The sequence below is a fragment of the Bufo bufo genome, chromosome 9, assembly GCF_905171765.1.
Source record: "Bufo bufo chromosome 9, aBufBuf1.1, whole genome shotgun sequence".
Lineage (NCBI taxonomy): Eukaryota > Metazoa > Chordata > Amphibia > Anura > Bufonidae > Bufo > Bufo bufo.
The window spans coordinates 52,628,145-52,916,502 of NC_053397.1; the positions used below are offsets into that span (position 1 = coordinate 52,628,145).

General features: G+C 44.6%; 6 protein-coding genes across 9 annotated transcripts in view; 2 read left to right on the forward strand and 4 right to left on the reverse strand.

Annotated features, from left to right (window-relative positions):
• Positions 1–1,228: 1,228 nt before the first annotated feature.
• Positions 1,229–23,844, reverse strand: DR1 (down-regulator of transcription 1). Its single transcript, XM_040407805.1, has 3 exons — positions 23,317–23,844; positions 4,398–4,561; positions 1,229–1,553 (listed from the first exon to the last, which is right to left on the reverse strand). The coding sequence occupies exons 1-3, from the start codon at positions 23,534–23,536 to the stop codon at positions 1,410–1,412; spliced, it is 528 nt and encodes a 175-aa protein (XP_040263739.1). The 5' UTR covers positions 23,537–23,844; the 3' UTR covers positions 1,229–1,409.
• Positions 23,845–53,298: 29,454 nt separating this feature from the next.
• LOC120979308 (retinol dehydrogenase 8-like) lies at positions 53,299–75,747 on the reverse strand. Its single transcript, XM_040408011.1, has 6 exons — positions 75,651–75,747; positions 68,243–68,404; positions 62,307–62,486; positions 61,933–62,026; positions 54,935–55,118; positions 53,299–53,579 (listed from the first exon to the last, which is right to left on the reverse strand). Exons 1-6 carry the CDS (start codon positions 75,745–75,747, stop codon positions 53,346–53,348), a joined length of 951 nt encoding a protein of 316 aa, XP_040263945.1. The 3' UTR covers positions 53,299–53,345.
• A 12,274-nt stretch (positions 75,748–88,021) lies between these two features.
• CCDC18 (coiled-coil domain containing 18) lies at positions 88,022–144,433 on the reverse strand. Of its 4 annotated transcripts, none has more exons than XM_040407889.1 (27): positions 144,399–144,433; positions 140,190–140,324; positions 138,912–139,071; positions 133,340–133,519; positions 130,797–130,891; positions 128,991–129,119; positions 127,714–127,810; positions 125,928–126,049; positions 125,562–125,835; positions 122,444–122,541; positions 121,314–121,429; positions 119,827–120,047; positions 116,089–116,199; positions 111,623–111,754; positions 108,136–108,270; positions 106,980–107,057; positions 106,656–106,772; positions 105,606–105,773; positions 104,911–105,053; positions 98,903–99,066; positions 97,902–98,082; positions 96,853–96,952; positions 96,400–96,516; positions 95,404–95,547; positions 93,298–93,501; positions 90,351–90,467; positions 88,022–89,475 (listed from the first exon to the last, which is right to left on the reverse strand). In XM_040407889.1, exons 2-27 carry the CDS (start codon positions 140,306–140,308, stop codon positions 89,026–89,028), a joined length of 3,972 nt encoding a protein of 1,323 aa, XP_040263823.1. In that variant the 5' UTR covers positions 140,309–140,324; positions 144,399–144,433; the 3' UTR covers positions 88,022–89,025. The 4 variants fall into 4 exon arrangements, with proteins under 4 accessions (XP_040263823.1, XP_040263824.1, XP_040263822.1 ...); XM_040407890.1 differs by having other exon boundaries at positions 140,190–140,345; positions 144,399–144,424; XM_040407888.1 differs by lacking the exon at positions 144,399–144,433 and adding an exon at positions 143,024–143,139.
• A 599-nt stretch (positions 144,434–145,032) lies between these two features.
• TMED5 (transmembrane p24 trafficking protein 5) lies at positions 145,033–162,016 on the forward strand. Its single transcript, XM_040408356.1, has 4 exons — positions 145,033–145,424; positions 150,134–150,231; positions 150,319–150,499; positions 161,399–162,016. The coding sequence occupies exons 1-4, from the start codon at positions 145,251–145,253 to the stop codon at positions 161,615–161,617; spliced, it is 672 nt and encodes a 223-aa protein (XP_040264290.1). The 5' UTR covers positions 145,033–145,250; the 3' UTR covers positions 161,618–162,016.
• Positions 162,017–173,599: 11,583 nt separating this feature from the next.
• Positions 173,600–214,773, reverse strand: MTF2 (metal response element binding transcription factor 2). Its single transcript, XM_040408355.1, has 15 exons — positions 214,517–214,773; positions 201,801–201,999; positions 199,918–199,999; positions 197,756–197,851; positions 195,707–195,807; positions 193,142–193,290; positions 190,749–190,844; positions 188,239–188,307; positions 185,998–186,121; positions 182,833–182,900; positions 178,422–178,589; positions 176,898–177,030; positions 176,088–176,146; positions 175,253–175,351; positions 173,600–174,750 (listed from the first exon to the last, which is right to left on the reverse strand). Exons 1-15 carry the CDS (start codon positions 214,519–214,521, stop codon positions 174,393–174,395), a joined length of 1,806 nt encoding a protein of 601 aa, XP_040264289.1. The 5' UTR covers positions 214,522–214,773; the 3' UTR covers positions 173,600–174,392.
• Positions 214,774–273,533: 58,760 nt separating this feature from the next.
• DIPK1A (divergent protein kinase domain 1A) overlaps positions 273,534–288,358 on the forward strand; it is a 146,990-nt gene continuing 132,165 nt past the window's right edge. Inside the window, exon 1 of the mRNA XM_040406689.1 lies at positions 273,534–273,656. The gene's annotated coding sequence lies outside the window, so the exon portion shown is untranslated. The remainder of the gene's footprint in view (positions 273,657–288,358) is intronic.

The window sequence follows — 288,358 nt, forward strand, 5'->3', positions numbered from 1 at the left end:
CCACGTGGGTAGAACAAAAATGGACTGGAGTGGTTTCTAATAGTTTTTCTAACTTATTATTTGAGCAACAGATTGTAAATCGGTACGGCAGTTACCAGGTAAAGAGCCGACCAGTACACCTAAATAGTGCAGGGGTGTCTTAGATGAAGATTTACATTGAGAGAGAACCTTGTCTGCTCCTTTCTGGTCACCACCCATACTATACTTCATAAAGCAAAGCCCACAACCACTACAATTACAAGAGTGTCAGTTTAAAAAAAAAAAATTCCAACATATTTACAAGGCTCTGTTCATACTTGCATTGTGGCTTCGCCACATGCAGAAACCATGATGGGAGTGCCGGACCCTTTGCACAATGGACACCGGCTTTGGGGGGAAAAAACGGACCCGGGTCTGTTGTGTATCTCAGATAAGTCCATCGTTTCAATGGGAGAAACGGAGCTGCATTCATCAGTATTCTTCCTGTTAAACGCAAAGGGATTCGCCACAGAGGCTCCAACCCGGATGTGTTTTATACACTTACATGAATTTGCTGATGGCCCAAAGTCCGACAATTCACTGTCAATCACCGACACTATGGATTTCACTGTCCACTGAAACGAATTGGCATTAGCGTTTAAAAACAGGAAAAAAATAAAATAAAAAATGAATGAAAACCCAAATCCTAAAAGATCTGTGCCAACCTAAATATGAATCCCGAAACGTGCACCTGTTGAAGCACTAAGCAGACGAGTACACATTTCTGCTCGAAATCCTCTTGTAAAACAAAAGACTGTCAATCGCAGTCTAATAAAACTAGACACGTACAAACGATGCCGGCCGCCCTGGAATCGGCCCAGATGTAGGGTTCAGGCGGGCAGTACACCGGTCGGCCATGCATCCAGTATGTTTTACAGTACACCGTCTCTCATGTGTGCCCCCCAGTTTCAAAATAGCAAAAAGACACGACATCTCATCTTCACCATATTCCTTTATATGTTGCTACCCCACCCCAAAAAATTAAAAAATACCTAAGAGTTGCACTTTAAGCTTAGTTAAAAGGGAAATGCAAATAGGTTTCTGTATAAATCTCACTATACTATAGAGTTGTAGTTTGGTTTAACACTGCTTACTGATCAAGTAAATGACTCATTGCTAATATAAAATTTCTTAAAGACCATTAAAAATTCTCTAGCGATATGATACTGAACCTTAAGGTTGTCGACTGTTCAAGAAGGATGTTTGTTTCTTTTTTTAAATGTACATAGCATACAATTGTGGAGACTTAACAGACATCCCTACAATACCAAATTGACCAGTCCACCAAAGACGCATAAAAAAAAAAGAAAAATAATGTACAGGTGAGCGTATTTTCCATTGTGCAGATGAAAACTATTTAGATGGTGGATACAAAAACCAGCAGGAGAGATTCAGATGTCGTCGTCTTCCTCGTCCTGGGAGGAGCCCGCTTGGTTGGTCGCACTTGCCGAGGCCGCTGCCAGTTGTGCCTGCTGAGCAGCTTGCTGCATTTGTAGCCATTCCTGCTGGGCCAATTCTGCTTGTTGCTGCCTGGCCTAAAAACAAAACATACAACATGGATTAAGAAAAAGATGAGGGACTAATGCAACACAAAAGCTTACACACTGACCAGATAGAATATAAAAGCCAAAAATTCTGTAAAACCCCATTGGTCTAATGACTGGGGTCCTCACAATGCTGTATGGCAGCATTCTCCTATACCACCTACATTACATGGGTTTTCCAGGAGTTCAATATTGAGGACTTAGCCTCAGTAAAGGTAATCAATATCTTATCCATGGAGGTCTGACTCCTGACACCCCACCGATTAGCAGTTTGAAAAGGCTGCGGCCTCCTCACAGCGACCTACATTGTATAGCATTGCAGCCCAGGCCCATTCATTTGAATGGAATTGAGCTGCAAATAGGCCATGTGACCAACGAATGTGACGTCATTGGTTCAGAAAGAGTCCGCAGCCTCTTCTAACAGCTGATCAGTGCCAGGAATCGAATGCCCACCTATCAGATATTGATGACCAATCCTGAGGATAGGTCATCAATATCGAACTCACGGAAATCCGCTTTAAGACTATAAGTGTAAAAAGGAAGCAGAACACTCTCAGCAAACCCTGTGGGGGTGGGGAAGGACTTTCCAGCACAAGTGATCGCCAGTACAAGAGAGGAAGGACAACTCAGCCCAGGAATGAAGCTGTACTGATACATGAGAGCTGACAAAGACAGCAGCATCCTGGACACACAAACACATGGGAGACACACACATGAGAAAAATCTAGGAGCATCTTGTAAACTGCATACAAGGGAGTGACCACTAACCATCACTATCATAGGTAAAAATTATTTTTCAATGTCAAAAAGGGGTCCACAGCCTTTAAAGGGGTTTACCGAGACTTAAATACTGATGACCTATCCTCTGATTAGGCCATCAGTATCTGATCGGTGAGGCTCCTACACCCGGGACCTCCCTCAATCAGCTGTTTGAGAAGGCAGAGGCGCTTGCAGTGGCGCCGTGGCCTTCTCTCAGCTTTCCCTAGGCCAAGTGAAAACATGTTTATCAGTTATGAGGCCTAACAGTTGATCAGCGGGGGTCCAACACCCGATCAGATACTGATGACCTATCCAGAGGATAGCATATAGACAGACTTGACGGCAGCATCTCCGGACATGTATCTTTTTTTTCTTTATTCATAGTGGGACAATGTGCAACATAGTCAAATAGAACAGCGACGTTTCGACTACAGGGTAGTCTTTAGCAAGCATAAAGACTGTTCTATTAGACAATGTTGCATATTGTCCCACTATGAATAAAGATACATGTCAGGAGATGCTGCCGTCAAGTCTGTCTATATGCTGATCGATTGGCTGCTGTAGATCGGGGGCCGCTGATGGGCTGTTGCATTCCGGTGAGAAAGAGGCCTCTGCGGTATTTGTGTGCCGCTCTGAATATTGTCTATTCTATCCAGAGGATAGGTCCTCAGTATTTAAGTGTCAGAAAACCCTTTTAAAGGGCTTCTGTCACCCCACTAAACTGTTTATTTTTTATTTATTTTTGGTTACTTATAATCCCTATACTGCGATTTATGCATACATACTGTAATTAATCATTTTGGTTTCATCAGATTCTGTTAAAAACGTACTTTTAAAATATGCAAATTACCTTGCTACCAGCAATTAGGGCGGCTACTTGCTGGTAGCAGCCACATCCTCCTATCCTAAAGACGCCCCCTCCGCATGTTGATTGACAGGGCCAGCGAACGGGATCTTTCTCTGCTGGCCCTGTTTGCATTCAAAATCTGGCGCATGCGCCGTAACGGTATTCAGTCGGCGCAGGCGCACTGAGAGGAGGACGCTCGCTCGGCCGCTCCTTCCTCAATGCGCCTGCGTCGGGTGTAGATGTGACGTTATCGGCACAGGCGCATTGAGGATGGAGCAGCCGAGCGAGTGGCCGCCTCTCAGTGCGCCTGATCTTGATAGCAGACAGGACCAGCCAGAGGACGATCCCTTCCGCTGGCCCTGTCAATCAACATGCGGAGGGGGTGTCTTTAAGATAGGAGGATGCGGCTGCTACCAGCAAGTAGCCGCCCTACTTGCTGGTAGCAAGGTAATTTGCATATTTTAAAAGTACGTTTTTAACAGAATCTGCTGAACCAAAATGATTAATCAGTATGTATGCATAAATCGCAGTATAGCGATTATAAGTAACAAAAAAAAAAACAGTTTAAGCCTAACTGCAGGTATAACAGAATCACACAAAAGCCATGTACATGAAATGATGGAGGAGTCAGGACCATGGGACAGATATGATGTCGTATAGGACACGTCAACTGAAACTTACTTTGACACTCCTGTAAATGATATTCAGATTAACTCGGGATCAGATCAGAGTGACTACAGAGAAAAGTGGCACTGGTAAAGCAGAAGTGGTTGAAGAAAGTCTCTATTCCTCCATCAACCGCTGAATGAACTGAATACAGCGCTCTCTAGCCTTAAGCACCTGCAGTGTTCAGTATGCAGCAAAGTGGTCACAGCTGATGCCATGACATACATCTCAGAAGCTGCAGACCTATTGATTTCATACCGATGAAATGAACGGTGGACAGCAAACTATTCTTCTGAAGCAACTGAAGTGTGCATTACCCCATATCAGAAGATCAGGGGCCACCTCAGTGTTCATAACCTAAACAAATGTACCCAGCGTGTGCTTTTATATGGTCCTGGTATCACTAGGCGATTCCTCCAGTCACTGTGGCCAGTAGCCAGAGGGAAAGGAGGATTGACCATTTTTCTTTAGGTGCTAAGTATAGTTACAGATGGTATAATGACAAATAGTAACAGAATTTCACTGGTATTTTCCTGCTTGTTGTGTCTTCCCCGGTTTCTTACTTTTGCAAACAACTCTTGCTGCTGCCTTAGAAGCTCTTCTTCTGGAATGCCGAGGTTTTCTAGGCGAGAATTTGCCTGCCTTCTTTTTAATGCTACCGTCTTGCACTCTTGCAGTACTTCTTTTACCTCGCTGATGTAGGATCCAAAGCCCAAACTTTCGAGTGCTATTGAAGAAATAAAGAATGTTACAAGTCTCAAAATTACCGATCATCTCCATAGCATTTTACATGAGAAGGAAAGGCAATCACCGCATCATTCAGCCTTGTAAAGACTGCAAGCCCCTTCTGCTTTTCAACTGCAGATCTAGGGTTTTAGGCTAGGGCTACACGACGAGCGACACATAGGGCCCAACTACACTGCAACATGTGTAAATTTTTATAATGGTAGTCTATGGTGTCGCACTGCGACATGTGACAGTCACAGAAAAATCCATCTTGAATGGGTTTTTTGCGACTGTCGTGTCGCAGTGCAACACCATAGAATACCATTATAAAAATTGTTGCGCGACATTGGTGCGACAAATTTTGTCGTGTATACCTAGCCTTACTATATAAGGCTACTTTCAGACTTGCGTTTTTGCCTGATCTGGCAGGGGTCAGCAAAACGCTTCAGTTACTGATAATACAACTGTCTGCATCCGTTATGAATGGATCCGGTTGTATTATCTTTAACATCGCCAAGACGGATCCGTCATGAACTCGATTGTAAGTCAATGGGGGACGGATCAGTTTTCTATTGTGTCAAAGATGCTCCGCATCCCAGAAACGGGCAGCATGCTGCTCTCCGGTATGGGAACAGAATGGAATGCATTTTGGAGCATTCCATTCTGTTCAGTTTTGTCCCGATTGACAATGGATGGGGACAAAACGAAAGCGTTTTTTTCCGGTATTGAGACCCTATGATGGACCTCACTACCGTAAAATAGAAACGCTAGTGTGAAAGTAGCCTAATAAAGCACAAAAAAATAGAAAAATATTATTATTATTATTATTATTATTATTATTATTAATAAGTTGTTTTTTTTTATTCACATCCTACAGCCACAGTTGGCACAATCATCATTCGCCTTACGACAAATAGAGGGTATGGAAAAAAAAAATTGGAATGGAAAAAAGTAAGGGAAAAATCATAGTACTGCAGTCATTGAACTGAAAGGGTGTCGCAAGTTGCTCTGACTAACCTCAGAATCGCTAAAAATTCAGCAGCGTTTGATTTATTAAAATTCAAGGGTGCTGCAACCGGCTGCAGTGTTACATGGTGATCCTTGGTTACACAATGGATTTCGTAGCCAAGATCGCTGTGTAGCCCCTGCATTAAACCTTTGTCAAGCATCCAACGAGCCACCCTCTCGGGGAAATACACTCGTCACCAAAGGAGAGAGTCTACAATACCAAGTGTGAGCAGAAGATGGCGCCACACAGCAAAGAAAAGGTAATATTAGTTGTAAATTAGAGTCTAAATAGTTTAGTAAAGAAAGCAAAATGCCATTGTGTAGATTAACCAATACTCAGACTGACCGTGCAAAGTCAGCCTACAACAGAGGTCGCAATAACGCCTGTACAAGCGTCAGACGCCTGTTCAGGCCATTTTACTCCCTGGAAAAAGTTTTCCCTGCCATTCATCAGTGCAGTGAGCGCTGTTAACGGCACAGGCAGCGCAGCGATGCTGCTGCTGCTTGAAACAACCAATAACAAAGATCCTTATAGTAAGGAGCTTATGGCACCGGCTCTGAAGTGAGGAAGGAGCCGCATGATCCTCACTGGCGGGGTAATTGGCCTTGCTGTGAAATTCAGTGGGCGTCCCAGATGTGAGCGCCTTGTTTTTCTCTATAATGATGTGTGAAGTGCTCAGCCGAGCGCCGTCTCTCCTCCCTGAGTGCGGTACTGAAGACGGCCTCAATAGAAGGTCTAAGCCCAGGGGACAGTCTTCACTACCGCGCTCAGCAGTGAGGAAAAGTGGCTGAGCGCTCCAGACTCCTGCTTATAGAAGTCAGCGGGGGTCCCAGCGCTGGACATGCCAACAAGAGACCAGCAGCAAGCAACACCAACTGCAAGACAGCGAGGACACGAGAGCGAGACCCCCAGGGCAGGTCATTCTATTGTCCCGTAGCCAAGGAGGAGCAGCTTAGAGGTGTAGCCAGAGTGGATAAAAATCCATGATTACATTTTTTTATTTTTTTTTATAAAATGCTTTTTGAGGAAAATATATTACCATCCAAAGGTTATTCCATAATGAAATAAAGATTAGTTTTTTAATTATGTAGAATAAAGCTGTATATGTTTAATTTTTTTTGGTAAATAAACTCCATTAATCCATTCACAATGTCATGCTCTTCCAGAGGTTTTTGTAAGGGTACTTTCACACTTGCGTTTTTCTTTTCCGGCACTGAGTTCCGTCACAGGGGCTCTATACCGGAAAAGAACTGATCAGGTATGTCCCCATGCATTCTGAATGGAGAGTAAGGCCTCTTTCACACTTGCGTTGTTGGGATCCGGCGTGCACTTCCGTTGCCGGAGGTGCCCGCCGGATCCGGAAAAACGCAAGTGTACTGAAAGCACAGTGTTACTATGGCACCCAGGACGCTATTAAAGTCCTGGTTGCCATAGTAGGAGCGGGGATCGGGAGAGCGGTATACTTACAGTCCGTGCGGCTCCCGGGGCGCTCCAGAATGACGTCAGAGCGCCCCATGCGATCACATGATCCATGCGCTTGGGGCGCCCTGACGTCACTCTGGAGCGCCCGGGGAGCCGCACGGACGGTAAGTATGCTGCTCCCCCGCTCCCCTTTACCATGGCTGCCAGGACTTTAGCGTCCCGGCAGCCATGGTAACCATTCAGAAAAAGCTAAATGTCGGCTCCGGCAATGCGCCGAAACGACGTTTAGCTTAAGGCCGGATCCGGATCAATGCCTTCCAATGGGCATTAATTCTGGATCCGGCCTTGCGGCAAGTGTTCCGGATTTTTGGCCGGAGCAAAAAGCGCAGCATGCTGCGGTATTTTCTCCGGCCAACAAGCGTTCCGTTCCGGAACTGAAGACATCCTGAACGGATTTCTCTCCATTCAGAATGCATTAGGATAAAACTGATCAGGATTCTTCCGGCATAGAGCCCCGACGACGGAACTCTATGCCGGAAGACAATAACGCAAGTGTGAAAGAGCCCTAAGGCTACTTTCACACTTGCGGCAGAGAGATCCGGCAAGCAGTTCCGTCACCGGAACTGCCTGCCGGATCAGGCAAAATGTATGCTAACTGATGGCATTAGTAAGACTGATCAGGATCCTGATCAGTCTTAAAAATGCCTGATCAGTCGAAAAAATGCATTGAAATGCCGGATCCGTCTTTCCGGTGTCATCCGGCAAAAACTGATCCGGCATTTATTTTTTCACCTTTTTTTCAGTCTGCGCATGCGCATACCGGAAGGACGGATCCGGCATTCCGGTAGTCTGAATGCCGGATCCGGCACTAATACATTCCTATGGGAAAAAATGCCTGATCCGGCATTCAGGCAAGTCTTCAGTTTTTTTTAGCCGGAGATAAAACCGTAGCATGCTATGGATTTCTCTTTTGCCTGATCAGTCAAAACGACTGAACTGAAGACATCCTGATGCAAACTGAACAGATAAGGGCTCTTTCACACTTGCGTTCTTTTCTTCCGGCATAGAGTTCCGTCGTCGGGGCTCTATGCCGGAAGAATCCTGATCAGTTTTATCCTAATGCATTCTGAATGGAGAGAAATCCGTTCAGGATGCACCAGGATGTCTTCAGTTCCGGAACGGAACGTTTTTTGGCCGAAGAAAATACCGCAGCATGCTGCGCTTTTTGCTCCGGCCAAAAATCCGGAACACTTGCCGCAAGGCCGGATCCGGAATTAATGCCCATTAAAAGGCATTGATCCGGATCCGGCCTTAAGCTAAACGTCGTTTCGGCGCATTGCCGGACCCGACATTTAGCTTTTTCAGAGTGGTTACCATGGCTGCCGGGACGCTAAAGTCCTGGCAGCCATGGCAAAGTGTAGCGGGGAGCGGGGGAGCAATATACTTACCGTCCGTGCGGCTCCCCGGGCGCTCCAGAGTGACGTCAGGGCGCCCCAAGCACATGGATCACGTCATCCATGCGCATGGGGCGCTCTGACGTCATTCTGGAGCGCCCCGGGAGCCGCACGGACTGTAAGTATACTGCCCCCCCCCCCCCTCCCCACTACTACTATGGCAACCAGGACTTTAATAGCGTCCTGAGTGCCATAGTAACACTGAAAGCATTTTGAAGACGGCTCCGTCTTCAAATGCTTTCAGTACACTTGCGTTTTTCCGGATCCAGCGGGCACCTCCGGCAACGGAAGTGCACGCCGGATCCCAACAACGCAAGTGTGAAAGAGGCCTTACTCTCCATTCAGAATGCATGGGGACATACCTGATCAGTTCTTTTCCGGTATAGAGCCCCTGTGACGGAACTCAGTGCCGGAAAAGAAAAACGCAAGTGTGAAAGTAGCCTAATCCGTTCAGGTTGCATCAGGATGTCTTCAGTTCAGTCGTTTTGACTGATCAGGTAAAAGAGAAAACCGTAGCATGCTACGGTTTTATCTCCGGCCAAAAAAACCGAAGACTTGCCTGAATGCCGGATACAGCATTTTTCCCCATAGGAATGTATTAGTGCCGGATCCGTCCTTCCGGCCTGCGCAGACCAGTAAAAATGTGAAAGAAAAAAAACATACAAGACGGATCCGTCTGTCCGCATGACAAGCTGAGACAGATCCGCTCTTGCAATGCATTTGTAAGACGGAACCGCATCCGGATCCGTCTCACAAATGCTTTCAGTCACATGCAGATCGGCGGATCCGGCAGGCGGTTCCGACGACGGAACTGCCTGCCGGATCACACTGCCGCAATTGTGAAAGAAGCCTAAGATTATTGGGCAGTTTCTCTGCCTACAAGATATTATCACAGATGCTTGGTTTACTTTTGCAGTTCTCAAAACTGAATTTGACTCAGCAGAGATCACATGCCTCTTCTTCACAGCAAAAATCTTATAACATGAACAGAGTTGAGAAAAAGACCTTAATCCTAACTTCTACAAACCTATGAATGCAGAATCAACCTAATCAAACTAATATGAAAAGTTGTTATTCTAAAAATCTTCATCTACTTGCATATTATAAGTTATACCAGCAAGAATTAGTCTTTATGTAGAAAACTATGATTTAAATCAAATCCACCCTGGATGCAGCAGACTGATGTGCCCGTGTACCCGGTGCGGGGCCAGCACAAACCTCCTGGCTGATACACAGATGTCACAGCATGACCGACTTACTGATACCCCTCCTCTCATTGCCAATGCTAATCCTGGAGATAGCAGGGGGAGAAGAGGAGGCTGCATGAGGGGTAGGGTCGGGTTCACACACACAGACTGTAGTAGCCAAGGAAAAGCATCACTGTCCCACTATATTACAATGTGCACTACAGTCCAGGACACCGTCACACTATATACCGTATACTGTATCACTATGTACAGTACATTATCACACTATGTACACTGTAATAGTATAACAGTACACAATCACACTACATCCCACTATGTGCACTACATACAGTACATTATCACACTGAGCTACCCTAAGCCAGGGCTCGACAAATCCCAGGCGCCAGGTCGCCATGGCGACCAGGAATTTAGTCCTGGCGCTTGGGTATTTGTCAGCCCGTTTTCAAAGGTGCCCGGGCGATGGGTGCGGAGCTGCCGTTCTGTCCGGAGGCAGCACCATGTGAAGCAGCTCCGTCACAGCACACAATAGCAGAGACGCTGGCAGCAGGGAGGGGAGGGGCTCGGGAGGAGTGTAATCTGATCCTAGAGTGGAAGCTGCTTCTGCCAGCCCCTCCCCTCCCCGCCCACCAACCAATCAGAGCTGAGGCAAGGCAAGCACTAGCAGCTCTGAGTCACTGACACAAGTACAGGGAGTCTAAGTAAGAAAGAATCGAATGAGTCACAGGTTAAAAGAATCTAAAGATCCGATTAGTTAGTGACTCGTTCGATTCTTTGAGTTAAAAGAACAGTCAGTCAGACTGTAGAACAGGTTACACTGAGGCTGTCGGCTGATGCTTTGCAGCAGTGATAAGGTTAAGGGACCGGAGCAGAGATAAGAGAAGTGACAGATGACACAGTTTAGATTACAGTTTGAATTAACCCTTTAGGATCAAATTGGCTTCTCAAGGAGATCTATATGTTAAAGACATCCCTTCTTCTGTCTCATTCAGTAGCTATAGAACTAAGGGTACTTTCACACTTGCGGCAGGATGGATCTGGCAGGCTGTTCACCCTGTCGGATCCGTCCTTCCGCTGTTTCGCCGGACCACCGCTCCGTCCCCATTGACTATAATGGGGGCAGAGCTCTGGCGCAGCACGGCAGTGCATGGTAAAAGTACTGCATGTCCAACTTTTTAGTCCGGCGGCCTCTCACCGCGAACTGCCATGCTGCGCCGGAGCTCCACCCCCGTCCCCATTATAGTCAATAGGGTCCGGGGACGGAGCGGCGGTATATGTAACATGGTATACAGCATTATTGGGGGGGCTCTATGGAGATGTGGGGGGGGGGGGGCACTATGGGGGCACCTACTAGGGGCTTTATGACGCGGCTCCGCCTGGCTCCTAACTTTTTTAGCTGGCTCCTAGATTCCAAGGAAATTTGTCAAGCCCTGCCCTAAGCCTACCACCCTGACCCTGCAGAGCTCTCCACGCCACCCTAAGCCTACATAGCTTCATACTGTGCCAACCTGACCCTGCAAAGCTCTGTGCCACCCTAAGCCTACATAGCCTCATACTGTGCCAACCTGCCCCTGCAGAGCTCTGTGCCACCTTAAGCCTACATAGCTTCATACTGTGCCAACCTGACCCTGCAGAGCCCTCTGTGCCACCCTAAGCCTACATAACATCAAACTGTGCCAAGCCAACCTGACCCTGCAGAGCTCTGTGCCACCCTAAGCCTACAGCCTCATACTGTGCCAACCTGACCCTGCAGAGCTCTGTGCCACCCTAAGCCTACAGCCTCATACTGTGCCAACCTGACCCTGCAGAGCTCTGTGCCACCCTAAGCCTACAGCCTCATACTGTGCCAACCTGACCCTGCAGAGCTCTGTGCAACCCTAAGACTACATAGCCTCATACTGTGCCAACCTGACCCTGCAGAGCTCTGTGCAACCCTAAGCCTACATAGCCTCATACTGTGCCAACCTGACCCTGCAGAGCTCTGTGCAACCCTAAGCCTACATAGCCTCATACTGTGCCAACCTGACCCTGCAGAGCTCTGTGCAACCCTAAGCCTACATAGCCTCATACTGTGCCAACCTGACCCTGCAGAGCTCTGTGCAACCCTAAGCCTACATAGCCTCATACTGTGCCAACCTGACCCTGCAGAGCTCTGTGCAACCCTAAGCCTACATAGCTTCATACTGTGCCAACCTGACCCTGCAGAGCCCTCTGTGCCACCCTAAGCCTACATAACATCAAACTGTGCCAAGCCAACCTGACCCTGCAGAGCTCTGTGCCACCCTAAGCCTACAGCCTCATACTGTGCCAACCTGACCCTGCAGAGCTCTGTGCCACCCTAAGCCTACAGCCTCATACTGTGCCAACCTGACCCTGCAGAGCTCTGTGCCACCCTAAGCCTACAGCCTCATACTGTGCCAACCTGACCCTGCAGAGCTCTGTGCAACCCCAAGCCTACATAGCCTCATACTGTGCCAACCTGACCCTGCAGAGCTCTGTGCAACCCTAAGCCTACATAGCCTCATACTGTGCCAACCTGACCCTGCAGAGCTCTGTGCAACCCTAAGCCTACATAGCCTCATACTGTGCCAACCTGACCCTGCAGAGCTCTGTGCAACCCTAAGCCTACATAGCCTCATACTGTGCCAACCTGACCCTGCAGAGCTCTGTGCAACCCTAAGCCTACATAGCTCATACTGTGCCAACCTGACCCTGCAGAGCTCTGTGCTACCCTAAGCCTACACAGCCTCATACTGTGCCAACCTGACCCTGCAGAGCCCTGTGCCACCCTAAGCCTACACTGCCTCATACTGTGCCAACCTGACCCTGCAGAGCTCTGTGCAACCCTAAGCCTACATAGCTTCATACTGTGCCAACCTGACCCTGCAGAGCCCTGTGCCACCCTAAGCCTACACTGCCTCATACTGTGCCAACCTGACCCTGCAGAGCTCTGTGCAACCCTAAGCCTACATAGCCTCATACTGTGCCAACCTGACCCTGCAGAGCTCTGTGCAACCCTAAGCCTACATAGCCTCATACTGTGCCAACCTGACCCTGCAGAGCTCTGTGCCACCCTAAGCCTACATAGCCTCATACTGTGCCAACCTGACCCTGCAGAGCTCTGTGCTACCCTAAGCCTACACAGCCTCATACTGTGCCAACCTGACCCTGCAGAGCTCTGTGCCACCCTAAGCCTACACAGCCTCATACTGTGCCAACCTGACCCTGCAGAGCCCTGTGCCACCCTAAGCCTACACTGCCTCATACTGTGCCAACCTGACCCTGCAGAGCCCTGTGCCACCCTAAGCCTACACTGCCTCATACTGTGCCACCCTAAGACTACATAGTATTAGCATACAATCTGAGAAGAGGGGGAGGCTCTCATGTGCACGGCGCTTTGTACCAAGTTGCCCCTAAACTTCATTTCCGCTGAGTGTATGTGTCCCCAGCTTTAGGTGTTGGAGGAATGACTGTAATAAGGAGTCTACTGTTCGCATCTATACCGGCAAAAACTGGTGGCACTGTTTAGGTGGCAGTGGTCTTATGTTTAGTATATGATGTCAGCTAAATAAAAAATTGTCTAAATTAGCTATTTATGCACGGAAGACAGTTCTAGATACTAGTAATGGTTTCCCTGCATAAATAGCAACTCCTTAATGTTATACAGGCCTTCGTATTAACTATTTGAATTACTGTAACTTTCGTACTTCTCATCGGCTGAAAATACTCCTCAAAAATGGTAAGAGCAGCATTTTTACTCTTCCAGAAAAAAAAAGACCAACAATGTCTGAAAACGCCCCAGATTTATCAGTGGCAGAAGCTGGGTGAGAAACCTGGTGCATCTTTAGATGTTCTATTCAAGATTTATTCCACCTATTAATAGGATTACATTGCAACAAAACATCTGGTGCAATTTTGGCATCCTGCACGGCCTGAATTTTATGGCGGCCATTATGGCACATAACAGGGGTAGGATTTAGTGTTAGATTCCCGTCTTACAGAGATCACCTCGACGTTTGTCAGACGGACCCAAATAATTTTGTACAAAATGTATGTCAAGAATTTCAAATTTACAAAATAAGTGTAGCATTAGCACCAGAATATTTTCTATTTCTATGGCATTGTTGTACTTTTTTGGTTTACAGAGTGCTGTTGCATTGTATTTTTTTTCTTCGTGCTTCTAACCATGCAGCGTGCACCTGCACATTGGGATGTGCTGACCGACCCCCTTTTTCTTGCAGGCAAACACGGTCGCATCCCTTTAGCGACCTAGGGTAAAAGGGTTTAGGGAAAATAAAATCAATATTATGACAAAGGCAAATAAGGCACTGGGACAATAAACAATTTGACATATTCGCTTACTAAGTCTAAAACATAAGTTGCATAACTGCCCCCGGTGACATCTGCTTATGAACAAACAACCGAGAACATCATCAACTAAAACAAACGTACAAATCCTTGGATGAGCTTAAATTAAAGTGTAGGTAAGTATATGTGAGTTGTGGAGGAGTATGTAAGGTCAGTGTGAGAAGGTCCCTAAGGATTGAGGACTCACTGCCCCATCGAGGAGTGTCTATATTCCCACCAGGGTCTCCATACTTGGCGTGTCATCTGGTAGCCCAGCTCGCCAACTCCTCCATTAAATAGATCTGGTCCACTTCCATGTACCAGTGTTCTAGAGGGAGGAGAGTTATTCAACCAGCGAAGTGGAATCAGCAATCTGGCAGCTTGAATTAGTAAAGTGTCCAGGTCAGAGTAGGCAGGAGACGGATGCCATTGTTTGTAGGGAAGCCACACCAGGACAGACTGGGGGGAGAACTCCCACTTGGATTTACAAATCTCGTTTATAGTTTTCCCTGTATGATCCCAAAATGGACGTATTACCTGGCAAAACCATAGAATGTGATCTAATATGCCTCGTTTCCACTGAGAGGATCGGTTCGGGTCGGCACAGTTTGGAAGATTTTTAATGGTCCGGTCTATTTAGGTGAGCGTTTCCACTGCAACTCGGGCCGCCGGGTCCATACGTGGTTTAGAAAAAAAAAAGGCATAGCGTGACGTCACACTAGTGCGACGACAAACGCGATGCTACAAACAAAGATGCGCTTACGTTTGACGTTATTCAGGCCGCCAATCAGGAGAATGTATTGTGTGACGCAAGTTGCTCCGCCCTAACCGAACCGTTACATTTTTCTATGGCCCTACATCTGAAGCAGGACCCTGAATGGTGCGGTACGGTTCGCTTGAATGGATCGCTTTCATAGTGGAAACACCCAAAATAGCGAACCGTACAGTACCGAACCGATCCGCTCAGTGGAAACGAGGCATAAGTTTCCCTTCTGGGATGAACATCTCCAACAGGTTTCAGATTCCGAGAGTCCCATTCTGAAAAGTTTATAAGGGTCGTTGTACCAGCGGGTCATCGTTTTGTAGGAATGTTCCTGGATCTTTATACACTTCGAGAACCCGTGTGACTTCTGTGGGGAGAATGTTATTCCTAGGTCTTGTTCCCAGGCACGAATATATGAAGGGATTTGTGATAGTACTCCATATCAGGCAGTCCAAATCCACCCTGTAGGCCATCTTTTATAAGCCTACTATAAGCTACTCTAGGTTTTTTGCCTTTCCAAAGAAAGGATGTAAATGTCTTCCTAATCGATTTGAAGAATGATCCCGGGAGGTATATAGGGACCATTTGCATAAGGTATTATAACTTGGGGACAATATAAGTTTGCAGTAGGTTTTTGCAGCCTATCCAGGATATCCAATGTAATGCTAAAGAGTCAAGTTGCCTTTGTATATTTTGTAGGATTGTGGTATAATTGGATTTATACAACATGGCTGGGTCATTGGTGAGAGCTATACCTAAATACGGCAGAGAACTGGTGTTCCACTTAAAAGGATTTATTCTTTCAGAGAGCAGGTCGTCCGGGCCAGGAGGTTGAACCCCATAGCCTCCGATTTGGAATAGTTGATCTTAAAATTCGATAGGCTGCCGAATGTGGCAAAGACGTCTAAAATCTGGGGGGAAGGCTTGCGTGGGATTGGTAACAAGCAGGATGAGGTTATCCGCAAATGCGGCGCATTTGTGTTCTATTTTGTCCACCTTCGGACCCCTTATGTGCCAATTGTCTCGGAAAGCTTGTAATAAAGTCTCCATAACTAATATAAAAAGGGAATGAGAGAGGGGGCAACCCTGGCGAGTCCCGTTAGTAATACGGAAGGACTTCGACAAGGTTCCGTTAACTCTTACTCTAGCACTTGGTGATTGATATAGAGACATAACCGCTTAAACAAAGAGGTCAGGTATGCCAAACCTGTGACGCGTGCGCTGCATGTATAGCCAATCAACTGTCAAAAGCCTTTTCTACGTCAGTGCTTAAAAGAACTAAGGGACAGGCTTTTCTCTATACCCATGAGGCTACATTTATTAATGGACATGACTGGGTGTTTCTCTCCCAGCCCAGAACAAAACCAGCCTGCTCTGCATTTATGATTTTCGGAACAAGAGAAGCAAGTCGGGAAGCTACAAGTTTGGCCCAGATTTTTATTTTTATGTTGAGCAGAGAGATAGGTCTATAGTTGCCGCATTCCCTACTATCTTTGCCTTCTTTGGGGATAATGGTAATTGTGGCTTTTAGCGTCGGTTTCAGTAAGGGTGTACCTTTAGCTAGTGCCTGACACCACTTGGATATCTGGGGAGCCAGAACATTCAAAGGTTTTTTGTAATACCCTACCAGGAGACCATCTGGCCCCAGGGCTTTGCCCATAGGCATAGTGCTGATGATCTTTTTGATCTCCTCCTCCGAAATTGGTTATAAGAGAGATGAGCAGTCATCTGCTTTTAGTTTGGGGAGCTGGAGGTTATTTAGGAAACTATGATTTCTCCGCTCGTCCTCCAGATGTCCAGTAAGCGAGGCGCCTGAGACGGTGTCTAGGTTATATAGTTTCATGTAGAACGAGCAAAATTCATCTGCAATCTGTTTAGTTGAGTCAATGATTGACGCTCCGCTTGTCCTGATAGTAGCAATGTGTTGTGCATCGCTGCGTTTTTTAATCAGATGTGTCATCAGCTTGCTACCCTTGTCTCCGTGCATATGGTGCTTGAAATTAATATATTGGTAAGCTTTAGCGCATTTTATATTAAGTTCTTTTAATCTGGATAGGACACGAGTACCTGATCAGTGGGGGTCTACCATCTGGGACCTCCATCGAGCGGCTGTCTGAGAAGGAACCAGGGCTCACACTGCGGCCTTCTTGCAGCTGGAACTACAGCAGTGCTCGCCCTCCGATGAGCTCAGTGGTGAGAGTAGGGGGGCACCAGGTATCATCCCTATAGTATGTGTATTCATCCAGGGTGTATGGGCACAGAGCTGTGGCACTGCAGCCTCCAGCGGGTATGCTCTGAGAAGAGGAGGGGGCATGCCCCTGGCACTGGTGCTCTGAAGTTGCCCTGTACATGTGGATGGCAGTGGGGTGAGAGGCAGGAAGGCATTTCTGCAGTAATTAGGCTGGAAGTGAAAGCACAGTTTGGAGATTACATTATTCATAGTTGGGGTGGTGTCCCATGTAGCACATGCCCATTAACAATCTACAAACATACAAAGTGCACTGGGGGCATCTGATCACACAGCAGCGGTGGCCACTATATGGGACGCTTAGCATATGTTGGCCACGCTTAGCATATGTTGGCCACGCTTAGCATATGTTGGCAATTACCATCGTCCATATGTATTTAGCACAGTGTTCAAACAGGTCTTATAAATATTCAGTTAGGCACAAGGGGTATGTCAATAATGTATGCAAGCAGAGGGAGCGCACGGGGCTGCAGCATCTGTCTGATGAGGAGGGAAGAGCAGAGCTGCCTTAGGACATTTTCCCAAGTGTGTTTGGTCTGGGAAACGTGCTCCATGTGACGGCCACGTGTCCGGACTGAACACGGCTCCTCTGACCCGAACTCACATCATCACCACTTAGGCCCCTTTCACACGAGAAAGTTTTCCGCATGGGTACAATGCGTAACGTGAACGCATAGCACCCGCACTGGCTCCTGACCAGTTCATTTCAATGGGTCTGTGTACATGAGCGTTTTTTTTCACACATCAGTTCTGCGTTGCGTGAAAAACGCAGCATGTCCTATATTCAGCGTTTTTTTCACGCAGCCCTGGCCCCATAGAAGTGAATGGGGCTTCAGTGAAAAATGCATTGTATTCGGAATCACGGAAGCGATGCGTTTTTCACTGATGGTTGCTAAGAGATGTTGTTTGTAAACCTTCAGTTTATCACACGCGTGAAAAACGCAGCAAAACACATTGCACCCGTGCGGAAAAAACTGAACGCAGTTGCAGACAAAACTGACTGAACTTACTTTCAAAATGGTGCGAAATGTTTCACTGAACGCACCCGGACCTAATCCGTATCGTTTGTGTGAGAGAGGCCTTAGGCTACATTCACACTAGAGTTTTTGCTGGATCCGCTTCCGTCATAATAATACAACCATCTGCATCCGTTCTGAATGGATCCGGTTGTATTGAAAGTCAATGGGGGACGGTTCCGTTTTCTATTGTGTCAGAGGAAACAGATCCGTCTTGCTCCGCACTCCAGGTATTAAGGCCATGGTCAGGCAGGAGCTCACAGCATCATAAGTCATTACCATACTGCGAGTTTGTGTCACAGGAGCAGCCTTAGATAAACGTGGCCTACACACCGAAATGTCACCCAGACCAAACACGCTGGTGTAAAATGAACCTTAGGCCACATTCAGACATCCGTATTAAAAATAGTCAGCGTTGCGCCCACAAAACAGATTATTTTTAATAAGCAGTGAGGTCCATATGGAACATGGACCTGATGACCAGTTAAGGGCTCTTTCACACTTGCGTTATAGTCTTCCGGCATAGAGTTCCGTCGTCGGGGCTCTATGCCGGAAGAATCCTGATCAGGATTATCCTAATGCATTCTGAATGGAGAGTAATCCGTTCAGGATGCATCAGGATGTCTTCAGTTCCGGTACGGAACGTTTGTTGGCCGGAGAAAATACCGCAGCATGCTGCGCTTTTTGCTCCGGCCAAAAATCCGGAACACTTGCCGCAAGGCCGGATCCGGAATTAATGCCCATTGGAAGGCATTGATCCGGATCCGGCCTTAAGCTAAACGTCGTTTCGGGCGCATTGCCGGAGCCGACATTTAGCTTTTTCTGAGTGGTTACCATGGCTGCCGGGACGCTAAAGTCCTGACAGCCATGGTAAGTGTAGCGGGGAGCGGGGGAGCAGCATACTTGCCGTCCGTGCGGCTCCCCGGGCGCTCCAGAGTGACGTCAGGGCGCCCCAAGCGCATGGATCACGTGATCCATGTGATCACGTCATCCATGCGCATGGGGCGCTCTGACGTCATTCTGGAGCGCCCCGGGAGCCGCACGGACTGTAAGTATACTGCTCCCCCGCTCCCCGCTCCTACTATGGCAACCAGGACTTTAATAGCGTCCTGGGTGCCATAGTAACACTGAAAGCATTTGGAAGACGGTTCCGTCTTCAAATGCTTTCAGTACACTTGCGTTTTTCCGGATCCGGCAGGCACCTCCGGCAACGGAAGTGCATGCCGGATCCCAACAACGCAAGTGTGAAAGAGGCCTAAGACAATTGAGAGAGCAGAGGCTCTCGGAGTAACAGCGACGCCCCCATTGCTCCTAGAGGCTCATTTGCATATATTAAAACATAATTTTTCTCAGTAATGCGGACACATATGAACATGGGACCAACACAGATGTCTTCAGCAGCCAAGTGCACATGTAACAGGTCAGCCAGTGTCATAGGGACAAATCTGCGGACAGATGCCCTTTAACTAAAAAAATTAAAAACACTATGCAAAAAGAACTGGGGATCTGAACAGCTCCAAGACATTCAGGTGATAGACTGAGGCGTCCACAACGTATCACTGCCTCAGAAGACAGCTACAGCAAATAGTGAAAGGAATGCAAATCTCCTGGTACACCACAAAGAGCGAAAGCGGACTTCTTGTCACCTGCAGGGAAATCTGTCACTTATACAGACAATACAGAGGTGACAGGAAACATGGCTGCACAATGCGTGGTGTGTACACGGGGGCGGCAAATCACTAACTTTTTAGTAAGGGGAATGGAAATTGTTGATATTACATTTGCTTCTAGGACGGTGTAAATGGCTCAGTGTCTTGTCAACCCCTGCAAAGGATGACAAAAAGTGTACCGAGGGAAACGTAAGGCTTTCAGGTGTCACCGCTACAATGTGCTCACCCTATAAAGAATACAGCATAACCAGGGGACACGGAAGGCTGTAAGCCAGGGAACTCCAGCTGTTCTGACTACAACTCCCAGAATCCTCCTTATACCTATTTAGGAGTTACAAGAACAGCACATTAAGTGTGCATGCTGGGAGTTGTAGTTCCACAGCAGCTGGAGAGCCTAAGGTTGCTGATCCCCGCTGTAAGCTAACTGCAGAGGGTAACTGAGGTCCTATCAAACAGACGTCCCATGGAGGAGCAAACGACTCAACACAAACTGGTCCACATCAATAAGCTTAGACAGGTACTGACGCTCCTTCAGAAAGGGAACCTGTCACCGGGATTTTGGGTATATCGCTGAGGACATGGGCTGCTAAATGGCCGCTAGCACATCCGCAATACCCAGTCCCCATAGCTCTGTGTGCTTTTATTGTGTCAAAAAAACGATTTGATACATATGCAAATTACCCTGAGACGAGTCCTGTCCCTGAGATGAGTCCACTGTGAAGGAGCCCAGCACCGCCCCGCATCCTCAGAATCTCCTCCTTGCTCCCTGGCATCAGAAAGCTAGAGCGCCATAATCTAGCAAAGCGCGAGCTAGCGCATGCGCAGTGTCAGCATAGTCTTCCTTCTCTGTGCTGGCATCAGCCTCAGGGAGCGAACTGCGCATGCACTAGCTCGCTCATCGTGAGATTACGGCGCTCTAGCTTTCTGACGTCGGGGAGCAAGGAGGAGATTCTGAGGATGCTGGGCGACTCTCAGGAACAGGACTCATCTCAGGTTAATTTGCATATGTATCAAATCATATTTTTGACACAATAAAAGCACACAGAGCTATGGGGACTGGGTATTGCGGATGTGCTAGCGGCCATGTCCTCATCTCTATACACAAAATTCCGGTGACAGGTTCCCTTTAAAGAGACCAGCTCTGTATGGAGACTTACTGGAAGATCTCCATGGTACGGAGACTTATTGGCGCAGGGAGGCCCAACCTGCGGCCCTCCAGCGGTTGTACAATTCCCAGCAAGCCTGGACAGTCTACAGCTATTAGGGCATGCTGGGCGTTGTAGTTTTGCAACAGCTGGAGGGCCACAGGTTGAGCATTCCTGCTCTATGAGAAAGCAATATGCAAAAAAAACATCTCCCAGGGAGCGAGAACCATCTTGCTTAGTGCCACCTTTTGGCAGTGGCTCCCTAAGAGTCAAAATCTGACATGGATTCTGGCTGAGTGCGATGCCTTGGATGCAGATTAGGCGGGGGAGCGGATCTCCTAGCGAGATGGTTCTCTTTCTTGGGCGCTACCTCTTTGCATATTATTTTCTCCATACACAGCCGGTCTCTTTAAGGAGAGCCAGCACCCATCCAAGGCATCACCCTCAGCCAGAATCCTTCTCCGTAGTTAGACGCAAGCCCTCCCGCTGTCTAGGGATGGATATTTGGCTTGGTTATATTCCCGTCACGTCCCAAGGCTTGATAAGAAGTCATACTTTGACTCATAGGGAGCCACTTCCAAAAGCTGGCGCTAGCACACACACACTAAAAGGGTTTTCTGACTGTATCTAATCTGTGGGGGTCCGACACCCAGGACCTCAGCCAATCAGCTGTTTGAGAAGACACCAGTGCTCGCGGTAGCGCCGCGACCTTCTCCAACTTTGCCTGGGAGCGCTGATGCCTTCTCAAATAGCTGATCAACAGGGGTTCGGGTGTCAGACCCCCGCCAATCAGATACTGATGACCTATGCAGAGGGTCAGCAGTAGAACAAACTGTCGGAAAACCCCAGTATTTACAGCACATACCCAGCATATAAACAATGGCTGTAGGTGGTGACCCAAGAAGTGAGACACCCATGGGTTCACGGACCACCATTTGCCAATCTACCATTTCAGAATAAGACCACCAAAAATTGCATCGTAGCGCTGACCGCTTCACAACTAATGAAAGTGAAATGTCGTCTGGTTGGTACATAAGTGGAAGTTGCAGCAACTACGACATGACAGTCACAAGAAATCCAAACCCGCCTGTGACTGTTGTGCCGCCATCTCCACTACTGTAAGATGCAGAAGCCTCCCCATTAACTGGAATGAGCTACGGTCCAGGCAGCAATAACCTGCTACCTTCAGCGGCGTGACACGAGTCGCAGTCAATCGCCCAGCGCCCCCTCACTGCTCACGTACGGATGCCGACATCAGATTGACCCTTCTTTTCTGCAGTTTTTATGGCCTGTAGCCCCCATAGGTTACTATGGTCCAGGTGTATACTGTGTGTCTCACGCACATGACCGCAGAACCACCGGAAGGCCGCGTCTCTCATATGGACCCAAATCTCGGAAAGAACATTTGACAGCAGGGCCTGGACGTTCTGAAAGAAGGTGTTTATTCTGGCACTGGAACAAGGCCTCTCAGCCAAAGGGAAAGCTAACAAGACAAGGGTTTTTCGAGATTTAATACTGATTTCCTACCCTCTGGATAGGTCATCAGTATCTGATCGGTGGGGGTCTGACACCCGGGACCCTCACCCAGCAGCACAGTGTGGTACATTGTATGGCGGCTGCGCTCGGTATCACAGCTCAGCCCCATTCACCTTTATGAGACTGAGCTGCGCCAAGACTACGTGACCAATGTACGTGTCATCACTCGGCCTAGGGAAAGCAGCGAATAGACTGCGGCGCTACTGTGAGCACAGCTGCTTAAAGGGAACTTGTCACCGGGATTTTGGGTATATCGCTGAGGACATGGGTTGCTAGATGGCCGCTAGCACATCCGCAATACCCAGACCCCATAGCTCTGTGTGCTTTTATTGTGTAAAAAAACCTGATTTGACACATATGGAAAATAACCTGAGATGAGTCCCGTACGTGAGATGAGTCAGGGACAGGACTCATCTCAGGTTAATTTGCATATGTATCAAATCGTTTTTTTTTTACACAATAAAAGCACACAGAGCTATGGGGACTGGGTATTGGGGATGTGCTAGCGGCCATCTAGCAACCCATGTCCTCAGCTCTATGCACAAAATCATGGTGACAGGTTCCCTTTAAAGCAAACAGCCGATCGGCGGGGGTCCTGGGTGTCGGACCCCCACTGATTAGATACTGATGACCTATCAAGGAGGATAGGACATCAGTATTAAAATAGTGCAAACCTGATAGAAAACGACCCTGCCGGGTAAAAGCGTGCTTAAAGGGGAACCTCATGAGAGCATATTCTGTCCCATTCCTCTAAATGGGGTCTGCATAAATCCACACACAGGAGGAAAAAAATGCACCAAAACTGAAGCATGTGAACAGAGTCCGACAGCTGCTGGGCTCCTCGTGTTGTCGGCAGGTTTCACGCCTCTAACCATAGAAGCCAATGCCGAGTGCACAGGCTGCTGTCAGGGCATGCTGGGAGTTGTAGTTGCCCCACTTACCCTGGATGACGTGCTCGGGGGAGATGGTCTTCTTCTCAGACTTGTTGCAGATCTCATTGGCCTCCGAGGAGATGAGATGGATGAACTCCGTGCAGCAATTCACCACCAGCTCCCGGGCGTCGTTGGCCACTCGGACACTGGGCAGAGTCTCTTTTATCATCTTGTTGATGGCGGCCCGGGGAATGGTGAGATCGTCATCGTTACCGGAGGAGGAGGCCATGTCTCTGGGGGGGAGGGGGCGAGTAACGGAGACGGGGCGAGGTTTCCCTCGTTAGGGGGCGAGTGATGTGGGAACGAGCCCTGCACACACGGCTCTAAAACCAAAGGGAGACGAATCCACAGTCCGCGATAAAAGCCCAGAGAGAGGAGGACGCCGTAGGCTGCCCGCCCCGCCTCACAGCATTCTCCCGAGGACAAGTATTGGGGGATGAGTAGAATCCGGTCACAGGAACATCCCGGCGGAGAGACCACGCACAGCCCGAGAGCCTCCTTCTCCCGCCGGAAGCGGCGTCTGAGGGGGAGCGCGGCGCACAGCTATCCACTTCCGGGCGCACGACGAAATCCAGGTTACCATGGCTGTGCCGCGCTGGCGCGTCATGACGTCATACGCTGACAGACAGAGCGCTGTAGGGTCATGTTAAAGGGACATTCACTTTGAGGGGGGGGGGGGGCATTTATCAAACTAGGCTTAGTGCCCATCGCAACCAATCAGATTCCTCCTTTCGTTTTCCAACGGAGCTGTGCAAAAATGAAAGGTGGAATCTGATTGGTTGCTATACTTTACACCAGTTTGATAAGTGACCCCCATTAATACTTTATGTGCAAGAAGGGCTAGAGGTGCTACCAATGTTATTGTAGGGCAGGGGTGCACTGTTGGATTGTACCACTCCTAAGGGCAGCAAGAAGAAATGAAAGGGGAGTTTCCATCTGAGACATATGAACAGTATGGGGGAGGTTTATGAAAACTGGTGTAAAGTAGAACTGGCGAAGTTGCCCATAGCAGCCAATCAGATTCCGCCTTTCATTTTCCAAAATAATCGGGTTAGAAGGTGGAATCTGATTGGTTGCTGTGGGCAACTAAGGCTACTTTCACACTTGCGTTGTGCTGTCCGGTATTGAGATCCAGCACTATACGCTTCATTGTCAATGGGGACAAAACGGAACAAACCGAAACGGAGTGCACCAGAATGCATTCTGTTCCGGTTTGTTGTGTTCTCACGCCGGACACAAAACCGCTGCAAGCAACATTTTTGTGTGCCGCATGGGAAACTGATGAAGCCCGATCCGGCGCCAAAAAGCCACGTAAGTCAATGGTGCCGGATCCGTTTTTTGCGATCACAAAAAAAACGGATACGTTTTTTTCATTTTCAATATAATATAACTGGATCTGTTCTGAATGGGTGCAGCCGGTTGTATTATTATAACGGAAGCGTTTTGCTCTGGTTTTGAGATCATGCTGGATCTCAAAACCGGACAGCAAAAACGCACATGTAAAAGTAGCCTAAGCCAGTTTTCCGGATTTGGATGACTGTACCGCAGTCCTGGGATGGGTGAGGCTGTATAAGATATAGCTGAATGCAATGGTGAAGCAGAGTGCCATCCTCTACCTGCCCCACCAGGCACCAGCCTGTGGCTTTTCTTGTGAGCGCTGCGGTCCTGGGGCCTGGACGACTTCCACGCGCTGCAATCGAGGGAGCTATTTGTTATATGTAAAAATCCTGGTCTCAGAAGAAACCAAGGCTTTTATAGCTGTGGCTCCTATTGAGCCCTGCAGGTGACAGAGCTCCATAGGAACATAGCGAATCTGCAATGAATTGCAATGTCAGAGAGAAGCAGTCTAAGGCTACACGGCGTCACTGGTCGCAGCCAGGATCGCTGAGCCGCAGTGATCCACCAGAAATTAATGGGATGTGTTGGATTTCTTGCGACTGCTCATTGATCCTGGCCGCGACCAGTGTCGCTGTGTCGCCCTTGCCTAATAATGGCTTCTTATAGACGCCTAGAGTGACATAAAAAAGTTAAAAGGGGGGGGGGGGGCGTGGCCAGCATGGACGCATGTGAGTGGAGCTCCGCGGCTGGCACTGCAGATCGGGATAAATCCCGAATAACAACATCCATTATGAGGTCAAATAGACCCCTGGCTGAGCCCTGTAACAGATATGGAAACAGCGCATAGCGGAGTGCATGGAGGGAGCCGAGCCGGGACGCGTGGACCACGAGGGAGGCATAAGCGGAGGACTTGCGGTGCGTTTGGGCGCACTAGACCCGGTGAGAAGAAAGGGGAAGTGATCGGAGGCGGCGGGCAAGACACTTGCAGTGGAGAGAGAGTCTGGCCACACATGCAGGCACTTTTATTTTCCCGCCAGTCAGCCATCTTGCTGGCAGATCTGCAGTGCTGGAGTGGGAAGTGTAATTCAGGTGGAAGCAGGATCCGGCTTCAGCAGCACATACAGCATCCCCCCCCCCCCCCCCCCCCCTACCTCACACAGCACTGCTACAATCTTCTATAAAAAGCCAATAAAGAAGCAATCGCAGACGGCCTGACCTTATATACAGTTCACTGCTAGACCTATAGAAGCACAAGACAACTCCAGGAAATGTCCCCTGTCTTTACCAGCAGATTTATTATATAAGAAAACACTGTGCACTTCCAGAGCCCTGGAATCAGCGTCGCCTATTACATACGGGCTACTATCCTGATATAACAATGAGGCCGCAAAAAACGCAGAGCGCCGCCGAAAAATAGTGAGAATTCGCTAGACAACCAGAGAAGGGCGTGCGGTCACCACTACCGCAGCGGAATGTGCACCTCATCGGATTCATCGGCCCAGATAACTGCCACTGAGGAGGATCATGAAGAGCTTACTCTTAGGCTACATGCACACAACTGCGGATCCGCAAAAAAAAAAACGGATGACATCCGTATGCCATCCGTTTTTTTTGCGGATCTATTGTAACAATGCTTAAAACGGACAAGAATAGGACATGTTCAATTTTTTTTGCGGGGCTACGGGACGGACATACTGATGCGGACAGCACACAATGTGCTGTCCGCATTTTTTGCGGACCCATTGAAATGAATGGGTCCGCATCCTATCCGCAAAAAAAAAACGGAACGGACACGGAAACAAAATACGTTTGTGTGCATGTAGCCTTAAACAAGTATCAGCCCAGGTCCTGGAAGCCATTACTGCATGTAAGACATCTCTTAAGGCTACTTTCACACTGGCGTTTCTGGGTCCGCCTGCGAGATCCGTTTCAGGGCTCTCACAAGCGGCCCAAAACGGATCAGTTTAGCCCCAATGCATTCTAAATGGATAAGGATCCGCTCAGAATGCATCAGTTTGCTTCCGTGAATGGTGCTTTAGTAATAATAATAATAATAATTGGGTGAATCAGTGAGACATAGAGCACCTACTATAAGTTGGTAGACAAGTCTGCCACTATATTTTCCTATATCTAGTTATTAATGTTGCCCTGTTACACCTTAATACGCCCACTGCAATATGTTCCGCTCCTGATAACACGTTTGCCCTGGAATCCATGGCTGACCTCAAAATCTTATCGTGGAATGTCAGGGGACTGGGTACGCCACAAAAGAGATCTATGGTGCTCGCCCACAAATTCCGTGTCTCCAAGAGACACATCTTATTACCAACACCTCTCGGGTCCTAAAGAAGCCCTGGGTACAGCGGGCCGCACATGCCTATCACACCTCTTCATCAAGAGGGGTATCTCTGTTAATACACAAACAATTGCGCTGGGAGGTAAAAGATCTAGCCATCGATTCAGAAGGCAGATATGTCTTTGTTCACTCTCTAATTGACAATGTACAATACACTTTATTAGGCATTTATAACCCTCCCCCCGGCTCTATGCAGGTTTTACATTTAGCGGCTACTTATCCACATGCTAAGGTAATCTGCATGGGAGACCTAAACATGATGTTAGACCCTTCTTCAGACCCCTTTCAAGATGCAGCGGACCCAACAGGTGCAGGGAGTCCCTCGCGACTTAACTGAATTTAGATGGTTCGTCATCTGGAGAGCCAAATTTCCCAGAGATAAGGTGTACCCCTGCCATAGCGGTGGTCACAACTCCCTAACCCGGATAGACTATATGTTGGGTAATTGGACAGCGATGTTGAATCTTCGATCTATATCATACTTACCTAGGGGGATATCAGATCACTCGCCGATACTAGGCATTCTGATACGTGGTGCTCCCTCAGTGATGTATAGAATGAATATACACCTGTTCTGGCTGAATCTATTGGGCGCAGCAGATGGGACTTCATATCACCTAAAGGAGTTTTTGAACATACATGTAGATGAGCCCAATCTGGCTCTTGTGTGGGACACCTTAACCCCTTAAGGACACAGCCTTATTTCACCTTAAAGGGAACCTGTCACCGGGATTTTGGGTATAGAGCTGAGGACATGGGTTGCTAGATGGCCGCTAGCACATCCGCACTATCCAGCCCCCATAGCTCTGTGTGCTTTTATTGTGTCAAAAAAACGATTTGATACATATGCAAATTACCCTGAGATGAGTCCTGTCCCTGATTCATCTCACATACAGGACTCATCTCAGGGTAATTTGCATATGTATCAAATCAGTTTTTTGACACAATAAAAGCACACAGAGCTATGGGGACTGGGTATTGCGGATGTGCTAGCGGCCATCTAGCAACCCATGTCCTCAGCTCTATACATAAAATCCCGGTGACAGGTTCCCTTTAAGGACCAGGCCATTTTTTGAAAATCTGACCAGTGTCACTTTAAGTGGTGATAACTTTAAAACGCTTTGACTTATCCAGGCCATTCTGAGATAGTTTTTTTTGTCACATATTGTACTTCATGACACTGGTAAAATGAAGTAAAAATTTTTTTTTTTTTGCATAAAAAAATACCAAATTTACCAAAAATTTGGAAAAATTTGCAAATTTCAAAGTTTCAGTTTCTCTACTTCTGTAATACATAGTAATACGCCACAAAATTGTGATGACTTTACATTCCCCATATGTCTACTTCATGTTTGAATTATTTTGGGAATGATATTTTATTTTTTGGGGAAGTTACAAGGCTTAGAAGTTTAGAAGCAAATCTTGAAATTTTTCAGAAATTTACAAAAACCAAATTTTTAAGGACCACTACAGCTCTGAAGTCACTTTGCGAGGCTTACATAATAGAAACCACCCAAAAATGACCCCATTCTATAAACTACACCCCTCAAGGTATTCAAAACTGATTTTACAAACTTCGTTAACCCTTTAGGTGTTGCACAAGAGTTATTGGCAAATGGGGATGAAATTTGAGAATTTCATTTTTTTGCCTAATTTTCCATTTTAACCCATTTTTCCACTAACAAAGCAAGGGTTAACAGCCAAACAAGACTGTATCTTTATTGCCCCGACTCTGCCGTTTACAGAAACACCCCATATGTGGCCGTAAACTGCTGTACGGCCACACAGCGGGACGTAGAGTGAAAGGTACGCCGTTTGGTTTTTGGAAGCCAGATTTTGCTGGACTGGTTTATTTACACCATGTCCCATTTGAAGCCCCCCTGATGCACCCCTAGAGTAGAAACTCCATAAAAGTGACCCCATCTAAGAAACTACACTCCTCAAGGTATTCAAAACTGATTTTACAAACTTTGTTAACCCTTTAGGCGTTGCACAAGATTTAATGGAAAATAGAGATACAATTTCAAAATTTCACTTTTTTGGCAGATTTTCCATTTTAATATATTTTTTCCACTAACAAATCAAGGGTTAACAGCCAAACAAGACTGTATCTTTATTGCCCCGACTCTGCCGTTTACAGAAACACCCCATATGTGGCCGTAAACTACTGTACGGCCACACAGCGGGGCGTAGAGTGAAAGGTACGCCGTTTGGTTTTTGGAAGCCAGATTTTGCTGGACTGGTTTATTTACACCATGTCCCATTTGAAGCCCCCCTGATGCACCCCTAGAGTAGAAACTCCATAAAAGTGACCCCATCTAAGAAACTACACCCCTCAAGGTATTCAAAACTGATTTTACAAACTTTGTTAACCCTTTAGGTGTTGCACAAGATTTAATGGAAAATAGAGATACAATTTCAAAATTTCACTTTTTTGGCAATTTTTCCATTTTAATATTTTTTTTCCAGTTACAAAGCAAGGGTTAACAGCCAAACAAAACTCATTATTTATGGCCCTGATTCTGTAGTTTACAGAAACACCCCATATGTGGTCATAAACTACTGTACGGGAACACGGCAGGGCGCAGAAGGAAAGGAATGCCATATGGTTTTTGTGGGCCAGATGTTGCTGGACTGTTTTTTTGACCCCATGTCCCATTTGAAGCCCCCCTGATGCACCCCTAGAGTAGAAACTCCAAAAAAGTGACCCCATTTTGGAAACTACAGGATAAGGTGGCAGTTCTGTTGGTACTAGTTTAGGGTACATATGATTTTTGGTTGCTCTATATTATACTTTGTGTGCGGCAAGGTAACAAGAAATAGCTTTTTTGGCACAGTTTTTTTTTTTTTGTTATTTACAACATTCATCTGACAGGTTAGATCATGTGGTAATTTTATAGAGCAGGTTGTCACGGACACGGCGATACCTAATATGTATACAATTTTTTTTTATTTATGTAAGTTTTACACAATGATTTCATTTTTAAAACAAAAAAAAAGTTTTAGTGTCTCCATAGTCCTAAGAGCTATAGTTTTTTTTCAGTTTTTGGGCGATTATCTTAAGTAGGGTCTCATTTTTTGCGGAATGAGATGACGGTTTGATTGGCACTATTTTGGGGTGCATATGACTTTTTTATCGCTTGCTATTACACTTTTTGTGACGTAAGATGACAAAAAATGGCTTTTTTTACACCGTTTTTTTTGAAATTTTTTACAGTGGTCATCTGAGGGGTTAGGTCATGTGATATTTTTATAGAGCCGGTCGATACGGACGCGGCGATACCTAATATGTATACCTTTTTTTTTATTTATGTAAGTTTTACACAATGATTTCTTTTTTGAAACAAAAAAAAATCATGTTTTAGTGTTTCCATAGTCTAAGAGCCATAGTTTTTTCATCTTTTGGGCTATTATCTTGGGTAGGGTATGATTTTTGCGGGATGAGATGACGGTTTGATTGTTACAATTTGGGCGTACATGCGACTTTTTTGATCACTTTTATTACCTTTTTTGGGAAGTAAGGTGGGCAAAATTTCAATTTCATCATAGTTTTTTATTTTTTATTTTTATGGCGTTCACCATTCAGGTAAAGTAACATGACCGTTTTATAGATCAGGTTGTTACGGACGCGGCGATACCAAACATGTGTAGGGAATTTAATTCTTTTCATTTTTTATCAGTGATAAATGTGTTTTTTGATTTTGACTTTTTTTTCACTTTTTTTTTTACCCAGACCCACTTGGTTCTTGAAGATCCAGTGGGTCTGATGTCTGTATAATACAGTACAGTACACCATATAGTGTTTTGTACTGTATTTTACTTACACTGAACAGATCTATGCCTTTAGCACAGATCTGTTCAGCACCATGGACAGCAGGATGCCTGAGAAGGCGTCCTGTTGCCATGGGAACCTTCCCCGTCTGCTCAGTAGTGGTCAGAACTGCGCAGACGGGGAAGGGTAAGGAGGGGGGCTGTCTGGGGGCTCTCTCCCTCTCCATCGGGGGGCTGCAAAGGCACAGCAGCCCCCCGATGGGAGAGGGAGGGAGCTCCCTGAGCTGTTAACCTTTTCCATACAGCGGTCCGTACGGACTGCGGTATGGAAAGGGTTAAACGGCTGACATCGCATCACAGATGTCAGCCGTTTATACCAGGGTGTAAGCAATGTGCTGACACCCTGGTATACCCACTAGCCACCAACGATTATTCAAGGGGAGGCGGGCGGGGGATCGCGATCCCGCCTCCCGCACCGCCCACAACGCCCTCCCTGCACCTCCCACCGGGATAAAATCATTCAGGGGTGCAGGGGGGGTGAAACATATATATTTTAGGAATACTAAAGTTTCTGATCAGAAACTGCAGAAAGCGCAGCAAACCGCAGGTCTGAATTGACCTGCGGTTTGTTGCGATCGCCGACATGGGGGGGTCACGGGACCCCCCCGCGCATTTAGCCGAGGTGCCTGCTCAATGATTTGAGAAGGCACCTTGTTCCGATCACAGCCGGCCGGGCGGCAGTGATCGGAACAACACATGACGTACCGGTACGTCATGTGTCCTTAAGGGGTTGAAGGCGTTTCTCCATGGGTCCCTACACTTCAGCATTTCCTACATAAAAAAAAGATACTAAACGCTCAGAGATAGAGCTGGAATCTCAGTGTGCCACACTGGAGCAGCAATATATACATCACCCCACAGACACTAACAGAAATGCTTGGCTCCAAGTGAGCAGACAATACCTAATGATACTTAAGGACAAAGTAGATAGGAAACAGTTTTTTATGAAACAGACAGCGTTTGAGCTGGGTAATCAGTCAGCTAAACTACTCACTCAGCTAATCCGCTATAACTCACCCTCTTCAACAATTTAGCAGTTAGGAATTCTACAGGACAAGAACTCTGCGCGCAAGAAGCAATCATACACACTTTTACACACTTTTAGGGTCCATTCAGACGTCCGTAGTGTTTTGCGGACCGCAAAACACTGACGCCGCACATCGCCAGCACTTAATAAATCATTCCTATTGTCCGCAGCTGCGGATAAGAATGGGACATGTTCTATTTTTTTCCGGAGCCGCGGACCGGAAGTTCAGGGCCGCGGACCAGAAGTTCAGGGCCGCGGACCGGAAATGCGGATGCGGACAGCACACTGTGTGCTGTCCGCATCTTTTCCGGCCCCATTGAAAATTAATGGGTCCGCACCCGTTCCGCATAATTGCGGCAATCCAGGATAAGAACATCTGAAACAGAGATAGCCACGTACAGTGGATATAAAAAATCTACACACCCCTGTTAAAATGTCAAGTTTCTGTGCTGTAAAAAAATGAGAAAAAGATAAATCATTTCAGAACTTTTTCCACCTTTAATGTGACCTTTAAACTGTACCACTCAATTGAAAAACAAACTGCAAACAAAAAAATAATAATGTGGTTGCATAAGTGTGCACACCCTCTTATAACTGGGGATGTAACTGTGTTCAGAATTAAGCAATCACATTCAAAATCATGTAAAATAGGAGTCAGCATACACCTGCCATCATTTAAAGTGCCTCTGATTAACCCCAAATAAAGTTCAGCTGCTCTAGTTGGTCTTTCCTGAAATTTTCTTAGTCGCATCCCACAGCAAAAGCCACGGTCCACAGAGAGCTTCCAAAGCATCAGAGGGATCTCATTGTTAAAAGGTATCAGTCAGGAGAAGGGTACAAAAGAATTTCCAAGGCATTAGATATACCATGGAACACAGTGAAGACCGTCATCATCAAGTGGAGAAAATATGGCACAACAGTGACATTACCAAGAACTGGACGTCCCTGTACTGGCTGGCTGTGTGGTACATGTGACAACAATCTCCCGTATTTTTCCTATGTCTGGGCTATGGGGTAGAGGGGCAAGACGAAAGCCTTTTCTTATGAAGACAAACATCCAAGCCAGGCTACATTTTGCAAAAACACATCTGAAGTCTCCCAAAAGCATGTGGGAAAAGGTGTTCTGGTCTGATGAAACCAAGGTTGAACTTTTTGGCCATAATTCCAAAAGATATGTTTGGCGCAAAAGCAACACTGCACATCACCAAAAGAACACCATCCCCACAGTGAAGCATGGTGGTGGCAGCATCATGCCAAGGGGCGGTTTTTCTTCAGCTGGAACTGGGGCCTTAGTTAAGCTAGAGGGAATTATGAACAGTTCCAAATACCAGTCAATATTGGCACAAAACCTTCAGGCTTCTGCTAGAAAGCTGAACATGAAGAGGAACTTCATCTTTCAGCATGACAACGACCCAAAGCATACATCCAAATCAACAAAGGAATGGCTTCACCAGAAGAAGATTAAAGTTTTGGAATGGCCCAGCCAGAGCCCAGACCTGAATCCGATTGAAAATCTGTGGGGTGATCTGAAGAGGGCTGTGCCCAGGAGATGCCCTGGCAATCTGACAGGGTGTTTTTGCAAAGAAAAGTAGGCAAATCTTGCAAAGTCAAAATGTGCCATGCTGATTGCATCACGGGACGCCGATGAGGCGCTCGCTCTCCTCAGCGCAGTCGGCATTCCGCCTCTGTGCAGGAGGGAGGACGCCTGCAGCGTCCTCGTCTCCTAGGTAATAGGGGGCGGGACGGACCGGCCACGCACGTCTCCTCAGCGCGGCCGGCGGCCTCAGTTCCCCCGGCAACCAGGGGAGGTCTGAGCACCGAGCTGGGCACTCGGTGCTCAGCTGTATTTACCAGCGTGGGTCATGTGGCGCTGGCCATGTCCCATGACCCTAACTAGTCAGTATTTAACAGGCAGCCTGTTGGCCACAGGTTGCCTGTTAATTAGGTTAATTTGCGATTCTGTTACCTGGCATACTTACCTGTTCCTGTGTTCCCTGACCATCCTCAGCCTGTTCCTCCTGTACTGCGCTGCTCTCCTGGTAGTCCGACCCCGGCTTCCACCTGACGATTCTCTGCGAACTTCTGTGGTACTTTATTACTCTCCTGGTATTTGACCCCGGCTTCTCCTGACTATTCTCTGCTTACTCCATTTGTACTTCGTTGCTTTCTTGGTATTGACTCGGTCCGTTCACTAGCCGTTATTTGTCTCGTCTGTGCTCCCAGCACGTATTCTAAGCTAGGGACTGCCGTCCAGTTGTCCCCTGTCATCAGGACTTGTGAGGCAAGTAGACAGGGGTGAGGGTGGAGCGCAGTGGTCACTATCCTCCCCCCTGTGTGTGTGTGTGTGTGTGTGTACGTGACTATTACAGATAGACTCATACCCAAAAAGACTGAGTCCTATAATAAAATCAAAAGGTGCTTCAACAAAGTATTAGTTTAAGGGTGTGCACACTTATGCAACCATATTATTTTATTTTTATATTTTCTCTTCCCTCTACCTAAAAGTGTCACCGCCAGCTCTCTGAGAAGGTCTGGCAGACGTTCTTCTATACCTCTTGCATGATGTTCTTTGTTTTGGTTTCACTTTGTCATCTCCTTTCCTTCTCCCAGCTGTTACCTATTTACACTAATTGCCTCCCTTTATATTCCCTCCCATACTGCCTCACTTTGCGGTTTATACTACTTCCTGGATTGAAGTGAGCACTGCTGGAGACTTCTGTTACTGCTTGTTCAGATAAGTCCTTTCATGTATTGTGTTTCCTTGCTGGCTTGATTCTAGGTGACCCTGACTCCCTCCATATTAAGTGCAGTCGGTGGTCGTGTCCCCTCACTATTATAGGGTTTTCAGGTGTCACACAGTCTAGGTACGAGGGCATGCAATCGTCTACCTCTGAGACCCTTGTATGTGCTTAGCAGTCAGGGTGAGCTCTTAGGGTTTTATAGGGGTTACCTTTATGCTCCTTAGTTTGGGATCAAGCCAGTCGGATGTTTATCCATAACTTCCAGCTATCTGCAACATCATCCGTGACAAAAAGATTTCAGTTTGTTTTTCAATTGAGTTGTACAGTTTATAGGTCACATTAAAAGTGGAAAAAGTTCTGAAATGATTTATCTTTGTCTAATTTTTTTATATCACAGAAACCTGACTTTTTAACAGGAGTGTGTAGACTTTTTATATCCACTGTATTTAGAAGGCATATCCCTCCCCAAACTCACGATAGCACAAAGTGCCCAATTAGAGCAACCAATCTCCCTGGAGGAAATAATATAAGCCATATCAGACCTTAAAGGGGTTGTCCGGGATTGAGGACTTTGTTCCATTAGTACAAGACAAACATAACATACATCCATGTCCTACCTTTTCCACATGTTTCTGAAGCCCTGTTTTCTTATAGGGAATTCTTCGCCGGAAGTGAAGTTTTCTTAGACTCGGTGACGTACCGGGTCCCTTGCAGGAGCACTGAAGCCTCTTCTTCCGGCTGCTCAGGGAGCCCGGTGATGTCACCGGCACTGATGGGCAGGCTTTAGCGCTGCTCTAGCCAGTAAAACGGCTAGGGCAGCGCTAAAGCCCGCCCATCAGAGCTGGTGACGTCACCGAACACACTCCTGGGCGGAAGCCTTCGCCCGGCAGTGTGTTATTGTAAACAAAAGAGCCTTTGCCCTGCGCGATTTAGCGCAGCGCAAAGGAGAGCATCAGAGCATGAACTGCTCCGATGCTCAAGTCAGGGGGACTGCCTGGGTGAAAATAGAGGTTTGTCTGGGTTCAGCTCTGAACCCGGACAACCCCTTCAATAATGCAAAATCTCCTGGCCTAGACGGGCTCCCCAAAGAAGTATATGCCAAATATGCGGAGGTGTTAACCCCTCAATTGTTTTCCACCCTCCACTCGGCTCTGGAAGTGGGGCACTTACCCGACTCATTTATGGAAGCCACTATTATACTTTTACTTAAACTTGATAAAGATCCCCTAGAATGCAGCTCTTAGGCCCCTTGCATATGAGCGTATCCGGATTAGGTCCGGATGCGTTGCGTTCAGTGAAAACTGAGCGAATTTGCAGGTAAAGTCATTCAGTTTTGCCTGCGTTCGCGTTCAGTTTTTATCGCGCTGGTGCAATGCGTTTTTGCATGCGCGTGATAAAAAAACTGAATGTGGTACCCAGACCTGAACCCGGACTTCTTCACTGAAGTTTGGGTTTGGGTTTGGTGTTCTGTAGATTTTATTATTTTCCATTATAACATGGTTATAAGGGAAAATAATAGCATTCTTTAATACAGAATGCAAAGTCAAATGAGGGTAAAAAATAAATAAAAACATTACTCACCCCTTCCACTTGATCGCGCAGCCGGGATCCTCTTCTTTGTTCTTCTTGAAGGACCTGCAAAAGGACCTTCGCTGACATCATCGCGCTCACCATGTGGTGAGTGCGGTGATGTCAGCTGAGGTCCTGCTGAATGAAGATAGAAGGACCTTCTATCTTCATTCAGCAAGACCTGCGCTGATGTCACCGCGCTCACCACATGGTGGGCGCGGTGACATCAGCGCAGGTCTTGCTGAATGAAGATAGAAGGTCCTTCTATCTTCATTCAGCAGGACCTCAGCTGACATCACCGCACTCACCACATGGTGAGCGCGATGATGTCAGCGATGGTCCTTTTGCAGGCCCTTAAAGAAGAACAAAGAAGAGAATCCCGGCTGCGCGATCAAGTGGATGGGGTGAGTAATGTTTTTATTTATTTTTTTACCCTCAATTGACATTTGACTTTGCATTCTGTATTAAAGAATTCTATTATTTTCCATTATAACCATGTTATAATGGAAAATAATAAAGTAAATGGAGTCCCAGGGCGCTCATCCCTCGTATCCTTAGCAACCATCCGTGAAAAATTTCACGCAGCCCCATTAATTTCCATGGGGCCGGCGTTGCGTGACAAATGCAGAATATAGAACATGCTGCGATTTTCACGCAACCCACAAGTGAAGCCACTCGCCTAAATCAGGTAATTCTGTCACTGATCCACCAGGACTAAACGGGATCAATGCCAGGGAAGTCCACTACTGAGAATATCAGACGGGTTCAGGTGGTTACACAGGTGGGTTATTCCCTGAATGCGGACTGGGCCCTGGCCTCATTAGATGCCGCCAAGGTATTTAATTCTATAGAATGGGCCTATTTACTTGGCTGCCTGCGGGGTTTTGGGTTTGGTCCACAGTTCCTCAGATGGATCACTATCCTATACAGCAACCCGGTAAGCAGACTAGTGATAAATAGGGAATTATCAGATAGCTTCCCACTATACACAGGAACGAGACAGGGCTATCCCTTGTCACCACTCCTGTTTGCCTTGGCGGTCGAGACATTGGAAATTAAGGTGAGAAGTAGCAACAACATAACTGGAGTGAATATGGGAGAGAGAGAGGTCCGTATAGGACTATATGCGGATGAAATTATTTAGTATTTATCCTCACCTGATACAGCCCTTAGCAATGCAGTGGCTTCGATAAACGAATATGGAGAGTTATTGGGCCTAACAATTAACTGGGAGAAGTCAGTTTACATGCCTATGGGCAGGGCAGCCTGGACAGGCCCTTCCCATGTGGAACGGCTAAAGGTGGTGGACACATTCAAATATCTGGGAGTAAATATTACTAAAAGACATTCTCAGGCCTTATCACTTAATGTTTACCCCTAATTGACCACATACGGAACAAGCTTCAAAGCTGGAAGACATTGCCTTTCTCAGTGGCAGGACGTATCAACCTAATTAAAATGATAAGACTCCCCAAGGCAGTCTATATTATTCAACACACAGAGGTACATATACACAAATCGGTGTTTAAAGAAATTGATTCACTGACTAAAGTATTTATTTGGGGCAGATCCCGCGCTAAACTAAGCCTAGATACACTAAAACGCCCAAAAACAGAGGGAGGCATGGCGCTACCGGACTATTATATATATTACCTGGTGGGCAAGCTACGGCTCATTAATACTTGGTATACAACTGCCCACCTCAGAGTACTTTTTAAAACACTACCTAAACTGCTACACAAATGGTCAGTTTTGGAAATGCCCCCTAAATTCCAGAAATCACTGCACAAACTGGCTCAAAAGATCTGGAAAGAGGCTAAATCACTGACCCAATTTACGGAGGTCATCTCCGATATACCTCTGTGGGCCAACCAATCTTTGCCACATTTGCAGGTGGTTATGGGGGCGGACAGATGGCAATCGGCAGGGGTCATAACCCTTGGAGATATCTATGATCAAGGAGTGTTAATGACATTCGAGGCACTATCACAAAAATACAACATCCCCCGTACCCACTTCTTTTCGTACCGACAGCTTAGATCTGCCATACAGAGTAAATTCCCGAATACCAGTACCACAGTCTCTAAGTACCCACTCATAGGAGTCGTCAAAACCCAAGGCCCCAGAGGACTAGTATCGGTAATCTATTCGCACCTGGTACATGCAAAGGTCAGTGCCAATCCCCTCATCGTAATTGACAAATGGAAAAGACTGATACCCACACTTACAGAAGAATCCATACCGGTTTTATTGGAATCACATTTACAAGTGTCACCAGCAGTTAATAACAAAATAATCCAACTGTACATCATCAGACATATCACGCACCAACTAGGCTTTATAGAATGGGTAGAGCACCATCCACGGCATGTCGACGATGTGGGGAACTGGAGGCGGACTTCTGACACATGATGTGGAGATGCAGTCCAATTGCCACATTCTGGAAGGAGGTAACTGCCTTTCTTACCAACCTAATGCCGGTCCAGGTGACTTGCACACCTGAGGTTTGTCTGCTGGGAATACTGAATGAAGGTAGCTGGGATCATTACATGACAACATTTTTGAGGGAATCACTATTTATGGCACGTAAATGTATCGCTTTGAGATGATACAACCCCATTACACCAAACTTGTCCATGTGGAAATTACAGATAAACCAGATCCTACCATATATAGTGTTGGTGTATAAACATTGCAATAAACCTCAAAAATTTGACAAGGTTTGGGGTCTATTGTGTGGGTCATCCCACACTATGTACTTATCCTCGAGACTTTGTCAACAGCTTGAGGATCCATGGTTCAGACGGTTTAGTGGGGCCACCTGATTGTATTGTATAATGTAAAGCCAGCCAAAGAAATAAGGGATTCGCAACTGGGCAGTGGGAGTTTGAAGCAATTGATAAAAAGGAATCTTTATATCTATCTGTATTATGACAAGTAACAGGAATGTATGATGTCGATGTTATTTCTATTCTGTTAAAAAGTTTAAAAAAGTTAAAAGTAAAAAAAAAATATAAACTAAAATACAAATATATTAAAATTCAACCCCATTTTCCTATAATAAACAATAAAAAAAAGCCCAAATTATTAAAATATAAACATATTTATCCCGTACGGTAAACGTCATAGCAGAAAAAAAATCTAATTAGGCCGTTTGCCATTTTTTCGTCACATCACCTCCCCCCAAAAAACGGAATAAAAAGTGATCAAAAAGTCATTCATACTTCAAAATGGTATCGATAAAAATGACAGATTGCTCAGCAAAAACTGAGCCCTCATACAGCTACGTAGCGGTAACTATAAAGAAGGTATAAGGGTCAGAATATGGTGATGAAAAGAAAAAATAATAACTTTTTTTTTCAATATTAAAACACAAGAAAATCTATAGAAATGTTGTATTGCTAAAATCGTACTGACCCAGAGAATGAAGGGCACTGGTCAGTTTTACCACACAGTGAACTACATAAAAAGAAAAAACTTTTTTTTCCAATTTCAGCCCATTTTAAATATTTTCCAGCTTCCCACTACATTGTATGTAATATAACACCTACAATGGAACACAACGTAGTGCTACCCAAGTAAAAAAATATATACATTTTATTAGATCAAGTAAATATAAAATAATAGAACACGGTGGCAAATACAGACAGATAAAAAACACACTGTCAGCAAGTACATATCATAAACTACTGGGATGAGAATAGTAATAGTGTTAATAATGGCTATACCCCAGACCATATAGTCATTATTAACACTATTACTATTCTCATCCCAGTAGTTTATGATATGTACTTGCTGACAGTGTGTTTTTTATCTATCTGTATTTGCCACCGTGTTCTATTATTTTATATTTACTTGAACTAATAAAATGTATATATTTTTATACTTGGGTAGCACTACGTTGTGTTCCATTGTAGGTGTTATGGTTAGTCTTTTAAGACACAGAGTGCAAGAAAAAAGTTTTGGGAGCCCTATATGTTATCGGGATTACATTGTATGTAATGTTAAATGGTGCCATTAGAAAGTACAAATCAACATAATTAGCCTCTTCTTCAGGATACATCGGGAACTGGTGCCGCTAGGCAATGCGAAATCTTGCTTCACTTTAGCAATCTGGGAAGAGTTAACTTTTTTCGACATTGGCATCACAAGAAAAGGAGAACTATACAGTGGTATGATTGTTCACTAGATGTTCATAAATTGTACTCTGGTTTGTCTGATTTGTGTTGGAGATTTGAAGGGGAGCAGATTAGGCTCTGTGCAGACAGTGTATGAAGGGGTTGCCCAAGACCCCTGCCTGCACATGTCATTGACCAGGCATGCACATCATGGGCGAGTCCCACTTCTTGCCAGGTGGGGACCAGAAGTAGCTGGGACAGAGTCACACCACAGCAACAGGGATGATTAGAGCAGGGATGACCATGCCAGGCCATTTACCTTTTTTCAAGTATTTCAGACAACCACTTTAAGCCTTCCATCTGGGGGGTATGCACTCCTGATGTTTTCCTCCAATTGAAGCTGCAGCATATACTACTGTATACAGTCCATAGGGTCCCATTAAAAAATACTGCAAAGTATACATTTTTTGCAATGACCTTTTGCTGCATTTTCCTGTACAGTTGCATACTGGCCAAACAGAGGCCAGAAGAACAATCTTTTAGCCTGGGGTCAGTTAATGGGGGCTCATTAATACATTTAATGTATATGATCGGAGCTTTTACGTATACATTTGTGTTACAAATGATTATTGGCATTTGACATACATAATTAATTACTTATTGGTTCTTCCCCTTTAATTATTATATTACCTTCTATAGTCGTTATAATGTAGTGAGTTAGGGATAGTTAGTTAACATATACAAAGCCATATGTAAGTTCAGATGACCACCAGACCACATTGCAGAGTGGTTAACTCATGAGAAATGCGTACTCCACACAGGAGGGGCTGAGAGGTATAAACTTTTATGCACAAAGACCTTATGGAGCTCCCCCATTGTTTTGCAGGCCGTGATTATTATTTACATTTGCTATTGTGTATGTGATTTGTCTGTTTTACCTTATTAATCACACTTAGTAAATATTTTTTGTACTTAGCACTGTGTAAGCCTATTTAATCTCAAGTCTATAGAGCTCAGTACATAGGTCTACATGTAGACAATGTAATTCCGAATAGCATCATGCATATTGTGGGGATTTGCTCTGGTAGACAGGTTAGCAGACGCAGTATAGAGGCAAGGAACCAGGTTGGAAATCAAACTTCAGTGTTTTATTCACACTCAGCAAAACATAACAGTCTTGGTGCTTGTTCATACACAGCAAAACAAACAATGTTCACCTGGAATCCTAGGTGTCGGTTCACACCCGGCTGAATGCTCAGCCACAGAAAAGTTCACTGGCAGGCTTCCAGGCGGCCTGCACGCCTGTTTGCAGTCTTCAGCCTTCAGCACAGAGGCTCCACAGCTTCACTGTCAGATGGAGGTAGATCCACACCACCTGATAGTGCTGATTGCTTTATAAGCCTGCCAAATCCCGGCCCGGAACGTGGGGAGTAGCCACTCACACAGCACTTTTGACCACTCCCAGTAAAAGCCATCCCGGATCAGCTTTACATAGGAGAGAAAAAGAGACAGGAAGCAGCGCCTCGTGTGTGTTGCCGTTTGCCACAAAGTCGCAATAAATAATAAGTTGCGCTTACCATATGATGTTGTGATGAGTCACAACAACTTTATTTTGCCTTGCTGGTATTTTCCCGTCCAGCTTGCGGGAATCTGCTCTGCTTCCAAGGTCTTTACCCTTACCGCTGCAGCTGTTTCAGGGATGAAACAGTAGTAAAAAAGAAAGAAAAACAGGACCTTTTCCCGGCACTTTCAGAAGACATGGGACCAGATTAGTATCGGTAAAACCTGGAATAAAGAATTGTTACTGTTTTACCGATACTAATATAGTCCCACGTCTTCTACATCAGCGCCAGGAAAAGGTCCTGTTTTTCTTCCTTTCTACTACTGGATCAGCTTTACAGCCATACTAAACAGCTGAAGTTTCAGACTGCAATCTGCAATAATGACACTTGAGAAAATCCGGCTCTTACCTCACCAGGAACCTTGGTGGCGCATACCGACTATAAATGACGACCCCTTGTTCCTTCCTACATACCTCCCCCTTTTTGTTCAACCCTGAGGGGGTGGACACACATTAAACAGTGTACCCGGGACAGGCTGAAAACGTGAAATTCTGCAAAGACAGAAACCACCGGGTGACCCGGGCATTTCTGTGCTTGGCCTGGCTCATCCATTTGAGAGGTGAGTGGTCGGTCACCAGACAAAACTTTGATAGCTAGGCTCTCTCTCTCCACTATATCATACCTGGTCTCGGCTGGGGTAAGCTTCCGGCTGAGGAAGACAACGGGATGCTCCTCCACGTTGACTTCCTGAGACAGTACATCACGAAGGCCTACTTCGGAGGCATCGGTCTATACTATAAACTCCCTTTTGAACTCGGGCGTCACCAAAATCAGGGACCCACACAGGGCCGACTTCAAAGCGGAGAAAGCCTTTTCCTCCTGCTCATTCCAGTGGACCGTCACTGACTTGCGTCCCTTCAAAAGGCCTATCAATGGTGTGGCCACTGTAACAAAGTGGGGGACAAACCTCATATAGTATCCCACCATTCCCAGGAACGACTTTACTTGCCGAGTAGTGACAGGTCAGGGCTGATTCAGAATTGCCTCATTTTTGTTCACCTGAGGTTTAATAGCTCCACGCCCAATTACATACCCCAGGTACTTGGTCTCTTCTAACCCCATCGCGCACTTTTTTGGGTTAGCTGTTAAGCCAGCCTTCCTAAGGGAGTCCACTACAGCCTGTACTTTAGGTAGGTGACTTTCCCAGTCGGTGCTGTGGATAACAATATCGTCCAGGTACGCCGAAGTGTACCGATGATGTGTATGGAGTAAAATGTCCATTAGCCTTTGAAACGTGGCGGGAGCGCCATGTAGACCAAAGGGTAATACCTTGTACTGATACAGCCCCTCTGGTGTGATGAAAGCCGTTTTCTCCTTGGCAGCTTCCGTCAAGGGTACCTACCAGTACCCTTTGGTGAGGTCCAAAACCAGGCATGGCCTAACTTCTCAATAAGTTCATCTACTCGGGGCATGGGATATTCGTCAAACTTGGAAACCTCATTAAGTTTGCGGAAGTCGTTACAGAATCGTAATGTCCCGTCAGGCTTGGGTATTAAGACTATCGGACTGGCCCACTCACTTTTTGACTCCTAGATGACACCTAGCTGTAACATCAGCTGCCCTTCTTCCGAGATGGCTTGTCGCCACGACTCAGGTACCCGGTATGGTTTCAACCGGATTCTGGCCTGAGGCTCAGTGACAATGTCATGTCGGATGATAGAAGTGCGTCCAGGGAGGTCCGAAAACACATCCGTGTTCCTGCTGATGAACTCCCTGGCCTCCTGAGTCTGTTTAGAGGAATGGTTGTCAGCAATCATTACTGTGGCAACTGCTTCCCTCGTATCAGACCATGGGACTGGAAATTCTACCCCCAGAAAATCCATCCGGGGGCTGTTGTCCGTATTGGTCCTCCTATCTTTCCATGGTTTTAGTAAGTTTACATGGTATACCTGCTCCGGCTTTCTCCGCCCGGGCTGGAGTACCTTGTAGGTTACCTCCCCAACTTTTTCGAGCACTTCGTGGGGACCCTGCCACCTAGCCAGGAACTTACTGTCCACCGTCAGCACCAGAACCAAAACCCGATCTCCCGGGTTAAAATTCCGAACCTGAGCCTGGCGATTATACACCCTACTCTAGGCTTGCTGGGCTGCCTCCATATGTTCCTTAACCAGCTGCAACACTGTCTCCATTCGCTCTTGAATCCGAGTGATATACTCAATCACACTTTTATGCGGTGTGGGTTGTTGTTCCCACGCCTCTTTGGCTATGTCCAACAGACCACGCGGATGTCGGCCATACAGCAGTTCGAAGGGTGAGAACCCAGTAGGGCACCTCTCGCACTGCGAACATGAGATAGGGGAGTAGAAGATCCCAATCCCTCCCATCTTTAGACACCACCCGCTTTAACATGTTTTTCAAGGTTTGATTAAACCTCTCTACCAGGCCATCCGTTTGTGGGTGATAGACGGATGTCCGTAACTGTTTCATCTGTAGTAGTTTACTGAGTTCCCTCATGACTTTTGACATAAATGGGGTCCCCTGGTCGGTCAGAATCTCTTTAGGTTGGCCCATTCAGGAAAACATCTCCACTAACTCTTTGGCTATGAGTTTGGTGGAGGTATGTCACAGCTGCACCGCCTCTGGGTACCGAGTGGCATAGTCCAGGGCTACCAAGATGTGCCCTCTAGCGGACTTCGGTACTGGGCCTATGAGATCCATGGCGATCCGCTCTAATGGAACCTCAATAATCACGAGAGGGACCAGGGACTAAGGAAATGTGGCTGGGGGCTTGTTATCTGGCAGGTTGGGCAAGACTTGCAATACTCTTCCACCTCTCTGAAAACAAACCGAGTGGCATAGTCCAGGACTACCAAGATGTGTTAGTGCCCTTTAGCGGACTTCGGTACTGGGCCTATTAGATCCATAGCGATCCGCTCGAATGGAACCTTAATAATCGCGAGAGGGACCAGGGGACTACGGAAATATGGCTGGGGGCTGGTTATCTGGCAGGTTGGGCAAGACTTGCAATACTCTTCGACCTCTCTGAACACACTGGGCCAGTAAAACCGCTGTAGAATCCGGTCCTGCGTTTTCTGCTGGCCCAGGTGTCCCTCAAGAACATGTTGGTGGGCTAACTCCAGCACGAGCTTGCGATACGCTTTGTTCACCACCAACTGTTCAATATGCTCACCTCTTAGTTGATTTACCCGGTACAGCATCTCCTGTTGAACCACAAAATGGGGGAACATAGACTCGGCCCCCGGTTGTTGCGGCTCACCCTCAACTACTACCACATTTTCCAAGGCTCGAGATAGAGTCGGGTCCTGATGCTGTGCTGTACCAAAATTGTCTCCAGAGACATTGAGGTCTGCCAACTCCGGACCCGGCGGCAAATCCTCCACGTCTCCCACCATTTCATTCAGTGGGGTTGGCTCCCCCCCTTCTTCCGCAGTGGTGGCCACACCTACTGCTGGCCCTTTGGTCTCAGGTTCCCAGGGTTCCGGTTTCCCCCCTGAGCAAGGCCATTCTATTGGGGTTACTCCTGCCCCATGGGTATCAGTGACTCTCGTCTCAGGCCACAGTGACGGGAAACAAGGGAAGTCTCTCGCAATTATTAGTTTATAATGTAACTTTGTGGCGACGGCCACCTCATGAGTCCACCTGCCGGCCACCGTGGATAGAGACACCAGGGTGGTGGTATAGTCCTTTAAAGGGAACCTGTCACCAGGATTTTGTGTATAGAGCTGAGGACATGGGTTGCTAGATGGCCACTAGCACATCCACAATACTCAGTCCCCATAGCTCTGTGTGCTTTTATTGTGTAAAACGATTTGATACATATGCAAATTAACCTGAGATGAGTCCTGTCCTTGACTCATCTCAGGGACAGGACTCATCTCAGGTTAATTTGCATATGTATCAAATCAGTTTTTTTACACAATAAAAGCACACAGAGCTATAGGGACTGGATATTGCGGATGTGCTAGCGGCCATCTAGCAACCCATGTCCTCAGCTCTATACACAAAATCCCGGTGACAGGTTCCCTTTAGGTCTCCATGGATGCACACGACCCCGACTTTTCGGCCAGTATACTCGGCGGGCCGCACCAGGGCAGCTCTTACCAGGGACACCAGGCTCCCTGAGTCCAGCAGCGCCACCGCCAGGGTATCTCCCACTTGCACCTGGCACAGGTGACTATTGTCTATTGTCTCGGGGGTACCGGTTGCACACAGACTCCTGGCATACATTGAGGGGCGGTAGCCATAGTTAGTGTCCATGGGTTCCCCCCGATGGGGACAGTCAGCCTTTATGTGACTATGCTCTTGACACCGCCAACAGACCATCGGAGCTGGGTCTGTAGGGAGTATATTCCGAGAGGTTTCGCTGGCACTAGCCGCCTGGTCAAGGGTGGAGATTTCCGGGGTTTAACTGGCCTCCTCCGAAAAGAACCCCCCTTGTAGATTTCTGGAGGCCTCATAGCGCTCCCCCAGGTTGACCATCTCTAGGGCATTACCAGGGAACACCTGGCCGATCCAGTGCTGGAGAGGGTAGGGCAAAGCCCTCCAGAACACATCAGCAAACAGACGGTCCAGCATAGCAGTGGGACTCAGTACGTCAGGCTGCAGCCATTTTTGCAACCGGTGTAGCAGATTGTAATACTGCGGTCTGGCGAGTTCAGCCGAATTAAATTCCGACTGACGCAACCCCTGGGCCCGGACCAATACATTCACCCCCAGTCTTGCCAGAATCTCACCCTTTATGGTCGGGTAGTCAGTCACTTGATCACCTGGTAGGTCGAAAAACACCTGCTGGGGTCCAGACACCAGAAATGGAGCGATGACCTCAGCCCATTGGTCTCGGGGTAACTTCTCCCTCATGGCCACATTTTAGAATACCGACATCGTGGATGTTCTGGGACACTCCTGCCGCTTGTAACGCCATCACGTGTTGTAATAGCAGCTGGTTGGTTTCCTGCTGCTGCTTGTTAGCCTCCCGCTGCTGCAAGTTAGCCTCCATCAGGGCTTTCACGACCGCCTCCATTTTGTTAGGGGACACGGGTCGTAACCTTGCCAGCTTGATATAGGACATACACCCGAGCCAGGAAAAAACTAAAACTTTTCAGCCTTCAGGCAAGCCTCACTGCAGAATCGCCCGCATCCTCCACCAAATGTGGGGATTTGCTCTGGTAGACAGGTTAGCGGACGCAGTATAGAGGCAAAGAACCAGGTGTTTTATTCACACTCAACAAAACCTAACAGTCTTGGTGCTTGTTCATACACAGCAAAACAAAACAATGTTCACCTGGAATCCTAGGTGTCAGTTCACACCTCCTGATAGTGCTGACTGCTTTATAAGCCTGCCAAGACCCGGCCTGGAACGTGGGGAGTAGCCACCCACCCAGCACTTTTGACTACTCCCAGTAAATGCCATCCCGGATCAGCTTTACAGCCATACTAAACAGCTGAAGTGTCAGACTGCAATCTGCAATAATGACACATGAGAAAAACCGGCTCTTACCTCATCGAGGCCAGGAACCTCGGTGACACAAACCGACCATCAATGAAAGCCCCTTGTTCCTTCCTACAATATGGACTAGGTTATGGCAGAACATGAACATTTTGACACATGCAACAAACTCTGATTTATGGAAGTTGGGATGTGTGTATGTTCCTCTATCTTCACATTCTCCTTCTACTATTTCAGTTCCTTCCTGCTTGAGGATCCTGCAGTATTATTTAGAGTTATTACAGTATGTCACATCCGGCATGAAATTGAGTCATCATTTTTTTAATTGTGCAATTGATTTATTGCCAAATTTGAGACATGTGAACATACCCTAATGATCTTGACAATGTTGTTTTGGATCCATTTAAGTAGTATTATATTAGTAATGATATTACACTATATTATAGACCAGTGGTATAGTAATAGATTGTGTGAAGACTTTTAAGACTTACTGCCATATAATTGGTCAGAAATAAAGGCATTGTTTCCATCTGACATCTAGTTTAAAAGAACTCATCACCACGAAATGCAATGCAATCTGCAGGCAGCATGTTATAGAGCAGAAGAAGCTAAGCAGATCAATATATGGTTTTGTGTGGATAATTAATTAAATTGTTAGTAATGCTTTACACAACTTTGCATAAATCAATAGTACAAGCGACCAAAAGAAACTTTGCAATGTCTTATTAGTGAACAATTTAGGCTACTTCCATCATGGATCTGCAAAAACTCTTCCATTATATATACAATAATACAACAGCATGCATCCGTCATGATAGCCATTATATCTTCTATAGCCATGACGGATTTGTCTTGAACACCATTGAAAGTCAATGGGGGACGGATCCGTTTTCTATTGTGCCAGATTGTGTCAGAGAAAATTGATCCGTCCCTATTGACTTACATTGTGTGACAGGACGTATCCGTTTGGCTCCGCTTCGTCAGGCGGACAACAAAACGCTGCAGGCAGCGTTTTGGTGTCAGCCTCAAGAGCGGAATGGAGACGGAACGGAGGCAAACTGATGCATTCTGAGCAGATCCTTTTCCATTCAGAATGCATTAGGGCAAAACTGATCCACTCTAGACTGCTTTTGAGAGCCCTGAACGGATCTCACAAATGGAAAGCCAAAACGCTAGTGTGAAAGTAGCCTTATAGTTATCTCAGTGGTTTACTTTTCCCCGTCTGTTTAAATTGCTCTTTACTTTGATCTTAAACCCATCCGGGATGGGAGCAGCTCACAGGGGGATCATATTACACATGTCAGTGCAAGTCTATGGTGGGGGAAGAAGGGGGGGATGAGGGTGAGCTAAATAAGACACACACAGATAAGCAGACTGCTGCAGCTATATAGACTGATATATACACTTCCTAAATTTGAATAGGTCAATACTTCTCTGTAATATCCTCCTGGGACAGCTTTTGAGTGCATAAGAGAAGGTTAAGAAGCAGATTCTCACCTACTTTGTGTGTGTCACGAATGGCAGTTAGTCTCAAACCCATCTTGACATTCAGTATGCAAACTTGACATTCAGTATGTACAGGGGAAATCTGCCAGATACAAGTAATTTAACCTAATAAGAACCCAGCCATTTTTAGTTTTTCCATTTAGTTTTTTTACTCCCTGCCTTTTTGAAGCCAAACCTTTTTTATTTTTCTGTTTAAATATTATCTGATTGCTTCTCCCATAAACTGAATTAACATTGTACACAATTAATAGTTATCCTGTGGACAGATTCTCGCACCTGAGCTGTGGATCTCTGTAGCTCCTCCAGAGTGACCATGACTGCTTCTCTAATTAGTGCTCTCCTTGCCTGGGCTGTCAATTTAGGTGGACAGCCATGTCAGTAGGTTTCCAGTTGTGCCATACTCCTTCAATTTTCAGATGATGGATTGAACATTGTTCCAATATATAGGTTATTTTTTTTTTTTATACCCTATCCCTTCTTTATATGTCTCCACAACTTTATCCCTGACCTGTCTGGTGTGTTCCTTGGTTTTCATGATGCTGTTTGATCACTAATGTTCACTAACAAATCTCTGAGGCCTTCACAGAACAGCTATAGGTATACTAAGAATACATTATACACATGTGGACTCTATTTACTATTTAGGTGACTTTTGAAGGCAATTGTTCACACTGGATTTTATTTTGGGGTATCAGAGTACAGTGGGCTGAATACAAATACACATCATGCTTTTCAGATTTTTATTTATTAAAAGTTTGAAAACCATGTATAATTTTCTTTTCACTTCACATATACTTGCTATTTTGTGTTGGTCTATCACATAAAATCCCAATAAAATACATTTAAATTTGTGGGTGTAACCTGAAAAAATGTGGAAAAGTTCAAGGGTACTGTATGTACCCATAACAAGGCACTGTATGTACCCACAACAGCTGCTAACCATTGTCCATATATTTTATTGGTGACCATATGCAACGGTGACATTACCTATTATTTCAGGATAACTGTTAAAAACCAGTGATTTTTTTTTCATAAATTTCCTTGGCAAATTCAAGAGACATCATAATTCAAGTGAATGTCTTTTATTACACCTAGTAAAGCATTCTCCGTACAGCTTCAGGATTAAAAGGAGTCAGTCACCCTGATCAGTTTCAATGCAAGCCTACCATGTAGGGTAATTACTCCTAAACACAACCATACCTTTCTTGTGAGAAATTCTGTTTGTATACAAATAACATTTTCGGTGCCACCCGGGCAGGGCCGCATCGCTTGGTGCACCTGGCTTGCCTTGGGTCATCACTAGGGATGAGCGAATCGACTTCGGATAAAAAATCTGAAGTCGATTTGCATAAAACTTCGTTCCAATACTGTACGGAGCAGGAGCTCCGTACAGTATTAGAATGTATTGGCTGCAATGAGCCTAAGTTATTGCTTCGCGAAGTCTCGTGAGACTTTGCATAATAACTTCATAAATTAATTTGTATTGTAAAAAACATTTCCCGAACTCTGGTTCGGTTCCAAGTGGTACCTTGGAACCAAACCCGAGTTCAGGAAATGATTTTTAAAGTACAAATTAATTTATGAAGCGAAGCAATAACTTCTGCTCATCGCAGCCAATACATTCTGACGAAGTCTTATGCGAATCGACTTTGGATGTTTCATCCGAAGTCGCTTCGCTAATCCCTAGTCATCACTGTCGGGCTTGAAATCTTGAGTACTGTCAATCAAAGAAGAGGGGAGGCACTGGACAGCGTTACTTGTAAAGCGATAGTGCACCAAAGGGAGAGGTCATGCGCATGATGCACTAAACACAAAAAGCTTTATTTGCATACAATTAAAAAAAAAACATTGGAAATGGAAGTGGTGGTTTTGTGTTATAATGCATGCTGTAGGTTAGAATATGTTATTTATGGGTCAGTGGTGTACATAGAGAAGTAAGGGCCCCACAGCAAGGATCCAACCAGGCCCCCCCCACACAGGACAGAAGGGTTTTGGCAGAAAATGCCCAATGCTTTCAGTGACCCTTTAGATGGTAGAGTCCTGACCAAGTTTTAACCCCCAGTAGAAGAGGGGATGATCCAAACTGAGCCCCTTTTTGCCCTGATACAGGTATGTTGTAGTAGTGCATATGGGACTAGTACATGTTTTCCCTTATGAGAATGCCCACCGGCCCCATTGACTATAATGGGGTCTCGTGGAAATTCGACCGCTACCCGGTGGTGTGAAAGAAACCTTACTCTTTGTTTTTTTTCTATAAGGAAGCAGCTGGAAACTCTGGTTCTTGCATGAGATTCCCTTGGTCATCACAGGTCCATGCAGGAGAAACTGAAATAATATGGCTGTGGTGTATGTGTTACAAGATAATAATAGGTGGGATTGCAATAGTAGAAACAGCAAAACTGTCGAACCATATACACAGAGAAACATATACTGAACTATCAGCAAAACACATCACATAGTACTATAGGAGAAATATAATACAGATACGGTATACCATTGTATTAGATATGAGACTACATATAGAAGACTGATATTGCTAGAGGCAGTCCTATAGTATAAAATATACAATATCTTGTACTTTTAAAAAAATGAAATTTTGCAATGATTGAACATTACGAACATTAGGAAACAAAAATTTTGTAATAATGGATCAGAAGCAATGTCTCTAAGGCTACTTTCACACTCGCGTTTGGTGCGGATCCGTCACATTATGCAACCGCATGTATCCATTCAGAACGGATCTGTTTGTATTATCTTTAACATCGCCAAGACGGATCCGTCTTGAACACCATTGAAAGTCAATGCAGGACGGATCCGTTTTCTATTGTGCCAGATTGTGTCATAGAAAACGGATTCGTCCCCATTGACTTACATTGTGTGCCAGGACGGATCGTATTGATGACCTATCCCCAATTTGGTATTGATGACCTATCCCCAAAGCGGAATGGAGATGGAACGGAGGCAAACTGATGAATTCTGAGCGGATCCTTTTCCATTCAGAATGCAATAGGGCAAAACTTATCCGTTTTGGACCGCTGGTGAGAGCCCTGAACGGATCTCACAAATGGAAAGCCAAAACGCCAGTGTGAAAGTAGCCTAACCCAGTGCTTCTCAATTATTTTCTGTCATGCCCCCCCTAGGAAGAAGAAAACATTTTGCGCCCCCCGCGCGACTGTAAATAGTATAATTTGTCTATAAAATTGTTATAGTACACCTTATTATTGGTATCCTCCTGCGGTGTGCTTTGTACCCCTTCCACTCCTGCTATTATGCCCTTTTTTATCTAGGTTACCTTCAGGGCTTAGTTTACCTGCAGAGCGTCTTTTTGCACCTTCCCCCTCCTCCTTTTGATCCAGGGTACTGCCTTCTAGTTCGTATACTTTTTCCTCCTCCATCCCCTGGTTACTATTTCTTTTCCCCTTTTCAGTTTTATTATCAGATTTTGTGTTTGTCCTACCTCCTCTCCTTGACCCCTGCTCTTTATGTTCTTTCTGTGCTTCAGCTCTTGTTTTCCCACCTGGTGATGCTGCGGATGTATCTTTGCGACTCTGCCTTGATGACATGCCGGCGTCCTGCTCTTTCTCCTCTGTGAGTGGCACTAGGAACCGGTGTATTGATTCCTGTATATCTCCACGGGTCCGCTGCATGTGCCACGTGCGTTGGCGGTCACGTGGTCCTCCGCGTCGGGCTGCTACTGGGGCTGCGCTGGGACAATCTCCAGTGATCGCGCCGCGCTGCTCCCTCTCTCCAGCCGTAGAGTTGCTAGGCAACCGACGCCGTGTGGGACGCCGCTTGCGAGTGAGTCGGATAATCCGATCTGGACATCCAATATGACAGTGTTTGCCGAGGTCAAACGAGCCCCCCTTTACGGAGCCTCGCGCCCCCCCTGGGGGGGGGGGGCGCCCCACTATTTGAGAAGCACTGGCCTAACCAAAGTTCAAATGACTAAATTACAATATGCAGTAAATTGTTAGTTCCTGGTGTTGATGTACCCGTTGTCTGTGCTGAGGCTTGTTTTTCTGTGACCTCATACATGCTTATTATCTGTCCAGAGATGTCATGCTGGTGCAATACATAAGCACAAGGTGCATGCCCAGGCACATGCTAATGCCATGCACAAGATGTGCCTTGCAAGTACAGAAAAAGCCAATTCGTAGCTCCAGTTTTTTCACTTGGAGAATACACTCATCATCTAAGGACTTCTGCCTCTGCAACCACCATACTCTATCATAACTGTTCACCATACATAACAAAATCCAGTGGATGAACAGTATAACGTGCTGCCGGTGAACATGAGACGTGACTTAATTCTACTACAATAAACCTTGTTAGACATTATAGGAATAATATGTAATCTGAATATAGGAATAATATGTAATCTAATATGTAATATGAAATCTACTGCAGTTCCTAAAACCATTCACAGCCGCAGTCGCCAGCAGGACTGGTTCAACTAAATACAAAATGCATAGAAAGTGATCCATAAGTATTGTTAAAATGCAATGAGTGGCTTGTACGACGTCCTATGATTGTGGTTTCCCCAAGTCAAAGCTCCTTTTACTCCTCCATCTCAGGAGTTTGATGAAATTAAGGCTGGCATTAAAGACTTTGTCATGCTGAAAGACCATTTTGTAGAAGGTATCGATGGGTAAGTCACCATTGGGATCGGCATATTTTAATGTTGTCATTGGAGTGTAGAGAGTGTTTGTCTGGTGACGGAACGGTGGATTTTCTGACAGAATAATCTTCATTGTATGCTGTTGATGTAAGAATATTATGTTATATTGATGTTTTTCACAGCTTATTATCATGAGGTCTCACAGACTTTCTCTCTTTTTAAAAAAAAAATAATATATTTTTCTCTCTTACCCCCCTCCCCATTAAAACTCTGAAATACAATGACAGCAATAGTAAATAATGTTAGAGTGACACTGACACATAAAGCTGTAGGTAAATGCATGGTTGTCGGTGTTTACAAATAACCTGTTTAAAAACACACTTGCCGGTTCACAGTGGCTGCGCCCACTACTTTGTTGCTCTCTTGTGTTATTACTACAAAACTAATAAAGAATATGTGAAAAAAAATAATACACACTTGCCTTTGTTATGCTGTTTTAAATTTAAAAACATTCCACTTATTGTCACTTATTGGGGGCAGATTATTTCAGGGGTTTATAAACACACACAGTAGTATTGGAAAAAACTGTGGCTTGTTCTGAACAAGTGTTCAGAATTTATGCCTTAAAGAGGTTATCCAGAAATTTGGTATTGATGACCTATCCTCAGGATAGATCAGCTGTTGGAAGAGGCTACAGTGCTCCCTAAGCACTTAAGCCTTTTCTTAGGCCAGTACCGTCACTTTACATCGGTCACGTGGCACAGATCAGTCCTACTCAGTGACTTGCAATGCTCACTTATAAATAGTAGAAAAATTCTGACCGGTTTTTAACAGACCTAATTTAACGTCTCTTGGCTATAACCAAACTATACACTGCTAATGACTCACTAAAATTAGATTAGGTCCGCACTTATAAATGCTATAAAAATTGCAACAGGTTTTTGGAAAGAAAAATGCATAATAACGCAGCACATGTGGTAAAATATTTGCTGCTGGTGATGGTGGGAAATATACCTATGCAACACTTATGAACTGTAGAAGATTTGCAACATGTTTTTGGACAAAAAAGGCTGTCTCATGCACAGAAAAGAGTACTGTCTCTTTAAGGATATCTGTGCAGCACCCTGTATAAATGCCTGTAAGGCACACAGTACACTAACTCACCCTATGCTGTCCCTAATGATAAAACCTGACGTTCTACCTAGTAATTCTTTCTACACCCTGTCTAACCTTAGAATTTAGGAGACAACTATAACCAAGACAGCTGCTCCTAAGTGTGTAAATGTCCAGATTGGCCTTAAGTTGGCCAAACCCTGCTAGATATTCCATCCTGAGTCAGTGATTGTGCTCATAATTGGACCATGTATGATCAGCTATTGGGCTATTCAGTTTTTCAGAAAAGGTGCAAGAACTAGGAGGTATTCCACTGACCCCACCCAGGTGTTGGTGAGACATCTCAGTGGGTTTGGCTGACAGATAACGTATAACTCTTACCTCTGCCACGTCTTCAGCTGTCTGTCCCAAGCTTTGGAAGATTGACTTGTAGTTTTTAAGATAGATATTGGTAAACATCTCTGCAGTTTCCTTATCTACTGCAGAAAGGTCCATCTTCATTCCATCTTCAAAAACTTTCCGTTCAAACTCTGTGATCACCGGACCAGGTTCAATGAGGCTCAACCTGTAATATATGAAAAGATTGTTATATATAGACACAAAACTTCAACATCTTGATCTTCTGCTGGACAGTATTCAGATGTGTCAATGAAAAACAAAGGGAAAAAAAAAATACAGTAAGGCTTGTTATAAAGATTAGGTCAATGTTGCCCAACCACCCTGATTTGGGTGGGTTTGGCCAACAATCAAATGTATATGGGGGCCTCCCTACAGTCCCTGATGACATATTGGGAGACATAAAAATAAATAAAAAACATCAAACATAATCAACTGGCCCACCAGTAACTAAAGTTCGTCACACACCTTCAATAACACCTTCAATAACACTTGTTTGGCCAACAGCTATTACTTCAGACTCTCTCACACCTCACATTGAGTTTAATGGGAAATGTACAAATCTGTCTTCAATAAACTCTATTTAGTGGCACCTGCAAGAAACCAGTACCTCAAGGGGTATTCCCATCTCAAGATTCCCCCAAGCTCCTTCCACCTGGAGGCGGTTAGAACTATGGAAACAGCCAAGCGGGCTGTGCTACATTGCTTACACGTTCAAGTGACTGAAAGTTAAAGGGGTTATCCCATCATAATGATCACTGTTAAATCAGTTAATGATTTGACAGTGATAATTTTTGTAAATATACTTGATTAACAAATTCCCACCGTTTAGGATAAAATTCATCCCCACTTACCTTATTGTTGTGACTCGGTCTCCCCTGGTTACGGCCACCGCTCTTCTCCAGAATCCCGATGGTCACGCTTGCTCAGAAGACTCCTTCTTTTCTCCCGGCCGGGCCGCTCGCTGTCCTGAACGCGCACGCTGCCGCGCATGTGCGACAGTGACTTCTTCCCGGCCAGAATAGTACAGAGCTGCGAACGCGCACGCCGGCTCTGTACTATACTGGCCAGAATTAAGTCACATGGCGCATGCGCGGCAGCGTGCACGTTCAGTCCAGCGCGCGGCCCGGCCAGGAGAAGACTTCAATCAAGATGAAGCCCGCCAGAATCCAGGAAGTGAATGGCGCGGTGGCAGCAGGTAAGTATAAAAAGGCGAAGTGGGATAACCCCTTTAATGAGTTTTTCATATATCAGCTTTTCATGGTTGAGATGGGAATAGCATCAGTAAACACTGGGATAAGCAGAGTTAAAGAAGTTGTCCCACAAAAAATATACTACATTTTTCAAAGCAGCACCTGGATCTGAATACTTTTGTAATTGAGTGTAATAATTTTTTTTTTTATAGCCATTGAATTATTCACTGAAACATATCTGTATAGCGCCACCTGCTGTTTGGACTGTTTCTAATTTCTCTGTCCTGCTCACTGAGATGGACGCACATGCTTAGTTCAGTCTACCAGCTGCAGTAGAAAGGGCACATCCCCTGAGAAAGTACATGACCCCTGAGCTGCCAGCTTGAAATAAATGTAGCAGAGCAATTGGAGCAACTGATGGGGAGATCTCTGGATCTATGTGAGCTACAGGGCCGGTTCTAAGTTTGTTAGAAAGAGATTGCCATGTACAGTCGTGGCCAAAAAGTTTGAGAATTACATAAATATTGGAAATTGGAAAAGTTGCTGCTTAAGTTTTTATAATAGCAATTTGCATATACTCCAGAATGTTATGAAGAGTGATCAGATGAATTGCATAGTCCTTCTTTGCCATGAAAATTTACTTAATCCCAAAAAAACCTTTCCACTGCATTTCATTGCTGTCATTAAAGGACCTGCTGAGATCATTTCAGTAATCGTCTTGTTAACTCATGTGAGAATGTTGACGAGCACAAGGCTGGAGATCATTATGTCAGGCTGAGGTTAAAATGGCAGACTTGACATGTTAAAAGGAGGGTGATGCTTGAAATCATTGTTCTTCCATTGTTAACCATGGTGACCTGCAAAGAAACGCGTGCAGCCATCATTGCGTTGCATAAAAATGGCTTCACAAGCAAGGATATTGTGGCTACTAAGATTGCACCTCAATCAACAATTTATAGGATCATCAAGAACTTCAAGGAAAGAGGTTCAATTCTTGTTAAGAAGGCTTCAGGGCGTCCAAGAAAGTCCAGCAAGCGCCAGGATCGTCTCCTAAAGAGGATTCAGCTGTGGGATCGGAGTAGCACCAGTGCAGAGCTTGCTCAGGAATGGCAGCAGGCAGGTGTGAGCGCATCTGCACGCACAGTGAGGCGAAGACTTTTGGAAGATGGCCTGGTGTCAAGAAGGGCAGCAAAGAAGCCACTTCTCTCCAAAAAAAACATCAGGGACAGATTGATCTTCTGCAGAAAGTATGGTGAATGGACTGCTGAGGACTGGGGCAAAGTCATATTCTCCGATGAAGCCTCTTTCCGATTGTTTGGGGCATCTGGAAAAAGGCTTGTTCGGAGAAGAAAAGGTGAGCGCTACCATCAGTCCTGTGTCATGCCAACAGTAAAGCATCCTGAGACCATTCATGTGTGGGGTTGCTTCTCATCCAAGGGAGTGGGCTCACTCACAATTTTGCCCAAAAACACAGCCATGAATAAAGAATGGTACCAAAACACCCTCCAACAGCAACTTCTTCCAACAATCCAACAACAGTTTGGTGAAGAACAATGCATTTTCCAGCACGATGGAGCACCGTGCCATAAGGCAAAAGTCATAACTAAGTGGCTCGGGGACCAAAATGTTGACATTTTGGGTCCATGGCCTGGAAACCCCCCACATCTTAATCCCATTGAGAACTTGTGGTCAATCCTCAAGAGGCGGGTGGACAAACAAAAACCCACAAATTCTGACAAACTCCAAGAAGTGATTATGAAAGAATGGGTTGCTATCAGTCAGGAATTGGCCCAGAAGTTGATTGAGAGCATGCCCAGTCGAATTGCAGAGGTCCTGAAAAAGAAGGGCCAACACGTAGAGATACATGGAGCTAAAAACAACAATAAATTACTAATAGGAGTCTACTATAAACCACCTAATATACCAGAGTCCACAGAAAATCTACTACTAAACGAGATAGACAAGGCGGCAAATCATAATGAGGTGGTTATTATGGGGGACTTCAACTACCCAGATATAGACTGGGAAACTGAAACTTGTATATCTCATAAAGGAAACAGATTCTTGGCAATAACCAAAGACAATTATCTCTCCCAACTGGTTCAGGACCCGACTAGAGGGACGGCCATACTGGACTTAATATTAACCAATAGACCTGACAGAACAACAGACGTGCAGGTTGGGGGACACCTGGGAAATAGTGACCATAAAGTAATAACCTTCCAATTATCATTCAAAAGAGCGTTTCTACAGGGAGGAACAAAAATACCAAACTTCAAAAAAGCTAAATTTAGCCAACTAAGAGAGGCCATAGGCCTAACTAACTGGGACAAAGTCCTCAAAAATAAAAATACAGCCAAAAAATGGGATATCTTTAAAAACATCCTAAAATCTCATTGTGAGAGGTACATACCGTATGGGAATAAAAGGTTAAGGAACAAAAAGAAACCAATGTGGATAAACAGAACTGTAAAGAAAGCAATAAATGACAAAAAGAAAGCATATAAAACACTAAAACAGGAGGGTAGCACGGAAGCACTGAAAAACTATAAGGAAAAAAACAGAACATGTAAAAAACAAATAAAAGCGGCCAAACTAGAGACCGAGAGATTAATTGCCAAAGAGAGTAAAACTAACCCTAAAATGTTCTTCAATTATATAAATGGTAAAAAGTATAAATCTGAAGGTGTCGGCCCTTTAAAGAGTAATGAGGGGGGAGTCGCAGAGAGCGACGAGGAGAAAGCAAAGCTGTTAAATATTTTTTTCTCCAATGTATTCACTGAGGAAAATAAACTGTCAGATGAAATGCTGAATGTTGAAATAAGTCCGCCATTAAAAGTGTCCTGTCTGACCCAGGAAGAAGTACAACAGCGACTTAAAAATATCAAAATAGACAAATCACCAGGACCGGATGGCATACACCCCCGTATCCTAAGGGAATTAAGTAATGTTATAGCCAGACACTTATTTCTGATATTTGCGGACTCTGTACTGACAGGGAATGTCCCACAGGATTGGCGCATGGCAAATGTGGTGCCAATATTCAAAAAGGGTCCAAAAACAGAGCCTGGAAACTATAGGCCGGTAAGTTTAACATCTGTTGTGGGTAAACTGTTTGAAGGTTTTCTAAGAGTTGCTATCTTAAAGCATCTTAACGGAAATAAGCAAATAACGCCATATCAGCATGGCTTCGTGAGGGATCGGTCATGTCAAACTAATTTATCAGTTTCTATGAGGAGGTAAGTTCTAGACTTGACAGCGGCGAATCAATTGATGTCGTGTATCTGGACTTCTCCAAAGCATTTGACACTGTACCGCATAAAAGGTTAGTATATAAAATGAGAATGCTCGGACTGGGAGAAAACATCTGTATGTGGGTAAGTAACTGGCTGAGTGATAGAAAACAGAGGGTGGTTATTAACGGTACACATTCAGATTGGGTCACTGTCACTAGTGGAGTACCGCAGGGGTCAGTATTGGGCCCTATTCTCTTCAATATATTTATTAATGATCTTGTAGAAGGCTTGCATAGTAAAATATCAATTTTCGCAGATGACACTAAACTGTGTAAAGTAATTAACACTGAAGAGGACAGTATACTACTACAGAGGACAGTATACTGTATATATATACTACAGAGGGATCTGGATAGATTGGAGGCTTGGGCAGATGAGTGGCAGATGAGGTTTAACACTGACAAATGTAAGGTTATGCACATGGGAAGGAATAATGCAAGTCACCCGTACATACTAAATGGTGAAACACTCGGTAACACTGACATGGAAAAGGATCTAGGAATTTTAATAAACAGCAAACTAAGCTGCAAAAAACAGTGTCAGGCAGCTGCTGTCATGGCCAATAAGATAATGGGTTGCATCAAAAGTGGCATAGATGCCCGTGATGAGAACATATTCCTACTACTTTACAAATCACTGGTCAGACCACACATGGAGTACTGTGTACAGTTCTGGGCTCCTGTGAACAAGGCAGACATAGCAGAGCTGGAGAGGGTCCAGAGGAGGGCAACTAAAGTAATAACTGGAATGGGGCAACTACAGTACCCTGAAAGATTATCAAAATTAGGGTTATTCACGTTAGAAAAAAGACGACTGAGGGGAGATCTAATTACTATGTATAAATATATCAGGGGTCAGTACAGAGATCTATCCCATCATCTATTTATCCCCAGGACTGTGACTGTGACGAGGGGACATCCTCTGCGTTTGGAGGAAAGAAGGTTTGTACCCAGACATAGAAGAGGATTCTTTACGGTAAGAGCAGTGAGACTATGAAACTCTCTGCCTGAGGAGGTGGTGATGGGGAATTCACTAAAAGAGTTCAAGAGGGGCCTGGATGTATTTCTGGAGCGTTACAATATTACAGGCTATAGCTACTAGAGAGGGGTCGTAGATCCAGGGAGTTATTCTGATTGCCTGATTGGAGTCGGGAAGGAATTTTTTATTCCCCTAAAGTGAGGAAAATTGGCTTCTACCTCACAGGTTTTTTTTGCCTTCCTCTGGATCAACTTGTAGGATAACAGGCCGAACTGGATGGACAAATGTCTTTTTTCGGCCTTATGTACTATGTTACTATGTTACTATTTAACACTTCAAATACTGACTCTTTGCATAAATGTCATGTAATTGTCGATAAGCCTTTGAAACGTATGAAGTGCGTGTAATTATATTTCACTACATCACAGAAACAACTGAAACAAAGATCTAAAAGCAGTTTAGCAGCAAACTTTGTGAAAACTAATATTTGTGTCATTCTCAAAACTTTTGGCCACGACTGTACTATATGATATTAGATTTTCATTTTTTATATTAATCATTTCATAATCCCTTTAAGGAAAAAGCAAAGCAGGCTGTGCTCCACTGTTTCTATAGCTCACATAGCAGTGAGTGGCAAACAGCGTAACACAGTGAGCTCTGCTGTATCTGGTAGCTTTGGAAACCCTTATGGATACGTGTTTCAAAACAGAAATTCTCAACAGATTTTTATGCGTTTCCACACCAGATACCAGATCCGCATGTGCCAAATGCTGTGACCCGCATCTCACCTCCTAAGCCCCCTGCACCGTATTTTAATCAGAGACAACTGGAGAAGGACAGAAAATAGCATCTATTTATGGCCACCACAGATTTGACACGCAGTATTCATACTATTGATAGTATTCAGTATATGGGGCATATACTGAATACTATGAATAGTATGAATACTATTAATAATATGGAATGCACACAGACGTTCTGCGGTATATGGTTTTGCTGGGATGGTATATTGCGCTATGGTATTGCTGTCTACTTTTGTTGCCCCACTACAACATGGGGCCACTTTAAGTTCCCAGTCCACCCCTGCGTGTCAGTTCTTTTTTTTTTTTGCAGAACCATTAATTTCAATGGGTATGCAAAAAAAAAAAAAAGTTACTCCATGTGCATCCCGTTTCCGTATGTCCACATGTCCGTTCCTCAAAAAAATGCCTTATTATTGTCCGCATAATGGACAAAGATAGGACTGTTCTATTAGGCGCCAGCTGTTCCGTTACGCAAAATACGGAATGCACACGGACGTCATCCGTATTTTTTGCGGATTCATGTTTTGCCGACACATACGGTCGTGTGCATGAGCCCTTACCCTGTGGTTTTTCAGCGCAGGAAAAAAACGTGCATAATCCGCAATGTGTGCAGGTAGCCTAAATATCTATATAGGTTGTGTATCAGAAAACCAGAGAAATATTGCTTCAATGTAATTTCATCACAGAAGAAGGAGGCAAGAAACAAGACTTACTGGAGCTTGAATTTCAGGGCCTGTATTGCTAGACTTTCACAGAAGCCTTCAACAGCAAACTTGGAGGCAGCATAGACATCATTAAACAAAATGCCTGCAAGAAAACAAGTGAATGTTAAAAAATGACAAGTATCTAGGAAATATATAATTGAATAAAGTCTGCCAAGTGCTATATACTGATGCAGCCAATCATTGGCCTCAGCAGTATATGGCACAAGACCGTTTAGGCCAGTGATTGGTGGTAAGGGTCATGTCATGTGAGGTATACGGCTGCTTTTAATAAGTGTAAACACAAAAATGTTCATAAATATGGGCCAGATTAATATGTTTTGCTTCTTTTCCTGATAGTGACAACCATAGACATGCAGAGGTACCTTGGATTCCCATGACACTGCTGATAATTACTATGTGACCATTCTTCTTCTGTTTCATATCTGGTAAGATTTCCTTTAGTAGTCTGACCAGTCCAAAGAAATTTGTATCCATCACAGTTTTCATTTCTTCAATGCTTTGACATTCAATAGGTCCTATGAGCCCAACTCCTGCATTGCTAACTGTGGACAGAAAACGTCTCATGTTAGATGCCCCAAAATCAGTACTTTAAGGCTATGGACACATTTGGGGGCACTTATTTTTATCATTGGGTTCTACTCATTTTGGCCTAAAAATCATTTTTTGAATTGATCTTTTTTAAAATATTTTAAAAAAGATCTGTTTACAGTGAATCCCACCAGACAGCAGCTCTCTGGGCTCCAGTCTGCAGCCCTTATCTCTGGACTTAGGACTGCTCATAAACACTCATCATATCTCAATTCTTATTACTTTGATAAGAAGTTAGATTAAAGTGTTTATGAGCTGTCAGAAGTTCAGAGATAAGGCATGCAGAAACTGAAAGTGATACAGGGAAAACTGTTGAAAAATGTTTTAATAAAGATCAATTGAAAAAAATATATTTTTAGCCCAAAATGAGTAGAATGTAAGGATAAAAAATGTCCCCAAAGGTGTTCATAGCCTTTAAATTCAAATAGTTTATTTTGTAATAAAGGTACCATATTTACATAGATACCGTGTTTCCCCAAAAATAAGACATCCCCCGAAAATAAAACCTACTTCCAGTTTTGCCTCTTGCTGTAATATAAGGCATCCCCCCGAAAATAAGACCTCCCCGAAAATAAGGCCCCCCGGAATATAAGGTCCCAGAAGTTACTGTAAGGCGTCTGACTCCTCTGGATCGTATCGGCGGGTGCCGCCGCGCAGCTCACTGATTGGCCGCAGCGTAGCCAGAGCTGTTCAGGCGGTGCGAGGTCTCTTTAAATCAGAGAGCCCGCGCCGCCGCCAGGACAAGCTGCCGTCTGCTGCTCGCTCTGCCCTGACGGAGTCTGTCTGACTCACATTTAGACAGTGAGTGAGTCTGGCCGGCACGGACACACAGGGGTGAGTGAGGTAAGGGGGGAAATGTCTGATAAAGTGGTTGGGGGATGTCTGGTGAAGGTGGGAGGGGGAGAGACTAAATAATCCACTGTCCGCTGGCACAGGGGAGGGGGGTCACTTAAAATGACACAGGGAATTCAGAGGGGGGAATCAAAATGACACAGGAGGATAAGAAAGGGGTACTAAAATGGTAATCCCCCCTCAGATTCTCCTGTGTCATTTTGATTCCCCCCTCTGATCCCCCTGTGTCATGGAAAATAAGACCTAGCGCATCTTTAGGAGCAAAAATTTATATAAGACACTGTCTTATTTTCGGGGAAACAGGGTAGTTGGCTAAAAAATACATATGTCCATCAAGTTCAATACTAGATAATTACAAGACCAGTAGATCGAGTAGGAAGGCAAAAATTCTGTAAAACAATTTGACATGAGATGGTAACATTCCTTCCTCACCCCTACAGTCAATCGGACAGATCCACATTCTACATTAGAGGGGTTGTCTCATTTTGACAACCCCTTTCCATGTGCGTTATTAGAGGACATAGATGTAGGGTTTCCAGAGCAGAGAGCAGCAACTCTTGCCTTGGCCAACCAAGTCTGTTCACATATTACATTTTAATGGCCGCACATAATACCATATTTCTGGTCGCATCTTTACCCAGCAAAGTAAGCTGCTTTTATATTAAAGGGGTTCCCCCATCATATACATTTGACACTTATCCACAGCATTATTAATAAATCTATGATAACTGGGTGCTCCACCACTAGTGGTCCTGAGTCTCTCGTTTCTCCTCACTGCTCAATTGTGAGGGAGGGACTCATTACCCCCATTCTGCTTTTTAATAGGGGTCACAATGGTGGATGCCAGGATGATCATACATCTACCAACTATCCTTGTTTGAACTGTTTCCAGCTGTTTGAGAAGGTTCCGGCGTTCACAGTAGCCCCCCGGCCTTCTCCAGCTTTGCCTAGGCCACGTGATGTTACGTTTGTCAGTCACATGGCCCAGGCGCGGCTCAGCCCATTGAAGTGAAAGGGACTGAGCTGCAATACCAAGCACGGCCGCTGTACAGTATACTGTGCTTGGTGAGCAGGAAGAAGGCCGCGGTGCTACTGCGAGTGCCGGTGCCTTTTCAAACAGCTGATTGGCGGGCGTCCTGGGTGTCAGACCCCCACAATCAGATATTGATGAACTATCAATATAGAACTCCAGGGAAAACATTTTTTTTTTATTAGACATGTAGGCTGTTAATATGTGATACATTTTTGCTATGGAGGTGGCCCTTCAATTAAAGAATATAAATTTTGAGTAACAAATACCGTGTGCTTGATGGACGCATTTTACCTACTGATCGTTTTCTGCCATTAATTGAAAATACTTTATTTGCCTTAGGCACAGTGTAAACCTAAAGAAGCAGGTGCTGACTGTGTGGCAAATATTTGCTGTGTATTCCTGTCACTATAGTCATACAGTAAGAAAGTGGAGACCAATAAATGAGAAATAGTTAGAGAACATACATATCCTAGCATTATACACATATTCTTACTATTACGTACTGTAGATTGCATTATATTGTTAGTAAAACTGGGTTCACTAGAAATGGTTGTATTGGGTTCTTGAGCATTATCTTATCAGTGTCAGACTGAAGTTCCCTGGGCCCACCATAGTAAATTATTCTGAGGGCCCACCCTCACCCTACAAATACTAATCATGATAGAAGACAAAAGGATATATAAAAAACTTAAAATAGATATAATTCATATAAGATCATAATAGAATTCACAAAAAGTCGACACCACTTAATGGAATAAATGGATAAAAATATGTGGAAAGTATTAAAATCAGCTGACAAAGTGAGAATGGATGTACTATTGATAATACTATTTATAACCCCTTGTACTGCAACATTGTAGACATTATTATATAATTGATGGAAGATAATAAAACTAAGTATCAAAGTATGTATGGTTAGAGCAAGCTATGAGCGAGAAAGCTAAGGGTACTTTCACATTGGCGGCAGGGGAGTCCAGCACTGTGGGAATAACAGGGCTTATACACTAAAGAAATAAACGGAAAAAGAATGAGACACACTGAGAGTTTTAACAAGATTCAATTGGTCTCTTGGTTATTTTATATAGTGATAATTAAGTGATGTTTTAACAATAAGTAACAAGGACATACAGTACAGACCAAAAGTTTGGACACACCTTCTCATTCAAAGAGTTTTCTTTATTTTCATGACTATGAAGGCATCAAAACTATGAATTAACACATGTGGAATTATATACATAACAAACAAGTGTGAAACAACTGAAAATATGTCATATTCTAGGTTCTTCAAAGTAGCCACCTTTTGCTTTGATTACTGCTTTGCACACTCTTGGCATTCTCTTGATGAGCTTCAAGAGGTAGTCCCCTGAAATGGTCTTCCAACAGTCTTGAAGGAGTTCTCAGAGATGCTTAGCACTTGTTGGCCCTTTTGCCTTCACTCTGTGGTCCAGCTCACCCCAAACCATCTCGATTGGGTTCAGGTCCGGTGACTGTGGAGGCCAGGTCATCTGGCGCAGCACCCCATCACTCTCCTTCATGGTCAAATAGCCCTTACTTTCAAAGTTTTCCCAATTTTTCGGCTGACTGACTGACCTTCATTTCTTAAAGTAATGATGGCCACTCGTTTTTCTTTACTTAGCTGCTTTTTTCTTGCCATAATACAAATTCTAACTGTCTATTCAGTAGGACTATCAGCTGTGTATCCATCTGACTTCTCCTCAACGCAACTGATGGTCCCAACCCCATTTATAAGGCAAGAAATCCCACTTATTAAACCTGACAGGGCACACCTGTGAAGTGAAAACCATTTCAGGGGACTACCTCTTGAAGCTCATCAAGAGAATGCCAAGAGTGTGCAAAGCAGTAATCAAAGCAAAAGGTGGCTACTTTGAAGAACCTAGAATATGACATATTTTCAGTTGTTTCACACTTGTTTGTTATGTATATAATTCCACGTGTTAATTCATAGTTTTGATGCCTTCAGTGTGAATCTACAATTTTCATAGTCATGAAAATAAAGAAAACTCTTTGAATGAGAAGGTGTGTCCAAACTTTTGGTCTGTACTGTATGTGAAAATAAGGCAGTTGTTAGTCTGAATGACTATTTGTAAATAATTTGATAAAGTGCCTCTATGTATCAAGGGAAAAATAAAAATGGGTCTTAGAATGCGGCGACATTAAAAAAAGATACAATTGTTGTTGTAAACATTATTTCTGCCACATGGGGAGCACTGATAATAATATTTAATACATTTGAGCTGACTATATATAACATAGTTTATAACATAGTATTTAAAGGGGTTATCCGAGTTAACTTAATTTCTCTCTATGGCTTTATTTCCCCTATACATTAGTTTTCCTAAATAACTTGCAGTACCTATCTTGTGCCGTTTCTCTGCTACACTAAACAGTCATGTGACTGCCCACGTCATCAGCTGTGACGTTCCGTTTACATGGAGCTCTCTGCTTGTCGGAGTGACTAAGCCATGTAAACGGAACGTCATCAGCCTTGGCCACACCCCCACCTCTCTGGATTACAGTCCGTGCGGCTGTGAGTTGATCGCGCATGCGCGATCCTCACTTGTGCCGCGGCTACCTCAAAGTTCCTCCCTGCGGCTAATAGGTGATCGCATATGCGCGATCATCAGGCCAGGCAAAACCAGCAATAGCTTGGGGCCCCGAACTGGTTGGGGCCCCGAGCTGGCCAAGCAGAGTAAAAGTCAGAAGATCCAATGGTATAAAATATTCTATCCCCCAGGCGTTCCCATGGTGACGGGGACGCTTGCCTGGTTAGAATATACCATCGGATCTGAGTTTTTCGAGCTCAGTGAGATCGTAAAAAAAACTCAAATCCGATGGTATATTCTAACCCCCAAGCGTTCCCATGGTGACAGGGACGCTTGCCTGGGGGTTAGAATATACAGGGCGCTGTAGTGAGCTCTTTACTTGCATTCTTAGCTCTGTACTCCGGTAATAGCAGAGCAGGCAGTTCGGGGGGCGGCGCTCACTCACTGTCACTGACGTCACGCGCCTGCTCCTCCCACTAGGCGGAGCAGGCGCGTGACGTCAGTGAATGAACGCTGCCTGCACTGCCTGCTGTTGTTACCGGAGCTCAGCCAAAGTAAGAGTCAGAGACTCAGAGATTTCAAAATAATAAGAAAATACCTCTGCATTGAGAAATGAAGTGACTGATTAGTACTGCTGCTGTGAGCGTCGGGGAGGGGGATCTGTGGATGGCACTGTAGGGGGATCTGTGGTCTGTGGATGGCAGGCAGTGCCATCCACAGATCCCCCTACAGTGCCATCCACAGATCCCCCCTCCCCTAAACAGTGCCATCCACACAGATCTCCCCCCTAAACAGTGCCATTATGTGCAGAGCAGGGTGAGGAGAAGGTCAGATCAACCCCTCCCACAAATATTCATGAGGGAGAGATGAGTCATTGTTGTTACTGCTGCATGTAAACACAGCAATAACAGAACCTAGAAAAGGTGTAAAGATAGTTTTTTTTTTCAAAAAATCAAGCTTGACTAATGAATATGTATATCCTGATTAATTTTGTTAGGTTTTATTTTTTTCCCCATAACTCGGATAACCCCTTTAAGGCTGAAAAAAGACATCCTGTTTAGGTTATTATCCTGCAGTTGATTCAGAAGGCCTTTGCAAGTAAAAACCAGGAGTAGAACCTATAAAGGAATATGTAAGGAAAGGATTTGTGACTATAAAAAATACCATGTCAATTTGGCCCGTGGCAGTGATAATGCATGCTCGGCTAGGTCTGTTTTTTTATTGACCAATTATATTATGTCGTCAGCCAAATTCCTGTTACCTAAAATGTCCACTCTTCGATCCGGTATGCTGTTGACGCAGTCTCTGATGGACTCTTCACTGCACACATCCAGCTGTTTGACCTCCAGTGTTGTCCCCGCACATCCTTCTGCGGCTTTTACCAGGTCATCTTGCTTCGACAAGTTTCTCATTGTTGCATAAACTATGCATAAAGAAATAGTAAATGTCATGATTATTGGACAATCGGCAATGTAAGAGAAGTTCAAAGTAAAATTCAGAACTAAGGCCATTTTCACATGAGCATGTTTGGTCCGGGAAACATGCTCCATGCAAGGACGGATTTGCCGTAGACCTTACAGGGAAATGTCCCGGTGGGTTGATGCCCAGAGGGCCGCCTAAGCCCTCCGCTGGCTGGGTACATAAAGACCTATCAGCAGAAATTAAAGCTGTGAGAATCAGGTATTTATGTACCTGGCCTCACATGCCCTCCTGAATTCAACTGCTGTTGCCCACATCTCACCTCCTAAGCCCCCTGCTTCTTATCTTAATCAGAGACAACTGGAGGAGGAGAACAGTAAATGGCAGCTATCAATGGCCACCACAGTGGGACAGCTTTTGGGGCAATATATTGTTCTGCACTGTGGTATATGGTTATGATGGGATGGTATTTTGTGCTATGATATTGCTGATACAGCTACCTGCATTGCCCCACCTGCTGTAAATTTGGACCTGCCTACAACATCGGGCCATGTAGTGCCCTGGAGCAGGGAGTACTTTGACATTTGGACATTTGGCTATTTCCCCTATGCAAAGTTAAAACTTCTTACTTTATTTGACCTCATCTGAGGCACCAGAACCTCCAAATAGCTTTTCGGAGTGTACTTTTATATCCACTTAAACACTTATTCCCTCTGTTGGGAGAGAAAAGCTAACATATCACCCTATAATTTAGAACTTCACCTTTAATCATTTGTAAGTTAAAAGTACATAAAGAGCTCTGAAGATTAAAAACACAAGCGCTTTAGCTCAACCATTAAAGGAAAAAATCTTTCAGCCAGAGCCAAGGGGAGATAATATTACTGTACAATAGGTAGTGGTACTTCACATTAGCCTCCATTATTCCCTGGTGGGGTGTTGTATCTCCAAGGAAGCAAGAAGCTCCTGTGCTTGTAGGTGACAGTTAAGCTGCTTCCCCATAAGAATGGAGTGGTGTGTGCTTTCCGCATCCATATGTCCATTCCACAAAGAGACAGAACATGTCCTATACTTGGTCGTAAAATGCAGACCATGGACCCCTTGAAGTCAATGGGTCTCAAAAATACAGATAAAACACGGACAGTATCCTTATTTTGCAGATCTGCAATTTGTAGACTGCAAAATACATACAGTACATACAGTCTTGTGCATGCAGCCTTAGAGAGAAAAAACGCCCAATGGGGTATTTATATTGAGAAGGTGCTGACTTAGAGGTCTGGATAGACACTTGGAAAAGAAGAGTGAGGAGTAAGGAAAGGTAGTTATAGTAATGTTGATTAAATTTAACAACTTTTTGGAAAAATTTTAATAAAAAATAATTGGATTGGCTGGAGACCTACTCCCAGCACCTCCACTGATCAGCTGTTCGAAGAAGCCACTGTGCTTGTGCGAGCACTGTGCCCTGAGATACATCATCAATATCTGTAGCCCGGACACCCCTGTAAGTCAGCTAATCCAACTGTGTGGCTTCCAAAAAAAAGCCATTGTAGCCAAACAATTCAAATGCAACTTTTGGAGACTGCAGGTCCAAAAAATTCTCAGCTGTCTTCTTACAGGACACTACTGAAGCCTGTGCTGGCCATAGTGATAGGACAACCCAGTGGCACTGTTCCGAGCCACCCAGGAGTTTGTGTAGGGAATATTCTGGCAATAGGTTCACATTTACAGTATTTCCTATGGAATAAAATCATGAAAAAGATATAAGAGAGGGAAAACGGAACAGGGAACCCCTCTCAATTATATCATGTCCCTCAACAGGGCATATGGATCTCACTGGTTGCAGCTGCAGAGATTAAATTTTACATCAATTTCTGGAGATGGGTTACCACTATTACAGTGACCCTCCGGTTCAAGAAAAAATTCACATTAACTGGGGTAGGAACAGAATACCTGGTGTCTTCCTTTGCATTTTTTTTCAGGTGCAGATCTGCCAGTTCTCAGGCCCCTCTTCTGTTATCCAAGATGACCGCATTGCTTCTCAGACCACCTGATCACATTGTGCATTTGGTCCAAGACACTTCCTGATACCCTCGTATTGGCCAGCACTCCTCACGTGAGCAGTGCTGGCCAATCCAAGATCAGGGCTGGACAAACAGGAAGTGTCTTGGACAACCATTGTACAGTGTGATCAGGTGGTCTGAGAAGCAGTGTGGCCATCTTGGATGACGGAAGAGTAGTCCGGGAATTGGCAGATCTGCAGATGAACAGGAGATCATCATGTAAGTGTATGATCTGAAGGGTCGCTTTAAGTATCAAATCCACATAAACTTTACTAAGAAATTTGAGAATCTGAGGAACATCCTATAGAAAAGAGTATGCCCTGGCTGAAAAAATTATGCTGGATGACAAGGATGTGTAATGTCTACTGAGAATCATCTATGGAAAGGAGGAGTGTTCCCGTAAATCCATGAGCATGGCTTCATCAGGGCTGACGACTGATTGTTATCTGCAGGTGCTCAGTCAGGATCACTAAAGTAGCATCAGTGCAATTTTGGGTGGCTAGGGATCTCTGATAGCAGGTTTTAACTTGAGGATAATCTGATGCAACCAGACATGACACATTTCATCCCTAAGGATAAGGTGAGAATAGGCTACAGCAGATAATGGAAGTGAAAAGGAGACTAAGGACCCAACTTCATTAGTCACTAGGTATAAATGGTTTTATAAGTCCATCTAAAAGAAAAATTAAGCTAAACAATATACTGCGGAATTCTATGTCCACCAGGGGGCACTAGAACTCATGGATGCTGAAAGTGGTTGTGACTTCACAACTGTAGTGCAATGGTTGATTTTGGTGCTTCCTAAACCTCAGGAACCTATAAACCACGTATATCGGATTATGGGACAATGACAGAATGACAGAATATTTATCTACTCTAAGCTAGGGGGTTATGGCTTTGTTCCCAATGACAGATTGCTTTAAGATTTCAAGGGATTATCCCATGTTAAGAATGAAAATCTGACATTATATAATTCCTGGTGGTCTTTTTCTAACAAAGTTAGAACCAGCCCTGTACTTCGCATGGATCCACTGCTCACCCAATTCATTGCTTATATTGCTCTGCTAGATCTTCTTCAGGCTGGCAACCCCTGAAGCCGCCTCTCCTTATCTCATCTCAGGGGGAATGACCTTTCTGCTGCAGCTCTCTCCCTATCACAGCTCAGGGGGCGTGTCCTTCAGCTTCTTTCTTCTGCAACTGTGTCAGCTTGCAGAAGCAGATCTACTATATCTGTGATGGCTAATCTCCGGAACTCCAGCTGTGGAAAAAAACTATGACTCCCGAGATGTACACTTGCTTGGCTGTTCTCAGAACTCCATAGAAATGAATGGAGCATGCTGGGAGTCGTAGTTTCACCACAGCTGGAGTGCCGGAGGTTAGCCATCACTGTACTATATCATCGGCTCTGCCCAACTGGGAGCCGAAATTAGCATTTGTTTCCCACTCATTCAGTTCTGTAGCAGCATGTGCACATTACTATGCAGAATCAACACCAGGGACCCTTATTATAATAGCATAAAGAGAATATCTCACTACTGGAGTATTTTTGTCACAAAAAGTAAATTACAGAAGTACCGTAATTATTTTTTTTAAATCTTGAAGGCTATGTACATCATTGGGGGAATTTTATTTTATTACTGCATTGTACTCATTTTGAGCTAAAAATAATTTTTTATTTGGTCTTTATTATAAATATGGAGTCCTTTTTTCTGTACAATGCTGAGATGCTCCAACAAAGGGATCTGAATTTTCTCTCTGCTCAGTCAGATAGCTAGCTGACAGGCTCCTTATCTCTGCTCTTTGACATAAACACTCATTATAGCTCAGTTCTTATCTTACTGATAAGAATGTGGCTTAAATAAGTGTTTGAGACCATTTAGCAATTTAGAGATAAGGTTTTTTAGATGACTGACACAAAGTAAAAGTAACTCACACTAGCGTTCGGGTGTCCGCTTGTGAGCTCCGTTTGAAGGGGCTCACAAGCGGCCCCGAACACATCCGTACTGCCATAATGCATTCTGAGTGGACGCGGATCCGCTCAGAATGCATCAGTCTGGCAGCGTTCAGCCCCCGCCCTGCTAAGCAAGCGGACACCTGAACGCTGCTTGCAGCGTCGGGTGTCCGCCTGGCCGTGCGGAGGCAAGTGGATCCGTCCAGACTTACAATGTAAGTCAATGGGGACGGATCCGTTTGAAGTTGACACAGTATGGCTCAATTTTCAAACGGATCCGTCCCCCATTGACTTTCAATGTAAAGTCTGGACGGATCCGTCTGAAGCTACTTTCACACTTAGAATTTTTTCTACAATATAATGCAGACGGATCCGTTCTGAACGGATCCAAACGTCTGCATTATAGGAGCGGATCCGTCTGTGCAGACACCAGACGGACCCTCTCTGAACGGTAGTGTGAAAGTAGAATAAAAAGTACGATTCACACAGCTTGGTGAACAGTTAACCCTTTGTGACAGAACAGCTGAATATTTTTAATAAAGACCAATTGAAAAAAATTATTATTTTTAGCCCAAAAGTAAAATGCAATCATAAAACAAATTAGGCCTCCTAAGGTGTACGTAGCCTTTAATTATATTAAAAAATTATATTTAGTGTATTTTTAAAACAATAACTAACAGAGCATTTCAGTTCCAAATCCTTCACACTATAGAATTTGTAAGGCAGCACCCGAACAACTATGTGGGTTGTGTAGTAAGTGGGTGACACCACCGGATCTCTGTGGGGACCAGCATGCTCCTACAATATAAATCATGACAATTCCTGATCATAACAGAACTGTAAAGGATTGTGTAAAACATTCACTATAATGTAAGTGTGACTTTTTTTTTCTTTTACGTGTGATAGTTGCTGTATTAGTTATGGAAATAAGCTCAGCCGTCAATAAAGACTGATGCGGTTTCATTAGAGAGAACATTTGCAGTAGAAGCCAATGCAAATATTAGATTTTGATCTTCTTTCCAGGATGTTATTTTTATGGCAGCTGAGAAAACACTTGACAGTTTTCTTCCTTGTGTATGTAGCACAGAGAAGAACAAGATGTGTGGCTGGAAATTAGAGCAATTATACACAGCCCTGGTTATACGTCCTGGTAAAGTGTGACAGAGGGTGGCAGGCAGAGGGTCAGGGTTTCTCCTTTTGTAATACCTCTGTTAAAGGGCTTCTGTCACCCCACTAAACTCTTCTTTTTTTTTTTGGGTACTTATAATCCCTATCCTGCGATATATATATACATTATGTTATTAATCATTTTCGTTCAGTAGATAATGCAAAAAACGTACTTTTATAATATGCAAATTACCTGTCTACCAGCAAGTAGGGCGTCTACTTGCTGGTAGCAGCCGCAAAAAACCGCCCCCTCCTCCTGTTGATTGACAGGGCCAGCCGCGATCTCCTCCTCCGGCCAGCCCTGTCAGCATTTCAAAAATCGCGCGCCTGTCTTCATTCGGCTCAGGCGCTCTGAGAGAAGGAGGCTCGCCTCCTCAGCACTCCCTCAGTGCGCCTGCGCCGATGACGTCTTCTCTTTCGGTGACATCAAGACAGGCGCGCGATTTTTGAAATACAGACAGGGCCACCGGAGGAGGAGATCGCGGCTGGCCCTGTCAATCAACAGGAGGAGGGGGCGTTTTTTTTTGCGGCTGCTACCAGCAAGTAGACGCCCTACTTGCTGGTAGACAGGTAATTTGCATATTATAAAAGTAAGTTTTTTGCATTATCTACTGAACGAAAATGATTAATAACATAATGTATAAATATATCGCAGTATAGGGATTATAAGTACCCCAAAAAAAAAAAGAAGAGTTTAGTGGGGTGACAGAAGCCCTTTAAACCCACAAATGTATGTGGCCATTACCCACCACGGGCGGGGTCTGGGCTGCAACGTGGTAACCCAGGCTCATGGTCCTGGCATTTGGGATATTTAGTGACACATTCATACCTATGCTACCATCTACAAGTCTGTCTTCAATATAGGTATAGAATTAGCAGATTTTACGTTACACACACCAGATCTGTTAGGACCCCCCTTCACGCGGTGGACACCACGTGGTGTTTTCAGTGGAGGCTGTGCTGCAGCTCACTGGCCAGTAGTATAAAGCCGCTACTGCACCAAGAAGGGACTTGGCATGGTGTGTGCGACATTCGAGTTTGGTGTCCACTTCCGCCCCATTCGATGGATCTGCGGCCAAGGCCTTGCCCCTTTTTCACTCCCCCCTACCACCTTTGCAAGTTAGGTGCAGTAGATTTTTCTAAAACTAGACAAGTTTTGGCACAATTGACAACAAGGTCTAGGTGCACTCACATTAGTAAATGTGGACCATTTAGAAAGTACCAAACCTCCCATAACCCCACCTAAATTACTGGAATAGGATCACTAGTATGAAGACAGTTTTGGCTAGACAGACGACCACACTGGAAATACAGTCTAACAAGCCGGCACTCAGGTACAGCATCTAACACATACCAAGGCCTTCTGCATATGACCATATCCGTTTTTGCTGTCCGCAAATTGTGGATCTGCAAAACACGGATACTGGTCGTGTGCGTTCCGCATTTTGCGGATCAGTACCTCCTGCCCTCTGTTAGAAATGCCTATTCTTGTCCACAAAAGGGGCAAGGATATGACTTGTTCTCTTTTTTTTTTGTGGGGCCATGGAACGGAAATACAGATGCCGACAGCACACACCAACCAATCCGCAAAAAATAAAGATTGGATGCGGACCAAAACTATGCTGGTGTGAATGGGGCTTAAAAGTGTAGTCCAACCTAGAGCCTAGGAATTATAGATTGCTAACGGTCCGCCATAGCACAGTTTCTTGAATGCAGCTTCATCTCTCGCTTTCTGTAGGAGCTCTGAAGTATCAGATATGACAGCTCAGCCATGAAGATAAAGTGACCTGGAACGGGAGCTGCTTTGACTGCATCAGCAGCTTGATATAGGAGACGGGGGGAAGCGATATGTTATAATGTGGAAGTGGGTGCAGCACAATCCTTTTTCCATCTCCTCTCCAGCCCAGCGTAATAAACAGCGGAGATTTGCTCCTTATCACCAGTAATCCACCTTGATAGATGCAGCTTAAAAATAAAGCAGACGCACTCTGCAGACAATACAAATTTAGGAACTGTTCACACAGCCCGTTCAAATGCATTCTGCCCATCAAAGCCCTGTGGATAGATCAGTTTACCTTTAAATCGTTTCTGTTCATCCTTGGCCAGCTTGGCAGCAATAGCCAGACCTATCCCAGAGGAGCATCCTGTAACAAGCACGTTCTTCAGAGCCATCCCTGTATCTCAGGCCTTTCTGGATACAAATATTATCAAGACAGACCAACGGCGGCAAGAGAGATGTTACTTCTGGGCTTAAGTCCTGGCTTCTCGCTGCTTTATCTGGACCCAGGCAGCGTCAGCACGGCTAAAAATGCAAACCTGCACATTTTGTGGCTAAAGCTGGATAATCCCTTTTTTGACATTAATGTGGGTGAACAGCATAATGACATAATCTGGATAGACAGTGCATGCGGAGGCTGGAAGGGTAAAGCAGAGGTTGAGTTAGGCAACAGCCTTTCGTGTTCCTGGGTGGTTCATTAATTATAGAATACTACTGTAACTATTGTAATCCTTCAAACTGATATTTCCAAGCACTTACAGATACCATCACATACTCTCCATGTGTATGAATAGCAATCACTGTGCATTTAGGACAACGTTTCTTTTTTATTTTTTACTTAACCACTTCATTACTGAGCAATTTTTAGTTTTTTACTCAATGCTGTCCCAGAGCTATAACTTTTTTTTTTCTTTTCTGATCACATGGTCATATGGGGCTTTTTGTACTTTCTCATGACACCATTTACTATTGCATACGATATAGTGGAAAGCTGGCAAAAAAATTCCAAATTGGTGAAATTGAAAAAAAATAATTTCAATTAAATTCCGCCACACTTTTATTGGTTTCGTTTTTATGGTGTTCCCTATGCAGTAAAAATTATGGGGTTCATTTATCAACCTAAAATACTAAAAAATTGGGCGTATATCAGGTGCAGATTGCATCGCAACGGGTTAGCTGCACCGCAATCTGCAACTTTTCCCCGCTCACTCAGTAGGTCGATCTCATTCATCATTTTCTACGTCTGTTGTAGGCTAGGGCTACACGACAACATGTGTCGCGCGACACATAGGGCATAACTACACTGCAACATATGTCGCACCAATGTCGCGCAAGAATTTTTATAATGATAGTCTATGGCAGGGCTGGCCAACCTGCGGCTCTCCAGCTGTTGTAAAACTACAATTCCCACCATGCCATGCTGTAGACTGATAGCTGTAGGCTGTCTGGGCATGCTGCATACCTTTGTTTAACTAATGTATATGCTATAATAGGAATGCCACCCAATAATGTTGCATCCTCAACTTATGTTCATGTTTACAACATATTCTATTACGTATTGACATGATTTTTCTTGCATAAATCTTTCAATAAATACCCCATTGAAACATAAAAATTGTCGCTCAACACATGTCGTCGTGTAGCCCTAGCCTTAGGCATAGAAAATGGTTTTGGGGGCGTGGCTTCGGCATGGCGGCGTGAGGACGTGCACACCAAGAGCTCCGTAATCCCCTGCAGCAGCCTGGCCAGAAGAAGCACATAAACAGCTCCACCACGGGCCATGACAAGAGGCAGGCGGTCCAGGAGCCAGTCTACAGTCCCCTCAGGCCAGACACTGAGCCGTTTCCTCCGCTCCGGCCCCGCTCACCCACCGGGCGCAGAGATCCCCAAGATGGCGGACGCATCGCCGGAGCTGCGGCCTACCGCGCCGCCCTTCTCCCCGGCGCTGGCGCACAGTCATCACGCCTCTAGTAAGGAGACATCAGGAGGCCTCATCTTCGCTGATCCCGCCACACAGCAACGAGGAACCCAGGCTTCACTGCGGGGATCCGCTTCTGCAGCACAGTCACCCGCACAGAGGGGCCCCTGCTCTTCAACTATGCAGGTACCACCCTCACCTCAGGAAGTGGCTGAGACCCCCTCCCTTAGCCGGGGCATGCCGGCCATATTCTCTCCCACGCCGCAACTATTGGATGATAGACCAAGTGACTCACCTCCACCGCCATCACTAGACCGCACGCTGGCTGAATTATGGGGGATGGTGAAGGCTCTACCCACTAGAGCTGACCTAGAGGCACATGTTGCCAGAATTTAAGCTAATCAAACCCAGGCCTTGCAGGCTGTTCAGGCCACAGTACAAGCCAAAGATGAGCGTGTATCGTCTCTAGAACAACAATTTGGGGCGTCTTCATCTAAACTGGCCTCTCTCTCGGACGTGTTGCCAACACATACTTCTCGAATGAGAGACTTTTCACTCCACCTAGACGACGTCGAAAACAGGGGTCGCGGTAACAATCTTAAGGTTTGTAACCTACCTGAATCAGTTACCGGCGACCGCCTTTACGCCGCAGTGGTGTCTATCTTTAACATCGTCCTGGACCGACCGCTACACAGTGAGATTGAATTGGACAGGGTCCACAGGACCGCAGGTCCCGGACCTCGGGATCCAAATACACCACGGGATGTCATTTGCCGGGTCCATTTTTATAGAGTAAAGGAGGACATCCTACACAAAGCCTGGGAGAAAAAAGAAATACTCTTTGAGGACGCTCTGGTGCTGATCCTGCCAGATGTTTCCCGCCTAACCCTGTACATGAGATGCCTGGTCCGACCACTCCTGGAGGCCGTCAAACAGACAGGTGCTACATATCGCTGGGGCCACCCGTTCCACATTATCATTAGGAAGTTGGGAGGCCAATCCATTCCTGTCCGATCTCCAGAGGATCTTCCAGAAGCCTTCGCATTCCTAGGCATCCCACCGGTTTCTGTCCCAGACTGGACTGCTCCCCCCATGTTCCAATCTCGGTCGCTCCCAGGCGACCCATCTGGAAGACCTCAGCGCCCTCTTCCACATCGTTCGTTGGGTGATCGTCTTCAAAATTCATGGGACTGCCGACGACGTCTATCCCTGCCGAGATCCTCTCGTACTCCACCCCGCTGATGGCCCTGGATTGACGGCTGGCTGATCTTTATTTAGCCGTACACCCACAGGACCTTCGATTGGACTTGGTCCGCAGTTACCGTCAGTCACCTGGGTGACCACTTTTACTCTCAAGCCTTGTTACCTCCATTTAGCCACCTTGGCTTTTCTGCTAGAGACGAGGCTGCCTGCTACGATTTACTCTGCAGAACTGTGTGCTTCCTCCCCACATTGTTTCCTTACTCTGAAGATGGGGGACCTACGGTTGCTCTCACTATGTTTATGTATTGAGTTTATCCAATTGTACTTCCGCTGTCAGTTGTTCCATTTCCCCCACTAGGGCACTGTGTACTCTACCACTTCTGGTTGTTTCCCGGAGTGGGTGAATCACAGTTTATTAGCAATATTGCTACCGATTAGTAGTGTTTTTGCTTTTTGATTATCCCTCACTAATTCCCAGTTGCCTATAACCTTTCCTTCCCCCCTCTCTCCTTCCTTCTCCCTTCCCAACCACCCCAATCTCCCTTTTCTCTTCTTTGCTCTCTTACTCTTGGGTCTTCTAATTACAACTTGCCTACAGTGGCAATGTCTGATATTCTGTTAATTTCTCTTAACGCACAGGGGCTGAACATTCCTGAAAAACGATCCTCCCTCCTCAGACTCCTATGGAAGAAGCGTGCGCATGTTGGGTTCATTCAGGAAATGCACTTTCGCTCGGACGCTATTCAATCTCTCACCGACCGCCGGTTTCCATATGTGTATCACAGTACCTCTCTTGACTCCAAGACGAAGGGAGTCTCCATTTTAGTCTCGGGAGTCTCCATTTTTTTTTAATCAGATCTTTTTTATTGAGCGTTTACAATGTAAATACTTTGTTGTGCAGATCTTACATAAAAATGATATACAGACATAACTTTTATAATGCTGACATCAGTCAGGCTACCAAACAATCAGCAATACTCTAATTTTCACCCTTCCCCTCCCGCCCCAGTGTAGCACAGAAGTACAAAAATACAATATTAGACATTGTTATTCAGACGTCGAAACGACAGCCAGGTTTCCCATAATTTCTCAAATTTTGATGGGCATCCACGCTTCTGGTATACCACCCGTTTATAACTTAACATCGTGTCTACTGTACCTAAGAATTCTCCTAGGGTGGACGGCGCTGTCTGTATCCAATGCAAGGCAATTAATTTCCTAGCTACATATAGCACTCTGCCTATCGCTATTTTATGTACCTGACTAGTGGCCAGTTCAGAAACATAGCCTAGCACACACACTCTAGGATCAAGCGGTATCCGTACCTCGTATACGTCATGTATAGTCTGAGTTATCATTTTACAGTATCTCCCTAGCCTCTCACACTTCCACAGCATATTCATCAAGTCCGCAGACTCTACAGAGCACCTTGGACAGTCAGCCGTAGGTCTAAAACCTATGCGGAACAAAACGGTGTCTTGTAGACCCTGTGGACTATAAACAGCTGCGAGAGTTTACGTCCCTCGCTCAAGGAAGAGAAAGGTATTGCCTCTAGTATGTCAGACCATTGATCATCCGTTAGTTCACCTACATCCTTTTCCCACTTGCCCCTAGCCACCAGCGGGTGTAATAGCAAAAACTTATCTAATAGCAACTTGTATACACTGGAGATCATCCCTCTTTTCGCCCCTTTAGACAGAATCTGATGTAGTGCGATATCCCTCCCAGCCATTACAGTCGGACCCCTAAATGTGGAATTGTATGCGTGTCTCACTTGAAGGTACTTATAGAAGTGAGTCTTAGGTAGCTCATACATTTCTTGCAGCCTGGAGAAGGACATTAACTTTTTATCTTCCAGAAGGTGGCCTAATCTCAGAATTCCCTTCCTTTTCCATGCTCCAAAATCAGACAAAGAAAGGAACTCCGGCAGCACAGGATTGCCCCACAGTGGAGTGTATTCCGTATTGCCAACAATTCTCCTTAGCTGCTTAACCCTATTCCATGTAGACTGCATCAAATACCCCAGATCCCCCATCGGACCACCTTTCCCGGCACCTTTAGTCTCCAGGAGCAACATTAGGTCACTAGATGACAAGCAATGAGTAAACAACTGACATGTCACCTCACTCGGGTCCAGGTCCATCCACCCTTTGAAGTGCTGGCATTGTGCAGCCAGGAAATATACCCAAGGGTTTGGTATTGCAAGACCCCCTTCCGTTTTAGGATATTGCAGTGTTTCAAGTTTAATTCTCGGTTGCCTCTTGCGCCAGATGAGCTCCCTGAAAATAGCATTAATCTGATCAAATTTAGACTTTGACAGCCAGACCGGGGAATTATGCAAAATATTAAGTAACTGGGGCATCAACACCATTTTAATAAGATTTGCTCTTCCCGCCACCGATAGATATAGTTTACACCACGCCCTAACTTTACTCCTAAACTTAATAACCAACGGGTCAAAGTTAAGGCACTCAAAGTCCCGAAGTCTGGGGGATACACATATACCCGAGTACTTAAAGGATACTACGCACGGAATATTCCTCTCTCGCACAATCTGCGACTGCGCTTGCCCGTCAAGCAGCATAATTGCCGACTTACCCCAATTTATAGTCAGACCCGACAGGGCACCGAAGCGGTCAATAATTGTCATAGCCGCTGCCAGGGATGGACCAGTGTCCCCTAAAAAGAGCAAAGTGTCGTCTGCATACATCACCACTTTATTGTTAACTGCCCCATATTGGAACCCCCAAATGTCTAAAGACCTGCGAATCGCTGCAGCTAGAGGCTCAATCGCAACAGCAAATAGCAGAGGCGACTACGGGCACCCCTGTCTAGTGCCCCGGCCCAAACAGAACTTGGGGGACACCCCACCATTCGCCCTAATACATGCTTTTGGACTAGAATATAGCACCCGGACCCAGGATATGTACTCATCTCCAAATCCCATATGCACCAAAACTCTCCACAGGAAGCGCCATTCAATGCTGTCAAAGGCCTTGGCCGCGTCTAAAGAAAGGATTGCTCTATCTCCAACATTTTCAGCTGGGAGTTGAATACTGGTAAACACTCTTCTTATATTGATTGACGTAGATTTCTGAGGCATGAAGCCAGTCTGGTCAGAGTGTATGATAGACAAAATAACTTTAGATAGACGCATCGCCAATACCTTCGCAAGCAACTTAACGTCAGTGGAGAGCAAAGAGATCGGTCTATATGAGTCAGGGAGAGAGTGATCCTTGTCCGGCTTAGGAATGACGACTATGAGCGCCTCCTGCATAGACGGAGGTAACACCCCCCTTTCCTTAGAATAATTAAGTACCTTCAAAAGTTCTGGGAGCAGTACTTCCGCAAAGGTTTTATATACTTCCGCTGGAAGCCCATCTAAACCTGGCGCTTTGTCATTAGTCATAGCACCCAATGCCGCTCTCATTTCCTCCAACTCAATCGGCTCCTCTAACCGCATACTATCCTCCCTTGACAACTTAGGAAGATCCAATGTATTCAAAAAGGCGTCAATCTCCTCATCTGAACATGACACCTTAGAAGTATACAGAGAGGAATAAAAATTATTTTGTATATTTAAGATGTTCTCAGTATCACGCCTCAAGATGCCATTGGAATCTATCAGGCCAGTAATACATTGCAAACCTTGCTGAGCTTTCGCTATAATCGAGAGCATATGACCGACACTTTCCCCTTCTGTAAAAAATTGTTGCTTGTAAAAGAGCCGTTTCCTCTCCGCTACCTCCAAGAGGTGACATCTCAGCTCCTCCTTCCTAGCCTTTAAAGCATGTTGGATAAAAATAGGTAGTCTAGCCTTTGCTATGATTTATGAACGTCTAAGTAGAAGGTGTAATCCTTTTCAGATGGATGTGTCATTCGCCATACGTCCCACAGTTTTAGCGGGGAAAATCTTAGGTAACGGATTTTCCTTTGGGTTAAGTGAAATTTCCCAGAGGTGGAGTCTATTGAGGGTTCCATCACTAAATTCAGGTCCCTGCCTACTATACACATTCCTTCACCAAATGATCATAGCCTATGAAGAGTCTCTGTAAGCCAAGGAATCTGCTCTGTGTTGGGAGCATAAAGGCCTGCTATGGTGACTAATGTGTGTGCAATAGTGCCTTTTAGAAATCTACCTTCGGAGTCATCTAAACGTGCCTGTATTGTAAAGGGTATATCTTTCTTTATAGCAATGGTAACACCTCTAGATTTCGACTGTCCATAACAGGAGTGAACTGTCTTACATTTAGATTCGGTGCTGGATGCACCGAAATTATAGAGAGGCCGCCGCCTCTTCATAACTTTGGCGATCCTTCGTCAGTGCAGGGGCTTTATTAAGACCGGCTTCTAAAACCCTGGTATTAATAAATGATACCCTATATGTTCACTCCTTTCAGTACAATTAAAGCAATACCACACTTATCATTTTGCATGTGTTTTAATTATTGTATTATTTTTTTATTTGCATCACCATACAATGACCTCACTTTTTGAAAGACGATCTGTACTGCTTTATTGACATCATTTTGGATGTGTATGACTTTTTGATCACTTTTGTATTTGATTTTTTTTGGGAGGTGAAGAGACAAACAAATGCTGAATGTTCAATTTTGATTTATTTTTTCAGTTACGGATTTCACTGTATGAGATAAATACTTTTTATATTTAGTGGTTAACACATTATGATCAGGAATGACGATTTACATTTTCTTGGCTCAAATATGCTTTTTCAGCAGTAGAAGTGTCTGTATGCGGTAGTATGTTCAATTACTTAGAGCGTAGCTATCATTTCAGGAGACTTTTCAAAGTCATCGTGTGTACATGAAGAATAACAATGTGGCTATTATATGACTTATTCTCTGTCTCTAATGGTCAATTCTACTTGAGCTAATGGAGACAAACTATCTGCTATGTTTTTTCCATACACTGCATACCTAGAAGAGATCTTTGCTGCTTCTGAGGGGGTGCTACAGAGCGACAGGGGAGCAGGAACCTATAGAACATTATACTGCAGCACTAAGCAGTGTAGCTGTGAACTCAGATCAGACCCCCAACGTTGATCAGACCTCAGGGCAAAAAAAGAAAAACAAAAAAAAAAAGAACTCACCTCTCCTGTTCCGGCCGCCGCACCTGAGATCCAATACCCTTCCTGCCGCGCTGTGACCTGACATCGCACAGTGTCAGGTCATAGAGCACGCCTATGTCCTCACAACGTGCACATTTCACAGTACAGCGTGTGGCGCCAGCAGACGAAGATCAGGGAGTGGTGAGTACACAGCCAGCAAAAGGAATGATGTAGTCACCGCTCCTGCCATAATAATTAGTGCTCACTAGTATTCGTCCTACAAGATGCACTGACATTTCCCCCCCACTTTTGGGGGGAAAATTGCATGTTATAGGGCAAAGAAATATGGTTTTTCATGTAACTTTTCTGTGTAAAGATATATTACAAAGTTTCTTATATTCTCCTTTACTATTGATCTATTCACTTGAATGTGGCTGAGCAACAAAACTACAACACAGCCAATGGTATTGTTGCTCAGCGCCATTAATTTGCAATAACAGATACCATTGATTGATTGATTGGTTGGTTGATAAGAGCGGTGAATTTTTTGGGGGGACTTTTTTTCTATTAACATAGTTTTTCAGGCTGAAAAAAAGACATCCATCCATCGAGTTCAGCCTGTTATCCTGCAAAGTGATCCAGACGAAGGCAAAAAAAAAAACTTTGAGGTAGAAGCCAATTTTAGTAATTTAAGGGGAAAAAAATCTTCCCTGACTCCAATCAGAATAACTCCCTAGATCAGCGACCCTTCTCCAGAAATCTAATAACTATAACCTGTAATATTATTACACTCCAGAAACACATCCAGGCCCCTCTTGGACTCTTTTAGTGAATTTCCCATCACCACCTCCTCAGGCAGAGAGTTCCATAGTCTCACTGCTCTAACCATAAAGAATCCATATATTAAACAACAGAAAACAAAAATATGCTAGTACTGATGCATGGAAAATGTATATGCTTCAGTGTTGCTCAAAAAGGGTCCAAAAACAGAGCCCGGAAACTATAGGCCGGTAAGTTTAACATCTGTGGTTGGTAAAATGTTTAAAGGTTTTCTAAGAGATGCTATCTTGGAGTACCTCAATGAAAATAAGCAAATAACACTATATCAGCATGACTTCATGAGGGATCGGTCATGTCAAACTAATTTAATCAGTTTCTATGAGGAGGTAAGTTCTAGACTTGACAGCGGCGAATCAGAGGATGTCGTATATCTGTATCAGTAATAGAAAACAGAGGGTGGTTTCTAATGGTACACACTTAGATTGGGTCACTGTCACTAGTGGAGTACCTCAGAGGTCAGTATTGGGCCCTATTCTCTTCAATATATTTATTAATGATCTTGTAGAAGGCTTGCACAGTAAAATATACATTTTTGCAGATGACACTAAACTGTGTAAAGTTATTGACATGGAAGAGGACAGTATACTGCTACAGAGGGATCTGGATAGATTGGAGGCTTGGGCAGATAAGTGGCAGATGAGGTTTAACACTGACAAATGTAAGGTTATGCACATGGGAAGGAATAATGCAAGTCACTCGTACATACTAAATGGTAAAACACTGACATGGAAAAGGACCTAGAAATTTTAGTGAACAGCAAACTAAGCTGTAGAAACCAATGTCAGGCAGCTGCTGCCAAGTCCAATAAGATAATGGGTTGCATCAAAAGGGGCATAGATGCCCGTAAAGAGAACATAGTCCTACCACTTTACAAATCATTAGTCAGACAACACATGGAGTACTGTGTACAGTTCTGGGCTCCTGTGAACAAGGCAGACATAGCAGAGCTGGAGAGGGTCCAGAGGAGGGCAACTAAAGTAATAACTGGAATGGGGCAACTACAGTACCCTGAAAGATTATCAAGAACGAGATTTTTGTATAACTTACCAGTAAAATCTCTTTCTCGCTCTTCCTTGGGGGACACAGAAGACCTTGGGTATAGCTCAGCTCCCTAGGAGGCGTGACACTAAGTGAAAACTGTTAAGCACCTCCTCCAGCAGCTATACCCTCAGCCTGGAGAGAGAGACTGCCAGTTGCGTGTCCAAGTAGTGAGAAAAAGGCAATGACCAACAATGTGGAACCAACCAGCCAACTACCCAACGGGGTAAACCAAGTCTGTAACTGTGTAGAAAAAACAAATGAATGGGTGGGTGCTGTGTCCCCCAAGGAAGAGCGAGAAAGAGATTTTACCGGTAAGTTATACAAAAATCTTGTTTTCTCGCCCATTTTCCTTGGGGGACACATTAGACCTTGGGATGTCCGAGAGCAGTCCAAGAGGGGAGGGACCACAGCTCCAAGGTGAAGCACCCGTAGGCATCAAGGAACTGCCGCCTGCAAAAACCAGGCGGCTCAAGGCAGCATCCGCCGATGCATCAGTATGCACCCTGTAGAACTTGGTAAAGGCATGCAAAAAAAAAAAAAACAGTGGCCGCCGTGCACAAATGTTCGGCCGAAACCCGATGTCTATGGCCCCAAGAGGCACCGACCGCTCTGGTGGAATGAGCGGCAACACCGAAAGGCGGAACCTTGCCCTTGGTGCGGTAACCTCAGCAATAGCCAATTGATGAAGCGGGCGAAAGCCACCTTGGAGGCCAGCAACCACAAAAAGAGTCCGAGCACCGAAAGGAGCCGGTGATCTCCAAGTAAACCTTCAAGGCCCGAACAACGTCCAAGCAGCGCAGTGTCCGTTCCCAGGGGTGGGAAGGGGAGGACGATGGCCTCGTCGAGAAGAAAGGCAGATACCACCGTCAGAAGGAACGGGATGGAGAACAGCCTTGTTGTGGGGAAGGACAGAAAGGCTCGGAACAAAAAAAAAAGGCCGCTAATTCAGACACCCGTCTGAGAGACATGATGGCCAGAAGGAACAGGACCTACAGGACAGAAGGCGTAGAGAGATCTTCTGTAACGGCTCGAAGGGGGAAGCTTGAGCGCCGAGAGCACAGTATTTAGTTCCCAGGGCGGTACCGGGGGACGGTACAGAGGAACCAATGAGCCACCCCGTGGATGAAGGTCTTGACAGGCCCGAGAGGGGCCAGGGGACGCCGGAGGAGGATGGATAGCGCCGACATTTGACCCTTCAAGGAACAGAGTCCCAGTCCCAGGTCGGACTGGAGAAAGGACCGAACCGTGGGGGTGTCTTGCCTCCTTGGACACTAAGCAAAAACTAGGAGTCTATCTTTCCAGGCTGAGGGTATAGCTGCTGGAGGAGGGGCTTAACAGTTTTCACTTAGTGTCACGCCTCCTAGGGAGCTGAGCTATACCCAAGGAAAATGGGCGAGAAATTAGGGTTATTCACTTTAGAAAAAAGACGACTGAGGGGAGATCTAATTAATATGTATAAATATATCAGGGGTCAGTACAGAGATCTCTCCCATCATCTATTTATCCCCAGGACTGTGACTGTGACGAGGGGACATCCTCTGCATCTGGAGGAAAGAAGGTTTGTATACAAACATAGAAGAGGATTCTTTACGGTAAGAGCAGTGAGACTATGGAGCTCTCTGCCTGAGGAGGTGGTGATGGTGAGTACAATAAAGGAATTCAAGAGGGGCCTGGATGTATTTCTGGAGCGTAATAATATTACAGGCTATAGCTACTAGAGAGGGGTCGTTGATCCAGGGAGTTATTCTGATTGCCTGATTGTAGTCGGGAAGGAATTTTTTTCCCCTTAAGTGGGGAAAATTGTCTTCTACCTCAGTTTTTTTTTTTACCTTCCTCTGGATGAACTGGATGGACAGATGTCTTTTTTTCGACCTTATGTACTATGTTACTATGTTGTTGGCTTCTTTTCCTATTGAAGTTAATAGAGAGACAACTTTAGGTAAATTTCAAATGGTGTATTGCATCCACATTTAAAGGGGTTTCCCAGGACTTTAATATTGGTGACCTATCCTTAGGTATATTAGATCAGCCCCTGTTGATCAGCTGTGTGCAGGAGCAGCATAGCTTCGTACGCTGTGCCTTTTCACTCCAGTGATGCTCCCATTCACTTCAACAGGGTTCGCTATTGAGTACAGCATCTAAGGGGTTAAATGGCTGGCCCTGGAGTCTCAGCTGTGTTATAAACCTGCAACCTCACTGTGACATACTCTTATGGCAGTTCAAGTCAAGGGCATTACTGCTGTGAATTAATAGTGCATTGCAGGGCCACAAGGGGTTAAATCACAACTTGAAACCATATTTCATTCTAAAAGCATTTCATGCAACAACAAAATGTTTATTTCCCATTCCACTGGATTTATATCCCCCCCCAGGCGGATGGAATTATGCAGAGCAAAGATTGAGACTGTGTGTGGTGCAGTCTGATTAATTATCAGTAGATCACAAGGCTCTTTCTAATTCATTTTGATGTCCAAACCACTTCTGTCCCATGATGAAAAGTATTAAGAAAGACACATATGAACCCGATTCTCACCAAGAAAATATTTAATCATAAAATACACAATCTGTATGAAAAAGACAAATATAAAATATTAGTGCCTGGAAAACATGTATACAAATAAATAGCAGAATGTACACCATATACAAACATAATAGAAGATACGCAATCAACACGGCTCATGTCAGTGCAGAAAGAAACCGGCAATGAGCTACATATAAACATAGGCCTTAACACAGCAAAAGCTGTCAGACTAAGACACTTTCATTTTAGGATCCCTTTTCATTAAGGGCTAATTCACATGACCGTATGGTCGCCGTGCCCGTGCTGTGGACTGCAAATACCGGCCCACTATGCACAGCCAGCGGCCGTGTGAATTCCATATTGCAGTGCGGACACACTAACTTGAATGGGTCCGTGATCCGCAAAATACAGCAAAAGGTAGGGGTCATTAAGGATCAAAACACTGCGGTTGTAAAGGAGGTTAATGTTCTCAGCCAACAAAATCCAGTACTAGACAGTAATTTGCTCGTATTTAAGCTGATTTGTGTGGCCTATTAACTGTAAACAAGATAAAGAGGACCAGGCAAAGTTAGCCCGGCATACAAGACGCTGGACTTTATAAATGTCCCGATATGTCTTGTATAAATTTGATATTGGACAGTTCAAGTACTGCTTCCTCATCTTTTATAGACAAGCCGCATCTGAAATTAGTCCTCTTTTCTTCCTCCTTTCGGCCCTGACCCTTGTAATCCAGGGAGAAGATGATCTCGGATGGAGTTTGGGCTGTAGCATCGGTACCTTGAAAGGTTCTTCCGAACTTTGCTCCTAGCTTAATGCTATTTGGTTGCATATTCATTCCCCTGCTATCACGGTTCCCTTTTACGAAGGTGACACCCTACAGTCGCCCACAAATTTGTCTTACTCATCTCTGCTGCCTTGTAAAAAAAATGTAGTACTTCTAGTCAAATAAAGCATTGATTTGGCTGTCAATTAGCCATCTGAACACGACAGCTGTGACCAGTGGTGAAATTCTAAAGAGGTCATCATCATCATACCTGGAAAATAATATATTGCTAAAAACACAAAACTGCTTTCCTTATAGGTTATAGGCCTTCAGATAAATTCATCTCCTCTTTAATGTACTTAAGCATACCGCTGAGAGTGCCTAGATCGGGAGTGTCACATGTTGTGTTACAATGATCGACAGCATGCTCTAACGGGTTAAATGAGGTTTCGGTGAAATTGTCTGATGGTACAAGGACATTCTTGTCGCTGGCAATCCTCGCTAGTGAAGAATCGGACAGGATGAAGTTCTTCATGCCTTCCATCCTATTTTTGAAATCGACAGAACTAACATCAGAAAGGCTTAGGTCACTTAACGAATGGTCCATGTTCCAGTTCAAATCAGAGGATTCTGGAAGTTTGTATGATTCCAGAGCCTGGCAGCCACCAAATATATCAGGAGAAAGAGAGGAGTGGTTTGGCATTTGCTTGAGGGCAAGTGATCTTTCGTATCCTGAAATACGGGCTTTTAACCTGGTCAACTCAGACTCCTGCAGAAGAACACAAGAAACCATGAGGAGTATTATGGAAACCAGTATCACAAGCAATAATGATGACATTTGCAGATATCCAAATGATATTTTTAAGGTGACCATAACTGAGACTATGAGAACCCAATTACTCCCAATTCCCTGGAAATGTGTCACTAGGAAATTACCTATTGCTTAAATGGGTTTTTCCCGGGAGATAACATTTAGAATGCAAGCGATTGGTGGAGTGGGTCGTTCCTACTGTGCTGAGCGGAGACCATGAAGTGGAGAGCAGCAGGGGCCAGACCAGCTTCAAAACAGCATTAATGTATTAAGAAAAAAACAGCTCAGCTCCTACCCCTCTCTGCACAATGACCTCTGCACAGGTCATAGAACAGTCTCCCATAGAAGTCAATACACGTCTCCTGATGTAAAGCATCTCTCTAAATGTTGTTAGCCACCCAGGAAAGATGGCTACCCCCATATTCATTGTGGTAAATGAGTCCTATGGGATTTTCATATTGATGGCCTATCCTATTACTGCTCCTTGAGTTATAATAAATCTATTATAATGAATAAAGCCAAACAATACAAAAGCACTACCAGTAGGACAGTTGGAGGGGTGTTTTTTTTTTCATAGGAAGTGAAATAGGTACCTATCTGTTAAGACCAAATCAAAATTGATAATGTTATATTAAAAGGGGTTTTTACAAAACGGATCATATTAAAAGGCATGCCCTCTACTCAGATTCCATCCCAATTAGCCAGGTCAGTGATTATCCTAGAGAAACAGACTGGTGCAATAAGAGCTTATTTAGATGACTACAAATGGATATGGTGCTCCAAACTAATATCATAAAGACAAACGGAATTGTATCTCAATAAATGTAATTTACCTTCAGGATTAACACTTCATTAGTTGCTTTGATCACCTCGTTTCTGGCTTCAAGTTCAGTTTTTAAATTAGCAATTGTATCCTGAGCATCATCCAGATTTTGTTTCAAGTGCTGCATCTGGCAAAAAATGGAATGAAAATAAAGTTGTACAAAGTGTTTTTAAGAGAGACAAACTGATGTTAAAACATTTTTTTTTATATACCATATTTTTCAGACTATAATATGCACTTTTCCCTTTAAAAGCTGGGGAAAATAGCAGTGCGTCTTATAGTGCAAATGCAGGAGGCGCAGGAAGTGGTAAGTGAAGCACTGCAGCTGACTGTTCTCACCGGGCCCCGATTTGCACTGTGTCCTCACTGCATACAGTGTCAGGACATAATGCATGTAGGCGCGCATTAAGACCTGAAGCTGTGCAGCGTCAGGTCATAGTGCAGAGCAGGGTCCGGAAGAAGACCAGGGAGTGGCAAGTGAAGGAAGATCGTGCAGCCTGCAGCAGGAGAGGTAGTTAATTTAATTTGCTTGTCTGATCTGAGGAGGAATGGGGGTCTGATCTGAAGAGGAATGGGGGTCTGATCTGAAGAGGAATAGGGGTCTGATCTGAAGAGGAATAGGGGTCTGATCTGAAGAGGAATAGGGGTCTGATCTGAAGAGGAATAGGGGTCTGATCTGAAGAGGAATAGGGGTCTGATCTGAAGAGGAATGGGGGTCTGATCTGAAGAGGAATGGGGGTCTGATCTGAAGAGGAATGGGGGTCTGATCTGAAGAGGAATAGGGGTCTGATCTGAAGAGGAATAGGGGTCTGATCTGAAGAGGAATGGGGGTCTGATCTGAAGAGGAATGGGGGTCTGATCTGAAGAGGAATGGGGGTCTGATCTGAAGAGGAATGGGGGTCTGATCTGAAGAGGAATGGGGGTCTGATCTGAAGAGGAATGGGGGTCTGATCTGAAGAGGAATGGGGGTCTGATCTGAAGAGGAATGGGGGTCTGATCTGAAGAGGAATGGGGGTCTGATCTGAAGAGGAATGGGCGTCCGATACAGAGGTCTTATCTGAGGAGGAATGGAGTCTGATGTGAGGTCTGATATGAGAACTGATGACAAATATTTGTTTTCTTATTTTCTCTCTCTATATCCTAGGTGTGTCTTATAGTCTGAAAAAAACAGTATATATGGAAAACAAATGATCAAGTAAGGGCAAGTTCCCATCTGTGTTGCAGGCTCTGTGCGGGGCCTCAGTCACAAATTATGTCAAAAACAGCAGAGAGAAAAGTCTTGCATGCAAGACTTTTTCCTCAGCTAAAAAAATAAATAAAAAAAGAGCTCTTCCAGACATAACCAAACAGATCCCATTGACTATAATGGGTCTGTTTGGTTTAAGTTATTTTCGTTGCTCTGGTCCTATAACAGCAGAACAAAGGAAATAAAGATCTCTAGTATGAAAGAGCCTAAAACCTCCTTACTCCATTTTTGGCAGGACTGGCTGACCATCTGTATGTGGTTGTCCCGACGATGTCAGGAGAACGAGGGTTGGCTGATGAACTTAAACATGTCTAATCCTTCGTTCTAACAAGCTATAAGCCACCATAAGAGGAGACTGGAAGCATCTTATTCCCCCCCCCCTCCCCAGCTCATATACTGTAGTTCAGAAGACAGCTTTTGAAAGTGTAGGTGCACCAAAACATGTTCTCGGTGACCTCAAAGTCTTGAGTTTAGCACTTCCCTTGTTACCACACCTGTCTATTATCATCTCAACATATCAGGGCGATAATTTCATTTCAGGAAAAGTTTCTCTTCTTTCTCCTCTACACTTTAGGGCTCTTTCACACTTGCGTTGTTCTGTTCCGGCATAGAGTTCCGTCGTCGGGGCTCTATGCCGGAAGAATCCTGATCAGGATTATCCCCATGCATTCTGAATGGAGAGAAATCCGTTCAGGATGCATCAGGATGTCTTCAGTTCCGGAACGGAACATTTTTTGGCCGGAAAAAATACTGCAGCATGCTGCGCTTTTTGCTCTGGTCAAAAATCCTGAACACTTGCCGCAAGGCCGGATCCGGAATTAATGCCCATTGAAAGGCATTAATCCGGATCCGGCCTTAAGCTAAACGTCGTTTCGGCGCATTACCGGATCCGACGTTTAGCTTTTTCTGAATGGTTACCATGGCTGCCAGGACACTAAAGTCCTGTTTGCCATTGTAAAGTGTAGTGGGGAGCGGGGGAGCTGTAAACTTACCGTCCGTGCGGCTCCCGGGGCGCTTCAGAGTGACGTCAGGGCGCCCTCACGTCATCCATGTGCATGGGGCGCCCTGACGTCATTCTGGAGCGCCCCGGGAGCCGCACGGACGGTAAGTATACTGCTCCCCCGCTCCCCACTACTACTATGGCAACCAGGACTTTAATAGCGCCCTGGCTGCCATAGTAACACTGAACGCATTTGGAAGACGGATCCGTCTTCAAATGCTTTCAGTTCACTTGCGGGCACTTCCGGCAAATGGAGTACACGATGGATCCGGACAACGCAAGTGTGAAAGAGGCCTTAGCCCTATATGGCTTGGAACCATAATAGTAACCTGTATGTATACAGTCCTCCTTGCAGCCAGTTTTAGGTACAGATTTACATCTGGGCCTTTTCTTTACTTTTTAACAACTGATTTAGGAATTTTGAACAAATAATCAATTAATTCAAAAAGTGAGAAAACTTTTAGTAAGAGCCATAGCAGAGGGGGTAAATGCATTCAGTTTTGTTGTATTTATTTAGAAAACTTTGTGATCGGGGTCAGAAACCCTAATGTAATGTGCTGCTATTCAATAAAGCAGGACAAAATTAGGAGAATCCAAATGCTTATACATCACTGTGACAAATCCTCTGTGGCCTGCTGCTCATACGTGAGAAAAGTAGTAATCAACAATCAAAAGCAGTTTAGGAATCCCCTCTCCCGGGACGGCTTTTACCTCTTCTCTGGACTGAAGATCCATTGCCTCCAGCTTACGTGTAAGCCTGTCTGATTCTTTCTGAGATTCAGCCAGCTGCTGTCGGGTTTCCATGAGCTCTAACTGAGTGAATTGCATGCGTTCCCGTGCCAGCCTCACTTGCTGGCTGAGATCATTGCCCTCTTGATGCTGCTCAGAGATGCTCTTCTGCTGCTCTCCAATGGTCTAAAACAGTAAAGAAGATTCCACCTGACACCTTTAATACTTGTGAAGATTATATATTAATAGAGGACTAAATCTTAAGTAAAAAGCCTATAGAATGATATTTCCAACATAGCGGTAATCATATACTGTGGTCATACATACAGATATCGCCAAACACTCCATTGTACCCTTCCTATTCGACCCCCACCCAACAATTTGCAGTTAAGGCTGAGTTGACACCTGCACTGGAGGCTTCGTTTCCTGGCCTCCATTGAAATTCCATCAAAAGTATCACATGGGACTATTTATCTGGTGAAATGGCGGACTCTCTAACAGAAACCAGACATACCCCATGATTGTCAATAGGGCACTGTTCGTTTTAGGCTACTTTCACACTGGTGTCTTGTCTATCCGTTTGTGAGATCCGTTCAGGGCTCTCACTAGCGGTCCGAAACGATCAGATTTGCCCTAATGCATTCTGAATGGAAAAGGATCCGCTCAGAATGCATCAGTTTGCCTCCGATCCGTCTCCATTCCGCTTTGGAGGCGGATACCAAAAAGCTGCCTGCAGCGTTTTGTTGTCCGTCTGACGAAACTGAACCAAACGGATCCGTCCTGGCACACAATGTAAGTCAATGGGGACGGATCCGTTTTCACTGACACAATCTGGCACAATAGAAAACGGATCCGTCCCCCATTGATTTTCAATGGTGTTCAAGACGGATCCGTCTTGGCTATGTTAAAGATAATACAAACGGATCCGTTCTGAACGGATGCAGACGGTTGTATTATCTGAACGGATCCGTCTGTGCAGATCCATGACGGATCCGCACCAAACGCCTTACTTATGTGCCAGATCCAGAACTTCCATTGATCTGCTCCTATGACTGTACAGAATAATGGAACTCATTAGTGCCTAAGCAAAGACTTTGTCCCTCACACGGCCATAACTGTCTGTGGAGCTACTCACGTGGCAGTTTTTTTTTTTTTTTTATGACCAGTAAATATCATCACATGCCCTATTGTTGCCATTTTAATGGCCTTAAGGTCCCCACATAAATAAATGGGCCAATTTATAATGCCCATTAAGGTGGGTGGAAGGCAGGGAGTTAAAAACTAAAAATAAGATACTGACCTCGCCACAGACAGTCCCAGAAACGCTCGTTCTGTACCGTAGGCAGCAGGACCTGCACTCCCAGCATCATGACGTCACATTACTAGGCTGAGATCGTTAGGTCCTGTTGCACAGCAAGTGTTCCCGGGACTGTCTGTGGCGAGGGGAGTATTTTACTTTATTTTTTATTTGCTGCCACTATAGTGGGTGGGTGGGGGGATGTTGGGTTTGGGGGAAATATTATAGGGGCCATTGAAATGAATGGGTTCTCATCCAATCCGCAAAGAAAAAAAAAAACGGAACGGACATGGAAACAAAACACGTTCGTGTGAATGTAGCCTTATAGTGGGTGGAGCTGGTGCTAAGTTTTCGTCCCAGAATTACGCATAGATATAACCTCCACATCTTGCAAGATCTACACGGCCGTTATAACACCACTAGAAAACACAAAAAAAATCTGACTGCGGTCCCACGCCACTGCCCAGTTTCAGGCCGCTTCTAGTCATAGCAGGACAATCTGTGGCCTCAGTGGTCATGTGTGTGAACGGAACATGCTGTTTAAGCAGATATGGCCGCTGAGGCCTGTGATTGGTTATGATGATATCAAGCCATTTCCTGGTCCTGCGGAGACTAGAAGTGTCTGGGAGCGGGGAGGATATCAGAGGTGGCAGATCCGCAAAGAGGAGACTGCTTCTTTTTTAATGGGGCACAGGTTAGGGCTACTGAGGTTGTTGGCTGGACACCCCTTTAGTATTGTAATTGTGAGATCGCCGATTCCGTTTTTACTGTAGTGATGTGTTCTCACTAACCTGCTCCATCTCCATTATTGTTTGCTGCTTTTTCTCAGCTTCATTTTGTAGCTGCGTTATATGTTGGTCTTTCTGTAGCAACTCAAAATCTTTTTCACGGAGCTGACCCTTTGCTTTTTGTAGAGTTTCATCAAGATTGGAAATCTGTCAAACATCACAGAAACAGACAGTGTAAGGCTACTTTCAAATTAGCGGGTTTGTTTGCGTATCCGTCATGGATCTGCAAAACGCTTCAGTTACCATAATACAACGGCATGCATCCATCATGAATGGATCCGGTTGTATTATGTCTTCTATAGACATGACGGATCAGTCTTGAACACCATTGAAAGTCAATGGGGGGGCGGATCAGTTTTCTATTGTGTCATAGAAAACTGATCTGTCCCCATTGACGGATCCGTCTTGTCCGCACCACATCGCAGACAGGAAAAACGCTGCTTGCACCGTTATTCTGTCCGCGATGGGAATGCAACCAAACGGAACGCATTTTGGTGCACTCCGTTTTGTTCAGTTCAGTTTTGTCCCCATTGACAATGAATGGGGACAAAACGGAAGTGTTTTCTTCCGCTATTGAGATCCTATGATGGATCTCAATAGCGGAATTGAAAACGCTAATGTGAAAGTAGCCTAATATAAACCTAGCTACAAATGACTGCTTTGAAATTTTATTATTGGGCTCAGTTCACATCTCGTGTTTATACTACGCTCTGTGTGTGTTGTACTGGGCGGGTATTCTTATATAAATAAATGTGGAAAACTCAGCTTGTACATTTGGCACTGTGGTATAGTAATGATTATTCTCCAATTTATCTACTACTAAGCTGGATGTTATACATTATACTCATGCAATTAATAATGTAAATGAGAATACGATGTTCTGGTAATGCCTTTATTGGATGTTACATGGCTATTGTACAAGCACTTCTATATTTTTGCAATTTACAGAAAATTGATAATAAAAATGATCTGATTAAAAAAAAAACAAGGACCACTCACCTGTTTAATATAGTCTTTTGTTTCCAATTCAGATTTCTTCAGGGTGCGCTCAAGATGAGAAATTTTCAGTTGCAGCTCCTCTTTATGTTCCCGAATACTCATGTCTAAATGAGTGAGCTGCAAAAGCAAGCAAGTGACAATTTATATTATTCTGCCTGTAATTAAAAGCGGGACACAACAATAGGATTTTTGGCACTAGAACAAATTTACGGAAAGTAGTGTTGAAAGGAAAAATGTCTTCTGTCCATTATACGTGTCTGGTTCCTTATGTGAGTTAGTAGACATTACCGTCCTTTAGGAATGGATCGTAACACACGTTTAATTAATTGCTGCCACTGATAATACATCCTATATGTTATATTTCAATATTCTCATTCGTCACGGCACCATTACTTTATATATATGTTTACTGGACGTGATAACGACAATGTAGAGGTAATTTTTAATACTAACTTGTGCTGCTCTTTGTTTTAGCTCCCAGTTGCGATCTTTTAGGGCTTGGTCCAAGTCAAGCAGCTCATGATCTCTCTCTTCCAGTTCAGCCTTGCATGTCCTGTAATAAAAAATAAAAAATAATAGTTAAAAAAAGCTGCTTGGCTATTTTCGGCACTCCCATGGAAATGAATGGAGGGCGGCTGGGCATGAGCAGTGGGCACTCCGTCACTTTGCGGGCTCCATTCTAAGGATAGGTGCGGGTCCCAGAGGTATCCTAGCGATATGCCCCCAATGTCCAAGACGAGGCTACCCCTTTAAGGGGTCAAGTTTGCACATTATCCCCTGTCCACAGGATAGGGCTAGGATGGCTAACCTCAGGCATTCCAGCTGTTTTAAAACTACGACTCCCAAGATGTACACTTTCCTGGCTGTTCTCAGAACTCCATAGAAATGAATGGAGCATGCTGGGAGTTGTAGTTTCACCACAGCTGGAGTGCCGGAGCTTAGCCATCCCTGAGATAGGGGATAACTCTAATCTCTAGGGGTCCAACTGCTGGGACCACCACTGATCTGGAGAATGGGAGTCCCATTCCTCAAATCTGATGGAAAGGCAGGTCAAGCGTGTGCCAGTCATTCTCTATGAGACAGCCGGAAATAGATAAGCACTATACTCCTATGTCTCCAGCAGTACCAAGGAAAAGGAATGGAGCAGGAGTGAGCATGCTTGACCTGCCGCCCCATCAGACTTGGGGAAACGGAACCCTCATTCTTGGGATTGTGACGGTCACAGTGGTCGGACCCCCAGAGATCAGTTAGTTATTCCCTATCACAACCAAGAGACAGAGACAGCCCTGTACAGCAAACCAGAGTCTATGTGCTGCGACCACCCATTCCTGAAAACGAGGTGATCCAGGTCCTGTTTCTTGGTGGGGAGCAAACTACAGATGCACTGAGGCAGCTAGGCGAGCAGAGCTGAGAATAAGATAAGGCTAGTCCTTGGAGGGATCACATTTATATATTTACACGTCAAGTCTTTGTACAAGCAGTTAAGATGGTTAGAAATTCACCTTAATTCTTCTCTAAGGGTTTGTATTATCACTTCTTTCTCTTCCACTGACAGGCGAGTCTTTGTGAGCGCTTCTTGTAGCTCCTCAACAAGCTTCGTACTCTTCTGCAAGTCCATTGTCATCTCTCCTTTTTTAATCAGATCATTTTCAGCAATGGCTACTCTCTCTTGTAGTAAAGCCACTGAAGAAAAATACATAATGTACAGTAAGAATTGTACTAGCCCTGATATTAAATGAAGTGCATAAACACATTCTCCTCTACATTGAAAACGATCAGAATATTTTAGAAGCCTTAGTGAGTACCTACAGTAACCAGCAGGAGAAAGGATTTGGAGCGCTTTCAGAATGTGTTTGATAGAGACAGTGCTCAGTTTCTTTCATAAAGATCACCAATCCACTATTTGGGTCAGATGGAGCTGTATACAGCTACAGTATATACAGAATGGCTCCTTAATGGACGCAGCAGACAAAATTTCTAAGAGCTTATGTCAATATATATTTAAGGGTCCATTCACACGTCCGCAAAACACGGACACCGGCAATGTGCGTTCTGCATTTTATGGACTGCACATCACCGGCACTCTCATAGAAAATACCTTTTCTTGTCTGCAATAGGACATGTTCTATTTTTTTTTGCAAAACGGAACTGTTGATCCGCAAGTGCGGATGCGGACAGCACATTCCAGCCCCATTGAAAATGAATGGGTCCGCACCTGTTCCGCAAAATTGCAGAACGGATGCGGACCCATTTTGCGGACGTGTGAATGGACCCTAAGAAAAAAGTGGCAGGTACAAGCCTGGGGACGCAAGCCATTCGTGCACACGTCACTCTGGAGGCCAATGATTGGCTGCAGTAGTCACGTGAACATGGACTGGGCGTCATCACTTCTGGTCCAGTGGGAATGAAAATGGCTGGTAAAAAGAACGGCGGCACTGGAAAAGGCGAGTGACTTTTTTTAATTAGGTCGTTAGTAAAGCCTGATCGTAAGTGCAGGTCTTACCAAGCTGGGTCTTATCGCTCAGATCACTTTGTGTCCTCTGTAACATCAACTCCAGTTGACTCAATTTGTCACTCTTAGATTCCCTCTCAACAGTGGCAGTCATCAGCTTTATTTCTGCTTGGTTCAGCTTTTCTTTGCAAAGGTCCAATTCATCCTTCAGCTGACTAGAAGAAAAGATGTGTTATAGAACTGAAATAACTAAAGCTAAAACATTTTTTACAATACTGTAATCAAAAGGGGGGTTTTCCGAGACTTTTATACCGATGATCTATCCTCTGGGTAGGTAATCAGTATCTGATCAGTGGAATTCCGACCCCAGGGACCCCCGCCGATCAGCTGTTTGAGAAGGCAGCGGCACCCCAGGAGCGCCGCGGCCGTCTCACTGTTTACCGCAGGTCAAGTGACGTCACTACTAGCATCACTGGACTGGACGCGGCTAAGCTCCATTCAAGTGAGCGGGGCTTGACCGCCCCCAGGCCAGTGATACTAGTCGAGACGTCACTGGGCCTGAGGGAAACAGAGAGAAGGCTGCGGTGCTCCTGCCTTCTCAAACAGCTGATCACCCAGGACCCCGGCCGATCAGATGCTGATGATCTATCCAGAGGATAAATCATCAGTAAAAAAGAACTGCACCTTTAAGACTAGGGCTGCAAACAGTGTCTACAGAACCCATCAGAAGGCGATTGCACGACCATGGGCTATGAGCCAGATGTCCAGATACAGGTGCTCCATTGACCTCATGCCACCATGCTCAAAGGCTATCATGGTGCACAGCAAGACTGCAATTAGGGTTGGAATGAAGGTCTGGTCCTCTTCCGAGATGAGGAGGACCGCCTCCAAAATGCGTTCTACATGACGATTATATTTTTAACCCCTTCAGGACTGGGCTCATTTTCACCTTAAGGACCAGGCCATTTTTTGGAAATCTGACCAGTGTCACTTTAAGTGCTAATAACTTTAAAACGCTTTGACTTATCCAGGCCATTCTGAGATTGTTTTTTCGTCACATATTGTACTTCATGACACTGGTAAAATGAAGTCAAAAAAATTATTTTTTTTTGCACAAAAAAATACCTAATTTACCAAAAATTTGGAAAAATTTGCAAATTTCAAAGTTTCAGTTTCTCTACTTCTGTAATACATAGTAATACCCCAAAAAATTGTGATGACTTTACATTCCCCATATGTCTACTTCATGCTTGAATTGTTTTGGGAATGATATTTTATTTTTTGGGAATGTTATAAGGCTTAGAAGTTTAGAAGCAAATCTTGAAATTTTTCCGAAATTTACAAAAACTCAATTTTTAGGGACCAGTTCAGGTCTGAAGTCACTTTGCGAGGCTTACATAATAGAAACCACCCAAAAATGACCCCATCTAAGAAACTACACCCCTCAAGGTATTCAAAACTGATTTTGCATACATTGTTAACCCTTTAGGTGTTGCACAAGAGTTATTGGCAAATGGGGAGGAAATTTGAGAATTTCATTTTTTTGTCTAATTTTTCATTTTAACCCATTTTTTCCACTAACAAAGCAAGGGTTAACAGCCAAACAATACTGTATCTTTATTGCCCTGACTCTGCCGTTTACAGAAACACCCAATATGTGGCCGTAAACTACTGTACGGCCACACAGCGGGGCGTAGAGTGAAAGGTGCGCCGTTTGGTTTTTGGAAGGCTGATTTTTATGGACTGGTTTATTTACACCATGTCCCATTTGAAGCCCCCTGATGCACCCCTAGAGTAGAAACTCCATAAAAGTGACCCCATCTAAGAAACTACACCCCTCAAGGTATTCAAAACTGATTTTACATACGTCATTAACCCTTTAGGTGTTGCACAAGAGTTATTGGCAAATGGAGATGAAATTTGAGAATTTCATTTTTTTGCCTAATTTTCAATTTTAACCCATTTTTTCCACTAACAAAGCAAGGGTTAACAGCCAAACAAGACTGTATCTTTATTGCCCTGACTCTGCCGTTTACAGAAACACCCAATATGTGGCCGTAAACTACTGTACGGCCACACAGCGGGGCGTAGAGTGAAAGGTGCGCCGTTTGGTTTTTGGAAGGCTGATTTTTATGGACTGGTTTATTTACACCATGTCCCATTTGAAGCCCCCCTGATGCACCCCTAGAGTAGAAACTCCATAAAAGTGACCCCATCTAAGAAACTACACCCCTCAAGGTATTCAAAACTGATTTTACATACGTCATTAACCCTTTAGGTGTTGCACAAGAGTTATTGGCAAATGGAGATGAAATTTGAGAATTTCATTTTTTTGCCTAATTTTCAATTCTAACCCATTTTTTCCACTAACAAAGCAAGGGTTAACAGCCAAACAAGACTGTATCTTTATTGCCCTGACTCTGCCGTTTACAGAAACACCCAATATGTGGCCGTAAACTACTGTACGGCCACACAGCGGGGCGTAGAGTGAAAGGTGCGCCGTTTGGTTTCTGGAGGGCTAATTTTGCTGGACTGTTTTTTTGACACCATGTCCCATTTGAAGCCCCCCTGATGCACCCCTAGAGTAGAAACTCCATAAAAGTGACGCCATCTAAGAAACTACACCCCTCAAGGTATTCAAAACTGATTTTACAAACGCTGTTAACCCTTTAGGTGTTCCACAAGAATAAATGGAAAATAGAGATTAAATTTCAAAATTTCACTTTTTCGGCAGATTTTCCATTTTAATATTTTTTTCCAGTAACAAAGCAAGGGTTAACAGCCAAACAAAACTCTTTATTTATGGCCCTGATTCTGTAGTTTACAGAAACACCCCATATGTGGTCGTAAACTGCTGTATGGGCACGCGGCAGGGTGCAGAAGGAAAGGAATGCCATATGGTTTCTGGAAGGCAGATTTTGCTGGATTGTTTTTAGACACCATGTCCCATTTAAAGCCCCCTGATGCACCCCTAGAGTAGAAACTCCAAAAAAGTGGCCCCATTTTGGAAACTACGGGATACGGTGGAAGTTTTGTTGGTACTAGTTTAGGGAACATATGATTTTTGGTTGCTCTATATTACACTTTTTTGTGAGGCAAAGTAACAAAAAATAGAAATTCAGAAATTTCATCTCCATTTGCCATTAACTCTTGTGGAACACTTAAAGGGTTAACAAAGTTTGTAAAATCAGTTTTGAATACCTTGAGGGGTGTAGTTTCCAAAATGGGGTCATTTTTTGGAGTTTATACTCTAGGGGTGCATCGGGGGGGCTTCAAATGGGACATGGTGTCAAAAAACCAGTCCAGCAAAATCTGCCTTCCAAAAACTATATGGCGCTCCTTTCCTTCTGCGCCCTGCCGTGTGGCCATACAGCAGTTTACGACCACATATGGGGCATTTCTATAAACTAAAGAATCAGGGCAATAAATATTGAGTTTTGTTTGGCTGTTAACCCTTGATTTGTTATGGGAAAAAATGAATTAAAATGGAAAATTTGCCAAAAAATAGCTGTTTTGGCACTGTTTTTATTTTTTAATATTTACAACGTTCATCTGACTGGTTAGATCATGTGCTATTTTTATAGAGCAGGTTCTTACGGACGTGACGATACCTAATATGTATACTTTTTTATTTATTTAGGTTTTACACAATAATATCATTTTTGACACAAAAAAAAAACATGTTTTAGTGTCTCCATAGTCTGAGAGCCATAGTTTTTTCAGTTTTTTGGCGATTGTCTCAGGTTGGGTATCATTTTTGCGGGATGAGATGACGGTTAGATTGGTACTATTTTGGGGTGCACATGACTTTTTGATCGCTTGCTATTACACTTTTTGTGATGTAAGGTAACAAAAAAATAGCTTTTTTGACACAGTTTTTTTTATATTTTTTTTACAGTGTTCACCTGAGGGGTTAGGTCATGTGGTATTTTTATAGATCAGGTTCTTACGGACGCGGCGATACCTAATATGTCTACCTTTTTATAATTTATCAGGGTTTTACACAATAATATTTTTGAAACAAAAAAAAAATCATGTTTTAGTATCTCCATAGTCTGAGACCCATAGTTTTTTTATTTTTTGGGCCATTGTCTCATGTAAGGGCTCATTTTTTGCGGGATGAGGTGACGGTTTGATTGGTACTTTTTTGGCGTACATGCGACTTTTTTGATCACTTTTATTACCTTTTTTGGGAAGTAAGGTGGGCAAAATTTCAATTTCCTCATAGTTTTTATTTTTTTATTTTTATGGCGTTCACCGTGCGGGGAAAGTAACATGACCGTTTTATAGATCAGGTCGTTACGGACGCGGCGATACCTAATATGTGTAGTGTATTTTTTTTTTTTTTTTTTATTCAGTGATAAATGTGTTTTTTTGAAACTTTACTTTTTTCACTTTTTTTAACTTTTTTTTTGACCCAGACCCACTTGGTTCTTGAAGATCCAGTGGGTCTGATGTCTGTATAATACAGTACAGAACAATATATATTGTTCTGTACTGTATTTTACACTTGTCTGAACAGATCTATGCTTTCAGCACAGATCTGTTCAGCACCATGGACAGCAGGACGCCTGAGAGGCGTCCTGTTGCCATGGGAACCTTCCCCGTCTGCTCAGTACTGGTCAGAACTGCGCAGACGGGGAAGGGTAAGTACAGGGCTGAGGGGGGCTCTCTGGGGGCTCTCTCCCTCTCCCATCGGGGGGCTGCAAAGGCACAGCAGCCCCCCGATGGGAGAGGGAGAGAGCTCCCTGCGCTGTTAACCTTTTCCATACAGCGGTCCGTACGGACCGCTGTATGGAAAGGGTTAAACGGCTGACATCGCAGATGTCAGCCGTTTATACCAGGGTGCCAGCAATGTGCTGGCACCCTGGTATCCCCACTAGACACCAACGATCATTGAAAGGGAGGCGGGCGGGGGATCGCGATCCCGCCTGCCGCACCGCCCGCCTCCCGCAGCTTACCGCACCTCCCCACCGCCTGCGACACCCCCCCTGCACCACCCGCCCACATAATATTATTCAGGGGTGCAGGGGGGGTGAAACATATTTATTTTGGGCATAGTAAAGTTTCTGATCCCCGCGGTCAGGGACCGCGGCGATCAGAAACAGCAGAAAGCGCTACAAACCGCAGGTCTGAATTGACCTGCGGTTTGCAGCGATCGCCGACATGGGGGGGTCACAGGACCCCCCTCGGCATTGACCTAAGGTGCCCGGCTGTGTGTGACAGCCGGGATCTCAGCGCTGTCACCATGTCTGCAGACATGGTGACAGTTTATGCCATGACGTGTATACTCATCATGGCGCGCTAAGTAGCAGTGCTCCATGACGAGTATACTCGTCATAGGTCGGGAAGATTTTTACACTTTCTCCTTCTCTGATCGCTTCCCTGACAGGAATTGGGGCGATCAGAGAAGGAGAAGCACATAGTCCCTCCCTAACCCCCCCTTACCTGCCCCGATGCGCTGTGATTGGTCCCTCTGCAGTAATGGACCAATCACAGCGATCGTGGGCGGGTCAGAGCTACAATACAGCTCCTGCCGGCTTCTCTGGTTGCCTAGCAACCCCAGCACGCCGGCTTCACTGGAGCTTCAGCGCTTCGCTCCCTGCGCTGACAGTGAAAGCCGATCACGTACATGCACGTGGGAATGCGGTGAGGCACCACATTCCCCCACGTACATGTACGTGATGTTGCGTGAAGGGGTTAATAAATGTACGTTTGGAAGACTTGCATGATTTGCATTTCCAAGTGCATTCAGCGTGGCAGAACATTCCTCAGACAACCATTAACAACCTCACTGACAGCATGTCAAGACGTGTACGTTTTTTTTTATTTATCATTTACATATTAACATGTCTGTCGATCCTGTGATTTCCATATTTCTTTATGATTTACCCTAATGCTTGCTCCCTTTTATTGCACTGTGTGCTTGACTGTGTCAATATAACGAAAATGTTTGTAGATCTACTGTATATATACAGACGCTTATATACTTTATGTATTATAGCTTCCTGTACATGTGATTGTACAGATACAACAAATGGTGTGCACGCTCCACTTACCTAACTGTGTCACCCAACTCATGAACGTTATGAGCTTTGCAAGCCAATTCCTCATTAGCAACCTGAAGTGCCTCCTCTGCCGCTTTCAGATCTACTTGAGAAGACGACCTTTGTTTCTCAAGTTCAAATTCTAATTTGGAAACCTGTGGTATAATGCAAGCTTTAATGGTCAAACATAGTAATAGAACATATCCAGTCTATATGGTACCCAAATAATTTTAACAGGCTAAGTACTAGACAGCTAGAGAATTAGAAATTCCCATGTGAATTATTTCTTAGCAGTTCGTCGAATGAACATTTTTGTCTGTGTTATTTGGTGCCAGTGTATCTTCAAGCCAGTGCCTATTAACAACCTGGGCAAGGCTTTGGATGACATCTTTAGGTAAAGAAACATTATTGCTGCATCAGTACTGTATGCTGTAGGGGTAAGGAGTGGAACTGGCTTAAAATTGGGGTTCCACTCAGATCCCTATAGATTATTGTGGGGGGGGGGCTGATGTAGGTCGATATAAAAATAATTCCCTTTGTTCAGTCCTGCAGTAATAGGCTTTTGAGAGGAGTGAGAAAGTAGGCTTCCCTCGACAGGTCTCACTGGGTGGGATCATTTAAAAAAAACTACAGGATATGAACTTGGACAGCTCCATTAAGTTGACATAGACAAGATAGTCACAATAGTTGAATAAAGAGGGCTGAACCTGTTTCTCCAGCTCTGCTTGGGTGTCTTCCAGGTCCCCAATCCGGGTAGTTGCCTGCTGTAACATCTGCTGTTGCTGATGCAGGGTCTGCCGTAGACGCACATTCTCTTCAGTGGTTTCCTGTAGGTTTTGTGTTCTAAACTTCATTTCCTTCTGTAAACAGTGAACCTTTATAGCAAAAGGAATGTAGAATGATTAACTGTAAAAACATACAATGATACAGATTTCACAACAGCACAGGCCAAATTTTCACACGTGGCACATCTGCTGTGGATTCTGCGCATATCATCTGCAAAAACGTATAGTAAAAAAGGATAGAAAAAAATCGGTAATTTTGAGGGCTAGCTGCTGGTATTCTAATCTACAGCATGAACTACCTGTTGCCGATTTCTTCAGTTATTTTTTTTTTGGGGCAGATTTGCAATACAATGGATGAAATCCACGCTAAAATCCAGCCAACGCATGTTGCCAGACCTGTGGAGGGACCCCTACTTACCGGCTCCCAACTGCTGGGTTCCAGCTCCTCCGGTCCCTGCTGGTAAACCACGGGTGTCACGTTGCTGCTGCAGCCAGTCACAGGATAACGCATGAGGGACATATCACCACTGAGGCGAATTATTAGCTGCAGAGGCCACATAACCCCTGTCAAGCAGTACGTTTACTGGCAGTGACTGGAGCGCGGCAGCAGAAGATGGAAGGAGCTGGAACCCAGGGGAAGGGTGCAGGTAAGTAAGCTTACGTTTGCAGGTCCAGTGACTTGGGGAGGTCTGGCTGAAAGGCTCAAAGGTGGACAACCCAAATGTTGTGTAGGGTATGTGTACCAGGATTCTGGCATATTTGCAACAGTAAACCTGCCCCATTGTATCTAATCTACAGTATATTATAACTGAATGTAAACTGTAAAATGACGCTGAACGGTAAACTGAAGCCTTACCGGATTTTGTACCAAAAATAGAATATAGAACATTTGATGATCTGGCACCTATTCATGGTATAAACATGTGTATTGATTGTCATTATCCAGAACTTGCAGTCAATCATTTTACTCACCTCCTCCGACTTTTTTTTGGTCTGATTTTCAAAATGTTCTCTGTTCTCTTCCAGCTGCTGAAAATATAATCCCAATTCTTTTTTACAAACAGCTAAGGCCGATTCAAGCTGTTTAACCTGTAAATCAAAATGACACACAAACTGGAATAAGCTTGAGGGAATGGTACTGGTGCCAGCTTATTACTGGGCATAGTTTAAAACAATTGTTAAAAAGAATTGTTTAAAAAAAAAAAAAAAAAAAAAGGCCGTACTGACATGTATACATCAGATTTCATGTACGAGAAATGATACTTGGAGGACGTCACATTTGCACATGTAGCTCACCGTCACGGCTTCAGTCTCTAATAGGTTCTCAAGTATTTTCATTTTGTCAGCTGCACCTTTTCTGTGAAGCTCCAGTTCCTATGCATAAGACATATATGTTAGTTACAAAATAAAATACATCTATAGGTGGTGCATTTAAAAATATTCAGTAAAAACGTATTTGTAAGTCTGTAGAACCACTCAGTAGACGGTCCTAAAGGAACAGCTTATGCGCAATATGCACAATATGCTAAAACACTGCTCTTGTAATTTGTTAGCAAACAGAAATTCTTGAACATAAGGCTTCATGCACACAGCCGTTTCCGTATTTCAATCTGCAAACCATGGATCCACAAAATAGGGATACTTTCCGTGTGCACTCTGACTCCCATCAATAAAAATTACTATTTTTGTGGACCAGAATAAGATACTTTCTATAATTTGTGGCCACACAGATCCTAAAAATACAGGACCAAAATGGTTATTCAAAGCTCTCTCAGCTAAATGCAGAAAAGCTTCCCTGTTGAACGTCAATCAGGCCTGAGTAGATAGTGTTTTTTATAACAGGCTGCAGTCCATTGAGTCAACTGTTAGAGCTGTGGATCTGTCAAATGCAAAAAAAATAAAAAATAATAATTATATATTATGAAATAAAAATACTTTTCGATCTATAAAACGCACTCCCAGTGCGTCTTATAGCGTGAATGCTAATGATTGCTTCCATTAAGGAAATGTTCATTAGTATGCAGGAGTTGCGGGGAGGGGCGAGTGAAGCGCTGTACTGACCACTGCTGCCTGGTTTACTTCCAGGTGCCTCACTGCACGTATCCTGACTGCGTAGAGCGTCAAGACGTAGCGCACATAGGTGCACACTATAACCGGACGCTGTGCGACATCAGGTCACAGTGCAGTGCTAGGCCAGCAGAAGACCAGGGAGTGGTAAGTGTCAGCTCAGTCTGGAGTAGAAGAGGTAGGTTCATTTATTTATTTTTTGTTTGATGGAGCTTGGGGGTCTGATTGGAATCTGATCTGAGGAATAGGGGTCTGATATAGAGATCTGATGTAGTTGGGGGTCTAATGAAAAATATTTTCTTCTTATTATTTCCCTTCTCTATATGCTAGCTGTGTCTTATGGTCCAGTGCATCTTATAGTCCAAACAATATAGTACTTCTTTACCTTCCTTGCTTCTACCAGCTTGTTATCCAGAGCCTCCAGCTGCATTTGTTTTGAAGCTGCGTCTTCTTGAAGATTATTGATGGTAAACTCTTGTTCAGCTGCTTCCAGGTTCTTCATTTCCAGCTGACAACTGAGCTTTAAGGGTGGAAATAACAAATCAATGAACTGTGTACAGAAGACTGAATGTGCTACACAAAGTTACTGCTTTAGGCCCCATTCAGACGAATGTATGGACGCTGTGCCAGTTTTGCGGACAGCAAACAGTGCGTCTGCAATATAGGGGCACAAGCCGTGTGAACTCCATGCTGCGGTGCGGACCCATTGACTTGAATAGGTGCACAATCAGCAACATACGGCAAAAGACAGGACACAATACTCCATAGCGCTTTTATACTATCCGAATGTTACACCACCTTGGAGCTGGCACTGACAAAACAAGTACCAAAAACTGCTGAAGACGGCGACAAAACAAGACGCAAAGTAAGTGCAGACAAATCTGGGGCACAAGTTATCTAAGAAAACTTGTGTCTAGTATGATATAAATGAAAACTGTGGAGTATATTCATATATTTGTATAGCAAGCGTGGACCACAAATTCGGGCTCAAATCAAGACACAATCCAGGCGCAGTGAGAGTGATATCCCCCCCACTGAGTTTCTGTTCAAAACAGATTAAGATAGGTTAGATTAGGTTCACACCATGTAGATGGCCTCCATTTAACATATATGCTGAGACGTATATATTACATGGATGCCCAAGATGGGTGTCCTACAGAGGCATATTTAATGCATATGCTTTTTTTTTACTGGTTACGGTTTTATGTAATAGTATAGGCTATTACTTTTGTTTTTGCAGTATACTAATGTTTACACACCAGTCAAAGGTCAAAACTATACTCTTTGGTCTAAGTCTCATTAACGTAACCCTATAGACACATTTAGCATAAATGTTGGGAACTTTCCCGGCCAGGCATTTCCCCTGTGACGGCCGCTGCAGGGGAAATGTAGTATCACACGACAGACAATCAGATGAATAGCCAACCTTGCACTGCAAGCATGGCTCAAGTCTACCAGAACAGCTCTCCTTCATGGCTCTCAGAGAGCGGCTCCAGCTTGTGATCCCCCTTTGTGATGTAGGGCATATGATGAGGTCTGTCTCCATGAGACAACCACTTTAAATACTTAAAAAAAACAAAAAAAAAAAACAGTATTAGGCTCCATTTGCGGCCCGATCCGGAAATGCGGACCCGCACTACCGGGTCCGCATTTGCGTTCCCGAAAAAAATAGAACATGCCCTATTCTTGTCCGCAATTGCGGACAAAAATAGGCATATTCTATTAGTGCCGGCGATGTGCGGTCCGCAAAATGCGGAACGCACATTGCCGGTGTCCGTGTTTTGCAGATCCGCAAAACACACACGGATGTGTGAATGGACCCTTAAGCTGGAAAGTAGACAGAGGTCCAAAGGATTAACACCTGACTACTAAAACAATCTTACCTCGACACAACATAACTGACTTAGTTGGAAATGGAATATCATTACAGGGTATTGCAGTGTAAACGTTGCAAGGCCTACCATGAATTACAATGAAAATGAGGTGTATTTATTACAAAGAAATGTGGGTTTATAGGATTGATTGGGCTGGGAAGAGGATGTGTAGTCTGATGTGAAATATGTGCACCCATGAAGACGATTATTATTTATGTTCTAATGTGTCGGCTTAACCTTAAAGGGGTTGTCCAAGTTATATTTATTGATGACCTATCCTCAGGATAGGTCATCAATATCAGATCGGCGGAGGTCGGACACCTGGCACCCCAGCCGATCAGCTGTAATTACACCCAAGCCGTCCCACTCATTTTAATGGTACGGATTGCTCCAACACTTGTATAGGAGCAATCCGTACTATGAAATGAATGGGATGGCTTGGGTGTAATTACAGCTGCTCACTGCTGCAGATGCAACGGCTAGAAGGTAAACAGTAAAGGGGAGGCAGTGCTGGCAAGGCATGTGCCTCCTTTTCAAACAGCTGATTGGCTGGGGTGCCGGGTATCGGATCCCCACCCAGTGGCGTACATACAGGGGTCGCAGTTGCGACCGGGCCCGGCACTCCAGGGGGCCCGGCCGCCTGTGGACCCCTGGCCCCTGCAGTAGTGCCACTCAGACTCAGGTGTGGGCCCGCGGCAGGTGACAGGGAGATGAACGCTTCCATTGTGGAAGCGCTCATCTCCATAGTGATCTGTATCGCCGTCCTCCGGACAGCGATACAGATAGCTGTGCTGTGGCCGGGCAGGGGAGGGAGGCGTCTCCCTTCCCTGCTCCTCTGATAGGCTGCCGGCACAAGGCCCGCAGCCTATCAGAGCGGCGCGATGACGTAATCGCGCCGCCTGAGCCGTACAGCGCGGGACACAGGCCAGAAGAGGCCTGCATCGTATAGCTGCTAAGGAGGTAAGTATAAGGGTTTATTATTTTTTAATACCGGACTTTACTGGGACATGAGGAGGCACTTCATACTGGCAAATGAGGGGGAGGGGGTTGGCACTTCTTACTGGCAAATGGGGGGGGTTGGCAACTTGGCACTTACTGGCAAATGGGGGGTTGGCACTTCTTACTGGCAAATAGAGGGGGGTTGGCACTTTATACTGGCAGATGAGGGGGGGTTTTGGACTTCTTACTGGCAGATGAGGGGGGTTTGGCACTTCTTACTGGCAAATGAGGGGGTTAGCGTTTCTTATTGGCAAATGAGGGGGGTTGGCACTTCATACTGGCAAATGAAGGGGGGGGTCGGCACTTCATACTGGCAAATGAAGGGGGGGGTTGGCACTTGATACTGGCACATGGGGGTTTAGCACTTGATACTGGCACACGGGGGGTTTGGCATTTGATACTGGCACACAGGGGGGGGGGTTGGCACTTGATACTGGCACACTGGGGTTTTGGCACTTGATACTGGCACATAGGGTGTTGGCACTTGATACTGGCACATGGGGGGGGGGAAGAGAGGCACTTGTTACTGGCATATTATTGGGGGCACTATTGGGGACCACAGGGCACAGTATTGGGGTAGTAGGATGTTTTGTCCAGAAGATGGTAGGATGATGGAAAAGTAGTAAACTAAGATATTGCAGAGATTAAAAACGGCGTAAAAATGGTGGTCTGGTCTGAAAGGAGAAGACGAGGACAGAGAACATCTACATCGAAGGAGACGTCACTGGATGTAAGAGGTACGGGCGCAATTTATGGGTGGGGCTGTGTGTGGGTGTGGTTTGAGGGCGGGTGGGGACACAGGGGCCCCATAATCTCCTATTGCCTGGGGAAATGCCCCTCCCGAGACCAGGGGGGGGCCCATGGATCAGTTTAGCACCGGGGCCCCATGGATTGTGTGTACGCCACTGCCCCCGCCGATCTGATATTGATGACCTATCCTGAGGTCATCAATAAATATAACTTGGACAACCCCTTTAACTCTGCAATAGTTTATCTTACATCTTCAATCTGTTTCAGGAGTTCATTCTGTCGATCCAGGTACACAGTTTTTGATTTTTCAAAGGCCATGATAACTTCTTGGTGTTCTTTAGAAATGTTTTCCTCCAAGTTACGAATTTGAGCTTTGAAATCCTGCAAAATATGAAAAGAAATCATCACCCACTGTGCTGTCCAAATATGGGGGTTCTTATCGATTATGCCATGATTATGAGATGATAACAGACAAGGATACACATTTGCTGTGTATATTTTATACATAACTAAGTTCATTTAATGATGATGCTAAAATTCTTCCCTAATGCCAGCCATAAATGGGAAAATAACTAAATATAACTTTACACAGGCTGACACAAAAGGCAATTCTCTGGAACGATCCATTCATTCCCGACAACTGCATGCTCATCAGAGGAAGTGAGAGCTGTAGTTACATGAAGCAATCACCTCTTCTGTATGTGGATGTGGGATCGCTGCTGCCATAACGGTCTACCAATGAGAACAGCTATTAGCTGAAGTGGTCACGTGGCATATCCCAGCATGTCATTGTGACGTGTACAGTGACATGCAGGTATACAGAATGTCACTGCTTCAGCCAATCACTATCCTCAGTGCCAGACCGCCGAGGACAGTAACTGGCTGCAGTGGTCACATGCTGTATCCCAACACGTCACCACTGCTGCTTCTAAACAAAATGTGTCAGAAGAACCAGACCAGCACTGCAGAGAACCTACTGGAGAAGCGGGTGAGTATAATTTTATATATTTTTTATTTTAACCTCTTAAGGACACATGACGTATCGGTACGGCATATTTTCCTGGTACTTAAGGACACATGACGTACCGGTACGTCATGTATAGTTCCGATCACCGCCGCCCGGCGAGCGGTGATCGGAACCCGGTGCCCCCCTCCCTCCCCATCACCCACTGCTCTGCTGTGGCAGCGAGTGATGGGTACCATGGCAACCGGACGCCTTCACAGGCGTCCGGCTGTCCATGGTACTGATCAGAGGCTGCCCATGGTGCTGATTAGACTTCTGCTAAAGGCAGAAGTCTAATCAGACTTTGTAAAGTGAAAATACAGTACAGTACACTATATAGTGTACTGTACTGTATTATACAGACATCAGACCCACTGGATCTTCAAGGGTCTGGGTAAAAAAAAAAAGTAAAAAAAAGTGAAAAAAAAAAGTAAAAATAAAAAAACACATTTATCACTGATTAAAAATGAAAAAAAAAAATAATTCCCTACACATGTTTGATATCACTGCATCCGTAACGACCTGATCTATAAAACGGTCATGTTACTTTACCCGCACGGTAAACGCCATAAAAATAAAAAATAAAAAACTATGATGAAATTGAAATTTTGCCCACCTTACTTCCCAAAAAAGGTAATAAAAGTGATCATAAAAGTCGTATGTACGCCAAAATAGTACCAATCAAACCGACACCTCATCCCACAAAAAATGAGACCCTACCTAAGATAATCGCCCAAAAACTGAAAAAACTATGGCTCTCAGAATATGGAGACACTAAAACATGATTTCTTTGTTTTTGTTTCAAAAATGAAATAATTGTGTAAAACTTACATAAATAAATAAAAAAAAAGTATACATATTAGGTATCGCCGCGTCCGTAATAACCTGCTCTATAAAAATATCACATGACCTGTGAAATAAAAAAGGTGTAAAAAATTAAATTTTTTGTCACCTTACATCACAAAAAGTGTAATAGCAAGCGATCAAAAAGTCATACGCACCCCAAAATAGTGCCAATCAAACCGTCATCTCATCCCGCAAAAATCACACCCTACCCAAGATATTTGCCCAAAAACTGAAAACTATGGCTCTCAGACTATGGAGACACTAAAACATGATTTTTTTGTTTCAAAAATGAAATCATTGTGTAAAACTTACATAAATAAAAAAATAGTATACATATTAGGTATCGCCGCGTCCGTGACAACCTGCTCTATAAAAATATTACATGATCTAACCTGTCAGATGAATGTTGAAAATAGCAAAAAATAAAAACGGTGCCAAAACAGCTATTTCTTGTTACCTTGCCTCACAAAAAGTGTAATATAGAGCAACCAAAAATCATATGTACCCTAAACTAGTATCAACAATACTGCCACCCTATCCCGTAGTTTCTAAAATGGGGTCACTTTTTTGGGAGTTTCTACTCTAGGGGTGCATCAGGGGGGCTTCAAATGGGACATGGTGTCAAAAAAACGGTCCAGCAAAATCTGCCTTCCAAAACCGTATGGCTTTCCTTTCCTTCTGCACCCTGCCGTGTGCCCATACAGCGGTTTACGACCACATATGGGGTGTTTCTGTAAACTACAGAATCAGAGCCATAAATATTGCGTTTTGTTTGGCTGTTAACCCTTGCTTTGTAACTGGAAAAAAATTATTAAAATGGAAAATCTGCCAAAAAAAGTGAAATTTTGAAATTGTATCTCTATTTTCCATTAAATCTTGTGGAACACCTAAAGGGTTAAAAAAGTTTGTAAAATCAGTTTTGAATACCTTGAGGGGTGTAGTTTTTTAGATGGGGTCACTTTTATGGAGTTTCTACTCTAGGGGTGCATCAGGGGGGCTTCAAATGGGACATGGTGTAAAAAAAAAAACAGTCCAGCAAAATCTGCCTTCCAAAAACCATATGGTCCCTGAAAAATTTCAAGATTTGCTTCTAAACTTCTAAGCCTTGTAACATCCCCCAAAAATAAAATATCATTCCCAAATTGATCCAAACATGAAGTAGACATATGGGGAATGTAAAGTAATAACTATTTTTGGAGGTATTACTATGTATTATAGAAGTAGAGAAATTGAAACTTGGAAATTTGCGATTTTTTACTAATTTTTGGTAAATTTGGTATTTTTTTTATAAATAAAAATGAATATTTTTTACTTCATTTTACCAGTGTCATGAAGTACAATAGGTGATGAAAAAACAATCTCAGAACGGCCTGGATAAGTCAAAGTGTTTTAAAGTTATCATCACTTAAAGTGACACTGGTCAGATTTGCAAAAAATGGCCTGGTCCTTAAAGGGACACTGACAGGCGAAATCAGCATATATAGTTAGATATATCACATTATAGGTCTTATAGAGTCTTTTAAAAGCATATAACTATCCCCCCTGTCCACCTTATAAAGAGCGAAATATAAAGTTTTATAACCTGCTTCTCCGTTCAGCAATCTGCCCAAGGGGCGGCGTTTCATGTGAAAATGCGCCCAGCCAGCCTTCCCAACTGCCGTTCTTAAGCCCCGCCCAGCTCATCATTATTCACTTCGCTGGGCGGCGGCTAGAACTCTCCCCAGTCCAGATCCTGCGCCTGCGCAATTCAATCCTCCCGGCATCGTTCATGCCCAATCTTCTGCGCCTGCGCCCCGCCGTGCCGTTAGATCGCGCCTGCGTACACACACCAGCCTGCGTCTTCGATGCAGCTGCAGCCTCAGCCATGCACTGTTCAGAGCAGCGCTTCAGAGCGCTGCTCACTCACATCATATAAGGGGTTAATTATAGTGCGTCCGACGGCATGGCGGGGCGCAGAAGATTGGGCATGAACGATGCCGGGAGGATTGAATTGCGCAGGATCGGGACTGGGGAGAGTTCTAGCCGCCACCCAGCGAAGTGAATAATGATGAGCTGGGCGGGGCTTAAGAACGGCAGTTGGGAAGGCTGGCTGGGCGCATTTTCACATGAAACGCCGCCCCTTGGGCAGATTGTTGAACGGAGAAGCAGGTTATAAAACTTTATATTTCGCTCTTTATAAGGTGGACAGGGGGGATAGTTATATGCTTTTAAAAGACTCTATAAGACCTGTAATGTGATATATCTAACTATATATGCTGATTTCGCCTGTCAGTGTCCCTTTAAGGTGAAATATGTCCTAAAGGGGTTAAAGGGGTTGTCCCACGAATAATATTCTACAGTTTTCAAACCAGCACCTGGATCTGAATACTTCTGTAATTACATGTAATAAAAAACTTAGTATAGCCACTGAGTTTTTTAATAAAATGTATCTGTATAGCGCCACCTGCTATTTTTATATATTTCTTCTTATTATTTCTTTGACCTGCTTAATAAAGGCCGCACATGCTCAGTTTCATCCTTCAACTGCCTCCTGAGCTGTGATAGGGAGGGAGCTGCTGCAGAAAGGACACGCCCCCTGAGATGCAACAGAAAAGACACTCCCCTTGAGCTGTCAGCTTGATATAAATCTAGCAGAGCAATGAATGGGGAGATCTCTGAATCCATGAGGTACAGGGCTGGTTCTAACTTTGTTAGAAAGAGACTGTCGTGTATTGTACGATTTTCATTTTTTACATTAATCATGGGATAACCACTTTATGCCTTTCCTGTCCAAGATTGTCTCATTATCTTGAACAACCCCTTTAATAGTCGTGCATGGCATGCAGTGAGAAAGGATTTTCTTGCATTACATCCCTGCTTTTCTTACCCGTAGTTCCTCCTCCAGTTTGGCGTTTCTAGCTACAGCACCTGAGTAAGTCTCCGTCTTGTCTTCCAATAATTTTTGCAGGGAGGCAATCTTCAAGGATTTCTTTGTCATCTGTCAATAGATTGTGTAAAAAAATCACACTATTTCTGCATAGATTTTCAATAAATTTTGCGTGACATATGAATACAAATCGAAAATTACTAAAATGGCAAAAGTATACCAAGATACAAGCTAACCGCTGCCAAACCTGGGTCTACATTTGACATGTACAGTGCAGAAAGAAAAAAAACGAATTCAAATCCAAATTCATTTCCCTAGAATACTCAGTCATTAAAGGGGTTATCCTACAAAACTATTTATCACCCATCTACAGGATAGGTGATAAATGTCCGATCGATGGGACCGCTTACACGGGGCAGCTTATTTAGGCAACAGATCTGCTTCAAACTTCTGCTCATAAAACCAGTTACTTATTTTATCCCAATGCAGACCCCGAGCACCGTGTATAACACGTGTAAAAGAAATGTGCAGTGTACATGAAGGTCTGGTGTGTAGCTCATTCATAAACTTTGCTGTATGGAGATACAGGTATAAATAAAACCAGATCTTGGCTTTTCGTCTGCATTGGAACATAGTGAACTAAAACTCAGTTTGTAAGGCCGGGTTCACATCAGTGTTTCACTTTCCGTTGTTCTGATCCGTCAGAAGAACAGAAAACAACAACAAAACATCCGTTCCGATCAGTTATGCACATTTTGCATCTGTTTTAGCCATTTCCGTCTGAGAAGTTCTACACAAAGTATTTCTTTTCCTGTCTAAAGTAACGGATCTCAGACGGAAATGGCTAAAACAGATGCAAAATCTGCATAATTTAACATAACGGATGCTTAAAATAAAGGATTCTTCTTTTTTTGGGGGGTTTTCTGTTCTTTTGACGGATCAGAAGAACCGAAAATGAAACGGTGATGTGAACTTGACCATGATTTGGGTGAGTAAGTAGTCTAGCATAGATAAAACAGTCTGAGGTCCTAAAATTCTAAAATAAAGCTTTTGCTAAATTTTGGGAAAAAAGGAGGAGCTGATCGGCAGGAAAGCTTGAAGTTGGACCCCTGCAGATCTGATATTGATGACCTATCCTAAGATTGGGTAATCAATATTAAAATCTTGGACAACCTCTTTAATATGATCCTAAACATACAGTAAAAAAAAAACCCATAGAATTAGGATTATACAACTTTCCGTTTTTTGTTTGCTGCAGCCCTCGTGGTTACTAGACCTACATATTTTAGGCTCTGTTCACGCTAGTATTGTGGCTTTTATACATAGTAGGACCATGACAGTTATGATGGATCCATTCATTTTAGATTGATGCAAAAGATACGTGTACGAGTGCAGCAATCGTTGCCGTTTATCGGCACGGCTCGGAACGGAAACTGAATCAGCTTTTCAGTAACGTCGCAATACCTTTTCACATTGCATGCCAACTATTGTATTACATCAACACTACCATCAGTGACAGCGTTAAAGGCCTGCCTAACAGATGGCTCAGACATCAAAAGCTGGCCTGCAAGGCTGGTGTCTGGCTTCCTCCTGCCCTGACAACCTCTAAACTTTAAATGTAATTTTTTTTTAAATATTTGCCCCATAGCAAATAGTTGTAAGATATATACGCCCCATGGCAACACGCAAAAGAAACTTACAATATCTTAAGTAAAGGCGCTCACTTCCCTCCTACTAGAAGCTGCCATATTTAACTGTTAGATGGTTAAAGGGGTTGGCCACTTTCTGGTTATTGTTGACCAAAGTGTATATAAGATGATTATATGGCACTTACTAATATGGCCTTTGTTGAAACGCTGCATCATTTTCTATATTTCATAAGGTAGACAAAGTCTATTGTGCTGTCCACACAGAGGTCTTGTCCATAAAATGGCTGCTGATGGAGGGTCATGTGACCAGGCACATCACCTCCATGTGATGTGTCCTCCATCCAAACACACTGCACCTGCACTGGACTCCAAACAGAACAAGTGCAGATGGTGGGGCAGTGTATCTGAATGGAGGAGACCCCACATGGAGGTGATGTGCCTGGTCACATGACCCTCCATCAGCAGCCATTTTATGGACAAGACTTCTGTGTGTACCTTATGAAATATAGAAAATGATGCAGAATTTCAACAAAGGCCATATTAGTAAGTGCCATATATTCATCTTATATACACTTTGGGCAATAATAACCAGAAAGTGGCCAACCCCTTTAAGGCTATTTTCACACTAGCATTTTTGCTAGAAAAACAGTTAACCCTTTGTGACAGAACGGCTCAATATTTTTAAATAAAAACCAGTTCAATAAATGATTTACAGTCCAAAATGAGTAAAATGCAATCATAAAAAAAATGGCCTCCGAAGATGTACATAGCTGTTAACACATGAAGAAATTTGAAACAAGGTCACAAGGTGATGGCGTTTATTAAAGTAAAAACTTAAATATCTAAGGCGAAGTTCGCATCAGCGTTGTGTTTTCCGTGCTTCTCTTCAAACAGGAACAGAAAAATGGACAACAAGTACAACAGTACAAGCTTTTTTTTTCTCCCATAAAAAATACAAGTGATACCTAAAGGACCAACTGATGCAAATGAGCAGAACACATTGATGCTCAAAATAAAACCGATTGATCTTATTCCCCATTTTCCAGTTGAAAATGAAACAGAAATACAGAAAATGCAGCGCGGATGTGAAATTGGCCTCAGGGTCCCAAAAGATTGACCAATTTCAGCCTGGAATGAGCAGTGATCGCTGATTTTTATGCATTTACAGGACCTTTGCACTGGCTGAGAACCATCATTAGCACAATCCTTTTATTCCCATTTTGTACAGTTTGAATATTGTTGGCAGTGATGATTTTAAAGGATAACTGTCTTTTTTTTTTTTTTTTTTAGTATTGGATTGTGGTGATTAATATCTCCTTGGTGGCCCTATTTCAACTTTTCACTGTGTATTCAATTACTTCTTAATTCCACAGTTTTGTTCCCTGTACTGCCTACTTTTACCTGTGCTTAAAATAGGGTTGCTAGGCATGGTCCGTCTATCTGCGTGCAAGGTCAGATTACAGATAGCCAGGGACTGTAAGTAAATGATTAAAGCCAGGTCCTCCCCAGCAGCTGATAACAGTGCCTGGGCTGTGTGCACTTCTCCCTGTCCCTGCGCTTGGCAGACGCTCCCTCACTCAGCAGAGCTGGACAATGCAGAGTGGAAGCAGCGCAGAGCAGGGAAGGGAGATCTGCCGTCTGCTCAGTGTATAAATGAAAGCAGCATGTGGTAAGAGGACCCCTTTGTGCTGCAGGAGATTAACCCTTCAGGGGAGGGCTCTGGTTACTGACACTTTTGGGGGGCTATTGTTACTGGCTAGTGAGGGCAGGCGGGATTAGCCTCAGGGTGAGGGCAATGGCGGCCATCTTAACTGAATAGTGAGATTGCAGTTTTATGCAGACTGGTTGCTAAGGGCTGAATCTTATTAAATATGGGGTAAGTCAGTCTAATAGTAACTGATTCTGGAATATCATGTTATTAGTAACTACATATATGAAAATTAAAATTAGGGTCTAAGTGTGACAGTTATCCTTTAAGGCCTGCATAAAGGATGTCATTAGCCAACAAATGAGCGTCGCTTGTCTACACAGATCGCGATTTCGAACGAGATTGATCAGAAACACAGACTTCACGCTTACTTGCACCCACCTCCTGTTCTAGCTTGGTTGTTTTTGACGCTTTCTCCAGCAGTTCTTCCTGGATGAGCTGAAACTGGCTGGTTCTCTGAGCCATGGAGAGCTTGGCGTTTGCAGTTTCGGCTTGGGCTTTACTAAGTTTCCGCTTCAATTCTCTCACAGTGTCAGTCAGTCTTTCATTTTCTTCCTGTAACTCTTTGCTCACCGACTCGAAGCGCTGGAATTTCTCTATTTCTGCATTGCAAAGATGGAATAACCAAAAGGTAAGCAAATGCCATGAAAATAATCAAAGACAAAAACGACTTGACAGAAGTTCCCATAGAAAATAGAAGCGTAATTTTTTTTGGGATTCAACGTCACCGACTGAAGTTGGGGAATGCACAGGTTGGGTGCAGCGGTGATCTCCTTTCTCAGTTTCTTGCCAGGCTGGTAAGGGCTTTGCCCAACAACTAAAGCTCCTTCCCCACTGCATGGAACGGTCAGCTGGATTGTACTTGACTTTTCAGCATTCTACTAGACAAAAGTTGCGGATAGTACCTGGTACTTTCTTGGTACCATATCTGATGAGGTTCCAAGGAAGCCAAACTGGTGTCATGAAGGTCCAGTGAAAACTCTGCTGATTAGTTACTGGTCCAAGAGAAAATCGTCTCTATACTGCGTCACTATGAGGGGGTACCATTTCTACAGCGGAAAACAAAGTACCTGGTACCTAAGGCTACTTTCACACTGGCGTTTCTGGGTCCGCTTGTGAGATACGTTTCAGGGCTCTTACAAGAGGCCCAAAATGGATCAGTTTAGCCCCAATGCATTATGAATGGATAAGGATCCGTTCAGAATGCATCAATTTGGCTGCGTTTGGTGTCCGTTATGTTTTTTACACAGTCACTAAAACGCAGCTTGCAGCGTGTTGGTGACCGTCTGACTATGCGGAGACAAACGGATCCGTCCTGACTTGCAATGTAAGTCAATGGGGACGGATCCGTTTTTCACTGACACAATATGGTGCAATTGAAAACGGATCCGTTTTGAATGACTAATGCAAACGGATCCGTTATAAACGGATACAAGCGTTTGCATTACTCGTGCTGATCCATCTGTGCATATACAAGACGGATCCGCACAAGTGTGTAAGTAGCCTAAACTATAGGCAAGAAGAGCAGGGTAATGTAGAACCAGAACCATGCAGTGGAAAAGTGGCTTTAGACTACTGAAAAGTGCAACTCTCACAACCTACCCATCTCATCTAATGAGCAGTCTGGCAAGCAGCTTCCAAGGGAACAACACCTAAGGTGGTGACATCTCCAATTTCAGATCACATTGACCATGAAAAAGTGCAGAACCCCTTGAAACCAAACAATTTATATATTTTTTTTTTATTATTCTTGACTTTCTCCAGTGAGTCATTACAGAAGACCTCTAATAAGGTTAAACAGAATATTCTTAATACAAAAAGTGTAAAATAAAAAAGATTTATAAAATCCTTGGAAGTTTCACACTGACCTGATTGTTGTAAAGTTAGTTTTACTGGTTCAGTGTCTAGCGTGTGACTGCTATTTGCAATAAAAATTTTAGCTTGAAGTTCTTGATTTTCAGCTTCTTTCTTTAATAATTTTGCCCTAAAAGAATAAAAATCATTATGAATATCATGGGTGAATAAAGACCACCTGCTTCCCATTTCATCGGATTTGGAGTGCTGCAGTTTTCTTTTAGATAGATATATAATTTGTTAAACCTAGCTAGATCAGGGGCGTACACAGATCTCATAGGTCCCCAAAACATAATTTAGGCCTCATGCACACGGCCGTTGTTTTGGTCCACATCCGAGCTGCAGTTTTGGCGGCTCGGATGCGGACCCATTCACTTCAATGGGGCCGCAAAAGATGCAAACAGCACTCAGTGTGCTGACCGCATCCGTTGCTCCGTTCCGTGGTCCGCAAAAAAAAAATATAGAACATGTCTTATTCTTGTCCGCGCCTTGCGGACAAAAATAGGCAGTTATATTAAAGGCTGTCCGTGCCCTTCCGCAAATTGGGGAACACACACGGACGCCATCCGTGTTTTGCAGATCCGCGGTTTGCGGACCGCAAAACACACAATGGTCGTGTGCATGAGGCCTTAGTGTGTCATCCCCTCTTCAGAGAGATTTCTGACAAATTTAGGAATTTTCACAATAAAAAAACAAAAAACAAAACAAAAAACAAAACAAAAACAAAATCATGCTCAGTCTTTACCCAACCTGTATGTTGGAAAAAAGTGGACCTGGCGTTTCAAACATAGAGTGCGTTTTCTGATTACCATATTTCTCAATAAATTTACACAAGACAATTGGAATACATACATTGATAAGTCCTCACATATTACAGAATTGCCTGCCTGCAGCCACCACTAGGGTGCTCAGTACATAGGAATTAACACCATCACCACTGCAATCCTAAAAAGACTGTAACATTTCTACGCAATACGCGCCCCTAGTGGCTGCTGCAGGGAAATGCAATTAATGTATATGTCAAACAGGAGCGGCAGTTCATTGATGGCCCCCTCCCCCATAACAGACACGTGGTTTGTCTCCAAGGACAGTACACCACGGACCAAGAAAAGTATATATATATATATATATTATATCTACAGACCTCAGTTCTGCGAGGAGTGATCTGTTGTTATCACATTCTAATTTATTCACATTTTCCGACATGTTATTTCTTAGACGTTCAAGATCTGAAAAGTCATTCTGCAACAACACAAAAATATATAAAAATATAATTTTACTTAAACTTTGCAGAATAGGGGTCAAGACACGCTGGCCCAGATTTACTAAACCTAGACGTGGTGTAAACTAAGACCGGCCGTCTAGACCTGCCCCAGATTGATCACAGGGGCTCATGCTCAATGGTATATTTGGGGCACGGATACGTACATTTGTCCAACTCCATACCAGCTATTGGTTAGCGTAATTTGCTACAGACTTTTACACTAGAATTGTGGTGCATTTTTGGTGCAGACACATTATTAAATCTGGGCCACTGTTCTTGCAGTTACATCAGCGATATCGGCAGGGAAGTAATAATCCCTGCAGCTAACAAAATAATATAGAAAAAAGGGAAAACAAAAACACTGAACTGGTCATAAGCTTTTCTCACAACTCTGCATACATCAATAATACTGGTAAATATAAGAAAAGGTTGTAAAATATCTAATAAGCGAAAAATGCCTTTTTCTCCACTTATCAGTGCTTTTCTACCCACTTTTCCTAAATGAATATTCACACAGAATGCTGTGCTTAATTAGATGGACTGTCACCTCGCTAAAGGATCAGATACAGCTCCCCATAGAAGTCTATGGAGAGTGGAGTGAAGAAAAAAAAAAAACAGGAACAGAGGCTGAAGCAGCTACTGGTCTACAGTTTCCACCCCGCTGCTCGGCGTCCACCGCTCATCTAGTTTCGAATTGAGTCAATTTTAAAGGGGAATGGCAGGCTTTTTGTCTGGCGACATTACTGCAGATAAATTGATGGGTGATCCATCTGAGGTTTTTTCAGAAAAAGCGTTGACGATACAAGTACAATATCTAAACATTTCATCCTGTTTCAGAAACCTAACAAAAGTATATAAAAACTACATACGGTCATGGCGAGAGGTACAGGCCCTGGAAACATACTTAAAGAACAAAATTGTTCCGAGACGTCTGAGAAACCCGATCCTCCCCACAGCCCGGTTAAGATCAGGAGATTTTTTGAGCAAATGGGAAAAAGAATCCATTGAATCGTCCTTTAGACTTAAGGTCCATTCACACGTCCTTAAGTGTTTTGCGGATCCACAAAACACGGACACTGGCAATGTGGGTTCCGCATTTTGCGGACCGCAGATCGTCGGCACTTAATAGAAAATGCCTAATCTTGTCCGCAATTGCGGACAAGAATAGGACATGTTCTATTTTTTTTTTTCGGGAACGGAATTGCGGATCTGCAATTCCGTATCCGGGCATCACATCACATGAATGGGTCCGCAATTCCATTACGCAAAATGCGCAACAGAATTGCGGACGTGTGAATGGGGCCTTATGCGGTTGCTGCTTGAGGAGGAGAAAAAACTGTTAGGAAAAAGTGAGAGTGAACTGAAAGAAGAGTTGGAACAAATCCGAAAATTTAGTGACAATCCTGAGTACAATAGAAAAGAAATAAACCTGCAACAAACCATTGAAAAGTTCACAGCTCAGCTGAAGCCTATATGCACACAAACGTGGTCGGTTCCACATCCGAGCCGCATTCACTTCAATGGGGCTGCAAAAGATGCGGACAGCACTCCGTGTGCTGTTCGCATCAGTTGCTCCATTCTGTAGCCCCCCCCCCCCCCAAAAAAAAATAGAACATGTCCTATTCTTGTCCGTTTTTTAGACAAGGATAGGCATTGTTACAATGGATCCGCAAAAAATAGGATGCCATACGATCATCCGTTTTTTTTGCGGATCCGCAATTTGTGGACCGCAAAACACAAACAAACATTCGTGTGCATGTAGGCCAAGGAGAAAAAACACTCCTTATTTAATAGAGATATCAGAGATTTCAAGGAGGGGAGAATATTTGACAAAACAGACTTCCCCACTTGAGATGGACACAGAATGAGCCTACATGCACACGAACGATTGCGTTTTGCGGGCCGCAAATTGCGGATCCGCAAAAAACGGATGGCGTCTGTATGGAATCCGTTTTTTTTGCGGATCCATTGCAACAATGCCTATCCTTGCCCGCAAACGGACAAGAATAGGACATGTTCTATTTTTTTTTTTTGAAGGGCTACGTAACAGAGCAACGAATGCGGACAGCACACGGAGTGCTGTCCGCATCTTTTGCGGCCCCATTGAAGTGAATGGGTCCGCACCCGAGCCGCACAAAAAGGCGGCTCGGATGCGGAACCAAACCACGTTCGTGTGCATGTAGGCTCATCTTCGTCTGAATGTGAAACTGACAATGACTATAACGCAGGGAAAGCGAGAGGGACAACTCAAAGTCAGAAAAGACCATATAGTGGGAGAAATCGTGGGAGCCGCGGCAGAAGGGGAAGAGACAATAGAGGGGCTTTTTTAGAGAGCACTCCCCAAGTGTCAGAATACTTCCTGCGGAACAAAACATAGTACCTTCCCTCAAAATGACTCCTATAAGGGACGACTTACAAGTAGTGAATCTGAGTTCACAACCACTATCAGAAATAGAAAGGCAGTTATTGAAAAAGTGTTTGTCATTTGTTCCTTTACGTAGATTTGACTTGTTCGTGTGGGTGAAGGACCTACACCTCTTCGCACGCAAATTAAAGTGGAGAAAATTATTACTCATGATAAACTAACGTGCCAAGAGCTGGGCGTAGAGGAGCAAGATCTTCCTGATGTCCAGCTTTTGGCAGATCTCTATGTTGAGGGTCAGCAGAATATGGGTGATGGCTCATTCACAAAACTACGAATACCCTCAAAAAAAGCATCCTACCATGCTTTTAAAAAGAAAAGAAAAAAGGAAGACTGGTTGTACAGCAAGACACAAAAATAGAACGTTTTGCAGTAGTAAAAGAAAAAAAAAAGAAAATATTCTATTCATACACCGATACTGTGCTCAGAAATGTTAAAATTTATATTAAAATCTAAGTCTAAAAGGTTAATTCCCAAGACACTAACAGAATAGAAAATAAAAAGATGCTGGTGAACGCCTCGCATTGTCCTTCACATAATAGAGATCAGGAGGTGCGAGTTATAAAGCAGACCCACCTTTAACTGTGAGGTGAGCTTCATGCCCACCGACTCTGAGCCACACTGCTTCACTTCATTCTGGTTTGCCATTTCCATAAGGCGCTCCTTTAACTCCTTATTTTCATTCATAAGAGTTATGTTGTCTTGAAGCACTTTCTCCTTATTTTCCAGACCACTCTCAAGTCTAAGAACCCTCTGATTGGACTGCGTCAGGAGAGAAATAAGCTCTAGGTTTTTCAGCTCAACACTTTTCTGCTTCTCTTTCTCATCGGTCTTCTCCGACATGACATTTCTAATGAGGAAAAAGCAAAATCACAATGAAGACATCTGCAGTTTTCTACTCCATTCTTCCAATGGTACGGATCTATAGAAAGCACACTGCACCTTAGATGCTCTCTGAGGTTCTCCAGTTCATTCTCCAGATTTGTACACTTCTCCAGTAAATCCCCTCGCTCTCTTTCAAAGTTCTGGAGATTCTTATTAACCAGATCTCCTTCTGCCTTAACCTAAAATAAACCGGTAAGGTAATGATCTTTCAACAGTCATACTAAAGAACTGCCAAGGCATTTATAATTTTGTACCTCTGTATGTGAAAATACCGAGCAAAGATTCTGAACTCTAAGGCCGCTGTCAGACGAGCGAGTGTCACACTCCAGACTCGCAGCGCAGCTCCCGTCCTGAACTTCCAGCACTGCCGGGGTCGCATAGCATTATATTGATTTATGATGCTATGTAACCCTTAGGCCTCTTTCACACGGGCGTTGAGGGAAAAGGTGCGGGTGCGTTGCGGGAACACCCGCGATTTTTCCGCACGAATGCAAAACATTGTAATGCGTTTTGCACTCGCGTGAGAAAAATCGCGCATGTTTGGTACCCAAACAGCTTGAGATCAGTGTTCTGTAGATTGTATTATTTTCCCTTATAACATGGTTATAAGGGAAAATAATAGCATTCTGAATACAGAATGCATAGTCAAATAGCGCTGGAGGGGTTAAAAAATAAATAAAAAATTGTTGGTTCCTTAACAAGTGGGAGGCACATATGCAAACTGTTGTAATTCCTACACCGTTCACCCGATTTGGATGTAAATACCCTAAAATTAAAGCTGACAGTCTGCAGGTAAAGCATATCTTGTTCATTTCATTTCAAATCCATTGTGGTGGTGTATAGAGCCAAAAATGTTAGAATTGTGTTGATGTCCCAATATTTATGGACCTGACTGAAGAAGCAGCCTGGTACCTCAAATGGATCCATCATTCATAGATCTCATCATTCATTAATTTAATTGCTCTGCTAAATTTACGTCAGGCTGGTAGCTCAGGAGGCATGTCCTCTCCCTGTAACGGTTATAGCTTCTAACAAAAGATAAGACTGGTGGCAATTAAAGGAATGAATTGAGCATGTGCATCCATCTCGACAGAAAGGAAAAGAACAAACAGCAGGTGGCGCTATAGAGAGATTTTTATTGAATAACTCTGAGGCTATGCTAAATTTTTTTATTACATGCAAGTACAAAAGTATTCAGATCCAGGTGCTGGTTTAAAAAAAAAATATTGAAATATTTTCACGGGACAACACCTTTCATTTTGCCCTATGCAACTTTCCTTCAACGTGCACAACTTTTGTTTTTACACATTTTCTCATTCCAATAGAAACAAACGTCAAGATCACACAACTGCCACATGGAGACAGTCTATTAATGGAGCAAGATTTATTTATTTTTTTTAAAAGATGTTTATTCTGAATTTTCCATAATGTTACAATCACAAGAATCCAGACCTATCCTCGAGAAGCACCTGACCGTGATCAGGAAATCTAATATGATAAAACACAATAATATATGATGTGCATCTGTTTGGCAGAGATTAAATTAATAAAAAGAATCTAGGTTGAAATGCATAGAGCGAGATAAATGTTGCGTGGCGTCAGCTGCACACAAGAAAAATGTCAGCAGAAATGTCCAATTTTGGCCATAGAAATGATGTGTGAACGATGGTTCACGGTGGCCGACGGCAGACTGTCAGGTCAGATTATTTGCTATTTTGCGCAGTGTCCCCCCCCCCGCCCCCCCTCGATCTGCTGGTTTAGTCTGGGATCTAGACGGTATGAAGGATGCAAGGAGCGACTGTACCACAGCATTATTATTATTTTAGGTGTGTGGCGGCCTTACCTTTTCCAGCTTCTCAGCAACATTCCTCTTGTATTGTTGGAAAGCTCGAGTCAGTTCTTCAGCATTCAGTAATGCTTCGTTTCTTTGTTTCTCAGCCCTAATGTAAGACATCGGTGTCATCAGTAAAGGGAGCATACATGCCGACAGCTGGATAATATAATAAGCAGGCTACAAATGTCTGAATACAATGGTTATATTACATTTTATAAAACTTTTTGGGGGTCATTTATTAAGACCGGCAATTTAGACGCCGGTCTTACTCACCCTGCGCTGGCGGCGGATGTGACAGAGTTTTGTAGAGGCGCAGTTCTCTATATAGCTTTGGCACTTGGTGCCGCTGGCCGTGCAGCATGCTTTAAGGTACGCCAGCTCCCTTGCTGGTGTAGTTTAAGACCCTTTTCCACGCCATAAAATTGGGTGGAAAATGATGAATGAGATTGGCCGGCTGGCTCGCCCTCTTCCCTGCCCCCTTTTTCCACCACCTCGGAAAAGTCGCAGATTTTGCAGCAAAACCCTTTTGCGACTAAATCGGTGACAAAAATAGGCCAAATAGTGGTATCAAAACATCAATAAATGACCCCCTTTGTGTTTCCATCCTCACGGTATACAAGACTTTTTAGAAAACTATTTCAGGTCGTTCACCTATTTTGGCTTTAATGGGGACAGATCAAAATTAGTATCAAAGCACATTTTATAAAGTGATGTTATAAAATCGTATCCCAATCTAGGAGATTTTTTTTCTATAATCTCACAAGTGATAGATCTTCTTTAATGTGGCTTAAGTGTTGAGTAACAGGATCACTATACAATTTGGCTCCACACCTGTTAATCACCTTAGGTGCATTAGCCGCCACAGCAAGCGTAGGGAACACGTGTGCCACCTTTTATAGATCACTTTCTTCCAATAAAGCCCGCCTTGTGTGGACCAGGATGCGTTAAATAAATCCAGCGACAGCGTTTTAGAGTTCGTTTTAACACCTCAAGCTGTCAGGGCAGCGGGAGAGCCATGATGGGATATCTACAGAAGCAGGTCAGTGTCCTGATCCTGCAGAGGCAAGGTCGTCAGTATGTGATGAGAAGGAAGGTAACGAGTGGAGTACCCCCACTGATGCAGGAATATACGGGACCTCAAAAGACCTTTACTTTACAGTTTTGTTTCAAACAAGTATACAACACGATGTCGACTAATACCATTTAATGATGGCGAGATGTGTCTTTCCTTACAGTCCAATGGTTAGCAGAATTTAATTCTGTGACATTTTAGCATTGATCCTTACCTCTTACAACATTTATTACACTCAGACAGCTCCATTTTCATTTTCTTCAGTTCCTCTCTGAACTTTTGCAAAATTTGCTCTTTTTCTGCCATTTTGTGGTGACTCTCCACTAATTTATCTTCAGCAATCCTAGGAAACATGTTACAAGGTATTATGCATACAGTACATACACAGAGCTTAGGCTGATTTTTTTTTTAGGATTAAAGCATTCAAAGCCTATCTTCAGTAGGGGTCAGATTCCTGCCGATACGAGAACATGGGGGTCATAGCCCATTCCAGGTCTATATAGGTGCAGCAGTTAAAGGACAGGGTTGATTAAAGGGAACCTGTCACCGGGATTTTGGGTATAGAGCTGAGGACATGGGTTGCTAGATGGCCACTAGCACATCCGCAATACCCAGTCCCCATAGCTCTGTGTGCCCTTTAAACTGCAAGGTGAATGCTACAAGAATACAAAAAACACTGTGAAATTGCTCCCCCTCCCCATAATAATAGTAAAAAAAAAGTTCACCAATACTTTCTATGAACCCCAATGTTTTTTTTTTCAACTACTCAGTCTACAATAAACAAGACACATATGGTTACATACGGCTTGTTGATGGCTCTTGGAATGCGGTGAAAAATAAAAATCTTTTTTTTTCCCCATGAAATGTGCTACTACTGTGCAAAAGTAAGGCTACTTTCACACTAGCGTTAATATTTTCCGGTATTGAGATCCGTCATAGGGTCTCAATACCGGAAAAAAAAAACACTTCAATCTTGTCAATGGGGACAAATGTAACTGAACAGAAGGGAATGCTCCAAAATGCATTCCGCTCCGTTCTCATACCGGAGAGCAAACCGCAGCATGTTCTAGTTTGCTTTCCATCCTAGGATGCGGAGCTAGACGGATCAGTCATGACCCACAATGCAAGTCAATGGGGATGGATCCGTTTTCTCGGACACAATAGAAAACGGATCCGTCCCCCATTGACTTTCAATAGAGTTCACAACGGATCCGTCTTGGGTATGTTAAAGATAATACAACCGGATCCGTTCATAACGGATGCAGACGGTTGTATTATCATTAACGGAAGCGTTTTTGCTGAACCCTGCCCGATCCAGCAAAAACACTAGTGTGAAAGTAGCCTAAAAACACAAAGTTCAGATATCTGAGTAAGGGCTCATGCACACGACCGTATGCATTTTGCGGTTGTGTAAATGAAAAATACGGATGACGTCCCCTAATAGAGCAGTCCTATCCTTGTCCGTAATGCGGACAATAATAGGACAAGTTATTTTTTTGCGAAACGAACATACGGAAAATGAATGCACACAGAGTAACTGTATTGTAATGAATGCACACAGAGTTTTTTTTGCGGACCCATTAAAAAGAATGGTCCCGCATACGGTCCGCAAAAAAAAAAAAAAAAAAAGGAACAGACACAGAAAGAAAATACGTTCATGTGCATGAGCCCATTATTTTCAATTCTCTGTTCCACCACCAAAAAAAAATGTTAAATCGATAAGTTATATGAACCCCAACATGGTGCCAATGGTATAAACTCTCTAGTACTGAAGTGGTTAAAGATAGTGATGAATTATGAAGGAGGGAAGATCTGCTGCCTTATCTCAACAAGAGGGCAAAGAGGGTTAATGTAGCAGAATTACTTGCCAGCTTGTTAATTATCTGAAATGAGGCAGGGGGAATACTTTACATTACTTTAGGTCCCGCAGATTTGATAATTGTGGCGATTCCTTGGATAGTACGAGAACGGTGGTGCTGGTTATAAAACATGAGAAGTCAGACGTCCACAGAATTATTACCTTAGTGCTTTCTCTTGTGCTTCAGACTCTGCTTCCAGACTTGCAACCTGTTCCTCAAGGTCTGGGATTCTGAATGTTCGAGCTCCAAAATGAACCTGAAAAAAACCATGAAAATGAATATAACCCAGCATAGATACGCTGAGATTAGCAGGGGGGGGGGGGGGGGTGTCCAACACCGGGCACCCCCGATATCAGTTGGTTAAAAAGAGAAGGCATGTACCGCGCCAGCGCAGCCTTCTCTTCATTGCAACAGCAGCGGTGATCAGGTGTAGTTACAAGAACCCGTCCCATTCACTTAAAGGGGCTGTCCGGGTTCAGAGCTGAATCCGGACATCCCTCCATTTTTACCCCGACAGTCCCCCTGACATGAGCATCGGAGCAGTTCATGCTCCGATGCTCTCCTTTCCCCTGCACTAAATCGCGCAGGGCAAAGGCATTTTTTGGAGATCCGGTGACGTACCAGGGCTCTCCATGGGGCTGCCAGGAAAACGTAGAAGGGTGCAGCAGCACAACGGTCGGATTTTGTAGTGGTGGTGCCCTCAGTGTCAGGTGCCAGTCTGAAAGCACCCTGTCACAGCTACTGATGAATGAAAGGTATACCACGGCTCTCTCAAAACTTCAGCGTTTCAATATTTATTCTCCAATTCTTAGCGACGTTTCGACCAGTGTGGTCTTTCTCAAGCCGCTTGAGAAAGACCACACTGGTCGAAACGTCGCTGAGAATTGGTGAATAAATATTGAAAGGCTGAAGTTTTGAGAGAGCCGTGGTATACCTTTCATTCATCAGTAGCTGCCAGGAAAACGGCATACCGGGGCTCTCCATGGGGCTGCCAGTAAAACGGCTAGGGCAGCGCTAAAGCCCGCCCATCAGAGCCGGTTACGTCACCGAACACACTGCCGGGCAGAAGTTTCCACCCGGCAGTGTGTTATTGAAAACAAAAGAGACCTTGCCCTGCGCGATCTAGCGCAGGGCAAGGGAGCGCATCGGAGCATGAGATGCTCCGATGCTAGCCTCAGGGGGGCTGCCGGGGTGAAAATAAGGGTATGTCCGGGTTCAGCTCTGAATCCGGACAACCCCTTTAAATGGAACAGCTCGTTACTATTCAACTGTATAAGAAGGAGCCGTCCCATTAAAGTAAATGGGACGGCTTCGTGTAATTACACCTGCTCACCGCTGCTGTTGTGACGGTGAACAAGTAAAGCTACTTTCACACTGGCGTTTTGGCTTTCAGTTTGTGAGATCCGTTCAGGGCTCTCCCCAGCTGTCCAAAACGGATCAGTTTTGCCCTAATGCATTCTGAATGGAAAAGGATCCGCTCAGAATGCATCACTTTGCCTCCGATCAGTCTGCATCCCGCTCTGGAGGCGTACACCAAAACGCTGCCTGCAGCTTTTTGCTGTCCGCTTGACGAAACTGAGCCAAACGGATCCGTCCTGGCACAATAGAAAACGGATCACTCTCCCATTGACTTTTAATAGAGTTCATGACGGATCCGTCTTGGCTATGTTACAGATAATACAAACGGATCTGTTCATGATGGATGCATGCGGTTGTATTATTGTAACGGATCCGTTTTTGCAGATCCATGACGGATCCGCCCAAAACGCGAGTGTGAAAGTAGCCTAAACAATGAAGAGAGGGCAGCACTGGAACGGCATGCCCCTACTCTTCAACCGGCTGGTGTCCGACCCCCGCCGATCTGATATTGATGACCCATCCTGAGGATAGGTCATCAATAAAAATAACTTGGACAATCCCTTTAATATATCTTTTTATCTAAGATATCAACTATCTGTACAACCTGCCAACTACAAACCCATTTATCCTACACGAGATGCCAATCATAAAACGCACAGCAGAGAAAATGTTTGGTTTTGAAGAGTTTGTGGCATGAGAACCCAGAACCCATTATCTAAAATTCTGCCAGTTGCTCCTTAGAAGAAGATTTCAAACTCACATTTGATCACTCTTACTATGATTTAGTTAAAGGTTGTAGCCTGCATGTTTACATGGATGATTTTTCACAAGAATTGTGTCCCCTAATGCTAGGGGCAGATTGGCAGATGTAACTTACCGGGTGGGCCGATTGCCTTTTATACGCAGTGGTCCGCCAGCCATAAGTTACACCTGCTCTTTAACACACATAGCAGACAGCCAGCCCTGCTGTGCTATAGGTCTGGTATTAGACGTCCCTAGCCTGACTCTATATAAGTAGTCACTGCTCTGGGAGTCCCATGCAGACACCATATATAGAGTTATCCCTGGGGTATCCCCAACACGGTTAGCATTCTGACAGTGTATGGGGATACCCCTGTACATTTAAAATTAATTCATTCTCTACTTTTAAATTGTTTCTACTGGATCTCGAACTCATGATCTTTTCTATGGGAGACGGACACCTTCCACTGTTATCAGTGGTATTCATGTACTGGTATCTACAGATACATCTCTGTATACCATGACACTGGGATAACAGCAAAGTTCTTACAGGAGACCAGGAACAGTTTAATTTGTGAGTTTGCGGTGACAGCTGAATAATTACATCAAAGGTCTGCTTGGATGATGGTTTTGATTTGCAGTTTGCAAGTTCCAGCTGCACAGATTCCATTCGGCTCCTGAGCGAGCGGTTTTGTGTGGTCAGTGCAGCATTTTGTTCCTGCAGAATAAGCAGTTTGTCTCTCAGTTTCTTATTCTCTTGTTCAGTGCTCCTCAGTGACCCTGTCTGCAATGGGGGGAAAAAAAAGAAGATTTTACAAACAAAAAGACCCTTGTAACCTGAGATATCTGTAGCTTTGGGTCGTTCCTACTTGCAGCAGGAGAAATTCTGACAAAGTATATTAGGGAATGGCACTTAAAGGGGTTCTCTCACTTCAGCAAATGGCAATTATCATGCAGAGAAAGTCCCTAATGTATTGTGATTCTCCATATTGCTTCCTTTGCTGGCTTCATTCATTTTTTCATCACATTATACACTGCTAGTTTCCATGGTTATGACCACCCTGCAATCCAGCAGTGGTCGCGCTTGCACACTATCGGAAAAAGCATCAGCCTATGTGCGTTCCCGCGGTCTCGGCCATCAGAGGGGTCAGCATTTCCTATAGTGTGCAAGCATGGCCACGGATGCTGGATTACAGAGTGGTCATAACCATGGAAATGAGCAGTGTATAATGTGATGGAAAAAGGAGTCCAGCCAGTAAGGGAGACAATATGGAGAATCACAATACATTAGTAAGTGCCTTGTATTAACTTTCTCTACATGATAAACAGATTTGATACATATGCAAATTAACCTGAGATGAGTCCTGTTCCTGAGAGTCGTCCAGCACCGCCCCGCATCCTTAGAATCTCATCGCAAGATTACGGCGCTCTAGCTTTCTGACGTCGGGGAGCAAGGAGGAGATTCTGAGGATGCGGGGCGGTGCTGGACTCCTTCGTGCTGGACGACTCTCAGGAACAGGACTCATCTCAGGTTAATTTGCATATGTATCGGTATTTTGACACAATAAAAGCACACAGAGCTATGGGGACTGGATATTGCGGATGTGCTAGCGGCCATCTAGCAACCCATGTCCTCAGCTCTATACACAAAATTCCGGTGACAGGTTCCCTTTAACCACCTCCGGACCGCCTAACGCAGGATCGCGTTCCGGAGGTGGCAGCCCTGCGCAGAGTCACGCATATATGCGTCATCTCGCGATGGCCGAGATTTCCTGTGAACGCGCGCACACAGGCGCGCGCGCTCACAGGAACGGAAGGTAAGAGAGTTGATCTCCAGCCTGCCAGCGGCGATCGTTCACTGGCAGGCTGGAGATGTGTTTTTTTTAACCCCTAACAGGTATATTAGACGCTATTTTGATAACAGCGTCTAATATACCTGCTACCTGGTCCTCTGGTGGTCCCCTTTGTTTGGATCGACCACCAGAGGACACAGGTAGCTCAGTAAAGTAGCACCAAGCACCACTACACTACACTACACCCCCCCCCCGTCACTTATTAACCCCTTATTAGCCCCTGATCACCCCATATAGACTCCCTGATCACCCCCCTGTCATTGATTACCCCCCTGTAAAGCTCCATTCAGATGTCCGCATGATTTTTACGGATGCACTGATAGATGGATCCGATCCGCAAAACGCATCCGGACGTCTGAATGAAGCCTTACAGGGGCATGATCAATGACTGTGGTGATCACCCCATATAGACTCCCTGATCACCCCCCTGTAAAGCTCTATTCAGATGTCCGCATGATTTTTACGGATGCACTGATAGATGGATCCGATCCGCAAAACGCATCCGGACGTCTGAATGAAGCCTTACAGGGGCGTGATCAATGACTGTGGTTATCACCCCATATAGACTCCCTGATCACCCCCCTGTCATTGATTACACCCCTGTCATTGATCAACCCCCTGTCATTGATCAACCCCCTGTCATTGATCACCACCCCTGTCATTGATCACCCCCCTGTCAATGATCCCTTCCCTGTCATTGATCACCCCTCTGTAAGGCTCCATTCAGACATTTTTTTGGCCCAAGTTAGCGGAATTTTTTTTTTTTTTTCTTACAAAGTCTCATATTCCACTAACTTGTGTCAAAAAATAAAATCTCACATGAACTCACCATACCCCTCACGGAATCCAAATGCGTAAATTTTTTTTGACATTTATATTCCAGACTTCTTCTCACGCTTTAGGGCCCCTAGAATGCCAGGGCAGTATAAATACCCCACATGTGACCCCATTTCGGAAAGAAGACACCCCCAGGTATTCCGTGAGGGGCATATTGAGTCCATGAAAGATTGAAATTTTTGTCCCAAGTTAGCGGAACGGGAGACTTTGTGAGAAAAAAATTAAAAATATCAATTTCCGCTAACTTGTGCCAAAAAAAAAAAATTTCTATGAACTCGCCATGCCCCTCATTGAATACCTTGGGGTGTCTTATTTCCAAAATGGGGTCACATGTGGGGTATTTATACTGCCCTGGCATTCTAGGGGCCCCAAAGCGTGAGAAGAAGTCTGGTATCCAAATGTCTAAAAATGCCCTCCTAAAAGGAATTTGGGCACCTTTGCGCATCTAGGCTGCAAAAAAGTGTCACACATCTGGTATCGCCGTACTCAGGAGAAGTTGGGGAATGTGTTTTGGGGTGTCATTTTACATATACCCATGCTGGGTGAGAGAAATATCTTGGTCAAATGCCAACTTTGTATAAAAAAATGGGAAAAGTTGTCTTTTGCCAAGATATTTCTCTCACCCAGCAAGGGTATATGTAAAATGACACCCCAAAACACATTCCCCAACTTCTCCTGAATACGGCGATACCAGATGTGTGACACTTTTTTGCAGCCTAGGTGGGCAAAGGGGCCCATATTCCAAAGAGCACCTTTAGGATTTCACAGGTCATTTACCTACTTACCACACATTAGGGCCCCTGGAAAATGCCAGGGCAGTATAACTACCCCACAAGTGACCCAATTTTGGAAAGAAGACACCCCAAGGTATTCCGTGAGGGGCATGGCGAGTTCCTAGAATCTTTTATTTTTTGTCACAAGTTAGTGGAAAATGATGATTTTTTTTTTTTTTTTTTTTTTCATACAAAGTCTCATATTCCACTAACTTGTGACAAAAAATAAAAACTTCCATGAACTCACTATGCCCATCAGCGAATACCTTGGGGTCTCTTCTTTCCAAAATGGGGTCACTTGTGGGGTAGTTATACTGCCCTGGCATTCTAGGGGCCCAAATGTGTGGTAAGGAGTTTGAAATCAAATTCTGTAAAAAATGACCTGTGAAATCCGAAAGGTGCTGTTTGGAATATGGGCCCCTTTGCCCACCTAGGCTGCAAAAAAGTGTCACACATCTGGTATCGCCGTACTCAGGAGAAGTTGGGGAATGTGTTTTGGGGTGTCATTTTACATATACCCATGCTGGGTGAGAGAAATATCTTGGCAAAAGACAACTTTTCCCATTTTTTTATACAAAGTTGGCATTTGACCAAGATATTTATCTCACCCAGCATGGGTATATGTAAAAAGACACCCCAAAACACATTCCCCACCTTCTCCTGAGTACGGAGATACCAGATGTGTGACACTTTTTTGCAGCCTAGGTGGGCAAAGGGGCCCATATTCCAAACAGCACCTTTCGGATTTCACAGGTCATTTTTTACAGAATTTGATTTCAAACTCCTTACCACACATTTGGGCCCCTAGAATGCCAGGGCAGTATAACTACCCCACAAGTGACCCCATTTTGGAAAGAAGAGACCCCAAGGTATTTCGTGATGGGCATAGTGAGTTCATAGAAGTTTTTATTTTTTGTCACAAGTTAGTGGAATATGAGACTTTGTAAGAAAAAAAAAAAAAAAAAAATCATCATTTTCCGCTAACTTGTGACAAAAAATAAAAAGTTCTATGAACTCACTATGCCCATCAGCGAATACCTTAGGGTGTGTACTTTCCGAAATGGGGTCATTTGTGGGGTGTTTGTACTGTCTGGCCATTGTAGAACCTCAGGAAACATGACAGGTGCTCAGAAAGTCAGAGCTGCTTCAAAAAGCGGAAATTCACATTTTTGTACCATAGTTTGTAAACGCTATAACTTTTACCCAAACCATTTTTTTTTTACCCAAACATTTTTTTTTTTATCAAAGACATGTAGAACTATAAATTTAGAGCAAAATTTTTATATGGATCTCGTTTTTTTTGTAAAATTTTACAACTGAAAGTGAAAAATGTCATTTTTTTGCAAAAAAAATCGTTAAATTTCGATTAATAACAAAAAAAGTAAAAATGTCAGCAGCAATAAAATACCACCAAATGAAAGCTCTATTAGTGAGAAGAAAAGGAGGTAAAATTCATTTGGGTGGTAAGTTGCATGACTGAGCAATAAACGGTGAAAGTAGTGTAGGTCAGAAGTGTAAAAAGTGGCCCGGTCTTTCAGGGTGTTTAAGCACTGGGGGCTGAAGTGGTTAAAAGGTATATCCAGACGGGAAGGGTCCGCTCCATATTTTCCAGAATTCTGCAAAATTCGCAAGAAAGAATTCATAATGTAGATTATGCAGGTTTGCTGCAGACTTTACATTCTTTACCCTCAACAGGTCAAAACATGTGTGGATTCCATTTCTCAAAAAAAAAAAAAAGAAAACATCCACTTTGTTGCTACTATACACACTGCAGATGTCTTGAATGACAGCATATAGTGTGGCTATACCCTAAGGTCAGTTTCTGATGTCAATTATAGAAAATCTCCCAAGCCATGGAGGCCCTGCCCCTCCATTAAGTCCAACTTTTTAATTTTTAAAGTGGCAAGAGCTAATAAAGTTTGGTTGTGTCGCAAGTTACTGCCACTTCTACCTGACAAGACGCCCAGAAGGGTTGGATTCAAGTGAATGCAACAAGCACCTGAAATTACACTGCGCCGCTGAGACTTCTGAGATGATGCGTCATGTAATCCTGATAGAGCTCGTATGAGCGCCACCTCCTCTTCAAACAGCTGATCGACAAGAGTGACGAGATTTGGACCCCCACCAATCAGATATTGATGACCTATCTTGAGATAGGTCATCAATATGTACTGCCTGCACAACCCCTTTAACACCTGCTGATACTACTGGTGTAGCATAGAAAGACACAAAAAGTCAGACCACCCGATAAAATGAAATAAATGCGTAGGTGCATCTCTGTGGCCGGAAATACGAAAGCAAACATAATGCAACAGCATGGTGCAAAGACTGAACATATGGATTATAAATTTTACTAATGGGATATTTACTGTATACAGGTACTTAGCAACTATATTTATTATATAATTAAAATCATTTGTGCCCATCCACCACAACAATGTGACCTCTGTTAGGAGAATTGAGTCATTTTAGAGAAGGGACCCATGTAAAAGAGGTCACCTTGTTGTGGTAGATGGGTACAAATGATTTTGAGCAAAATATGTTTGCTAAGTACCTCCTATTCATTTATATAATGAATACAATATAAAAAATCCCAGAGAATTTATTCTGTCATGGCATTTTAGGGGCTGGTAAATAGCCCTTGTCTAGTGACAATGCATTCAGTTACATAATATCTAATCTCTGTTACAACCATCTCATAAGTAGTACGCACCTTATCCTGTCCTGTCCTGAGGGAATCAGGGGCACTCAGAAACATGGTGTTCCTTTGTCTAGGCACACTCTCCCTGGGAGCGCAGTGATTGGGCTGCTCGAGATCTTCCAGTGTCAGCCCCAAGGGGGCTCTGCTCAGGGAATGCTCACTTCCACTGTCACTAGAGCAACAAAAATAAGATTACATGACGAGAGATCAGCGAGTCCAAGTAAAAGACTCAAGAAGAGGCTTTAGATGTACGTCTAACGTAGACATAGATACTTGTGTTTTTTCCAAAAAGTCCATTGACAAGGGATTCATCAAAAGGAGAGCTTATTCACAATTCTGTGTCTGTTTTGAATCATATTCAAGTGTTTTCTCACTAAGGAAGACCTCTTTATTTTTAACGATTTGTATCAAATTTGCAATTATTCTGCAATAAATCAGTGAAAAATGGACCACATATGGATGGCATCTGTGTGCTGTCCATGGTTTTCACTGACCCATTGAGGCTTACCTGTTCTTCCTGCTCTAGCGATGTTGCTTCATATTATGTGCCCACCACAGTCAATTCCTGGCCGCAGCAGTGACACATCACTGCTATAGGTAGTGACTGTCTGCAGCGGTCACGCGTGTCATCTCTGAAGCCTCGTAAACAAAGACTGCAAGGCACCATGCGTGTGCCGGGACGGGAGCGGCAGAGCATGGGTAAGGCATAACTCTTGTTATTTTAAGCTACCTTCAAATCTTTGCTTTTTCTTTCCGGTATTGAGATCCGTCATAGGATCTCAATACTGGAGGAAAACGCTTCAGTTTTGTCCCCATTCATTGTCAATGGGGATAAAACTGAGCTGAACGAACCAGAATGCATTCTGTTCCGTTTGGTTGCGTTCCCACGACGGACAGCGTTTTTCTGTCCGGCATGGGATGTGGAGCAAGACGGAAACACAATGTAAATCAATGGTGCCAGATCCGTTTTCTTGAACACTAAAGAAAACCGATCCATCCCCCATTGACTTACAATGGTTTTAGTGCCAGATCCGTCATGGTTATTTTAGAGATAATACAACCGGATCCATTCATGACGGGTGCAGACGGTTGTATTATCATGACGGAAGAGTTTTTGCTGATCCATGACGGATCAGGCAAAAAACCCAGATGTGAAAGTAGCCTTATACAAAGCAGCTGTTTAATGGTTCTAACAAAAATGTCTGCTGAGCCCTTGGGTCTAGGAATTGGAGATCTTAGCCCAAACACCTTCTGCCCAGTCTCTATTCCCCTAGAAGCCCGTATACACACCTGGACCGACGTGCTGGGTCACACAACGTCCCTTCCGTCTGTATTAACTGTTTGTTTTCTGCATTGAGAGTTTTTCCAAATAAGTGTTTCTTTCGGTATCTTGATGCACTGGATTCCATTTCGCTCGGACTCTCTCTGTAGAGGACAGCGATATCTCTATTAGAGGTAACAGACTGCAGGTTTAGTAGTAAGAAACAACCTCCATAGCACTTTACAGACAGCAGAGGACTACGCCTCCACCAGACCACCAGGGATCAGACTGCTGCAGGTACTTGCAGTACAGGTGACCACTAGGCTGGAATGCTGGTCGTATCCTGGAGCACCAGTCATGCTACTTCAGCCTGATTCACACGACCGTGCATGGTCCAGGAAACATCTCCTGGACTGACCACAACTCCCTTGACATGAACTCACTGCATCATAGCGATTTAGGGTGCAGTTGGTTCCTATGTGATCGTGGGGCTATTGCAGTGTAATCGCATCATCAATGTGAGTACAGTACAAAAGACCTGCAATCAGATAGGAACTGACCATCATAAATCACTATCAGGGGTGCACCTAGCATTTCTGCTGTCTGAGACGAAAACTGAAATGTCCGGCTCAGGCAGCGTGATAATGAGGACACCGGCCTCTGAAGGGCTACAGTAACTAGGACTAAAGCCCATTAGAGGAAACGGTGGGCCAGGGAGACATCACTGCCGTCGCAGCATTCATCTGTATTGCAGTCCTGAGTACAGAAATGCAGTTGAATATGTAGAAATTAGCCTTTTAACAATGAAAGCGCTCATTGCCCATGGCCCTTCTGCTGCCCCCCTTACCCCCTACCTGAAGACCTGGCATCATTGGTGGTGCAACCCTGATCACTATGTACAGTCAGTTCAGTAGCTGCGGTGGGTCCGGGATATGTGGCTGACCCATGTGCTGTGTTTCCTGGACCGATCATGTGAATCAGGCCTAACTATCAGGAACTGGACACATAGCTGCTTTTCCACATGTTACCAGCTCTGCCCTGCTCCACACAGTTTTGGTTCTCCACTGTGGATATGTTATCTCCCCCATGTAGTGGGTACCAGTGTAGTGATGATTCTCTGACCAATCACTGATCAGAAGGGTGGTCACGTGACCTTCATTGTACTGGCAAGGCTAGCTCGGAACTTCCTCAAATGTGGTACCAAAAAGTTATCGGGTAACTTTGGAAAAAAAACGGACTCAAGTACAGTTGAGCCATTTCCATGCAGTAACAAAGACCAGTCCTTAAAGGGAATCTGCCCGCTGCGAAACACCGCCCCAAACTAGAGCAAGCGGTGTATAGCGCGACACCGAGTCCGGATATGTCATTTTTATCTTGCATTCTGACACTGTGCTCCGACAACCCTGTAGTAAAATGCACTGAGCGGACTCCTCCTTGAGTCCTCTTCATTATGTGCATGAGCTCAGGAGTCCTCCCAATTCATTTTACTACTGGTTTGTCGGAGCACAGTGTCAGAATTCGGGCTGCAGCTATCGATTATTTTAGTAATCAAGTATTCTATCGATTAATCGAGTACTCTAATAAGAAAAAAAACAAATTAAAAGAAAGTTTTCCTTTATAAAAACTCCTCAGCCCCCCTGCCACCAGTCCTGAGCGTGATCAGCCCCCGCCCATGCCATTAGTACTGTGCCATCTCCCTGCCCATGCCATCAGTACTGTGCCTTAACCCCGCCCATGCCATCAGTACTCTGTGCCATCACCCCACCCATGCCATCAGTACTCTGTGCCATCACCCCCCATGCCAACAGTACTGTGCCATCACCCCCCCCCCCCATGCCATCAATACTCTGTGCCATCACCCCCCCCCCGGCAATCAGTACTCTGTGCCATCACCCCCCCCCCCCCTGGCCATCAGTACCTGTGCCATCACCGTCCTGGCCATCATTACCCTGTGCCATCACCCCCTCATTCAATCAGAACTCTGTGACATCAACCCCAAGCCATCAGAACTCTGCCATCAGCCCCAATACCATCTGTACTCTGTGCCATCAGTTCTCTGTGCCATCAATCCCCCATGCCATCAGTCCTCTGTGCCATCACCCCAAGCCATCAGAACTCTGTGCCATCACGCCCAATGCCATTCGTACTCTGTACCATCAGTCCTCTGTGCCATCAGTTCCACCATGCTATCAGGCCCCCCATGCCGATAGTACTCTGTGCCATCAGCCCCCCCATGCTATCAGCCCCCCAGCGCCAGTTTAATACTTACCTCTCCTATAGGGGCGCCGCCGACACTCCACAGCTCTTGAGCATCTTCTTGTTCGCGCGGTGCACTGTCGTCCTGACGTCACACAGGGTCAGGTCATAGTGCGCACTTACGTGCACTATGCCCTGACGATGCGTCAGGATCCAGTGCAGCACGGTGCAGGCCGGCGGGTGACCACGGAGAGTGAGAAATAGCAAGCGCTTCACTCCCGCTCCATGGTCACATGACACAAACAAATCCTCGATGCAAAAAATTTGCATTGAGGATTTCTTTGAGTCGAGTTACTCGCTTTAATCGAATAATCGTTGCAGCCCTAATCAGAATGCAAGCTAAAAATTATATAACCGGACTCGGTGTCGCACTATACGCGGACTCTGTTTTTTTTTTTGCAGCTGACAGATTCCCTTTAAGGACTGGTCTTTGTTTCAGCCCCTTTTTCACTTCCTGGAACTGGCTCAACTGTACTTGAGTCTGTTTTTTTCCAAAGTTGTCAATTGTACCCGGTACCTTTTTGGTACCACATTTGAAGAATTTCCAAGCTAACCAAGCTGGTAAATGGAATCTGTCACCAGATACATCACTATGAATCCAACTTACATGCAAGAAGCGCGCTCGTCAGTACTTTGTGATGGTTTTGGTCCTATTTTAATAGCTGTCTCCATTGTGTAGAAATCAGCATTTATATTTATGCTAATTAGCGCCTGGGTGCAACGAGGGCAGTGTCATTGCACCCCAGGCACTGCTCCTTTCCATTCCCTGTTGCACCCCCACCTCTGTGACTGACAGAGCCAGGCAGTGACTATGTACTTACTACTGGCCCTTAAAGGGGTTGTGTCACCTCAAATGCGCATCCGCCCTCCATTCATTTCTATGGGAGTTACAAAAATACAGGTGAAACTCGAAAAGTTAGAATATCGTGCAAAGTTCATTTATTTCAGTAATGCAACTTAAAAGGTGAAACTAACATATTAGAGACACTCATTACATGCAAAGCGAGATATCTCAAGCCTTCATTTGTTATAATTTGGATGATTATGGCTTACAGTTTAGGCTGCTTTCACACTCGCGTTTGGTGCGGATCCGTCCTGGATCTGCACAGACGGATCCGTTCAGATATTACAACCGTCTGCATCAGTTCAGAACGGATCCATTTGTATTATCTTTAACATGGCCAAGACGGATCCGTCTTGAACACTATTGAAAGTCAATGGAGGACGGATCCGTTTTCTATTGTGCCAGATTGTGTCATAGAAAACAGCTCCATTCCGCTTTGGAGGCGGACACCAAAACACTACAAACGTGTCCGTCTGATGAAACTGAGCCAAACGGATCCGTCCTGGCACACAATGTAAGTCAATGGGGACGGATCCGTTTGGCTCAGTTTCATCAGACGGACACGTTTGGCTCAGTTTTGGTGTCGGCCTCCAGAGCGGAATGGAGACTGAACGGAGGCAAACTGATGCATTCTGAGCGGATCCTTTTCCATTCAGAATGCATCAGGGCAAAACTGATCCGTTTTGGACGCTTGTGAGAGCGCTGAACGGATCTCACAAACGGAAAGCCAAAACCCCAGTGTGAAAGTAGCCTTATGAAACCCCAAAGTCACAATCTCAGGTCCCCTTTGCTCAGGTGTTATGGATTAATTCGCGGACTAGAGTGTGACCCTTTGAGCCTAGAATATTAAACCTTTTCACGAAAATTCTAATTTTAATTTGCATTATGGAAATATATGGACTTTTGCACGATATTCTAATTTTCCCAGGTTCACCTGTAGTTGCGCACTGGCTCGACTATTGCCACCAGCCCCATAGAAATAAATAGAGGGCGGCCACCCATGCACGGTGTGACTTCTGAGATAGCTGCAGGTCCCAGAGGTGGAAAAACAAAAAACACCTATTTCCTTCATGTCAGCAAAGAATCTCCAGCAGCTCGGAGTACTACAACTCCCAGCAGGTCTAGCCCCAGCACTCACCACCTCCAGCAGCCGTCCTCCCTCCACTGCATGCTACCAACTTCCACAACATGACAAGCCCCTCCCTTCCCAAACGGACCCCTGACACTCTCCACCGTGATTGGCTAGAACCGCGTCGGGTCACGTTCCCGCCTTTCAACCAGCAACCAATAGCCGCTCTGACCGTTGTGCGGGAGGTGGAGCGACGCCGTACGATCTCCGTGGAGACGATTCAATACTTCATATCTTTATTCACTTCACGGAAGTAAATAGAATCGTGTTTTTATTTTTTTCCTTTTATATTCAGTCTCTTTCTTTTCGTCTTCTGTAATTAAAAAGCTTGCGGGCACGTTCAGCATAAAACTCCACTTCTGCACGCCCTGGAAACGTGTGGGAGCGTCGGGCGCGGTGCATCCTGGGAGTTGTAGTTCGGTCTTGTTCATAACCCGTTTCGCTTTTAATAGGATAAAGAGCTGGGAGTTTTCGAAAGGCACGTGTCAAAGGCAGTGCAGAAGTGGTCATTCCTCATCAGCTGGAGAGACACGTGTTGCTAAAAAGTGACTAATGAAACTCTTATTCTGCATCCCAGAACTACATTACCCAGAATTCCACAGCCCCTTTAAACCCCGGTGGTATGCCTGTGTAGGTATGTTCGTATCCGAAGTTGACTTAGTAGGAGGGGGCGGGGCTATAGACTGGGGTGACGGGCTGCACTGTACAGCAAGGAGTGGAGGAATGACCCGCCGGGTGTACTGACCCCAGAGTGACACCGGTGATTGGCTGCACCGCCCTCTTCCGGGCACAGCCCACATTTGGGAGATTCCGCACGCGCTCCCCGCACCCTCTATGTAGTCGGGCACTGGTTCTGCTGGCATGGGGAAAGCGGCGCTGCTCACACTGCTGTTGGCCGCAGTCTACACTGTGCAGCGATGCGGCAGCTTCTCCCAGTCCGTGGACAATGACTTCACCTTCACCCTCCCCGCGGGGCGGAAGGAGTGCTTCTTCCAGACCATGAAGAAGGATGCCACCCTGGAGATAGAGTACCAGGTAGGACGTGCTGCTGGGCAGCTAGAGCCTGTGTGGCACAACATCAATAAGAATTAGAGCCAGTTCACACCTCCTGATTTTTGAAAAACACTTTTTGACGCTTTTTTTTTAACCACTACAAAGTGGAAATTTAAATTTGAGGTTTTTGAAGCAGATCTGCCCCAAAAAACGCATGGACTTACACTGCGTTCACACCTGAGTTCTGTATGCGCGATTACAATCGCGGCTCCGGAACAAGTGAACGCCCATTGTCGCGCGTTCCCGGAAGTCTATGTACGGGAACGCGCGACAAGACGCCCAAAGAAACTCCTGTACTTCTTGGGGCGTCGGGCGTTTTACAGCGCGATCGTGCGCGCTGTAAAACGCTCAGGTGTGAACCAAGACTTACAGTATTGTAATCCTGAACACTTGCTGGAATGCCGGATACGGCATTAATTTCCATTGGAATGTATTAGTGCTGGATCCAGCATTAAAATTTCTGCATTGACGGATCCGTTCTTCCGGTCCGCACATGCGCAGATCTTTAAATCTATGAAAAAAAATAAAAATATTGGATCAGTTTTTCCGGATGACACTGGAGAGAGACGGATCCGGTATTTCAATGCATTTGTCAGACGGATCCGTCTGACAAATGCCATCTGTTTGCGTCCGGATTGCCGGACTACGGAACTGGCTGGCGGAATCCTCTGCCGCAAGTGTGAAAGTTACATGGAGCAGTATTATTTCAGTGGGAGGTTCAGTGCTGATTCTGCCCCAAGATCGGACGCGCTGCTTTTTTTTTATTACACGTGTAGAAAGAAAGTGCTGCTTCCTATTGAAATGAATAAGAGGCTGTTTTAGAGGTTTGTTTGTTTTTTGAGCTGGTTTTGAGTCACAAATGCCCCAAAATCAGCACAAAAAACTGTGTGAACTGTCCAATCAGCGGCCGGCTCTTACAGATGAGGACCTCCGTCTTAATTGGCCATTTTCACCCACGGTTATTTTCTTAGGTTGTGTTGCGAGGGAGGTTTTTTTCTTTTTGGTGTAGATTCGGGGCTGAATCTGTGCTGTAACCGCCTCCCATTGTAAAATATAGCATTGCCATCTGCACTCCTTTTTTAAAGGGGTTATCCAACCCACATTTATACTTAACAGCTCCCTGGCATCTGCATCACAGCGGACCCCTGCATGGCCGTCACTCCATCCCTCTGTCATGCAGATCAAAACATCCTGCGGCAATGGGGGGGAGCAGCCAATAGCAGGGTGCGACAGGGACGAGCCTCCCTAGCATAGCGGGTGACGCTAGGGAGGCTCATCCCCGTTGTGGCCTGCTATTGGCTGCCGAAGGATTTGTGCTGCGCGGTTTTCCAGACCGCGCCAGGAATGTACAGATCCATTATTGGTGCGGGTACCCCTCGTGGACTCCTGCTCTGGAGCTAAACCATACAAAATGAAAACACACCGCAGCTGCTTAGGCCTCTTTCACACTACCGTTTTTTTTTTCTGTTTTGCGGGCCGCTTTTTGCGTTCCGTATACAGTCCGTATGCGGAACCATTCATTTCAATGGTTCCGCAAAAAAAACGGAATGTACTCCGTATGCATTCCGTTTCCGTTCCGTTGAAAGATAGAACATGTCCTATTATTGCCCGCAAATCACGTTCTGTGGCTCCATTCAAGTAAATGGGTCCGCAAAAAACCCAGAACACATACGGAAATGCATCCGTGTGTCTTCCATATCCGTTCTGTTTTTGCAGAACCATCTATTGAAAATGTTATGCCCAGCCCAATTTTTTCTATGTAATTACTGTATATGCCATATGGAAAAACGCAACGGAAACAAAAAAACGGAATAACAGATCCGTGAAAAACGGACCGCAAAACACTGAAATAGCCATACGGTAGTGTGAAAGAGGCCTTATACTACAGTCATTGTGATCGGCAGACACATTTTGATGTAGGTCAGAGCCGTTTTCTGACAGATGGCGGATCCGTTGGCCGTTTACGTGCACCAATTAAGATTGATGTCGGTTGATTGGGCAGAAATTGGTCGGAAATCTTTACTTGTAAAATTGCATGAATAGTTCAGAATTCGGTGACTCTGATTCAGATTCTTAGGGCTGTTTCACACGAGCAGATGCCGTGCGTGGAATCCGCTGCGTGAAAGAGAGCCATGCCGCGTTACACGGAGCAGTAACATGACTGATAATGCTCCGTGCCTCTCTGTCACCTTTTTACTACAAAATAACGGTGACCACTTTATCTCACTGTGATTTTGTAGTAAAAAGATCACAGAGAGGCAAAGAGCATCATCAGTCATGTTACTGCTCCGTGTCTCGGCTGTCCGGAGTGCAGCTTGGCTCTTTTTCACGCAGCGGATTACCCGCACGACAACCGCTCGTATGAAAGAGCCCTTAAACATGTCCAATAAATTCTCACAATCTGGTGTATTTTTGTCGATTTTCGCCATTTTGGAATATTAAGATGTTTTGTTACCTAAGGCCGAGTTCACATTGGCGTTATTGAATTCCGTTATAGGTTCCTTTATGACAGAATGCCAAACGGAAGCCTTTAAGAGACATTCCGTTTTGCTCCATCCTAATACATGTCTGGGGGCACATAACGGTTCTGTTTGTTTCAGTCATGTGTAACGGAAACAAACAGAACCGTCATGTTCCCCCACAGACATGTATTAGGATGGAGCAAAACGGAATGTCTCTTAAAGGCTTCCGTTTGGCATTCTGTCATAAAGGAACCTATAACGGAATTCAATAACGCAAATGTGAACTCGGCCTTAACTGGGAAATAAGAGAGGGAGCCGTATAATACCAGCGTGTGACCGGGTTCTAACCCCAGGCTAGGATCGCGTACCCAATGTATAGCACGTGATCCTGAAAGTGGCTGCCGCACAGGATAGCGGAGCAACCCGCATAACCCCTTTAAATAAACATTGCCTAAAGGGAACCTGTCATCAACTTTATGCTGACCTCACTGAGGGCAGAATAAAATAGTGACAGAAATGCTGATGTCAGCGGTGTGTCAGTCATGAGCTAATAGTAAGTGGTTGCTGAGAACCAGCATCATAATCATTACAGCCCGGGCCTCGAAAAGAGTCAACTCTACCTGAGAAGAGTCCTGGTTATCCATAATCTCCTGCTCTCTCACCCACCTGCTGATGATTGGCAGTTCTCTCCTAGAGAGAAAGAGAAAACTAGGTAGAAGACTGTCAGCCATCAGCAGGAATTCCTGAATAACCAGGACTCTTCTCAGGTGGCCGGGACTCTTTTCCAGGCCCAGTCTGCAATGATTGCGATGTTCGTTCTCGGCAACCACTGACTTTTGACTTCTAAATGACAGACCGCTGAAATCAAGTCACCCGTCTGTACTTTATTCTGCCATTAGTATGGGCAGCATAAGGCTACATTCACACGTCAGTATTTTTCTATATCCCGATTTTTTTCCAGGACCCATTGAAAATGAATGGGTCCAGATCTGTTCCTCAAAAAACGGAACAGATCAGGAAAGAAAAAACGGACGTGTGAATGGACCCTAAAGGTGATGACAGGTTCCCTTTCAAGGCTATGGACACCCGAGGGGCATTTCTTTTATACTGAAAAATGTGTATTTTTGGCTAAAAATCACTTTTGCTGCGCTTTTCTTTCAGCTGAAAGGTAAGACTCCTTAAAGAGGACCTTTCACCATAATAAAACCTCTAAACTGACTATACAGACGTGTAGAGCGGCGCCCAGGGATCCCCCTGCACTTACTGTTATACCTGGGCGCCGCTCCGTTCGCCCGGTATAGCCTCCGGTATCTTCATAGTTAGGCTCCACCCAGGGGAACCTGCCGCTGTCTCCTTCTCCCATGCTGTAGCGCTGGCCAATCACAGCGCTCAGCTCATAGCCTGAGAGAAAAAAAAACCTCTCGGGCTATGAGCTGAGCACTGCGATTGGCCAGCGATACAGCATAGGAGAAAGAGACGGCGTCAGGTTCCCCTGGATGGAGCCTAACTATGAAGATACCGGAGGCTATACCGGGCGAACGGAGCGACGTCCGGGGATAACAGTAAGTGCAGGGGGATCCCTGGGCGCCGCTCTACACGTCTGTATAGTTAGTTTAGAGGTTTTATTATGGTGAAAGGTCCTCTTTAAAGGGGTTCTCCAGGCTTTTTGATATTGATGACCTATCCCCAGGATAGGTCATCAATATCAGATTGGCGGGGGACCAACACCCGGCACCCCCACCAATCAGCTCTACAGGGAGAAGGCGTATGCCATGCACACGTGCCTTCTCTCTTTCTGTCCACTGCTGCCCCATAGACACATAGCAGGGAGACGACACATGCGCACGGCGAGCGCCATCTCCTCAAACAGCTGATTGGTGGGGGTGCCAGATGTCTGACCCCCGCCGATCTGATACTGATGACCTATCCTCAGGATAGGTCATCAATATTAAAAAGCCCGGAGAACCCCTTTAACGGACCCCATTATAAATCTGTGGGGGCCCCTGGTATCCATCATGTGACAGGATGCAGATTGGAACATAGTGTAACGTACTTCAAGGGTAGTGTAGGAGTCCAGTGTGCACCTCCTCCCTCTAGGGTCATTATAACAAATACAGGTTGCATTAGTGATCTTTTATGTCGTTCATGTACCTGTTTATGTGCTCGATTATTCTTTTATTCTGAGGAGTATACATGACGTGATTGCATTGTATATGTTTTTATGTATAGGTCCTAGATGGTGCAAGTTTAGACATTGATTTCTACCTCTTCTCTCCAAATGGAGACCTGGTCCTATCTGAGGATCGACAGTCAGATGGCGTCCACACGTGAGTTACATAGGACTGCTGGAAGGGGCCAATGAGGATGTTTACAGGTAGAGCAAAATATGGTACAAGTTTCCTCTCGTCCGGCAGGGTGGAGACTGTGGATGGAGACTACGAGTTCTGCTTTGACAACACCTTCAGCCGTATATCAGAAAAGGTGATCTTCTTTGAACTGATATTGGATCACATGAATGACGGTGAAGAGCAAGAAGATTGGAAGAATTACGTCATCGGCACAGATCTCTTGGACATGAAGCTGGAGGATATACTGGTCGGTACCATTTGTATTACGATTGGTCTAGAAGGTTTTCAGTCGTCTTCTATCTGATGTAGCTTATGCAGGTAAAGTGGTGCCCTTTAACCACCGTTATAGCAGACCTCCCGCAGTACCTAGAACTCACGTGGTTCTACTGGACTGGATTTAGACCATAAGATAATCTTGAGTCTGGTTCAGTAGAACCACAGGACATTTGGGTGTTAGGGCTTGTCTCATGATTAGTGTTGAGCGAACTTGTGTTTTTAAGTTCGGGTAATCGAAGAATCGCGTTATGGATTCTAAATTCCATTATGGTCCGTGGTAGCGGAATCCATAACGTGATTCTTCGATAACCCGAACTTTAGACACCGAACTTAAAACACTAGTTCGCTCATGATTTAAACTTCTCTACTTTCCACAGGCTATAGGGGATAAGTGTCTAATTGATGGGGGTCTGACTGCAGAGACCCCACCGATCATGAGAACAGGGGTCCTGTGCCCCAACTATGAAAGGAACAGCGGTCGGGCATGCCTGCTACCACTTTAGTCTCTATAGGACTCCTGGAAATAGCCAAGAACTGTACCCCAGCAGTCCTCTAGAGAATGAATGGGGTGGCAGTACTTGAATGCCACAAGTGACCCTCATTTTTATGATTAGTAGGGATCCCAGTGGTTGGACCCCAACCAGTCAGACACTTATCCTGGGACAACCCCTTTAGGGTGAATACGAAAATTTACTCCTGAAAGCATCATGATTGCAAGTGCACCACTTCTGCAGTGAAGCAATGTTAGGCTAAACGTGTTCAATCTGACGGCTGTATTTCCCGGACCCAGTGCTTCTTTGACCCTAATGCCCAGCATTATAACGACGTATGATGCTGCTGTGGATTGCTGGGTCTACTTTACTGTACTCATGGTATTATGTTGAGTACAGTAGAGCAGGCTCGCTGTCAGGCAGGAACTCGCAGCATCATAAGCTATTACCATTCTGTGAGTTCAGTCTGGGAAATGCTGCTGTCGCATGGAGCGCGTTTCTCGGACTGAACACACTTGTGTGAAATTAGCCTTAAAACGGTTTTCCCATCATAGACAACGGGGACATATCGCTAGGATATGCCCCTATTATTTGATAGCTGCGGGTCCCACCTCTGGAACCTGTACCTACGCCGAAAACAGAGCAGGGAGAGTGGGTTTCCTTGGGTCCGGTACACTGCCAAGTGCTCTCCCCATACAAGTTAATAGGAGCGCACCGCGCTTGAGCAGCCACCGCTCCCATTCATTTCTGTGGGGCCGACGGAAATAGCCGAGCCAGCACTCGGTGCGCCCTCCGCCACTCTCCCCACTCTGTTCTCGGCATAGGTGCGGGTCCCAGAGGTGGGACACGCACCTATAAGACAATGGGGGCATATCCTAGTGATATGCCCCCATTGTCTGTGATGGGAATACCTCTTTAAGCTATGGTCACATTGCGTTTGCAGTGCTGGGAACTGCTCCTTTGAATATATTTGTAGACAGTCACCCCTCGCTATGCCAAAAGATTTTCCTTTTGACAGGCGTCCGCCGCACTATACAGTACCAAGGCAACCTGCAAAGTAACATACATGTGGTATATATCAGATGAGCGAATCGATTCATCTCATCAACAGGGCTTCTTCCCCTGTAGGGGGTGCTGTTCCCGCAGATGCCCACCTGCCACAAGATTGAAGGGGTCGGATATATAGCCCTGCCCTGACAATTTCCTGCCAGCGCTGCTGCACAGATTAGCAGAGCAAGGGCACAGGCTCTATTCCGGCTACAGAGCAGCATTTGCGCCTGCGCAGAGCCTGTGCGCCAATCACTGTGGCAGCGCTGGCAGGAAATTGTCAGGGCAGGGCGCCTTACTATGCTAAAAAAAAAAATAAGTTACATATTTGCATGAACTTTCAGAGAAGATGGACAGAGTCCAGAATGCTGAAGGCTTCACCGAACATGAACAAGCTTATCCCTCGTTACATATTTGACATCTGTAATATCCATATTTATTGTTAATTAGACTCCATTTACCGCCGCTGACATCCTTTTCTGATGTGATGTTTGATCTAATTGAAGCTGCAAATAAAACTTATTGTAACCTTACAAGGTAAATAGAAAAGGGCGTTCCCGCGTACACGTAGGATGACAGACGAGCCTTTGTTACAAGTCCCACGTAGGACACGAGAATCTGTCCTCTGCAGAGCTGGATATTGGGCAAGATTTATGGGCTTCTCATTTTTAACATGATTTATCCAAATATCTCTAAACTTTTTGTTCCGTTGTGTTTGTTACACATTTAATAGACGGATAGATGCAGGTCTCATCCTTAGGACCTGCATCTACCTTGAGAATGGGGCCCCGTTTGGTGGCGGCACTTGTGGCTCTCTTCGTTCACTTCTGCACTTGGCTGGTTTGTGAATTTCCATAGAAGTGAATGAAGAGAGCCGCGCATGCGCAGCCACCGCTCCAGATGTTGCAGTCAGCAAACAGGGCCCTGTTCTCGAGGTGGGACCCGCATCTATCGGATGTTTATGGCATATACTGTGAATATGCATCTGGCGGGGATTCTGCCGCCTTTCGAAATAAGTGCTGGTTTTTGTCCGGCCGACTGTCGAATATGAACTTTCAGGCTGTATGCTACATGGTCTGGCATTGCTTTCAGTTCATTACTGCTTTTGAGATTACAAAAAGGAAGTGATTTTGGATATAAATTTGTCCCTGGTTTACTCATGTCAGACGGCGGTGTGAACCTACCCTCAAGGCTTTGATCCGCTTTGCTTCAGACATTTCATTCTTCAGAAACAGAGTAAATGGAAGCTAAAATGGAAGGGTTTCTTCACGTGACGGACACAAATAGTGTCTGAACGCATTGCCTATGATAGTACAATGGGCGGCGTTGGTGTCCGCCATGTGAGGAAGCTTCGCTGTAACAGAAGACACCAGCACAGATGTGAACCTAGCCTCGGCTATTGTCTATGTAGCACTTCCTCTACATTTTTTTTTTTTTCATTTTTCGATGCTTCTCTGTGAAGACAACATGGTAACTTAGAGTAACTAAATTTTTGAATACATTTTTGTTAACAAGTCCCTAATGTCATAATAACACTTTTTGTAAATATACTTTATTAATGTACCCATGTGCTATGCCAGGATTTAGTAAACCTCCAGGGGGCACGGGCAGGAGCAGCAATATGGCTCCTGCCCCATTGATAAATTGCCAGCGGTGTACTGAAAAGTAATTTTTTTTTGAAGAGTCTATTAAAAATACATTAATAAAGTATATTACAAAAACTGTTATTAGGGACAAGTGAACAAAAATGTATTCAAGAGTTTAGTTACACTTTGACCTTGCTAACAATGCTGAGAAGACCCAGAAGAACATCTGCAATGTAACTCCATCACGGTTGTTCTGGTTGTGACTTTGCATATAAGAATTTTTTTTAGCACGTTAGTGACATGTTGACCATGACATACTAACGGTGCCTACGTTCCTCCATTTCCCCCCCCCCCCCCAAAAAAAGAGTAACTTTCTGCAAAAAAGGCCCCTGTATTAGGCTCCAACCCCTCTGTAGCAATAAAAATAAAAATTGTGACAACCTGTATCTCTTACAAAAAAACTGTACATAATTGTCACAACTCTGCCCTAAAAAAAAAAAAAAAAAAAAGTGAGAATGTATCATCAGTAGTGTTGAGCGAACAGTTCGAGCATAGTTCGGGTCCGTACCGAATTTTGGGGTGTTCGTGACACGGACCCGAACCCGAACTTTTTCGTAAAAGTTCGGGTTCGTCGTTCGGCATGTATTTTGGCGCATTTTGAAAGGCTGCAAAGCAGCCAATCAACATGCATCATACTACTTGCCCTAAGATGCCATCGCAGCCATGCCTACTATTGGCAAGGCTGTGATTGGCCAAGTGCAGCATGTGACTCAGCCTCTTTATAAGCTTGTGCGCACGTCGGGACGTGCTCACTCCCGATGTGAATAGAACAGGGTTAGACGCAGCTGATGCTAGGGCGAGAATAGGCAGGGATAATTGAATAACTGGAAGCAAATTTCTCTCCTCCACCTGTGATTCATCTGAACTGCAGCTGAGCTGCTTTTTTGATAGGGATTGGCTATTTTTAGAGTGGCCAGAGTGATTTTTCCATCCACATGTACCCGGGCTGACCGCCGGCCGCCATTTTGCGACTTGTAGTGCTGCAGCAGAAGCTGCCACAGTGTGCATTCCAAAGCTCCAAACAAGTCAGACATCTACACCTGGGATTCAGACCAATAGCAATTTAGCAGCACAGTCCAAGGCTATTTTTTTTAAAGGTTGTGCAGACCATTTTGTGGCACATGTTACTGGGCTGATAGGCGGCGGCCATCTTGGGACTAGTGCTGCAGCACAATCTCTCCCAACGTCCATTAATCACTTGTAATAGTGGTCTGTGCCATAGAAATCCTACATCAGGGACTTGGGTGTGCTTGTGTCACCCCTACTAATACCAGTCCACCTGTAATCCATACAGTGAAAAGCCATAAAGTATTCCAGTGAGGGAATTTTTTTTTTATTTAAAAAAGGCCAAGTTAGTTTATCTGGCGTTCAATATACTAGATACAGTTAGGCCTGCGTTTCATACATCTGGAATTAGCAAACTAATGTGCTGGGGTTGGGAAAACATATATGTACCCATACTAGAATCTGTCAAAGAAAGCGGTACTCACATATAACAGTCATTCCATCTGTAATCCATACAGTCAAAAGACTGAAAGTATTCCAGTGAGGGGATTTTGCTTATAAAAAATAATATATTTCATTGTGGTGCGAGTTGAATCGCAACAATGAAGAAAAATACTATTAAGGGACGAGGACGCGGTCGTGGTGGTGTCCGTGGAGCCTCTGTTGCTGGTAGAGGACGTGGCCGTTCGGCCCCAGGCGCACACAGTAGGGAACGAACTCCCTCAACTAGCCGGCAGAATGTACCGCAATATCTCGTGGGGCCCAATGCCACTCTTAGGATGGTAAGGCCTGAGCAGGTACAGGCATTAATCGATTGGGTGGCCGACAGTGCTTCCAGCACGTTCACCACATGGTCTTCCACCCAGTCTTCTGCGGAAAGCGCACAGGTGGCACCTGAAAACCAAGCCCATCAGTCTGTCACATCACCCCCAAGCATATCAGGGAAACGGTCTGAGCCACAAGTTATGCAGCAGTCTCTTCTTCTGTTTGAAGACTCTGCTTCCAGGGTTTCCCAGGGGCGTCCACCTAGCCCTTCCCCAGTGGAGGAAGACATACCATGCACTGACGCACAACCACTTATGTCTCCAGATGAAGAGGACATGGGAATACCACCACAGCAGAGTCACCGACTCTCTGATGATGACGAAACACAGGTGCCCACTGCCGCGTCTTTTTGCAGTGTGCAGACTGAACAGGAGGAGGTCAGGGAGGGAGACTGGGTGGAAGACTATGCAGAGGACGATGAGGTCTTAGACCCCACATGGACTGAAGGTCGTGGCGATGACTTTCACAGTTCAGAGGAAGAGGTAGTGGTGAGACCGAGACAACAGCGAAGCCAAAGAGGGAGCAGGGGGCCAAAGCAGACGAGCCGCCGCCCCCAGAGTTCGCCTGCTACTGGACATCGCCAACAGGGACCCAGCCCCACAAAGGCAGCTTCAAAGAGTTCCCTGGCATGGCACTTCTTTAAACAATGTCCTACCGACAAGACCCGAGTGACTTGCACGCTCTGTCATCAGAGCCTGAGGCGAGGCATTAACGTTCTGAACCTCAGCACAACCTGCATGACCAGGCATCTACATGCAAAGCATGAACTGCAGTGGGGTACACACCTTAAAAACCAGGCACTCGCTGAGGCTCCCCCTGCTCCCTCTACCGCTGCTGCCTCGGCTTCCGCCTCGAGAGGAATGTTGCCACCTGCCGAGCAGCAAACAGAGGATGTGCCACCGACACCACCACCACCGCCACCGTCAACTAGCGTCTCCACTATATCACACAGCAGCGTTCAGCTCTCAATATCTCAAACCTTAGAGAGGAAGCGCAAATTCCCCCCGAGTCACCCTCGAGCCCTTGGCCTGAACGCCAGCATTTCTAAACTGCTGGTCTTTGAAATGCTGTCATTCCGGCTGGTGGACACAGACAGCTTCAAACAGCTGATGGCCATGGCTGTCCCGCAGTATGTGGTTCCCAGCCGCCACTACTTCTCCAAGACAGCCGTGCCTTCCCTGCACATGCAAGTGTCCGATAAAATCAAGTGTGCACTGCGCAACGCCATTTGTGGCAAGGTCCACCTAACCACAGATACGTGGACCAGTAAGCACGGCCAGGGACGCTATATCTCACTAACTGCACACTGGATGAATGTAGTGGCGGCTGGGCCCCCGGCGGACAGTTCCTTGGCGCACGTCCTTCCGCCCCCTAGGATCGCAGGGCATCATTCTCTGCCTCCTGTAGCCTCCTCCTCCTACTCGGCTTCCTCCTCCACTGCTTCCACCAGCTCATCCGGTCAGCCACACACCTTCACCACCAACTTCAGCACAGCCCGGGGTAAACGTCAGCAGGCCATTCTGAAACTCATATGTTTGGGGGACAGGCCCCACAGCGCAAAGGAGTTGTGGCGGGGTATTGAACAACAGACCGACGAGTGGTTTCTGCCGGTGGGCCTCAAGCCAGGCCTGGTGGTATGCGATAATGGGCGAAATCTCGTGGCAGCTCTGGGACTAGCCGGTTTGACGCACATCCCTTGCCTGGCGCATGTGCTGAACTTGGTGGTGCAGAGGTTCATTCACCACTACCCCAACATGTCAGAGCTGCTGCATAAAGTGCGGGCCGTCTGTGCGCGCTTCCGCCGTTCACATCCTGCCGCTGCTCGCCTGTCTGCGCTACAGCGGAACTTCGGCCTTCCCGCTCACCGCCTCATATGCGACGTGCCCACCCGGTGGAACTCCACCTTGCACATGCTGGAGAGACTGTGCGAGCAGCAGCAGGCCATAGTGGAGTTTCAGCTGCAGCACGCTCGCGTCAGTCGTACTGCCGAACAGCACCACTTCACCACCAATGATTGGGCCTCCATGCGAGACCTGTGTGCCCTGCTGCGCTGTTTCGAGTACTCCACCAACATGGCCAGTGGCGATGACACTGTTATCAGCGTTACAATACCACTTCTATGTCTCCTTGAGAAAACACTTAGGGCAATGATGTTAGAGGAGGTGGCCCAGGTGGAGGAGGAGGATGAGGGCTCGTTTCTAACACTTTCGGGCCAGTCTGTTCGAAGTGGCTCAGAGGGAGGTTTGTTTAAGCAGCAGAGGACAGGTTCACAAGTCGCCAGCCAAGGCACTGTACTGGAGGACGAGGAGGAGGTGGAGGGGGACGAGGATGACGCAAGTTCACAGCGGGGTGGCAGCCCAGGCCCATCACTGGTGCGTGGCTGGGGGGATACGGTGGACGATGACGATACGCCTCCCACAGAGGACAGCTTGTCCTTACCCATGGGTAGCCTGGCCCACATGAGCGAATATATGCTCCAATGCCTGCGCAACGACAGCAGAGTTGCCCACGTTTTAACGTGTGCAGACTACTGGGTGGCCACCCTGCTGGATCCCCGGTATAAAGACAATGTGCCCACTTTAATTCCTGAACTGGAGCGCGACCGTAAGATGCGCGAGTACAAGCGCACGCTGATAGAGGCGCTCTTGAGAGCATTCCCACATGTCACAGGGGAACAGGTGGAAGGTGAAGGCAGAGGAGTGGCAAGAGGTCGCCAACGCAGCTGTGTCACGGCCAGCTCATCTGAGGGCAGGGTTAGCATGCTTTCCTGCCCGGCGGCCAGCGTTTTATCTGAACGCGTATTCAGCACGGCAGGGGGCGTCATTACTGACAAGCGCAGCCGCCTGTCCACAACAAACGTGGACAAGCTGACCTTCATAAAGATGAACCAGGCATGGATCCCACAGGACCTGTCCCTCCCTTGTGCAGAGTAGTCCTTATTAACTGCCTAAAACATGTCTTGTTGTGCTACGGGCCACTTCTTTATTTGATACAAATTTTATGAAACCCACAGTTGAATGAAACTCTTCTCTGTCTGGGCGCCGGGGCCTAACCAGATGAAAGTGGCCGGTTAAACTAACGGGTGACATGAAGCCATAACCTCTGCCATGCTACCTCTGTCTTCTGTCTGGGTGCTGAGGCCTAAGTCAAATAAAGCGGTCTTCTGCTGTGCTGGGGGATATGAAGCTAATCTCTGACCTCTCTCCTCTGTCTGGGTCCAAAGGCCTAAATCACTGAAAGAGGCCTTCTCCTGTGGTGTGTGATATGATGCCAGAATATGTGCTGTGGGGCCTCTCTCCTCTTCCTGGGTGCGGGGGTCAAAGTAACTCAATGGTGGCTTCTCCTGTGGTGGCTGATATGATGCCAGAATATGTGCTGTGGTGCCTCTCTCCTCTTCCTGGGTGCGGGGGTCAAAGTAACTCAATGGTGGCTTCTCCTGTGGTGGCTGATATGATGCCAGAATATGTGCTGTGGGGCCTCTCTCCTCTTCCTGGGTGCAGGGGTCAAAGTAACTCAATGGTGGCTTCTCCTGTGCTGATTGATATAAAGCTGATGGTTGTGCCATCTGACATGGTTGCCAGGGTCTGATTCAATGGGGGCCTACTCCTGTGGTGGGTGATCTAAATGCCTGATTCTCTGCTGTGAAACCTCTCTCCTCCGTCTGGGTGTAGGGGTCAAAGTCTTTCAAAGTCGCCTTCTCCTGTGCTGATTGATATGAAGCTGATGGTTGTGCCATCTGACATGGTTGCCGGGGTCCCATTAAATTGTGGCCTACTCCTGTGGTGGTTGATATGATGCCTGATTCTCTGATGTGGAACCTCTCTCCTCTGTTTGGGTGAAGGGGTCAAAGTAACTAAATGGTGGCTTCTCCTGTGGTGGCTGATATGATGCCAGAATATGTGCTGTGGGGCCTCTCTCCTCTTCCTGGGTGCAGGGGTCAAAGTAACTCAATGGTGGCTTCTCCTGTGGTGGCTGATATGATGCCAGAATATGTGCTGTGGTGCCTCTCTCCTCTTCCTGGGTGCGGGGGTCAAAGTAACTCAATGGTGGCTTCTCCTGTGGTGGCTGATATGATGCCAGAATATGTGCTGTGGTGCCTCTCTCCTCTTCCTGGGTGCAGGGGTCAAAGTAACTAAATGGTGGCTTCTCCTGTGGTGGTTGATATGATGCCTGATTCTCTGCTGTGAAACCTCTCTCCTCCATCTGGGTGTAGGGGTCAAAGTCTTTCAAAGTCGCCTTCTCCTGTGCTGATTGATATAAAGCTGATGGTTGTGCCATCTGACATGGTTGCCAGGGTCTGATTCAATGGGGGCCTACTCCTGTGGTGGGTGATCTAAATGCCTGATTCTCTGCTGTGAAACCTCTCTCCTCCGTCTGGGTGTAGGGGTCAAAGTCTTTCAAAGTCGCCTTCTCCTGTGCTGATTGATATGAAGCTGATGGTTGTGCCATCTGACATGGTTGCCGGGGTCCCATTAAATTGGGGCCTACTCCTGTGGTGGGTGATCTAAATGCCTGATTCTCTGCTTTGAAACCTCTCTCCTCCGTCCGGGTGTAGGGGTCAAAGTCTGTCAAAGTCGCCTTCTCCTGTGCTGATTGATATAAAGCTTATGCTTGTGCCATCTGACATGGTTGCCGGGGTCTGATTCAATGGTGGCCTACTCCTGTGGTGGGTGATCTAAATGCCTGATTCTCTGCTGTGTAACCTCTCTCCTCCGTCTGGGTGTAGGGGTCAAAGTAACTAAATGGTGGCCTACTCCTGTGGTGGGTGATATGATGCCTGGTTCTCTGCTGTGGGACCTCTCTCCTTTGTCTGGGTGCTGTGGTCAAAATAATAGTAAGTGACCTTCTCCATTGGTGGGTGACTTGAAGCCTGATTCTGTGCTATGGGACCTCACTCCAATTAATATTGTTTAATTTTTATTTATTTTATGTTAACTCATCATTTCCCTATCTACATTTGTTTGCAGGGGATTTAACTACATTTTGCTGCCTTTTGCAGTCCTCTAGCCCTTTCCGGGTGTGTTTTACAGCCTTTTTAGTGCCCAAAAGTTCGGGTCCCCATTGACTTCTATGGGGTTCGGGATGAAGTTCGGGTCGAGTTCGGATCCCGAACCCGAACATTTTTCTAAAGTTCGGCCGAACTCGTCGAACCCGAACATCCAGGTGTTCGCTCAACTCTAATCATCAGTTTTTATTTCAAACATATGTTTAATAATTTTGGGTGATGTTTTTTAATTTTCGATGTCACTGTCTATTTAAAAAAAATAAAAAATAAAATCCTGTTTTCATACTAGCCACTAGACCTAATACTACATGGGCGGCACAGCTCCCTTTTTAGCAGTCATCTCTTTATCATTACAGGCAAGATAAATAGCAGATGTCACCTACATCTATAGATGACACAGGATCCACCATTCACAATAGGTGATATCACAGCTTATCTACTCCCTCCCGACCTCTGCACAGGTCACAAAGCATGGCTGGCAAACTCTCCTATAGAAGTCAATAAGTCCCCTCTTGTCCATTGTGTCTATGGCCCATGGTGCCTGCTCTAAATGGTGATAACCTCTCAGGCAAGATGGCCACCCGCATAATCATGCTCGGGAACGAGAATTAAAATTAGAAAATACAGGTTAGAAAAAAAAGGATGTCACTATCTGGTTTTAACTGGCAGAAAAAATGATAGGTGGCACATTCCCTTTTAATGAGAGGACCACCATCACCTTGTGTCATAGACCACTAAAGAATCTGTTTTATCAGAAGGACCATTCGGGCCCAGTCATCCAGTTTGAGAGGTTTTATTTTTCAACTTGTTAATAACTTTTTCTTTTTGTTTTGTTTGTCACCCTCTCCCAGGAAACCATCAACAGTGTCAAAGCAAGATTGGGAAAAAGCCTCCAGATCCAGACTCTGTTGAGGGCCTTTGAAGCAAGAGATCGCAGAATCCAGGAGAGTAACTATGAGAGAGTAAACTTCTGGTCCGTGGTCAACTTGGTGGTGATGGTTGTGGTGTGCGTCACCCAGGTATACATGCTGAAGAGCCTTTTTGAGGACAAGAGGAAAAGCAGACCTTGAACGTCCTTTATCCCTTGTGAGGAACTTGGCCAAGACCATGAGGAAAATCAACCTCAATGCATGGACGGGGGCTTTTATTACAGAGGTTGTATTTATAAGAGCTGTGATTTGACAGATTTAACATTTTTTTGTTTAAATCCTGGTATTTCTTATGTCTTTTTTTTCACCTAGTTGTATAACCTTAAATCTTATAATGCCTATATAGGTGAAACTACTGGTCCAATAGGTCAAGAAGGGCGGGACAGAATGATTGATTAAATCCAAGTCTGTTGGACAAAGCAATCATTACATGTGCCCAAAATGGTGCATTAAAACCTATAAATTGTCCTGCAAAAAATAAGACCTCATACAAGTACATTGATGAAAAAAACAAAGGTTATAGCTCTTGGAATGTGATTTTAAAAAAGTGTGGTCACTAAGGGGTTAAGAAATTTATTTTATTTTTTTTCTTTCTGCAAACCACTTTTATAAAAATGTTGTAGTTGGGAGTCTCTGTACCAGAATGAAGAAAGCTGTTCTACATGATTAGAAGAACACGGTATTGGTCCATGTATTGTGCCTGGTACTGCAGCTCAACGCCATTATAGTGAATGGACACCAGGCGTGGTGTGTCTGATCCTGGACAACCCCCTTAGCACAAAAAGTGGTCTTCGAGCAGCACAATATTGAGCCTCAGGATAGGTCATCAATAGCTGATTGGTGGCTTTCTGATAACTGGCGCTGCCACCGATCAGCTACTTGAAGATGTCTGGGTGGTCCTGTGAGCATGCAAGGCGCTGTACATCATATAGTGGCTGGGCCGGGTATTGCAGTCATTAAAGGGCATCAGCAGATTTGTGCCTACCTGTTACATGTGCACTTGGCAGCTGAAGGCATCTATGTTCATATGTGCCGCATTGCTGAGAAAAATGTTTTAGCATATGCAAATGAGCAAAGGGGGCGTTACCAAAACTCTGAGGTTCTGCAATTTGATTGACAGGACGAGGCAGTGTAAGCGTCATCACATCACTGGTGTGCCAGGAGTCGGACCTCTACCTATACTTGGGACAGGTCATTAATAGCTAATCAGTATTTTACTCACGGAAAACACCTTTAAGGCCTCATGCACACGAACGTATTTTGTTTCTGTGTCTGTTCTGTTTTTTTTTTTTTGCGGATAGGATGCGGACCCATTCACTTCTATGGTGCTGTTAAAAAATGTGGATAGTCAACTGTCTGTTTTCCGTACCTGTTGTCCGTGGTTCCATTCCGCAAAAAAAAAATTAGAGCATGTCCTATTCTTGTCCGTCTTGCGGATAAGGATAGGCATATACAATGGATCTGCAAAAAAAAAAAGGATGCCGTACGGACATCCTTTTTTTTTTTTTTGCAGACCACAAAATGCATACGGCCGTGTGCATGTAGCCTAAAGATTATGATTAACAAACGGAACATTTTATGATCTCAAATGATAATTTTTTAGGTCTCTGGCACCAAAAGCTGTTGCTTCAGAATGACATATTGAGCACTGTATACATGTTTCCATGTCGGTGGTAATGCCCACAATCACAACGTTATACATAATGGGGGATATCGTTAACATGGTTTTTAAGTGTTTTGAGCATGTTCTTTTCCTGGCAAGCATTCAGAAGTCAGATTGGAGAACCTTTTAGATCTATGGCCAAGTTAACCTTGCACAATGGACACCTATTGAAAGTAGCTCTAAAAATGCTAAAATGTTCATAAAAAGGTTGTATGAGTAGAACAACATGGCTGCAGTAACCAGCCCCGGCCACAGCTTTGTAGTGTTCACGCTGCTGCAGAACAGGTAATGTGCGGGGCTTGGGACCCCTGCCGATCGATAGTAAAGGAGTGGACAACTTCTTGGAAGCCCTCCATATAGAAACTGCAGGTTCTGGTGGGGTTAACCAACAATCTAATGTGTACGGGAAGAGAAGAATCGGTCAGGCTGAATTTCAAGCGGTCCCAGAGTTGTCTAGCATTTTCTCCTCTCACTATTGAAAACACATTCATTCTGATAAACGGAGCATGCATGTGTATGAAGGGGAAGGGAGAGGCAGTGGTGAGGGTTCAGCTACCGGCTATTAAGGATTTATGGACACTAGGGATGAGAGAGTCCTCTCCTGCATAACGGAAACGGATCTGTTTTGCAGCCCATAGACTTTTATTATGACGCAATGCCTCTAAAGGCATTCTGTCATAGACTTGCGTTATGGTCCGTGGTAACAGAATCCATAACGAAATTTAAAAATATGAAATTCGCTCTTCTCTAATAGACACCTTACTGCAGAATTTTTGTTTGACCCCATGTTTCCTTTATCCATACAAAACTATACTTTTGTGCTATAAGCTATTATTATTTTTTTTTTTTCAGTTTATTAATGGAAAAAATAATTTGCACATCTTTTTACAATCACATACAAAATCATTTTAGGGGAAAAAAAAATATATACATTTGCATCTTTTTTGCAGTGCGGAAGCACTCTGGTGCTTCTGTTCCGCACTGAACTTCCGGATTGTGGACACATTCAAGTAAATGGGTCCACATCCGTGATGCCCATATATTGTGGAGCCGCTGATTGGAACGGCTGTGCGCATGAGGCCTCAAACTGCGGCCCTCCAGCTGTTGCAAAACTACAACTCCCAGCTTGCCTGAACAGTCTACAGGTATCAGGCTACAGCAGGGCATTGTGGGAGTTGTAGTTTTACAACAGCTAGAGGGCCGCAGTTTGAGGATGCCTGCCTTAACCAAACAAATGTGTCCTATGCCAGTGAAGTCCTGGATATTTTATTGGTCTCTGGCATCCCTGCTTGATGAGGGAGCAGGTTAGGGAAATGCAGATAATATACAGCTGCAGCGTGGCGGATGATATTTAAAGGGATGAAGCTCAGAAAACGTTTTTTTATCCCCTGCTGACGCGCTTCTCTAGTAATGCTTGAAGTCAAGATAACCGTGCCCCCTTCCCTGTGACTGACAGCCGGCAGTTTGGCTGGCTTTGCCGAACTCTCTGCATAAGCGCTGTCGGTCACAGGGAAGGGGGCACGGTTATCTTGACTAGAGAAGCGCTCCGGCAGGGGATAAAAGAAAGTTTTCTGAGCTTTAGCCGCATCGGCCTTCAGTAAGAAAATTGTCGGAAACACGCTGCTTGGGATGGTTTTTGGAGGTGACAGGTTCCCTTTATTTAAAAAAAATATATAATATACCTCATCCACGCCTTGCGGCCATAACTTGACATGCAGTCTAGGCTAATCCGCAACGAGTCAGTTTATCTTGTGCGTATTTGCTGTGGAGACAATGAAATTGGTGGCAAATCTACGTTTCCCAAAACAGAATCTGTGCAGATTTGGCAGCTGCAGAAAATCCACAGCAGACTTACCGCCTGGGAACCTAATTTTTATTCCTGGTCAGCCCAAAAATGATCAAAGTAAGCAGTACCATGAATATAAGGTTTGTCTACACTGTAATATTGGTTTTGCTCTTCAGACCAGCATAGGAATAGAATACCACCATATGCTGGAAACCACTGCTGCCTGATGAATCCTATTCTCTATTAGGGGGGGGGGTCCTGTATGAATACCGGTACTCGGTGGGATTTGTACTACAGCACAGATATGAACCCAGTATCCACACTGTAACAAGTTCTGCAACTTCCTGACTAGAGGTCATTTATTTCATGTAGCAGTGTCATATATGAATGTATTTTTTTTTTTTTTTATGATAACAGAATAACCCACATTTCCAGTTATTCCACAAGTAAATGTTACAAAGAATCGTAGTGTGACCCTTCTTATACCTTGTGGTTGGTTAGCGACAAAGGGAATAATTCTGTGTGCTGAGCCAATGTTAACACTAGTCCAGCTGGCTACTAGTATCCTCTCCAAAAAGTGTCCCATCCCCCCACCACAAAACAGTAATTCAAAGAATACCGTTTCGGCGGCATACAGTCTGAGAAAACATGGGGGTTTAATAAGCCCTGCACTCCAGAATTCTGTCTTCAAAAGTCACAAAATAGAGCTGAGCTTTGCTGTGACATGTCCATTTCCCCCTAATGTTTAAATTTTTGTAGTTGTAGATTTTATTTTTATTCAGTTTCCTGAACAGGATTACGGGGGGCAGCCATCTTGCCTGAGCCGTTAACAGCATGGCCCATAGGCAGGAGGGAACCCGATGCAGAGGTCAGGAGGGAGGGGATATTGTGAATGGTGGCTCCTGTGTTATCGGTGTCATTTTAATCCTGCCTGTAATGCGGAGAGGACTTCAGCAAAGTGATCTGTAAAGACCAAGAATTGGTGCTTATTAATAGGTGCCCCGGCCATTGTGAAAACTGCAGGATTTTTAGTGTCCGTGCAGAGTATTAACAGCTGTGAGCCCAATTACTCAGCGTGCAGCACAAGAGTAAAGGGTACGCCGCGTTCACACCACAGCCCCTTCAAACAGCTGATCAGCAGGGGTTCTGGGAGCAGGAATATTTATCACACCCTGCACTACAGAATTTTGGCTTAAAAAAATATAGGGCTGTAACTTTTTAGTGTAAGGCCAGGTTCACATCCGTTATTGTTTTTCTGTTATAGTCAGTCAAAGTCTACAGGACTTTTTTTTTTTCCCCCCGTCCTGCATAACAGAAACCAGACAGGGCTCTTGTGTGGAATCCGCTGCGTGAAAGAGAGCCAAGCCGCGCTCTGGACAGCGGAGATAAGGAGCAGTAACAGGACTGATAATGGTCTGTGCCTCTGATCTTTTTACTACAAAATCAGTGAGATAAAGTTGTCACCGTTATTTTGTAGTAAAAAGGTCAGAGGCACAGACCGTTATCAATCACGTTAATGCTCCGTATCTCCGCTTGGCTCTCTTTCACGCAGCGGATTCCACGCATGGCATCCGCTCATGTGAAAGAGCCCTTATGCTGCCCATAGACGTCTATTCTGTCAGATCAAAACGGAATGCCTCTTAAAGGCTTCCGTTTTGATTTTAGCCTTAAGGATTCAGTTGTTTTCCATTATAACAGAATGCATAACGGTAATGTGAACCTGGCCTTACTCGAACAAAAATTCAGAGGCTACTACAGCTCCTTATGGAGAGTCTAATCGCCCTGAGGAGTCTTATAGGCCAGGAAATGCTCTTCTGGGAAGAACGTATGCAAATCCGCTCTGAACAACCTCAGCCTCTAATGCCACCAGATGTAAGGCAGCTATCCTATAAGGCTACATGCACATGAAAAATGGACACAATAGTAGTCTATGGGGTTATTCACACGGCAGTTTGACAGCCAGTAAATAAAAGTCCATTCACACGTCCGCAATTCTGTTCCGCATTTTGCGGAACTGAATTGCGGACCCATTAATTTCTATGGGGCTGCACGATGTGCTGCCCGGATACAGAATTGCGGATCCGCACTTCCGTTCCCGAAAAAAAAAAAAAAAATAGAACATATCCTAATCTTGTCCGCAATTGCGGATAAGATTATGCATTTTCTATTAAGTGCCGGCGATGTGTGGTCCACAAAATGCGGAACGCACATTGCCAGTGTCAGTGTTTTGCGGATCCGCAAAACACTTACAGACGTGTGAATGGACCCTAACGGACGTAAAAAAAAAAAATATAGAACATGTTCTATCTTGTCTGTTTTCACTGACCAACAGACCCCATACAATTGAATGGGACCATTTTTAGCGTCCGTTTCTCAGAAGGGAATCATTGAAAAAACATCAGTTAAAAACTGACCATGATCCATTTCTTTTCACTGTCATGTGAATGCAGCCAAAGTCAATGAACACTGACTTGTAGGATAGCTATCTTACATCGGGTGGCATTAGAGGTGATTGACATACCCTCTATGCACAAAAAGTGTGACTGTTTTTACACAGTTTTTGAATAGTGGCTGGGACAGTGGGCCTGGTTTGCTATGTCTCAGTTTCACTAACAGATTTATCACTGCAACTTTTTACAAAAGTCAAACTCCCTCCAGTAGTGGGGTGGTGTAAAATAATAATAATAATTTAGGTTAAAGATGAGCCAAATTTAACAGTGTGTGACAGATAAATTTCAAGCAAAGTACAGAAATAGACGTATTACCCTCATGATAAATTCCCCCTTTCATTTTCACTATGTAAATGGAATAGAATATGGTAGGTTTTTCTTCAGATTAATTGATTGATTATTTGTCTGGTGCACTTGATTTTGCCAATTTCAGATATATAATTTGAATGTGAACACCTTTTGTATGTCCTGCTTGTCAATAGTTGCCTAGTTTTTCAATAAATAAAAAAAGAAAAATATATTTTAGTAAGTGATCTAGAAGTATGAAAGCTCTTTTATATATGGTTGTATTTTTATTACTACTCTATTATAAAGGAGATCCAGCAAAATAGTTGTTTTGAATAGGGTTATCATCAAAGATGGTTCCTCTAAGGGCAGACACACGTGAGAGGAGTGCAAGGAACTATCTGCGTGTGTCTGAACTCCTCTGACAGGATTGCACAGCATTATATGTCAGTTTAAGGGTCCACTCACATGTCCGCATCCGCTCCGCAATTTTGCGAAACGGGTGTGGACCCATTCATTTACAATGAAGCCGCAAAAGATGCAGGCAGCACACAGTGTGCTGTCCACATCCGCACTTCTGTTCCTGGCCCCCGCAAAAAAAAAAAAAAATAGAACATGTCCCATTCTTGTGTGCAGCCACGGACATGAAAAGGCACTTCTATCATAGTGCCCGCCATGTGTGGTCCGCAAATGGCCGGTGTCAGTGTTTTGCAGAAGTGTGAATGGATCCCAATTCAATAGATTCCAGGATTCTCAGTCACACAGCATTATAAATCATTATACTGTGCGATCCCGTCAGAGGAGCGGAGGTTAGAACGGGACCTCACACTGACAGACAAGTTTATCGCATTGAACTCAATCGTGTGTGTCCAGCCTAAAGGTCCTTTTACACAGAGTGATATATCAGGCAATTATCAGGAACAAGCTAAATGGTCCTAATTGCCTGATCATTATCAGGGATGAGGGCTGCATTTACATGCAGCAATCACCTCCACTGTATGGGGATAATCAACTGATACAACCATCTCATGTCCCCATAGAAAATAATTGTTTGTGGGCAGCAGATCACCATTTAGACAGCACAAAAATGATTTTTATTGCCAGCAGAAAGACAAGATTACCCCACGAATGAGTGTTTGCTGGTTCATCAGGTGACCAACACCTTTTACACAGGCCAATTTTTTTTTTTTGCAGACCCTTAGTTATAAATGGGGATCAGGGCTCCAGATGGCAACCAAAATGGTCGCCAATGCGACTTAGAATTGCAAAATGGCGACAAGACGCAGGCTGTGCTGCGGGTGCCGGCCATATCCCATACCCGGCACCCAGCCTCTATGACTGCGCGCTGCGATCCACCGCTATTAACCCGTCAGGTGTAGCACAATCAGAGGCCAGGTATGGGATCTGTCCGGCACCCGCAGCCTGCATTTGTATTCAGACAGACTATATTCATTGGTGGCACAGTGCACCCCCCCCAGTATTATAAAGTAGAATCATTGGTGGTGCAGTGCGCCCTCAACCCCTCCCCCAGTATTATAACTATTATAATCATTGGTGGCAGTGGCCACAGGGTCCCCCCCTCCCCATTGGTGGTGCAGTGGCAGCTTCTGATCGGAGCCCCAGCAGTGTAAGCATGGGGCTCCGATCGGTTACCATGGCAGTCAGGACACTACTGAAGCCCTGGCTGCCATGGTCAGCTCCCTGCTGCTGTGTGCACAGAGAGTGTGAGGTCCTATTCACCCTAATAGAGATCTATTAGGATGAATAGGACCTCACACTCTCCCTGCTGCTCTGTGCACACAGCAGCAGGGAGCCGACCATGGCAGCCAGGGCTTCAGTAGTGTCCTGGCTGCCATGGTAACCGATCGGAGCCCCATGCTTACACTGCTGGGGCTCTGATCAGAAGCTGCCCCTGCACCACCAATGGGGAAGGGAGGACCCTGTGGCCACTGCCACCAATAGAGATCTATTAGGGTGAATAGGACAAGGGATTAAAAGATCCCAGGTTCTAGCCCCTAAGGTGGCTAATAGTTAATACAAAGTAAAAACAAAATATTAAGGTTAAATTACCCCCTTTCCCAATTTTACATATAAAATATATAAACAAATATTACATATTGCCACACCCAAAAAAGTGCAAACTATTAAATTATTTAAAAATTCCTCCTATGCGGTGAATTCCATAACAGGAAAAATAATAAATAAAAAAGTGCAATTTGCCATTTTTTTGTCACCTTGTCCCGACAAAAATTAGGATCGGACTGTTCTATTATGGACCAGACTATCTATAAAATGTGGAATGCACGCGGCTTTTTTGGGGTTTTATTTTTTTTCACGTGGCATAGAGTATCGCAGTACATTTTTATGGTATCTAAATAGTCCAAATTTTGGTATCGTGACAACCCTAGATAAGACTTTTTTTTATTATACCGTAATTATATGTATTTTAAATTTGGCGACAAAATTAAAATTTGGCTCCTAAATTTCTCAGCTTAGGAGCCAATGGCTCCTTGATATTTTTTTTGGTCTGAAGCCCTGGGGATGGGACACAAATGCAAAATACGGGTGTGTGCATTAGCCCTAAGGCTAATTTCACAAAGGTTCTGTCAAAGTGTACAACCGACAGCACCAAACTGAATATGGATCCATTCATTTGGATGGGTATAGTCATCAGCTTGTACCGAGAATCTCAACATGTTCTATTCTTGTCTGTTTTTACCGCAAGACTCATCCAATGTACCTGTCAGATTTATCATTAATACCAGTTTTATAATGTAAATGGTGAGTGATGTCTACGCTAGCTTCCAGCAGGCATATACATAGTTCACTCTAGACAAAGACTGCCGAGGGATGTGTTTTACTTATCTTAAGAGGGGGCGAAGAAAACGCCAGTCTTCATCTATGTAAAAAAAATAAAAAATAAACGTATGTTTCCAGTCATCTGTCTGAACAAGGCCTAAAGTGATTTTCTGGGACCACTCTATTGATAGTCTAACATTAGGATAGACCATCAATATCAGATGGGTGGGGTATCCTGACTCTCGGCACCTGTCCATGGTATTAGCTTTGTCCCAGTCACGTGAATGGCCCATGCTGTACTTCCATAGGCTGCCACATTACTATGCTAGAACAGCTCATTCTAGGAGAGAATCGTACGCACCATGCATCATTACATGGGGGGCTTACAGGTCCGGATGGAACTGCTGCTGTAAAAAAAAAAAATATATATATATATGAAATAAATCCCCTTAAAGCATTCTGAGAACAATGAGAAAGAACATGACTATAGTTTTCTATGGTAATGCACTTTAATGATGGGGTTGCGATGAGAAAGAAAAGGTACAGCTGTATTACTGAAAGTAGCATTTACTTAAGATAAATAAAGTAATGTCATGTAATCAGTGGTATCTGTATCTCTAAAAACAAAACACAATATTCTATTAAAAATTGACAATTTTGGGACGCCCTGTACAAAATTTTACAAAATATTCTTCCAAGTTTTTTCATTTTTTTTTTTTTTTTTACAAGATAAAACAAAATTTAACCATTTCAATGGCTGCAAAATATACTGTTTGTGTATTAATACAAACCAGAGGAAAGTGGGGGAACACATACCAATCACGCATGGGTTATCAAGTCTTTACAGAAAAGAGGGTAGAATCGCTCATTTGTGGAAGGTTTTGACAAAATGCAGGCACGGTACACTGCTGGGCCTCAACAGTCAGATATGAAGGGTCAGTACAGGCCCCCCCTCCCCGATACAAAATTTATTAACAAATATTAAAATAAGAGCTGGCAAAAATATTAAACAAAAAGATCCGCGCTTCTGGCTACCCACTTACTGGATGGTCCGTGTCTCAATACTGCAAATGTTCCCAACATTAAAAATTAATTTTTTAACCTGTCCTGGTCATGTAATAGGAAAAATAAAAATATATTGCATAGATCACATTTGAAAAGAAACAATAAAACAAGACTACCTACCTACGTACATACAGTCAATGTACAAAATATAAAGAATTCTTAAATACATTGCTCTAAGACAACAGTGCCAGTCATGTCTAGTATCAAACGAGGAGCGGAGGAGGCTACAGCACCACTGACACCACCATCAAGTAACATTTCATTTTCATCAAGGTGAATGGCAGTAAACTCACCAACTGCTACAGTAGACAATCACGTCATCATCCTGGTTTCGACAGTAAACCATATACCCCCCTCCGTGTGACCAGAAAGATCCTGATCACATGCCTTGGTACAGAGTCTGACATTCAGATTTTGACATCTTACCAATTGCATAATATGTTTACTTTTTTTTTTTTTTTTAAAGGATTAAGAACACCACAAAATTGATGCCAGCAGGCAGCAGAGGCACAGCCCGGAGATCGGCAGTGCAGAAACTATGCCGATTTAAAAATGCACATTAGAATTTATTTTCATAGGTGTTTAGGTGCAGGGGTTTGCAAAAGAAACAAGTGTCCCAACGTAGACTCTGTAGCAATATTTCTTTAAAGGGCTTTTTCCCTGCCTCAACAATCATGGCATATTGCTGGAATATGCCATCTCTGGAACCTGCTCCTATTTCGAGAACGGGGCCCGCCAAAGTGAAGGCGACTAAAGTGCACGTGCGGCTCTCCATTCACTCCTATGGGACTTCTGAAAACGGGTCAGTTATTTTTTTGAACGAAGAGCGAGCTGCACACTGGAATCCAACTCCTGATATTTTCCGAACGGTCATAGCAGTGAATGGAAGGTAACTACACAGGTGCCGCTGCCCTCCCTTCACTTTGGGGACCCCATTCTGAAGATAGACACGAGTCCCACCTCTCGCCATATTTAGCATACTGAGAATATGCAATACATGTTGAGATAAGACAACCCCTTTAAAGGGTTTCTATCACTTCGTTTCACATAATTAGCTGTCAGACACTAGCGATCCGCTAGTGTCTGCTCTGCCAAACCATCCTAATATAATTGCTTTTGGGGCAGCCGTTTTGCTAAAAAAAAAGAACTTTTATTGATATGCTAATGAGCCTCTAGGTGCTATGGGGGCGTCATTAGCACCTAGAGGCTCCGTCTACCTTCACAAACTGCCGCCGCCCAGCGCGTCCCTCCAGCCCGCCCATCTCCTCCTGAATGCGATCCTCCCTGTGAGCGCCTGTATTCGGCGCATGCGCAGTGAATGTCTGACCGCTTCCCTGCTCAGACATCTCCACTGCGCCTGTTCCTCGGAGCACTGACGTCATCGCGCAGGTGCAGTGGAGATGTCTGAGCAGGGAAGCGGTCAGACATTCACTGCGCATGCGCCGAATACAGGCGCTTACAGGGAGGATCGCATTCAGGAGGAGATGGGCGGGCTGGAGGGACGCGCTGGGCGGCGACAGTTTGTGAAGGTAGACGGAGCCTCTAGGTGCTAATGACGCCCCCATAGCACCTAGAGGCTCATTAGCATATCAATAAAAGTTTTTTTTTTTTTTTTTTTTTTGCAAAACGGCTGCCCCAAAAGCAATTATATTAGGATGGTTTGGCAGAGCAGACACTAGCGGATCGCTAGTGTCTGACAGCTAATTATGTGATACCAAGTGATAGAAACCCTTTAAGAGCACCTGTACATGCAGCAGTTTGTGCCCCAAGTTTGAAAACGGCGAGGCAAAAAAACTGTTTTACTACAACTTGCAGTTTACAAATGAAGCATATAGTACCAATGTGCTTCACCTATGCAGCAGAAAACCGGATTGCAAAACCAAATTTTTTTTTGTAGCATGACACTATGCCCCTGGCACCCTGAGAAGATGATCCAACAGAAATCCTGTTCGATTTTGTGTTCACTTTTCCAAAACTTGAGTAATAAGCCTACCTTGCCACCAATATATCAGTGGTCGATATCATAATGGATTGCAAAGGTTGCATTTTGGCAATGGCATTTTTTTTTTATTTTTTTTTATTATGTATGTGCTGTCTGGATGCCTAACATTTCAAATCTTAGTAGAGGTAGAAATAGTTTATCCACATTTTATATTGCAAACCATTCAAGAATAAACAGGATCTGCACTGCTGCACCTGGCATGGATCACTGGAGACTCACAAATACCCGAGACTGAAGCAAAGCCAAGTCCAAAAAGTTTTTTTTTTTCTTAAATGGCAAATGGTTAGTCCATTTATTGATCCGTCTTGTACCACAGCTCACTGCACAGTATATTGAGTGCTGCAGTCCTCATTTTTTTCAGAGACCTGATTTAGAATAAATAAGTGTCACTTGGGAATGTCACTGCTTCCATAAGTGTGTGTACGTAGCTCTGACCTGTCTAGTAAGTAATTGTGACAAAAAGGATCCTAAAAGTACAATCTGCACCTCCAGGAAATAACGGATTCAAATTCACCTGATGTACTAGACAGAGGTATCAACCCATTTACTACAGGGCTAATCTGTCTTAGACACAAACCCCCACATGACATACACAAAACATTAATGCCTGCCTTAGAAGAATACTGTAAACCACGCCATTCTCGCAGATGTGCACCGTTGCAGATATTTGGTTAAAAGCAATGTTCTCTATTATCACCAGTCAAATGCATTAAAAATAAACCTACATTTTTGTCTCTGTTCCAGCACCCATTTGCTACCATGTGTGTTGTAGGCACTTTGGCAGTAAAAGGGTGAATAATAAGTTATATATCACTTCAAGAAACCCTGGAGGGGGGGAGAAAGAAGAAGGCTGTCCAGAACGGAGGTCAGGAGGCAGTGGCTCCATCCCACTCCACAAGATACTGCACCTTCCCGTCAAGAGTTACTCGACGAGCCAAAATGCGGTATTTTTCGCCACATGCTATTCTTCCAGCTGCCCCAAAGTAATTGGTAATGGAATTCTTCAGGTGATGCAGCTGCAAGTCATGATCTGTTACATTTTTAACGATATCGGTGTTAAGTCCGGTAAGCTGAGAATCCTCTTTACTTTCATCGTTCCTTCCAATGTCTGAGTTATGAGCTTGAAGAGCCTTTCGAGGATGACGGCCTCGCTTTCTGGGTGGTGGTACAGGGGTCGACCAGGAACGTCCAGTGCGAGTAACCTTTCTCATGTCTGATGGAGGACTAATAAGAGAATACAAGGAAAGGTCTATAATGCAATGTATTATGATATCATAGAAAAGGTATGAGGGCAGGAACTGCAATTATGTGAAGACGTTCACACAGTTAGTATTCCACATTTGTCTTCACAGTGGAGGGATAGGGGTCAGATGTAAACTGCCAGCTCACATACATTACATGCTAACCTCCAGCTTTCACCGGCAGAAAAAAAAACTGAGCAATTACAGTTTAAGGCTCCATTCAGACGTCCGTAACGTGTTTTGCAGATCCACGGATTGCAATTGCGGACAAGAATAGGACAGGTTCTATTTTTTTCGGGAAAGGAATTGCGGACCCGGAAGTGCGGGTTCACAATTCCGTATCCGGGCAGCACATTGTGCTGCCTAACAGAAATGAATGGGTCCGCAATTCCGTTCCGCAGAACGAAATTGCGGACGTGTGAATGGACCTTAACAATATTTTGTATATGCACCTTTCTTTGCTGAGTTCATAAATGCACATATACCTGGGAAGGCTCGCTGAGGTAGTTTCTTTGGAACTGGCGGCTCCATTGGACTCTAAATCAGAGTTACTAGATGAAAACATGGTGGTGATGTCCGCTTTCCTGAAATATAGACAACAGAATAAGCCAAACATTTCTAATAGTGGTCAGTGACATTAAAAGGGGTTATCTAGGAAAAGCTATTTATGACATCCTCAGAATTGGTCATCAGTATCAGATATGCAAGGGGACGACACTTAGGACCCCCGCCCATCGGGTGTTAGAAGAGGCCTTGACTGCTGCAGCCTCTTCCTAGACCAGTGACATCAATGTACATCGGTTACGTGGCCTCATTGCAATACCACGCACTGCCACTATACGATGTAAGGCGCTGTCCTTGGAAAGCTGCCGGAAGCTGGCTGAACTCACCAGAGCCCCGGAGAGCGTAGCGGCTCCCTGAAACAGCTGATCGGTGGGGATACCAGGACTCTGACCCCTGCTGATGTGATAATGATGACCTATCCTGAGGATAAAGCCTCATGCACACGTCCGTGGAACACAGACCGTGAGATGCCGGCTTGGATTCCTGCCGAGTGCAGAGCGTCATTGGTTGCTATGACGCCGTGCGCTTCGTGATGCGGCTGATGTACAGTAATACACTCGTATGATCTATACGAGTGTATTACTGTACAGCAGCGGCATGAAGTGCACAGCGTCATAGCAACTAATGACGCCATGCGCTCCTGCACTCAGCAGGAATCCAGGCCGGTGTTCCACGGAAGTGTGCATGAGGCTTAAGTCGTCATTATCTTTTCCAGGATAACCCCTTTGATAAGGCAGTCTTGTACTGGTCTCTTACTTTCTTTGATCCGATGAATCAAAACTGTTAGTCCTCAATATCACATCGTTCTCCGTTTTCTAAGATGAAAAGAACATAAAACGACATTGTATGAAATTACATTCAGAACCATCACTAGATTGAAAAGAACTTCTATCGTCAGTGCAGTGATAATCTGAAACAAACAGGACATCCTGCGGTGGGGTCATATATAAAGGCAACTAAGCATTAAAAGGAATGTGTCACCGAAACGCTTTTCTGCCAGTTAAAACCAGGCAGAGACATGGCCCTTTTCTAATCAGTCATTTGTTGTTTGCAGATTTTTTTATTCTATTTCCTGAACATGATTATTGAGGAGGACATCTTTCCTGAGCGGTTATTAAAAAACATTTAGAGATGAGCTTTACAGCAGCCACCATGGGCCGTAGACGCAATGGTCTGAAGGGAACTTCACCAACTTCTATGGGAGTGTTAACTAGCTATGCTCTGTGACATGTGCAGAGGTCAGGAGGGAGTAGATAAGCTGTGATATCAACTATTATGAATGGTGAATCCTGTGCCATCTATGTAGGTGATAAGACTGTGCGTCTAATCCTGCCTGTATGATAAGCAGATAACTGCATTAAAGTGTGCTGTACAGACCAAGAAGTAGTATCTACTATTAAGCGTAGCAACTAATGTGAAAATTGCTGGATTTTAAACCTCACCAAAACCTTTAAAACTATGTTTAACACTAAAAACATAATTTAAACCATAGGTCATTTGCTGATTACACATTGCATTTAAAAAAAACAGCATTATTTACATCATGTCACAGGATTTGCTGCTTACCGGACAGGGGCTATTACAGGTGTCATTCTGTAAGATCTTTCTTCTATACGAGCCTGGAGGACGACCCACTGGTTTCCGTTTCTTAACTTCAGTATTGTTTTCCTCTCCTCTTCCAGGAGTAGGGGGAGATTTCCTCCAAGTTAATTATAAAAAGACAGCATTGGTATTCCGGTAGTGACAAGTTATGCCCTATCCACAGGAGAGGGTATTTAAGACCGGTGGGGGTCTTACCGTTGGGACCCACACAGATCATGAGAACAGGGACCCTGTAGCTGTTCGGACCCCCAAAATGAAGCAGCAGTATTTGGCCATCTCTGGAACTCCCAAAACATGAATGGAGCAGCAGAGCACATGCATTTTGGGAGCGCCCGAGGAGTACTTGTAAGGGTTCCAGCGGTAAGAACCCCACCAATCGAAGTTATCCCCTATCCTGTGGATAGGGAATAACTACCGGAACACACCGGGAACAGTTATGAAAAGACACCATTGATATTAACACACTTTCTGCGTACACAGAAATATTAAAGGGGTTGTCCCATCACTAGGATATGCCCCCAATATCAGATATGTGCGGGTCCCACCTCTGGGACCTACACCTATACTTAGAACGGAGCTGGCAAAGTCACAGAGGGGGCGCACGCGCGGCTTCCCTCCATTCATTCCTATGGAGGCGCCAAAAATAGCCGGCTATTTTCGGAAGCCCAACTGAAAGGAATAGGAGACGCATCACGCAAGCACAGCCACCGCTCCAGTCACTTCTATGGGGCTGATGGAAATAGCTGTGCCAGCGCTCAGCTATTTTCTAGGCTCTCACAGGAATGAATGGAGGGCGGCTGCACATGCGCAGTGTGCCGTCCAGGACTCCGATCAAGGTATAGGATTCAGAGGTGGGACTCGCTCCTATCAGACATTGGGGGCATGTCTTAGCGATATGCCCTTAATGTCTGAGATGGTACAACCCCTTTAACCTCAATTTAATTTTCATTATTATGACACTATACATATACAATATTCTATAGATTATATTTTTATAATATACTAAGTGGATAGTAAACCACTAAACAATGAAGGTGGAATTTACTATTCCCCCTTTCATAGTTTTCTGGTGTTACAAGTTCGCTAAACTGGGTTTTGCAACTTTTCAAATGTCACTGACTTAGTGGTAACTGGCATTTTTACAGCGCCTTTGCCAGTTTGTGAAAAGGGAGTGCGACAAGGACGTGACCATTCAACATGGTAGAAGAGTCCTCAGACAACCATTAATAAACTCATTGATCGCATGCCAACACGTGTATTTCTGTGCAGGGCATTTATGTTCAATAGTGAATAAAGGAGATGTTTTGAATATTTGTTTCCATTTTTTGCTATATGCATATCAACAACATGTCCATCGATCCTGTGATTTCCATAATTACACCACTTTTCCTTCTTTGTGTTGCAACTTCAGTGTTGAGGAGTGTAACAATTACTGATTGTGCTGTTGTATGGACAAGCTTCACTTATCAAACCTTAATTAACACTTACTTCACAATAGGCAGCAGTTTTGATGACTTTCTCCCCTTGATCTTGAACTCATGGGACGTGCTTTCTTCCTTCTCAAGTTTAACAGCAGCATTTGGAGGAACAGGAGGAACCCGAATTCTTAGGCCAAACAAGTGTTTTTTCTTCTTTATTTCCTTTCCAGACATAAACCTGAGTATTGAAACATTGTTAAAAAGGCTGTGTTGCAATAAAGTTGGCGCAGTATCAAAATGGAGAGAGTCACACACAGTGTCCTTGTAAAAATCAGTGTCCAAAGTTTCATCAGAAATTTCTGTTTACCAACTACAAACGTCAGTACTATTGAAAAAAATCTTTAACCCTAATTGAACATTTTTCTTAAAATTAAACACACAAAATAGCTGGCGACCAAGGCTGCAAAAAATAAAAATACCAAAAAAATTCATGTAAAATAGGGGAAGTATATCAAGATCGAAAGTTAAAGAGGACCTTTCATCTGTTTTGACATAGGCTAATTATGCTATTACCTTGTAGGGCGGCCCCCACTGAAGCCATGGGTGTATTTTTTTTCAACCCCGCCCCCCGTTCGTCCGCTGTGGTCTCCCACTATTTTGGCGCTCTGTATTGTAATGAGCTGTAACTTCGCAACAGGGTGGACGCGCAGTCTTCTGCTGTGGGAGTCACCTTCTCCCTGGCTTTGAGCGCGATCAAATCAGAGGGCATTTGAATTTTTTATTTTTTTTCCAAAAATGAGTAAAATTCTATCTCAAAAAAACAAAAGGTGTACACAGCCTATAAGGCCAATTTTGTGGAGTAAATGATCTCAAAGTCAGCTAGAAAGTTGCGGAACTTTTCATCGTGAGCATCCATGCCTTTCACCATTAAGGCCCCCATGCTGAGCCTACACAACATTGCTTGATTTGGCCCTTATTAATTATATGGCCACATACGGGTTGATGTAATTTGACGTTGTGGAAGCCATATTTAAAACTTGCTGAGCCCAGCAATATACATTCATCAGTCACCTGATATACAGACTTCACTCAGAGTGGGAACAATTAAGAGCTATTGTAGGCAGGTGTGGTAGGGGTATATAGGGGAGATATTAAAGTTTAATCAGCGCCCCTGTCGGTCTCTCATAACAGGTAAGCTTTGCATTAAGCACTGTAATTGGTGGCACATGTATGGTACATGCTATGCACTGTATTCTGGATGTTAACTAAGTGGTATCAAACTACTGTAGACATATGGTATATTGGATATACTGAGTTTATAAACATGCTTTAACTATGGATATTTAACAAAGATGACACTTCGACTGCTTTCACACAGTGTTTGGTCAGTGTCTGATTTGTCAGTGATTTCCATCAGACAGGGACTAAACAAGGTGCAGGTCAAAACACCGAACAGGAGCAAATCTTTCCATTATACCTCTTTATTTCTGTGTAGGCTTCACTTCTGGTTTTGGCTCACAATCACTGATGGAAATCACTGATCAAACCCTGATTGCGTGAAAGCGACCTTATATTACAATTGGCAGTGGCGTCCGTCTTAAGCCTCATTCACATGTCAGTGTTTCACAGACGTATGCTGTACGTGTTCTCCGCGGACAGCACACGTCCCCATTCATTTGAATGTGTGTATTCACACAACAGTGTTTTAGCACGGTCCGTGGGTCCGTGTTCTCAGCACGGATGCATGTCCTATCTTGGTCCGTGTTCTCGGATCCCTCACGCCCATTATAGTCAATGAGTTCGTGAAAACCACGGATGCCATCCGTGTTGCATCCGTGTTTCACGAATCATTAAGAAATGCTCTGAAATTTTTTTTCAGTGTCGATACAACACAGACAGAAAAAAAATGGACACGGACCCAACACTAATCATTCACGGATGCATCACTGACCAATTGGTCACGGATTTGAGCACGGACGTCTGCATGAGGCATTAGGTAGGTTTACTGTAGAACTTCTCATGCAAAAATCTCAAAAAACAACATTGGCTTTGTTGAACAGATGAAATTGAGAAGGATAGCAGTATAAGTGTATTAGTATAAAAAAAAGTTTAATTAGATAAAATTATTATTATGGAAAAAAAAATATATATAAATGCATTAACCCCTAAGTAACAAGCCTGTTTTGTACCTTCATGACCAAGCATTTTTTTACCATTGTTTTTTGTATCGTCACATTCCAAGAGCCATCTTTTCTTCCTCTGGCAATGTAGTCATATTAGGGCTTGTTTTGTTTTTTTGGGCAAGGACGGGACAGGGGGAGACACGTTTCACTGTTTAATGACACCATTTTGGGATACACATAAATCATATAAGTTTTATTAAATGGGTTTTCTGGCAGTTTTATACTGATGACCTATCCTGTGTATAGATCATCAGTATCTGATCTGTGGGGTCCAACACCAGGGACCCCTGCCGTTCAGCTTTTTGAGAAGACAGAGGTGGTTGCAGTAGCGCCACTTTCTCTGTACTTTCCCTAGGCCATGTGATGCGACGCTTATTGGTCACATGGCCTAGGCGTGGCTCAGCCCCATAGAAGTGAATAGGGCTAAGCTGCGATGCCAAGCACAGCCGCCATACAATATACAGAGCTGTACTTGGTTTGCATAGAGAAGGCCGCGGTGGTATAGCAAGTGCTGCTGCCTTCTAAAACAGCCAGATACGGATGACCTCTCCAGGGGATAGGTCATCAGGGTAAAACTCCCTCCCTCAACTCCTTCGTGTGGGAATGAAAAAAAAACGGAATTCAGACCTTTTCTTTTTATGTTTTACATTTGGCAACGATCACTTTGATAGTTTATTACCTAGGTCAGTACGTTTAGAACAATACCAAATGGATATTGTTTTCTTCGAAGGTTTACTACTTTTGCACAATAAATATTTGTTTCATGGTCACTACAACTAAAAACTATTTTTTTGTTTTGGCATAGCTATGTGAGGGCTTGATTTTTGCAGGATGACTAGTACTTTGCATTGATACTATTTTGGAACGACTAAAGACTTTTTGAAAGTTTTTTTTTTTTTTTTTTGAGTGGAAGACAAACTAGCAATTTTGGCATTGCTTACTTCATTTTTCTTTAACTTCTGTTCTAGAGAGTTCGCTGTGCGGGATAAATAAAGTGATAATTATATAGTTCAATTTGTTACGGATACGAAAATATCAATTATGTAGAGGGTTTTTTCCCATATAAATATGCAGTGTATTATGCTGCCAGTGGAAATCTGACATGCAACATGTCTGACATGGCCTACACAGAGGGCAAGCCTGCGGGCCTTCATTAGACCCCTGCATTGCTACCACACAGTCATATTTGCAGGAGTTCCAATGAGCTCCCTCGACCACAGCATCTAAGCGGTTAGGCTAGTTTCAGACTAGTGCTAGAGACTCGGCAGGCATTGCTGGAAGCTTTTAAGTCCCCATCCGGCCCCATTTACTATAATGGGGACCACAGGAGATCCAGCTGCAACCCCGCAAATATGTTGAGAATTGTCCGGAAGAAAACTTCTGTTCCCTGCCAGTACAGTGTGCTGGATCTCTAGCGCTAGTGTGCAACTAACCTTAAATGTCGTGGCCTGATGATTCTGACATTTGGGCAGGAATCCGGCTTCTAAGAATGCTAAATACCAGCTCTTCTCAATACAGGAGACCAGTGCAACACTTAATGGCAGCCTAGACTAAGGTACCGTAAAGGGGTTATCAAATACGAAAATAGCAGCCCAGACCAGCCCGACCCAGAGTAGGGGAGATGCTTATCCGATACCTGCCACAAGGTTTGCCCCTGTCAACGGGTGTTGTCCTCAGCACATGTGGGAGCAGAACTGCTGGCCAGGGAGCCCAAGAGACCAGATACAGCAGCGGGTGGGGGGGGGGGGGGGGGCATGGGGGGGATTAGGTAAGCATCACCCCCACCCTGGGTTAGGCAGGTCTGGTCTGCTACTTTAGTATTGGTTAACCCCTTTAATGACTTTCCCAAAAAGGCATGTTGGTTATTAAGGGATTAAAGTTAGGCTACTTTCACACTAGCGTTTTTATTTTCCGGTATTGAGATCCATCATAGGGTCTCAATACCAGAAAAAACGCTTCCGTTTTGTCCCCATTCATTGTCAATAGGGACAAAACGTAACTGAACAGAAGGGAATGCTCCAAAATGCATTCTGTTCCGTTCTCATACCGGAGAGCAAACCGCAGCATGATTTTCAATGAGGTTAATGATGGATCAGTCTTGGCAATGTTAAAGATAATACAACCGGATCCGTTCATAACGGATGCAGACGGTTGTACTATCAGTAACGGAAGTGTTTTTGCTGAACCCTTCCGGATGCAGGAAAAACGCTAGTGTGAAAGTAGCCTTACACTTACTAAAACCCCCAAAACAAAAAAAGTTGGCGCGAGAGAGAGGAAAAAAAAACTAAAAAAACTTACATGGTCTTATTTTCATTTAATGCATCCAGAATATGTTCATATCTTTCTGATTTGGGTGTGTCTGCCAGCTAGAACAAAGAAATAGATTTTATTTGCATAATGGCACAACATATAAATTACTTAAAGAACAGTTCAGACATTATTCATGTATAGTTCTCAGCAGAGAGATGTACACACAAGGAGCTGGCACTTTAATAATGCTGACCCAACAGCAGCTTAGACCCTCACTTTCTCTTTTCGATGTACACTGGAGGTAACCTGATGAGTGAAATGTGCATCCACTAGGTGTAATGGCCTCTAACAGATAACCAACAGGATGCAGAAAATAAGCGTTAATAATTTGTGATTTTTGGCACATGAGGGGTGTCATTAGAGTCCCAAACCCCTTAAAGGGGTTGTCTCACTTCAGCAAATAGCATTTATCATGTAGAGAAAGTTAATACAAGGCACTTACTAATGTATTGTGATTGTCCATATTGCCTCCTTTGATGGCTGGATTCATTTTTACATTACACATTGCTCTTTTCCATGGTTACGACCACCCTGCAATCCAGCATTGGTGGCCGTGCTTGCACACTATAGGAAAAAGTGCCGGCCTGTGTGTGCTCCTATGGTCCCGGCCACCAGAGAGGCCAGTGCTTTTATTATGTAGTGTGGAAACATGGCTACCAATGCTAGAATGAAGGGGGGTCATAACCATGGAAACGAGCGGTGTATAATGTGATAGAAAAATTTGTCTAGCCAGCAAAGGGAGCAATATGGACAATTACTATACATTAGTAAGTGTCTTGTATTTGCTTTCTCTACATAAAAAATGGCACTTGCTGAACTGAGACAACCCCTTTAAAGGGAGTCTGTCACCACATTTGAGCATATTAGACTGATCAAATAGCGTTATATGTGCCACCCAGAACTTAAAAACTGTACCTTTGTTGTATCTAATGGAGTTTTCTTTCAGCCATTCTGTAAATGCGCCCTCTCAAGTGCCCAGGGCGGCGTCTCAATCGTCCGTGCCCCAGGCAGCACCTTCTCAACGGCTCATAACCCCGCCCTCCGTGTGCCTCTGCCCGCCCGTTTACTCTCCTCCTCTCTCCTTTTCCACTGCGGCTGCGCGGTCAAATTCGTAGCACAGACATCTGTCATCGGCGCAGGCGCACTGGAGATGTCTGCAGAAAGCGGTCAGACATTCACTGCGCTTGCGCCGAATACAGACGCGCAGGTGCAAGAAATCGTCCGCTGGCTCAGATGGAGGATGGCTTTCAAGAGGAGATGGGCGGGCTTAACGGACGAGCGGGGCAGCATACAATGCGAGTAGACCGAGCCTCTAGGTCAGTGATGGCGAACCTTTTAAAGGCCGAGTGCCCAAACTGCAACCCAAAACCCACTTATTTATTGCAAAGTGCCAACAAAGCAATTTAACCTGAATACTTCAGTCCAATATAGTATATCCTCTATGTACTTTATCATTTAGCTATAATAGCCTGCCTACATTCAGTGCGCTGCCTGTGCTGTTCATAGAGCTCCCTGCGCTGATGAATGGCAGGAAAAGTCTAAGGTATATTGTACACCATAGACTTTTTCCAGAGTGCGGGTGCCCACAGAGAGGGCTCTGAGTGCCGCCTCTGGCACCCGTGCCATAGGTTCGCCATCACTGCTCTAGGTGCTGAAAAGACGCCCCCATAGCACCTAGAGGCTCATTAGCATATTAATAAAAGTTCGTTTTTTTGTGAAACGGATCCACACACAGGTTTAAGAATAGCATTGTTAGGTAGAGCAGACACTAGCAGATCGCTAGTGTCAGAGGTAATTAGGTTAAAATGAGGTGGTAGAAACCCTTTAAAGGCTATGTACACCTTTGGGGCAGTTTTTTTGGTCTTTATTAAAAATTATGAACGCCTTTCTCTGTACAGCTTTCAGATTCTCTAGTCACCTCTTACTGGATAAGAATCTGGCTTAAATAAGTGTTTTTAAGCTACTAGTAATTTAGAGATAAGGGTTAGGAGATGACCAGCACAAAGTGAAAGTAAAAGTACGATTCACACCGCTAGACAAACTGTTAAAGGGGTTATCCAACCCCTATAATGCCCGGGCCCTCATACTGGTCATACTAACGCTGCTCCCCGGCACCTGCGTTGCTTCTGATGGCCGCACAGCCGCCTCTGCATCAGCCGCCACAGATCAAGCATCGCGGGTAAAGCTGGAGAGGCTCATCCCCGTAATGGTCTGCTATTAGCTAACCCCCAAATCCCCCCCCCCCCCCCCCCCCCTTCCCGGAGGTTTTGATCCACGCAATGAGATGCAGAGACGGTCGTGCGGTCATCAGAAGCAATGCGGGTGCCGAGGAGCCCGAACTTTTTGGAGGCATAATAGGCGTTGGATAACCACTTTAATCCTCTGACAGAATGGTTCCATTTTTTTTTTTTTTTATAGAGACCAATTCAAAAAATCTTTAACCCAAAATGAGCAAAATGCCATATGGCAACTTAAAATTTGTTAAATCATAATTTAAAATATTGGCTATTATCTTCTTGTCCTGTAAATTTCTGAATGATGTAATCTTTGTATACACATCTGTCTGCATAGACTGTATATAGACACCACTTGTATATGTCTAGACAAAGGAATTCACTGCCTTATCTTGATTGATTCCAGATGCTATACTATGGAGACACTTAGGTTCTGGTTACCACAGTTGGCATAATCTCATTGGTTCCTTTGAAACCCCCTGTTGTAAGATGAACACCCAGGGCTTTTACAATAAACTAAAGAACTTTCTGGAGGGAAGGCAGAAGAGGTATCTCACATGTTCTGTCTATGTGCGATTCTTTTCATGACTGGTCCTATACTCTTACCCCTGGAGGGAACATTATAATTTGGAGCATCATAAAAATTCCACTTTAGGAATCATAAGAAAAATTACCATAACAAATGCAATCATGAAAAAAAAACACCTGAAGATGTACATAGCCTTTAAAGCTTGGATTGAAACAAGATAATTTGGAGTATATTTTTTCTCTCCTATTGAACCTGCATTACCATTCAGCTTAAGTACATACAAAACAAATTAGCAAGATTTGGAAGAAAACTACTCACTTTAACAATAGAACGGCAGAATATCAAGTATTTTACAATAGGAACAAATTGCAAATCACTTTCAGTACGTACCTCGCCAGGATGTAATAGATCCCAGTTATCATTTATATACGTGATGAGTTCAAGTTCTGAATCAAAGTACTTCTTTTTATGAATAACACTTAGATTGTATAGGCAGAGGTGTGCTATGTCTACCCTAGGAATCAAAAAGAACAAACCACATATAATGGGATCAATGTATCCATATATGCTCAGATTTTAAAGAGAAACTCATCAACTTTAGGGTCCATTCACACGTCCGCAATTTCGTTCCGCATTTTGCAGAAGGGAATTGCAGACCCATTCATTTCTATGGGGCACGCAATTCCGGGTCCACAATTCCGTTCCCGAAAAAAATAGAACATGTCCTATTCTTGTCCGCAATTGCGGACAAAAATAGGCATTTTCTATTAAGTGCCAGCGATGTATTAAGTGCCGATGTCCATGTTTTGCGGATCCACAAAACACACACGGACGTGTGAATGGACCCTTATGCTGACCTCACTGAGGGCAGTATAAAGTAGTGACAGAAATGCTGATGTCAGCGGTGTGTCACTCATGAGCTAAAAGTAAGTGGTTGCCAAGAACCAGCATCAATCATTACAGCCCGGGCCTTGAAAAGAGTCCAGTCTACCTGAGAAGAGTCCTGGTTATCCATAATCTCCTGCACTCTCACCCACCTGCTGATGATTGGCAGTTCTCTCCTAGACAGAAAGAGAAAACTAGGTAGAAGACGGTCAGTCATCAGCAGGAATTCATGAATAACCATGACTCTACTCAGGTGGCCGGGACTCTTTTCCAGGCCCAGTCTGCAATGATTGTGATATTCGTTCTCGGCAACCACTTACTTTTAACTTTTAAATGACAAATCTCTACTTTATGCTGCCGTTGGTATGGGCAGCATAAAGTTTTTGACAGGTTCCCTTTAATCAAATTAGTAGCTGGAAAAAAAAAAAAAAAAAGAAGCAAGGCTCTCAGACTTGAGATCACAAAAACACTTTCTTGTCCATGGGCTGTGGCTGGTATTGCAGTTCTGCTCCATTCACTTCATCCAACCCATGAACAAGTGTTGCACTTTGTTGATAAAAAGCAGACCCTTTGGGGAGGGGAGCATGGGGCAATTTATTGGTATCTCCGGAGCCACTAGAGGATGCATTTAATTTATGATGAGGTGCACACCTAGGCATAAATTAGGTGCATCCTCTGGCAGTGGAGATGGCTTGCAGCTGGTGTAGATTTCAGTCATTATTTACCCCAGAAAACAGACTTAATGGTGATAAATGTTCCATGGTCCCGAACTCACTCCACAGCCGCAACACCCCCTTTGCAGAAAGTGGCGAGGGCAGCATAGAAACGCCACATGCATCTAGATTAAGGCACAGTGGTGTTGAAAAAGTCGAAAACCAAGGTTTTTCAAATATATTATTTATTTTTTACACACCCAACTGGTGTAAAGGGGGGTTGGGGGATAACTCACCCCTTTCTAATGAACTCCTTTAAAAGGAAATATGTTTAAGGCTACTTTCACACTTGCGGCAGTGTGATCCGGCGGGCAATTCCGTCGTCGGAACTGCCCGCCAGATCCGCCGCTGACTGAAAGCATTTGTGAGACTGATCCGGATGCATTACAAGGACGGCTCCGTCTCTCCGCTTGTCATGCGGACAGACGGATCCGTCTTGTATCTTTTTTCACATTTTTACCGGTCTGCGCATGCGCAGGCCGGAAGGACGGATCCGGCATTCCAGTATTTTGAATGCATGTCTTCAGTTTATTTCGCCTGATCAGTCAAAATGACTGAACTGAAGACATCCCGATGCATCCTGAACGGATTGCTCTCCATTCAGAATTCATGGGGATATGCCTGATCAGTTGTTTCCCGGTATAGAGCCCCTGTGTTCACACGTCGCTCCAAAGGGTTAAAGCCACGGCAAGAACGGACAAGTCAATTCTCGGCACAGCAACAGTTTTACAAAGCTTCATCGCTGCCACCCACTGAAACGAATAGGAGGCAGAAACCACTCAGCCGCCAACGAAATTTCAGCATGGGTGTATGAGCCAAAACTATGCCGGCAAAAAAACCTATGTAAACGGGTCGTAAGCTAAGTGCATTTTGCTTACACAAACCCAACTCATGAAAGTCCTAAAAGATGAAAGCATATTTCTGTTACATGCATCAATTTGTACTGTTTATTGTTGAATTCTAAAGCTCTGCGCTCATTAGCTCTGACCTAATGTTACAAACCACATCATTGCTTCATAACATACAAACTTACCATCGTAAAGATAGACGTTTGAGGTATTCTGGTCCAGTATTGCAGACTGAACAAATAAACGTATAAAACCTGTTGAAGAAAATGTGGTGAGAGGTGAGCGTGTGTACGTATATATAATTGAGCTATACGATATAAAAATATGCAGATATAAAAAATACACACAAATATTTAGTTATATACAGATCAGCGCTCTTCCTGACTCCACACACAGCCTCTGTTACAGCAGGTTATTGTGGTCTTTGCCTGCAGCACGGGTCAGTACTGATCACGTACATTCTTTAGGTTAGGTATGCCTTAATCTACCTGCAGATGGTGCAGAAAATCCACATCATTTAGGGTCCATTTACACGTCCGTAGTGTATTGCGAACCCGCAATACACCCCCATAGAACTGCCTATTCTTTATCCGCAATTGCGGACAAGAATAGGACAAATTTTTTCCGGAGCCGCAGACCGGAAGTTTGGGGCCGCGCTCCGGAAATGCGGATAACACACTGTGATCTGTCCACATCCATTCCTGCCCCATAGAGAATGAATGGGTCTGCAGCCGTTCCGGATAATTGCGGAACGGGTGCGGACACATTCTACGGACGTGTGAAGGACCCTTATCCTGGTTTTTGGTTTGGATTTTGTGTATTTTAAAAACTCCATTGAAGTCTAGGAGGAAATTACAGTACAGTCGCTGCAGATCCGCACAAACAGTTGACATTCTGGGGACTTTAAAAGATGCATGGCAGATCAATTTCCACACATACATAATACACACCATATACATAAGATTTGCCAACTCATTAATTTTACTGGTACTGTATTATGTTGTATTATGTTACGGAATTTCTACACAAAAATCTGCGCGTTATATGCACCATGTGCATATAGCCTTAAAGAGGACCTTTCACCGATTCTTACCCTATGAACTAACTATACAGACATGTAGAGCGGCGCCCGGGGATCTCACTGCACTTACTATTATCCCCGGGCGCCGCTCCGTTCTCCTGCTATGTCCTCCGGTATCTCCGTTCACTAAGTTATGGTAGGCGGAGTCTGCCCTTGTTCTTCTGTAGCGCTGGCCAATCGCAGCGCAGAGCTCACAGCCTGGGAGAAATTAACCTCCCAGGCTGTGAGCTCTGCGCTGCGATTGGCCAGCGCTAGAGCAGACTCCGCCTACCATAACTTAGTGACTGGAATCTCTGCCTACTATAACTTAGTGAGCGGAGATACCGGAGGGCATAGCGGCAGAACGGAGCGGCGCCCGGGGATAATAGTAAGTGCAGTGAGATCCCCGGGCGCCGCTCTCCATGTCTGTATACTTAGTTCATAGTGTAATAATCGGTGAAAGGTCCTCTTTAATGCCAGAATACCTATTACACTGCCATGGATAACATGCATGAAAGTGTACACAGCACAGTGAGGGGCAGTGGTTATTTGGTGATGCCCAGTAATTAATCTACAAATTATACCTTTCCAGGTGGGGGAGAGCACGTTAACCCTTTCACTGCCACTTCAAATGACTATGGCAAATAGAATATGAAGAAGAAAGCCAGGTGCAATATTTGGAGCACAACACTCATTTTAACAGGATAAAGTCTTTTACATTCAATCGTGGCTCTGTAAGGAAGGTGGCCGCAAGTGACATCAGGAAGGAACACCACACCTAAAGTGTGAGCTATGCGCAATGGATAATTTATATATTTTTTTGCTTTATGCAACATCAGGTGCAAAGAATGTGCCAAGTTTTGCTGCATTTTAAAGGTCACACTTCTGGTGTAAAGTCCGTCAGAGAACAGCCTGATGGAATTCACCACATCCGGCACTACACAGACGGAATTTCCGCCTGCCCCATTAAGGCTGCAAGCTGCAGTTTGTGTCCGGCTGATTCCCGGAATTCACATGGAGGTGTGAAACTACCTTAGAAAGCTACCTGATGTAAACTGTAGTAAATGTAATCTTCTGATTAGTGACTGTATTCGCGAGCTATCCCCTCCCTTCTGATTCTTAACAGTGTCATGTGACCAGCGCTTTAACTTTCCAAATGACAGCATCTTATTGCGTTGACAGGAAGCCAGTTTCTCTATGTATTCCTATAGGAGCCTCAGTGTCCGTCTCATAGGAATGAATACAGAAGTAACTGACTTTCTGTTCTTTGTCAGTTGGATATCAGGGTGCTGGTCACATGACACAGCTTAGGATCAGAATTGAGGTTATAACTCACAAACACAGTCACTGGTAAGAAGACTACATTCACTACAGTTTACATCATGTACCTTTCTAAACAGGTCAGAATTTTTTTTACAGGAGTGCTACTTTAAATTGGGTAGCAGTGCACATGCTGAACCCCCTGTCTAAGGATTGGTGGGAGTCCACATGGATGAGTTAAGTTGTTATTTTGGGACAAACCCTTTAAGTACAGACTTACCTTTTATCACACAACCGTTAAGACATTATAGAATTAACAGCTAATAGACATTTAGCAAAGCAATATCTGATTGAACAACTTTCCTATTTTCTCACCTGTCACCATAAAGCATAGGTTTCTGCAAGCATTGCACACAGGCCTCATGAAACCACTGTTTGCATTTGCAGCACTGTAGCATCTTTAAGTACCACCTGGAAATTAAGAAATAAATGTAATTTAACAATTCATCACCAACTAAGTGTAGGAGACAAGCGATGTACCTGCGCTGATGCATCTAACCCCCACCCACTGTCCACCTCTCACAAGGAGGGCTGCGATTAAATAACTATAAAGTGGAGCACTAACTCAAATAGACGGCAAAAGCTTTTGTTACTTGCTCCTTGCTCACCATCTCACACTAGAAGGAAGTAAATCCGACTCTGTACAAGTCCCCTTGTATCTTCAGCTCTCCTCAGAATCGCACAGCCCGGCCAGTGGCTAGAGCGCTCCGATGGAAGCCAGCAGGTGTTTTTCATGAAGACTGAATCCGCTGTATTTCAAAACGGAATGGAAGATGGTTTGGTGTCTCCAGACATCCGTTGAAGCGCGTGACGTCAAACGGAAGTATCCCTTGGAACTACCTGCTGGCTACCAGCCAGGCTTTGCGTTTGTGAGGAGGGCTGAAGATACAGCTCAGTCTTCAGTAACAGCAAGTAACTAAGAAGCTTTTGCTATATACTTGAGTTAGAGTTAGCAGTCCTCTTTATACTTCCTAAATCCCAGCCCCCCACACAGGTGAGGTGAACAGTGGTGGTGTTTGTGTGCGTCAGCGAAGGTACATCACCTGTCTATATACAACAGTTTATCATCTTTTTGGGGAGGATTTATCATTGGCTTTAAAAGGGGTTGTCTCATCATGGGCAATGGGGGCATATCGCTAGGACCTGCACCTATATCGAGAACGGAGCTCCGCAAGTTAAGGACGATGCACTGCGCATGCGCCCTCAATTCATTTTCTATAGGGCCGGCGAAAATAGCCGAGTACTGGCTTGGCTATTTCTGCGGCCCCATAGAAATGAATAGCAACGGGGGCCTGCGCATGCTCCCATTCACTTCTATGGGGAGCCGGCTTGGTGGTGGCCGGACCGGAGTCCTCCAGCCACCACCTTGCGGGGCTCCGTTCTCAATATAGGTGCGGGTCTCAGAGGTGGGACCCACACCTTTAAGACAATGGGGGCATATCCTAGCGATATCCCCCATTGTCCATGACGAGAAAACCCCTTTAAGCCAGACAACTGTCCTAAAGTCACAAAGTTATGCAAGGATAGATCATTAATATCAGATCAGCAGGGGTCTGACTCCCGAGACCGCGATCAGCTGTTTGAAGAGAAAGCAGCACTTCCCTTCACTGTTTACCTGCTCGCCGTCATAACTGCAACAGTGAGCAGTCTAATTACAACTATTGCATCCCCATTCACTTCTATGGGACGGCTCCTACCTATTTACTTGAACAGACGGGAGCCGTCCCATAGAAGTGAATGGGGACGCAATAGTTGTAATTACACTGCTCACGGTTGCACAGTTGTGACAGCGAGCAGGTAAACAGCGAACAGAAGGCAGCGCTCGTATGAGCACTGCTTTCTCTTCAAACAGCTGACAGGCGGTGTACCAGGAGTCGGACCCCCACCGATCTGATATTGATGACCTAACCTGAGGATAGGTCATCAATAAGAAAATAAAAAAAGCCGAGCGAGCATGCTCGTCTATTTACATAACTTGCATAGAACTGGATGGAGAATGCATTGCGCAAGCGTGGCTACCTCTCCATTCACCTCTATGTGAGTTCTGGATATAGCAGAGCACCTCAGCTATTTTTGGCACTCCCAAAGAAATGAAGGGAGGGTGATCATGCTTGTGTGGTACGCCCTCTTTCATTTTGTGGGTTCTCTGGGACCCGCAGCTATTAGACATTGGTGGCATACCCTAGCGAGGTGGGCCAACCAGGATGGTTTCACACAGTGTTTTTTCTTTTTTGTTACATTTTCGGAAAAATGCAATTATGATTTTTGCATCAATTATTATATTTATTTAAAAAAAGGTGTTTTCCTGATTTAATTTAAAAATTTTTAATCTCAACACCACTCTTTTCCAGCTCCCTGCACTGGTCTTCCGGGTCCACGTTCTTTCAATTTGCAGACAGACGGGGTAAAATGGCCACTGGTGCCAATGATTGGCCTCAATGGTGAACTGTTCCCGTTACTGCTGCTTGTTCAGGTTACCGCTGAGGCCAGCCACTGGCTGCAGCCACGCATGTGACCCCATCCATCTGGAAGTTGAAAGGATGGGGACCGCAAGACCAGTGAAGTGAGCTCTAACAGTATCAGGGAAAAGGCAAGTATGGACTTTTTCCACAGGTAAGAACAAGGTTGGTGTTGAAAATGGTTATAAATAATAAAAAAAAAAAAAAAAAAGGAAACCCCCCTTTAAGGATGAATACGGCGTAACTCACTCTCCTGGGCCTCCACAGTAGCAGTAGCATTGTTGTACATTGGTCTTGTGACCTACATCCCACTCCAAGTCTTCCACATTGTAGGGCAAAGTTTGCTTCATGACTTGCAGGGCTTTGGCATTTGGTCCTTTTTTTAGTGCTCCTCCTCTCTTCAACAAAGCAAAGGCAAATACAATTACCACATCTTCTAATGTCAAGGATTTCAGAAAATCAGGGTGAAAGGCATTCAAGTTAAAGGGGTTGTGTCACTTCAGCAAATGGCATTTATCATGTAGAGAAAGTTAATACAAGGCACTAATGTATTGGGATTGTCCATATTACCTCCTTTGCTGGCCTTTTCATTTTCCATCACATTATACACCGCTCGTTTCCATGGTTACCACCACCACGCAATCCATCAGTGGTGGTCATGCTTGCACACTATAAGAAAAAGCACTAGCGGTGCTACAGTCCCAAGCCACCAGAGGCGCCGGCGCTTTTTCCTATAGTGTGCAAGAACGACCACCGCTGATGGATTGCAGGGTAGTCATGACCATGGAAACAAGCAGTGTATAATGTGATGGAAAGATGAATCCAGCCAGCAAAGGAAGCAATATGTATAACAATACCTTAGTAAGTGCCTTGTATTAACTTCCTCTACATAGTTGCTATTTGCTGAAGTGAATATGTAGAAATCCACAGCACTCGTTAGTTGAATGAACAAAATCCGGTTACTTTATTTGTACCAGCAGCATACAGACAGCGACGTACCAGAGATGGTCGAAACGTCGCTGTCTGTATGCAGCTGGTACACTATAAAGTAACCGGATTTTGTTCATTCAACTGACGAGTGCCGTGGATTTCTACATATTTTCTCTTTGACGGGACCCCTAGCCAAGATCGCCATCCGCGGGCACCACTTTTCATTATCGTTTTACTACTGGTATACTATCACCAAGTTGGGGCCTCTAGTGCTGCTTATCCTACATTGTTCTTCTATTTGCTGAAGTGAAAAATCCTCTTTAAACAATAGGTTATTTCTGATGACATATTTGCTACACGTCCCCCAAAAGGTCAGAAAAGCAGAGAAATGGGCTATGCTTCTTATATGAGTTATCCGGCATTTTGATCTTTAAAGGTTCAATACATGTGTGTCTGTTGATCTTGGCACTTCAAGAATAACGCTATAAGGCCTCATGCACACAACAGTTTTTTGCGTCTGCAAATTGTGCGTTCGCCCAAAAAAACGGATGCAGCATTTTTTTTTTTTGGAGCATACGTTTTTTTCCACAGATCCCTTGTAATAGATGCCCATCCTTGTCCGTAAATGTGAAAAAAGTAGGACATGCACTATTTTCTTTGCTGAATTTAACACTGACAACGGAAGCGGAACACAAACGGATGAACTATCAGCATTTTTTTGCTGACCCATTGAAAAAAAATGGGTCCCCATCCTATCCGCAAAAAAAAAAACGGAACAGAGGGCGAGAAAAACAACTGTCGTGTGCATTAGGCCTAATGCTTATAAACTTCACAGAACTTTCTCTGACCCCATTTATAAGTTTATTTGGTTTGTTGGGCAATTGATCCAAGACACATTTTAAATGGAAGTCACAGGGCAGTGGGAATGGATGGATACAGCACGAGTAGTGTACAAAGCAAATGAAATGCTCTTAAAAGCTACCTCCACTTAACTCGTGTGTATTCAGACGCCTCGGATAGTAAGGACGACAAAACCATGATGTGAATTTACTATCGCCGGCTCTTCCCTCGGTCCAGTGGATACATTTCTGCCTGACGAAGGGCATCCTATGTGCTCGAAACGTTGCTTTGTGTACCACCATGTCCGGCCAATAAAAACCAATTAAGCACTACAAAAATTGAAGTGCTGTCTGAATTGTGTGATGTGAATTTACTGCCATACTTTTAAAGGACCACACATTTATGATACAGGTCCATAAAGGGGTTGTCCCGCGAAAAATTATAAATTTTTTAAACTAGCACCCGGATCTAAATACTTTTGTAATTGCATGTAATTAAAAATTTTGTATAGTCACCGAGTTATTCAATAAAATGAATCTGTATAGCGCCACCTGCTGTTTGTTTTTTCTCTCATTTCTTTGACCTGCTCACTGAGATGGTCGCACATGCTCAGTTTCATCTTTGAACTGCCCCCTGTGCTGTGATAGGGAGAGCTGAGACACGCCCCCTGAGCTGTGATAGGGAGAGCTGAAACACGCCCCCTGAGCTGCAGCAGAAAAGACTCTCCTTGAGCTGTCAGCTTCATATAAATCCAGCAGAGCAATGAATGTGGAGATCTCTGGATCTATGAGAGGTACAGGGCTGGTTCTAGCTTTGTTAGAAAGGGATTGTCGTGTCCGATTTTTATTTTTTACATTAGTCATGGGATAACCCCTTTAACTGGCTAAATAGATGTAGCTACAATAGTGAATTGAAAGAAAGCAACAAAAAGTACAATAACCATCAGAAACAAAAGGTGAAATAAGCAATTCTGTAAATATTGTATAAAAATTGTAGAGTACTAAATCCACGACATTACCGAATCCACTCAAAGTTCTTTAATACCTTTGTTGTAGTGGCAAATACACACTGCCGGCACAGCCATTTCTCATCTGTATCAATCACGCTGGGGTCAATCTTAGGAGTGTGGCACTGTTGGTGGTAGCCTAAAACCAAATCCCATCCCAAAAACAAAATAAAATTATTTTCTAAGTTTTAATTGAAAGGAGACGTGTAACAATTTTGTTTATACTAGTTGTACCTATAAAAAGAGTTCTAGTATAGCAGAGTATAGGAACAAGGGCGCATTATAACTATAGACATGTAGGGCACATCAAAAGGGGGTCCAAAGATCATAACACACGTTAAAGAGTGACTGCAATCCTGCTTTTACATGGGCTGTCCATGGATGCCTAGAGTTCTGCAACTACTACATTGGCATCTCCATCAGAGATTCGGTCAAAAACAGCAGCAAGAAAAGTCCTGCATCCAAGACTTTATTCTCCGTAATAAAATGATCTACTGAACGGACCGACCCCATTATAGCCGATGTTTTGCTCCGATCAGGTCATTTAACCCCTTCTACAACGGGGCCAGTTTTCGCTCTTCTGCCCAGGACATTTTGTTTGCAAATCTGACGTGTCACTTTGTGTTAATAGCTTTGGAACAATTACTTATCCAAGCCATTCGGACATTGTTTTCTCGTGACACATTGTACTTTATGATGGTCATAAATTTGAGTCAATATATTCCACCTTTTTTTGTGAAAAATTCCCAAATTTACCCAAGGTTTTGAAAAATTCCCAAATTTTCTAATTTAAATTTCTTTACTTTTATAATATATAGTGAAACCTCATATAATAGTTACTACTTTACATTCCCCATATGTCTACTTCATGTTTGGTTCATTTAGAAAAATGACATTTTATTTTTTGGGGACGTTAGAAGGCTTAGAAGTTTGGAAGCAAATCTTTACATTTTTCAGAAAATTTCCAAAACTCACTTCTTAAAGGACCAGTTCAGGTCTGAAGTCACTTTGTGGGGCTTACATAATAGAAACCACCCAAAAATGACCCTATTTTAGAAACTACACCCCTCAATGTATTCAAAACTGATTTTACAAACTTTGTTAACTCTTTAGGTGTTCCACAAAAATTCATGGAAAATGGAGATAAAATTTAAGAATCACTCTTTATTGGCGGATTTTACATTTTAATCCATTTTTTCCAGTAGCAAAGCAAGGGTTAACAGCCAAACAAAACTCAATATTTATTACCCTGATTCTGCAGTTTACAGAAACACCCCACATGTGGTCGTAAACTTATGTAAGGGCACACGGCAGGGGGCAGTAGGAAAGGAATGCCATATGGTTTTTGGAAGGCAGGTTTAGCTGAACTGGTTTTTAGATGCCATGTCACATTTGAAGCCCCCCTGATGCACCCCTACAGTAGAAACTCAAAAAAGTGACCACATTTTGGAAACTACGGGATCAGGTGCCACTTTTATTGGTACATATGATTTTTAATTGCTCTATATTACGTTTTCTGTGAGGCTGGATCTCCTGGGCACCCATAAAAGGCAGGTCCCGATGCCGTGCAAGGCATTGGGCAGCCTCTGCGCGGCATCGGGCTGCCTTCTGACATATCGAGTCCCCGCAACAGCAGCGCTAAATGCGCTCCCTCACCCGACACAAACCCCTTCTATATCGTGGTCAGCGGGGACCGTGGCATAGAAGGGGTTAATCCGCCAGCATCGGCTTTTACAGCGATGCCGGCGGATACAGCAGAGGCCCGGCTAGCTCCAGTACCCACCATGACGTACTATTACGTCAAACTGCAGGAACGCAGTGGCTTCAATGAAGTAATAGTAAGTCATGTGTCGGGAAGGGGTTAAGTGCCAAAGCTGGTACTTCCGTTATTTTCATTGTTCTGTTCTTATAAAGGAGCAGAACAGAAATCAATAGCACAAGTATGCAAGAGGCCTAAGATGATATTATGAACTTTTACACATTTAAGCTACAAACAAAAGCCCAAAACATATAAAATGTAATGTATGGCGGTATGTTTCAGTAATTTTATTAAAAGTTCTAAGGACTAACGCACAAATTATACAGACCTTGCCCACACTTGTCGCAAATAACAATTTCATTTGGTGCTTCAGAATATTCTTCCTGACATATTGTACAAACCATTTCCCCACTTTCACAGGCTCCTGAAATATACAAGGCAGACATTTAACTCAATAATCCCTTGTAGAAGACTAAGGGTCCATTCACACGTTCACAACTGTTTTGCGATCCGCAAAACACAGACACCGGCCATATGCGTTCCGCATTTTGCAGACCTCACAAGGCCGGCACTATAATAGAAATGCCTTTTTCTTGGCTGTGGACAAAAAAAGGACATGTTCTATTTTTTTTGTGGGGCCGCAGAACGGAAGGGCGGATGCAGAGAGCCGACTGTGCGCTGTCCGCATCTTTTGTGGCCCCATTGAAAACGAAGGGATCCTCACCCGTTGCGCAAAATTGCGGAACGGATGCGGACCTGTTTTGCGGACGTGTGAATGGACCCTTAGGCCTCTTTTTTTGAATCAGATTGTTTTTATTGAGTTTTTCAAAACATTTTATAAAGACAAACAAAGCAATCCCCCCCTCCCCCTCCCCACCTTAGGCCTCTTTCAAACGATGTGACAGATGCGTTCAGTGACAGTCAGTTTTGACTGCGACGGCAGATTTCTTCGCGCAGGTGCAATGCGTTTAATGCGTTTTTCACACGCGTGATAAACTGCAGGTTTACAAACATCTCTTAGAAACCAGTAAAAAATGCATTGCATCCGGAAGAAAGTGGGATGCAATGTGTTTTTCACTGAAGCCCTTTTCACTTCTATGGGGCCAGGGCTGCGTGAAAAACGCAGAATATAGAACATGCTGCTTTTTTGCGCAACGCAGAACTGTTGCGTGAAAAAAAAGACGCTCCGACCCTTTGAATGAATGGGTCAGGATTCAGTGCAGGTGCTATGGGTTCACGTAACACATTGCACCCGAGCGGAAAACTGTCATCCATCCACAATATAACTTAGCAGAACTGTCGTGTCTATGGAAGATAAATTTCTCTTACAAACAAAATAAAATACAGACCACACAATTACTAGAATGTAAAACAGGGGGAAAACTGCCAATCATCAATTGGGTAGGGAGAGTAGGAGATCAAAGGCAGACCGTGATTCAATTATACGGCAAATTCTTGACAACCGCTTAACATTAGTGGCTGCCTGATATCAGAGTGTATGTCACCATTTTATATGCTCCTCAGTGAGGACAGTATAAAGGTAAACATAGGCTAAAGATGACTATTTCAGTAAATGCTTAAGGTTTTGATCAATTTCTAGGAGGCATACAAGAGGAACACCACACTGCAGAGTTGGGAAATTCAAATGCTTACTATAACAGACATATCAGGAGAGATGACAGGGGTTATCCAAGACGAATAAAGACCTCTTAGAGTGGCTTAACCACAGTGATGATCATACTTACCTGGTCCCCGCCGCTGGGTTTGGTCTCTGTCACTAGACCAGCTCTTCCTCACCCTGTAGCACCGAAATAAACATCAATGGGGGCGACCGCCGCAGCCAATCACAGTTGTCTTGATGCAAAGAGAGCAGGTCATCGCTGCAGCCAATCACATGCCCACTGACGACAGATTTTGATTTAAGCGCTGCATGGAGAGAAAGAATCGGCCCGGGAGACCTAACCCAGCTGCGGGGGCCAGGTAAGTATGATCACTACTGTGGGTAGGCCACTCGGGAAGGTCTGCATTAGTCTAGGTCTAGGATAACCCCTTTAACAGAAATAGTTTTAAACCTTCAATAATATACTTTCATTATGGCAGCTGTCCCAATGTCATGATTTCATCACCGGGCTGCTCCGTTCCAGGTTTGTTCTGACACAGAAAAGGAGATCCCCCACTCAAAACCTAGGCTAGGACCCTCTTCATTACAGCTAATGAGAGAGCACAGGAGATGGATGGAAGATGCCAGGGATAGCCAACTTGCGGCTCTCCAGCTGTTGCAAACCTTCAACTCCCAGCATGCAAAGACTGCCTACGGCTATCAGCCTACAGCAGGGCATGGTGGGAATTGTGGTTTTGCAACAGCTGGAGAGCCGCAGATTTCCCGACCCTGGAATATGCGGATGTTTGGACAGCCATCAGTGAACTGATGATTAATGTGTGAGGATGGGACACGGCCAATAAATGCAATATGCACTGCAGTGCACTTACCTGTCTGAATGTCCTTCCACAGCACCCAAGATTTGGAGCTATCTTCGAATATTATAAAACAGCTCTGGTGAAATTTATTTATCTGCAATAAAAATGCAAAAAATGTTTACTTTAGATATCATGAACAGTTAACAGGCAGGCCCAAAAAAAATTAACCCTGTGGGTAAAAAATACAGTAAGCAGCATGTGACCATCCATAGATCAGAAAATGCTGGTCAAAGTCCATGCTGCACATCATGCATTAAACATATGTAGAGACTGGGGGGGGGGGGGGTTGGATAACCTCTCTAAGTGTCTGATCCGACCACTAGAGACCCTGCCCATCACTATAACGGGGGTCTGCATCCACCGCTCCACTCTGTTCTATGGGGCTGCTGGAGACAGCCGAGAGCTTTTCCTACATCTCTGGCAGCCTCAAAGATGAATGGAGTGGCAGCGTGGATGCGTGTCCGCCATAACATTTAAAAGGGGGAACGTGGGTCCCCAGCAGCTGGGACCACCCCTTTTAAACATGCACCAAATTTTCAATCATCGTACAACATATGATAAATTTGGAGCAACTTAAATCGAAGCAGACTACCAAAACGGCCTTTAAAAATTGCCCTCATGATAAATCGCCGCCGCTGAAGCCATTCTTTCATCTAGGTTTTTAAACATATTCCAGTCTTGATTTACATTTTTTTTTTATACTATTAAAATAATGGGCAAAGTACCAGTAAGCTCTTAAAGGGGTGACCCCAATTATCTTGCTCTAGCGGCTGCTCCAGACTTCAGCACTTTTTTACTTGGCCCTGTTACAGAGCAAGGGGGGTTCAATACTCAACATAGACTGAACCAGATCTGTGTCCCATCAGTGTGGGCAACATCACAGCCCCGGTTCACTCCCTGCTGAGGATCACGTCCCCTTCATCATGCACGGCCTGATTAGCACATTGGGTGCAAATTGTTTGTAATTGTGCAGATGGGGGGCTTTGTAACAACAAAACATAGCACCGTGGACAAGCGGCTACAGCCAGGTGACAGCGACCACCGTTTTTAGAGGACATGGCAGGTCCTCTTTAACTGAAACAAAGATTTTTGTGGAGCGCCATAATCTGCAATCAGCATCTGCATCAAACCTTTTTAGATGTGTTTTTAATGTGTGACAATAAAGGCATGATTTTAATTTAAGTGCTGGAAAAATACATAGACATAACCTGCAACTGTCTAATAAGGCGCCATCATCGCTAGGTCTTCTAAGTTTCAGCATTAAAGAGGACCTTTCACCGATCCTGACATTGTGAACTAAGTATAGAGACACGGAGAGCGGCGCCCAGGGATCTCACTGCACTTACTATTATACCCAGGCGCCGCTCCGTTCTCCCGTTATGCCCTCCGGTATCTTCGGTCACTACGTTATGGTAGGCAGAGATTTCGGTCACTAAGTTATGGTAGGCGGAGTCTGCCCTTGTTTTGCTGTAGCGCTGGCCAATCGCAGCGCAGAGCTCACAGCCTGGGAGGTTCTTTTCTCCCAGGCTGTGAGCTCTGCGCTGCGATTGGCCAGCGCTACAGCAAAACAAGGGCAGACTCCGCCTACCATAATTTAGTGACCGAAGATACCGGAGGGCATAGCAGGAGAACGGAGCGGCGCCCGGGGATAATAGTAAGTGCAGTGAGATCCCCGGGCGCCGCTCTACATGTCTGTATACTTAGTTCACAATGTCAGGATCTGTGAAAGGTCCTCTTTAAATATGCAGATGCCAGCACCCTAGACCCCAAGTGTAAATGATAAGTAGGAGACTACAGTGAAATGGGATATCTATTGAGGACACCCCCTTAGTCTAGGCCTCCCATTCTGATCAAAGCAGTTTCAAACTTGGTGACAGAATGTGCAAAGCAATTACCCTTTCGATAGTTCCAAGATAAAACAATCCATCGGACCATCGTGCTAAGACATCCTGACCTTCCTCAAATTTGCAAGCTCGTCTCTTAGTCTTCTGTCCATGCCGCACAGATGATTTAGTCAAGGACTTCAAGGCCTTCTTATTTTGTTGGAAAGGGGATCTTTTAAGGACCAATGAATTGCTTGCAGCAGTTGCGTCTCTTAATGAGAAAAAGTCGGACAAACGTCAGTACAAATTTACACATTTTTTTTTGCAATTTCTAACCATTCAATCTAAGTAGACTGGCAGGCAAAAGTAATGAACGTGGTACTCAACACAAAATCAACAAACACAACATATTATGCAGCAAATAAACCAGCTAGCTTTATTTCTATAACAGATTAAGAGTTCATGTGCTCAGGCTGCGGACATTACAATCCACAGTATACTCATTACTACAGATGATTCTGCCCTGAAATGTTTGAGATGAGAAAACCCCTTTAAGGCCACCTGCACCCACAGATAGATCTCAACCTTCCATTGAAAAGGATGAAGTCTGCAGCGAACACTGCAAACATAATTGACTTGCTATTTAATTTGAAATCCACGCACGGAAAAAATCTGCAAAGTGTAAATGACATTAGTGTAATCCCATAACGCTTTTGCTGGTACTGTAATATGCTACGGTTTTTCCCGCAACGTGTGCAGGTGGCCTAAAGGACATCTGTCATCCGCTTTGTCCCTATGACACCGGCTGACCTGTTACATGTGCACTTGCCAGCTGAAGACATCTGTGTTGGTCCCATGTTCATATGTATCCGCATTGCTCAGAAAAATGATGTTTTAATATATGCAAATGAGCCTCTGGGAGCAACAGGGGCGTCGCCATTACACCTAGAGGCTCTGCTCTCTCTGCAACTGCTGCTCCTTCTGCACTATGATAGACAGGGCCAGGCATAATGTTTACACTGTCTGGTCCTGTCAAACTAGAGAGATTAAAGACATTGCAGAGAGAGCAGAGCCTCTAGGTGCAATGGCAACACCCCCCTTTCTCCTAGAGGCTCATTTGCATATATTAAATCATCATGTTTCTCAGCAATACGGACACATATGAACATATGACCAACACAGATGTCTTCAGCTGCCAAGCGCACATGTAACAGGTCAGTCAGTGTCATAGGTATAAATCTGCTGACAGATTTTTGGTTATCCTTGATTCGAGTATTTTGCCTGGCCACTATGAATAAACTGTCTAAAGGATCATTCAGACGAGTAGATAATCATTACCATTCAAATGTTAGCGGATCATGGTGGACAATAATTGTGTCACGTCAATGTGTTTAGCGACTGAACAATATTCCTAAAAACGCTTGCAAAATCAATGATGTGAACAAGTAAATTATTGTTTGTAGTTAATGCATTGTAGTAACGTAAATGTGAATTGTGTGACCTTTCGCCAACAGGTACGATGACTAGATGTCTCTGAACACAGCCACTCATTGTTTAACCCCTTAACATGCACGGCGCTGGTGGACGTGACTTAAGGACCAGCGCCGTACATGTACGCTGGGCTGATCGGGCGGGTGCAAGAGCTGCGTTCACCCGATCAGTGGCAGGGGTCCAGCAGTCACCGATAGCCGGACCCCTGCTGTGTGCGCCAGCATCAGTGAAAACACTGATGCCGGTGCATTAACCCTTGCACTGCCGGAGTCAGGGCTAACCGTGGCACATGCAGGATCCTGCCGGGTGTGGGGTGGCCATTGAGTCCCCGCCCTGCTGTGATGAGGACCCGATGGCATGGAAGGCAGCACAATGCCTTCCTTAGGCATCGTGGCTTTCCAGGAGATGCTGTGAGATCCAGCCCCCTGGATCTCACAGGCAGGAAGCTGTAAGTGTATTACACTGTGTAATGCATGACAATACAGAAGTATTGTAATGCATTGTAAAGGGGATCAGACCCCCAAAAGTTAAAGTCCCAGAGTCGGACAAAAAATGAAGTGAAAAAAAAAAAAAAAGTTTCACAAAAAATAAATATATAGGGCTCTCAGACTATGGAGAGTTGGAGACACAAAAACATTATTTTATTTTATTTTTTTCCAACAATGATATTATTGTGTAAAACTTAAAAAGTATACATTAGGTATTGCCACGTCCGTAACGACCTGCTCTAGGTAAAAAATAAATTTATATTTATATATATATATATATATATATATATATATATATATATATATATATATATATATATATATATCTCTCTCTATCTCTTTCAGAATATGGAGACACTAAATCATTTTATTTCAAAAATGCTTTATTATGTAAAACTGAAACCACCAACCAAAAAAAGTACACGTTTATTATTGTCGCGTCTGTAACAACCTGCTATATAAAAAAATACCACATGATCTAACCTGTCAGATAAACATTGTAAATAAAAATGGTGCCAAAACAGCTATTTTTTGTTACCTTGCCTCACAAAAAGTGTAATATAGAGCAACCAAAAATCATATGTACCATAAAATAGTACAAAAAAAAAACTGCCACCTTATCCCGTAGTTTCCAAAATGGGGTCTTTTTTGGAGTTTCTACTCTAGGGGTGCATCAGGCTTCAAATGTGACATGGCAACTTAAAATTATCCAAGTGAAATCTGCCTTCCAAAAACCATATGGCGCTCCTTTCCTTCTGTGCAACGCAGTCTGCCGATACAGCAGTTTACGATTACAAATGGGGTGTTTCTGTAAACTACAGAATCAGGGCAATAAATATTGAGTTTTGTTTGGCTGTTAACCCTTGCATTGTTAGTGGGGGAAAAATTGATTAAAATGGAAAATCTGCCAAAAAAGTGAAATTCTGAAATTTCATCTCCAGTTTCCATTAATTCTTGTGCAACACCTAAAGGGTTAACAAAGTTTGTAAAATCAGTTTTGAATACCTCGAGGGGTGTAGTTTCTCAAATGCGGTCATTTTTGGGTGGTTTCTATTATGTAAGCCTCACAAAGTGACTTCAGACCTGAACTGGTCCTTAAAAAGTGGGTTTTGGAAATTTTCTGAAATATTTCAAGATTTGCTTCTAAACTTCTAAGCCTTCTAACATCCCCAAAAAATAAAATGGCGTTCACAAAATGATCCAAACATGAAGTAGACATATGGGGAATGTAAAGTAATAACTATTTTTGGAGGTATTACCATTATAAAAGTAGAGAAAATGAAATAAAAATGGGAATATTTGGACTCAAATTTACCACAGTCATGAAGTACAATATGTGACGACATAATCTCAGAATGGCATTTTAAAGGGAGTCTTTCACGCCGATTGACCCTATTAACCTATTAACAGACTTATGTCCACGGCATCCCCCCTATTAAAACTGTTCTTACCGTTAGTTCCCTGCTAGCATCGTTCGTCCGAAAAACACTTATTCCGTATGCAAATTAGGCTGTGAAGGTGCCCAGGGGCGGCCTTACAACGGCCGGTGCCCAGCCCCCTGGGTCATTTTCATACCAGTCCACTCCCCCTACGCCGCTTCTGCCCACCCTTGGTCTTTTCTCTATCCTTCCTCCTACTGTCTGTAATGCCGCGCATGCGCCGATGACCGCGATATCGGCGCGTGCGCATTGAATGACCACAGTCTGGCCGTGATCACGGCAAGAACGTATGTTAGGCCCGGGCCGGTGCATGCGCACAGTAAACTGTGATGACCCGGCCAGACTGTGGTCATTCAACGCGCACGCGCCGATATCGCGGACATCGGCGCATGCACGGCATTACGGACAGTAGGAGGAAGGATAGAGAAGAGACCAAGGGCGGGCAGAAGAGGCGGAGGGGGAGTGGATTGCATATGGAATAAAAGTGTCTTACTAACGGTAAGAACAGTTTTAATAGGGGGGATGCTGTGGACATAAGTCGGTTAATAGGGTCAATCGGCATGAAAGACTCCCTTTAAAGTGATCACCACAAAGTGACATGTCAGATTTGCAAAAAATGACCTGGTCCTTAAGGTGAAAAATGGCAGGGTCATTTTGGAAGGGGGAGAGAGACGCCTTTTTGATCGCTTGGTGTTGCAGTTTTAGTGATGTAAGGTGACCCCAAAAAATTTTTTTAGCACAGTTTTTCTTTTTACAGTGTTCACCTGAGGGGTTAAATCATGTGATATTTTTATAGAGCCGGTTGTTACGGACGTGGCAATACCTAATATGTATACTTATTTATTTATTTAGGTTTTACACAATATATTTAAGATAAAACAAACAAAAAAATACATTTTAGTGTCTCCATAATCTGAGAGCCATAGCTTTTTTGTTTTTTGGGCGATTGTCTTAGGTAGGGTATCATTTTTGCGTGATGAGATGACTGACTGGTACTATTTTGGGGTGCATATGACTTTTTGATCGCTAGCTATTACACTTTTTGTCATGTAAGGTGTTCACCTGAGGGGTTAGGTCATGTGGTATTTTTATAGAGCAGGTCGTTACGGACTCGGCGATGCCCAATATGTATACTCATATTTTTTTACATTTAACACAATAAAAGCATTTTTGAAACAAAAATCATGTTTTAGTGTCTCCATAGTCTGGGAGCCATAGGTCATGTGATATTTTTATAGAGCCAGTTGATACGGACACGGCAATACCTAATATGTCTACCTATTTAACTATTTTTTTACTTTTTTTCACTTTATTTTTTGTTCCACTCGGACTTTTGGGGGTCTGATCCCCTTTACAATGCATTACAATACTTCTGTATTGTCATGCATTGGCTTCCTGCCTGTGAGATCCAGGTGGCTGGATCTCACAGGCTCTCCCGGAAGGCAGCCACGATGCCCAAGTAAGGCATCAGGCAGCCATCGGGTCCCCATCACAGCAGGGCGAGGACCCAATGGAAGCTCCAATCCCCGCATGGACATCGCATGTGCCGCGGTCATCGCTGACAGCGGCACATCAAGTGTTAATGCACTGGCATCTGTGTTTTCACCGATGTGGCATACATACAGCAGGGGTCTGGCTATCAGTGACTGCCAGACCCCTGCCGCTGATCCTGCACCCGCGCAGGGCATGCACGGAGCTGGGAGTTAAACATACATTAATCAAACAAGTGTTCTGATGTTTGGAAGTCCAAAAACAGGGGTCACGTGAGCGAGTGACATCATAAGGTCCTGTCAGGATGATGAGAATATAGACTGCCAGGAGGAGGATCAGTGGATGGAAAAAAAACATTGAGGAAACGCCCACCCTAATTTACACTCTCCCCCTTAGGACAGCAGTATTCTGGGACTTGAAGGCAAGAGTGCGGAAATATGGGAGGGAATTTTCACACAGCAGCGGACATTTTTAATGACGCTCACTCATTTTTTGGGGAGGTCGGACAACTTGTAACATCTGGCCACAGTGTTTTTTTTACTTCAACTCTTCAGTTTAGAAAAACTCTGGTTAAAAGGGAACCTGTCATCAACTTTATTCTGACCTCACTGAGGGCAGTATAAAGTAGTGACAGAAATGCTGATGTCAGCGGTGTGTCATGAGCTAATAGTAAGTGGTTGCTGAGAACCAGCATCATAATCATTACAGCCCGGGCCTTGAAAAGAGTCACATCTACCTGAGAAGAGTCATGGTTATTCATAATCTCCTGCTCTCTCACCCACCTGCTGATGATTGGCAGTTCTCTCCTAGAGAGAAAGGGAAAACTAGGTAGAAGACGGTCAGTCATCAGCAGGAAGTCATGAATAACCAGGACTCTTCTCAGGTGGCAGTGACTCTTTTCCAGGCCCAGGCTGCAATGATTGTGATGTTGGTTCTCGGCAACCACTTACTTTTGACTTTTAAATGACCGACCGCTGAAATCAAGTCACCCGTCTCTACTTTAGGATTTATTCACACGTCCGCAAAATGGTTCCACATCCATTCTGCAATTTTGTGGAACAGGTGCACGGCGATGCGCGGTCCGCAATCATTGCCAGTGTGCGTGTTTTACGGATCAGCAATTTGCAAATCCGCAAAACACATACGGACGTGTGAATAGACCCCAAGGCTTCCATTAGTATGGGCAGCATAAAGGTGATGACAGGTTCCCTTTAATGCTGATAGAGGGATACAGGGCTGTAGAGGGAGGAAAGGGAAGAGGAAATGGATAGCAAAACATAGAAATATTAAGACAATGAAATTGTTAAGTAACTATCTAATTCCTTGTATGAACTGGGTATGGCCACAGCGTTTCTGACTTAAAAAAAAAAAAAACACTGGAAAAAATAAAATAAAAATGCCACAGAGCAAACCGCCTTGGAGCTTTCCTTTTTAGTGGCCACTCCGTGTGCCAACAAGATAATGTGAAAAGGGATGGCGTGGATGTTTCCACTCCAATATAGAAAAATACTAGTCTGTAAAGACCATCAAAATACAACTTTAATACTTTATAAAACCAAAAGGTATATACAAGCAGCGGCTGTGCAGTTAGGGTGAACAGGACTTTACACCGTCCTTGCGCTAATGAGCAGGATTAGAATACTGATGAAGTAGCTGTGGTCACTGCGCCACCAATGAATATAATTTACCCCTAAATACAAATATATGCTCGGTCGGGTGCTGGCCTCAATGACAGGGCACGGCAATCTACAGTAATTAACCCCTTTTAGGTGTGCACCGTCATTGAGGCCAGGTGCCGGGTATGTGATACGACCGGCACCCGCGCATACATTTGTATTTAGGGGTAAATTATATTCATTGGTAGCTGATCCGCGGGAGTCCTGTGTGTCGGACCCCACTGATCAGATACTGGTGACCTACCCAGAGGATAGGTTCTCATTATAAAACTCCTGGAGAACCCTTTTTAAAAAGGAATCTCTTCACCCCCAGGAGCAGGGGGAAGCGGCCAGCCTATAGGAGGATAACACATCACTATGACGTCACCACCGTCCCATCAGCTGAATGTGGAAAGAGTCCCTAATTAATAGGAGGCATGAATCATGTCAGGACCACCGGAAAAGTCGGCACCAGAGAAGACATCTAATCTAACCAATGATCATAACAGGGGAGTCACCACCAAAAACGACAGACAGCGCTCTCACCCCACACTGCGGGCAGTCATAAGCCATGTCTCCAGGACTAACAGATGGATTTGCCCACAGTCGCAGGTAAATGACTCCTATCAAGCGATAACTGATAAAAATCCGTCATTTGGAATACTTCGTGTGGACCCCAGCCAACAAAAGATTTGCTTACCCAGGTAGAGCAGCATGCCACGCACAGGCCACATCCACAGATACCAATAGGATGACACGATAGCCAGGAGTCACCGCGTTTATTCAAACACAAATTTATGGCACATTTCCAGGCACATCGGCTGCCCGGCTTTTGAGATTTGACCGGCCCTCATCTAGAAGACTTCCACAAGTGCTGAGATCCTACACATGTCTATTGATGCCAGGAGCCTGTGCTATGTATACTGCACTCACTTATATAACCGTTATCTCGTACATGCAGGAGTAGGGGCCCAATCCAGCAGCATAGTACCAGGCACATAATGTCCTTGCCTCAGGTAACTGCATTTATTCTTATTTACAGGCCATTGTCATCAGACATAAGGGTCGCTGTGGATAAGACATGCCCTAATCTTAGCAGAACACAGCATCAGCCATGCAGAAATGGTGCCGACACTCATCTAGAGAGAGCTGTATGTAACAAGACACAGGTATACGGATACTGAACAGCTAGCATTTTCTAAATGGAAAAGTCCAGATAATTAAACGATATAGCATACTAAATCCCTTCTATAATGGTCTGGTCTACTATATAGCAACAAAAGAGTGCCAAGCCGAACATGTATTTGGGGGGGGGGAGTCGGAAGAGAGCTGGCAGCCTCTGAATGTCTACAAAAAAAAAAAAAAGGGCTGCCCAAACACCCCTCTATTTAAAATAACCAGGCCCTGTATCCGCACTACAAACTCACCGCTACATGGAAACAATGTATCAAAAAGTCACAAGACCGACTTATCATAAGCGTCTAGCAATTGTGGTAACATCAACACAGACAATACGCCGCCTGCTGTTACACCACTCATGTGGCAACGGGCGTCCAAAGGGGCACAGGCCTCATGCACATGATCCGTATATGTGCTTTTGGGGTCTACTAACCGCAGACCCACAAAATACAGAGACCAGCTGTGTACATCCCACACTTTCCGCAGTGCCTATTATAGAAATGCCTATTCTTGTACGCAAGACGTTCCATCGCCGGCGATGGAACAGAAATGCCTATTCTTGTACGCAAGACGTCCATCGCCGGCGGAACAGCCGCGCGGACCAGACGTTCCATCGCCGGCGGAACAGCCGCGCGGACCAGACGTTCCATCGCCGGCGGAACAGCCGCGCGGACCAGACGTTCCATCGCCGGCGGAACAGCCGCGCGGACCAGACGTTCCATCGCCGGCGGAACAGCCGCGCGGACCAGACGTTCCATCGCCGGCGGAACAGCCGCGCGGACCAGACGTTCCATCGCCGGCGGAACAGCCGCGCGGACCAGACGTTCCATCGCCGGCGGAACAGCCGCGCGGACCAGACGTTCCATCGCCGGCGGAACAGCCGCGCGGACCAGACGTTCCATCGCCGGCGGAACAGCCGCGCGGACCAGACGTTCCATCGCCGGCGGAACAGCCGCGCGGACCAGACGTTCCATCGCCGGCGGAACAGCCGCGCGGACCAGACTCAATGAAGGGGTCAGCGTATGAATCACAGAATACATGGCTGTGTGCATGAGGCTTAAACAATAGTAGAGAAATATCTATAAATCTATGTCAAAACCTAAACAACATTAGGCTCTGTTCACATTTCTGGCAAGCTTTCTTTTTTTTTGTTTAATGGCTCAGGCACACGGACTGTAAAAACGGATCCTTACGGATGCGGTCTACAGCCTTCTAGGAGGATCGGCCGTATCATTTATGTCCACGGCTGCTAAAGCACATCCGCATGCGATTTCATTTCCAGGCAAAACGGATGCCAATTGCTCATTTTCCACGACCCATTGAAATGAATGGGCTCTTTAAAGAATCCAAAGTCCATAATAGTTTTTTCTGTTCTAAAATCAGAAAGCTTGCGCCTGTAATGTCAACAGGGCCCTACCTAATCAGGACGGTATAAAGAAGGTCACATCCACACATTACTCTTCCTATATAAATAATGACATCAAACCATCCAACCGCAGCAGGGTGTGAATAGAAGACAAGGAGCGCACAAGGTTTAAAAAAAAAGGGGGGGAACAAAAAAAAAAAGGCAGAAATAATCGGCTTATTCCCTGTGTATTTAGGTACCGCTCTGAGCAGAGGATCCTGCGGGGAGGAAAAAAAGGGGAACTTATCTCTTGGAACAAAAGCAGAACAAAGGCAGCAGCAACCTGGCTCCCAGCAGGACACAAAGAGCTGTTGTCCCTGCCCGCCGCCGACACCCAGGACCAAGAGCAATAAGAGCGTCAGGACACGGAACACCGAAAAATGACATAAATCACTGAACAAAACAAAATAAATAAATCTATATAAAAAGTTATTTTATAAGATACACACAAAACACATTCTTACACACGTGCACTGGTTATAATAGTAAATACTATGAACTGAGCGATGATGGATTATTACATTTACGGGATGGAACAGTTCTGAATGCGGGTCACACACCTGTAAGGGAGGGGGAGGGGTCAGCCCTATACAACGAGCACTCTTTTTTTTGCAAAGTCCCATACTTTTTGTATCAAAAAGGACTTTCCCCCACAGAGGGTCATTCATATTGTGGAGAATATTACTTTCTGAAGGCACATTTCCATCAGTCAGAACGGATCAGCGCCGGCGAGGGTAACACGACCACCATCATTGATCAGAACAATTGCAGCCTCTGTACTAGGTGTCCGGTTCTGGCTATAACCCAGGATGCCGCGGTCAGTGACCAGCTATAGCAGGGGTAGGCAACCTCCGGCACTCCAGCTGTTGTAAAACTACAACTCCCAGCATGCATACTTGCTCTGCTCTTCTAAGAAATATCTTAGGAATGAATGGAGCATGCTGGGAATTGTAGTTTCACAACAGCTGGAGTGCCAAAGGTTGCTGACCCCTGAGCTATAGGATAAGAACCCAGTTCAGAGGCGCATTGAGATGTAGAGGTTTAATGGTAACAAATAAGGAAACCATCAGAGGGGGGGGGGCACACACTTATGGCTTCTTGTTTAGGGGGGGCACACACTTATGGCTTCTTGTTTGGGGGGGGACACACACTTATGGCTTCTTGTTTAGGGGGGGCACACACTTATGGCTTCTTGTTTAGGGGGGGGGGCACACACTTATGGCTTCTTGTTTAGGGGGGGGGCACACACTTATGGCTTCTTGTTGGGGGGGGGACACACACTTATGGCTTCTTGTTTGGGGGGGGACACACACTTATGGCTTCTTGTTTGGGGGGGGACACACTTATGGCTTCTTGTTTAGGGGGGGGGGCACACACTTATGGCTTCTTGTTTAGGGGGGGGCCACACACTTAAGGCTTCTTGTTTAGGGGGGGGCACACACTTAAGGCTTCTTGTTTAGGGGGGGGGGGCACACACTTAAGGCTTCTTGTTTAGGGGGGGGGCACACACTTATGGCTTCTTGTTTGGGGGGGGACACACACTTATGGCTTCTTGTTTAGGGGGGGCACACACTTATGGCTTCTTGTTTAGGGGGGGGGCCACACACTTAAGGCTTCTTGTTTAGGGGGGGGGCACACACTTAAGGCTTCTTGTTTGGGGGGGGGGGGGGCACACACTTAAGGCTTCTTGTTTGGGGGGGGGGGGCACACACTTAAGGCTTCTTGTTTAGGGGGGGGGCACACACTTAAGGCTTCTTGTTTAGGGGGGGGGGCACACACTTATGGCTTCTTGTTGGGGGCACACACTTATGGCTTCTTGTTGGGGGCACACACTTATGGCTTCTTGTTGGGGGCACACACTTATGGCTTCTTGTTGGGGGCACACACTTATGGCTTCTTGTTGGGGGCACACACTTATGGCTTCTTGTTGGGGGGGGCACACACTTATGGCTTCTTGTTGGGGGGGGGCACACACTTATGGCTTCTTGTTGGGGGGGGCCCACACTTATGGCTTCTTGTTTAGGGGGGGCCCACACTTATGGCTTCTTGTTGGGGGGACACACTTATGGCTTCTTGTTGGGGGGGCACACACTTATGGCTTCTTGTTTAGGGGGGGGGCACACACTTATGGCTTCTTGTTTAGGGGGGGCACACACTTATGGCTTCTTGTTTAGGGGGGGGGGCACACACTTATGGCTTCTTGTTTAGGGGGGGGGCCACACACTTAAGGCTTCTTGTTTAGGGGGGGGGCACACACTTAAGGCTTCTTGTTTAGGGGGGGGGGGGCACACACTTAAGGCTTCTTGTTTAGGGGGGGGGGCACACACTTAAGGCTTCTTGTTTAGGGGGGGGCACACACTTAAGGCTTCTTGTTTAGGGGGGGGGGGCACACACTTATGGCTTCTTGTTGGGGGCACACACTTATGGCTTCTTGTTGGGGGCACACACTTATGGCTTCTTGTTGGGGGCACACACTTATGGCTTCTTGTTGGGGGCACACACTTATGGCTTCTTGTTGGGGGGGGCACACACTTATGGCTTCTTGTTGGGGGGGGCACACACTTATGGCTTCTTGTTTAGGGGGGGGCACACACTTAAGGCTTCTTGTTTAGGGGGGGGCCCACACTTATGGCTTCTTGTTGGGGGGGCACACACTTATGGCTTCTTGTCTAGGGGGGGGCACACACTTATGGCTTCTTGTCTAGGGGGGGGCACACACTTATGGCTTCTTGTCTAGGGGGGGGGGCACACACTTATGGCTTCTTATCTAGGGGGGGGCACACACTTATGGCTTCTTGTTGGGGGGGGCACACACTTTTGGCTTCTTGTTTAGGGGGGGCACACACTTATGGCTTCTTGTTTAGGGGGGGCCCACACTTATGGCTTCTTGTTGGGGGGGCACACACTTATGGCTTCTTGTCTAGGGGGGGGCACACACTTATGGCTTCTTGTCTAGGGGGGGGCACACACTTATGGCTTCTTGTCTAGGGGGGGGGCACACACTTATGGCTTCTTATCTAGGGGGGGGCACACACTTATGGCTTCTTGTTGGGGGGGGCACACACTTTTGGCTTCTTGTTTAGGGGGGGCACACACTTATGGCTTCTTGTTTAGGGGGGGCACACACTTATGGCTTCTTGTTTAGGGGGGGCACACACTTATGGCTTCTTGTTTAGGGGGGGCACACACTTATGGCTTCTTGTTGGGGGGGGGGCACACACTTATGGCTTCTTGTTGGGGGGGGCACACTTATGGCTTCTTGTTGGGGGGGGGCACACTTATGGCTTCTTGTTTAGGGGGGGCACACACTTATGGCTTCTTGTTTAGGGGGGGCACACACATGGCTTCTTGTTTAGGGGGGGCACACACTTATGGCTTCTTGTTTAGGGGGGGGGGGGGGTGATGAGCACGGTAGGGCAAATACCTGGTCACAATGGAGGCCAGGTAGGGAGGCGCTGGGTCGAAGAGCTAGCACTCTAAGCGGTCACATGACAAAGAAGCGCCCTTTGTACCAGGCCTCGTGCACACAGAGATCGCGGCGGGCAGATGAGTTACCGCTCACGGACGGCGGGCACCACCCGGCCCTCAGGTGACCGGACGCCCCGGGGTCACAGCACTTCCCAGCGGCCGGCGCGCTCACCTCATTCGGTCACTTCAGTGGCGCCGAGCGCCCCCACAGCGAAATCACCAGTGCGCACAACCGAGTGGTCTCCGGTCAGTCTTCCGCTCCGGCTCCAGGTGACAACCCGCAGCTTACATGGGTACAGCAAACGGCCCGGTTCGGTTACAGACCTTCGCCATTTTGGTTTCCCGCGGAGCGCGCGGTGCATTGTGGGGGTAAATACAAAACAGCCTTCACCAACGGCCATACACCTCCATAGAGGGAGCTGCAGGGCTGCGGTCACGTGAGCCGGCGACCAAGGACGCCATCTTTGAGAAGGGCGACAGACGATGGGCAACGTATTCTCGCGGTGATTTCCGGTGACCGTGTAGGGTGTGGCGTGGGACCGACAGGGCACAATGGGCAGTCAGCTGTGGGTGAATACACAGCGGGCATTAGGGCTCATGCACTCAAACGTATTTTCTTTCCATGTCCGGACCGTATGCAAAACCATTAATTTCAATGGGGCCGCAAAAAAAATGGAAGTTACTCCGTATGCATTCCATTTCCGTATGTCCGTTCCGCCTAAAAATAGAACATGTTCTATTAGGACTCATGCACATGAACGTATTTTCTTTCCGTGTCCGTTCCGCAAAGAAATAGAACATGTCCTATTATTGTCCGCAGTGCGGACAACGATAGGACTGTTTTATTAAGTGCTTATGGACACGACCGTATGTATTTTGCGGTCCATAAAAAAAAACGGATCTGTAAAAAGTATGGATGATGTCTGTGTGTATTCCATATTTTACAAAACGGAACAGCCAGCCCCTAATAGAACAGTCCTATCCTTCTCCGTAATGCGGACAATAATAGGACATCTATTTTTTTGCGGCACGAAAATACGGAAACGAAATGCACAAGAAGTAACTTCCGTTTGTTTGTTTTTTTTCAGACCCACTGAAATGAATGGTTTTGCAGACGGTCTGCAAAATAAAAAAAATGGAATAGACACGGGAAGAAAATTAGTTTGTGTGCATGAGCCCTAAGAGTCGGTCGTTTCGTAAAATACGGAATACATAGAAACATAGAATGTGTCGGCAGATAAGAACCATTTGGCCCATCTAGTCTGCCCAATATACTGAATACTATGGATAGCCCCTGGCCCTATCTTATATTAAGGATGGCCTTATGCCTATCCCATGCATGCTTAAACCCCTTCACTGTATTTGCAGCTACCACTTCTGCAGGAAGGCTATTCCATGCATCCACTACTCTCTCAGTAAAGTAATACTTCCTTATATTACTTTTAAACCTTTGCCCCTCTAATTTAAAACTATGTCCTCTTGTAGCAGTTTTTCTTCTTTTAAATATTCTCTCCTCTTTTACCTTGTTGATTCCCTTTATGTATTTAGCAGTTTCTATCATATCCCCTCCGTCTCGTCTTTCTTCCAAGCTTTATATGTTAAGGTCCTTTAATCTTTCCTGGTAAGTTTTATCCTGCAATCCATGTACCAGTTTAGTAGCTCTTCTCTGAACTCTCTCCAAAGTATCAATATCCTTCTGGAGATATGGTCTCCAGTACTGCGCACAATACTCCAAATGAGGTCTCACTAGTGCTCTGTAGAGCGGCATGAGCACCTCCCTCTTTCTACTGGTAATGCCTCTCCCTATACACCCAAGCATTCTGCTAGCATTTGCTGCTGCTCTGACATTGTCTGCCTACCTTTAAGTCTTCTGAAATAATGACCCCTAAATCCCTTTCCTCAGATACTGAGGTTAGGACTGTATCACTGATTTTATATTCTGCTCTTGGGTTTTTACGCCCCAGGTGCATTATCTTGCACTTATCAACATTACATTTTAGTTGCCAGATTTTTGACCATTCCTCTAGTTTTCCCTAAATCCTTTTACATTTGGTGTATCCCTCCAGGAACATCAACCCTGTTACAAATCTTTGTGTCATCAGCAAAAAGACAAACCTTACCATCGAGGCCTTCTGCAATTTCGCTGATAAAGATATTAAACAATATGGGTCCTAGAACAGATCTCTGAGGTACCCCACTGGTAACAAGACCTTGGCCATCCGTATTTTTTGCGTATTCGTGTTTTGCGGACTGCAAAATACATGCGGTTGTGTGCATGAGCCCTTACAAGGCACTGGGCATAAAAAGTATCGCAGAAATAAAAACTGTTATTAGTTTCACATAGAAGTAACTACTGTGGGAACATTTTTTAAAGAAATTGATGGTTTATCTTTTTTTTGTGGCACCATTTTTGGGTACATATCATTTGGACTACTTTCACATTAGCGTTTTTTTTGCATATCCGTAATGGATCCGCAAAAACGCTTTCATTACAATAAGGCTACATGCACACGACAGTTGTTTTTTGCGTCCGCAAATTGTGCGTCCGCCAAAAAAAAGGATGCGGCATCCGGTTTTTTTTGGAGGATCCGTTTTTTTTCCACAGATAACTTGTAATAAAGGGCTATCCTTGTCCGCAAATGTGAAAAAAGTAGGACATGCACTATTTTTTTTGCTGAAGGGAAACACGGACAACGGACTTGGAACACAAACGGATGAGCTATCAGCATTTTTTTGCTGACTCATTGAAATGAATGGGTCCCCATCCTATCCGCAAAAAAAAACGGAACGGAGGCCGAGAAAAACAACTGTCGTGTGCATGAGGCCTTATACAACTGCATGCATTCGTCATTAACGGATCCGGTTGTATTATGTCTTCTATAGCCATGACGGATCCGTTTTCTATTGTGCCAGATTGTGTCAGAGAAAACGGATCCGTCCCCATTGACTTACATTGTGTGCCAGGACGGATCCGTCCCCATTGACTTACATTGTGTGTCAGGACGGATCCGTTTGGCTCAGTTTCGTCAGTTGGATACCAAAACGCTGCAAGCGGAAAGCCAAAACGCAAATGTGAAAGTAGCCTTATAAATTAATCTTTATTAGCTGTTTTTACGAGGAGAATGGGATGGTTTAAGGCCTCCTGCGGGTGAACGCACATAAGATCCGCGCAAGTTTCAGTGCGGATTTATATGCGTTTCTGTACAATATTCGCACCAATATCCACAATTTCTTACAGCGGTTTTTGATTTGGTTTTGCCACAGATCTCACCCTTCTTTAGAAAAGGGTGAAATTCGCAGCTAAAATCGCAAACATCATTGATACGCTGCGGATTCGGAAATCTGCACTGCATGTCAATTTCCGTACAGAAAAAATCCACAAAGTGTACAGTGGGGCAAAAAAGTATTTAGTCAGCCACCAATTGTGCAAGTTCTCCCACTTAGGCCTCATGCACACAGGCCGGACCCATTCAACTTGACTATGTCATATTTATTTGCAGTGCGGAACAACGGAAAGGAACACCATGGAAGCACTCTGTAGTGCTTCCGGTGTTCCATAACTCTGTTCCGCATCTCCTGAATTGCGGACCCATTCAAGTGAACGGGTCCGCATCCGTGATGCGCGGTGCACATGGCCCACGGCCGTGGATTGCCGACCCGCCGTTTGCAGGCCGCAACACGGCCACGGCCGCCCCCACAGCCGTGTGCATGAGACCATAAAAAGATAAGAGAGACCTGTCATTTTCATCATAGGTATACCTCAACTATGAGAGACAGAATGAGAAAAAAAAAAATCCAGAAAATCACATTGTCAGATTTTTTAAGAATTTATTTGCAAATTATGGTGGAAAATAAGTATTTGGTCAATAACAAAAGTTCATCCCAATACTTTGTTATATACCCTTTGTTGGCAATGACAGAGGTCAAACGTTTTCTGTAAGTCTTCACAAGCTTTTCACACCCTGTTGCTGGTATTTTGGCCCATTCCTCCATGCAGATCTCCTCTAGAGCAGTGATGTTCTGGGGCTGTCGCTGGGCAACACGGACTTTCAACTCCCTCCAAAGGTTTTCTATGGGGTTGAGATCTGGAGACTGGCTAGGCCACTCCAGGACCTTGAAATGCTTTTTACGAAGCCATTCCTTCGTTGCCCAGGCGGTGTGTTTGGGATCAGTGATGGCCAGTTTGCATTGTTCGCCCGCGAACACATGCGAGCTGCCGTCTTTTCTCACAAGTCCGGCGAGGCACAGGTAAGCCCTTACCTGTGCCTCTGCGCGAGCCGGTCTGAAAACAAGTGCGGTCACCGGGAGCAGGCAGGTCCGAGAACAGCCGCCGGGGGCCTTCATCAGGCTGTTCTCGGACCTGCCTGCTCCCGGTGACCGCACTTGTTTTCAGACCGGCTCGCGCACAGGCACAGGTAAGGGCTTACCTGTGCCTCGCTGGACTTGTGAGAAAAGATGGCAGCAACAATGCGAACTGGCCATCACTGCTTGCCTATTGCAGATCCAGTCTTCCCAGCCTGGTGCAGGTCTACAATTTTGTTTCTGGTGTCCTTCGAGAGCTCTTTGGTCTTGGCCATAGTGGAGTTTGGAGTGTGACTGTTTGAGGTTGTGGACAGGTGTCTTTTATACTGATAACAAGTTCAAACGGGTTCCACGGCCGAGAGCGCACGGCGTCATTGGTTGCTATGACGCCGTGCATGAGGCCTAATACAGATAGCTAGTGGAGGACAGAGGAGCCTCTTAACCACCTCAGCCCCCTTAGCTTAACCACCTCAGCCCCCAGTGCTTAAACACCCTGAAAGACCAGGCCACTTTTTACACTTCTGACCTACACTACTTTCACCGTTTATTGCTCGGTCATGCAACTTACCACCCAAATGAATTTTACCTCCTTTTCTTCTCACTAATAGAGCTTTCATTTGGTGGTATTTCATTGCTGCTGACATTTTTACTTTTTTTGTTATTAATCGAAATTTAACGATTTTTTTGCAAAAAAATGACATTTTTCACTTTCAGTAGTAAAATTTTGCAAAAAAAACGACATCCATATAGAAATTTTGCTCTAAATTTATAGTTCTACATGTCTTTGATAAAAAAAAAATGTTTGGGTAAAAAAAAAATGGTTTGGGTAAAAGTTATAGCGTTTACAAACTATGGTACAAAAATGTGAATTTCCGCTTTTTGAAGCAGCTCTGACTTTCTGAGCACCTGTCATGTTTCCTGAGGTTCTACAATGCCCAGACAGTACAAACACCCCACAAATGACCCCATTTCTGAAAGTACACACCCTAAGGTATTCGCTGATGGGCATAGTGAGTTCATAGAACTTTTTATTTTTTGTCACAAGTTAGCGGAAAATTATGATTTTTTTTTTTTTTTTTTTTTTTCTTACAAAGTCTCATATTCCACTAACTTGTGACAAAAAATAAAAAGTTTTATGAACTCACTATGCCCATCAGCGAATACCTTAGGGTGTGTACTTTCCGAAATGGGGTCACTTGTGGGGTAGTTATACTGCCCTGGCATTCTAGGGGCCCAAATGTGTGGTAAGGAGTTTGAAATCAAATTCTGTAAAAAATGACCTGTGAAATCCGAAAGGTGCTCTTTGGAATATGGGCCCCTTTGCCCACCTAGGCTGCAAAAAAGTGTCACACATCTGGTATCTCCGTACTCAGGAGAAGGTGGGGAATGTGTTTTGGGGTGTCATTTTATATATACCCATGCTGGGTGAGAGAAATATCTTGGCAAAAGACAACTTTTCCCATTTTTTTATACAAAGTTGTCATTTGACCAAGATATTTATCTCACCCAGCATGGGTATATGTAAAAAGACACCCCAAAACACATTCCTCAACTTCTCCTGAGTACGGGGATACCAGATGTGTGACACTTTTTTGCAGCCTAGGTGGGCAAAGGGGCCCATATTCCAAAGAGCACCTTTCGGATTTCACTCCTCATTTTTTCCTGAATTTGATTTCAAACTCCTTACCACACATTTGGGCCCCTAGAATACCAGGGCAGTATAACTACCCCACAAGTGACCCCATTTTGGAAAGAAGACACCCCAAGGTATTCCGTGAGGGGCATGGCGAGTTCCTAGAATTTTTTATTTTTTGTCACAAGTTAGTGGAAAATGATGATTTGTTTTTTAATTTTTTTTTTCATACAAAGTCTCATATTCCACAAACTTGTGACAAAAAATAAAAACTTCCATGAACTCACTATGCCCATCAGCGAATACCTTGGGGTCTCTTCTTTCCAAAATGGGGTCACTTGTGGGGTAGTTATACTGCCCTGGCATTCTAGGGGCCCAAATGTATGGTAAGTAGGTAAATGACCTGTGAAATCCGAAAGGTGCTCTTTGGAATGTGGGCCCCTTTGCCCACCTAGGCTGCAAAAAAGTGTCACACATCTGGTATCTCTGTATTCAGGAGAAGTTGAGGAATGTGTTTTGGGGTGTCTTTTTACATATACCCATGCTGGGTGAGATAAATATCTTGGTCAAATGCCAACTTTGTATAAAAAAAATGGGAAAAGTTGTCTTTTGCCAAGATATTTCTCTCACCCAGCATGGGTATATGTAAAATGACACCCCAAAACACATTCCCCAACTTCTCCCGATTACGGAGATACCAGATGTGTGACACTTTTTTGCAGCCTAGGTGGGCAAAGGGGCCCATATTCAAAAGAGCACCTTTCGGATTTCACAGGTCATTTTTTACAGAATTTGATTTCAAACTCCTTACCACACATTTGGGCCCCTAGAATGCCAGGGCAGTATAACTACCCCACAAGTGACCCCATTTTGGAAAGAAGAGACCCCAAGGTATTCGCTGATGGGCATAGTGAGTTCATGGAACTTTTTATTTTTTGTCACAAGTTAGTGGAATATGAGACTTTGTATGAAAAAAAAAATAAAAAAAAAAATAAGCATTTTCCACTAACTTGTGACAAAAAATAAAAAATTCTAGGAACTCGCCATGCCCCTCACGGAATACCTTGGGGTGTCTTCTTTCCAAAATGGGGTCACTTGTGGGGTAGTTATACTGCCCTGGCATTTTCCAGGGGCCCTAATGTGTGGTAAGTAGGTAAATGACCTGTGAAATCCTAAAGGTGCTCTTTGGAATATGGGCCCCTTTGCCCACCTAGGCTGCAAAAAAGTGTCACACATGTGGTATCGCCGTATTCAGGAGAAGTTGGGGAATGTGTTTTGGGGTGTCATTTTACATATACCCATGCTGGGTGAGAGAAATATCTTGGCAAAAGACAACTTTTCCCATTTTTTTATACAAAGTTGGCATTTGACCAAGATATTTCTCTCACCCAGCATGGGTATATGTAAAATGACACCCCAAAACACATTCCCCAACTTCTCCTGAGTACGGCGATACCAGATGTGTGACACTTTTTTGCAGCCTAGATGCGCAAAGGTGCCCAAATTCCTTTTAGGAGGGCATTTTTAGACATTTGGATACCAGACTTCTTCTCACGCTTTGGGGCCCCTAGAATGCCAGAGCAGTATAAATACCCCACATGTGACCCCATTTTGGAAAGAAGACACCCCAAGGTATTCAATGAGGGGCATGGCGAGTTCATAGAAATTTTTTTTTTTTGGCACAAGTTAGCGGAAATTGATATTTTTAATTTTTTTCTCACAAAGTCTCCCGTTCCGCTAACTTGGGACAAAAAATTCAATCTTTCATGGACTCAATATGCCCCTCACGGAATACCTGGGGGTGTCTTCTTTCCGAAATGGGGTCACATGTGGGGTATTTATACTGCCCTGGCATTCTAGGGGCCCTAAAGCGTGAGAAGAAGTCTGAAATATAAATGTCTAAAAAATTTTACGCATTTGGATTCCGTGAGGGGTATGGTGAGTTCATGTGAGATTTTATTTTTTGACACAAGTTAGTGGAATATGAGACTTTGTAAGAAAAAAAAAAAAAAATTCTGCTAACTTGGGCCAAAAAAATATCTGAATGGAGCCTTACAGAGGGGGGGATCAATGACAGGGGGGTGATCAATGACAGGGGGGGTGATCAATGACAGGGGGGTTGATCAATGACAGGGGGGTTGATCAATGACAGGGGGGTGATCAGGGAGTCTATATGGGGTGATCACCACAGTCATTGATCATGCCCCTGTAAGGCTTCATTCAGACGTCCGGATGCGTTTTGCGGATCCGATCCATCTATCAGTGCATCCGTAAAAATCATGCGGACATCTGAATGGAGCTTTACAGGGGGGTAATCAATGACAGGGGGGTGATCAGGGAGTCTATATGGGGTGATCACCACAGTCATTGATCATGCCCCTGTAAGGCTTCATTCAGACGTCCGGATGCGTTTTGCGGATCGGATCCATCTATCAGTGCATCCGTAAAAATCATGCGGACATCTGAATGGAGCTTTACAGGGGGGTGATCAATGACAGGGGGGTGATCAGGGAGTCTATATGGGGTGATCACCACAGTCATTGATCATGCCCCTGTAAGGCTTCATTCAGACGTCCGGATGCGTTTTGCGGATCGGATCCATCTATCAGTGCATCCGTAAAAATCATGCGGACATCTGAATGGAGCTTTACAGGGGGGTGATCAATGACAGGGGGGTGATCAGGGAGTCTATATGGGGTGATCACCACAGTCATTGATCATGCCCCTGTAAGGCTTCATTCAGACGTCCGGATGCGTTTTGCGGATCGGATCCATCTATCAGTGCATCCGTAAAAATCATGCGGACATCTGAATGGAGCTTTACAGGGGGGTGATCAGGGAGTCTATATGGGGTGATCACCACAGTCATTGATCATGCCCCTGTAAGGCTTCATTCAGACGTCCGGATGCGTTTTGAGGATCGGATCCATCTATCAGTGCATCCGTAAAAATCATGCGGACATCTGAATGGAGCTTTACAGGGGGGTGATCAGGGAGTCTATATGGGGTGATCACCACAGTCATTGATCATGCCCCTGTAAGGCTTCATTCAGACGTCCGGATGCGTTTTGAGGATCGGATCCATCTATCAGTGCATCCGTAAAAATCATGCGGACGTCTGAATGGAGCTTTACAGGGGGTTGATCAATGACAGGGGTGTAATCAATGACAGGGGGGGTGATCAGGGAGTCTATATGGGGTGATAACCACAGTCATTGATCACGCCCCTGTAAGGCTTCATTCAGACGTCCGGATGCGTTTTGCGGATCTGATCCATCTATCAGTGGATCCGTAAAAATCATGCGGACATCTGAATGGAGCTTTACAGGGGGGTAATCAATGACAGGGGGGTGATCAATGACAGGGGGGTGATCAGGGAGTCTATATGGGGTGATCAGGGGTGATCAGGGGCTAATAAGGGGTTAATAAGTGACGGGGGGGGGGTGTAGTGTAGTGTAGTGGTGCTTGGTGGGACTTTACTGAGCTACCTGTGTCCTCTGGTGGTCGATCCAAACAAAGGGGACCACCAGAGGACCAGGTAGCAGGTATATTAGACGCTGTTATCAAAACAGCGTCTAATATACCTGTTAGGGGTTAAAAAAAACACATCTCCAGCCTGCCAGCGAACGATCGCCGCTGGCAGGCTGGAGATCAACTCTCTTACCTTCCGTTCCTGTGAGCGCGCGCGCCTGTGTGCGCGCGTTCACAGGAAATCTCGCCCATCGCGAGATGACGCATATATGCGTGACTCTGCGCAGGGCTGCCACCTCCGGAACGCGATCCTGCGTTAGGCGGTCCGGAGGTGGTTAAACACCCTTAATGACCAGGCCACTTTTTACACTTCTGACCTACACTACTTTCACAGTTTATTGCTCGGTCATGCAACTTACCACCGAAATGAATTTTACCTCTTTTTCTTCTCACTAATAGAGCTTTCATTTGGTGGTATTGCATTGCTGCTGACATTTTTACTTTTTTTGTTATTAATCGAAATTTAAAGATTTTTTTGCAAAAAAATTATATTTTTCACTTTCAGTTGTAAAATTTTGCAAAAAAAAACGACATCCATATATAAATTTTTCTCAAAATTTATTGTTCTACATGTCTTTGATTAAAAAAAAATGTTTGGGTAAAAAAAAAAAATGGTTTGGGTAAAAGTTATAGCGTTTACAAACTATGGTACAAAAATGTGAATTTCCGCTTTTTGAAGCAGCTCTGACTTTCTGAGCACCTGTCATGTTTCCTGAGGTTCTACAATTGCCAGACAGTACAAACACCCCACAAATGACCCCATTTCGGAAAGTAGACACCCTAAGGTATTCGCTGATGGGCATAGTGAGTTCATAGAACTTTTTATTTTTTGTCACAAGTTAGCGGAAAATGATGATTTTTTTTTTTTTCTTACAAAGTCTCATATTCCACTAACTTGTGACAAAAAATAAAAACTTCCATGAACTCACTATGCCCATCACGGAATACCTTGGGGTGTCTTCTTTCCAAAATGGGGTCACTTGTGGGGTAGTTATACTGCCCTGGCATTTTAGGGGCCCAAATGCGTGCGAAGTAGTTTGAAATCAAAATCTGTAAAAAATGGCCGGTGAAATCCAAAAGGTGCTCTTTGGAATGTGGGCCCCTTTGCCCACCTAGGCTGCAAAAAAGTGTCACACATGTGGTATTTCCGTACTCAGGAGAAGTTGGGCAATGTGTTTTGGGGTGTCATTTTACATATACCCATGCTGGGTGAGAGAAATATCTTGGCAAAAGACAACTTTTCCCATTTTTTTATACAAAGTTGGCATTTGACCAAGATATTTATCTCACCCAGCATGGGTATATGTAAAATGACACCCCAAAACACATTGCCCAACTTCTCCTAAGTACGGCGATACCACATGTGTGACACTTTTTTGCAGCCTAGGTGGGCAAAAAGGCCCACATTCCAAAGAGCACCTTTAGGATTTCACCGGCCATTTTTTACAGATTCTGATTTCAAGCTACTTACCACACATTAGGGCCCCTAGAATGCCAGGGCAGTATAACTACCCCACAAGTGACCCCATTTTGGAAAGAAGACACCCCAAGGTATTCCGTGAGGGGCATGGCGAGTTCCTAGAATTTTTAATTTTTTGTCACAAGTTAGCGGAAAATGATGATTTTTTTTTTTTTTTTTTTTCTTACAAAGTCTCATATTCCACTAACTTGTGACAAAAAATAAAAACTTCCATGAACTCACTATGCCCATCACGAAATACCTGGGGGTGTCTTCTTTCCAAAATGGGGTCACTTGTTATAAGGGAAAATAATAATGATTTTCAGGCCCCATTTACTTCTATGGGGCCTGAAAAACGCACAATATAGAGCATGCTGCGATTTTCACGCAACGCACAAGTGTTGCGGGAAAATCACCGCTCATGTGCACAGCCCCATAGAAATGAATGGGTCGGTATTCAGTGCGGGTGCAATGCGTTCACCTCACGCATCGCATCCGCGCGGAATACTCGCCCGTGTGAAAGGGGCCTTAACCCCTCAAGCCACATTTTACTAAGAATTCTGTATTAAGAATGCTATTATTTTCCCTTATAACCATGCCAGAGGCCTAATACAGCACCAGCACTAATACAGGGGGTACATACTTTTCTACAAAAAATCACAAGGAATGCAAACAAAAAAAAAAAAACACAATTAAAAATAACAGGAGCTTAAACACACTATTTGGGAAAAAACAACCAAAAACACAAAACAAAGCTACACAAAATGCTGTATGCCAAAACAATGGCAAGAGAAGAACATTGTGACAATACACTAAGGCCTCTTTCACACGGGCGAGATTTCCGCGCGGGTGCAATGCGTGGGGCTGGGATGCGGGCCAAAACAACGGCCGTGTGCATGAGGCCTTATTGTCCGCATGACGGACAAGGATAGTACTGTTCTATCAGGGGCCAGCTGTTCCGTTCTGCAAAAAACGGAATGCACACGGACGTCATCCGTATTTTTTGCGGATCCTTTTTTTGCGGACTTAAAAATACTGAAAAAGCCATACGGTCGTGTGCAAGAGGCCTTATCATGATTTATAATGCTGTGTGTCGCTGCTTGACTTTACTTCTACAGGATCATAGTGACATAAAGCTGTCAGTAGGATTCTGTAGATACAGGTCATGCAGAGATACACAGCATTATAAATCATGATAATGCCGTTTGCTCCTGCAAGTCCAGAATGGAGGATCCCACTCACTCACACACACGGAGCGTGATTCCCGCAATGGACTCACTCGTGTGAAACAGCCATAAAGGAAATGTCATTTTGCAGAGTAGAAATGAAAATTATTAAATTGTGTTGTACCTCTCCTAGCCTGCAGCTGTCACTGTTGTGACTCTGACTGGAGTCGTTTTCAAGCATCATTTGTACCAGTTTCCTGGCGTAAATGTTTGTGAATTTGCAGGGGCACACGTGCATTTACAAAGCAAAATAACAAAAATCACACGAAAAATCTCATCTTCCATATTTTGGTGCATATGTGTTGCAGAAATGCACATAAACCCCCACGGAAATGTGTGCAGATCTTATCTACGATCACCCACATTGTGTGCCGCGCACAGTGCGGATTGTGCATTGTTTTTCTGCGCATATTTCATGTGGAAAAAACGCAGCATAATACAGTACCAGAAAAGTGAATGAGATTTGTCTCATGTACACTTTGCATTTTACTTGGTGCAGAAATAGACCTGTTGTGCAGATTATAAAATATGCAGCAAGTCAATTATTCGTACAATTTCGCACCTTCTGTAGAGTGGTTTTCCCTCTTAGACTTCAGTGAACAGAAAATCCGAACAAAAATCTGCACAAAAATCCCCCAGAAAAAACGCCCAAAAAAACACACAAAACACCATGATAAATAGTGCAGATTTATGTGCGGTTTTGGTGCAGATTTCTTGCAGATTTGAGAGCTGGGCCGCCCCCCCTTGGCCCTAGCGTTGTAACGATACCAAAATTTTGATTAGATTTCAAAACCATAAAAAAGTATTCCGATACTCGATACCACGCGAAAAAAGCTGTGTGCATTCCACATTTTATGGAACGTCTGGCCCATAATAGAACAGTCCTATATTTTTGGGGGGACAAGGTGACTAAACAATTGCGAATTGTGTGTTTTTTTTTTTTTTTTTTCTGTTACAGTGTTCATCACATAGGAGATTTTTTTTATATTTTAATAGTTCTGACTTTTTCGGACACGGCAATAAGTAATATGTTTCTTTTTTTATTGTTTATATATTTTATATGTAAAATTAGGAAGGGGGGTAATTTAAACTTGAAATATTTTGGTGGTTTTTTTTGTAAACTTTTTTTTTCCACTTTTTTATTCAATAACTATTAGCTCCCTTAGGGGCTAGAACCCTTGTCCTATTCACCCTAATAGAGATCTATAAGGCCTCTTTCAAACGGGTGAGATTTCCGCGCAGGTGCGATGCGTGAGGTGAACGCATTGCACCCGCACTGAATCCGGACCCATTCATTTCTATGGGGCTGTGCACACGAGCGGTGATATTCACGCATCACTTGTGCGTTGCGTGAAAATCGCAGTATGTTCTATATTCAGCGTTTTCCACGCAACGCAGGCCCCATAGAAGTGAATGGGGCTGTGTGAAAATCGCAAGCATCTGCAAGCAAGTGCGGATGCGGTGCGATTTTCACACACGGTTGCTAGGAGACGATCGGGATGGGGACCCGATCATTATTATTTTCCCTTATTTCCCTCTTAATACAGAATGCGTACTAAAATAGGGCTGGAGGGGTTAAAAAAATAATTTAACTCACCTTAATCCACTTGTTCGTGCAGCCCGGCTTCTCTTCTGTCTTCATCTTTGCTGTGCATAGGAAAAGGACCTGTGGTGACGTCACTGTGCTCATCACATGGTCCGTCACATGATCCATCACCATGGTAAAAGATCATGTGATGGACCATGTGATGAGCGCAGTGATGTCATCAAAGGTCCTATTCCTCAAAGAAGAAGACAGAAGAGAAGCCGGCTGCGCAAACAAGTGGATTAAGGTGACTTAAATTTTTTTTTATTTTTTTTTAACCCCTACAGCCCTATTGTACTATGCATTCTGTATTAAGAATGCTATTATTTTCCCTTATAACCATGTTATAAAGGGAAATAATACAATCTACACAACACCTAACCCAAACCCGGACTTCTGTGAAGAAGTTCGGGTTTGGGTACCAAACATGCAGATTTTTCTCACGCGCGTGCAAAATATTACAAATATTACAATGTTTTGCACTCGCGCGGAAAAATCGTGCATGTTCCCGCAACGCACCCACATCTTTTTCCGCCACGCCAGTGTGAAACCAGCCTTAGGGTGAATAGGACTTCACACTGTCTCTTCTGTCCTATGCTTTCTGCACACGGCAGCAGGGCGCTTACAGATCTGAGCCCCGCAATTTCACTGCTGGGTCTCCGATCGGAAGCTGCCACTGACACCAATGAAGATACTAAGGAGGGGGGAGGGGACCCTGTGGCAGCTGCACCACGAATGTTTATAATACTGTGTTGTGGGGGTGGGGAGCACTGTGCCACCAATGATTGTAATTAAACCATTAATACATATGTAGGTTGAGGGTGCTGGCCGTACATACCCTATATACGACTATGACAGGGCGCCGTGATCTGCCGAACCCGCACCTGAGGGGTTAAAAGTATTTGATTTGACTGGCAATGGGGACTGATGGCTAGGAGGGGGAGTGGGGAGCTGATGGCACTGAGGAAGCTAGTGGCACTGGGGAACTGGTGGCACTGGGGGGGGGGAACTTATAGCACTGGAGGGGGAACTGATGGCACTGGGGGGAGCTGATGGCACGGGGATGACTGATGGCATGGAGGGGAGCTGATGACGCTGACAAATGATTCTATGGAGGGGACTGATGGAAGGGGGGGTCTGATGATGGCATGGGGGGGGGGCTAATGAGTTTTTATAGAAAACATTCTTTTAATTAGTTTTTTCTTATTAGAGTACTTGATTAATCGCTGGATTAATCGGTAGAATACTTGACAATAAACCGTTCCGGACACATGACGTACCGGTACAGCATGTTGTCCCGGTACTTAAGAACACATGACGTACCGGTACGTCATGTGTAGTTCCGATCACCGCCGCGTGGCGGGCGGTGACCGGAACTGGGTGCCTGCTCAAATAATTTTTTTTCTGTTAGGTTTAGGGTAAGTTCGTGAACACCCATGCCCCCACACACACGCACACCAAATAAAGTTTAACACACACACACGCACACACACACTCCCCTATGGCCCGCCGGATGTTCTCGGCCGAGGAGGCATACGCCCAGCTTGCCTCCGAGTCCGAGAGCCGCAGTGAGGACGAGGATGACTCCACTTTCCTTTTGTCATCCGCGTCCTCCTCATCATCTAGCGATGATGATGAGCCCCCAAGGCGGCGAAGACGCCGCCAGGCGGAGCAAGGGGACCGCCATGCTAAGGACCCTATGGCCCACACTAGTACGAGCAGCTCTGGGGCTTGTACTAGTTTTCCGGCCCACCAGTTAAGTTCACCTGAGCCCCCTGCCGGTAAACTTGTCTGGTATACCCCAGAGCATTTTGAGCCTGCGATTCCTGATTTTGTAGGCCAACCAGGAATCCAGATTTCCACAGTGGGCTTCACTGAATATGACTATTTTAGTCTTTTTTACAGTGACCACTTTGTAAATCTGATGGTGGAGCAAACGAACCTGTACGCCCAACAATTTGTTGCTCAACACCCGGGTTCCTTTTTGGCTAGGGCCGGTGGCTGGACTCCGGTCAGTGCAGCCGAGATGAGGACATTTTGGGGCCTCGTGCTGCACATGGGCCTAGTCAAAAAACCTAGTGGGGACCTCTACCAGACCACACTTTACAGTACGGCCATGACACGCTCCGGTTTTGAGGCCATCTGGAAATGCCTGCATTAGGCCTCATGCACACGATTGTTTTATTCCGTGTCCGTTGTTCAGTTTTTTTATGATTTTCTGCGGACCCATTGACTTTCAATGGGTCAGTTGAAAACTCGGCTAATGCACCGTTTGTCATCCGCGTCCGTGATCCGTGGTTCCAGTCCGCCCAAAAAATACAACCTGTTCTATTTTTTTCACGGAAAACGGTTCGCGGACCCATTCAAGTCAATGGGACCGTGAAAAAACGCGGAGGCACACAAGATTGTCATCCGCGCGTCCGTTTTTTTCCTATCATTTGCATGGCAAACTTGACATAGATTTTTTTTTACTTTCCTGCATGTCTGGTGATCCTCCAAAAATAAAGGAAGACACACGGAAACAGAAAGGGATCACGGAACAACGGAACCCCATTTTGCGCAACGGAACACAACAACGGTCGTGTGCATGAGGCCTTATGCAGATAATGCAGCATGTCCCCCCCAAGGTGATCCTGCCTATGACCGCCTGTACAAAATCAGGCCGGTCATCGATCACTTTGGGGCCAAATTTGTGCAGGCCTATGTACCTGGAAGGGAGGTCGCGGTTGATGAGTCTCTCATTGCTTTCAAGGGGAGACTCCTTTTCCGCCAGTATGTTCCCTCTAAGCGGGCGAGGTATGGCGTGAAGCTGTACAAGTTTTGTGTGTACGAGGGGCGAGATTCCCGTATTCAACCCCCAGAATGTCCCCCCACTCTGTGTGTTAGCGGGAACCTTGTGTGGGACCTTATGCACCCACTGCTAGATAAGGGTTACCACCCTCGCCACAAGATCCACGTTTGCTTGTGGGACCTTCCCGAAAAATCTATGCGGCCTCCCTGCCCACCCCCTCCAGGTACCTATCCCCAGGGGTGAGACCCGTGCCCTTACCACTGGAAACCTGTTGCTGGTCAGATATAAGGACAAGAGGGATGTCCTTTTACTGTCCACAATTCACGGTAACGGCATCACCCCTGTCCCTGTGCAAGGTACCGCGGCAACGATCCTCAAGCCCGATTGTATCGTCGACTACAATCGGTATATGGGAGGAGTTGATCATTCTGATCAAGTCCTCAAGCCATATAATGCCAAGCGCAAAACCCGGGCATGGTACAAAAAAGTTGCGGTCTACTTGGTACAGGTTGCCTTGTACAACTCTTGTGCTGTCCCGGAGCGCTGGCAACACAGGGAAATTCCTTCAGTTCTATGAGGCAGTCCTCAAGGACCTGATCTTTTCTGACCAGGAAAGAGCAGGCCGGAGTACCTCGGGAACTGGAGGTGCCCGGATCGTCCCTGGCCAACACTATTTCAGGTGTGGTCCCCCATACTGGAAAGAAGGGACGGACCCAAAAAAGGTGCAGAGTGTGTCACAGGAGGGGGATACGGAAGGACACCACTACTCAGTGTAACACGTGCCCCGATCATCCGGGCCTCTGCATTATTGGTTGCTTCAGGAAGTACCACACTTCCATGGAGTACTAAATTTATATTCCCCTTCCTTAATTTAGCCTTTGACAATCGGATAAAAAACTATGGTTCTCAGACTTGAGACACTAAAAGAAACATTTTTTTCCCCAAAAATATTAGTAAAACTAAAATAAATAAAAAAAGTAGACATATTAGGTATCGCCGCATCCGTAAGAATCTTCTCTATAAAAAAAAAAAACATGACCTAACCCCTCAGATGAACACGGTCAACAAAGTAAAATAAAAACGGTTAGTACTCCACACTTCCATGGAGTACTAAATTTATATTCCCCTTCCTTAATTTAGCCTTTGACAATCGGATAAAAAACTATGGTTCTCAGACTTAAGACACTAAAACAAACATTTTTTTTCCCAAAAATATTAGTAAAACTAAAATAAATAAAAAAAAGACATATTAGACATATTAGGTATCGCCGCATCCGTAAGAATCTTCTCTATAAAAAAAAAACATGACCTAACCCCTCAGATGAACACGGTCAACAAAGTAAAATAAAAACGGTGCAAAACAAAAGATATTTTTTTGTCACCTTACACCACAAAAATTGTAATACCAAGCGATCAAAAAGTCATATGCCCCCAAAAATAGTACCAATAAAACCGTCCTCTCATCCCGCAAAAAATGAGCCCCTACCTAAGATAATCGGCTAAAAATAAAAAAAAACTGACTCTTAGACTATGGAGATACTAAAGTGTTTTTTTTTGTTTAGAAAAAGATAATATAGTGTAAAACATAAATCAATAAAAAAAAAGTAGACATATTAGGTATCGCTGCGTCCGTAAGAATCTGCTCTATAAAAATACCCCATGACCTAACCCCTCAGATGAACACGGTCAAAAAAATAAAATAAAAACGGTGCAAAAAAAGGTATTTTTTTGTCACCTTACATCACAAAAATTGTAATAGCAAGCGATCAAAAAGTCATATGCCCCCCTAAAATAGTGCCAATAAAACCGTCCTCTCATCCCGCAAAAAATTAGCCCCTACCTAAGATAATCGGCTAAAAACTTTAAAAAAACTGACTCTTAGACTATGGAGATACAAAAATGTTTTTTTTTGTTTATAAAAAGAAAATATAGTGTAAAACATAAATCAATTAAAAAAAAGGTATCGCCGTGAAATAAAGGGTATCGCCGCGTCCGTAAGAATCTGCTCTATAAAAATACCCCATGACCTAACCCCTCAGATGAACACAGTCAAATAAAATTTATAAAAACGGTGCCAAAACAGCACTTTTTTGGCAAATTTTCCATTTTAATCCGTTTTTTTCCCCAGTAACAAAGCAAGGGTTGCAGCCAAACAAAACTTAATATTTATTACCCTGATTCTGCAGTTTACAGAAACACCCCATATGTGGTCGTAAACTGCTGTATGACCAAACGGCAGGGCGCAGAAGGAAAGGAACGCCGTATGGTTTCTGGAAGGCAGATTTTGATGGCCTTTTTTTTGGCACCATGTCCCATTTGAAGCCCCCCTGATGCACCACTAGAGTAGAAACTCCATAAACGCGACCCCATCTAAGAAACTACACCCCTCAAGGTATTCAAAACTGATTTTACAAACTTTATTAACCCTTTAGGTGTTCCTCAACAGTTATGGCAAATGGAGATGACATTTTAGAATTTTTATTTTTGGTAGCCTTGCCTCACAAAAATGGAATATAGATAAACCAAAAATCATATGTACCCTAAAAATAGTCCCCAAAAAACTTCCACCTTATCCCGTAGTTTCCAAAATGGGGTCACTTTTATGGAGTTTCTACTCTAGGGGTGCATCAGGGGGGCTTCAAATGGGACATGGTGTAAATAAACCAGTCCAGCAAAATCTGCCTTCCAAAAACCACACAGCGCACCTTTCCCTCTACGCCCTACTGTGTGCCCGTACAGTAGTTTACGGCCACATATGGGGTGTTTCTGCAAACTACAGAATCAGGGCAATAAATATAGCATTTTGTTTGGCTGTTAACCCTTACATTGTTCCTGGAAAAAATTTATTAAAATGGAAAATTTGCCTAAAAATCTAAATTCTCAAATTTCATCTCCATTTGCTAATAACTCTTGTGCAACACCTAAAGGGTTAACAAAGTTTGTAAAATCAGTTTTGAATACCTTGAGAGGTGTAGTTTTTAGAATGGGGTCACTTTTATGGAGTTTCTACTCTAGGGGTGCTTTAAATGGGACATGGTGTAAATAAACCAGTCCAGCAAAATCTGCCTTCCAAAAACCACACGGCGCACCTTTTCCCGTACTCCCTACCGTGTGCCCGTACAGTAGTTTACGGCCACATATGGGGTGTTTCTGCAAACTACAGAATCGGGGCAATAAATATAGCATTTTGTTTGGCTGTTAACCCTTGCTTTGTTCCTGGAAAAAATTGATTAAAATTGAAAATTTCTGTTTTGAATACCTTGAGGGGTGTAGTTTCTAGAATGGGGTCATTTTTGGGTGGTTTCTATTATGTAAGCCTCACAAAGTGACTTCAGACCTGAACTGGTCCCTAAAAATTGGGTTTTTGAAAATGTCAGAAAAATTTCTAAGCCTTGTAACATCCCCAAAAACTAAAATGTCATTCCCAAAATGATCCAAACATGAAGTAGACATATGGGGAATGTAAAGTAATAACTATTTTTGTAGGCATTACAATGTATTATAGAAGTAGAGAAATTGAAACTTGGAAATTTGCAAATTTTTCCAAAATTTTGGTAAATTTTGTATTTTTTATAAATAAAAATTTATTTATTTGACTTCATTTTACCAGTGTCATGAAGTGCACTATGTGACGAAAAAACAATCTCAGAATGGCCTGGATAAGTCAAAGCGTTTTAAAGTTATCACCATTTAAAGTGACACTGGTCAGATTTGCAAAAAATGGCCTGGTCCTTAAGGTAAAAATGCGCCCGGTCCCTAAGGGGTTAAAATGATCGATACCTGCAGCCATAGTACCAGTAGATGACTCTCAAAATCTCATGTACATGGTGGAGAAATCTTCCGTGTGGTAATTGGCTTGCAGTGTGGATTTTGAAATGTCAGTTTTTTGTGCAGATTTCAAACTTTGCAATGCAAATGGTAACATCCCGCAACTAAATCCACAAGCAACACATGTGGATTGGGTGCAGAAGCACACCAAATGCTGCACGATATTCCCCATAAACTGCTGTGTGCATGTACCCTTATGGAAGTAGCAGTGCATTTGCAGGGAGAGATTGAATGGTTAGTGTCTGTAGAACAAACCATTCATGACACTAGTGTGAACAGAGCCTGAACAAGCTCTCTTCTCTACTAAACACTGGATCACATTTCTTGGACTCAGTTCTTTCGGTAAAAGAATGATAGGCATGTTCTAAAAACCACAGCTGGGCTTCTAGCACTCCAAATTCCCTTGAAACTCTTCACCTCTACTCCCTGTTAAGATGATTTAGCAAATAGTTGACTATGGATTTGGTGTACTCTTTCTGCTCGTAAATATCTCCTAAAGGGACATAGGATTTATTCTGAGGTATTATATTTTACTAGGAATTATCTGGATTATGTTGAGGCATTTCTCTTGTTTGCTCTGTGAAGCTGTATTCATGAAAGTGTTGTTTTGGCTACTTTAGCGTCTCCTGTACTCTGATCTTTGAATTTCATCCAAATTAATAAAATCTGCATATATAAGCCAAAAATGTGGTAAAATGAAAACAATTATATTGCAGAATATTCAAAGTGATTACAAACACTGCTGTCCACCTGAACAAGAGAGTTGCTGTGACATGAGCGCTTAAGACGCTGCAAAAGAGGATGTTGCGCCTTTTTATACGCCAAAAACTGGCATATGGCCATTCGTAAATGACCCCCCATATGTTGAATGCTCATGCAAAAATCCAGACACTGCTGGTGTTCTGGTTCTGGCCAAGCTGCCAGTTCGGTTGATGTACTGCTCCAAATTAATTCATGTTAAAGTATACGTATACGGAGAGATCAATACTGAGACAGCACACAGCTGGGTTATAACAGGATCTCCGGTTTATTGCGGAACAGTAGACAGTATATAGGACGGAAAGGAGTGGGGGGTGTAAGGTGGCGTGTATCTTTTCTATTGGCTATAAACTCTGTATTTTCTGTCACATCGATGACAAGAGGAAGTCCCCCCTCCCACCTTGCTGGTGGGTGAAACCGTTACTTCTTCTTTCTTTGAAGCTGCTTGCTTGAGCTGAACAGAAACCATCTTGTGACACATGATAAAGCAAAGAGCAAGATTCTTGTTATAGGCATTGGCTGGGTACCTGGCCGCCATTTTAACTACGGTATAGTTCTCAACAAGCAAGTGTCCATTTTGTATCAATAGTCCATAACACTTGCAGAGCTAAATTCTGTGGAATACTAGTGTATAATGCTTCGATGTCTCATGCAGAGGTCGCAATAACGCCTGTACAAGCGTCATAGACGCCTGTTCAGGCCATTTTACTCCCTGTACCGATACGCCTTAGACTTTTCCTTGCCATTCATCAGCGCAGTGAGCGCTGTGAACGGCACCGACAGCGCAGCGATGCTGCTGCTGCCTGAAACAACCAATGACAAAGCTCCTTACAGTGAGGAGCTTTGTGATTGGTCAGTTTGAGTGGCTGCCGGAGCTTATGGCACACTGCTCTGAAGTAAGGAAGAAGGCGCACGCGATTGTCACTGGCGGGCGGGGTAAGTGTCCTTGCTGTAGCGCCTTGTTTTAACTTGTTCAGCCTCACATGCTGTATGAGGCTAATCCGGCTGTGAACACATATGGATATGTGAGCTCTAGCGGTGCTCGCCCGCGGTGTAGTAACTGTTCGGTAACTCCACAGTTCGCACAGGTTACCCATAAGTGACGGCCGGCAGCATGGTGAGTGTTGTGTCGCCGACAACGTTTCAGTTTCCCGCGCTTATCTGTAGTGTACAGCTCCTAATGTGCAGGCAGTGTGCATCATGAGGACGGGAGTACAGTACAGCTGTTACCCATAGCAACCGGAGACGGCCTGTTCTGTAATTAGAGGAAGCAGCCACAGTCTGTTCATAAGTCACAGTCTGACAGATTGGCACTGTTCTGGGGGTAATGTGGCTGATGGGGTTATGACTTAAGAACAGACTGTGGCTGCTTCCTCTAATTACAGAACAGGCCGTCTCCGGTTGCTATGGGTAACAGCTGTACTGTACTCCCGTCCTCAGCACGCTGCCTGCACATTAGGAGGCTGCTGCCCCATGGTTACTTGATGGGCCTTCAGGGCCTAATATGGCTGGTACTGTTCTGCCTGGGGGTAACATGTCTGGCCCACGTGATGGATGGCAAACCCCAGTGACCAGCGGCACAGAAACAGCAGCAAAAATTCAAGGGATTGTCCCAAGATCAACACTTACCTATTCATACTTAACCCAAAGAGCACTAGAACATGGTAACCAAGGTGGGGCCCCCAGCGATCATGTATTTGAAGGGGACATGTCTGTTAGTAAAAACTTGCATTTCCCATGCAATAACAATTCTGAAGAGTCAATTCTTGTGACTCTATATTGTACCATTCCTCTATTATTCCTACTAAAACTTATGAACAAATTGTTAGTAGTCTGCAATAAAGGTCCAGTGGGGGGTTACCAGTTGACAGCACTGATTGAATAATGTCAGGCTGTGCAGTGACGTGACACCCCCATCTGGACCTTCACTGCAAACTGCTAGCAAGTCATTCATAACTAATAACAGAAATAAGAGGATTGGTGCAACATTAGGTTATAAGAATAGATGCTCCAGGATTGTTATTATATGGGGAGGGGGAAGGGGGGTGCAAGTAGTTTCCGAAACAGACAAATCAGGAGAGGTGAGGGGTCCTCTTTAACGACAGGTGATAAATATCGATCTTGGGACAAACCCTTTAAACCTCATAAAATCACTGCAACAGTGACCTCAGTGGTGCCGACCCCCTCAGAGGAACAGTGACCTCAGTGGTGCCAACCCTTCAGCGCAACAGTGACCTCAGTGGTGCCGACCCTTCAGCGCAACAGTGACCTCAGTGGTGCCGACCCCCTCAGAGGAACAGTGACCTCAGTGGTGCCGACCCCCTCAGAGGAACAGTGACCTCAGTGGTGCTGACCCTTCAGCGCAACAGTGACCTCAGTTGTGCCGACCCCCTCAGAGGAACAGTGACCTCAGTGGTGCCGACCCCCTCAGAGGAACAGTGACCTCAGTGGTGCCGACCCTTCAGCGCAACAGTGACCTCAGTGGTGCCGACCCTTCAGCGCAACAGTGACCTCAGTGGTGCCGACCCCCTCAGAGGAACAGTGACCTCAGTGGTGCCGACCCTTCAGCGCAACAGTGACCTCAGTGGTGCCGACCTTTCAGCGCAACAGTGACCTCAGTGGTGCCGACCCCCTCAGAGGAACAGTGACCTCAGTGGTGCCGACCCTTCAGCGCAACAGTGACCTCAGTGGTGCCGACCCCCTCAGAGGAACAGTGACCTCAGTGGTGCCGACCCCCTCAGAGGAACAGTGACCTCAGTGGTATCGACCCCTCAGTGCAACAGTGACCTCAGCTAAATGTTAAATTGTCTAAATTCATAATTACTTTGAAATGTAAGGTAGTCCGTTGTCTTTAGTACATGTATTGTGTCTTTCAAATATCCTAAACATGAACGAACCAAGGGTTGTAACTAGGGATGAGCGAATCAACTTCGGATGCTTCATCCGAAGTCGATTCGTATAAAACTTTGTTTTAATACTGTACGAAGCGGGAGCTCCGTATAGTATTAGAATGTATTGGCTCTGATGAGCCGAAGTTATTACTTTGACCTGAACCCGAGTTCTGTATCAAGGTTTTTTGTAGTAAAAACGAATTCCCGAAGTTCTTATACGAAGTCTCGCAAGACTTTGCGAAGTAATAACTTTGGCTCATCGCAGCCAATACATTCTAAGGCTACTTTCACACTCGCGTTTGGTGCGCATCCGTCATGGATCTACACAAACGCTTCCGTTCAGATAATACAACCGCATGCATCCGTTCACAACGGATCCGTTTGTATTATCTGTAACATAGCCAAAACGGATCCGTCTTGAACACTATTGAAAGTCAATAGGGGAGCGCCCCCACGATGTCGCACCACAGCACACTGGTGCGATGCGTAAATGCCAGGTGGAGACAGTAGATGGAGAACAAAATGGGGCAAGTCTCATAAGTTTGTCATCTAGGCAATATAGCACATAAAAATAATAACAATAGATAAATAACACTACAAAAAAAAGGGCATAGCATGTCTTAGGTGCAATAGATCAATCCAAAACAGTACATCTCATATCGAGACAGCTTGCAAGATACAGTGATTTATCAAAATTACAATAATAGACAAAACCAGTATTGGCCAACAGGATATATCCCCCCTCTCAATCATACCACATGATGCATTACTAAAAATGACCCGTGCTAAGGTTACCATGAGATCTGGCTGCCTGTTTTTACGGGCTGGCCACATGTGTTATCAGTGGTGGGCAACTCTGGTATGTGTGACCTTATGATTTTTTGATTTTGTATATTTTGCGTAATACATATGTTTATATGTTACTCTGGGTGAATTTACAGTTCCCCCATTAACATGCAGCTCCACACCCAGTGTTTTATGGCATCTTTCCCTTGTTAGTTAGGTATATGTGAGGGTCTGGGTTCGCGTCCCATCCCCATTACCTTGTGCCTTCATGTCATTGTATATTTATTCTGTGTTTTAATAAACTACATATATTTTATATGAGTGTTTCCTCATTTTTCCGTGGGGTTATTGGTTCTTTGCTTTAGTTGGTTTCAGTAGATTATACTCGACCCCAGTGTACTGTTTGTACCTTATTAGAGTTTTTCTTATAGGATGGTACCTAAATTCTAACTGCGGGAAAGAACACCGCACTAACTGACATTCAGTCCAACCCTTACAAACTTCACCGTTCTTGGGGTTAAAGTTGCAAATAACTTGGTAAAGGAGGGGGGCCTGTCCCTAGGGAATCTACTCTTTTCCCCATGGACACAAAAACAGGTCACATCCCTCCCAACACCACCAAATTCCATTTAATGTGTGTACTCATAGAGACTCCTGCAACCTGGCCTATCTCTCTACACCTCCAAAGACACAGGTAGGTCACAGACCCCCATGTCAATGGGAAACGACTATAGGATGCAAATGTGTACAGCCAAATTATAACTCACCGCAGTGCGTTGGGCGAGTTTCCCTGGGTACCTAGAGTGTCTATGGGTACACAATCGTACAAAATCAATATACAGTCCTGATCAAAAGTTTAAGACCACTTGAAAAATGGCAAAAAATCTTATTTTACATTGTTGGATCTTAACAAGGTTCCAAGTAGAGCTTCAACATGCAACAAGAAGAAATGAGAGTGAGACAAAAAAAAATTTGAGCATTCAATTTAGGCCTCATGCACACGACCGTTGTGTGCATCCGCGGCCGTTGTTCCGTTTTCAGTTTTTTTCCGCAGACCCATTGACTTTCAATGGGTCCGTGGAAAAATCAGAAAATGCACCGTTTGGCTTCCGCGTCCGTGATCTGTTTTTCCAGTCCGTGAAAAAAATAGGACCTGTCCTATTTTTTTCACGGACAACGGTTCACGTACCAATTCAAGTCAATGGGTCCGTAAAAAAACACGGATGCACACAAGATAGTCATCCGCGTCCGTGATCCGTGTCTGTTTTTCCTATCATTTTCAATGCAAACTTGACTTATTTTTTTTCACTTTTCATGTCCGTGGATCCTCCAAAAATCAAGGAAGACCCACGGAAGAAAAAACTGTCACGGATCACGGAACAACGGAAATCCGTTTTGCGGACCGCAAAAAAAAACGGTCGTGTGCATGAGGCCTAATTGAAAATAACGATTAAACTGAAACAGGCTGTTTTTCAGCTGATCCAAATTTTAGGACCACATGCCTTTAAAAGGCCAAATCTGTGCAAAGATGTGGATTCATTGTCATTTTCTGTCAGGTAGTCACACGTTGTGATGGCAAAGGCAAAAAAACTCTCCCTTTTTGAACGTGGTCGGGTTGTTGAACTGCATAAGCAGGGTCTCTCACAGCGCGCCATCGCTGCTGAGGTGGGACGCAGTAAGACAGTCATTTGGAATTTCTTAAATGATCCTGAGGCTTATGGAACAAAAAAGTAAAGTGGAAGACCCAAAAAAATTTCACCAGCACTGAGCTGGAGGATCCAATTGGCTGTCCGTCAAGACACTGGACGATCCTCGACCCAAATTAAGGCCCTTACTGGTGCTGACTGCAGCCCCATAACCATCAGACGGCATCTGAGACTGAAGGGCTTCAAAAACAAAAAACGTCTTCAAAGACCTCGTCTCCTTGAACGCCACAGAACTGCTCGTTTGGACTTTGCAATAGAGCACCAAACATGGGACATTCAAAGGTGGAAGAAAGTTTTATTCTCTGATGAGAAAAAATGTAACCTTGATGGTCCTGATGGTTTCCAACGTTACTGGCATGACAAGCAGATCCCACCTGAGATGTTTTCTACGTGCCACAGTGTGTGTGTGGGGGGGGGGGGGGGGGGGTGCCATAATGGTCTGGGGTGCTTTTTCCTTCAGTGGAACAATGGAGCTTCAGGAAGTGCAGGGGCGTCAAACGGCCGCTGGCTATGTCCAGATGTTGCAGAGAGCATTCCTCATGACTGAGGGCTCTCATCTGTGTGGTAACGACTGGGTTTTTTAACAGGACAACGCTACAGTACACAATGGCCGCAGGACAAGGGACTTCTTCCAGGAGAATAACATCACTCTTTTGGCCCATCCTGCGTGTTCCCCTGATCTAAATCCAATTGAGAACCTTTGGGAATGGATGGCCTTCATGTGGCCATCTTCACCACTTGGAGAAATGTTCCCACTCACCTCATGGAAACGCTTGCATCAAGCATGCCGAAACGAATTTTTGAAGTGATCAACAATAACGTCGGAGCTACTCATTACTGAGTTCATGTTTGGAAGTTGGATTTCTGTTTTGGGGGGGGGGGTTAGTTTTTTTTTGGAGGTGTGGTCCTAAACTTTTGATCAGCTGAAAAACAGTTTCAATTTATTCGTTGTTTTCATTAAATTGAATGCTCAAAAAATGTTTTGTCTCACTCCCATTTATTCTTGTTGCATGTTGAAGCTCTACTTGGAACCTTGTTAAGATCCAGCCATGCTAAATATGATTTTTTGCCATTTTTCAAGAGGTCTTAAACTTTTGATCAGGACTGTATGTACATAGTACTATTGCGTTTCAGGATAGCACAAGTTATACATCCTGAACCCTCATAGCAAACCAAGTAGTTAAACCTACAAATGAACAATGTACTGTATATACAAATGTCCATGAGGTCCCTGGCTTCAGGACTTTGTGGGCGTTATATGTCCTAAGCCTCCTACAGTTAAGTTTGTGAAGTTCCGTCTGGTTCTGGTGTAACTGGTCAGCAAGTCCGTTGACCCTCTGATACACAGTCCCATGTAGATAATGATGACCAGAACCAGAAGAACTTTCACTGGGTTATTGTAGTTGAATAAGCTCTTCCACCCGAACATCTCCAAATCTTTCTCCAGAGCCTGAGATAATGCTCCCGCTGGATTGTGGCACAGTTCTCCATCTCTTGAAAACCTTGGAACAAAGCTCGCTTGACTGCCAAAATCCAGTGGGATCCTCTGGAGCCTTACAAGAGTGTCAGGGCAGATAGCTAGTCTCTTCTGTGGCGTCATCTGGGTTTTTCCTCTGCTCCATAGTGAACACACCTATGACAGAAGAAAATACCAGGCGCTCCTGGGGGATTTCTCTCCGTGATAGCTAGTCTCTTCTGTGGCGTCATCTGGGTTTTTCCTCTGCTCCATAGTGAACACACCTATGACAGAAGAAAATACCAGGCGCTCCTGGGGGATTTCTCCCCTCACGGAGCAGTTAGATGTCAAATACCAGCACCAATACCTTTGGCCCCTGAGTAGAGAAAGGTATTGGGCTGCCCTTCATCTCACAGGCCCCCTCGTTATCCTAACACTGGTGTCTGAACACCCTACATTCAGAGGATCGCGTCCTCTGCTTCTCATCCCTATGCACCAACAGATAAGGATGGCCACCCTACTAGGTTAGGATTTCCTAAGGGGAGCTGTGGACAAACACCATCTTGGTATTGATGGCACTGTATCCCTGTCCACCCATGTGCACTCAGGCTGATTTCCCCCTGTCATCCTGTCCTGTGGAGGCCTGCAGAATCCACGGCATGGGTCATGCCCTGGCTCTCCAGGACTCCACAACACAAGAACACAGTCCACACTCTGCTGCCAATCATTCTGTGCCCAATCCCCATCAGAGCTGTGTTACCTGATTGGACTAGAATTAAGTGCGCAGAACAACATTACACCAATGTTGTCTGCCCGCCCCAGTCCCCAGTATAACACAGCCCTACCGAAAACCTTGAGCAAAACAGTGTTACCTGTATCGATCAGAGACCTTGGTTGCTCATCGTGACATCCCACTTAACTGTGTTCCAATGTCACCCGTACGCAATCCAACAATTTTCTCGATCCACAGTATAACACAGTTTTACTCAAAGGGGACACAAGAATGAATCAAAAACAGCAGCGACTGGACTCACAGCAAGGAATGTAACCTACAAAAATCAGCAGGGTGGAACACATTCGTAGACAAGGACTACCACCATCAACATCAAGAATAACATACAAACAGATAACAAAAACACATAACATGGACGTCAAATGTTGCCTAGCCTAGCCTTGCCATTCTGACCCCTCAGCAGCTGGTGATGTTGCAGAGAGGTAACCCCTTTATGGCCAAGCTGACTAGACCCCACTACACAATTTGTTACCTGGCTAATTCTACTGTTGGACACATTGCAATTACTTGCACAAGGGCAATTCCTTGCAATGTGTCCTTTGTTCCCACACCTGAAACACGTGACTTGGTTTCCTGTCCTGTGTGTTATGTTCCTATCTGCGTTGCAGTGTCTCGCTATGTGACCTAAGCCACCACATGCAAAAAATCTGATGTTTGCTCTGCATGGCCTAGGTCTGTCTACACTGCAGCCGTGCTCCTTTCTCCTGAATTGATCCATCTTCAGGGACGCACTCTTCACAACAGTTCTTTTTCCCAAAGTCAGGGAAAATCTCTGTTAGTCTGGACAGGCTTGGTCTGATGATTTGACTGGTTACAGACTACTCTCCCCACTTTTTGCCCTGCACAGGGCAAAGTTTTGGGAGATTCCGACCCTGACTTTATGGAAAAAGAAAGGGCCGGCACCAAATTGGTGATAACCTGTTGCATGCCAGACATTAGCTGGGACCTTACAGCAACCTGAGCCTTCAATTTGGCTACCGTCACGTTAGTAGAGGCAGTCCGCTCCTTGAAGGCTTTGACCTCAGTATAAGGGCTCATTCAGACGGCCGTATGCTGTCCGCAAAAATACTGAATGCTATCCGTTTTTTTGCGGATCCGCAAAAAAAATGAAACATGTCCTATACTTGTCTGTGAAAATCAGGACATGGCCCCATTGAAGTCTATGGGTCCGCAAAAATACTGAATGCTATCCGTTTTTTTGCAGATCCGTTTTTTTGCGGATCCGCAAAAAAACGGATAGCATTCAGTATTTTTGCGGACAGCATACGGCCGTCTGAATGAGCCCTAAGACTGAGTCAACTTAGCCTCAATTTCCTTCTTCTGCCTCTGCAGCTCTACTAACTGTGACTCTATCCTAGCCACCTGCGCATCTCGGTCAACAGTAGACTGCACATTCTCTGCCAGCTGTCCCTGCAATGCCGAAACCTGGTCCGAATTACTGGCACAGCATTGACAGTGAATGTTCGGAGGAATTGTCTCCGTTGACTGAGACACCAGCGCAACTTCCTTTGGCTTACAGATGCTAACCTCAAATGTATGCACAAGTTTGGCTAGCATCCAAAGCTGTTTGGTGGCGTTGTTCAATACCGTCCGTTTGTTAACACATAGGTTGTCATAACTACAAGCCTGTGCTAACAAATCGGACCACAGCATTTCTGCTAACTTGTCTGTGGTGGGGAGGATGGGGTTAAATGTGCTGTGTTTAGCCAGGTGGTGTAGTGTGGAGAAGTCCATACTTAGGTCTTGATGAGAGGCCATCTTCCTTGGTGCTGTCCTTTGTTGTCCTTGGTTGCTGCGTGGAGGAGGTCCTTTAACGCCTTCTCCCGTTCAGCCGGACTTCTCTATTCAGCTCCGACGGTGATGGTCCTCTCTTCAGTGACGTATGTGACGACTTCTCTCCAGTGTTCAGTGGGCGTGCAAGGCAATCAGAAAATCGTTAATACACATATCAGAAAGATTTAAATTCTCTGCTGTAGATTTTGGCCCGTGCCTAGCTCCGATTGAAAAATCACTTTCTGTCCGACTTATTAGGCCCTGGATGCTCAGAAACCACTGACCACGTCTCTCTTGCCTGACTAATTCACAGAATAGCAACTTCCTTCACCAAAGCCAAACACAGACACAGACACAAATTCCTAGCAGTGGGCCTGGCTCGCCAATGTTAAAGGGGATATTAATTATTGGTATTTATGCAAATCTCAATAATTAATATTCATAAATAGGCGTGAGTCGTCTAGTGATGCCTCCGCCTATTTATACCAATTAATTAAACACTACTGATTACCTCACTCTATTACTGAACTACGTGCGTTTACACTAGTACTATTACTACTACTATACTATGGCAGCGATACAATATAAAAGACTACACGCTGTACTTTGAACAATAAAAGGGATTTATTATACAATAGCATGTCTAATACTACCATATATGTATATATGTCTATACAAGGGTTATACAAACATATATATATATGGACACACCGTAATAGAATCAGAATCAGCTTTATTCGCCAAACACGACACAATCGATCGTGCCCGGAATTGGGTTAGGCACAGGTACAGGCATAGTACTAGTGGTTGACAAGAGGCGGTGGGGAACACGGGGGGGGGGGGGGGTAAGGTTCTGCGATGGGCACAGCCGGGGCGAGGGATTATGAGCGGGTGATGGGGCGTGGTGAGTTCAGCAGTCTGACGGCCGTTGGGAAGAAAGTGTTCAGCCTTCTCGATGTCCTTGCAGGGATGGCCTGATACCTGCGGCCGGACTTTAGACGTCTGATGAGATGATGGCCCGGATGGGAGTGGTCATTGGATATTTTCAGAGCCCTGGAGCGCAGTCTGTCGGAGAAGATAGAGTCAAGGGGTGGTAGTGGCAGTCGGGTAGCTCTCTCCGCCGAGCTGATGACCCTTTGTAGTTTGCGCTTGTCACTGGCTGATGAGACGGCATACCAAACTAGGAGAGACGAGCACAGGACCGACTCGATGGTGCAGGAGTAGAAGGACTTCAGTAGGTCCTGTGCCATGCCGAACTTCTTCAGTTGTCGAAGGAAGAAGAGCCGCTGGTGAGCCTTCTTTATGATAGACGAGATGTTGGGACGCCAGGATAGGTCCTCAGAGATTGTCGTGCCTAGGAGGTGGGCGCTGGGTACCCTTTCGACTTCAATACAGTAATATTCTAATAACACTACAACACTGTAAATAACACAATATAATACCTAACTACACTAGACACAATCCCTCTTCCAATACTCAACCCCAAATTCTAACTATTCATAATATTCACATACACACAAATATCAGCAACCCACCCGCCTATTTACTCACTGTCCCTACGGGGTTCAAGGGGTGCCAGGGGATCAGGGGTAAATGATGGGGTGATATACCAGGGGAGTTATAACAGGGGAAAATCCAGGAGAGCAGGGGTTAACTGTGCGAGGGGTACTAAGGGAATGCAGGGGTGATAAGGAGGGAATAAGGGTTAATGCAGGGGCGTTGCTGGTACAGGGGATACTAAAGGGTAAATACAGGGGAAATGATTACTAAAGGGTTAATTGTTGGTATAGGGAATCGTTTGTGGTATAGGGACTAAAGGGTTAATGCTGGGGAAATAATACTAAAGGGTTATTGCAGGTGAATCGTCGGTGGTATAGGGAATAATAATGATACTCAGCCGATATATGCTCGTTGTGCAGGGGGTGATCCTCTCCGGCTGCTTGGCTTGGCAAGAAGTCCAGAGCGTAGCGCCGCCGGACTATTAAAGTTCGGCGGCGCTCGCTCCCGAGGCAGCCCATGCGCGCCGCAGGCAAGAATACGTGGGCCGGCGCAGTGATATGACGTCACCGTGCCGGCCGCGCATCCCGGAGCGGGCTTCCAGGTGGGGGGATCCTTTGATCCTCCACCTGTATCGCATCTGCATACCCTGTGGCGCGATAATTATTGCGCCGGAGGTATGCAGATAACAAAGGGAGGGACGTTTGTTTCCCTCTCTCTGTTATGTTAACTATCCCCAGCAGAGCTGGAGATAGTTAACCAAAAGGCATCGGATCTCTATTGATCCCATGCCTTTTGAAGTAACCAGAAGCTCGACATAATTGGTAGAGGTTGGGGGAGGGGGGGGGGGCACCCGGATCATTTGTATAGGATATGTGTATAGATGCTTGGGGCACATCCATACACATATATATACACATCTTCTGGGGGAATATATACAGTACAGACCAAAAGTTTAGACACACCTTCTCATTCAAAGAGTTTTCTTTATTTTCATGACTATGAAAATTGTAGATTCACACTGAAGGCATCAAAACTATGAATTAACACATGTGGAATTATATACATAACAAACAAGTGTGAAACAACTGAAAATATGTCATATTCTAGGTTCTTCAAAGTAGCCACCTTTTGCTTTGATTACTGCTTTGCACACTCTTGGCATTCTCTTGATGAGCTTCAAGAGGTAGTCCCCTGAAATGGTTTTCACTTCACAGGTGTGCCCTGTCAGGTTTAATAAGTGGGATTTCTTGCCTTATAAATGGGGTTGGGGCCATCAGTGGCGTTGAGGAGAAGTCAGGTGGATACACAGCTGATAGTCCTACTGAATAGACTGTTAGAATTTGTATTATGGCAAGAAAAAAGCAGCTAAGGAAAGAAAAACGAGTGGCCATCATTACTTTAAGAAATGAAGGTCAGTCAGTCAGCCGAAAAATTGGGAAAACTTTGAAAGTAAGAGCTATTTGACCATGAAGGAGAGTGATGGGGTGCTGCGCCAGATGACCTGGCCTCCACAGTCACCGGACCTGAACCCAATCGAGATGGTTTGGGGTGAGCTGGACCGCAGAGTGAAGGCAAAAGGGCCAACAAGTGCTAAGCATCTCTGGGAACTCCTTCAAGACTGTTGGAAGACCATTTCAGGGGACTACCTCTTGAAGCTCATCAAGAGAATGCCAAGAGTGTGCAAAGCAGTAATCAAAGCAAAAGGTGGCTACTTTGAAGAACCTAGAATATGACATATTTTCAGTTGTTTCACACTTGTTTGTTATGTATATAATTCCACATGTGTTAATTCATAGTTTTGATGCCTTCATAGTCATGAAAATAAAGAAAAGAAAACTCTTTGAATGAGAAGGTGTGTCCAAACTTTTGGTCTGTACTATATTCATAGATGGGGCACATCCATAAATATATATATACATATACACACCAATAAGCCCATATAATATATTATACACATAGAGATGCATGCTGCCAAGGGGGCATACATACATCTTTATGTATATATATCCACCCCACCTGGACGGGCCCATAAAATAGGGCCAATATATATGCATATATGTCAGGGCAGATATAAATATATATTTAAATCTAACACTTCCCTCAACACCGGCACTATAATAGAAAATGCCTTTTCTTGTCCGTGGCTGCGGATAAGAATAGGACATGTTCTATTTTTTTGCGGGGCCGCGGAACGAAAGTGTGGATGTGGACAGCACACTGTATGCTGTCCGCATCTTTTGCGGCCCCATTGAAAATAAAGGAATCCGCACCTGTTCTGCAAAATTGCAGAACAGATGCGGACCCATTTTGCGTACGTGTGAATGGACCCTTAGAATATGGAAATTATCCTTTTTTTTTTAAAGAGATTCATGTCTACAGTGTTAAAAAAAAAAAATTTATGCTCAGAGCCATTACAATTTTAATGTGTACATTTTTATATTTATTCTCACTCTGTTTTTGAAAGTTCTTCATTGTTTGTATTGTTTTCCGAGCATACAATATGGGGCCAGTTTTTGTTTTTCCATTTTTTTTGTTTTTTCCTCCCAACGTTCCAGTAGCCATAACTTTTTTTTAATCCTTCATTCATATAGCCATACGAGGGCTTTTTTGGGGGGGATAAGTTGTACTATTTAAGAGCACCATTCAATTTACCATGTCTGTTATTGGAAAATGAGAAAAAAATTATTTGTGGTGTTAAATTGGAAAAAAGAAACTGCAATTCCGCCAAGGTTTTTTTGGGTTTTGACTTCATGGCGTTTACTGTGCATTGAAAATGTCATAACATTCTTATTATGCGGCTCAATATGAATACGGCGATGCCAAACTTGAATTTCTTTTTGATCTACTACTTTAAAAAAAATAAAAACCTTTGGAAAAAAAAATCTAAATTTTCTTTCCATGACCATTTTCTGACATATTATGGCTGCTTTTTGCGGGATGAAATTTAGATTTTATTGGTACTATTTTTGTGGCACAGACAACTTTTTGATCACTGTTATTAAATTTTTTTTTTTTGGGGGGGGGGGGTTGGGTCTGACAAAAAAATGTTGAATTGTGTGTTTTGAATTTTTTTCCATTACGGTGGTCAGTGTACATTACATTTTTATTAATATTTTAATAGTGCAGATAACAGTAGAGTAGGTTCAAAACACAAATGTGTCCATATGCCATTGGTATTGCTGTTTTCTATACAATTACATTTCTGTATATAAATTAAAAGTATTGTTCATCATTTTAAAATTTATGGCCATAAATATCTGTCTGACATAATAAACCCCCCCTCCCTTCTCGACTGAGGATAGGCCACCAATAACACCTTTAAGGCCCCTTTCACACGGGCAAGTATTCCGCGCGGGTGCAATGATTGAGGTGAACGCATTGCACCCGCACTGAATCCTGACCCATTCATTTCATGAGCAATGTTTTTCATGCATCACTTGTGCATTGCGTGAAAATCGCAGCATGTTCTATATTCTGCGTTTTTCACGCAACACAGGCCCCATAGAAATGAATGGGGCTGTGTGAAAATCGCATCGCATCTGCAAGCAAGTGCGGATGCGGTGCGATATTCACGCATGGTTGCTAAGGAGACGAGGGATGTATGACCCGGGACCCCATTTACTTTATTATTATATCAGCGCAGGTCCTGCTGAATGAAGATAGAAGGACCCTCTGTCTTCATTCAGCAGGACCTGCACTGACGTCACCGCACTCACCACGTGGTGAGCATGATGATGTCAGCGAAGGTCCTTTTGCAGGTCCTTCAAGAAGAACAAAGAAGAGGATCCCGGCTGCGCGATCAAGTGGATGAGGTGAGTTAGGTTTTTATTATTTTTTAACCCTCAGTTGACATTAGACTTAGCATTCTTTAATACAGAATGCTATTATTTTGCATTATAACCATGTTATAATGGAAAATAATAAAATCTACAGAACACCAAACTCAAACTCGAACTTCAGTGAAAAAGTCCGGGTTCAAGTCTGGATACCACATTCAGTTTTTTCTCACGCGTGTGCAAAACGCATTGCACTCGCACGGAGAAAACTGAACAACTGAACGCAATCGCAGTCAAAACGGACTGAAATTGCGTCCCTACTCGCACCATTTTCCCTGAACACACCTGCATTGCATCCGTCCCTCACCCGCGACGCCCGTGTGAAAGAGGCCTAAGCGTATATTCACTTACGCCAGATTTATTGCTGAAATCTCTACAATCCATTTTTTTTTTAAATGAGTCTGTATGAAGTTGTTTCTGCAGCCAGCACACAGCTTTCTGCAAACTCCATTCATATGAACACAACATTTGCAGAAATATCTGTCACATCTGAATTCACCCTAAAACTGCTATCAGAAACAGATGAGAGGTCTCTCGAGGTCGATGAATTGTTTATTTTTTTATTTTTATAGAGTGATTGTATTATAAAAGGACACAAATCCCTTGACTGCACCAGATACTAAATATTATTTATAAGTCGATAAAATCTAAGCTTTCCTTTGGGTGCACTTCCCTGAAGGAAGTTAAATAAGGAAATGTTTCTCAGGGTTGTTATATGTACATTTTTTTCTGTCTTGTTCTTGTCGAAGTAGAGATCAGCGTCTTTAGTTGATGTGACCGTTTCCTGAACGTGCGGCTAGACAAACAGAAGAAAAGAACAAATCTTACATGATTCAGTCAAAAGTAAAAAATAAATAGTACAGCTTCTACCCATTCGGCTGATTTATACAGCACTTCAAATTCCACAGGTTTGCTGACAAAGACTAGGAGACTCTATTAGGAATTGACCCAAATAACAGCAACCCGAATATATACATATCAGCACCCAATGGGCAGATGTCACGATGCGCTCTGTGCGTGGTTCCAGGAGGCGGGCACGGCCGAGGCGCACTCGCGTCATCAGCGCACCCGGCGTCGCCCGTTCCTGTGGGAACCACACTGGGGCTGAGTGCCGAGCTGATCACTCGGCGCTCGGCTTTATGGGCTGCATTGGAACTCAGAAGTCATGTGACGCTGGCCACGTCACATGACTCCACTAGTGCACTATTTAAACAGGCAATCTGCTGGCCACAGATTGCTTGTTATTGAGGTCCTTCCTGCATGATACTCACCTGGTTTGTTTGTTCCTGCTTGGCTTCCGATTTCCTGTCCGTCTCATCCTCTGGTCTTGGCGTGCTCTCCTGGTTTGACTTCGGCTCGTCCTGACGATTCTCTGCTTGCTCCTCCGGTACCTTTTCTGCTCTCTTGGTTTTGACGCAGCTTGTTTGACCTTTCTGTTTATGTGTTGTTTTTGTCTTCCCTGCACTATCCTAGCTAAGGGTTTGTCGACCAGTTGTCCCTTGTCGCTAGGACTTGCAAGGCAAGTAGGCTGGGACAGGGGTGCGGGGGGAGTTCAGTGGTCACTACCCCACCCCCTGTGTGTGTGACACGGATGATTTTACTACAAAATCATGCGGACATTGGCTGACATGGGTGGATGTGGCTTGGCTGCGTGTGGTCAGATGCTTCTTCTGATGATAGCATGAAACTACTAACAAATCAAGTGAAAAACATTGATTACAACATAACATTGGCATCTGTCAAGGAGTGGCATTAGGCAGCAAGTGATCAGCCAGTTCTTGAAGGGAATGTGTTAGAAGCATAAAAATGGACAGAGGACAAAATTGCGATGGTTAGATGACAGGGTCAGAGCAGGTCTCATGGAGTATTCCCAGTATGAAGAGGTTCATATCTACTAAAAGTGGTCCAAGGAAGGGCAACCAGTGAACTGGTGACAGAATAATGGGTGGTCAAGGCTCATTTATGCATGGGGAGAACAATGGCTAGCCAATCAGGTCCAGGCCAACAAAAGAGCTACCATAGGACAAATTGCTGAAGAAGTTCATGCGGGACATCTTAAGAGGTCGGGGATGTTTGGCACGGGGGGCGACTGTGTGACCAACACACTATTAGATGCGTGTTTAATGTTAGGACCATTAGGTGAATTGTCATTAAAGGTGTTCTCCAGGAATTAAAAAAATTAGAATACCTAAATATTATTTTATAATAAATATATTCACAAATACCTTTCATTTGTTATAATGGCTTCTTTTGTCTAGGGAGCAATCATTAGTAGAAATAAAATGGCCGCAGTGCTATCAGTACACACAAAACCTGTCCTAATTACACAGGAGGACAAGTTACTTCACCACAATGAGCCATAAGTGCTGCCTCATCCTCCTCTCTGCTCTGCTTGTCAGGGATTATGATCCTGAATACAGGTGAATCTCTGTGGGAATGGATATGATGAGGAGACATGAGAGGAGGGTGAGGTGTGGTTAATGAACAGCAGCACTTGTTTACAGTCTCCATTACCACAGCAACACATTACCACAGTCTGTCCTGTCTGTCCTCTCTGTACTTCATGTCTCCTCATTAACTAAATTCCCCAGAGATTCAGCTAAAGTTCTTATCATCTGTATTCAGGATCATAATCCCTGACAAGTAGAGCAGAGAGGAGGATGAGGCAGCTCTTTACCTCAGTGTTGTGAAGTAACTTGTCCTCATGTGTGATCAGGACAGGTTTTGTGTGAACTGATGGGACAGCGGCCATTTTGTTTCCCCTGATGATTGCTCCCCAGACAAAACGAGCCATTATAAATAATGAAAGGTATTTGAGAATATATTTATAATAAATTAATATTTAAGTATTTTCATTTTCTGAATTCCCGAAGCATCCCTTTAATGGAAATGTTGGTTTACTGTAGGGCTAATACACAATACCTTGCTGAAGTGCATGGAATGTGAATTTCCCAGTGCAGTCCCTAACTCAGGGATGAGTAACCTTCAGCTGTTTGCATGGGTCAGTGAAAAAAATAACAGAAACATGCACGATTGTGGTCTGTGTTGCAGACCAAACAAGTCCATTGAAGTCTATGGGTCCATGGTAACCACTGTGAGAACATGAATGGCATCTGTGTTGTCAGGGGCTTTCACTGACCATTGGTGGGAGATGCTCTAGAAATCCTCTTTTCAGCCTAGCAGTGCACATGGAAAACGGATGATACAGGGAGGGCCAAAAAACAGATATACTGGTTCTACAGTCAGGTCCATAAATATTGGGACATCAACACAATTCTAACATTTTTGGCTCTATACACCACCACAATGGATTTGAAATGAAACGAAGATGTGCTTTAACTGCAGACTGTCAGCTTTAATTTGAGGGTATTTACATCCGAATCAGGTGAACGGTGCAGGAATTACAACAGTTTGCATATGTGCCTCCCACTTGTTAAGGGACCAAAAGTAATGGGACATAATAATAATCATAAATCAAACTATCACTTTTTAATACTTGGTTGCAAATCCTTTGCAGTCAATTACAGCTTGAAGTCTGGAACGCATAGACATCACCAGACACTGGTTTTCATCCCTGGTGATGCTCTGCCAGGCCTCTACTGCAACTGTCTTCAGTTCCTGCTTGTTCTTGGGGAATTTTCCCTTCAGTTTTGTCTTCAGCAAGTGAAATGCATGCTCAATCGGATTCAGGTCAGGTGATTGACTTGGCCATTGCATAACATTCCACTTCTTTCCCTTAAAAAACTCTTTGGTTGGTTTTGCAGTATGCTTTGGGTCATTGTCCATCTGCACTGTGAAGCTCCGTCCAATGAGTTCTGAAGCATTTGGCTGAATATGAGCAGATAATATTGCCCGAAACACTTCAGAATTCATCCTGCTGCTTTTGTCAGCAGTCACATCATCAATAAATACAAGAGAACCAGTTCTATTGGCAGCCCTACATGCCCACGCCATGACACTACCACCACCATGCTTCACTGATGAGGTGGTATGCTTAGGATCATGAGCAGTTCCTTTCCTTCTCCATACTCTTCTCTTCCCATCACTCTGGTACAAGTTGATCTTGGTCTCATCTGTCCATAGGATGTTTTTCCAGAACTGTTAAGGCTTTTTTAGATGTCGTTTGGCAAACTCTAATCTGGCCTGTTTTTGAGGCTCACCGATGGTTTACATCTTGTGGTGAACCATCTGTATTCACTCTGGTGAAGTCTTCTCTTGATTGTTTACTTTGACACACATACACCTACCTCCTGGAGAGTCCTCTTGATCTGGCCAACTGTTGTGAAGGGTGTTTTCTTCACCAGGGAAAGAATTCTTTGGTCATTCACCACAGTTGTTTTCCCTTGTCTTCCGGGTCTTTTGGTGTTGCTGAGCTCACCGATGCGTTCATTCTTTTTAAGAATGTTCCAAACAGTTGCTTTGGCCACGCCTAATGTTTTTGCTATCTCTCTGATGGGTTTGTTTAGTTTTTTCAGCCTAATGATGGCTTGCTTCACTGATAGTGACAACTCTTTGGATCTCATCTTGAGAGTTGACAGCAACAGATTACAAATGCAAATAGCACACTTGAAATGAACTCTGGACCTTTTATCTGCTCATTGTAATTGGGATAATGAGGGAATAACACACACCTGGCCATGGAACAGCTAAGAAGCCAATTGTCCCATTACTTTTGGTCCCTTAACAAGTGGGAGGCACATATGAAAACTGTCTGCAGTTAAAGCACATCTTGTTTGTTTCCTTTCAAATCCATTGTGGTGGTGTATAGAGCCAAAAATTTTAGAATTGTGTCGATGTCCCAATATTTATGGACCTGACTGTACATAGACATCTTCAGGAATGAAACATTGACCATCTTGTCATGAACGTTGTCACGGACACAGATATTTGAAAGAGGATTTAGAGTGCTATGACAACATGTATCTCAAAATACAACTGAATAGCAAATTCTTGTCCTGTGTATTTTTCTGCCATTGGGTGAGGGTCTACAGCCCCACTAGACATGAGATTGTCACTGTATCCCAATTGGCACAGTACATTGAAAAACTATTTTACGGGCAGCCTTAAAGGATATATGTCATCAGAAAATGACCGATTGTTTAAAGGGCTTCTGTCACCCCACTAAACTCATATTTTTTTTTGTGTACTTATAATCCCTATCCTGCCATATTGCCATACATTATGTTATTAATAATTTTCGTTCAGTAGATTTAGCAAAAAACTTACTTTTATGATATGCTAATTACCTTTCTACCAGCAAGTAGAGAAGACGTCATCGGCGCAGGCGCACTGAGGGAGTGCTGAGGAGGCGAGCCTCCTTATTTCAGAGCGCCTGCGCCGAATGAACACAGGCGCGCGATTTTTGAAATGCTGACAGGGCTGGCCGGAGGAGGAGATCGCGGCTGGCCCTGTCAATCAACAGAAGGAGGGGGCGGTTTTCTGCGGCTGCTACCAGCAAGTAGACGCCCTACTTGCTGGTAGAAAGGTAATTAGCATATCATAAAAGTAAGTTTTTTGCTAAATCTACTGAACGAAAATTATTAATAACATAATGTATGGCAATATGGCAGGATAGGGATTATAAGTACACAAAAAAAAAGAGTTTAGTGGGGTGACAGAAGCCCTTTAAATCACATTTTTATGTTTATTTTTAAAGAATTTTGATGATATTTTTAATTTTCCATGTCAATATCTATTCATTGTCGGTGAAGATCACTTTACCTGCTTATCTGTCATTCTAATCCTTCCTGTAATGATAGCACCTCTGTGTATAGATAAAATAAGATCCACCTTTCACAATAGGCGATTGTCAAAGCTTATGTATTCTTTCCTTGTACAATGACCTCTGCACAGGTCACAGAGCATGCCCAGAAAATTCTCCCATAGTTGTCAATGAGGTCCCCTCCTGACCATTGTGTCTGTGGCCCATGGGGCTGCCATAAAGTAATTTTCTTAATGTTTCCTAAATGTTGTTAAGAACAGCTCAGGCAAGATGGCCGCCTCCATAATAATATTCAAGAAACAGAATACAAAAATCTGTCATTAGGAAATAAAAACAAATTAGAAAAAAAGAAGATGTGCCGCTATCTGGATTTAACTGCCAGATAAAATTTTTGGTGACACATTTCCTTTAAGTCTTGCCTTTGATGTAGAAAAACACACGTTGTAATCTCAAGTCTGCAAATAGTAGATAAAATTGTGCTCTGACGAATAATTGATTCTTTCGTAATGAAAATTCTGTTTAGCTGGTTCTTTGGTGAAAACTGGTAGACAACTTCATTATCATCATGATATATCTCCTTTAGTTCTCACCTTAACCACCTGGACCATATATTTTATAGCCCTGCTTTCACTTAGCACTATGAATATGGGCCTCTATATTGAGCCTACTATCTCCTGGACATTTATATATTAGGTAATTTTTTTATGCTTTATTATATGGGTTATATCCACCACTTCTGCATTATGGGAGATATACTGTGTGTTATTAATAGCTACATCTTTTACTTAGAGACTTCATCTTTGGCCCCTTACGGAATCTATTAGTGTTCCAGTACTAATTGACAGTCTATTTCTGGGACCCTTAACTCTGTGAGTACAAGGTAATGCACCATATCTCCTGAGATAAAACAATGTTCCTCTCATACAGAGCACTTATACATCTCTAATTGAGAGAACTCGATACATTTGGTAGCACCCGCAGCACTATTCACTTTCCTCCTGTTCGATATGTAAGTGCCTTTTTGATTATTTTGTACAATTAATGTATTCCATCATCACTATGTTTATTACATTATTTTATTTAATAGATTATCAGTATCTCTATCTAAGATACTTTCAGGTTAAATGGTGAAATAAAATTGTTCAACCTTTTTCGTTTGAACCCAGCAACATAAGGAGTTTTAGACGCCGGTTTTAATAAACCCCAAAGCTGACGGTGGATCCGCTGAAGTTATAAAGAGGCGCCGGCCAGTTCTAAATGAAAGACAGCTTCCTTGCTGTCTTACATTTAGACCTTTTTCTACGCCTGAAACACAATTTTAGAACTTGCATTAGAACTAACCGTTGCGCCGCAATCTGCACCTGAAATACACCAAATTTAGGGGTATTTCAGATTGATAAATGACCCCCTTTATTTCTATTTTCATCTATTTTCATGTATCTAAAAGGAGGTTTGGTTTTATTGGGTAATAATTTTCATTTTGTCTTTGACTTGTAAATATCTGATTGACTAGTTGTAAATGGTCATCTCCCCTGATTGAACCATTTGTCTTGTGGAAACTCATCGGGATTGCAAATAGAGATTTCCTATATAAATGCCAGCATAGTTGTTTATGTCTGTCATTTTTTATGTCATATGTCTGTATTACAAATGTAGACCCAGATACTGCCACCACCCTATATACCACCACAATAAGTACAGCTCTGGACATTATTGCCCCCCTCACACACACAACAAAACCCGAAAAATCAACAGACAACCCAGGCACACCAACCTGACCAAAAAACTCACAAGCTTCCAGGGCTGCTGAGCGACGATGGAAGAATTCCCATTCTAAGGATCACTTCACCACATACAAACAATCCCTCCTCATTTTCAAATCCTCACACGCTGATGCAAAACAGGCCTACTTCTCATCTCTCATATCTTCCCTGTCCCACAGCCCAAAACAACTTTTAAACACTTAACTCCCTTCTCCGTCCCCCAGCGCCCCCACCCTCTCCTCTCATCTCAGCTGAGGACTTTGCCACATACTTAAAGCAAAAGATAGTCAACATCATATCACTAACCTTTGGTGTCTTCCTCTCTGGTTTTAAACATGCTACCATTACACCCATCCTCAAAAAGCGTTCACTTGACCTATCTTATTTGTCCAGTTATCGCCCCATATCACTTCTTCCATATGCCTCAAAGCTACTTGAGCAAAATGTCCATTCTGAACTGTCCTCTCACCTTTTCTCCTGCTCCCTCTTTAACCGGCTACAATCTGGCTTCCGACCCCACCACTCAACTGAGACTGCCCTCACCAAAGTCACCAATGACCTACTAACAGTCAAAACCAAAAAAACATTACTCTGTCCTCCTTCTCCTTGACCTGTCCTCTGCCTTTGACACTGTCGACCACTCCCTTCTGTTGCAAACTCTCTCATCTCTCGGCATCACTGACCTGGCCCTCTCCTGGATCACATTATATCTCACAGAGTGGACATTTAGCGTCTCCCACTCCCGCACCACCTCCTCGTCTCATTCCCTCTCTGTTGGTGTCCTGCAAGGCTCTGTCCTAGGACCCCTGCTCTTCTCTATCTACACTTTCGTCCCGGGACAGCTCATAGAATCCCATGGCTTTCAGTATCACTTTTATGCTGACAACACACAAATCTACCTCTCTGGCCCAGACATCACCATCTTACTATCTAGAATCCCACAATGCCTATCTTCCATATCCTCCTTCTCCTCTTCTCGCTTTCTAAAACTTAACATGGATAAAACTGAATTCAACAGACCTATCATGATCAATGGCTACACACTCTTCTTGATAACCCAAGTCCTCTGCCTTGGAGTGACCTTGGATTCTGCCCTTTCCTTCTGACCACACATCCAAGCCCTTTCCACTACCTGCCGCCTCCAACTCAAAAACATCTCCCACATCCGCGCTTTCCTCAACTTTGAGTCTGCGAAAATGCTTGTACATGTCCTCATCATCTCCTGCCTAGACTACTGCAACATCCTCCCATCTAGCACTCTCGCACCCCTCCAATCTATCCTCAACTCTGCTGCCCGACTAATCCACCTCTCACCCTGTTACTCCTCTGCCCCTCCCCACTGCCAATCCCTTCACTGGCTCCCCATTGCCCAGCGAATTCAGTTCAAAATATTAGCAAATACATACAAGGCCGTCCACAACCTGTCCCCTCCGTACATCTCTGAGCTACTTTCCCAATATATCCCTACATGCAATCTTCGATCCTTACAAGACCTCCTTCTCTTATCATCTCTTCCCACTATCGCCTCCAAGATTTCTCCCGTGTATCCCCCACACTCTGGAACTCGCTACCCCAACATATCAGACTCTCACCTACAGTGGAATCCTTCAAAAGAAACCTAAAAACCCACCTCTTCAGAAAAGCCTACAACCAGTCACTCTGCTGCCTCTATACCGCCATGACCAACTTCACCCGCACCTACTGTGTCCTTCTCCCATACCATGTAGATTGTAAGCCCTCACGGGCAGGGCCCTCTCTCATTCTGTACCAGTTTGTAACTCGTCTTGTTCATGCTTAGTGCAATTGTCTGTATTATGTATGTATACCCCTTTTCATATGTACAGTGCTATAGAATAAATAATAAAAATAATTAATAATAATAATAGCTTTGAGAAGATACAAGATAAATTAGTACATGGCATGTTTTTCGAGAGAAGAAGCTAATGTTAGGCGTATTTTAAGTAGCTGTTTGGTTTTGTGGATGTAATTAATAGTGTTGTCTATTTTTGATATGAATAAAAATATTTTTTGTATGTCAGTGATATGATGATAATATACTTTTGTACAAGTACACTTTTTCAGTGATATACAAAATAGATCTGGATAGCTGTCACAGATGGTGTAACAGAAAACTAGAAGACACAAATGAAGATCTGACTGACTTGATCCAAAACTAAGGAACCAACGGGTAAACCCTGTAACAATGCTAGTTCTCTCCCTAACTGCTCAGACTATGCAAAAATCTCAATGGTAGAAATCTGCATACCCTCGTTCCTCGACTGTATGACACCTGAACACCCTATAATAGTGAGGGGACACGACCACCGGCTCCCTACACTTAATACGGAGGGAGTCAGGGTCACCTCGGATCAAGCAAACAGGAAAACAAAGATAAATGAACAGACTTATCTGTAGAAGCATCAGTTGTAGCATCCAGCATGCACACCCTCCAGGAAGTTGTATAAACCGCAAAGTGATGCAGTATGGGAGGGGATTTAAAGGGATGCAATCAGTGCAACTAGATAACAGCTGAGAGAGGGAAACGAGATGACAAAACGAAAGCAAAACAAAAGAACCTCAAGCAGGAGATTCTAAAGAACGTCTGTCAGAGCTTCACAGATGTCTGGCGGTGACAGTACCCCTCCTTCTACGAGTGGACTCCGGACACTCAGAGCCCACCTTCTCAGGATGGGACCTATGGAAAGCCCTGATGAGACGAGTGGCATTAATGTCCGCCACTGGGACCCACATCCTCTCCTCAGGACCATAACCCTCCCAATGTACGAGGTACTGGAGAGAACCGCGGACAACACGAGAATCCACAATCCTAGAAACCTGAAATTCAAGGTTACCATCAACCACAATCGGAGGAGGAGGCAAAGAGGAGGGTACAATGGGTTGGACATAAGGTTTTAATAGGGACTTATGAAAAACATTATGGATCTTCCAAGTTTGAGGAAGATCAAGACGGTAGGCAACAGGATTGATGACGGACAAGATTTTGTAAGGCCCAATAAACTTAGGACCCAACTTCCAGGAGGGAACCTTCAATTTGATATTCTTAGTAGACAACCACACCAAATCACCAACATTCAGGTCCGGACCAGGCACACGTCTCTTATCCGCCACACGCTTATATCTCTCACTCATGCTCTTTAGATTATCCTGAATCTTTTGCCAAATAGATGACAAAGACGAGGAGAATCTCTCCTCATCAGGTAAACCAGAAGACCCCTCTCCAGAGAATGTCCCAAACTGCGGATGAAACCCATATGCACCAAAAAATGGTGACTTATCAGAGGACTCCTGACGACGGTTATTTAAAGCAAACTCAACAAGGGAGAGAAAAGAACACCAATCCTCCTGATTCTCTGCCACAAAACAGCGCAGATATGTCTCCAGATTCTGGTTGACGCGCTCCGTCTGGCCATTCGACTGTGGGTGGAAAGCAGAAGAGAATGACAACCGAACCCCCAAGCGAGAACAGAAGGCCTTCCAGAATCTGGAAACAAACTGCGTGCCCCTATCAGAGACTATGTCTGAAGGAATACCATGCAATTTGACAATGTGATCAATAAATGCCTGCGCCAGCGTCTTAGCATTGGGCAACTCAGGAAAAGGAATGAAATGCGCCATTTTGCTAAAACGGTCCACCACCACCAGAATCACAGTCTTCCCCGAGGAACGAGGCAGGTCCATAATGAAGTCCATGGACAGATGTGTCCAAGGACGCGAAGGAATGGGTAACGGGAGGAGAAGACCTGATGGCCGTGAATGAGGGACTTTGGCACGAGCGCAGGTCTCACAGGCTGCCACAAAACCCTCAACCGACTTACGAAGCGCCGGCCACCAGAATCTCCGAGCGATGAGATCCACTGTGGCTCTACCCCCCGGGTGCCCAGCAAGGACAGTATCGTGGTGCTCCTTAAAAACCTTGTGTCTTAAAGCGAGAGGCACAAACAACCTCCCAGGAGGACAAAGATCAGGAGCCTCTGCCTGGGCTGCCTGAACCTCTGCCTCCAATTCAGAATAAAGAGCAGAGACCACCACACCTTCAGCCAAAATGGGACCCGGGTCTTCAAAATTCCCACCTCCCGGAAAACAACGTGACAGGGCATCCGCCTTCACATTCTTAACCCCAGGGCGGAAGGTGACAACAAAATTAAACCTTGAAAAGAACAAAGACCATCTGGCCTGTCTCGGGTTCAGACGCTTGGCTGACTCCAAGTAAGCCAGATTCTTATGGTCGGTAAACACGGTAATAGGGTGTCTGGCTCCCTCTAGCCAATGGCGCCATTCCTCAAAAGCTAACTTGATGGCCAACAACTCCCTATCTCCTACATCGTAATTTCTCTCTGCGGAGGAGAGTTTCTTCGAGAAAAAGGCACACGGTCGCCATTTGGCAGGAGAGGGACCCTGAGACAAGACTGCACCCACAGCCACCTCAGAAGCGTCCACCTCAACAATGAAGGGCAGAGAGATATCAGGTTGTACCAAGATGGGAGCGGAAGCAAAACTCTCCTTGATACTAGAAAAGGCCTTACACGCCTCTACCGACCAGGAGGAAAAATCTACCCCCTTTCTAGTCATATCAGTGAGTGGTTTAACAACAGTGGAATAATTCAAAATAAACTTCCTGTAATAATTGGCAAAACCCAAAAAACGCATCAGCGCCTTCTGATTCTCAGGAAGCTCCCACTCAAGCACAGCGCGGACCTTCTCGGGGTCCATGCGAAAACCAGAAGCGGAGAGAAGAAACCCCAGAAATTGAATTTCTGGAACTGCAAACCCACATTTTTCCAGTTTAGTGTACAATTTATTCTCCCGCAGGATGAGCAAGACCTGACGTAGGTGGTCCTTATGAGTTTTGAAATCAGGAGAAAAAATCAAAATGTCATCTAGATACACTAGTACAAATTTCCCCATTAAATGATATGAAATGCTGTTCACAAAATGTTGGAAGACGGCTGGAGCATTCATCAAACCAAAAGGCATAACCAAATTCTCAAAATGGCTCTCAGGGGTATTGAAGGCCGTCTTCCATTCGTCTCCTTCTCTGACCATGACCAGGTTGTATGCCCCTCTTAGATCCAACTTGGAAAAAACTTTAGCCCCAACAATCTGGTTAAACAGGTCCGGGATCAGAGGAAGCGGATAAGGGTCACGAATTGTGATACTGTTCAGCTCCCTGAAATCCAGACATGGTCTTAAAGAACCATCTTTTTTCTTAACAAAGAAAAAACCAGCGGCAACAGGTGACTTCGAGGGTCGGATGTGTCCCTTTCTCAGGCTCTCAGAGATATAAGTACGCATAGCGACCCTTTCAGGTTGGGAGAGATTGTATCTAAACGAGATTTAGGCAGCTTGGCGCCTGGGATGAGATTAATAGGGCAATCGTACTCCCTGTGAGGGAGTACACCACTCTCCTGAACACCACTCTCAGAAAACACATCCGAAAATTCAGAGAGAAAAGATGGTACAGTCTTAGTAGAAACCTCTGAAACAGATGTCGTGAGGCAATTCTCTCTGCAAAAGTCACTCCAGCCATTTATTTGCCTCGCTTGCCAATCAATGGTGGGGTTATGTTTAGTGAGCCAGGGTAGCCCCAACACTAGAGGAGTTGGCAACCCGCTTAGGACGAAACATGACACATCCTCAACATGAGTATCACTCACAATCAAACGGATATTGTGAACTATGCCCTTTAACGATTTCTGAGAAAGTGGAGTGGAATCAATAGAAAAAACAGGTATATCCTTTCCCAAAGTGCATACCTGGAATCCATGTGTTATAGAAAATTGATTATCAATGAGATTGACAGCTGCTCCACTATCTACAAAAATCTCACAAAAAATGTTCTTGCTCTCTAGCGCCACCCTGGCAGGTAGGACAAAACAGGAACTACAAGCAAACGGAAAACCTTCAATTTCCGCATCAACCTTGCCAATAGTAACAGATGGAACGTCTTTAGAGGATTTTTTTCTTTTTGTTTCTTTATTACTCTCAAAAAACTGCCTGAATCTCCTAGAGGGACAAACATTAGCCAAATGATTTATACCTCCACAACAGAAACAAACCTTCCTATGAGAGCTGAATCCTCTATTGTCAGAGGCAAGCAAACCCAGCTGCATGGGCTCCTGCTGAGAGGGGATTGAGAGAGACTGAGACCCCTGCACACTGAAAGAGACCGCCGCACTGACCTTGGAGTGATTATGACAGGAAGGAGTGATCTCTCCGCTCTCTCTAAGACGCCTGTCAATACGAACGGCCCGAGACATGGCAGAGTCCAAGGAGGTAGGTCTCTCATGAAAGGAAAATGCATCTTTCAATCCCTCTGAAAGACCATGGCAAAATTGACTTCGGAGTGCAGCATCGTTCCAACCAGTATCAGCTGCCCATCTCCGAAATTCTGAACAGTATATCTCTGCGGACTGTTTACCCTGGCATAAAAGACGTAGTCTAGACTCAGCCAGAGCAATACGATCCGGATCATCATATATCTGACCCAGGGCTAAAAAAAATTCATCCACTGAACAGAGGGGCCGTGCCCCCACCGGCAGCGAAAAGGCCCAAGACTGAACGTTATCCCTGAGCAGCGAGATGATGATCCCCACCCTCTGCTCCTTATCACCAGAGGAATGGGGAAGTAGGCGAAAATGGAGTTTGCAAGCCTCTCTAAAACGAACAAAATTCTCACTACCCCCGGAAAACGTATCCGGGAGCGAGATCTTAGGCTCAGAACAAACTTCATGAACGCAAGCTGAACCGGTCACCTGCAACTGAGATACAGTTTTACGGAGATCTGCTACCTCCAATGAAAGACCCTGCATGTGTTCAGTCAAAAGTGAAACCGGATCCATGCTTGAGACGGTTTTGGTGGTTTATAATGTCACAGATGGTGTAACAGAAAACTAGAAGACACAAATGAAGATCTGACTGACTTGATCCAAAACTAAGGAACCAACGGGTAAACCCTGTAACAATGCTAGTTCTCTCCCTAACTGCTCAGCCTATGCAAAAATCTCAATGGTAGAAATCTGCATACCCTCGTTCCTCGACTGTATGACACCTGAACACCCTATAATAGTGAGGGGACACGACCACCGGCTACCTACACTTAATACGGATGGAGTCAGGGTCACCTCGGATCAAGCAAACAGGAAAACAAAGATAAATGAACAGACTTATCTGTAGAAGCATCAGTTGTAGCATCCAGCATGCACACCCTCCAGGAAGTTGTATAAACCGCAAAGTGATGCAGTATGGGAGGGGATTTAAAGGGATGCAATCAGTGCAACTAGATAACAGCTGAGAGAGGGAAACGAGATGACAAAACGAAAGCAAAACAAAAGAACTTCAAGCAGGAGATTCTAAAGAACGTCTGTCAGAGCTTCACAGATGTCTGGCGGTGACAATAGCAAAATTTTGTCCTGTGCAGGTCTACAGCCCTGATAGACATTAGGTCACTATATCCCAAGTGGCACAATACATTGAAAAACAATTCTATGGGCAGCCTTAAAGGGGTTGTCTCATTTCAGCAAATTGCACTTATTATGTACAGAAAGTTAATAGAAGGCACTTACTAATGTATTGTGATTGTCCATATTGTCCCCTTTGCTGTACATCACATTGTACACTGCTCATTTCCTGGAGTTACGACCACCCTGTAATCCAGCAGCGGCGGTCATGCCTGCACACTACAGAAAAAAGCTCCTTCCTCTTTGGTAAACCGGGACTATGTGTAACTGGCCAGCTGAGACTTGTCCTAGTTTGCTAATATAGCTTGTATGTTTTTGCAGCTGGACCTGCCAATAACCTTAATACAGTTCCTATGTTTATGTGTTAGAGACAAAAGCAGAGTTATTTACTGTGACATCATGTTTTGGATGTAATATAACTGTTATATATTGTGTTCACAGAAGCAGAAAAAGATAATATGCCTTTAAGATTCATTTTGTAATGTAAGGTAAGCTCAGTGACACAGCAGAAACAACAGAAAGCATAGTGTTAATCTGTTATTGCTGGGCAGAAGTCTAGACCAATCACAGCCAGCTTCTCACACAGCAAGAGTTTTCACCAATCACAGCCAGCCTCACACACAGCCTGTTTGGGAATTCCCCTAGCAGGAGCTGCTGGAATCATTATTCACCAGAGACAGGAGCTGAAGAGATATTCACTCCACTGAGAGCTGAGTTCTATGGGAACAAGAGGCCAAAATATGTAGTTAAAACCGTTATATAATGTTCATATTGTTAGTATTGTGTTTAGAACTGTATACTGAACTAGATATATATGTGTTTACTTACAGTTCCACCAATTGCAACCATACAATTGCAAATACAAATTGCAAGCTACAACTTGCAAGCATACAATTGCAAGCATTCAGATTCCATATTGCAATCCAAATTGCATACAACCATACCAATCTGCAAATAGTCACTGCTAACTGCATACTGCAAGTAGAACTATTAGTTAGACCTCAGATATACCTCTCAGAGAGATCATAAAGTGCTTAAATAACTTAAAGTAACAGTACAGATACTGAAGAGAGAAATATATCCCCCATTTTATATTGAATTACAAGATTGAACAGTTAAACCACCATCTTATGCATACCGCCATTTTGTGATATCTTTTCAACACGTGTTTTGTACATGGACTATTTGCTGCGGAGGCGGCAGTTTTATATATGAAGAAAAGTTGAAGTTAATAAAGAAGTTATTTCAAGCATTTGGTGTGCTCTTTAAACCTACTGTTTTCATAGAACGGCGCTAGAGGAATTACAGAGTAATAGACAGTCTGGTTAGACTAAAAGTCAGAGATACCAAAATTCTTCTAATGCCACAGCGCAAAAGGCACTTCATAGTGCTGTGCCTGCGACACTATGGGAGTTTACATAAACCAACCTTTTTTCCTTTAGTGTGCAAGCACGACCACCGCTGCTGGATTGCAGGGTGGTCGTAACCCCCGGATACGAGCAGTGTATAATGTGATGGAAAAATGAATCAAGCCAGCAAAGGGTGCAATATGGACAATCACAATACATTAGTAAGTGCCTTTTATTAACATTATCTACATAATAAATGCTATTTGCTGAAGTGATACAACCCCTTTAAATCTTTCCTTTGATGCAGAAAAACACACTTTGGAATCTCAATCTCAAGTCTGCACATAGTAGATACAATTGTGTTCTGACAAATATTTGATTCTTTCATGTTAAAAATGTGGTTTAGCTGGTGCTGCTGCCAGCACCCACAGCAATATGTTTTTATTAAAAATCCAGTAAAATGTTTCTCCATTTTGCAGCCAGACTTTTTGCACCATAATAATATTGAGGGTATCACTTTGACCTTACTTTGATTACCGAGTATTAGAAACATCAGATGCTGAGCCTATAACCTGCTTAGTACTAAGCTACCTAAGCACAAGATGTATGATTTGCCATAGAGATTAGCACCGCCGAGTGAAAGTGTTTTCCACTGCGATGCTGATACAGAGTAACGAGAACATGAAGAAGAATAAAAAAGCAGGCACTTGCCAGAGTCCCATCAATAGAAATGGCTATTCTCATCCACAAAAATGGGCCACAATAGGACCTGCACTGAGTTTCTAGAATCGGGCTCATGGATCTGTTAAAAAACAGGATGTTTGAATAGCCACATAGGCTACTTTCACACTACCGTTCAGAGCGGATCCGTCTGGGGTCTGCCCAGACGGATCAGCTCATATAATGCGGACTTGGGATAAGTGCTGGTTTTGGGTCGGAAAAAAAAAACGGAAGGCGGCCAGATCCCTTTATAGTCTATGAAGTCCAGCAGTAAAAGGCAGTATCTGGCAATGCCGGATCGGGAGAACTCTGGCAGGCTGTTCTCTGCAGGATCAGGATGCTGGATTAGTTTAGCGGTGGTGTGAATGTAGCCTATGCATTGCAGTCGTAATCAGTTCATCTGAACCTGTTACGGTTCATAGGGTTTTGCTACATGACAATCTTGGTCACGTGACAGCTTTTGCGCCCAGGGATCACAATGTAGTGGTGCTAACATAGAAATGAATGAAGTTGCAGCACGACTCACACGTGTGCTGAGACCACAACACAGAAATCGCAAAAAACAACAACACTGCAATTCTGGGGTCACGGTCGCCGCAAGTTCGCTGTGTAGCCGAACCTGTACTCGGCTGCAACTCGACTGCGTCCCAACCATGGCACGGCTGCACCATGTGACTGCACCCCGAATAGATCAAACAAAATAATAAAAAAAAGGTTTCAATTATTCGTCCTTCTTTTAGGCCTTGTCCACACAGTGCAGTTTTGATGGTTTGTTTTTTTTAAAAAAAATCAAGAATGAGGGAAACCAGGACATCCAACACATCCTCTCCATCCTATCCAGTCCTGATATCGAACCTCTGTGACCTATAGGAAGAAGATAAAAGGAATATAATATACATTTTGTACTGTCTGTATGACAACCACTAGAGGGAGGCTCACCCCTGATGTTAGGAGAGTGTGTGCATGACGCCTTATACAAAGTGCTGCTCACTTAGCCCAGTACAAAGGTGGGTAGTTTAGGAGGAAATTACCCCTTCCCGTTAACATATTCCTCTGTTCATTGTTAGGGTACTTTCACGCTAGAGTTATTCTTTTCCGGCGCTGAGTTCCGTCCTAGGGGCTCTATACCGGAAAAGAACTGATCAGTTTTATCCTAATGCATTCTGAATGAGGAGTAATCCGTTCAGGATGCATCAGGATGTCTTCAGTTCAGTCTTTTTGCCTTTTCAGGACGGAGATGATACCGCAGCACGCGGTCTTATCTCCGTCCAAAATTCCGGAACACTTGCCGGCATTTTTTCCCATTGAAATGCATTAATGCCAGATCTGGCACCGCATGCTCAGACTGCAAATAAATAAATGCCGGATCCGTTTTTCCAGATGACACCGGAGAGACGAATCCGGCATTTCAATGCATTTGTCAGGATCCTGATCCGTCTGACAAATGCCATCAGTTTGCATACGTTTTGACGGATCCGGCAGGCAGTTATGGCCACGGAACTGCCTGCCGGAATCCTCTGCTGCAAGTGTGAAAGTACCCTGATCCTGAATGTCTCTCTTGGGTGCAGCCTGCTCAGGTTTCTCTGTAGCAATGCAAAAACATTTCTGTAGGTATAAGGCCTCATGCACACGACCGTATGTACTTTGCAGTCCGCAAAAAAACGGATCCGCAAAAAATACGGATGACATCTGTGTGCATTCCGTATTTTGCTGAACGGAACAGCTGGCCCTTCATAGAACAGTACTATCCTTGTCCGTAATGCGGACAATAATAGGACATGTTGTATTTTTTTGCGGAACGGAAATACGGACATACGGAAACGGAATGCACACGGAGTAACTTCCGTTTTTTTGTGGACCCATTAAAGTGAATGGTTCCGCATACGGTCCGCAAAAAAAACGGAACGGACACGGAAAGAAAATACGTTTGTGTGCATGAGCCCTATAGGTGCAGGATGCATCCGTGGCATCTTCAGGCATCATTCACACACAAGTGATTTGCAGTGCAAAAATGTTTTTGCAAAACTGGACTGAAAAATTATTAGGGTGAATTAAAGGGGTTATCCCACTTTGCGTTTTCATACTTACCTGCTGCCACCGCGCGTTCACTTCCTGGATTCTGGCTGGGGGCGGGCTTCATCTTGATTGAAGTCTTCTCCCGGCCGGGCCACGCGCTGGACTAAACGCGCACGCTGCCGCGCATGCGCAATGTGACTTATTTCTGGCCAGTATAGTACAGAGCCGGCGTGCGCGTTCGCAGCTCTGTACTATTCTGGCCGGGAAGAAGTCACCGTCGCGCATGCGCGGCAGCGTGCGCGTTCAGGACAGCGAGTGGCCCGGCCGGGAGAAAAGAAGAAGTCTTCTGGGCAAGCGCGACCATCGGGATGTTGCGGAAGAGCGGTGGTCGTAACCAGGGGAGACCGAGTCACAACAATAAGGTAAGTGGGGATGAATTTTCTCCTAATCGGTGGGAATTTGTTAATAAAGTATATTTACAAAAATGATCACTGTCAAATCATTAACAGATTTAACAGTGATCATTATGATGGGATAACCCCTTTAACATACAGCAGATTTGTTGCAGAAAGTCTGCAACCAAAAATCAGTTCCATTCATCTACGGCCACATTCACATCTGTGCTATTTATTTCCATTGTTCTGCTCTGTCAGATAAGTGCCGGATTCGGCCAAACAGACCCTACTGACTATAATGGGGTCTGATCAGTTTTCGTTCAGGTGTCTGCTTTTTTTAAGTGGGGTTTGAGTGGTTTTTTTTATGTTTAGGGGGATAGCGTAGGACCCCAAGAGGTTGTCGGCTCCAAGCAGGGGCAGACTGGGAACTTAAAAGTGGACCTAGAAAAAAAACTAAAAGTGGCCACGTGTTGTAGGAGGATCTACAGTGAAAGAAGGCAGGGGCCATCAATACATTAGTGCAGAGCAAAATACTGCCCCTGCAGAACCAAATGCCACAGTGCAGCACAAAATACTGCCACCCCCACTGCAGTATTCAACTGTATCACCGTCCTGAGTATAGTAAGGGTCCATTCACACGTCCGTAATTTGGGTCCGCATTCGTTCCGCAATTTGCGGACCCATTCACTTTCAATGGGGCTGGAACGGATGCAAATCCACATTTCCTGGATCCGCATCTGCATTTTCGGGATCCGCATCCGTTTTTTCGGGATCCGCAATTTCGTTCCTGAAAAAAATAGAACATGTCCTATTCTTGTCCGCAATTGCGGACCAGAAAAGGCATTTTCTATTATAGTGTCTGTGATGTGCGGATCCGCAAAACACTTACGGACGTGTGAATGGACCCTAATACTGTTGAATTTAGGAGGGCACCTGCCACCACCAGCCAGGTGCATAAGTACCTGATGCTCCTAGCATTAATTAAGGCTGAGAGCATCAGATCATTATGTACCCAGCTGGCAGCCATGAAGAGGGCTCGGGAAGCTCCATGGGCATCTGCCCACCGTGAAATTTCTCTGTAGTCTATGGCGAATCCACCTCTGGCTCCAAGGCTGGAAAACCCATTTAATAAATCCACTTGCAGCACGCTAGACCACCGGGATAGATGTGATAGTGGATGGGCGTTGTGGTGGGGGAAATGAGCGTGGTTGTAGGTATTTACTGTGGCTAGTCCTACTCCAGCTCTCCCTGGGATGGGCGTGCAGTGGTTGGAGGAGCGCACCCTATCTTCCCCTCGGGGGAACACCCGAGAACCGAGACTCCTGCCTGATGGTGGCTGGGATGCCCTTGATGGCAGATGTATGGATGGAAGGGTGCATAGCAGGAGCAAAATGCAAAGACCGGCAGATGATGGAGGCAATGACCAGGCCTGGCTTGATTATAACAAAGCACAGTCTCTCTACTGAAGATGATGGGTGTCACAGTGGTAGTAGTAGTAGGCACAGTTCCCAAGTATCTCACAAAGTGGGCTTTTCCCCAAAAGTTGTATACAGGAGGGGCTATAATAATAGTCATCCCTGAGTCTCTTTCTATAAGTTCTAGCAATCTTCCCAAATTAACCAAAGGTGTGCAGTCACTTTTGGTATACTTTCTGCAGTGCCCAGTTGCAGGGTGCAGTCCTAGATCCGATGGCCAGAAGTGTGGAGGGCGCCAGAAACAATAAACCCTTTCCACATGCAGTAAAGTCTATTGAGATATATATCCATTTACCTTACTGACTCAGTACAGCACAACCTTTTATAAAATGGTCCTCAACCTTCTGTAAATATGCATTGCTTCCTTCTCTCGGGGGATTATCCTAGTAAAGTTGCTTTTCTGACAGTATTCCACTCTTAGGAATAGTGTATTCTTGGATAACTTCTGTGTTGACCTACTTTTCAGCGGAACACACAAAACAGGTCTTGTCCCTTGCCTGTTCAGAAGCAAACTCTCAGCTAACTAACCAGGGGATCATAGGACCAGCCCACCACCAAGGATGGCAAGTTAACTATTTCCTACCTATACATAGCCTTTGGGATACACAGTGCACAGATCACCTTCTGTAAACATTAAAGCAGCTTTTAAACTGTAAACCAAAACATTAACCCTTTAGCAGTGAACCAGCGGGTCACTGCACATTCACTGGCCAAGCAGCCTTTTCTAGGTACTTTTCAAATCTGTTTAATGAGTAGCTAGGGGCTGATTCACTTGTCCGTGATCAGTCCAAGAAACAAGGTCCGTGTTTCAGCTGCATCTCCTGGACCAACCACAGCTCCCCGACCCAAACTGACTGCACGATAGTAATTTATGGTACAGTCAGTTCCTGTTTGATTGCAGGTCTAATGTACTGTACTCACATTTTGTACAGGGGCTTCACTAAGGGGGGCTTTAGTGTGTTTGGGTACTAAAGAGAAGCATTACTGTGTGTGGAGGCACTAAGGGGAGCATTAGTGTTTGGGGGTACTTAGGGGGAGCTTTACTGTGTGGAGGCACTAAAGGAGAGCATAAGTGTGTGGGGGTAGTAAAGGTAAGCATTACTGTTTGGGGGTACTAAAGGGCAGCATTACTATGTAGAGGCATTAAGAGCAGCATTACTGTGTGGGGGTACTAAGGGGGGGGCATTACTGTGTGTGGGTACTAAGGGGGGAGCATTACTGTGTGGGGGTACTAGGGGGAGCATTACTGTTTGGGGGTACTAAAGGGCAGCATTACTGTGTAGAGGCATTAAGAGCAGCATTACTGTGTGTGGGTACTAAGGGGGAGCATTACTGTGTGTGGGTACTAAGGGGGGAGCATTACTGTGTGGGGGTACTAAGGGGAGCATTACTGTTTGGGGGTAGTAAAGGGCAGCATTACTGTGTAGAGGCATTAAGAGCAGCATTACTGTGTGGGGGTACTAAGGGGGGAGCATTACTGTTTGGGGGTACTAAAGGGCAGTATTACTGTGTAGAGGCATTAAGAGCAGCATTACTGTGTGGGGGTACTAAGGGGGGAGCATTACTGTTTGGGGGTACTAAAGGGCAGCATTACTGTGTAGAGGCATTAAGAGCAGCATTACTGTGTGGGGGTACTAAGGGGGGAGCATTACTGTATGTGGGTACTAAGGGGAGCATTACTGTTTGGGGGTACTAAAGGGCAGCATTACTGTGTAGAGGCATTAAGAGCAGCATTACTGTGTGGGGATACTAAGGGGGGAGCATTACTGTTTGGGGGTACTAAAGGGCAGCATTACTGTGTAGAGGCATTAAGAGCAGCATTACTGTGTGTGGGTACTAAGGGGAGCATTACTGTGTGTGGGTACTAAGGGGAGCATTACTGTTTGGGGGTACTAAAGGGCAGCATTACTGTGTAGAGGCATTAAGAGCAGCATTACTGTGTGGGGGTACTAAGGGGGGGGGGGCAGCATTACTGTTTGCGATCACTAAGAGGGAGCATTAATGTGTGAGGTCACTAAGGGCAGCATCAGAATAACTCCCTGGAGAAGAACCCTTGAATGTGTGTGGTCTTGAGCAGCTGCTGCAGGAGGAGATGGGGGCTCGGGGGTGCGCAGGGAAGTTGCTCAGGGGAGGGGGTGGGGATTGAAAAATCTGCTATTGGCTGCGGCCATTTGTAGTCACGCCCCCGCTTTCTGCTCTATAGCCACATTTATCCGGGTCTAGCCCCAGCCACTGACTGACATTAACCCCTGCAGTGCTGCCAGTCCCTGAGAGGACAGACCCCCTGCAGTATGTATTCCCTCGGTCCAGTGAGCGGAGGCAGCCATACGTGAAGGGGGCTGCCCCCGGGCTGTCATATCAGTAACTATGCCGGGGATGTAACGCCAGCTCCAAACACTGCGAGAAGCCGGCGGAGCAGCCACATCTCGCGAGACTTCCCCGTCCGTCTCCTGCTGAGCGCTTTCCCACAGCTCCTGGACTAACGTGAGAGCAGACAGCAGCGGCAGCAGAGGTCCCGACCATGCCAGCTCCAGCCCAGGTAACCCCACAGCCTGCCCCTGTGCCCTGCGCTGTCACTAGGCTGGCAGTGTGCTGCTGCTGACAGACGGGCAGCCCTGCATTACCCCAGTCTGCAGGAGGGGGACGGCTCCATCTCTGGGGCACCTCACTATTGACATGATGCATTACTGGGGGTGCATGCATGGCTGCTGTCCTGGAGTAGGGAGGGGGTCTGTTTTTGGAAGCCTGTCGTCTGTTTGGGGGAAGGGGGGGGGGGGGGGGGGCAGTCAGCCATTAACAGTGCTTTGCATTTCTCCAGCAGCTACTTACTTCTCATTCTGTGCAGTCCCTTAAAATCCAGGCAATGGTAGGAAATGGTAACAACTTCTGCAAATGCACCAGACCCTCAGCTAATTGTAATGAATGAGGAGCACAGAGGAGAATGAATGGCTTGTGTCATCCAGCTGCTGGGCTCGGAGGCTCAGGCACAGTACAAACTTTTTTATTTTTTGGTAATTATTTGCATATTGGTTACATTATTTCAAAAAAAGTTAATAAATACGGGTTCATGCTGTCATTGAGTAACTAGGTCTCTGTATATCCATAATGGGATCAGCGAAAGATTTGCATTGCAGATGTGGCGAGGAGTATAGTCGTCCATTGTCATCATCGGACTTCTCCCATATCCGTGATTACAATCTGGGTGGCAGCGATGGTATGGGCAGACCTCCCGAGTGTCCCTCTTTGCTCCATAAATGTCCCTCTTATTGATCTGAGGTACAGATTTACAATATTGATGCAGAAAGTGTTTGTCCGGTTCCTCTCTGTGTATTTGACCCCACCTTGTATATTATTTAGTTATTTGATGCCATTTGAGTGTTAGAAATGTCTATATTCAGATCATTTTTGCTCTATGTCGTAAGAGAAAACTGTTGAAGTTAAATATGCAGAAAAAATTGGATCTTTCACGCAACGAACCATAAGTGACGCTCTGTGAACGTGCAAAAAGTTGGGAGTTAAGCATGGCATGGGTTTAAGGGCTCATGCACACGAACGTATTTTCTTTCCGCGTCAGTTCCGTTTTTTTTTGCGGACTGTATGCAGAACCATTCACTTAAAAAAAAACAAAAAACAGGAATTACTTTGTGTGCATTCCGTTTCCATATGTCCGTTTTGCAAAAAAATAGAACATGTCCTATTCTTGTCCGTTTTTCTGACAAGAACAGGCATGGTTACAATGGATCCGCAAGAAAAAAAAAACTGATGCAATACAGATGTCGTGTTATTTTTTTTTGGCCGACCGCAAAATACCTACGGTCGTGTCCGCAACAAACGGATCCGCAAAAATACTGATGATGTCCGTGTGCATTCCATATTTTGCAGGACGGAATAGCTGGCCCCTAATAGAACAGTCCTATCCTTGTCCGTAATGTGGACAGCAGTAGGACATGTTCTATTTTTATTAATTTTTTTGCGGAAAGGAAATACGGACATACGGAATGCACACGGAGTACCTTCCGTTTTTTTTTTTTGGCGGACCCATTGAAATGAATGGTCCGCAAAATGAATGGTCTGCAAATGGCGGACCCATTGAAATACGGTCCGCAAAAAAAAAAAAGACAACTGACACGGAAAGAAAACACGTTCGTGTGCATGAGCCCTAACTCTCAGTGGCACACGGCAGTCAGAAACACACGTCCATCTCCCCCCTAGGTAATGATTTTATTTTATTTTTTATAGAAAGGATCCGCACTCCACTTTGCTGGTCATCTCACAAAGAGCTCGTGCACACAAACGTATTTTCTTCCTTTTCCGTTCCGTTTTTTTACAGGTCCGTATACGGAACCATTAATTTCAATAGGGCTTGAAAAAAAACGGAATTTACCCCGTGTGCATTCTTTTTCTGTATGTCCGCATGTCTGTTCCGCCAAAAAAAAATAGAACATGTCCTATACTTGTCTGTTTTGTGGACAAGAACAGGCATTGTTACAATGGATTTGTAAAAAAAAAAAAAAAAAACGGATGTCACGCCGTCTTTTTTTTTTTTTTTGCGGATTTGTGTTTTGCGGACAGCAAAATATACACGGTCGCGTGCATGAGCCCAAATTGTGCAAACTTTACAAATTCTTGTCGCATGAGACGCCCCCTGTGGCAAAATCAGCATGTAGCGCTGTGTTGGACTGTTGGGCTCGCGCGCTGGAGTACTTGGGATTTCTTTTTATGTTACAGTGCTGTCATCTGCTCCACTAGTTACACTGCATTTGGTTTCTATTAATATAACTGTGTAGCAGGCCGAAATGTCTTCGGAGACTTGATGGTCACTTTTAGATCTATTGCAGGACATTTAACGGAGTTCTTTGGTCCTACCGCTTCCTGGCCACATCTCTTAAAGGGGTTGTTGTCTCACTTCAGCAAGTGGCATTTATCATGTAGGGAAAGTTAAAGGGGTGTTGCGTTTGTTAGACGTTATCCCTGATTTACTAACTATTAGATTGGTGGGGCTCCTACCGCTGGGACCCCCACCGATCACGAGAATGGGGGCCCCGTACCCCCTGTAGCCCTCCTGTAATGAACTGAGCACTTGGTTGGGCATGTGTGCGGCTGCTCCATTCATTTCTATGGGAATTCCGGAGATGGCAGAGCAGCTTTCTCCGGAATTCCTATAGAAATGAATGGAGCAGCCACGTGCCTGTGCTACTGGCTGCTCCATTCTGCAGGAATGTACGGGGCCTCCGTTCTCCAGATCGGTAGGAGCCCCAGCAATCTAATAGTTATGACCTATCATGTGGATAGGGGACAACTTAATCTAACCAGAATTCCCTTTTAATTCCAGGCACTTACTAATGTATTGTGATTTGTCCATATTGCCGCCTTTGCTGGCTGGATTCATCTTTCCATCACATTATACACTTCTCATATCCAGGGGTTACGATCACCGCTGTAACACAGAGACAAGATTGCCGGGGCAGGAGCTACTGTGCATGCTGTCAAGGTCCCAGATGGTGCTTTTTTATGGATAGCAGAGTGGTCATAACCCCTGCAAACGAGCAGTGTATAATGTAATGGAAAATGAATCAAGCCAGCAAAGGATGCAATATGGACAATCGCAATACATTAGTAAGTGCCTTGCATCCATTTGCCGAAGTGGGACAACCCCTTTAAGTAAACCATTAGAGTATATGCATACGGCATGGTTGTTTTCTTCTATGGATTTTTCCATACAGATTTCCATGGGGATTTCGCTGTGCTTCTGCACCGAAACCCGCATTTGTCCTTGTGGATTTTGACACCAATTTGTCCCAGATCTCACCTTTTGCATTGCAAACTGTGAAATTTGCACTGAAAATCCACAAAAGCGATTGACATGCTGCTGACTTCACAATCCACACCGCTGGTCAATTTCCGTATAGAAAACTTCTGTAGTGTGTTCATGAGGTTTTGAAAATCTCATCCACTTAGCTGGAACTGTATTAGGGCTCATTCATACGACCGTGATTTGGTTCCGCATCCGAGCCACATTTTTTGCAGCTCGGGTGGGGACCAATTCACTTCAATGGGGCCGCAAAAGATGCGGACAGCACTCCGTGTGCTATCCGCATCTGTTGCTCCGTTCCGTGGCCTCGCAAAAATTATAAGTCATGTCCCATTCTTGTCCGTTTTGCGGACAAGAATAGGCATTTCTATAAAGGGCTGTCTGTTCCGTTCCACAAATTTGCGGAAGGCACACGGCGGCATCCGTGTTTTGCGGATCGCAAAACACGGCACGGTCGTGTGAACGAGCCCTTACACTGTGGATTTTCCGAACAAATATTTGTGTGAAAAAATCAATTCATAATACGCACTATGTGCATGTGGCCTTAGGCCTCTAGCAAACATTCTACGGTTGTGGCAAAAAGTTTTGAGACTGTCACAGGCTTCCCTTTTGTAACTTTTTTTTTTACCCCCTTCCTTAGGCCTCATGCACATAGCCGTTGCCCGTATTATGGCCTGCAAACGGCGGGTCCGCAATATGCAGGCATCAGCCGTCTGCTCCCCGCATCATGGATGCGAGCCCCATTCACAGCATGGTCGTTATGCCATCGCTCTTCCCTATACTGAATCTTTGCCAGCAGCAGATCTGCCTCCTGCAAACGATCATTTTTTAACCTGTCAAAAGATTTGGATTGCCCGATGTACGAGTGTTTGCTCATTCATCGGGCAGTCGGCGGGCAGTATTAGACTGACAGATGATCGCTAACCAGCATTACTACGAACGCTCCTTACGTTAGCCATCATCTGCCCAAAAATCAGCAGGTGTAATTCACCCTTTGTGTGTTTATTCACACATCCTAGTTTTTCCACTGAGGGTGGGTCAATTAAATAAAAACAATAAAAATATGCACTTTTTTGGTCTATTTTGCAGACCAGACATACCCATAGAGGTCTATGGGGCCAGGATGCTATCCATGTTCTATTCGTTTTTCAATGATCCATTGCACAGAAAAATATTTAAAGCGTACCTGAGTTAGAAAAAAAAAAAAAAAGCATGGCTGTCAGGGCCGGTTCCAGGTTCATGTGATCCCTTGGGCGATAAATCTCAGTGGGTCCCCTTGTGGAATTTTTTTTACATGTCCCCCTGTGGCTCCCACACTGTATAATGACCCCCAGTGCCCCCCAGAAAAGTATAGTGGCCCCCATACAGTATAATGACCATTAGTGGCCCTTCACACAGTATAAAGACCCCCGCCCCCAACACCCCAATGGATGTCAGCAGGTCTGTGACTTTGCTGTGTGCAGCGGCCCTCCCTGCGCTGTGGCGTCGCTGTGTGCAGCGGCCCTCCCTGCGCAGTGGCGTCGCTGTGTGCAGCGGCCCTCCCTGCGCTGTGGCGTCGCTGTGTGCAGCTACATCACTGTGTGCAACGCTTCTGTACATTAATGAGACTCAAATAATAGATTTTTGATGTTTTAAAAACTTCCTGCTAGAGGTGGTCATGGCAAAATAGAGCTGCTTTACTTATTTTGCTGTGGGGCCTCCTGGTCACTTGTTACGCCCCGCCATAGTTTTGCTATTTTGAACAGTTGCTGCTTATATTCTGATGTCTAGTGTCTGTCATATGGAGGCACACTTTGGACTCTTTTATTCTGTAAATCCATGACAAATAAAATCGTCACATTTCCTTCTCATTCCATATTAGTGAGACGTTCTCCTCTACTTCTCAGGCACTTTATGATGTAATATGGAACAACACCTACTGCATCTGTACTCCATGCACACGGCTTCATGTCCAATCTCAGCGATGCCAGGAATAGCAGCTATTAAAAATATTTCATCCTTTTACAAAAACTGGAACACATCCAGATAAAAGATAGCCAGATTACAGACCAAAATATGAAGCAAACATGGATAAAATGCAGAACCAAAACAGAACAAATTGTAATAAAAAATGTGATCTGTATTTGCCAACACAAGTGAGAAGGAGCCGTTCTAGTCATAAAAAAAATTGTCACTATGGAATATAAACTTTCTTTGTCGTTTTCTCACTGCAGACAGTATAAACAATGGATAAAAAAAGCACAAAAAATAGCACTAAATGCAAAAGCTATATTTCCACTTCACCACCATGACGGCCCAGAGAGAGATTGACCCCTGACCTCTGTAGGGGCAGGAACAGAGAAAGGTTAAAAGGACCCCTCCCACCGCCATTCACCAGTGTGTTCCTGCCCCTATAGTGGCCAGGACAGAGAAGTCCTCTCTGGCTTTCAGGGAGGTGAAGTGGATAAAGGACCTTTTTTTATTTTCTGTACCTGGGTGACCGCATCGGTGAAAAATTTTGCTTCCCTTGCGGGCTTCTCATCCAGGACTGCGTCCCCTGCTCTCCGGCGACTCCGTTCCAAAGCTGACAGGGAGACGCCGGGGTCACGCTCCCTGTTGTGTGGGAGCCTGCCCTGAGCTGCCGCGGGGTCGCCTACCTCCCTGTGTAGGTAGCTGGCTGGGAGGACGTTTGCGCAGGCGTGCGAAACCCGGAAGCGGACGTCCTCAAAAAGCTCACATGCACTTTCCTGCTGCGCTCTCTGCATTGCCAGGCGAGAGGAATGGGGGTGGAAGACATTCAGCGACCCCACTCAGTTCAGGAAGAGATGTTTGGGGGATTAAAGGTCAAATGTTCCTGTGTAATCCCCATAAATGAAAATATTAAAGAGATGGTGGTGGACAAATGCGCCCATCCAGAAAAGAAACTAGGTATTTCCAAGGAATTCAGGAACCCCCTCGTTTATGACCCGTCAGACTCTAGGATCTTTGACGAGGTTCCCAGAACTGACGTCCAGATGGCCAAAGTTAATTTAAAAAAAACTCGCTACCATTCGAGGACTCCTGTCAGTTGAAGGACACCATGGAGAGGAAGGCGGACAGTCTATTAAAAAAGTCCTGGGAGGCAGCTATGTTCAGTGTTAAGACCAACATAGCCGCTACTTCAGTCGCCATGTCTATGTACCTGTGGCTGAATGAGTTAGAGAATCATCTAATCAACAAGACGTCCAGGGAACAAATATTAGACTCTATTCCCTTGTTAAAATCCGCCACGGGGTTCTTAGCGGATGCCTCCGCCGAGACAATTAGATTCTCGGCCAAGGACGCGGCTTTGTCTAATGCTGCCCGGAGGGCACTTTGGATGAAATCTTGGTCAGGCGACATCACTTCAAAAATGAAGCTGTGCTCTATAGCCTTCTCGGGCAAATACGCGTTCGGTCCTGTATTGGACAAGATACTCGAGAATGCTACTGATAAAAAGAGAGGGTTCCCTGAAGAGAAAACCCCTAAAAAGAAACCCTCCTTTCGTAACCAATACTCCCAAAATAGCTCCTTTTGTGGTGAAGGTAAATCCGGACGTTGGAGTTACCCAAGAGGGGGGAAAGGTAGAGGGTACCTCCTTAATCCCCAGAACAAGGGCGGTGAGAAACAGTGACGCCAATTTTTTGCCTAGTGGCATCAGACTCCAAACCCCTGGGTGCAAAATCTTATCAAAAACGGCTACAGGATAGAGTTATCTCCCCCCCCCCCCCCCCCCCCCCCCTCCGAATGTATTTCTGGTATCTCACCACTCTTCCCCATTCCAGCAGAACCAAATTTGGAAGGAGGTCCAGAATCTTCTGGACTTAGGAGTAGTGGTTACTGTTCCCGAGCTTCAACGGGGGCAGGGATTCTACTCCAAACTTTTCTTAGTAAAAAAGCCAGGGGGTTCCTTTTGCATTATTATAAACCTCAAAAGGTTAAACTGATTCGTAGTTTACAAAAAATTCAAGATGGAATCCCTAAACTCTACCATTCCTTTAATTCAAAAAGACGTGTTCCTCTGCACAATCGACCTGAAGGACGCATATTATCATGTTCCTATTCACATCCAGTCTCAGAGGCTCCTGCGTTTTGCATTGAGGGATCACAGAGGCTCTGTTCACCATTTCCAGTTCGTGGCTCTCCCCTTCGGGCTGGCCTCAGCCCCAAGGATTTTCACGAAACTGGTGGTAGAGGTGGTCGCCTCCCTGAGATCTCAGGGGGTGACTGTCGTTTCTTACCTAGACGACTTTTTGCTGATTTCAGACACTGTGGATTAGTCAATAGCGGATCGATAGACTTTCTGTGCCCTTCTGACAGCCCTAGGTTGGGTGATAAACCTAAAAAAGTCATCCCTAGTTCCAGATACCAGGGTAAAATTCTTAGGGGTATTGCTGGATTCGGTAAAACAGACAACCTTTCTTCCAGCAGAAAGAATTCAAAGCCTTCAGACATCAATCAGGGCCTTCTTAGGACATCGTTTCTTCTCCTTCAGAGAAACAATGAGCCTTTTAGGTCAAATGACAGCCTGTATTGTAGCAGTCCCTTGGTGCCAGGTCCATTACAGGGCCCTTCAGTCCTGGCTTCTAAGGAGATGGGACAAACATTTGTCCTCTCTAGAGAAAAAAATGCTGATCCCGGGCCATGTAAAATCATCAGTCCGGTGGTGGCTTCACACAGAAAATCTAAAAAAGGGCATGGGTTGGCTCAAAACCCCAGCAGTGCATGTTCAGACAGATGCCAGCGCAAAGGGATGGGGCGCAAGAATATACTCCGACCTCTACAAGGGAGCCTGGTCTCCGAAAATTGCAGCCCAGTCCTCCAAATTACAGGGAGCTCAGGGCAGTTTGGGAGACAATACGAGCTGCTGCCCCAAGATTAAAGGACCAGCACATAAAAATCTATTCAAACAATGTAACGACCGTGTCCTACCTCAAACACCAGGGGGGCACACAGTCTCAAAAACTAGAAAGTCTGTCCAGAAGAATCTTCCTTTGGGGGGAAAAAAATTTAAAATCAGTATCTGCGATTCATTTAACGGGAAGCCTAAACAGCGCTGCGGACTTCCTCAGCAGGACCACTATAGACTAGGGATCGACCGATATTGATTTTTTAGGGCCGATACCGATAATTTGTCAACTTTCAGGCCGATAGCCGATAATTTATACCGATATTCTGGGTATTTTTATTTTTGAGGAAAAAAAAAAATTTCCTACACAAATCTGCTGAAAATTTATGTTTATTGTTAACGTGTATTATTATTTTATTTTTTTTGTAAATCTTTTTCATTTATACTTAATATTTTTGTGTTTTTTTTTTTTTACTAACTTTTAGCCCCCTTAGGGACTAGAACCCTTGTCCCATTCACCCTGATAGATCTCTATCAGAGTGAATAGGATCTCGCACTCTCCCTGCTGCCCTGTGCTCTGTGCACACAGCAGCATGGAGCTGACTATGGCAGCCAGGGCTTCAATAGCGTCCTGGCTGCCATGGTAACCGATTGGAGCCCCAGGCTTACACTGCTGGGGCTCCCATCGGAGGAGCAGGGGAGAGGGGATCCTGTGGCCACTGCCACCAATGATTAGAACTGGGGGGGGGGGGGGGCGCACTGCGCCACCAATGTTTTTACTATTGGGATGGGGGTGGGGGGCGCACTGCGCCACCAATGACTAATACTAGGGGGCTTGAGGGGGGGGGGCGCACTGCGCCACCAATGTTTTTATTATTGGGGTGGGGGGCGCACTGCGCCACCAATGACTAATACTAGGGGGCTTGAGGGGGGGGGGGCGCACTGCGCCACCAATGTTTTTATTATTGGGGTGGGGGGCGCACTGCGCCACCAATGATTAATACTAGGGGGCTTGAGGGGGGGGGGGGGGCGCACTGCGCCACCAATGAAGATACCTCTCTTTCACATACAGGAGGCGGGAGCTGGCTGCAGAATCACATAGCCGGCTCCCGACCTCTATGAGCGGTAGCTGCGATCCGCGGCACCTAAGAGGTTAACTACCGCGGACCGGAGCTGCCGTTCATAGAGGTCGGGAGCCGGCTATGTGATTCTGCAGCCAGCTCCCGCCTCCTGTATTTGAATTAATGAAAGACTCATCTTCATTGGTGGCGCAGCGGCCACAGCCCCTCCCCTCCTCTTGTCTTCCGTCCTGTCATTGGAGGCAGCGGCAGCAGCATCACAGGGGGAGGAGACACTGCTTCCTTCTCCCCTGTGCTGCGGAGTAAACACAGAACGCGCTGAGAGCAGCGCGTTCTGTGTTCCCAATACGTTATCGGTATATCGGCAAAATAGATGCCGATACCGATAACGTTCAAAATCCTCAATATCGGCCGATAATATCGGCCAAACCGATAATCGGTCGATCCCTACTGTAGACCAGGGGGAATGGTCTCTAAACATCGACGTCTTCAATCTGATTGTCCAGAGATGGGGCCTCCCATTGGTAGATCTATTCGCTTCAAGGAAAAACGCAAAGGTATCAACCTTTTGCTCCCTAAACCCAAGGGACAGGCCTCTAGCGATCGACGCCTTCTCCCTGCACTGGAACTGGGATCTTGCATATGCCTTCCCTCCGTTTCCGTTAATACCAAGGGTTCTCCAGAAGATCATCAGGGACAGGGCCAGAATAATCCTGGTCACCCCATACTGGCCCAAGAGAAGCTGGTTCTCGATCCTAACCAACCTCTCCCTACAGGAAGTATTCATTCTCCCAAGGAGGAAAGATATCCTGATCCAGACTGTGCGAGATCCAGGCATTGTCAATAAGACAACCATACTTTACAATCCAGGAAGATCGAATTACCTTGAGGCTAGACCCGGGGGTTTTACCAAAAGTTGTAACAGACTTCCATAGAAACCAGGAGATAGTTCTTCCCTCTTTTTGCGAGAATCCTAAAAATTCTGGAGAGGAACGATTCCATACCCTGGACGTCAAACGAACAGTACTAAAATACCTAGAGGTCACTAAGGACCTAAGAAAGGTGGACAATTTACTAGTACTCTTCAGCGGTAAAAATAAAGGGAAGGCAGCTTCCCGGTCTACCATTGCCCGATGGGTAAAACAGGCTATTACACACTGTTACAAGATGGAAGGCATCAGTTGTCCAGACGTCAGCAGACTTAGCTCTATGTATCACCTAATTAAAAGCCACCTATGGGATAGATGGGCTATTAGGAGTGTATTCAGACTTGGAGGCGGAGCCCACATACGCCTTCAAGGTCAATCCAGGCAGGAACCTACTCTATTTAATACCTATCTGCTTAGTTCCTGCCTGGATTGAGGTCACCTTGTCTGGGTAGGTGGGCTGAGATATCGCTTGATCGATATACTTCTGCTAAGAACCTCATATTTCTTTATCATATCTATTGTGGCATTAGTTTAGATATAGTTTCTGCATTTAGTTTTTTGAGTGCTGTTTTGTTTGTGTTTTTTTTTTTTTTTTTTTTCTTTAATTGCGGCCATGTACATCCGCGTATTTATTTATCATATGGTGCAGGATGTTTTTTTTTACTTTTTTGTGTTTTTTTTTTTTTTAAACAATGGATGAACCATGACTATTCAATTCTTATATTCGGCTGTCTTGTCTTTGCTTAGTAACATTCTAAGAAGTAACATAGCGCTGTGTATTTTATCACATCAGGTACAGAATAAGAGACATATTGTGGCCACACAATTGCATGACCCTGGATGCAGCAACCAGATTGAAAACATCCATTTTTTGCTGCACTCAGAAAGCTTAAAAAACTTTTCAAAAGTGTTTATTGCTGTTACTTTTTCATAACTAAACAGCTTTATTGACTTAAAGGGTTTTCTGAGAAGTAAGCAAATTAAATTACTTCAGTTTAACTTTATTATAACTATATTCCCAAATACCTTTAATTAGTTATAGTGGCTCATTTTGTCTGGGGAGCAATGAGGAGAAATAAAATGTCCGCCATCCTATTAGTACTTACAAAACCTGTCCTAATCACACAGCAGGACAAGTTACTTCACAACACTGAGCTAAAGAGCTGCCTCATCCTCCTCTCTGCTCTGCTTGTCAGGGATTATGATCCTGAATACAGTTTACTATGATCTTTAGCTGAATCTCTGTAGGAATGGAGTTCATGAGGAGACATGAAGTACAGAGAGGAAGTGGGGATGTGGCTGAGCAGCCGCACTTGTATGCAGTTTCTATTACCACAGCCCCACATTACCACAGTCTGTCCTCTCTGTACTTCATGTCTCCTTATGAACTCCATTCCTACAGAGATTCATCTGAAGATCTTATCCTCTGTATTCAAGATTATAATCCCTGACCAGCAGAGCAGAGAGGAAGATGAGGCAGCTCTTTAGCTCAGTGCTGTGAAGTAACTTGTCCTGCTGTGTGATTAGGACAGGTTTTGTAAGTACTAATAGGACGGCGGCCATTTTATTTCTCCTAATTGCTCCCTAGACAAAAGGAGCTAATCTAATAAAAGGTATCTGGGAATATATTCATAATAAAGTAATATTTTAATTATTTTAACTTTCTTATTTCCCGGAGAACCCCTAAAGGGGTTTCTATGTTGACTTTTATGGCATATTCACAGGATGGGTCTAATAGCTGCGGGTTCCGTTGTCTCACAGCCGCTGTGAATGGAGAAGTGCCTGCATGTGCACAGCGCTCTCCATTAACTACTTTGGGAGTTCTAAAAACAGTGAAGGAAGCAATACTTAGCAGTTCCTCCGAACTCCCATAGACGTGAATGGAGAGAGCAGCACATTCACAGCCACCTCTCCATGGTTGTCATCCATCAATTTCTGGCGTAAAAAAAGAAAAAAGGGCAAGACCCCTTTTTGTAACTTTTTAAATGCTTGTGCAACAATATTGTGTCACACAGGCGCTTTTATGCTGTCCTCACCACCTGGAAGTGATGGGGGGGGGGGGGCCGGGTCCTGGCAAATTTACTAACATTTATGCCTGTAAATATTGGTATAAATATTGGTGAATAATTATTATGCTCAGGGAGTGGAGTAGTTTTTACTCCAAGTGCACAGACTGCCGAAGATGCCCCTAATTTATGATGAGGCACTCCCATATCGCGTTTTCTTTCCTCACTGAAAGAGACGGACTCGGTAGAAGTCTATGGGCCCGTCTTGATTCGTTACTTTGCGGTGAGGAGAGAGCGATATCCAATCGCTTCTCCATCCTCATTCTAGAAATTGGTAGGGGTCTTAGTGCTCAGACCCCCACCAATCAAAACTTTTGATATGTCTTGAAGACATATAAAAAGTTTTACCAAAAGTTTTGGCCCTTAAATATTTTCGAAAAACCCCTTTATAAATTGTAACCATAAATAGGCGAATGCTTTGCTGGCACAATCTTCTAGAGCTTGCCTATGCCTCCGAGAGGGATAAGGACTATAAATGAGCGAACGTCATGTTTTGGAGTTTGAGTTTGGCATTCAGGTTTTCTGGCAATTCCGTTATGGATTCCGTTACCATGGGCCATAACTGAGTTCTATGACGGAATGCATAACGGAGGGCCTTTAAGAGGAATTCTGTCATAATAGAAGCCTTTCCAGTCTATCCGTCTGGTTTCCTTTTTCCAGTGGTAACGGAATCCATAACGGAATTACCACAGAACTCGAACGCCGAACTTCAAAACATGTAGTTCGCTCGTCACTAATAAAAAAAACATTCTTCTCCTTTCTGTGAGAAAAGGGAAAGATTGGTTTCTTTGTATGAGAATTTACCAAGCGGCATTTGGGAAAATCTCCAAGTGCGACCATAAGTGCTTCTGACCTTCTAAAGGGCTTATTATTTCCCCCATGTACAGCTGGATAATTGTAACGTGCCTTTCTAGACAGGCAAAATCTTCACTTCCATCCGTTCTTACGCAACTAAAGTTTCTGTCTTGAAATGGTCATCTGTACAGCATATAAAATTCTGTTTCTTCGCATGTTAATGAGCACTTCACGGCCATACCTGCCTTATCTGTTTCAGTGGACGTAGGCCATACCTGCCTTATTTGTTTCAGTGGACGTAGGCCATTCCTGCCTTATCTGTTTCAGTGGACGTAGACCAGTCCTGCCTTATCTGTTTCAGTGGGCGTAGGCCATACCTGCCTTATCTGTTTCAGTGGACGTAGGCCATACCTGCCTTATCTGTTTCAGTGGACGTAGGCCATGCCTGCCTTATCTGTTTCAGTGGACGTAGGCCATGCCTGCCTTATCTGTTTCAGTGGACGTAGGCCATGCCTGCCTTATCTGTTTCAGTGGACGTAGGCCATACCTGCCTTATCTGTTTCAGTGGACGTAGGCCATACCTGCCTTATCTGTTTCAGTGGACGTAGGCCATACCTGCCTTATCTGTTTCAGTGGACGTAGGCCATACCTGCCTTATCTGTTTCAGTGGACGTAGGCCATACCTGCCTTATCTGTTTCAGTGGACGTAGGCCATACCTGCCTTATCTGTTTCAGTGGACGTAGGCCATACCTGCCTTATCTGTTTCAGTGGACGTAGGCCATACCTGCCTTATCTGTTTCAGTGGACGTAGGCCATACCTGCCTTATCTGTTTCAGTGGACGTAGGCCATACCTGCCTTATCTGTTTCAGTGGACGTAGGCCATACCTGCCTTATCTGTTTCAGTGGACGTAGGCCATACCTGCCTTATCTGTTTCAGTGGACGTAGGCCATACCTGCCTTATCTGTTTCAGTGGACGTAGGCCATACCTGCCTTATCTGTTTCAGTGGACGTAGGCCATACCTGCCTTTTCTGTTTCAGTGGACGTAGGCCATACCTGCCTTATCTGTTTCAGTGGACGTAGGCCATACCTGCCTTATCTGTTTCAGTGGATGTAGGCCATACCTGCCTTATCTGTTTCAGTGGACGTAGGCTGTGATGCAGCAATACCAAGCACTAGGAGGCAGAGACCTGTACTTTGTCTCGGGAAGGGATAGCTTTAGGCAATGTACCATTTCTTGCAGGATTCTAACAGATAATCTTTTTTTTTTTTCCTGAAGAACTGGCTCTTTAAGACCTTTGCAATCATCACAGCTTGAACAACACGCTCTTCAACATTTAAACACTGCTCTGACTTTTGAAACCTCTCCCTCTCTCTCTGGATTTCTCTTTAGTTCAGTATTCAATTGAAAATACCTGAAAAGTGAGAGAATTAACTTTTCTTTCATTAATAAGGTTATTGAACGGTTAATTATTTTGAATACTTCGTACGTTGGGTGTGAAACCTCTGGCTAGCAAAGTAGATGACGACCTGGAAGTACCAGGAGAATTCTATTAACTTGAAGGCAGATGTAGTAGGTTTTTATTATCTTTTTTAGGCTTTTACACATCCGTTCTTTTGTATGGCACGTTCGTGACAGAGGATTGTGCTCTACAAACTTGTATGTGATGGTAAGACCCTATGGATTGTAAGCTCTTTATAGATTGCAAGCTC

What these genes read in the sequence shown, in the direction of transcription:
- CCDC18 (XM_040407888.1), bottom strand. Translation starts at nt 143,088, where the DNA reads ATGGAGACAGCTATTAAAATAGGACCAAAACCATCACAAAGTACTGAC. An exon ending in GAGTTGGGTGACACAGTTAG is followed by an intron (nt 99,067 to 104,910) that starts GTAAGTGGAGCG and finishes CTTTTCTTCTAG; the next exon opens with TCAGCTGAAGGATGAATTGG. An exon ending in ATCTTCAGTCCAGAGAAGAG is followed by an intron (nt 90,468 to 93,297) that starts GTAAAAGCCGTC and finishes ATTTTTTGCCAG; the next exon opens with ATGCAGCACTTGAAACAAAA.
- MTF2 (XM_040408355.1), bottom strand. An exon ending in TTGCGACAAGTGTGGGCAAG is followed by an intron (nt 195,808 to 197,755) that starts GTCTGTATAATT and finishes ATTTGGTTTTAG; the next exon opens with GCTACCACCAACAGTGCCAC. An exon ending in AAACGTCTATCTTTACGATG is followed by an intron (nt 186,122 to 188,238) that starts GTAAGTTTGTAT and finishes TTTGATTCCTAG; the next exon opens with GGTAGACATAGCACACCTCT.
- DR1 (XM_040407805.1), bottom strand. Translation starts at nt 23,536, where the DNA reads ATGGCCTCCTCCTCCGGTAACGATGACGATCTCACCATTCCCCGGGCC. An exon ending in CCCCGAGCACGTCATCCAGG is followed by an intron (nt 4,562 to 23,316) that starts GTAAGTGGGGCA and finishes TTTCTTCAATAG; the next exon opens with CACTCGAAAGTTTGGGCTTT. An exon ending in AGCAAGAGTTGTTTGCAAAA is followed by an intron (nt 1,554 to 4,397) that starts GTAAGAAACCGG and finishes TTTTGTTTTTAG; the next exon opens with GCCAGGCAGCAACAAGCAGA.
- TMED5 (XM_040408356.1), top strand. Translation starts at nt 145,251, where the DNA reads ATGGGGAAAGCGGCGCTGCTCACACTGCTGTTGGCCGCAGTCTACACT. An exon ending in CAGTCAGATGGCGTCCACAC is followed by an intron (nt 150,232 to 150,318) that starts GTGAGTTACATA and finishes CTCGTCCGGCAG; the next exon opens with GGTGGAGACTGTGGATGGAG. An exon ending in TGAAGCTGGAGGATATACTG is followed by an intron (nt 150,500 to 161,398) that starts GTCGGTACCATT and finishes ACCCTCTCCCAG; the next exon opens with GAAACCATCAACAGTGTCAA.
- LOC120979308 (XM_040408011.1), bottom strand. Translation starts at nt 75,747, where the DNA reads ATGGCTCTGAAGAACGTGCTTGTTACAGGATGCTCCTCTGGGATAGGT. An exon ending in TGAACAGAAACGATTTAAAG is followed by an intron (nt 68,405 to 75,650) that starts GTAAACTGATCT and finishes CTTTATGCATAG; the next exon opens with TTTATGCAACAATGAGAAAC. An exon ending in CAGTGTCATGGGAATCCAAG is followed by an intron (nt 62,027 to 62,306) that starts GTACCTCTGCAT and finishes GTTTTCTTGCAG; the next exon opens with GCATTTTGTTTAATGATGTC.